Genomic DNA, 262306 nt, shown 5'->3' on the forward strand with positions numbered 1-262306 from the left:
TATATTACTATAATTTATAACTACCTAATCTATTAAGGTATAGTAAATATATATAAATAGCTATTTAATACTATAAACCCTACTTAATTATAAAGATATTTAAACCTTTAAATTTTAAATTTATATTATAAATTACTAAGCTTATTATGAAATAAAGTTAATATATAAGTTTTAATTATTTATCTAATTTAGAAAATATAATTAACTAGGGATTAATAAAAGTTTATTACCTAGTCTTTCTTATAGGCTTTATAAGATTAATAATACTTTTTTAAATTAGAAGGCTTTAAGGGTAAACTTTAGTAATCTTTAATATATACCTTTATTATATATAATAATAAGAAGAAGTAATTTAAGCTTTATATAAGTTTAAATATTGATTATATAAATAACTAAATATACTTAAGAAACTAGTTCTAAAGTAAAAGAAAATTAAACTTTATTATGATTTTATAACTAAATTACTTTATAACATAGAGTATATATAACGTTTTAAAAGGTAAAGCTTAGTCTCTAAAATAATACTTAGAAAGTAATAAGTTTAGTAATAATAAGCCTAAGAGATATATAAGCCTTAATATATAAAACCTTTTCTTTTCTTAAATCTTATAACTAGTTAAGTATATTTACTAGTATTAATTTATAAAAGAATATATAACTCCTATACTATATACTTTCTAAATAAAGATTAATTATAAAACTCTAAAACTAGTATTAGTTAGTTATTATAAATTATTTATCTAATATATTAGAATATTACTATTATATAAGTCTAAGTTTATTTTTTATTTTTTTCTACCTTAGTAATTTCTTTATAATACTTATTAAGATTGTTTATTATACTATATTATATTTTAATAATATTATTATTATTATTACTATTACTCTTACTACTAGAACGTAAGTAATTATTAAGATTAGTTAGTAAAGTAGTATAACTAAAGTATTTACTATTATTAAAATTAAATATAAGACTATTAATTAAGATTAAAAGTAAAAATAATTAAAGTATTAATAAGAAATATAAAGAAGTAATTAAGATCTAGATCTATTCTAATAATAATAAGTTTAAGTAAGATAGTTTAGTTTTATAATTAGTTACTAAGCTTAATAAATAAAGTTATATATAATACTTATTAAGAGGTTCCTATATTATAAAAACTAGTTAGATTTACTAAAATAAAAGATATTTTAATAAATATATATATAAACGTTTATAAAGATTTAAGAATTAATAACTTAATCTAAACTACTTTTAAAAAATTATTTACTATTAAGAGAGTAGTAAGTTTATTATTCTATTTATTAATATAAAGGCTTTAAAGATCATATCTTTATAAAGTATAATATCTTATATTATTTTAAGATCTATTTAAACTTATAAATATAATTTAGCTTATAAGAAGTAAGGTTTATTTATAAAAATAATTATTAAAATTTCTTATAAGATTCTTAATAATAAATCCCTAGTTGAAAATTATAAGAACTATTTATATTAAACTTAAGAACTTAGTATAACTAGTTTGATTATTTATACTACGAAGAGGTAGTAATAGTATATATAATCTAGTAGTTTGCTATTTAAAAAACTATATAACTAGTTATAAAGCTTATAAACTAGCTAATTAAAAGTAAAATATAAGTAAAATAAACTATTAAGTAATTATAATAAGATTTCTATTATAAGATAATAATATAGTATAATACTACTATACCTAGCTTTAACTTTAAAGGTATTATAGCTTTATATTTAAGTAAGAGGGGAAGCTATTATAATTATCTTATTTCTAGTTTATAAAGTATTATTACTCTAAATCTTCTTCTCTTATTGTTAATAATATTATTAGAATAATTTTAAATAAGGGCTAGTATACTATTATCTTACTTAATTTAGATTCTCTATACTTTATAGACTTAGCATTAACATAGTAATATACTTAACGAATATCTCCTATAATTACTAAGGAGCTATCTATATTTTTAGTAACTATTAATTAAGGCTTTTAAGTAATTAATAAAAAAGCTAGAAGTATAATTAAAATTAGAAAGTAATTAGCTTAATATAAAATAAAAGATAATATAATACTAACTCCTTAGAAGCTAGTATTAAAATAAAAATTAAAAACTAAAAAGAGCTTATAGACAAAGTAATATTTTATAATTAAGATAAGTAAATAGTTAGCCTTATATATACTTTTAAGGGAGTATATAAAAGGCTTTATAAACTTAATTTTTAGATTCTTAATACTTGAAAGTATATAAACTATCCTTATAAAGTAAAGAAGTTTATTATAAAGAAAAGCTTTAAGAAGATTATAAAAGAGACTAAAATAAACATATAAAGTTTTTTAACTAAATAAGAACCTGTCTAAAGATTTAGTTAATTAAAGGCTTAATATAATAAAGAAAATTATAAATACCTACTAGAAAAAAATTAATACGTTATTAACTTTAATAACTATTTAAATTTAATTAAAAAGAAATTTATAAGACTATTTAAAATAAGAAGATATATTTCTTTTCTATTAAGTTAATAAGGAAGCCTTAAACTAATACTTAAAATTCCTTAACTAAGCTTCTTAAAATATAAAAGGAAATAATAACCTTACTAGATTAGATTTAGTAAACTATAAACAAAGTAAATAATATAAGTCTTATAATAAAGTATAAGAAGAATAGTAGCTAGTTATAAAGATAACTTAATTTACTATTATATAATACTTAAGAAGAGATAATAAGAGGTTATAAATAATAAGGTAAATAGGTAGTTATATTAAAGTATAGTATAATTGCTTTATTTTTTCTAACTATAGAGAGGAAAAAGTAAGGTATTAATAGTAGATAAATTAGACTTTACTATTAAGTAAATCAGACTTTCCTTATTATTTAATTAAGGTTATAATATAAGGTTTAACTAGTTATACTCGTTAAGATTTAACTAAAGTTTAATAAATAAGGCTTTAACTAGTTATGCCTATTATACTTTATTAGTTATATAACGGTTAGATACGCTTAGATATTTCTTAGGTCCGTACGTATAAAATATATATTACTATAATCCTTATATTATAACGGATTTAATTATTATAACTATTTAATATTATAAATAGTAGATTAAACTATTAATTACTTTTTAAGTATTATTATATAAATGTTACGACCCGTTCGTTATGCTTAATAGAGGGTTAACAAACCTACCTAGGTTAGCAGCTAGAACAAGGCATTTATATATAAGACACGGGATAAGGTAATAAAGGAACCTTAGAAAGGAAGAACTATTATATAGGTTACGTAGAGATAAGATAATATAATAAACGCCTAGCTAAGGAAGTAAGCGCTTACCCTTAGTAATAAGTACTTATTATATACGATAAGCGCTTATCAAGATCTATTACGCGATTATTAAGGACTTATATATAGATTAAGACTTAAGCTTTGCTTAAGACCTTTTAGATAGTTCTTTAGCAATCAACTTATAATTTATCCTCGATAACTTTTAGCTTAGCTTATAGTTTATAATATTACTATACCTTATTACTTAGTATAAGACTAATTACCTTACCCTAACCCTCGATCTACTAGTACGATATACCTATATACGATATAAAACCTATTATTAATATCGTAGCCTTAACTTCTATTAGTAGAAACCTTACTATTACTAGCCAGCCGTAATACTTTAATTACTCCTATTTAGTAAGTTAACCTTGCGAAACTAATAAATAGTACCTTCGACAAGATGTCTTTATCTAGTACTACTAAAACTCTTACTACTTCTCCTAACTCCTTTAAGGGGAAGGTACCTATTAAGAACCTTACTTAGGAACTTAGAAAAGAAGAAATAAAAGATATAGAAGAAGAATCTAAAGAAGAAGAAGATAACGGTAATAAAGAACTTTAGCGTTAGGTTTGTAAGAATAATTATAACGTTAGGAGACTTTAAGAAATATTTAATTTAAACGCCGTAGTCCTTAAGCAATTCTAAGCTATTATCCGGAACCTTAAAAGATATAACTAGGAACTCCTAAACTAGAACTATACCTTATAAGGTATTATTAATATTATCTAAACCTTTATAGATGGATGAAAGAAGCTTTGTTTTAATACCTTAAGCGAGTATAATAATACTTTTAGCAAACTTAAAAGATTCCTAATTTAACTTAAAAATTACTATAACTTTTACTATTCTAACTTTAGAAATAAGTCTAAGAAAGTTTTATATACTTCGACCCTCCTAGACGGGAAAGCCTTTTAGTAGTTCGAACCGTTTTTAGAAAATTACTAGCAAAATAAAACGTTAGAAGACTATAATATAGAAACTTATAATATTTTCGATAGCTTCGAAAGATTTAAGTATATACTTAAATCCCTATTCTAAAACCTAGATAAATATAGTAAGGTAGAAAAAAAACTTAATAACCTTAGACAAACTAAGTTAGTAATTTATTATGCTACTAAGTTTCGACGCTTTTACGCTACCTTAAATATAACTAATAAGTCTAAGATATTTATCTTCTACTTAAGACTTAAAAACAAGGTTAAGGACGAGATCGTTAAGTTAGATAAATTAGAAGACTTTCTTAGCTATACCGAACTTACTATTAAGATAGATAACCGACTTTATAAGTAAAGAAGAGAAAAAAGCGAAAGACGATAACCTACTAATTTAGCTAAGAAATACTAATAACAACCTTAGAAGAAGTTTTATTAATATAATACAAACCGTTCTTAGTAAAATTAATAGCAGAATACTACTTATAAACATTATAATAGCCTTATAAACCTAAGCGTTACTAATAAAGATAACTAATAAAACTAAAAACCTTAATAAAAGAAGGAATTTAAATACTATAACTATAATAAACCTAGATATATAGCTAGAGACTATAGATAACCTAAATAGATCTAAAGACTACCGCGACAAGCTAGTATAATATAAAAATAACAAGATTATAATAATAAAAAATAGACTAACTATTTTAATAATCTTTATAACGACTATAAGGAAGCTAAAGAAAATAATAGATAATACTTTAAAACCCTTCTAGACGATCTAGATACGATACTATTAAGATAAATAATAAAATTCTTATAATAGTAAACCGATAAGATATTAGCTTCTTTATAATAATAACTAACCCCTAGACCGGTATAAATAAGAAGAAGTTACTAATAAACTTAATAAAGCCTTTATAAACGGAATAATCGTAAATTACCTTAGACTATTTTAAGATAGTCGATAACTTACTAACTATACCTAAGTTAACTAAGTTATAATTCCTAACTCTTTTACCTTAGAAGAAATTTAATAACTAGAAGACGAAAATAATTAAGCTATTCGACGACTTAATAAAGCTATAGGAGTAGGGACCTGAGTAACTATTCTAAATAATAAGGTTACCTTATACTTTATAAAAAAACGAAATAAACGTATCCTATTATAAAGTAATACGTATAGATAATATATACTTAAGTATAAAACTACCTAGTTTATACCTAGAGACGATAGAGATACGAAGAATACCTATACCTTAGTAGTCGTTAGTAAGATAGAATAAAAAATAATTAAGTAACTTAATAAGATGTTTTAAAACTAGTAACTAGACGTAAGCTTGATATATTAAGATATTAAGCGATAGATCGCTTAACTATAGTAAGGACGAAACGCTTATTAATAATAAGCTTAATAAGACTTAAGTAACCTTACTTAGTAATAATAGACTAGAACGCTAGACGCCTAGATTAAACGACGAATTAATACTCGAGATAACTTTAAACGAATCTATAAGATTAACTAAAAGCTTAAGGAAATAAATAAAATTAAAGAAGAAGAAATTAATAAATATAACCTTAAAAAGGGATAATAGCTTTAAAAAATTACTTAGTACTAATACTTCGGGATAAGCAAATCCCCCTACTAATCTAAAAAACCTAACTAGATCGAAGACGACTATATAGATACGACCTTATAAGATATAGTTAGTATTAATAATACTAGTTCTAAGGAGGACTAGGAACGATAAGATAAGATCCGATACTTAATAGAAATCTTTTAATACTAAGAAATTAATCCTTACGATAATAACTAATAACTATATTTCTTTAGAATACTAGCTAAGAAGAGGAAAATATACTTTAAATCTTCTATCTAAGCTAACAACTACCTAATCCTCGACCTAAAAGCTAAAAAATACTATAACTTATTTTAAAGATAATATATTATTAATAGCTATAAGCTATACGTTATTAATAAATACGAATATAAATTCTACCTATATAGATAAGGTACTAAGCCTATTACGTAAGTCTATACTAAAGTCGAACTACTTATATAAGATTTAGTAAGATACGAGAAGGAAGAAGGTATCGCTATCTTTATACCTAATTATAAATACTTAATAAGATACTAATACGATAGGATAATATCGTAAGAAGAATATACTTAGGATATTTATAAGGTATATTACGAAGATAAATCTAAAGCATAAAGACTATCATAATAACCTAGTAGACTATCTAAAGAAATACCTAACCTTACTATCTTGTAAAAAAATAAACGTAAGGGAAAGAAATCGTTAAAAAACAAGCAAAGCTACTCTTAGAAGGATAAGAGATAGGCTTTAGGGAAAAGTCTTTATATATAACTATAGCAAACGATATATATCTTAAAATCATAGTAAACCTAGGAAGTTATACTACGGAAGCCTTAATCGACTCGAAAGCCTAAGGAAACTTTATATCCCTACGAATAATATAAGAAAAAGAAATACTATAAGATAAGAAATAAAACCCCTACCTTTTAAATATAGTAGAAAGGAAAAGAGTTAAGTATAGCGGAGGTATTATTAATTTAGAGACTATGCTACTCCCTTTAATTTACTATAGCTATTAGGAATATATTACGCTTAATATTACTAAGATAAGACGATATAAGGTTATCTTTAAAATCCTATAGCTAAGAAAAAATAACCCCCGGATAGACTAAAGAAAAGGCTTAATTATATACGATAATCTAGCCCTTAAGTAGCGCTTGTAAAAGCCTTTACGCGGATTACTAGTAGTATAAGGAACTAGACTAAGCTTATTCCTTAGAATAAAAGATATATATATTAAGACGCTAGCTACGATAGCTATTAACAAAGTTATAAAAGACTTACTATCGAAGATACCTATTAAATATAGGATATATAGCAAGCTTTTTATATTAAAGCTTAAGACTAGACTACCGGAATATAGTAGATACGATTATAAAATCAAACTTAAAGAAGGTTATAAACCTACCTTTAGTAAAATCTACCCCCTTAACTAAGAAGAAATAAACGCCTTCGACAAATAGCTAGATAAAAACCTAGCTAAAGGATTTATCTAACCCTCGATATTACTAGCTAGATACCTAGTATTCTTTATACTAAAGAAAAATAGTAAGAAACGACTATATATAGATTATAAGAAATTAAACGATATTATTATTAAAAACTACTACCTATTACCCTTAATCTCGGAACTACAAGACCTACTTTATAACGCCTAATAGTTTACTACCTTAGACTTTAAAAAAGCTTATAATCTTATCCGAATAGCTAAAGGAGACGAATAAAAAGTAGCTTTTAAGACAAGGCAAGGATAATTTAAGACTCTCGTTATGCCGTTCGGACTTACTAACATACCTACTACTTTCTAAACTATAATTAACTATATACTTAGGGAATACCTAGATAAGATAGTTATCGTCTACCTTAACGATATACTTATATTCTTAAAGATACTTAAAGAATATAAATAATACGTCTATTAAATCTTTAAAGTATTAAAAGCAGCTAAACTACTTATAAAACTAAATAAAAGCCTTTTCTATAGATAAGAAGTCGAGTTCTTAGGATTTACTATTATACCTAGATAAATCAAGATGTTAGTAAACAAGGTTAAAGCTATTAGGGATTAGCTTATACTAGAAAACCCTAAAAATATCCTAGCGTTCTTAGGATTTATTAACTTCTACCGAAGATTCTTTAAAAACTATTCTAAGACGATATTGCCTTTTACTAAGCTTATATAGAAAGACGTTTTATAAGAATAGTTAGGAAAATAATAAGAAGTATTTTAAAAGGTAAAAGACTATATTAGCTTAGAACCTATTATTATAATCCTAAACCCTAAGAAACCTTTTAAGTTAGAAACCGATGCTTCGGATTCCGCTATAGGAGGATAACTCGGGTAACGAGATAAAGACGGTATTCTATACCTATATACCTTTTACTCTCGGAAACTTTCAAGACTAAAGCTTAATTACTAAATTTATAATAAAGAACTTATAGTAATTATTAAAGCATTTAAGGAATAAAGACCGTAACTTTTAAAAACTAAGTATTAAGTTAAGGTTTATACCGACTATAAAAACCTAGCATATTTTATAATATCTAAAAAACTTAATAAGCGATAAATACGATAGTTAGAATTCTTATTAGAATTTAACTTTAAAATTATCTATCGTAAAGGATTAGAAAACGGTAAAGCTAATACTTTTAACTAATAACTAGACTTTATAGTCCCGGTCTTAGAAGAAACTTAGGTTATCCTTAAAAAATACGACGGAAGACTTATACTAATATAGAAACTCTTAATAATTAGTAAAAAAGTTAAGACTAGTATAACTAGAAGAATAACTTACGACTAGATTATAGAAATCTATACTATACCTATATATAGCTACTAAGGTATTACTAAAACCTAAAAGAGAATTAGATAATATTATAATAAATAAGTTACTTATAAAGATATAGCCGAAGCAATTAAGGATTATAAAGTCTATACTAAAAGCAAGCCTAGTAGATATAAACTATATAGAGAATTATAGCTATTACTAATACCTCCTATACTATAATACTCGATTTTACTAGACTTTATAGTTAAGCTACTACTATTAAAAAAACTACTTACTAAGGTAAAATACGATAGTATACTAGTTATAATAGATCGACTTACTAAATACGCTTATTTCATACCCTACTTAGAATTAAGTATAGCCGAAGATTTAGTATATACCTTCCTTAAAATCATCGTTAGCTAATATAGACTATTATAGGAAATCATATCTAATAGAAGATCTATCTTTATATCTAAGTTTTAGAAATCCTTAATCTCGTAACTAGAAGCAAAGTATAAACTTAGTATTACTTTCTATTTATAAACCGATAGATAAATAGAAAGAATTAATTAGATTTTAGAAATATATCTTAGATACTATATTAACTATAAATAAGATAATTAGGTTAAGTTACTACTTATAATATAATTCGTATATAATAGCACGGTAGGAGAAAGTACTTAGGAATTACCTTTCTTTCTTAACTATAGATTTAACCTTACTATATATAGAAAACCTTAATAAGGTTTAGTAGTAATAAAAGCTATTATAGATATTAAGAAACTTAAGAAAATCTAAGAAAACTTACTAAAAGACTTAGAATTTATATAATAACGAATAAAAAAACATATAGACCGTTTAAAAATAAAGGGACTATCCTTTAAGGAGGGAGATAGCGCCTACCTCCTTAGACGCAATATTAAAACGAAACAACCTAGTAATAAACTCGACTTTAAGAAACTAAGACCTTTCGAAATTACTAAGAGAATTTCTAAAGTTAACTACGAGTTAAAACTATTAGAAACTATAAAATATTACCTAGTCTTTTATATCTTACTTTTTAAATTAATATTAAAAGGTTTATATATAAGCGACTATATCGAAGTAAATACTAACGATACTAAGTATAAAGTTAAGAAAATTCTAAACTATTATATAATAGAAGACTATTAACTAAAATACTTTATTAAATAGAAAGGCTATAGATATAAAGATAACTTATAAAAACTAGCAAAATACTTAAAAAAATACTTTAGAAAAACTATATAAATATTAAGAAGAGGAAAAATATATAGCCTAAGGAAGAATAAAAGTATTAAAAGGATACGAGGTACTAGGACGACGAAGGAGACGTTTAATAGTTAAGATAGTTAAAAGAATAAAAGGTTAAAAACTATAAAAACCTAACTACTAGCTATATTAAAACCTAAAGACGCTAAAACATCGGGAAGTCTAATACTAGACTAGTTAATAATATCGGATGCTTTTAAGGTATAAAGGTTGTTTATAGCGACTATCTCGGAGGAACCTGCCTTCTCGACTTCCGACTAATCCCGCCTTTTTAAAAATAATATTTACTTCTACTTTCGAATATACTTTACCTTTACGAAAGCTTTATTTACGTTAGCTTACGCCTTTTATAACGCCTTTATTCTTTTTATAAATAACGCTTTAGATATCTATTCTTCGCGATCTAAGCGACTTAATTTATCTAATAATCTTTTAACTAAAGAAAAATTTAATAATACTAACGAGAATAAGGAATAGTTACGAACTTATAATTATAAATCGTATCCTCCTTAACATTATAATTACGCTTCGTCTTACCTATACGAATATACTTACTATAAATAAACAAGCTTGCTAGTAAGCGATAACAAAGGCTATTTAACCGATAACGGGAATAAGGCATAGTAGCGTTATAACCTTTATAGATAATTCTAAATATATAACGAAGATAGTATAAATAAGCAGCGCTATATATAGGAGTTTCTTCTAATATCTTATTAGTAAAAGAAGGAGAGAAATATAGAAACTAATAGATCTAGTAAAACAACCTACTTATATTAGGTTTAGAGGCTAGACCTTCTAAGGGAGACTTAATATTACGACCTATTCGTTATGCCTAACAGAGGGTTAATAAACCTACCTAGGTTAGCAGCTAGAATAAGGTATTTATATATAAGATATAGGATAAGGTAATAAAGGAACCTCGGAAGGGAAGAACTATTATATAGGTTACGTAGAGATAAGATAATGCAATAAGCGCCTAGCTAAGGAAGTAAGCGCTTACCCTTAGCAATAAGTGCTTATCATATATCATAAGCGCTTATCAAGATCTATTACGCGATTATTAAGGATTTATATATAGATCAAGACTTAAGCTCTGCTTAAGACCTTTTAGATAGTTCTTTAGTAATCAACTTATAATTTATCCTCGATAACTTTTAGCTTAGCTTATAGTTTATAATATTACTATACCTCGTTACTTAGTATAAGACTAATCACCTTACCCTAACCCTCGATCTACTAGTACGATATACCTATATACGATGCAAGACCTATTATTAGTATCGCAGCCTTAACTTCTATTAGTAGAAACCTTACTATTACTAGCTAGCTATAATAATAAAGGCTATACTTAATCTTTAATAGTATAATAATAAATAAGAAGATATTTATAATTTAATTATTATTATAAGAACGAGGATATTTAGAAAACTAATATATTTATAAACCTTATAGAAATAATAATAGCTAGTTATAAGGATAACTAATTAACTATTATAAGATACTTAAGAAGAGAGAATAAGAGGTTATAAATAGTAGGGAAAATAGGTAGTTATATTAAAGTATTAAAGTATAGTATAATTATTTTCTTATTTTTTCTAACTATAGAGAGGAAAAAGTAGAGTATTAATAGTAAATAAATCAGACTTTCCCTATTAGTTAATTCAGGTTATAGTATAAGGTTTAAATAGTTATGCTTATTAAAGTTTAATAAATAGGGTTTTAATCTAGTTATGCCTATTATACTTTATTAGCTATATAACGGTTAGATACGCTTAGATATTTCTTAGGTCTGTGCGTATAAAATATATATTACTATAATCCTTATATTATAACGGATTTAAGTATAATAACTATTTAATATTATAAATAGTATATTAAATTATTAATTTCCCTTTAAGTATTCTTATAAAACTAAACCTAAGGTAAGCTATAAAGGTAAGCTTTTATATTATTATACTTATAGTAATATAAATTATTTATTAAGAACTTTCGTAAAATAAAAAGAAACATTATAATAAAGAAAATAAAGATATAGAAGTTATTATAGCTATATAAGCTTCTTTAGATATAAAAAAGCTAAAGCTAAGAACTAGACCTTATTACTTCTTTATAATTAATAATAAGAATAAATTATTAACTCTATACCTTTATATAAATAAAAGATACTTAAAGTATTATAAATATATTATTATTAACCTAGACTTTATTACTAGGTATAATATAATATTAGTTATACTTATAAAAGCTAATAACTTAAACTAAAGTAAGCTTTTTTATCTTTAGTTAAAGTATTAACATAGTTTAAGATCTTAAATTATAAGGTTAATAGTATTTCCTTTATTATTAAGTTATAAAAAATAAAAAGTCTTTTATTAAATTCTATATTATTATTAATTAAATCTTAAAGGTTTTTAAAAATCTAGTTTCTTTCTTTTATAATTTTTACTAGAATTTAAATATATTCTTAAAAAGCTAAGAATCTAAGTAATAATATTATATTTACTTTTAGAAAATATAAAAGATTTTAAAAGCTTTTTATTATATTAAAAAAGTAAGATAAGTAGCTTATATATATTACAAAACCTATTTTATTACTAAGTAAAGACAAGCCTAAGCTTAATAACTTACTTATAATATTTATTAAACTACTTTTAATTTTAGTATCTCTAATATAATAAAGACTAGAATTTCTTATAATTATAGATAAAAAGATTATTATACTATAGAAACTTAAGATCTAAACTATTATTAGGTTCAATTTACTCTCTTTTACTAACTCCTAGAAGCTATAGACTCTTTAAAAATATATAATTAAGAATCTAAAGCTTAAATAGATCTAATACTTAATAAGTCTAGTTAAGGTATATATAGTTTTTACTTAGAAAAGATAATATACTATATTTAAATAAAATTATAAATAACTTAATAAAGTAATATTAAAGTATTATTAGCTTTTACTACTATTCTATAACTATTAGGCTAGATTATAAAACTTAAAACTCTTTTAAAATTTATAAAAAGTATATATATTATTATATTAAGATTACTAAGAAAAATAAGTAGAAAACTATATTTATAAGTAAATATAAGCTATATAAGTTACTTATACTAGTTATAAGTCTTATAAATATACTTACTATATTTTAACGTTAAATTAATATTATACTTAAAGGTTTAGTTAATAAACATTATGTTATATATTTTAGTAATATTCTTATCTTCTCTAGGAATATAGAAATATATATGAAGTACTTTTTAAAAGTATTAAATATAGAAAGAAACCTTAACTATATACTAAGCTTTCTAGGTACTCTATATTAAAAGAAAGTAAAATTTCTAATATTTATTTTATTTATATATAACTAATTATTTATAATACTTAGCTAAGTTAAAGCTATAACTATATTACTTAAGCTATATATATTTAAAGGTATTTAAGTTTTCTTAAGATAATATAATTTTTACTATAGATTTATTAATAAATATCTTTATATTATTTAGCTTTAAATAAACTTAATTAAAGGAAGTAAGTATATTAAAATATATAACTATAGCTATTATTTACTAACTTTATCTTAATAGAAATAATACTTAGTATTCTTTTAATTAAAATAGTTAAGAAGAGTAGAACTATAATAAGAAACCTTAGATTAAAATTAATTATTATCATAATAATACTAGAGTAAATAGTAGTGCTTTATTAGCTAATTTTAATTTTAATATTAAAGATTTTATATAAGTCTCTATTAAAATAAGTAGTTATAAATATTTTACTTATAAAATTATAATATAGTCTATATAAAAGAATACCTATATTAGTATTCTTAAGGTTAAGAATTATAAAAATAGGAACTTATATTTAAAGTGTCTATTTTTATATAATATTATAGATTATAAGTACTTTATACTAAAAAAGGGTTAAGTAGCTTGAAGAACTTCTAAGCTTAATTTTAAATAAAAGACCTTAAAATCAGAAGTAAATTACCTAAAATAAGAATATAAAGATTATATATAATAAGGCAATAAAGCTTAAGGATAATACTATATAAGTATTCTAAGACTAATAAATATTATAATAAAATATTTATAGTTTTATATATTCTTTATATCTAGTATTACTACTACTTAAGACTTAAGACTTATTAATATTTTTAGATCTTAATAATAAATTAGTACTAAATTAAATAGTTTACTATTAATAAGTCTTTTATAATAATCTACGTTTTTAAAATAAACTATTACTAATATTAGATAATAAATAAGATATTTAAGAAATCTTTTTATTTAAAACTAAAGGTATTTATATTAAAAAGGCTTTACTATTAAATTCTAATTTTATTAAATAAAAAGAAAACTTTTAACTAAGCTTCTCTTAACTATTCTTTTTAGTTTTTATTTATACTTTTAATCTTTAGATTAAAAATACTAAAACTATACTAATTAGTTATATTTTTTTCTTACTATTACTTAAAGTTTTATAAATTTAGTATAATATAAGTATTAATAATAAGTACTTTAGCTTTTCTTAAACTAAAGTCTATTTTATTAAATTACTTTTTTGCTTCTTTAAATTATAATAACATAGTTACCTTTTATATTCTTAGAAGCTAATATATAAGAATTATTTTAAAGTATTACCTATATATAGTATTATATATCTACTTTAATAAAGCTATATTTTTTAGTTTATATAAGTAATAATAATTTATAAATAAAATTATTTATTTTTATACTCTTTAAAAGATTTCTCTAAGCTATTATTAAACTTTACTATTTATAATTTCTTTATATTAACTACTTTAAGCTTAGATCCTTCTTAAAAAGCCTAATATTATTTTACTTATAATTTAGTTAATAATTACTTCTTTAGTATTAAATCTCTAACTATATAATAACCTAAGAAAACATTATCTACTTATATTCTATTTATATATTTAATATTACTTAGGTTACTTACTATATATACTACTTATAATAAGTAATTATAATATCTTAAAAGATTTCTTATAATATTTTAATTTAGTTATAGAACTAAAACGTTTATAGACTTAGATACTTATATAGATAGATAATTAAGTAATCTAATTTATAGTTTCTTTATTCTAAAATATTTTTAGAGTTTGCTTTAGTAAATGTCTTTATATTTCTAAATAGATTATGTAATTTTAAATTTAAATTTAAAATTTTAAAAGCTTATAATTTATTATATTAATATTTTAATATTATATAAGAGATATAACTAAGTATTATAAGTAGTATAAAGTAGAAAGACCTTGCTTATAAATAAAACTCTAATATGTAACTTATATAAGTAAATAAGTTAAATATTATATTTATTATACTAATAGTGTTTAGTATTTTACCTTATAAGAGTAGAATATATAAGTTAAGTTTTTATCTTAAATATCTTACTACTACTTAATTAAAATATTACTTAGATCTAATTAAGTAATAATCATATATATAGCTAGAAGAAAATATAATCTAAAGCTATTTCTAAAGGCTTATATTATTACTATATAGTTATAAAGGTATTAAAGAAATATAATACTTTATAACTATATCTTATAACCCTCGTAAAGGCTTAAATCTTATTTCTTTTAATCGAAATACTTAAGGTTTTATATAAATTAGTTCTTACTAAGATAATTTTATTAATTATACTTAATTAAAACTAGTAAAGCTTTATAAGGTAGATATACTACTAGATATACTACTAGAAATAATAAATATACTTATCTATTCTATCTTAATTACCTATTATAATAAAAGTAATATAGTATAGTAAGAGTATATCTTGTTTTTTAGTAATAAAGTAGGTATATTATAAGAATACTTAAAGGGTAATTAATAATTTAATATACTATTTATAATATTAAATAGTTATTATACTTAAATCCGTTATAATATAAGGATTATAGTAATATATATTTTATACGCGCGGACCTAAGAAATATCTAAGCGTATCTAACTATTATATAGCTAATAAAGTATAACAGGCATAACTAGTTAAACCTTATACTATGACCTTAATTAACTAATAGGGAAAGTCCGGTTTACCTAATAGGGAAGTCTAATTCCTTTACTATTAATACCCTACTTTTTCCTCTTTAATAGTTAGAATAATTAAGCAATCACACTATACTTCAATATAACCACCTATTTACCCTACTATTTACAACCTCTTATTATCTCTTCTTAAGTATCTAATAATAGTTAATTAGTTATCCTTATAACTAACTACTATTATTCTTATATATATATCTTATTAATATAAAGAAAACTACCTTAGCAAGGTATTAAAAATAGAAAAAGAAGCTTAGTTTTAATAGCCTTATTTTTTAATAGAAAAGAGTTTATATATAGACTTTAATAGGTTTTTACTTAAGAATACTATTAAAGTATTAATAAAGTAAGGAAAAAAGCTTTTAAGAAAAACTAATAAATATATATATCTCATTAACTTCTTATTAAGGTTAATAATATAGTCATAACTAGACTAAACCTCTATAGCTTAAATCTATAAAATTTATAACCTAAAAGAAAATCAAAAGCTAAGCTATTTTTAAGTAAGTAATATAACTATTATAGTTATTATAACTATAACTAGAAGCTTTAGAATATATATTATAAACGCTAGGTAGTAAGAAAAGTAAATAAGAATTATATAAAGCTAAAGTATTTTTATAAGAATACTTAAAGGGTAATTAATAGTTTAATATACTATTTATAATATTAAATAGTTGTTATACTTAAATCCGTTATAATATAAGGATTATAGTAATATATATTTTATACGCACGGACCTAAGAAATATCTAAGCGTATCTAACCGTTATGCAACTAATAAAGTATAACAGGCATAACTAGTTAAAACCCTATTAATTAAACTTTAACGGGCATAACTAGTTAAAACCCTATTAATTAAACTTTAACGGGCATAACTAGTTAAACCTTATACTATAACCTTAATTAACTAATAGGGAAAGTCCGGTTTACCTAATAAGGAAGTCCGATTTCTTTACTATTAATACCCTACTTTTTCCTCTATAATAGTTAGAATAATTAAGCAATTACAATATACTTTAATACAACCACCTATTTACCCTACTATTTACAACCTCTTATTATCTCTTCTTAAGTACCCTATAATAGTTAATTAGTTATCCTTATAACTAGCTACTATTATTCTTATAATTTTATAATCAAGATTATTATTTTAAAACCTTATAATAAGTTTGAAATTAAATAATAATTAGATTTTTATTAAGAGTTATAATTAAACCTAATTCCTTATTTAGGTATTAGTAAAAATAATTTAAAGAGATCCTAGTTATATATAGTCTTAACTATTAAAAGTAATTATTCTATTCTAGAACTTATGCTTTTTATTTAAGTTTTATTTATAAATATCTTAATAAAACTATTATAAAAATAGATAGAAATAGTAAATAAATATTAATCTAAAACCTTTATATTATAACTAGATATATAAAAAATAGTTTTTTAAGATATTAAGCATTTAAAAGAGTAAAATAATCTTGTAAGTAATATATATAACTACTAATTTTTATTTCTAAATAATAATAGTAAAAGTATTATTACTATAGTATAAAGTATACTAAGAAGTAAGAAAGTTTCTAATATCTATATTAGAAACTACTAATTAAAGTTTATAAATTTTTAATATATATAAAGTATATTATAGCTTATATATAACGCGAAATATATTAGTTTAATCTTTTCTTATTATAATTAATATACTTTTTTAAACTATTAAAAAGACTAAGTAAGTTATAGATTATAAGTCTTTTCTTTTAAATAATTAAGTAGCTTTTAAGTAGTTAATATAGGTTACTTAAAGCTTTAATAAGAATAAATTTTATAAGCTTATTACTTATTATAAGTTAGAAGTTAAGAACTAATAAGAGTATATTATTTTTTAAGATAGGTTAAATTCTATACTTATAATTATCTAAAAGTTTATCTAACCTATAAGTATAATTTAATTAAGATAATAAAGCTAGTATTATAAATATACTACTCTTTTATAATTATAAGAGAAGTCTACCTTTATTTTATAATAATAAAGCTAGCCTTCTTAAGAGCTAATATTTTATAACTATAAAAAAAAAACCCTTACTTAACTTTGTTTTATAAATATTCCTCTTATTTAAGGTTTATAAAACTATCTAGATAACTATTTTAACTTATCTTAAATAATAGGTCTTTTAATCTTTTTAAAAATAAATTAATATTTTTAAGACTAAAATTAAAATAGTTTTTATAAACTTTTATAAATTTTTACTTTTATTTTCTTTTATATAATAAAGGATAAACTTCTTACTTTTAATATTTTAAGAACTCTTATTATTAATACTAATTAGTCTTTATTTACTTTAAAGATTATAAATATCTTCTTATAAGTTGTTTTTTTAAAATATAAATTATGTTTTTAAATAATATTAAGAGTAGTTACTTATTTATATATTTATTACTAGAAAAGAGTTAATACTTAGTTATTAGTTATTAATTATATAAATCTTACTAATAAATTTATAATAGATTATAAGTTAGGAATAGGATAATTATAATAGCCTTTTTTAAAAATAGGTACTAAATTTTACTCTTCTAAAACTAGGGGAATTAAAAGAAAAAGAATATTATAACTTCCCCTCCTACTAAAATATATAGCTATAAAACTTTTATAACTAAACCTAGATATAATAGTATTATACTATATTATTATCTTATAATAATTATACTTTAGTTAAGCTAAATACTCTATTTACTTATAAACTTTTATTATAAAGGCTTAGATTTTAGTTACTTAAGTAAGTATTATTTTTATTATAAGTCTTACTTAAACCTTCTTTTATAAGTCTTCTACTTTAAATATAGATTAGCCTATATACTTATTTACTCTCTTAGGGTTTTCTCTAATACCTAAGTAACTTTTCCTTTTTCTATTTTTTCCTCTTATAAATTAATATTACCTTACTACTTTCCTTATATATCTCTATTTCTTTTACTTATAACTATTATTAAATTACTAACTATTAATTACTAGTTAATTTATTATATTAAAGACTTTTATTACTTCTCCCTAAATGTATAATAAAATAGCTAGTAAATTACTATTATATATTAAAAAAAGAATAAAGTATGTATAAGAGTAATAACTTATTAGCTAAATATATAGTATTAATATTAACTTATAATACTAAGTTAACTATTAAAAGCTATATTAAAAATACTCTTACTTCTTAGTAGTTTCTAATTAATAATATAGAGTTATTATATAAAGTAAGTTTACTTTTTTAGTATCTAAATAATAACTAATTATAACTATATATTACTAAGTAATACTCTTAAAAAATTTATTTTAACTAATAGTACTTTTAATAATTAAGTTAATAACTCTTATTCTTTATTATTATATTAGTTTAAAATATTATTATATTAAACTATACTCTCTCTTAATCTAAATTATCTTTATACCTTCTTTAACTTAGCTTAGTAGTTATATTTCAAGAATTCTTTAGTTTTCTTAGTATATCTAGTAATATTCTTAGAGGTTTTATAATAGTTTAGTTATTTATAGTAATTTACTATAAAATAATAATTCTCTCTTATTATAATCTTTTAATTTATCTTTTATTTATACTTTTTAAATAAATCTTATTAAATTATTTAATTAATTATTATTCTAATAATATTATTAAAATACTTAATATCTTTTAACTTTATTAAAAAATTACTTATACCTTCCTCTATACTTTGAAATAAATATTAATACTTAGCCTTATATTATTAATACTTAAGCTAACTATAATTATAATACGCTTATACTTCCTTATTTATTTTTCTATTAGTACTCTAAGATACCTTTTAATAATTCCCCTATACTTTTTTCTTAATCTTTTACTATGTATTCTTTAAATATAATTAATAGTCTTAACATCTAGATTATTTCTACTTTTATCTAATAGTCTTTTTACTTTAGATAATCTTAATATTTATTTTAAAGAAAGCTTTTTTAAGAATAGTAATAAGAAGTATAAAAATAATAGTATAAAGGATCTTAATAATAATAATAAGAAGAACCTTAAGGGAAGAGAAAAGAATTAAAAGAAGAACTAAACCTAGTTAATAATAATATAGAGAATATAAACTTAGTACTTATTATATATAATTATAATAAGGGTCTTTTAAATAAATTATATATAACTAACTATTAATTCTTATTAAGACTTTTATTTATTATAATATTAGTAATATAATATTAGTTATAGCTTAGTATATATTATAATTATATTAGTAAGTAGAAGGAGTTTATTAATAAGTCTTAATATAATATACTATTTCTATTTTAAATAATTATTAAGATATTACTAATATATTAAAATTTTATCTTAGTTATTATAGTATAAGAAACTAGCTATTACTTAAAACTAATTAGCTAAGCTTTTATATTAAGCTTTTAAGTTTTTTTAACTAGATATTTAGTATTATAAGGAAAGTAAGATAATAATATTTAAAAATATTTTATTATAAATAACTAATTTATTATATAATTACTCTTCTATTAACTCCTTTATAATAGTTATAATAAACTCTTAGGTCTATTTATATAGAGATATTATAATTATTATTAAAATTATTTTAATTTATATTAAAGTTCGTACTTTTTACCTTAAAGATTTCTTTATAATTACCTATATATATTTTAAGTTTTACTATATAACTTATAACTTATCCTAAGTATATTCTTACTTTTTACTATATAATTAAGAATATATTTTTACTAAGTATTTAGAAATAAACTTTGTAAGAACTTTTATTATATTATATATAAGAAAGCTTTAATATATATATTATCTTATATATTATTATAGTTACTATTAGTATTTAGAATTTTATTAAAAACTTATTAAAAAGAGTTTATTTACTTTATAATAAGTAAGTATATTATCTAATATAATTCTTTTACTTTTTTTAGATTTTTATTAGTATTTTAGTACCTCTTTAGCTTATAATAAGCTAACCTATTTCTTATTAAATATTATCTATATCTAGGAAGTCTTAAACTCTTAATCTAAGCTAATAGTTATACTTTAGTTTGTTTTTATATCTTTTAATTATAAGTCTTACTTTTATTAGTATATTTTCTATAAAGCTTACTATTTTTTTCTTATAAGTATATATAGCTCTCTTAATATTAACTTTATTTTCTTTACTAACTTATAAGTTATAAGTTATATTATAATAACTACTAGGATATTAAATAAAATAAAGCTAAATATTTATTATACCTTAATTACTAACTATATAATTAAGCTTTTATTCTTTTTATTATCTTTTAAGTATAAGTAAGGGATAATTCTATATATTATTAACTTAGAGATTAAAGAGACTTATAGAAAATATATAATATATCTAACTAGACCTTTCTAATTAAGTAAGTTAATATATTTATTTATTAATATATTAAAGATTTTAAAAATACTAAATATATTGTAAGGATAATTTCCTATTTTTAGCTTTAAACTTTAAGTTTAGTATAAATATTAATATAGGCTGTCTTTTTATAAACTTTATAAGCTTAGAATAATTATTATAGCTTTTTACTTAAATATTAAATAAATTAATTTGTTTAAATATTTCTATTATAATACTAATTATAGTAAATATTTAAATATAAATATACTTATTCATAACTAGTAAGATTATACTAAATAATTAATAAGGATTCTAATATTATAGTAATAAAGTAATAAAGTCTCTTAGAGATCTTTAAAAAAGATTTTCTCTTACTTAATTTATTATATATATATATTATAATTTTTAATATAATTCCTAACCTCTTATTATAGTTTAAGCTATTAAAACTTTTATTTAATAAGCTTAATAGCTCTATTTCTATTAACTTATTATATTAAAGGATTATAATAAAAAACTAAAAATATTTCTACTTATAAAGTAATATTTTCTAATCTTAATAACTTATTCTTTAAGTATATAAAATTTTAAGACTCTAAGATATAATCTTTAAAAGCTTTTCATTTTATATTTATATATAAAAGAAGTTATAAACTTAATTAATACTTTATAAGTAAATAATAACTTCTTATAAAGTTTAAGCTAGCTTCTCTATATTAACTCTTCTCTTAATTTTCTTATAAGTTATTATTTAAATATAAATAATATATATTATCTTTACTTACTCTAACTAATCTCTTTATATAAAGTAAACTTTTTCTTTTATATTTATAAGAAGGATAATATATATACTCCTTTGTTTTAATAATTAGGGTATCTTTCTAGTAAAATAAAATATCAAGGGTTAATAACTATATAACTAATAGTTAAAATATTTACTAATAATTTATAAGTATATATTATTTCTATTAAGAATATATTAATACTTAATATTATAAAATATACTTACTTTAGGTAAGCGTTATAAGAAAAATTTATATAAAAAGGGTATTATTATTATATTTAATAATTAGGAAACTTTAATATTATAACTTCTTACTTATAGAAGATTTTTATATATATTCTTACTATTATAGTTCTTAAGTATATAATAATAATTATAAAGAGTTATACTAACTCTAGTAGAATATAGTAAAGCTTAAGATTATATATAACTAGTAATTAATTTTATTAAAATATTTATAACTAAATAAGCTTTTATAAAAATAAAAATATTAAGTCTAGTTATTACGTTATTAATATAAGCTAACTAATAACTAATACTTATATTTACTACTATATAATAAAATTATTTACTTATTTATATAAAAGAATTATACTACTTATCATAGGTTAATTAAGCTTTTAGTAGAGACGACTGTTAAAAATTAAATTTCTATTTAATATATATTAGGAATAGAATTAAAATTAAAGTTAACGTTAATTCCCTATAGATCTAAGTAGCTAGAATAATATATTTTATTTACTATTACTTTGTAACTAATATAAATCTATAAGCTAACTCTAAAGTAATACTTCCTTCTATACCTTAAATTATATTACTAAATTCTTTACTAATTTACTTATATTAATTATATTTCTACTAAAGATACCTTTAAAAAGTATCTAAAGTCTACTTTGAAAGTCTAATTAAGCTAAGATTAAAAAGACCTTTTAAAAAGAATTAAATTATATTCTATATACTAGTTTAGTTCTATATAAAGTAAGGTAAAGTATATATAAAGCCTTTAAACTATTTTATAAACTTATTAATATTTAGTTTACTTATAAGAATAGTATATAAAACCAGTAATATATATAATTCTCTATTATAATAAGAATACTTATACGTAAAATAAGTAAGATATATTATTTAAAATAGTATTATATATATATCTAGATATATTTCTTAGTATATCATAGTAGGAATAAATATACTTCAATTTTAATTTTAATACTAATAATAGAAATATATCTATTATACTTTAAGTATATTATATATAAAATAAAACTAGCTTTTGTTTCGAAAAATTAGAAATATTAAAAAAAAAATTTATTTAATATAATTACTTATACTTAGTAATAAAATAAGTAATACTAGTTAGATGTAGTAAAGTTTAAGAGATAAAGTAATAGTAACTAAAAGTAAGAAAAGCTATTTAAAATTATATATAAATATCTAAATAAAATACTAATTTAACAACTAATAAAGTATTATATTAATAAATTATTTAAACATTAGTTTCTTTATTAACTTGAATTCTATATAAGAGTATTTAATTTTAATAAATAGTCTACGAGATATAAGAGTTCTAATTCCTAGAAAAAGAAGATATTAAACGCTAGCTTAAATTATTTATAAAATAAGTCTATTCTTAGCTAGAAAGTATAAAATACTTAATAATATAGCTTTTAATTTATAGTTATAAGATTTTAAATAAATTAATAATAAATAGTTAATTAATATTAATATAGAGAGTAGTTATATACTTTAAGAAGATAAAAGCTTTTAACTAATTTATATAAGAATATTTAAAAAGTTATTAATAGGTTAATTATTATTTATAAACTGAATAATTATTATACTTAAATCTATAATAATATTAGAAATATAAGAAAACTTACTTTATACTTATAGACTTACGAAGTATCTAAATATTTATACCTATTATATAACTAATAAAGTATAATACGTATTACTAGTTAACTCTCTATTATAATCCTACCTATTTAATAGAGATATCTAGTTTATTTATTATTAAAATGTTTTTACTTTCTATCTCTAAGTAGAAAGAAAGTAATTATATTATATTAAATATAACTTTAAATATCTCTTCTTAGGTATCTTATAATAATAAAATAGTTAGTCTTATAACTAGTAGATTATTATTCTTATAAAGTACTTATAGTAATTCTTTTATTATTATAATTATTAATAGCTACTTTAAGTTTTATAAGTAATATATTAAATAGTAAAAACTATACTTAATACTTTAGATCTTTATAAAGAAACTCTTTTATATCTTAAAAATAGTAATATATCTAAACCTTATAGATAAACCTATATTAAGAGACTATTACTAGTAGAATCTTAAGTATAATAAGTATAAAAATATTCTAAGGATATTATATTAAGTCTATATACTTTATATAAAATTAAGTAATAAGAATATAAGACTATCTTATATAGTCTAAACTATAAATATCTTATAGATAAGTATAGGAGTATTTAATTCAACCCTACCTTACTCTATCTTATAATATATATTAACTTTATTATAAGAAGTTTTAAAAACTACTAAAATAACTTATACTAAGTTTATTAAAATTAGAAAAGCTAAAGCTTAGAGGTTTTAATAATAAGAACTAAACTAATAACGTAACGAGGAAATACTAAGGTTACTATACTTTAAGGTTAGGAAATATAATAAAAAGATTAATACTTAGTATATAAGATAATTAAAAATATAAATAGAACTACTTTTAAAGGGATAATAAAGAAGCTTTAGAGAAAAGTCCCTAAGTATTATATATAACAATATATATTAAGATTATAATAAACCTAAGGAGGTTATATTACAAAAACCTTAATAAACCTAGGAGCTTAGGGAAATTTTATATTTCTAAGAACAATTTTAAAAAAGAAATATTATAAAATAAGAGATAGTATCTATACTTATTAAATAATATAGAAGGGAAAAGATTTAAATATAATAAAGATATTATTAATTTAGAAATAGTATAACTTATTTTAATTTATTATAGTTATATAAAGCTTATTACTCTTAATATTATTAAGATAAGATAATATAAAGTTATATTATAAGATTAAACTAAAAAGAGGTTAAATACTTATTTCTAATAATTTTTATCCCCTTAATTAAAAAGTAATAAATACTTTTAAAAATAACTAAGTTAGAATTTAGCTAAATAATTTATTTAATACTTAATATTACTAGCTAAATACTTAGTATTGCTTAGATTAAAAAATAATAATAAATAATTATATATAGATTCTTAAGAACTTAGTATTGTTATTATTAGGAGCTACTACTTATTATTCTTAATTCTAGAGTCTTAAAACTTAATTTATAATACTTAATAGTTTATTATTTTAATATTTAAAAGGTTAATAACTTTATCTAGTTAATTAAAAGGAAGAAATAGAAAGTAGTTTTTAAAATAAAATAATAATAATTTAAAGTTATTATTATATACTATTTAGACTAATTAATATACTTATTCTCTCTTAAATAAGAATTAATTATATACTCTATATATATTTATATAGATTTATTACTATCTATTTAAATAATATCTTTATATTCTTATAAAACTATAAAGAAATATTAATAAAAATTTATTAAATTCTTTAAGGAATGAAAATAATTAAGTTATTTATTAAACTAAAAAGAATATTCTTATATAAATAAAAGGTTAATTCTTAAGGTTTATTACTATACTTAGGTAGATTTAGGTATTAATAATAATGTTAAAGTTATAAAAAACTAGTTAATACTAAAAAGCCTTAAGATATTTAACTTTTTAAGGATTTATTAACTTTTATTAATAATTCTAAACCATAAGAAGGTATTTAGATTAAAAACTAGTTCTATAGATCTTATTATAAGAAAATAACTTAGATAATAAATTAAAATTTATATCTTGTATATTTATATTCTTTATTCTTATAAGCTTTTAGAACTAGCATTTAATTACTTAATATATAATAAAGGACTTATAATTACTATTAAAGTATTTAAAACATAGATATTATAACTTTTAAAAATTAAGTACTAAGTTAAGATTTATATTAACTATAAGATTTTAATTAATTCTATAATATCTAAAGAACTTAATAAAAATAAATTAAAGTATTAGAATTTCTTTTTAAATTTAAATTTGAAATTATTTATTATAAGTAATTTAAGAATAATAAACCTAATACCTTTAGTTTTTAATAAGACGTTTTAAATTTTAGTCTTAAAAGAAACTTAAATTATATTTAAAAATCTAAAAGATAATTTATATTAATATAAAAACAACTATTAATAACTACTAAAAGATTAAGATTATTATAATTAGAGAAATAACTTATAATTAAAGTTTTAAAATATATAATATATTTATATATAACTACTTAAGAATTACTAAAACTTAGAAAGAATTTAAATAATATTATAATAAAAATTATTTATATAAAAACTATTAAAGTAATTAGGTATTATAAATTCTATATTAAGAATAAATTAATATATAAGTATATAGGGAATTATAACTATTATTAATATTTCTTATATTATATTACTTAAGTTAACTAGATTTTATAGTAAAACTATTTTAATCAAAAAAAACCTTTCATTATAATAAAGTATAGTAAGAATTAATTATAATAAACTAACTTACTAACTATATTTACTTTATACTATATTTAGTCTAAAGTTAAATATAATTATAAATTTATTATATACCTTTCTTAGGATTATTATTATTTAATTATAAGATATTTAAGAGAATTATACTTAATAAGGTATTACTTTTCATATTTAAGTTTTATAAACCTTTAATCTTATAATTAAGAATAGAATTTAATTTTAATATCGCCTTTTAGTTATAAATTAATAATTAAATAAAAATAATTAATTAAGTCGTAAAGATATACTTTAGATATTATGTTAATTATAAGTAAAATAATTAAGTTAAGTTATTACCTAAAATAAAGTTTATATATAATAGAATAATAAGAAAATAAACTTAGGAGCTATTTTCTTTATTTATAAATTTAACTTTATTATATATAAAAAACCTTAATAAGGTTTAGTAGTAATAAAAACTATTATAAATAATAAGCAACTTAAGAAAATCTAAAGAAAACTTACTAGCAGATTTAAAACTTATATAATAATAAATAAATAAAATACTATTTAAAAATCAAAAGACTATCTTTTAAAGAGGAAGATAATACTTACTCCTTGTAATATAATATTAAAATAAAGTATCTTAGTAATAAACTTAATTTTAAAAACCTAGGACTTTTTAAGATTACTAAGAAAATTTCTAAGATTAATTATAAATTAAAACTATAAAGAATTATAAAATACTACTTAGTATTATATATCTAATTACTAAAGCTAGTATTAAAGTATTTATATATAGAAAACTATAGTATAATAAATATTATAAAACTAAGTTATAAATAAAAACTATTTCGAACTATTTAGATAAGGAAAACAAGAATTATAAATAGTATATTAAATAGAAACAATATAAGTATAAAGATAACTTATAAAAACCTAAGGAATACTTTAGGAATATAAGAGAAGAACTTAAAAGAGTTTAAGAAGAAGTAATAAAGAAAAATCTAATTCTATAAATATAAGCTTAACTATTACTAACTATATTAGAAGCTAAAGATATTAAGAAAGGCTAAATTAGTTAATAATATCTAATACCTTTATAACATAAAGATTTTCTATAATAACTACTTTAGAAAAAACTATTTCCTTAACTTTTAATAAATCCTATTCTTTTAAAAATAATATTTACTTTAAATTTTAAATATACTTAACTTATATAAAAGCTTTATTTATATTAACTTATACTTTTTATAATACTTATATTCTTTATATAGATATACTTATTATAATAAAAAGCTTATTAATAAATAATAATAAAAATAATTTAACTTAGAATAAAAATAAATTATTATAATAATATAATCTCTATAAGAATCTTAAAATTATAATAAAGATAGTATAAATAAGTAGTATTATAAGAAGTATATCTTAATATCTTATTAGTAAGAGATAATAAGAAAATATAAAACAGAATTAGACTTTCTAAGTAAAACTTAATATTTTAACTTATTTATTATACTTAATAAAGGGTTAATAAACCTACCTAAGCTAGTAACTAAGATAAGATATTTATATATAAGATATAAAATAAAGTAATAAAGAAAATTTAGAAAGGAAGAACTATTATATAAGTTATATAGAGATAAGATGATTTTAAAATTACCTAGCTAAGATAATAAATACTTATCCTTAATAATACGTATTTAATAAGATCTATATTATAATTATTAAGACTTATATATATAAATTAAGACTTAAGTATTTACTTAAAGCTTCTTAAATAGTTTTTAATTAGTTAACTTATAATTTATAATATTACTATCTTATTATTTAATAGAAGCTTAATTATTATACCCTAACCCTTAATTTATTAATATAACTTATTAATAAAATAATCTATAACTTATTACTAGTCTTATACTTTTAACTTTTATTAATAAAAACCTTATTATTACTAGTTAGTTATAACACTTTGATTATCTTTATTTAATAAGTTAACTTTATATAAATTAGGAAGTAGTAACTTTAATATAATTTTTTTACTTCTTCTAAGGGAAAGACCTTTATTAAGACCCTAGACTAAGAACTTAGAAAAGAAGAGGTAAGGGATATAGAGAAAGAATATAAAAGAAGAATATAATAATAATAATAATAATAATAAAGAGCTTTAAGTTATACAAAGATAAGATAATATAAAGAGTATAAAAACTATTATAACTTTTATTATTCTAACTTTAAGAATAAGTCTAAGAAAGTTTTATATATTTTAAACCTTTTATATAGAGACTTACTCTACTAGTTTAAATCCTTCTTAGAAAATAATTAGTAAAATAATATATTAGTAGATTATTATTTAGAAACTTATAATATCTTTAATAGTTTTAAAGAATTAAATATATAGTTTTAAGTTATTATTCTAAGACCTTAGTAAGTATAGTAAATTAAAAAGATATTTAAATAACTTAAATAGACTAAGTTAGTTACTTATTATATCATTTAATTTAAGTTTTTATACGACTTTAAATAAAATTAATAAATCTAAGATCTTATATTCTATACTAAACTTAAAAATAAAAATAAAAGTAAATTATTAAAATAAAGAAATTTAGTAACTTCTTTAGTTATACTAAATTAGTTATTAAAATAGATAACTATTTTTATAAGTAAAGAAAAAAAAGAAGTAAGAAAAATAACTTACTAACTTAGTTAAGAAGTATTAATAATAAAACTAAGAGAACTTTTATTAATATAATAAGAATTACTTAAATAAGGATATAAAATAATAATAAGATAGGATTAAGGATTTAACTAAAATACTTAAGTATTAAAAAATTAAACCCTATTCTAATAATTAGTAAATATACTTCTTTAAAATACTTATATAAGATAGAGACCTATATTTTAAACTTTTACTTTAAAAGAATAACTACTTATTACTTAATCTTATATTTAAAAATTTAATAAACTATTTTAAAGATAATATAATATTAATAACTTTATATTATATATTATTACTAAGTATAACTATAAGCCTAATCTAAAGAAATAATATACTAAGCTTATTATATAAGTATATACTAAGAATAGACTACTTATATAAGATTTAGTTAGATATAAAAAAAGTAAAAATACTTTTATTTTAAGATTTAATTATAAATACTTTATAAGATATTAACTAGATAAATTAATACTATAAGAAGAATGTAATTTAGATATTTATAAAGTTTATTATAAAAGTAATCCTAAGTATAGAGTCTATTATAATAACTAAGTAAAATACCTAGAGAAATACCTAACTATTTTCTTTTAGATTAAGAGTAAATATAAGAAAAAAAGATCTTAAAAAATAAGTAAAGTTATTCTTAGAAGAATAAAAAATAAGCTTTAAGAAAAAGTCTTTATATATAACTTATAATTATAATATATATTTATATATTATTATAAGTCTAAGAGGTTATATTATAAAAGCCTTAATAAACTTAAAAGTATAAAGGAATTTTATATCTCTTAGAACTATATAAGAAAAAGAAATATTATAAAATATAAAATAAAACCCTTACTTACTTAATATAATAAAACGGAAAAGAGTTAAGTATAATAGAAGTATTATAAATTTAGAGACTATATTACTCCCCTTAAGTTACTATAACTTCTAAAAAATATTATACTTAGTATTATTAAAATAAGATATTATAAAGATATTATTAAAATTCTATTACTATAAAAAGATATCTATTAAATAAATTAAGGAGTAAGCTTAATTACTTATAATAATCTAGCTTACTAAGTAAGACTTAATAAAGCTTTTATATAGATTATTAATAATATAAATAATAAAAGTAACTATTGTTTTAAAATAAGAAATATTTATATTAAGATATTAATTATAATAATAGTAAGTAAAACTTTAAAAGACTTTTTATTAAAGGTATATATATAATATAAGATTTATAATAAACTATCTATATTAAGACTTAAAACTGAATTAATATAATATAATAAGTAGAATTATTTAATTAAACTAAATAAAAGATATAGATACTTTTAATAAATAGTTAGATAAGATCCTAGCTAAGAGATTTATTTAACTCTTAATATTACTAACTAGATATTTTATATTATTTATATTAAAGAAAAATAATAGATAATAACACTATATAAACTATAAAAATTCAAATAATATTACTATTAAAAATTACTACTTACTACTCTTAGTTTTAGAATAATAAAATTTACTTTATAATTAATAGTTTATTACCCTAGATAAGAAAGCTTATAATCTTATTTAAATAAATAAAAGAAATAAATAAAAAGTAATTTTAAAGTAATAATAAAGATAATTTAAAACCTTTATTATTCTATTAAGACTTATTAATATATTTACTACTTTTTAGATTATAATTAATTATATTCTTAAAGTATTTTTCAAATTACTTATAAAACTTAATAAAAGCTTTCTTATAAATAAAAAGTTGAATTTTTAGGATTTATTATTATACTTAGATAAACTAGGATATTAATAAATAAAGTTAAAGTTATAAAAGAATAACTAATATTAAAAAACCTTAGGAATATATTAGCTTTTTTAAGACTTATTAACTTTCATTAATACTTCTTTAAAAACTATTCTAAGATAGTATTACGACTTATAAAACTTATTTAAAAAGATGTTTTATAAGAATAGTTAACTAAATAATAAAAAGCTTTTAAAAAAATAAAGACCTATATAAGCTTAAAGCCTATTATTTATAATTCTAAACCTTATAAAGCTTTTTAAGTTAGAAGCTAAGTTTTTTTATTTTATAATAAAATAACTTATATAATAAAATGATAAGAATATATTTTATTTCTATATTTTTTTTATTTTTACAAGCTTTTTAAACTAGAATATAATTATTAGATTTATAATAAGAAACTTATAATAGTTATTTAAGCTTTTAAATAATAAAGACTATAGCTTTTAAGAACTAAACATAAAGTTAAAGTTTATATTAATTATAAGAACTTAACTTATTTTATAGTATCTAAGAAAATTATAAAAATTAAATAAAATAATTAAATTCTTTTCTAAATCTAACTTTAAAACTATTTATTATAAAGAATTAAAGAGTAATAAAGCTAATAATATTAGTTAATAACTAAAGCTTATAATTCTAATTTTAAAAAAACCTAGGTTAATTTTAAGAAATATAAAGGAGGATTTATATATATATATGTATATATATATATAGAAACTTTTGATAGCTAGTAATAGAATTAGGATTAATATATTTAAAAAAATAACTTATAATTAAATTAGAGAAATTCATAATATACTTATATATAGATCTAAAGGAGTTATTTAAACTTAAAAAAGTTAGTTATTTCATAATAAAAAAGTAATTAAGAAAGATATTATTAAAATGATTAAAGATTATAAAATCTATATAAAAAGTAAACTTAGTAAATATAAACTATATAAAAATTATAAATGTTATTAATATTATTAATAATATTTATATTATAATATTTAGTTTTCCTAGACTTTATAATAGAACTATTAAAATTTAGATAACTTTTTATTAAAATAAAATATAATAGTATATAAGTTATATTAAATAAACTTATTAAGAATATTTATATTATATTATTTCTAAATTTTAGTATAATTAAAAACTTAATATATACTTTTTTAGGATCTTATTAATTAACTATAAGATATTTTTTAAAAAAAACAAAATTTAATAAAGTATTATTCTTAATATCTAAATCCTAAAGATCTTTAATCTTATAACTAAAAGTCAATTATAAACTTAGTATTACTTTTTACTTATAAATTATTAAATAAATAAAAGAATTAATTAAACTTTAGAAATATACTTAAGATATTATATTAATTATAAATAGAATACTTAAGCTATACTATTAATAATAATATAATTTATATATAATAAATAATAGAAAGTATTAAAGAATTACTTTTCTTTCTTACTTATAAATTTAACTTTATTACTTATAAAGAACTTAAATAAAGTTTTAAAGTAATGAAAGCTATTTTAACTATTAAGAAGCTAAATAAAGCTTTAAGAAAATATAAGGGGTTAGTTAATAAGAGGCGATGCTTATAATATACCCTGCCTAGGCTATCCCTTAAATATAGTTATATAGGTTAATTCTAGTACGTAGTATTAGAATTTCTAGATTTATTAGTCTATTAGCTAAATAAGTAAGCTACTCTATTAATTATAGAAAACTTATTAAAAAACCTTAAAATTATATATAATAAATAGAAAAATATTTAAACTATTTAAAAATAAAGTAATTTTCTTTAAAAGGAGATAATATTTACTTACTTAGATATAATATTAAAATATAATAACTTAGTAATAAACTTAATTTTAAAAAAACTAGAATACTAGTTTATTTAGATAAGTAAAATAAATTATTTAGATACTTTTAATATTATTTATAATTTTAAAATATATATTAACTAAGTAGCTATAATATAGAATTTAAACTATAGTATTAAGTATTTTAAAGTATAAATATACATAATTATACTATTATAAGAAATTATAATAATAATATAATTATTAGTAAGTAAACTAGAGTTTTCTTATTATATTTAATAATAATATAGTATTATAAGTCTTATAATAAAGATTAATTAAGTAAAAAATTTAACTTAAAAAATAAAATATATAAGTATAATTCTAGTCTAAGAAGTAACTATATAAGGTAGTAATAAAGAATTTAATATAAGTCTCTATATATATCTTAGAAATATAATTTCTAAGTTTTATAAGTAAAGTATATATAAGTATATTACTATTATAAATACTAGCTTAAAATTAACTAAACTTATTAAATATTATTTAAAAACGTTATTTAACTATATAAAAAGTAAGTAAACTACTTTATACTTCTAGCTTCTAATATTATAGTAAATATAATTTAGATTATTAATTAAAATACTTATTTATAATCTAATCTTAATAAAATCTACTTAAAGACTTTAATTATAATAAAATATAATTAAACTATATCAAATTATACAGTTTTAATACTTTAATATAAATTTAGTAAATACTTTAACTCTAACTAATATTACTACTTAATTAATAATAATTTTATTTTATTTATAATTATTATTAGTCTTAGTATTATTTAGTAAAATACTAATTAAAAATTCTTTTATATATAAGAAGAATAGTTTTATAAATATTATATATTATTCTATTAAATAAAGTATACTTAATAAGCTATTACTAGATTATATATACTATAATTAAAATATAGTAAATAGTTTAACTATAAAACTAAATCCTATATTATTATTAAACTTTATCTTTTAAGTTAGTTAAGAATATAACTAATACTTAAGGATTCTTAAAAGGTAATTAATAAATAATAAAGCTTTTAAAGAATTATAAATAAAACTTTAAGAATATTTAATAGTTAATTATATTATATAACAATAAGTATTAAAGAAAGTTATAATTATTATATTATAAAGATAATAATAATATATATCCTTTATATATATAAGCTTAGAAAATATTTAAGTATATTTACTTACTATATAAGTAATAATATTAAATAAGTAATACTTATCAAAACTATTAAAAAAGTATTTATCTTAAATAAAATTTAATTATATAAAATCTTATCCTTAATAAGTATACTTAATTAGACTCTTATACTATAAGCCTAATTACCTAGTTAATAATTAATTCTATTTATTATTATTTCTATTATAAATTAAGTAGCTAAAGAGTAATCTTATATTTTAATATAATTATATAGTTTCTATACTATATATAACTTCTTATCTTCTTCTCTTAAATATTTTATTATAATAAGTTAGTTATTTATAACTAATAACTATTATTATTATATTATCTAAACTAAAAGCTTATTTATTTATATTATAAAAACTATAATATTATTTAACTAAAATACGATAATATTAATTTTATTAATTAGAAACTAGAATAGATACTTATATAACTAATATATATATTAATATAGTTACTTAAAGATATAATTAGTAAGAAAAGAATATTTAAAATCTAAGAAGTAAAGTTTTTTTCTTTAGTAATATAATAACTTACTATATTATTTTTTTTAACTTTATTAACTAATAAATTAACTTAAAAAGATAGTTAAAAGAGAGAAATAATTATTAAAAATTAAAATACATTAACTCCTAACTAAGAAGTAAATTACTTAGTTTAAAAACTTATTATTATATAAAAATAAGTTACTTATTTTATATATAAAACTATTTATTAAAGCTTTAGAAATAAATAACTAACTCTTTAAAGTATAATTAGCTTATAAAAATAGGAAAATTATTTCTTTCTTAACAAATCTCTAAATTATAAATAAAGATTATTTACCTTATAAGTATTTAGTATTTCTATTAAAAGAAAATATTTAAACTATTACTTAATAATAGATAACCTTAATTAGAGTTATATATTTATAAAGCTTTTATAAGATTAATTACTTAGTAATTATATTATTATAATATATTATCTTATTATTATATAATTATAATACTAGTAATAGCTGTTTAAAAGTAACTAAACTCTTATTAATAGACTTATTATATTTTATTAATTCTTAGCTAAAAGAAAAGATATTAATATTATAACTATTTTTAGTTACGTTACTCTTCTTAGTTACTTTCTAAGTAATATATTAAATTAAATTTAATATTTTCTCTGAACACTTATTAATAAAAAGAATTCTTATATACTTTGATTTTATTATAATACCTTCGTAGTAAAGTATATAGCCTCGCTAGTATATAACTTACTTATTACCTATAGAGATAATCCCGAAACAAGATAACTAGATTATCTTTAATCTATTTCGTTTATAAAAATATATTTAGAAATAATACTATTTTATAATATAATTAGGAGAAGACAAGCTACTTAATTTACTATTTTAAATATATATCTACGTTTAGTACTTTACTTTACTATAGATTTTAAATAAATCAAGAGTATTTTACTTTAATAAGATAATTAATATAGAATAATAGATTAATACTACTATACTAGGCTTTAATTACTAAAGTATTATAGATATATATTTTCGTAGTTAGAGGACCTGGTAGACGAAGCGTTTAAGGTTGCTTTGATTGATATGGGGGATCGAGGTTGGAGGTTTAGAGCCACACGTTGGCTTCTGCCGCAATCCGGACTGGTCAAGTTGTATCATCTCTTCTCTGGTGCTTTGGGCCCCTTATGTTATTTCATCGTTGACCAATTTACGTAAAAGCTGATGTGTTGGATCATTGAAGCATCTTCAGCTCTGCGAAACATGAAACTTTAAGAAATTTAGCTTCTGACTATTCTAAGTCCCTAGAGAGGCGTGTAGATGCTCTCCACCAGAGCCCAGTTGATTAGTAGGTTCGTAATAGTTGGAGAGATGTCAAATCTTGTAGAACGAGAAAAGCGGAAGGACTGAGTCAAAGAGGCAGGAGTCTAGAAGGCCATGAGGCTCAGCGGGAGCGTTGGCATACTCCCTAACGACGACATGTTATAAGTAAAAAGAGAGAACCTGGGATGGAAGGAAGCATCATTGTCACGGGAAGAGGGGACAGATTATATTGCCCAAGATGGGTAGGCAGGCTGCTGTTCGCAACCTGGAAGTCGACACGCCAGCCCAGCAGCCGAGGCAGATTCGACCGTGCGTTGCAAAGCTCCATTGGCAGCGACTCTAGGTGGGAGAGCTGAGTCGTGGTAAACGAAGGACCAGTATGTGAGTAAGGCAAGCGAGGAATAAGCAATAAGGGGCGGCGAGCAAGAGACGCCCAAAACCGATTTCTCGAGGCCACTAGAGCAATATTGGCAGCACGATACCAACCAGGCTGACGTGGTAGTCTTGTGCTTTTTCTCCTCCGTCATTATGCATTAAAATCGGCATCAAGGTCGCTCTCATTTTCGGAACGTAGGTTGCCGATTCCCCCAGTAAGGTTTCCAATAATATCTAACACATATTCGCTAACAACATCGAATACACCCCCTGCGCCGTATGTCTCTAAACTAACAACCGGTACGGCGTAGAGTGGCTCATGCTCCTCGAAGCCGCCCTATGCGGCATCTCGGCCGGCCTCTTCCGAATAATTGAGGCCGTAATCGCCATCGCCTCCCTCAAGCCGTGGAACAAGGGTAAGGCGCTGGGGTACTGGCTGATATACCGCCTCTGTGGCCTGATCCTCGGCGGTGTGATCAACCTTGGCCTCAAAACGGATAACAACCAGGCAGAAAGGGTGTCTTACGCCGTCTCTACCACCATCCAGGCCGCAGGTACATTTGTCCGGTTGTTCCTGAATAAGCTGGAGAGGGTGGAGAGACAAGACGAGACGAGGGCCAGATGCATTATTGGCTTGACGGATAAGCGACATCACCTTTTCTGTGGAAAAGGTACACCTGGAACCGCTCTACCGTACTGCTTTGACTTCTCAAGGATGGTCTCATGTCTTGCGTAGCTGATACTGGAAAGCCTGGCCCTGTCGAATGCTCCTCGTGGTTGATATCGGTCGTCCGGAAAAGTCGGCTCTGAGAAATGGTGGTTTGGCTGTTCAGACTTGATCTCTCAACTGAAAATTAACTTCACTAGGCATTGAAGAGCGCTGATAGGCACGCCGAATTCCGAGTGAGGTGTTCAAGATTTTGTTGGAGAATTGTTGAAGGAGTCGAAGAGGCTTCCAGAGGAAAACCACGAGAGGAAAAGACGTAGCGTTGCTTGGACCACAGAGACAAAAAGGGGCCCGGGTGTGTACGGACAAGTTGCGGCATGCGTGTGACGGAATTTACAACGCTAGTAGGGGATAGCGACTCAATTTTGCTGGTGTTATTAAGAAAAAGGGGAGTAAATCTTTCTTTCTCGACGGACAGCAACTGTCTAAAGCCCCGCTTGTGACGGGCTTCGTTGCTTCTCGCTGTCTCAAAGCATGAAGGAGCCACGCAGTGGTTGTCTGGCTCAGAGAACCAGTAACTACTTGAATTAGATCTGTCCCATTCAGTATCATCATCTCTGGCACCCTGGCTTAGCTTAAGATGTTCTCTGCCTTGCTCAGCCATTTCCTCACGGCCGCCCCTGAGCCTCACTGGCCGTCATGTCCCTGGCTCTAGTGCCAGACCATCAGGGCCATGATCGGACCATATGAGCGTCATGTCTTGGAAACATCGTCATGTTTGTTTAGAAGACGGTAGTAACCCAAGCTCATGGTGGATGCCCTCGCTGTTCCGACGCTTTAACTTACCAGTCGCAAGGATAGTGAAGCAGTTCAACATGTCCATTCTTGGGAGCAGAATACCATATCAAGCTCCGCCTTCACACAAATGACTAGATCGCCTAAGAAAACGCCATACTTACGCTAGGAGCCAGAGCTCCCCCAGCTCATGTAACCCTGATGCCTGGCGTACCCCCTCACTCACCCCCGTAACTTTATTCCAATCCGATCGCAACCTACACTTTCGGAACTAAGGCCGTAGTACGGCACAAGTATCTTTAGAAACTGTCAAGTTGACAGGCCGGGCATGTCCTCCTAGATACTTAGAGCCAGTTGACGAGTTCGTCAGGCATTAGTACTAGCGATACCAGGGATTAAGCTAGCAACGACAACATACCTGCTAGTAAAACGACTCGCAACCATGGTTTCTGGATCTGAACGCTTGTATTCAACTCTAATCACAGAGAACAAATATAGTAGTTATGAGAGACTGCTTCGAGATACTTCTTGCGTAAAATAGGTTTCTGTCATTGCAAGTGGAAGAGGAGCCTCTCTTTGTTTCGAGTTCCCTACATTTCATCTGTGGTCCTGAGTTTGACTCCGGGACGCAATTAAGAGCTCAGTCTCGTTCGCTATAAGTAGGAAGAAGTAAGAAGTAGGAGTAGTTGATCACTAACGATCGATGAGAAAAAATTAAAGCACCAGTTGTGTTGGACTGGGCTGCAGTAGCCTGGCTGCGCTGAGGAGATGTGAATGCCGTCCATGAAAGCCTCAAAAGCTTGGTCTGGTGGTAGCAGAAACTGTCAATGCGGGTGTACTTTCATGTCAATTAGAGACGAAACTGCCAGCATGACGGCAGAGATATGTCTTTGAGGCGAAAGAGAAGTTAGGTTAACAAAGGCTGTTCTCGATGAGAGGGAAGTTCGGCCCGTCGACATGTGCGCTACTAAGCAGGCATCCCGCAGTAGATGCTCAAATATATGACTGAAACAAGCTCTGTTGCGTGGAATACGACGTTTTCAATCCATAGCATCTATGAATGTCTGATACAAGCTTCAGTATTCCAGCAGGTCGTGTTAGATCGCTCGCCAGTACGTGGCTTCGGCCCAGCCCTTCAAAACTGGGAAATCGGTGGCAGCTTCGTCCACACCACACTCGTCTTCCACTGCGCCCAACGACGTACTGGCTAAGGGCATGGCACTGGTATTCTGGATGAAACTATCCACATGGATCTATTCATGGCCCTTGGGTGATAATGTCCAGAAAAATCCAATCCAAGAACGTTGAGGACTGTCATGTTATCACAGACGGCACCACTGAGCCGAGAACTACGTGCCTGTATGTAAAAATGCAGTATCCCACAACCCTCCATAACAATTAGTCTTCATCGAGAAAACAGAGGGAATGTTGCGAAGCTGGCATGGTAAAGCGATGTGGTCGATGGGCTTGCTGATCCTCCAACAATAGGCTTCCTTCAACTGCAACTAATACTCGTGGCTGGGACAGTTCACAACACAGGAGTCGATCTAGCTGGAAGGCGGATGCAGAAGATCTAAGGGCTTCAATAGTGTGGGACAGTAACTATTAGTCTCGCAGTATTAGCATGGCACTTGCGTGCAGTGGTTGTGACATGAGGGCTGTTTTCCAGAACTGGCAGAACAGAGAATACTTATTGGAGGAACAGCTCAACCATCAACGGCGTAAGTTCTTCTGGGCAAAGGGCCGAATCAAACAGAACAGGGCTGGTTCTTTGTTCCCGATCGCCCTCGGACGCTCGACTGACTGGAAACTCGCATGGTCGACAGAAGATCTTCCTAACGAGCCAGAGGCGGCGTGTACAGGGTTTCTAGTTCGGAATCAGGAATCATGCCTCGAGTGCTAGATTCATCGTTTGGGTGGAGGAATGCAGATAGGGATGTTAAAGAGGCAGGCGGGATACGCAATCGGCTTCAGCTGCGTACGAAGCCATCATTAGTGGTTTGAGGTCCGAAACCAAAGGCAAAGATGGGGGTAAAGTTGCATACTGACTGATCATATTCCGCGGGTAGCATTCCAACGCCAGCTATATTCTGTTGAGGTCTACTCTCAGATTCCTAAGTTTCCCAGGATCCGACCCGACTTTCGGAAATGTCTTGGTGAAGAGTCCGATGTTATCGCCCGATTAGTGATGCGAGGTTGTTCTTTCGTTGATGACCTTTGAAGTAAAGAGGATACACACCAAATCGACGAAAGACTTAAGGACGATCCTGCCAACAGTGTCGCGGGTGCCGAGGAAAAGTGTTTTCGAAGTTCGTAGCGTATTACAATCCGGATCATCACAGGTAGATCTCGTGAAGGTGTTCGAGGCCGTGATATCTGCATCTATTCCATGGCCGAGGTACCGTCCAAGATGACTGGGTGTTATGACGGAGGTATTTCGCAGTCGGTAGTGAATAAGTGAGTCGTGGAAAGAACTTGTGCGGTCTAGTCAATAGTATATATGTCAACTTGGACGCCGGCCTTCAGTGTTCTTGTTTCCCAAGCGACAGCGTTGGGCTTCGCGGTGGTTTTGGTGATCGTTGCGTTGAAACGTACCGACAGGTTCGCCGGATAGTAGCCAGCATTCAATTGAAGAATTGCAGATTGACACCGAAGATAATACCACAAAAATGTGTGTCAAGCCCGTAGAGGGCGGCTGGTTAAACAAGCCGTTTGTTGTCCGCTTATCCGTCAGCATACGGCCCTAGCACTTGAACGACTTAATGGACACTGTCGTCGTCAGCAGAACGATGCCAGCCCGCAGATACGGATGCAGAACCAACCAAAGTTAAACTAGCTAGCAAAGGTGGTCGCTCACACTTCCCCTCCACAAATCCATTGCCGGCGAAGGCCCCTATAGACATGTCTGACGCATGCCGCCGGCTGGATCGCCTCCGCGCGACAACGTGCTCGAGCTGCTACGGAAAGGAGAATATTGTTCGTGGCTTGTTCCGTCACGGCGGAAGTCTTTGTGCGGTCTGCTCAGTTGTTACACGCAGCATCGTTCGTCCGAGAGGTGACGGTCCGCGCGGCGCGGTGGACTGGTACAATGAGGCCGTTGCGGGACAGAAGATAACCCGGATGCCAATTCTTACTTGAGCAAGGCTCTTGGTGATGCCGTCCATTGTTATTATACCGTCCTTAGCGAGGCCAAGAATAACAGCGTTGGTAGCTCGCATATGCCTCGTGATAATCACGACCAGTATGACTGACAATGGTGTCACACGATACTTGGCTGGACGTACTTCTTATGCAGTGGAGTGTTGTCATCGCTTCATGAGCTTCGTGGAAGTGAAGCCTCGGTCAGATTTGACCAAACCTGAATCGAATATAGTTGTTCTTCGCCAGACCTATGGTAATGGCTCTAGATTGGAGACACCATGATCATCCATACCTCATAAACCGTCCCAACCGTTACTATGTTTCCTGCGACGATCACTTCCACTCATTTCCTCATTGTCGCGGTCTGAGCCGGAGAAGACGTTTCCTGATACCCGTCGTGGCTCTGTTGTACCACACTTGGCTGCTTCTGATTAATGAGCTCGATCAATGAACCCCAACTGTGACAGTTTGGAGCGATCCTGTGTTCTGTTAGAAGGTTTGTGGCACAGAGTGGAGAGATCAGAAAATGGAGATCTCTAGGGGTAACTGCATTCATGTCTGGCCTCCTTACACTTTGTTGGATTGAGCTCCCTTTATAGCTCTTTGGTTGACCCCTGGTGGGACAGTGGTTTCCTTCTCCTTTGTCTCCTCTCGATGTCCCCTCAGTCTCTCAATCTCCACCTCCTTCACAGCGCCGTCCGTGACACAACCCTTCCAATCCCTGAATTTCGTAAGTGACACGTTGACATCGAATTTGTGCTCTGCGGCTGCGGGCAAGGCCATATGTTGCTTCAAGTTTATCCCCATGGGAGGATTCGCGTGGCTGGTGGTTGAAGTCTAGGATTAGGACCACCTTCTGGTCAGGCACGTCGATGCACTGGCAACGGCTTATGTTTCTGTAGGATCGTGTTTGTCAGTTCTTGTGAAAGTCGCATGTCGATGGAGATATTATGACTCAACATGGAAATTCATGGGTGGCAATCGGCAACATTCGTCTTCCTATGGACGTCGTATTGGGTGACCTAGTCGTTCAACCTCGGCGCGCCTGGGCTATAGAGCTAGCCACTGGGTATCCGCCCGCCCGTCCCCCAGATACCGAGTGCGGTCGATGTGCATGGAAACATCGATGTAGACTCGAATCTGATGTCAAAGAGGCCATCCTCTGATGGTCACCGTGGAACATGAGGTGGAATACCGTATTGCAACTCAGAAGACACCCACGCCGTGTTCTTACTGCACGCATGCTCGGTCAGGAGATTCTGGAACGCATACTACAAGATGAGGTCGTTTGGTCCAGCCATCGTCCTGCTTTTTATCGATCACCATAGATGCTTGTTCGCATTGATTACCTGGGGTACCTTGGCGTCTGCTTTCGATGACTGGTTCTTATGATGAGGGATGCCTTGATTATTTGGAAAGAAGTCTGTGATAGCGAACTGAATGCCATGAAGCGGCATCTTCTTTTGGTTCAGACAGGATCGAATAGTGAGGGTGCGAGGAGAGAGATGTTCCATGTGCTGTTAGGAGTAGGAAGTAGCTTTCAGTTGCTTATTCCTCGGCTGTGGACTGTCGATGGCTGCCGTCGGTGGAAGGTACGGCCGGGGAAAAAACTCCTGTCTCGGTGAGGAAAGGACCTAGGGGAAGGATTCAGGCTTCTCGGAAGGCAGATCCAGTATTTTGAGGTAGAACAGCCTGGACGGGTATTAGGGGCCTGTCGAGTTCTGCTATTGACCTAACAGGCATGAGGATAAGGCTAATTGGTGTTGCGTTGCTCCTTAGTTGCTGGAGTGCGGCAGGCTAGTGCTGGTATCTCCCCGACATATATAAAGTCGTGCCGTCAGTAGCCTGCTCCGGAGTAGTGACCGCACATAATTACCTCGAGAAACTTCAACCTCTGTTTAGCACCGCAAGGTAGAGCGGGATAGGGGGTCGACTTGGGGAAGCTGTACCTATGTGATAAGCGCTAACATACGGGCCGTCCCGCTGAACTCAACCTTAATTGGACCTCCGCTGCAGTACCAGTTGATGCCGGCTTTGGCCCCAGGATGGTCTGACTGTAGGTTGCAGCCAGAGTCTGCCATTCAATCCGGTCCTTCACTGTGTTTTGGCTGTCGTTGCTTCAATGTAGCACATTTTCGCTTCGCATGCCTCTCGATCTTGAGATGCAATAACCGTGACTAACGACAGACAACTTGCCGGCTGCTACTATAGCGCAGCGTATCCCGTTAATTTGACCGGAAGAACAGTGAATATTACCTTCTGAGGATGTTGTAGGCATGGTAGACGATACTGGACCGACTTGCGAGCTCCAATCTAGTTGCGCTAAACAGGGTGGACAGTGTCGTCTTGCTGCGGATTGGCAATAGAGGCTGGCTAGTTGAAAACTGGTGATGGGAATTGTTTGCGATGGGGCAGCGCAGTATGGTGTGGCGCGGTTAGACATGGTGGGAAAGAGGTGATCACGATGGAGGGCGAATAGCGGAATTTAGTAGCGAAAGTTTTAAAGTGTGTTGAGGTGGTGGTCAAAGGTTTTTGCACTTCAAACAAAAGCTGCAAGAGGTGACCAGATTCTCCCCACAGAACTCTTCCCGTCCTGATCGACCTTGGGGTGTCTCGAATACCTCATCTTGCTATCTCGGTCTGAAGTAGTTGGGGGGCGTCGGACGCTCGTACGTAGACAGGAACCATGGCAGCTCTTTCTACAGGTCGCTGGGACTTCAAACGCTGTTGCCGCCATTGTCACTACAATCGCGCAAAGGATAGAAAGGGATAAAGTGCAAAGGGCAATACTTACACCCTTAGCGGTACATCGACTTCGCTGAGGAGGATGCCGGACCCGGAAGTGATCTTGCATGTAGTCATCTGACTGTGGGAGCGGTGATCAACTCGCTCCGCACTTTGGCCCGCTGTAATGTGCTCTCATTAGGGATCTGTTGAATGTGGCTTCCCCCTATAGAACACTGCCGGTATGCCCCTAAGGCAATTTGTCATAAGAGGTCAGAGGTCAGAGGTCAGAGGTCAGAAATTAGGCACCTAATTTTCTGACCATATGATTGGGATAGGGCACAAAGTGAAGTGCGACCCTGATCCCACCCTCATTCAAACGGGAAAAGAGCATCCACACGGGTAGGTACAATACAAAGCCAACCAAGCCTTCTGCCGAGGTGGTTGCAGTATGCTGGTTTGCAGCGTCGAGTCGCGATAGGTATACTTCAGTCCCAGTTGATAGTGACAAGGCCCTGGCCTAACAGGGAGGGACGCTAGCCACAAGACAACAGCTCATCATCGCCCGTAAAACTTATATTTTGTGCTCTCGCTATGTTCAATGGCACGACTGATGTCTGCAAGGCAAGACATGTTTCCGAAGGGTTGATGGTGCGGATCAGGAAGTCTGGTCAGACCGAGAACTTGATTTAGCGGGCCCTAGAGGGCGCCGTCTGTCCATTAAACACGTCTGCTTGAGGGGGACAGCTTGCGAAGGCACTTTACGGCTGCGTGGGAGCCCGCAACAGCCTTGATCTTACTCATTGCAACATATATAATACCAATTCAATGTCCAAGGCTGGTGTAGAGGATAGGCAATGGCTATGAGCGTCGGCTTGTGGAAGACGAGCTTTTACTAGAGAGTTACGTGCACCAAGCAATCGCTCATTATTTGCCGACCCAAGCATTTCCGAATATTAGCTGATAAGGGGTCCAATGTTACTGTCCAATGCAGTTTCATTCATCCTAGGTAACAGTGGGACCTATGCTGCGCTAACATTTGGGATGCTTGAGTCGAGACGTCCCTAACAGCAAGTACTGTGGTGACGGCATCTGTTTTCGCAGTGCTAACAGCCACGGTGTCTTCCATGCTCTGGCCTGCTGTAATGTGGTCCCGGAGTGCTGGGCATCTGCTGGTCTCGTCGAAGTGTCATTTGAAAGTGCCTAGCTCATGGGTAGAAAGCCAGTAGTGGTAGTTAGTGTCTTGATGACTGGCGAGAACATGCACCCGCATAGCAATTGCTGTGGGGCAAAATCGGATTGAAGGACACCACCAACGAGACGGACAGTAGGTATCCCCCTAATTAATGCATTACCAACTTAGCTGCTCACACAACTGACAAAGTACCTTATCTTATCTACCTTATCCAAGGTACATGCGACGCGACGCGTCTCACTACACGTGTCGCTACACGCGTAAAATGGACACACAATCCCTGCATAACTATCCTTGTCCCGCGTCTTTGCTCAACGTCACAGCTCACTACCCTGTCCGCATCCTGCATATCAGCGAACGGAACTCGCAGACGGCCACACTTGCAACCGCATTCTGAAGCAATAAAGCAACTAGTTCTGTAAGCGCAGCCATTGGCCATTTCCTATTGGCGTGGTCACCGCCAGTATCAGGCGACAACTGCTCGATAGCATTACTCATACAGTAGCGAACGCCATTTCCTCCGCTAAGCTCAAGCGTCTCTCTTGACCTAACTTTACAGACAGCACAAGTCCTGCTCCATCCTGTACCATCGTTGGGTCTAGTTATCGGGGCTTTGCAATCGCCATAAAACTCTAGGACACTCGCGTGCCTGTTTTCTTGCGTATTGTCTAGCTTCTAATACTGGTATTGACTGGTGCTTGGACACTCATCTGTCGTCTTTCCCCATAATCATGCGTCTCTGTTGCTGATGATCCCTTCTCTCAGATGAAATGAAGCGAAAAGGACCAAGAGACCTGCCCAAGACCACAAGCCCAAGACCACAAGCCCAAGACCACAAGCCCAAGACCACAAGCCCAAGACCACAAGCCCATTAGGCCATTCGTCCCGAAGAGCCAGTCCCCACCGAACAAGCAAACTTCGATTCCCATGCGTGAAAGAAGCCAGATTGCGTCTGAGCTTCATGATACAATACCCTTCGTTTCCCATCTCTTCTGGACAGTCTGCGAGCCGCGGACGGGCTTAGACGTCGCCGAGCTGGTCCGTCATACTGGGGGTAGCTTGAGACTCCCCAAGATCTGGTGACCTGCCAACCTGGAGCGCTAGTACTGGCTCATGGGCAAGCTGAATACCGCATGTTCTCCGGTGATGATCAAAATTGTGTGGTATCAGGATGCCATGGCCGACGTCTCTCGTCTGGCACATCTGCAGCCTCCCACGCGTACATATAGCTTTGATAACAATAGACTCGATAATAATAGGCGAATCTTACCATGCCTAAGTGAGGTATCTCGTCGGTATTTTCCACACGTGACAAAGGTGGTTCCAAGTGCTGGGCATCGTCTGCGTACACAGGGTATAAATCCAACAGAGGTCTACGCAGCCAGTCCTCCGTGTGCCTCGACACAGCGCAGTGTCCTCCCCAGTGCAGACACAGCAGCGCCATTGACCGTGGCAGGATTGATCCACTGTGGTGATTTTTATGCTTCTGCTGGTAGGTAGGCATCGCAAATGCGTTTTTGGTGTGATAACATCTATCTAAAGTCAGTGCGTCCCAAATGCCAAATGCCGACCCTCGTCTCACATCCACACCTTCCCTTCTTCAATATCAGCCTTCCGTCTGCAACACCGCCTTCCTTTCCAGTTGTGGCCCGTGTTCATCTGCAAGTAGATCTAAGGCGAGCCTCTGTGTCAGCCTGACAAACACGTCGATCTACCAACAAATACGTCAAGTTCCAACATCTCGAAGAGTCCCTCAGCCACTGACAGAATCAACCCTTAGCGAAAATGGTACAGTCCGTTGCACTGACAGCGTCCAAAAATCGAGTTTTTACCCCCCTAGGGTGGGGTTAATGCAAACCCATGCTAAACTCCGTTTTTTTCGCTGGGAAAATTACAACGGTCGCATTCAGCTGCATTTAGCCACCGTATCGTCAAATCTACTCATTTCAACGCGTCAGTATGGCGCCACGTCTCTCAAAACTCCAGCTGAGGAAAGTTAACCTACTTCTTCCCTCTGTTATTCAAACCGACGAAGAAATCGCAGAGGCGGTTGGCTGTAGCCAACGAACGATTCGACGATGGCGTCGTCGATTCGACATAACTGGCGAGGTAGAACAATACCCTCGAAGGCGTGAAAGCCAGCAGAAGATGGAAATACAGCATCGGAACGAACTTCTCGAATTATTAAAGTATCGTAACGACCTCCTATTCGAAGAGATGCAAGAATTCCTATACGAACAGTTCAACCTCGAAGTCAGCAAATCAACGTTGAGCCGCCACCTCCACGCAGCTGGCTGGACGAGAAAGAAAGCCCACATAATTGCTTCACAACGAAACCCAGAATTACGGTACGATTGGTTATCTCGTATACGTCGATACCACCCAGAACAATTAATATTCGTAGACGAATCAGGCGTTGATAAAAACACTGGAAGAAGAAGGACGGGTTGGGCGCCTAAGGGTCTGACGCCAACGCGGTCAGTTCCCCTCGAGCGAGGTCAACGGATACAACTGCTGCCAGCACTCGCAATTGACGGTATCGTAGACTTGCTGGTATATACTGGATCGACGAATGGCGAGGGCTTCTCTGCGTGGATACAGCAACTTCTACTGCCAAAGTGTGGAATATTCCCTGGGCCTAAGTCAGTGATTATAATGGATAATGCTTCTTTTCACCGGCAAGGGGATATACGGCAAGCGTGTGAGGCCGCTGGCGTACGCCTCGAATTCCTCCCGCCGTACTCACCTGACTTTAACCCCATCGAGGAGTATTTTGGCGACCTCAAAAAGCATGTAAAAAAGACATTCCGTACGTGGAATACTAACGAACTAGACGAGCGTGATTTTGCTGAGTTTCTCCGCGACTGCGCGCTTGAGGTTGGGCAACGTCTCCCACAGATAGCTGGGCACTTCCGTAACTCATATATCAACTTCGACGGCACACAGGATATCTTCTGTGACGCTATGACGAGTAGCGATATGTATATTGAGGCAGGAGGAGAGTTGAATCCACCTCTTGTAGTAAATAGTTGTTGAACTTGTAGTAGGAGAAGTAGGAGAAGAAAAACATGAATAATGCCTGTATTTACAACCTCAAGTCAGGCCTATAGTGAAATAAATCGTATCCGTGGCGTATCAAAGTGCTCTGCTACCTACCTAACGGTCTTTGGGTTGATCCTCCCGGGTGTTGCAGGGCAGCTCACATCCACAAGCAAAGCTTTCCGCTAGCAGTAGTCGCTGCTATTTATCCTAGTTTAACCTCCTCTTCCTCTTGGGTATAAGGCGACGATATATAGTCTGAGACTTCGATCGGATTTTGTTCGGTATTAGGAGGAAGGATTGGTGGCGGCGGCGAGGAGACGAAGAGGTCTAATTCTAGTTTCTGGTTAGTTGACGCCGTCACTTCCGTCAATATTACTCACCACCTCGACCAAACTCAATATCGCCAGTTGGCAGCGGTGAGGAGATCCTACCCGCTGGAACGCTTATTTCGCCTACTTTACTAGCGCTTCGTTCGATATTGCCTGTTTCTCCGAATCGCTCGTCAAAAAGTCGGTTATACACTTCGTCTTCAACCTCACGGTCAACTGCTGGCTTTTTCGTTGCCTGTACGAGTGATTGTACAGCGGCGAGAGGTTCGCTCTGTTGGAGGTAAAATTGCTGTGTTGTAGTGAAAAGTTTGATCGATTTTCTCACTGCTGCGGTAAGTTGTGGTGAAAACCCTACCTCCTTGAACCAGCTGTCTGGGTAATCACGAATAACGCGGAGACTGACTATTGAAGCCTTTAACGGAGTAAATTTCACTTCGTCAATACCCAACTTCTTGCCGTTCACAGCTAGAAACCACGAAACGAACTCATCAACTTGGCGTGTTGCTTTTGAGGGCGAATCAGGAACAACTGGCGACGAAGAACGAATCGGAGCCTCTACTTGCCGACGGGCAGAGTAATCACCTGACTGCGGTTGAAATTGAGGCTCAAGATCCCAATATTGGGGCGGCATCGTTGGCGGCGGCAACTTTGGCCAATATTGCGTTGGGCCGCCTGGCGGAGGTAGGCCATAGAAGTTGACTACTGCGCTATTATTATTGGCAGTATTTGCTGGGTCTTGTGTGTCTGAAAGCCCTCTATTAGCAGACTTTTCACCTAGGCTATTTTGGCCTCCTCGATTTGCTGATTTATCGGGCTTTTTCATATCGCGTTGTTCACGCTGAACAAGATCAACAATTAGGCGGGCAGGCGGGTTTGATATTGATACGCCTTCCTCGCCCTTCTGAATAGCTTCTTGCCACTTCTCGAAATCAAATACGGTCAGTTTATAGTGTTTTCTTGCGTTGACCCAGCACCAGTTAACTGTTGGATCAGCTGACGAGGTATTCTGACAGGTTGCTGAATCGTTACACTGATTATGGCGAAGAAGGTCTCGAAATAACTTCCTCTTTCGATCGCCTTCTGTTTCAATCGCTTGAAGCATCGTATTTGTTACAGTCTGACGTTGACTAAGTCGAGACGGTCGCCCTCGTGGTGATCCTACGCCTTCTAGCTCTCCTACTGCGGCTACAGTAGGAGTGACAGAGTAGGCCAGTTCAACATCGAGAAGAACCTCACCAAGGCGACTATTCTCGATAATTTGCTTCGAAATATCATACCATGGAACAACCGGCCAGTTGCCACTGTCAACAGCGAATTCTTCGCGGTATACAATAGTTACTGCTTTTAATCCTATTCTTCTCCAGGCGATTTTCGTGGTAATCCAGCTCTTCTCGATATTATATTGTGCCCTTAAACGGGCGTCGATTCGCTTCGCCAAATCCCTCTCGATTTTCGACCACTGGATAATCAACTTATGACCAACTTCGCTCTCCTCGTCAAATATCCACTTGTATATAGTCTCAGGAAGCTTTGGCGGCGAGCGACCGCCTGAGAAGAGAGGAGTATACGTAACAGTTAAATTGATTGACTGTGGTTGCGTTCGTCGAGGAGTTGGGGTATCAGGTAAAGGCCGTCGACCAGGCCTTGCCGGCGTAACAGCAAAAGGATCCTCATCGAGGTTGAGGTTATATTGAAGTCGCTGGCCCGGCGTTGACTGCCCAATAGCTTGGTGTTCATAGTGGCCTGCCGGTTGGGTTTCCTCGACTTCGTCAACTTCGAGGTTTTGTTGAGTTATTCCTGTCTCTGTTTCTGCTAACTGAGCAACCCTCTGGGCTGGGGAAGGGATCACCACTACCCGACGGCGTCGAGGTGGCTTAACTGGGGTCTTCGCTGGCTCTGACGCCTGCGCCCTCGCCCTCGCCCTCGTACGTACGATAACTACCCTCGACGGCGAGCCGGTTGTTGTATTCGTCTCTAGGGCTTTTGCTGTTTTCAATCGCTTTCGCTTCGCCGGCCCAGTGGTATTATCAATTGAGGGGGCCCGAGCCCGCCGAGGAGGCATCACGAAAAGCTTTTCACGAGATATTGTAATTTACAGAGATTTCACTACGTGGGCCCCACGAAAGTGGCCCAATTGGGCTACAGTGGCCAGTTTACACCAGTTGGGCCAGTTGGGCCAGTTTGACCCCTGTTGTGATAGTTTACTGATTTTCGGGGTTAATAGGCTAAAATCCGATTTTTGGACGCTGCCAGCGAAACGGACTGTACGCTCTACTTGCCTGATTCCTCCCCTAATGCAGCCCGATCATACGGGCAACTGTGTAGGTCCCCACGATTGATGACACGGACTCTGGTTTATGCTAATCGCCCAACCTATCGCCGGAGACAAATACCAACGCTTGCAGAAATACAGCCACATCGAGTGCTCTTATTCCCCTCAAGACTGAAACGAAGATTGAGCTGAAGGTTCCGATTGTTCCAAGGTTCCTGCTGCCCCGAAGTCGTCTGATGCGGCGATTGCTGACGACCTCTCGGGTTAGTCAAGTGCTTAGCCCCAAGAGAAGGTTCAAATCATTATTCTTTAGGCCTCTTTGGAAGGCTACTCAGATTACTCCTGGCAGTTGGAGCGCGAGCTTCGGAAACACGTTCCTGACTTGGTCTACGCCTACTAACACACTCAGAGCGGGCTTGCGCATGCGCTGTCGTAGTGTCGAGAGAAGATTGAGAAGCAGCCATTAGGTTTCGAACAGTTACTAGATCGGAGAGCAGCCTGCAAAAAGAGTAACAGAGAACATTGGGCAGCAGATACTTGGTTGCCGGGAGCTGAAGAGACGGTAGACGAGCAAGGCATACCTTATCGCCGCAGATACAATAAGTCACCTGGGTCATGTTTCATCCCATTTACTCCTCCAATATCGCTCCCGGCCTGATAGGTCATTACAAATATTCGACCAGGATGAGCCTGTGCGTTGCGTTCGCACCATCGTTGTGTTTTCCGAACTGCCCCCTTTGCTCGATCTTCCGAAAGTACACCGCAGCCAACATAATGCTGAAAAGTGGCACCGACACCGACACCAGCATGTGCTCTCGCTTGATGTCGTCTTGGTATGGTGTCTTCCTCGTTTCCCGCTATCACTTCGCATTATCATCGGCACATCATAGGTGACGCCACCGGCGGGCATTGAGGCGGACGACGATATGGTCATGTTCCTTGCCTTGGTTGCCGTGATGGGCAACCGGTATGCTCGTTATTCGCGTCCTCAACATCATCCTCAACACCCACCTGAGGGCAAAGCGAAGCCGAACTTTCGGAAGCCTGGAGCTGCCCCTCTTACCGGTCGGCCGCAACAAGCTAGCAGCTGTTGCTGATCCGGTTTTGCGTAGCCTGCCCAAGCTGCAATACGAGAAGCAGTGTCAAGGCTAATTGAACCATGAAGATGAACTCAATCAAGGCCATAATTTGTTTCAAACAGGTATATGTCCTCTCCGCAGGCTGGACCACTTGTTCCGGCTGTACTGTTCTCCTTTTTTCTCTCCCCTCAGCTAATCCCACTCTCGACCCGAGCATAGAACCACCATCTGCCCCAAAGCCACCTCCACATGCCCAGGAGAGTTTCTATGGTAGTCCAAATGCGGAATGGGTTTCTACCGCCCCGCTTCGTCCTGGAACCTATTGATCAAATGGCTTCGTCATTGGTAAAGCTATTCTTATCTCTGCCATGAGCCTCCTCCGTCTACCAAATTCTCAACATTGTGCAGAACCGGGAAAAGAACTTGGGACTTTGAGTGCCTCAAAAATGAGTCCAGAGGGCGGTAGAATGCTGCGGCTCTGGGCTTATGGGGCTTCACCGTAATGGTTGTCTAGAGCTTAAGATAGGTTTCCACGGGTTTGAGGGAGCTACGAAATACTTTGATCTTCCATTATGGGCCTGTGGGTAGTTGTGTGCGCACATATGACGAGCCTAGGCACAGGCGATGCCTGACCGGGAAGTCAGACGTTTGCAACGTGCTCGGCCGAGCATGGTAAATAGATAGGAGCAGGCGCTCTTATTAGAGCTCTTATCGAAGCTACCTTACCTTGGAGTTGCAGGTACTCTCGTCAACGCCCACGCAGTGCAACGAACCAACCCAACGCTGTCATTACTATCGAAATCAGCCTGAATCGCGAATGACGGCCTGGAGTCCTGTTGAAACCTCGAATTCTGACCACTCCATGACACCAAGTATGGAGACTACCCCACAAGTTCTCAACATGACGCTGCCGAGGGGCCGTCGATTTTCGCCTCGTGGGCGGCGCCATTCCGACTCTTTCGGGACCTGATATCCTTCACGTTAAGCCGACTTTGGCTTGGCACTGCATTTAAATCGCTTTCCCACGTGTGATACTGCCGACGAGTCCAAGGCTTTGCCGTTGGTGGCCGAATGCTGGCTGCACTCATCTCCGTTGCGACCCAATGAAAGGCACTACGGCGTTGGCTACCAAGGAGTCTTCCCGCAGGATAACCCCCGTGCGGTAACAGCACCAGCTTCTGGTTTCGACGAGATACTCGCCCACATTGTCTTCCCTCTTTTCTCTCAACAAATCTAGTCCACATGAACGGACGTCTTGTCTTCTAGGACTGTCCAAGTGACGAGGACGTCAGTGAAGGAATTCAAAGGTACCAAAACTAACGTGCCTAGACACATTTACCAGCACATGGGCTAGGCAACTTCGTCCACGCGTCCAGAAACATAGCCGTGAAGTGGCATACGGGAGATTGCTATCTACTTAGGAAGATGCTATGTCTTAGGTTGTGCACCAACATCTGCGGTCCGCCATGAACTTGGCTTCTCTTGTCTTGTCTGGTCTTCATCGATCTCAACACTCGCATCCGACCCTACTGTTCCTCTTGCGAACTTATACCGAATGGCCGCTGACTTCTCGAGCAAGTAATCTTCGACGGCCAAGACGGGAGCAATGGGAGTTATGGCAGTTGTCCTTGAGGCTTCGACTATGTATAAACGAAAGCTGGTGCGAAGCAGAGCCCTCTGTAAACTGGGGTTGGCCGTCGTAGGAGGTTGGCCGGTCCAGCCTTGGAGCCCTACAACCCCCACGTTCGGAACTTGCTTCGTGCCGGTTCGAATTGCAAACGGGCCTTGAGTCCGCCAGGTTCCGGGCTGATTGGCGGCTTGAGCTCCAAAACAAGGGAAGTCTGATTCTGCCTGCTAATGAAAAGATGCCATGGTAACTTCTCTCTTCCCTACAAATCCTAGGAGGTAGACTAACATATCGAGCGCAGCACTCTGATGGCTTCTTTCCCCGTGACTCGACTTTGCGCTTCTCGCGTCCCCGACTATCACCACGCAAGAAATCGACTAGCACATCCTTCAGCGAATGTCCTACCTCGAGCTCCCCGCACCGGAGGATGCAGGACGCCATCGCGATGTAGACGTTGAGTCGCCACCCAGGGCAAGACGAACCGTACGTCAAGGTAATGCTCTGGAGAATGAGAATCGAAGTCAGCAAGATGTTTTCAAAACGGAAGATTTTGATTTGAGTGCTCCCAATGTGATGCAGATCTCCCGAAATATGCAGAGGTGGACGCGGCTGAACTGGGATAGCTATCAACTGCCTCACAATGACGGGGATCTGAATGGTACTGCAGATGATGCTCATACCCCTCTGGTGATGAATGCGGGATAACGGAAGTCCGTATGGGCATTAAGAAATTGAAAGAGAGGAGGGTTGTTGGACATTCCTGAGGCAGTAAAGACAGCAGAGATAGAAGAACCACGAACGATTTATCTATTAACGTCCCACACCCACTTCTGGGCACCCCCCACATTTGGGCACCCCATTTACACCAAAAACGCCGTTTTTCGAAATTCTATATTAAACTAACTACTATACTTACTAAGAAAAGAAAATATATATAAACTATGTTAAGTATAATTATAGCCATCTAATTTTTTATAAAGGTTTAAATATAATAATAGTTATAATATAGAAGTTTAAAACTAAAAGCTTTAAAATGTTAGTAGATACTAGTAACTTACTAGTATTCCTTAACATTAGAAAAATATATTTTCGCTCATATATACTTATTTAAAAAATCTAGGAAATTAATATTTATACTTATTAAAAGTATATAATTATATCTAAAAGAGATTTAAAAGTATTACTTTAGTAAATATAGTATAATTAAGGGTTAAAATTCTATAATAGAAACTTTTCTTAAGGGAAATTTTAAAATATTATTCTAAGCTTAAAGAATTTTTTACTAAGTATAAGAATATATAAATCTACTATATCTTACTTAAAAATTCTAATCATATTAGTTAAATATCTCTACCTATTTTATATATTAAGATATAGGCTAGGTAAATTAGTATTATAAATGTTAAACCTTGAATTTATAATACTTATTATCAATAATACTAGTATATAGCTACTTAAGTATTATAATTAAGTCTTAATCTATTTAACATATATTTATTCTCTTTAATAAGTAAAGTATTTAGTTTAATATAGAATTTCGAAAAACGGCGTTTTTGGTGTAAATGGGGTGCCCAAATGTGGGGGGTGCCCAGAAGTGGGTGTGGGACGTTATGCAGACAACCGGAAGATTTGAGAGTCCCTATAAGAGGTTTGGCTCGTACCTCATCTACGCGGATTATGTGCTGATATGTTCTCTGCCACTCCATGTCCCCCCCGCGCACAACACATATGACTCGATCGTCCAAGTTCAAAATCTCGACTACCAACACAGAAAAGTTCCTCTAGTCATTAAAGAGCTAACGAGACAGTTAGCTAAGCCTTACATGCGGTAGCTCTATCGTCCCCGGCTCCTGTTGGTATTCTGTATCTTCATATCCAGAGCAAGGTTATTCCTCTAACCCCCTTTCCAACATCAAGTCACTCGATTGACCGCAGAGCTAACTCATCTTTCGTGCTGCCAGCGCCGTCGCCTTCCAAGAGACACATGGTCGAAAGACGTTCACGTTGGCTCTCATGCCTAGAACCCTCCGCAGTGCCGATTAGCTCACTATGGCTTGGCCGAGTGATCCACTTCTGAATTGCCCCCTAATGCCCCCATGTATCTGGCGTTTCAACGTTCTTCGCCGCATTAACACATACTGCGACCGATTTGAGTAGGGGCAAGAGGCTGCGAGGCTGCAAATTATCAGGCAAGTCAGCACAAACTACACCTTAATGTCGCCCTTTATCCGCTGCACTTCTAAAAGCTCCCGCACCACACCCTCGTCATATTCGGTCTTCCGTATGACGGCCTTCCGGATGCCATCATCATCTGCTTGACGCCACCAATCTTGACAACGCCCTCGACGTGACCTCGACGGCCTTCCTCTTGGCTTCTAAGCGTTGCATATCATTCAACACGAAAGCAGCTATTTTCCGCAACTATTAGCCTGGGTTCTCGCGCTCTGGTCGTCTTGAACGAGCTTTTATATCTACTTAACCTTAGGTCCCTTCAACACCTCGTACTCCTTAACCTGCAATCTTCAGCTGGTGCTCATCGGTGGGCTGAATAAGCGTCTCATGACGCTGAAAATGGTAATGTAAATAAGAGTGAATACAAGTAGGAAGGGAGGCTTGACCTGTCGGTTTCGAGGTAAGAAGAGGTACTAACTTCCACAAAGCTTTCAAGTCTGCAGCATGACCAGGTGTTGGTCCCAAATATGTCCCCCCCGTTGCCGCAAACCCGGTGATCATGTCTGCCCCCAATTGTAACCAGTCTGAGCTCATGGCTAACCGAATCGGATATGCTGCGTATGAGTTATCTCTTCAAATCCCTATGAGAATATCTTGGTCCAGAAGACGAGACACTGGGTACGACCTGGCCTGTCGCACATGTCGACATCTCTTGACCTAATAATGTGGCCTCTCTTAGTGTCGAGTATCTGTCTCGCTCGTCATGGTGTCAAGCTGTGCCCTCAAACACATTATCATACACGCTTCCGCAGTCTACCTCTCCAAATGGCCATCCAATCCAAAGCAAGTCCCCTTTCGACAGGAAGAAGAAGCAGAAGAGTGACGGTGTCGATGCCCAATATACCCAAGCACTTCCGCTACCCAAGCGCGACATTAACATCAATAAACACCCAAAATACCATAAAAGAGCGCGTCAGCCTCTCGTCAAATCATAAACCTATTCAAATTGACTTCTGTTACTACGTTAGCCCTTCACAGTTGCCATCTTGCGGACTCCCCGTAGCCGCAATGTCAACGTGTTGTTGGGAGGTGTTCAAAACCCCAAGCCGAACCGCATGTTGCAACTTACTGCAACGGTATCTGGTGCGTCGTCAGGCTATCGAATTGCTACACCCCATGCTCTTTATGTGTGCTCGATAGTTCTCCATGGTTAGTTAGAGGATCTAATTGCTATGCAGCCAAGTTCTCAGGACCGAGCCCTCTGACTACGTATTACTGTGATACTTGATGGTGAAGCATGCCCTCAGCAGACGCTTGCTCTTAGGATTGGCCAGTGATGATAGTGGGACGCCGTGACATGAGAAGATTAGGAGCACGAGTATCAAGTCGGAACGCGTGATTAAGATTTCAGTTGTTCAGCCCAGTGCACACCTCACACTTATTGCTTCTTCGTTCATTCTCATGAACATCCTCTCATGCCTGACTATTGCTACATGCCTGCCGCATGGGTCAGTTAGCGTTTCTGTCATATTCCGATAAGTCACATCTCGGAACGAATGAGCAACGCTGACTTTCTCAAATGCTCCTTGAGGTTTTAATCTGTACTAATATTTGTATTCTGTCACAATATAGAAAGACCTCTCTCAATTTCTCCTCTTGCTTCGGTCATCCTACCCCGATATCAGCTTAGAGAATTCGTCACGTAATGTCAACCGCCAATGCGGCCGAACCTTTGAAACCGTCAGACTAGTTATAAGGATGCAGATCCAAATCCTTTGAGAAGACGACTGGCAGCACTCCGAATGAGACGTTTAGCTCGCCGTGAAAGAATTATTAATTGCACAGACAGAGACATCCACGAGCTAATCAGCCTTAATCTTGTTACTTTCACACAGTTTTCTAGCGGAATCTCTTTTGATTGGTTGATACTATTTTCTCAACCGGTTCCTCAATCTTCCCATTGACTATCCTCCCCCAATTGTCTCATTGTTTCTGCCACCATATTTTGTACTACTTACTCAGTCATACAACTGTGTATTTGCGCAGGTAATGCTGAATGTCACTACCTCGGCATTCAGCTCGTGGGATCCGCGGTCATCTTCAATACGAGTTTACGTCACAGACTTGAAGACCAGCATGTGAAGAGGAAAAGACACTAGGGGGATGGGCAAATTCTCGCCCACCTACCTCATAGATCACCTCATTCTCGTCGAAAGCTTCTAATCCCTACATCCCTACCAACTCCCAATTGTCTTTCAACTAAAATATTACCGCACGCTGAGCTTCAGAGTCAGGCCTTGAACGTTCTCATTGAGAGATTCTGTCACCCTCATAACCAGAAATACAGATATCTCGGGGAAGTGCCACAACATTGCGTCTTTGAATTCCAGAGAGAACGTAAAGGACGGCTCCATTCATGGCAACATGCTACTTACCGTACCTGCGCCCTCTGCTTAATTCTCCGTACTATTGAAAAGTTTCATTCACTGATGATTACCTCGGCACTAGACTGTACAAACTACACTTTCTGTGCTAATGAAACCTTTAACTTGGTGAATAGTGGTGGTTTCTCCGTTTTTCTCAGTCCTTATCACCGAGCTACCATACTGTTCCCATGCACTTCGGCTTCGAAGTCCTCCTTTGTTGGAAGCCTGTGGTTCTTGGCCAGTAAATTTCTAGCACATGAGACTTGATATCAAAAGACCGATCTCATCTCTAGTAGGTCCCCTTATTATCAAACCCCAGCGGGAAACTAGAACTACACAAAATAACCCGCCGTACAGGAAGAATCTATTAAATATTAAGCTAATCCGTGCTCTTCTTATGATTTTTATCGTAGCGGCAGACCGTCATTGAGTTGCGCTTTTCATCCTTGTTCCTCATCTAGTCGTTCGGGATCTCCGTGCTATTGAGGTCTCTCTCTAGCATAAACAAAGCCGGACCAGTGCTTGTTCTCCGAAGTCCCTCTCAGTTGAGGATGACTAGATTTGCTACACTTGAGGAAGACCACGCCAAGGTGAATGACAGCCAGGTAACCGCGATGAGCCACTTATGCCTGGACTAAGGTCTAACACTAAGGTACGACGCAACTTCCTTGCATAAAAACAGAACACTAATAAGCTGTTGAGTAATGGGACCGATTCAACAGTGAGTCGTAAGGCCTCCTGGACGTCTCCAGCTACAACTTCACGCAGATGTCCAAGACATCAAAATATCCACCGTCCTCTCCATAAGTACCGAGGTGCAGAAATCAAGGTACGACGCGAAATCCATCTTCACGTCCTAGAAAACCGTGGGGGAACGTCGTAATTCTCCAGTTCCGAGATCAACTCGGAGAACTCCATCTCAGGCAAGCACATATTCTCAGCCATCTGACCAATCAGCCCCATATCTATGGTAGCCGCTGCATGTTCTCTCTCCCACGGCCCACGGCCTACCGCATCGTCTTCTGCTTGAGCACCACCGGAGCTAGCGATTCCGGTTAGGGTTATCCAGCAGATTCTGAATTCCAAGGGAAATTTGTTTCAATATAATGGCGGGCTTCCAGGTCTCCCCTTCGTTGAGAATCGACAGGCAAACGGTGCCAGAAGGATGTACGTTCGGGTAGAACAGGGGTAGTACGAGTTAACCTGCACAACTTTTATTAGTTTGGTGACTTGGACAGCTGAATCTTTGTCAACTCACACTTGGGAGGTCTTCGTAGGGTACTCTCCTTATCCAGCACGTATGCTATTAGTAAACGCTTGCCACGTGAGGTTATACCGGTGTCTTCACACAAGTCAACATACCTTCCGGGAATGTGATAGTAAGCTTGAACAGGCCGCCCTCCCAGATCGTTCTCTTCTTTCCTAGAATGCCACTCTCCTAAACTGTGATGCTATCAGTGAACGACCAGGCGTGAATGAATATGTTGGGGTTCGGATCCTCTCAGGAGATCACGTTATCGCTTGCGCAGTAGTCAGCCGATATCATCTTCAAGAAGACGTACGTGACCTCCAAGGGCGTAGGTAGAAGGCTCGTCTGGTACTCATTCGCTAAACGTGTACATGTGCTAGCACAACTACAGGAGATCTTGCAGCCTCGTCCTGCTCAGCGATACATGGTCTCTTTTCTTGGCGGCGATCTCGTTTATAACGACTGGCAACTTCGCAACCTTCCTTAGTTGTTTTTTCGTTATCCTTGTTGTTCATGGACTTCCACGTTTTGACCATAATAGTGCTGCTAGGTCTGGATGTCCCAATCCTTAACAGTCACGGTGGTCGTGAAGCTGTAGATGCTCACCAGCGCGCGCTCAGGCATGTCTGACATGAACTCTCCCCAGAACTTGTGGTCCCATCCATCAACACCGTCTTCTTAATGGCCGCGATATAGACCTCATCTGTGTTATCACGCCCGAGAAGCTCTTTGAGATGACACTGGACAACCAGCAATCGCAACACATTCTTGAAAACCTAAATCTTCCTGATCATCGTGTTGAATCGTCTTCACGTCGTCATAAGAGAACCGTTCTCCAGCATCACGAGAAGGCTTGTAGTCATGCAGCTAGTATCGCATATGGCGTCGTCTGCGTTAACGTGAGTCGAGAACCTAACAATACCTGTTTCGTCGGTGGCGTACATCATGAGCTCTGCCACGAACTATAGAGAGTGTTTCTCGTCGGTTGAAGCTTGCAGTCCATCGCGAATTTGTTGACCCTCTTGAAAGAGCGGCGATTGAGCAGGTGGGTGGTCTTATGGGCGAACGTGTAGACGTACGTGCTGTCTGCGAAGATCGAGTGTTTACGCAGCTTCTTCCCGATATTAGCCGAGAGACCCCTGAACATAGTATCAGACTCGTACAGCATCGACTTCACGCTCTTGAAGATCTCGAAGTTGTCACGTATCCTCGTGTACTTCCGCCCGCTGTAAGTCAAGTCATTGTCCGCGGCTGTCCACAAGGACAGCCCTTTTCGTATACACTGTGCTCGCAGAACATGACAAGATGGTGGCGATAGAGCTGGCTGACGTGGTGGACGACAAGCCATGGACAAGGACGAAATCGTTGTTATTAGGGGCGTTTCCAAAAAGCAATAAGACGTCGAATATCGTCTCGATGAGGTACATGATCTGACCTGTAATGACGTTTCAAGGCATCTTGTTGGTGGCACGGGTGTTGGAAGTCGAGTGATTGGTGCCCTGTCTGAAGGTCATCTCGACCGAGGGCAAGTTCTCGGACACCCTCTCAACTGCGGAATGTGTCAGTCATCGAGGGCGTTGCCGTGTAATAGCGCTTCTGCGAGATCTCCGCCATTTTGTGCATGTCGAACTTGATATACCAGCCGCTGTCCTCCGGCTCACGGTGAGATAAGAGTCATAATACTGGCTCTCAATACATGAATCAATGTAACATATCGTTTGCGGCAAGGCAGATTGGATGTGCAGGACGTGCGCCGATAATGAGGGCAGCGTGCTAACCCATCCTGTGGCCACAGGGATGCTTCTCCTGTCTAGATGTAGAATATTGTGACTGACATGGAGAAAAGGAGCCAAGGACTCTCCGAGGCAGACATGTATGCGCCGCATCTGGTGCTTCTTGTCTGCTTGGGGATGGCGTAATGCGTAAGATGACTCCTTAGCCGAAGTACGTGTAAGTGACGGTTCGTCATAACGCCGTCCACTCATGCTGTGTGTGAGTGGTATGTTTAGCGATCTCCCGTTAGTCTTAATCCAACTTCCCAGAGACGCTCTGTTCCACAAACACAGTATTTAGTTACGGCTGTCATCCGAAATTTCTCGTCATACTTGGGTGTAGCGTTTTGCCCTAGCCAGATTGAACAGCTTGCGCAGTGCCCTAACAGTGCAAATAGTCGATATGACTCATTTTAAGCAAATCAACGTGGTCGACGAAGAAGACATTGGGAATTTGGACCATATAAACGCTCCAAAGCGTAATATACAACGTTAGGTCGACGCACATCACTAGGATTAGCTAGCTCTCATCTCCTGGCTGAAATGAACCCGAGAATCTGACTCCTTCTGAGACGAAGCAGCTGAGCAGATTGTGTATTGTCCAAGGCCGTCCGGGGAGCGATATTGGGAATCAAATGGCTAGTGAGACTTTCGGAGAGTCGTTCGCCAGTGGCCTGCTCGCGTTTGTGACAACCATCGTCTTTCTGTGTCGTCAGCTTTGGACAGCGGTCTCGTTATCTGCATCATTGGCTTGGTAACCAAGGTGGGCTTTGACAGGTCCTCCTCAGTCGTTTTGATTGACTTGGAAACGCGCAGCTCAGCTGATACGCGGCGGACAAGGTGCTTGGATTTGAGTTGGGTCGCCTGCCTGCTGCAGGGAATTGTAATTGTGTTTGCGTTGAGGTGGATGTAGCGTCTGTGACTGGCATTTTGATGCCTCTAGCTGACGAAGTCTTAAAACGCGAGCTATTGGTTCATAGTAGGATTATTAGGGGGCTTGGTGGGCGGCTCGAGTAGGACATCATCTGGAGTCGTGCGGGTTGAACCAGTACTGTGAAGAGGTAGAGTTAGCCCTATGTACCAATCGTTACGGAAGGGGTGCTGTCTTTGCTGTTGCTTTGTCTTTGGGAAGGGAGATAATGGTATCTGGTAATGTTCTAGAAGACGGGCTATGATGGCGGGCCATCGGGCGCTCCCACGTGCCCTCACTCTGTCTTGAACTGCGTAGGAAACTCGTTATAACTGTTACTTGTGCCAGCTTGTGGGAAAGATTATCTGGGTCGGCTGGCTCGGGAAGAGAGGCAGCGAGATGTATCGTCACAGAGGGAGGTCCATTTGGTGTTGATGAATGAACGAAGTAGGGCCATAGGCCAGGGACAGCCAGCGGCTCGGATTGGCGGGGGCGTCGGGATAAAGTGAAAAAAAAGTGGGTTACAGCGCAAAGGATGGGGGGTGATACTATTCGCGAGGTAGGGAATTAGGTGCGGCGTAGGACGGGATTTTCCCCCCGTTGTATCTGTTCACTTTCTCTCGACTGGGGGGTGTAGTGGATTTGGGAGGTAAATTGTCACCGAGCAAATTGCGGCTCAAGGTTCATCGTCTGGTCGCAAGACAAATAATGTAAACGAGGGACGGAGGAGGGAATGTGAATCTGTAGTCTCCCTGGAAGTTGTGGATTGTCAGAGACTGCAATTAGTGCCTTTTATTTTCCCTTTCCTTCGTCTCTGTCGTAGTGGGCCGAATAGGAGGGGTCGTACTGAATAAGTTGCCTGTGCTTTAGCGAAATTGGATGGTCGGAGGTGTAGACATCAAGGGTCTTGAGGAGAATGTTGGTGAAGGTTGAGTAAAGGCTGCGGGGAGCTTCGCTTCTTGTGCTCCAGTGAATGCCTGAAGGGCGCTTGACGGCTTCTACTAAGTCGGCTGCAGCTGTGAATACAACTGGAATAATAAATGTGTTGGAGATTCTGACATTTTGCGTGTGCTCTCGTATGGACGGCGTGGGAGATTGATTGCGGTTAATGATGCTGTTGAACGGAGGTTTACTGGGTGGGAAGAGCAGCTACGCGTCTGGCAGCAGGTGACGAAGGCGTCTCTTTCTGTGCTATGGTGCGTAGGGCGCTTTGGCCCCAGCTGCTCAAGGTGAGTGAGGTGGTGCTGGGGTAAGATGGGAGGCCAACTGCTACATAAGGTCGGAATTACGCCATAACTGAGGCCAGTATTGATATGGACAGTTCTGACCTTTGGTACGCTGAAAGCCCAGGCACCAGAACGGAAAGCCCAACTGTAAAGGATGAGAACGTACCCCACCATAGCCCTAAAAAACAGGGGCCCCCCACGGCAGCCTACAAGCAGGACTGACCTTAATTATCCTACCCCATTGAGGCCCAGTTCGCAGGTACATCCTTGTGAGAGGAACCAACCACTAACTTGGGACCAACGATCACATCGAGTGCGGTAAACTAAATGAGACATTTTCTAGCCAACCAAATAACACAATACAGAAATACTTTTCCTTGTCTATAGATTCTTACCATGAGTAAAACACTGGATATTGTATTAGCTACTAAATGAGTACTCCTTGCCGTTAGGAAAGCATTTGGGTTGCTAACGTACTATCATGTATTTCAATCGTGAGTGGAAAAGAATGGGTGAAAGCTTGGGTGCGATGTGCCTGTTGCCTTGCCGTACTCGATGGATTATGATCCAATCCAAGGGTACTTATACTATTAATAAAATTTGACTATTATGAGAACTAAAAAAAGAGTCCTGCGAGAAAAATGTCCTGCAAGAAAAATGTCCTGCAAGAAAAATGTCCTGCAAGAAAAATGTCCTGCAAGAAAAATGTCCTGCAAGAAAAATGTCCTGCAAGAAAAATGTCCTGCAAGAAAAATGTCCTGCAAGAAAAATGTCCTGCAAGAAAAATGTCCTGCAAGAAAAATGTCCTGCAAGAAAAATGTCCTGCAAGAAAAATGTCCTGCAAGAAAAATGTCCTGCAAGAAAAATGTCCTGCAAGAAAAATGTCCTGCAAGAAAAATGTCCTGCAAGAAAAATGTCCTGCAAGAAAAATGTCCTGCAAGAAAAATGTCCTGCAAGAAAAATGTCCTGCAAGAAAAATGTCCTGCAAGAAAATGTCCTGTAGATTATGAGCGGAGTAAGTAGAGTAATCCCTAAATCCACTACTAGTAACCAGCCGACACCCCCTTCAGTATAAGCATCGACACCTCCAGTACAAGCATCGACACCTCCTCCAGTACAAGCATCGACACCTCCTCCAGTACAAGCATCGACACCCCCAGTATCACCTATCCACGTCGACGAATAATCCCATGAATAAGGACGATCTCGACCATTCCATGCTCCTTCAGTTTCTTTACTCCTTCAAAAAATCTTCTTAGTCAGCAAACCCGACTACCATTACAGCCAGTGCAGAGCCTCCAGCCACCTCAGACACCCAACCAATCCAAAGCCCGCCGACAGACCCAAATCCAAGCCATTCTGGTCCAACGAGGGGGTTTCGTCAGCTGGTGAGGTGCAGACATATGTATTCTTCCCCGTCTTCTTCCACGCCCTGTCCACATGTGCATTTCGTCCCAATGGTGGCAGTGCCTGCAGATGGCTCATTCGAAAAAAAGAGACTCGTCTTCAGTTCCTTGGAGCCCTCGTCAGCGAGACTCTGCTCGTGTCTAAGTAACGTTCTCTAGGCCTTTAAAAGTGCGAACCTTCACCAATCAGTCTTTCGAATCCGCCTTAGCATGCCCATAAACTCCATCTTCTGCACTGTCTAAAACGCGACAAGCTCCTCCCCACGATACAAGCATTGCCATCTCAAACTGTCCCTAGACAGAGATAAGTCTCGCGCCACACTCTTGCAGGTAGTGCAAGCCTCGCCATACATCCCCCAGAGCGACCATTGCTCACTGAGCTCCTAGACCTTTGTCTTTCACAAATGAACCAGGTAGCGAGAGGGAGGTAATATCATTCTCCCGCACCATGTTTGCTTGAAATCAGCCAAAACTACGAAGGGTCAGGCCAGAGAGCTATTCGTGAAGTATTTAAAGAAAAGCTGCATCGTGCTGGATGTTTTCATGCTAGCTTTGATTTTATACTTGCCCTGTGAAGAAGCCCCTCCGCTGATAAGCTGCACCAATCCATCTCCAGACGCAAAAGACCGCGAAGCACTGTTAAGCAGGAAAGCAACGTTATGTCTACCCAGCGGTAGAGTTCAACGTCAGACGCATAGATAATTGTTGACTTCCAACTTGACTAATTTAACAAACCTGGTGATGAAAAGCCTGTTTATTATACCTTACAATTGCATTGTCATCAGATTAAATATGTGACAACAGGAGTCAAATCAAGCCTCAGGGCAAGGTGTCAGAAGATGTTTCCTGTTCCAGCCAAATTCGGTCTCGCGTCACAACAAACGCTCCAGCAAAAGCTTCAAAAACTCTGAGCATTGATTATCCTTGTTGTGAGTAAGTGGCTTGATGCAAACAGCACCTCAATCGCTGCAAGAAAGTACGAGCAAGTGAACAGGAATCTACATGCGGATAGGTTACCACGGTAGCTATGGTAGTACGCGCTTGGTAAGGCATCTTGCCAAGAATGACAGCACCATTGATACTCGTCGTGCAGAATATGGTGCCAGTGTGTTATGCACGGCCCGACTTGGTCACCAAGATGCTGTCCAAACCAATTCAAGCTCCTGGTTCACATCTTGCATCCCGGATGGGCACTGCTATTCTTTTGTCGCTTAGGCTTAGCCCATGCAAATTTCAAAGCTTCTAAAGGTTAACACAAAGAAAACTTGCATAATATTCGTGAGCAGTATTCCTAACCTCAGCTGGCGCCACCTCTGGAGTTACCATCTCATCCCAGCCTTCAGACGGCGGAGTCGGCTTGTCTGGCGTTCGTGTCTGACTTCTCAGCTCCAGAAAACAGAGGACTCCTCAAAAATCTACGACTCCGGTACGAGAAGCAACCCATCTATTTCCCTCAACCATTACACAGCGGCTTGCTTTTCTATTGCAGGCTCTTGAACGACTGCTCGAGAGACCGTGATGCCTTATTCAAGACCTCGATAGAAGCCGTACCCCTCAGATGTCAACCCTTAATGAGGTTTTCTGAGCAATTTGAGACAGACAAGAGATGTGATTGGTTTCGTCCTCAGAAAAAGAGCTTGACAGTGCTATCCCCTGAGTCTATGGAGGACCTATAACAATGATGCCGCTCAACCTCAATGCTTGATTCCGCCAGAGCCATACTCGATGCAAGACTAGCCTCAAGGTAATGATGGTAGCCTGCCAGTCTGTTGTCTGCTGCAAACTCTTGGGTACGACAGGTATGGACGAAACTGGCACAGAACGCCCAGAACAAGGTAATCTAGTGATGTGTAGGTGAAGAACTCACTGCCTAACTACATAACGGGTTGTGGAGGCTGGAAAAGTCCCATGGCGAGTGGCTGCTCCCTTGGTGGCAGGCGGCCCGCCAAAGCCCCCTCAGGCTCCTCAGCCAGACAGAAAAAATAATAATAATAATAATAGGAAAAGCAGTGTAATTACAGGCAATACCAATTCCTCCAAGTCTGAATACCGGGTAAACCAGGCCTATAGCAGGCCGTCAATTCCTGCGTAAAAGTGTCCATTCTGGATCGTTCTGTCGCTCTCGCAAGCCTCCTCCCAAGCCCCTTCTCAAGACAGGGTTGATGTGCCCAGAAAGCCAAAGGTAGTGATAGTAGTCTTATGGTCCCAACTGCAGGCGGCAGTGCAGGTGTGGCGGGCAGCCTTCTTGAGCAACCGGCTGCGGCGACGGTGATTTATGGGGATGAGGTCGGGATGGGCAAGGTAGCATCTCGAGGTCTTGTGATAGCCGTCACAGTGGTCGCAGGAAGAGGAAGTCTTGATGGCAGCCAAGTTCATCTTCTGGTCCTCGTCCTGGGCAAGGGTGTAAATAGTGTCGGCAACCTCGCTCCATGTGGGCTTCTCGACGCCCTTCGAGGTGTAATGCTTGTATGTATCAGGAAGCCGGTCTTTGAAGAAGTTTAGCAGCAGAAGTGTGATATAGAAGTCGGGTAGTTGGCCACAGAGGGTCTGGATTAGATTCCGAAGGTAGTGCCAGCGGCTGAGGGCCTCGTGAAGGGTCTTGTAGTCGTTGGCAGTGGTCTTGCCGAACTCGTCAACGAGGGCAGCAGGGGCTTGAGAGACTCGAGGAATGTATTTCTCGAGCGCTTGCCATAGGATGAACGGGTTGCCATCATCTTCCCAGCCGGCACTGAAGAGCCTGTCAATCACCGCTTCGCAGGCAGTAACCAGAAGCTTGTACGTGATGTTACGGTTCCTACCCCATTCCCTTGCCTCAGCAGGGCTGGGAGGGCAGGGGACGTCAGCATCGATATGCATCTCAAGGTCTTGACTGCGGAGGTAGGCAGTAATAATAGTCTTCCACGAGATCCAGTTTGATTCGCCTTTGAGGCGTGGGAGGGCAGTTGAGATGGTTATGAAGTTTTCTCGCGCCATTATAAAGTGAAAGTAAGGGTGTTATCTGAGAGGAGGGATCCGTTCTCATCGAAGTGGCTACCGGCAATGATTGAGACGGTCAACAGCCGTGGCAAAAGGTCGTGGGGTAGGGATGTTGTGAGGGGCTTGGTCCTGTTGCTGTTTTTCTATCGAAATAGAAGAGCGTGGCGCTCAGCAGGCGTGGGCGTAGGTGTCAAAAGTGAAAAGTGGAAAAGTGAAGTGAAATACCGGTGGTTCGGACCTGGCTCCGGTCGCAGCGAATGGTCGCGGTGCAGGTGAAGAACTAACTGCCTAACTAACGGGCTGTGGGCGGTTGCCTCGCGGCCCGCCAACAACATGGCTGCAGCGCCTCTTTAACAGAACTTTTGAAACTGACCTGGATAACCGATGTCTGTAGTGACTGCCAGTTGTCTTCAATGGAGGGATGCCGAGATTGTACGTCTTTGTATCAACCAGTTGTTGTACTGGGAAGGCCAATGTTAGTAACATCCTGCAAAGCGGGGGACTTGGATGCGATCCTACAGTTCATGATTCTGTTCCAGGATTAAACGATCCCGGGTTCAGACACTAGCTAGTGCGAAAAGACAAGATGGGAAAAGTCTTCGCGTCGTAAACACGAATCGAATGGTACAAGTCCATGATCGCAAACTTTTGACGAACAGTGCCGAGGGTCGATGTCCAGTGACTGTTGTTCGCAAAACATGCCAATTTTCAGGCCCACAACCAGCGACATTTGACATTATGGGGCTCTGACCGAAATGTGGCCGGCAGATCATTCTCCTAATCATGTCACCTGTGACACCTTGTACCCTCGTAGGTGCTTTGGTCAGATTTTTGGTCGCAGGCTTGGCTTTCATCTCACGTTTGAGACCATATACGCGCCGGAGATAGGTTCGCGCTTCCCAAAGACACAGGAGGATAATTGAACAAGAAGTTAGCTGCCGCAATCGCTTCAGGAGTATCGTTGGCTGGATTTGTAAAGGTGGCTGTTCGTCGGGTTGGGGCGCTGTCGGCTGATCTAAATCCATACGCATGTTGTGACGAACTAGGCCCATAGTAATGAGGCTAGAAAAGGTGTAAAACAGTGACTTGATCTAGGAAGAGGGTATGTGCGTTAGAAAGTACATACTTATACGTCTCCGGTGTGCGTTTCATGTGGCTTACATAGACAAACATCGCTTGGTGTGTTCGGTGAGCGTTGACACTATCGTCACACATGTTGGAAATTTCAGACTCAATGACATGTGCCATGCTGAATCCGCCGACGAAGGCCTTGCAACTTTTCAGAGTAGCGTCTTGGGAAGCAAGGCCCTCTATGTGTGATGTGACCTCTTCTACAAACTTGTCACCTGTGACACCTGGTACCCTCGTAGGTGCTTTGGTCAGTTCTTTGGCCGCGGGTTTGGCTTTCATCTTTAAAGTTACGGGGCTTTGGCCGAAACATGGCCGGCAGATCTTTCTCTGAAGTTTCCGCAATCGCCGCGCCTCCCTGGTAGAACGTTCAAGCGCCACCAGAACGACATGGTTCGTCGAATACTGTCGTTCTGGTGGCGCTTGGGAAAAGATGTGGCAGCTGAAGGACTCACACTTTCCTCCCAAACCGGAAATAGACGCTTACGTACCGCTTTGCTTTCGTCACGGATTGTGACCTTGATGTTTGTTTTGTCGCCAGACTGTTCTCACCTTTGAAGGACAAGCCGGAATCTCGTCGGTCGTGATGGTGTTGATGCTTGAGACACAGCGTGGATCACTGCGAGGCCGCAGCCGTCTATGGCCACGGCTAAGTTGGTTTCCTCGAGATATAGGGTAATGGAGTTGTAAGTGTTCGTCGTACATGATGACCGAGCTACTTTCCTCTAGCTTGAGTGGCTAGCGTTCTTCGAGGGACCCAAGTCGTCGAGATCCAGGTGGGTAGATTCAAAAGGTCGTGAGGCTGATTTCCAGGCTGAACGGGTCCTTGTAAATTTGGAAAAGATGCCGATCTCTGTGCGAGGGAACGCGAGGTTAGTGTTGAGCTTCTAGACGAGAGGAAGGGCGAAGACATACCGTGGCACTTTTCTCCGAGTCTTTGGATGACTGGGAGCTAGAAGGGAGAACACTTGATAGGCTGCAGGGTGCTGAAGTAGCCTTAGAATCAAATTTTCCCCGTACAAGCTTTGCCAAAGTAAGAAAAGGACGTGATAGGGCTGGCGTCCTGTGCAAAGCCTTCTGGAAGATGTGGGTGGGTCGTCCTTAGCGTTCGCTTGCGGTATCACTGAAGGGCGTGATTCTTTGAAGCAATTGAAGAAAGTGAGGGCGAGCGGGTCGGCATAAGGCAGTCCCTGAACCATAGTAACTGAGGTGCAGCAACGGAAACACGTCGAGAACCCGGGTAGAAGCGATACTGAGTGGAGAGCAGGGGGCCATGGATGGCAGGTGCGGGGGGGTGCGGGCTGGTGCTGTCAGACTGTGAATGCCTGAGACTGCTAACTGTCTTGAGGCGAGAAAGAAGCCGTTCAGCGGGCAAGCACCCTACGAGGCTGTGCTGCAGGGCCAGGCCGGGCTTATTTGAGCAGTCCAGTGTGCTAGATTTCCAAGAAAGGCTGCTGAGCGCTGATGTACGTGTAGCGCAGTCAGTAGCGACTTGAAGATTCTGATGACAGAGTGACCTCAATAGATGTATTTACTACTTATCAAGTTATCCGTTCATCTCAAGACATATCTTTTTGGCTGCGGCCCATTCAATTGCCAAAGCGATATAACGAGGCACTAGGGGGGAAGATGCGAAGGATCATCTATATCCTAATTTCCCAATCGGATTGTATATCAGCGAACTTGAAGAGGGAGAAAGGAGGAAAAAAAGTGAGCGGAACGGGTTTGGCGTAAATCATTTAGCTTATTTTGTGTCTCTGATCTATCTTGTTAAGGAAAAGGAAGGGCTCACTACCAGCCCCGTTTACTGTCTATCGCTTATTAGCTTGATTGAACCTGAAGCCTTGTTGACTTTGTTACATCTTATTATTGTTACCCATCGCGACTTATGTCGAGATCTCGGGTCCGATAGAGAGAAGCCGCTTCTTCACTGACGACGATGGATATACACAGTGCCCTGTGACCGAGAGCTTCTGCAAGCAGTGCGAGCGCTGGCTATTTGGCAACTTTGACACGTACTGCTAGGTCATTCGGCCTGGACTTGGCGGTACTCTAACCTCATCTTCTGTATGACCCTCCTCCCGGCGTATCACTGAGCTCTCTGATGCTCCTTCGGTGAGGCTCCCAATCTCCAGCGTGGCGGCGACCTTGCAAGTTATAGTCACGAGAATAGTTGTGACTTTGAGCCAACCCACAGTTGAGCTTACATAATTTGGGGCCAATAGGAACAAGAAACGTGGTTGAGGTCTAGTTGAGGGCAACTAACAGCTGTAAACTAGGATCAGGACTAGGATCAGGCGTTCACTCGGGTGGAGTGCTTCGACAGGCATTCAAGAGACTAGAGATGCTCGAAGACGACTGGTACAGCGTGGACAGTATTTGGACGGGCGCCAGCGAAGGTTGTGAACTTAGACAGAACCATCGGGTTCTTTGTGGCGCAGTCACGGGGGACGGTTGTAGATCTCAAACGGGTGCATGGACTGGGAACATAAGCCAATTCGTCATTAATTAGTTGTTGGCTACAAGTAGCCCTGGATGTTCTCCCCTAAACTCTATACTGACCCTATTGATGCTGCATATTTGACTGGTGTGCGCTTAATGACGAGTCATCTTGCCGACAGTCAGATCTGCGAGTTTCCCACTGAGCGTTGACGTAGAGGTAGGCGTATATCTAGGCGTGCGCTGACCGCAGTCTCGCGGAATAAGGACATGGCGCCAGACAATCGTACGGAAATGATCGGAGCCGTTGCTGAGGCTGATAAAGGAGATGACATTAGGAAATCCCAAGCTCCCATATTGACCGGGTGGCATGTCGTTAGACATCCTTTGGGAGCCGCAGTGGACGTGGAGGAGCTAAACTACGGATGCCTTATGTCAGCATTGAGCTAATCGATAAGCGGCCGATTTAATGTGTGGGCCAGTCTATGTGCTAACCACTTAGCGTAAGTGCGTTAGCCACCCACACTTTCAACTTGCGAAAAAGGGATGTGGATCAGCGTGCTAACCAGCATCTGGCCCACAACACGGACTAGTCAGCAGTACCAGTCCAAATGGGGCTACTGCACATCAAGTTAGCTTAAGATGATTCATTATACACCCACACCCCCAATTTGTCCTTTTTCTTAAGCCCATCCTTCGCCTACTTACCTGACCTGACCTGACCTGATCTCATCCGACCTAGCTTGTTTGGACCCTCACTTTTCTTAACCTTGCGCATCCCGGGATATCTGCCTTTTCTGTCGCTTGACACGTTGGAGCTCCTGCCAGCTAACACCAACTCTTCATCTCTAGCCAGATACACCCCCCCCTTTCTCTCTCTCTCAACACCTGAATGTTGCAGTAACCATCCGCTTCGTTCTTCGTTGGGCACCAAAATTTCGTTATGCCTCGATTCACAAAAGCAGCGCCGACCAGGGCAGAAAACTTCTACCTCGCCTACGCTTCGAGACCGAGAGTTTACAGGTTGCTTAACTCGATCTGAATTGCGTAGCACACGAACACTGGCGCTCGGCGACGTCCTGGTCTCGACAAAAATTTTCAGCAGATTCTGCTCATCATTATTCTCGAGTCCTCCCAGAGGTCTCAACAATGGCTTGTCTAAATGACGTCTGAGTTTTCGACGTCGTACAGCTGGTGGTGCTGCAGAAGGTTCTTGCTTCCTCATGTCCACATCACCATCCTTTCTTTTCCCAAGTCATCTTCCTTCCCATTAATGCCCTCTACTGACTCATATTTGTTGGTTGTAGTGCGCTGTGCGGAAGACTTCTCGCGGCGTCCGATTTGTTTGCTGCGTGCTTTACAACCGAAACCCAAGACATTTGCCCAAAAGTAAACCCCTCCCGGCCTGTGACGGCATTTCTCAGACGATATAGCCTGCTCATATTATCATTGTTTGTTGTTGATGGATGCCATGGGTTTTCAGGACCGCAGTAGACGCTCTCGCGCCGGCTAGTCTCCTCGCCTCTTTACTGCGGAAGAGCAGTAGTTTCTTCCAGCTCTGCCTTCGTTTTCCTCGTATGAAATAGAGGACCATTATTGCTCGATCCCATATCCAAGCTTCCAAAAGCACCTTTAAGCATACCCTGCAAAAGTACGACCTTCCAAAGTAGCGATCATCCCGACGGCAGCCCTCGCGGGTCAACATGCCTGGCAGCGAATGGCCTTCTGCCGGCACTGATGCACACACAACTCTTATCGACCCCTCGAATGCGCCATGTGTTACATGATGTAACAAGTGCCAACAAAGCTGGGCACACAAGGCAGAGAATATGGAAGATGCCAACGCAAGGGGTTGGTGGGACTTCACTTGGGCCTTCTGCAGCTTCCGGCCTCCCCGCTGCTTTCTTCCCCAGACACAACACACCCACACGACTCATCTTCATGATTTGCTACTAGAGTAACAATCACTCTCTATTGGTTCCGAGGTTCCCCCCGTTCTCTAGAGGCTATATATATGTATACCTTGCCACAAGTCACATTGATAGCCAGCTTGTTACAGCGACCCGCGAAATTCCCCGTCCCATCCCTTCCACGCCTCTGCAACAACTTTCTCAAAATCCACCGCAAGCTGAACGACCTCCTCCTCCCATCGTGCCACATCTGCCTCTGTTGCCCATCTTCCTTTCGCTCTGCCCTCCGCCGCCAACAACTGTGCGGACCTGCCCAGCTCCACCATCTTTGGCACCGCTCCCCGCTGCAGCCTCCCCCGCAACGTACGCAGCTGCTCTGTCGATATCTCTGTGACCCGGCACGCGATACGCGCTGAGGCGCTGTGGGGTGTCACGCTCTCCAGCGCCTCGTGCAGCGTTACCTCCCGCTCGGTGTCATCCCCAATGTAGACCAGCTCCCCACGCAGTGCCTGTTCCTGCTTGCGCAATTTGCGGTCCCACTCGCAGGTGGCCGACATCGGTTTGAACGTCTGTTCGAGCACGTTCGCCGCGAGACTCGATTCGAGCGTCTCCAAGGACCGCAGCCCGCCCTCGAGAACGACTATGAGGCGCAAGACGCGCTCTCGAGCTGTAGCGGCGGGCGTGTTGGAAATGCTCCACCACCGTACCGAACCGGCGGGACGGGTGTGGATGTCTTGGAGAAGGTTCTTGGCGTTGCGCTGCACGCCGGCCAATGAGTTGAAGGCCTTACGGAGGGACGACTCGAAGGAGGCGATGGGGGCGGTCTCGGAGACTGTCAGCGGTGGGAAATCCGTGCCATAAGCTGCCCAGGCGGCCAGCTGGGGGAGAGACTCGCCGTAGCGTGGGAGGGATGGCGCGCGAGAGATCTCTGGCGAAACATTTATGTGGGTTCTCGGCGTGCGTTTGCAGAGGGTGTAGGAGGCGACGAAGAGGAGGAAGGATGTAATAGAGAACGAAGGGGAGTCACTGAGGAGGGAGGTACAGGCTGTTTCGCGCATGAAGACGACACCAAGGGGTACAAGGCAGAAAATAATGATAACGTACAAGACTGTACGTGAGCACAGGTACGGGAACAAGCCGTGGGTCATGAACATCAACGAGGAGGTCGTATTCCACAATGTTTGCAGCCAGGCTGTCTTGTCTTGTACCTGACCGGAATCCTGCTGGCTTCTGGTTTCTTCCGGTGTGGTCCCTGAGCTGGCCTGACTGACATCCCGTTGACGACTCGTCTCTACCGATAGACGACTTGTCTCTACCGATGGACCACTTGTGTTCACCGAAGGACGACTCGCCTCTACTAAGGTAACCTTGGAGCTGTTCAGTCTCTGCTGTTTCATGCGCTGCCGAATCTTGTCCTTTGTGGCGTTATACGAGTTGGAACTTGTCGCCATGCGGAACCGCCTCCTCAGAAACGCCACGTCTCACCGCAATGCGCCCTTAGAACGGCACTCCTGTCCCTAGCGCTACGAAGCGCGGGCTCAAAGACGTTATCGTATACGGTTCTTGTCTCCTCGTCGAGGAGCACGGCAGTGACCAACGCGTTGACGGCTGTGGCGCGGGAGAAGCGGCCAGGCTCCGGAGGAAAGTTCTGGATGAGTCTGTCCTCGATGGCGAGATATACGGCGTGGGCAGGGCAGCGTTTAGGCGGGGCGCAGTCGGCGACGGAGAGGTACTGGTAGAGAGAGGGAGGGTGCGGGGAGGCGGTGAACGAAAGGAGGGCGGCGTAGGCGGTGCAGATTGCGGCCAGGTTGTCGGAGACTGGATGAGTACTTTAGTATGAGAAGTTGTGAGAGCAAAAAAGGATATTGTCTGCTCGAAGAGATGGCTCACCTTTGTAGATTGTTTCTGATCTAATGGGCTTTTCGGTTTTGGTCTCGGCAAAGGACGGAGGAGCTGGCCGGACAGCGCGGCTTATGTTGAAGACGGCGAGGATGGTGATGACAATGGTGGTGGCTCTGGCCCAGATGGGAACCATGACGATGTTACTTTAATAGTGAGAGCGGTCGATGCGGAGGGCAAGGAGGACATATGTTGCGAGAACATATATAGATAAGTGCAACGGCGGGTCGGAGAGAGTCATGATCCATGGGTTTTGACGGGTCGAGCTGGCGATAACAAAGGGGAGGAGGAGCATCAGCTGGAAACAAGGTCCGCGGCCGGACGAAGTGTTTTATCACCACAATACCGTCCTTAAAAGAGCATCCTCAAAAGACTCCATCGACCAGAACCAGCTCGCCGCCTGTCTCGCACGGCGAAATCCGTCTTGCCATGAAAAATGACAGAACTATATCTAGGTTCAAACTCGCACCCACAACTCTCATTCTCTTCAACACCAAATGGCTCACATCCGCCGCTTACTGACCCCAAACACCCCTGTCCGCCTCGCCGACCAGACCGCACATTCAGACCCGGTCTGGCCCACGGCGTCCCCGCGGAGCGCCTTCTGCGTAAACGACATAGTCGCATCAGCAATGGAACCGAAGCCGAAACCTCGCCGCCCCAAGATGATAGATTACAACCACCGCGCACGCCAGCTCCTGCGTTATGCAAACGCGGACCCTCCCCTACCGAATCGTGGCACTATCACGGACGAGCACATACAGCGAGCAAAGTACCTCCAGCCGCAGTTCCAACCCGAGACTGATGTGGATTACGTTGATGAGGAACAGTGGCCTGCGGAGTGGGAAAAAAAGGGCGGCCATTCGCTGAGAGGGTTTGTAAACTGTCAACCATGGAAGAATGAAACAGCGGTCAGTTGTCTGTTCTATTGCCAATGAGCGGAACAAATACTAAGGAACCATCCCAGGATTATCTAGAGGGCGAGAGACATGACGAGAGTCAATTGGACGGGACGCAGGAGGCGGCTGTCGTCACGGGCGACGATCAGCGGAGCGAAGCGCGGGAGGTGACGGGTGTCTCTACCGACAACACTGAGCCTCTATCGCTTAGGGGCCTGGCCGACAAGCTCCCACAAACGACACCCGTAAGCACGAGCCCGGACGACCGTCGTCCTTGGAAAAGGCAAATACCTCCTTCACCCAGGAACTTGTCGGTAGTTTCTTACGCCGCGCCGTCGCCTTGCACCGCGCCTTTGACCAACATCGCATGGACGCCGAGCTCGTTTGGATTGACAATAGGCAATGATACGTGGCCCCAGTTCGGCCAGACGAAAGACACACCTACGCCCTTAGTGATTGACAGACCCAAGTTAGCAGATTTCAGCTTTCGGGATGATGCAGCAAACGGCCGCGGGGATCAAAGCCGCAGCGTTTCTCCCCACGACATAGGACGCAAGAAGTTTACGTCGCAGGATATGGACCGCTTTCGAAACTGGGTATGGCGAGAGGAAAGAAAGAAGGCCAAAAAAGGGGGCGGAAATACCTAGAAGCCGTCATGTGGTCCCATCGCAGTATCAGAAACAAGCTTGGTGCCTCTTTTCTTTTCCGCCTGTTACATCGTGCCGTGGTTCACACTTCCATGCTTTTCTCCCGTAGCGTGAAACGGCTATCATTTCCCAATCTCCCAGCAGCTCGGTTATTCACCCGTCATCTTACCCCCAGCTTGGGCCGCGATCTTGGTGTTACCTCCCGGCGTTACCGTGCCAATGTGTTCGTCCAACACAGAAAACGTTCGTATCACTTCCATACACTGGCTCTAAATGCCTATTGACGGACATGTCACAGCAAGTATGCGGCCGTGCCATTGAAAAGCTCAAAACAGACAACACGCGGCACGTTTGGGGCCCGCGATGTAGACGCGCCATGTTCCAGCATCTGATCCGACACGAAGCCTCCCTCAGTACTTGCACGACTCGGGCGAGGTCGGAGCTTGAGCGTAAAATGTACCTTGTTCGCCCGAACGGGAAGCGTTGGAGTGAAGAATTTGACCGTATCTTGTGGCCGCGGCTTGTTGCCGCGCTCAAGGCAAGGTATCGCAAGCTCGGAGAACACGAGGTCTGGTATGTTGACGAAGATCAGGTTGTCTATGCGGCGTGGAGCAAGGCGTTTTTGCTAGAAGAATGGGATGGCGTGAGCTTCAGCCGGGCCTACGCAGAGAGGTTGTTACGGGGTGCCGAAGCGGGCATTGATTCGCCGCCTGGGGACGACGGTGATGATATAGATAAAGACGGCGAGCACAACGACAGTGAAGAACGACGACCGCAAGACGATGACAATGAGACCGTGAGACCAGAAGACTCGGTGTCGAACATGATACCAGCGACACCGGCGCCGACACCCGGACGACGAGGGCTCGCGCAAAAGGCTCAGCCGACAGTGGTACTGGAGGAGGCTGATGATGATGATGACGCGTTGGAGATGAAGGGGCTCTCGTTCGACAGCATCCGCGGACTGATGTTGTGCGGGGCGGCAAACCTAGTCGACTTTCGTTGGCGAATCAGCTGCCAAGACCACGGCCTCGTGGAAGGTGACAGAGCAGCCAGGAGGGAGACGGAGACACTCCGAGAGCAGTGCCTTGAGGAGTTGCGGCTGCTGGACGCTGCGCTGGACCGCGCGGCGGCTCGAGAGATGGGGATCCGTGATAGAGAGGTAGCGTCGCCGGCTATGGGCCCGATCTGGGGCCAGATGCTGGGAGGCCTGTGGAGGGAATGAGTGAAGCTCCTGGAAGATGACGGGATGGCTGTGTATCGGGTAGGACGAAAGCCTTTGTTATGGGCCCGATGACAGTCAATTTGTCTCGGAGACTGGAATAAGGGGTGTGAGGGGCCCATGTACTTCCAGAAGGTTGTGTGTCTTTAATTGATAAAGGGCATGGCCTGTCTCTTGGATCTGCAAATAGACGTCTGGCTTTCTCCTCATCCTTCGTTGCTCCTACCCCATTCCGAGGTTATCAACCACTTGGGCAAAATCATCATGCCGCAATCACAGCATGACCAGGCGGACTCGTCGTTGGCGGCGGCGCGCTACGTAATTGAACGAGGAGACAAGGCGACGCGCAGCGAGCGATCCTTTCTCAATAGATGGGCCACGAAGCCAAGAAGCAACGAGGAGAAAAGTGCTGGTGCCGGTGGCAACAACGTCAACGCTAACGTCAACGGTGACGATAACAACAACAAGAAAAACATCAACGATGGGGGCGATGGGGACGACTCCTCAGTGCTTAGCTCCCGAATCATGCGTTCCGGCCTCACCCATGTCGGCCAAATCCTGCGTGCTGATCCGGGAAGCCTATCGGAAGATGATCGTCGTCTTTTGTACGCGACAATGAGCGACTCGCGATACCAGAAGGCATGGAAGTCGTCTCCTCGGCGACAAAAGCCACGATCCCAGCTTCTCAGACCACAGCGGCAGCCACAGTTACACCAAGATCAGGACCAGGACGAAGCCTATGACCAGCATCAACAGGGCGAGTTCGCTTCAGTGGAAGAGGTGACTGAAGAGTTGCTTAAAGTCGTCGAACAACAAAAGCAGCATTTGCTAGCGGCTGTTGAGTGCGAGGTTCGCATCAAGGAGCTGTGGTGGTATCGCCATGCGATGGAGGAGAAGGGAAAGGAGAAGGAGAAGGAGAAGGAAGGAGGTGATTGAATTATGCACTAAACATTTATGTATATAGATGGATGGACGGATGTTATGCATGTACAATGCCTAGTGAATTGTGCACCACTAAATGCCCTGCGTTTCTCAAGTATTGTGTACCTGACAACGTTTGTTTGCTTTAGTCACAGGATTTCTTTGTCTGTCCCGTTTGTACTCTATTAATTGTCAACCATAATCAATTCTCAATATGCCCAAATCAGATTGTGACGTTCTCCTAGTCACCTCCCTTGCCTTGACTATACCCACACTCCCTTGAGCTTATCATTGATTCCAAGCGGATTCCAATATCGTTATGCATCCTGCACTCGCCCACACAAAAGGTCATGATGCCTCTCATCGCCCGTAGCCAGACCATCCGCGCATCGTCTCAATCGTCTCAGTCGTCTCAGTCGTCTCAAAGCATTTCGAAACAGCCGCTTCAACGGAGAAACAGCATCAGCAGCAACATCAGCATCAGCACAAACAAAAGTAACAACACTGACGAGGAACCCTCCACTAGGCAGGCTATTCAGATTAACCTCCCGCTTGTGCTGCCTCCGCCCTTCGATCGTCAGCTGCTCTCTCTCTGCTTCCATTCGTCCTGGCGTACTCGCTGCCGCTTGCGCATTCATTTCAGTGACCGCAGCGAGGTTCTTCTCGACGATGGCTCTGAAGATGTCGACTCAGTCAGTGATTCTTCCAGCGATGCTTCCAGCATCGAGTCCGACCCTGAAAATTATCATGCTTCCCTCACAGTCGTTACATATGATCCCATCGCCATCCCCGTTGCCGTCCAATTGCGCACCGTCTCGAGCTGGTTTCTTCGCATCACTATCATTGTCTTCGTTGCTGCCGTTAGCTGCCTCGCCTTCTTCGTCACCTCCATCCGACCCTACTCATCGTACCCTCTATCGCCTTCTCTATCACGTCCCATCACCCTTCGCAACCTTACTGTCGTCATTCAGCCCTACGCACAACTTGTCCGCCTCCTCAGCCAGCCCATCAACCCCATTCCCGCCATCCAGCGCGAATTCTCTGAGCTCTGTATTACTGCCCATGCGCTAGCCGACCTTGAACCCGATCCATGCCATCGCATCGTCGACCTCTTTGATACAGCGAATTACCCCCTCACGAAACTGTTTGTCGGCCTTCGTACACACGGACCCGGGAATCCCGTCTCCGCGCTGCGAGACAACCTCATCCTCATGGCATGGAACATCGAACAGCAGAAGAAGCAGCAGCAACAGCAGCGGGAGCAACCCGAAAGCAACGTAGGTCACGGCGGCACATGGAACAAGACGGCCGAGGGCGTCTTCTCCGCCGTGACATCGCAGGTGCCCAACTGGTGGGAAGATCATAACGCCCTCGCCGTGCCTTTGCAAATAGCTCTGAAGTCTCTGATCGAGGCCCGTAATCTTGAAGGCAGCCTACTGGCAGCATTTGAAACGGCCATTAGCAATACGGACCGAAATGCCTTGTAAGTGTTCAAGAGTGTATTATATTCTCCCTATGTATTAGCCACAGTCCCTGACCCCTGTTTCTACTAGCCCGGCCGAAGACGTGCTCTATGCCCTTGATCGCCTCTTCGATTCTCTTCTCGCCCGCCGTGATACCTTGATCCACACGCTGACGTCTGCAACAGGACTGCTTGACGAAGCGGCAAGCCGGATGCATATTTTCAACACGACACTGTATGCGTGGCGCGGGGTGGCTTTGGCCGGGGGACAGCGATATGTATTCGAAGACTTTGACATGCTGCTGCGAAGTCTTGGGGACGCCGTCGGAGTTTTGGACCACAGCGTCAAAGTGGCCTCGGCGAGACAGAGGAGGCTTGGTATTACATTGGAAGAGGAGGCCGCGCGGGAGGAGATGACACGGAAGCAGGTGGAAGAGAAAAGGCCGCGGAATCGGAGGGCGAGGGAGTGGGAAAGTGAGCATGCGCGCGAGAAGACACAACGCTTCTGGTGGTGACGGAGGATGGGCGTCCCTGTACTCAGTGATGGAAAAGGGCTCGTGTGTGGTTTTGGAGAGATTCCAGATCTTCAAAATGTTCAACCAGCCAGGAAGATGAACACAATTACGTCTTGCTGCACAATATGTCTCGTCATAAATCCAAATCAGCCCCAGAACGCCATCTCCTCCAAAAACATCCGCCCTCTGCGGAATAAGAGTGGTGACGCGGCCTACAGACATTACCGATATCCAGCTTCTAGGTTTTCCCTCATTCTTTCTCTTCCACTCGCTACTCACAATAACTTTTGGTTTCTGCAGTATCCTGATAGTTCCCTTACCAACATGAATGCTCCCACCAAGTATCTAACCAGCGCCGAAGGGTCATAATCCCGATGAACGCCTGCGTCGAGGACAGGGTGCATGGCCAATGTCGCAGGCACACAGAGCTCGTGCGGATAAACACGCCCAGTCACTCGTATTGTGGACGTTATAAAGTCTGGAATGCATGACTACTCATCTATCGGTATTGGAAGGGGAAAGCAGGAGGTTCTCCTCGTCGATGAGTGGCAAAGATGTCTCCTGTGTGAATTAGCAGAAGGATGTAGAGATAGTTCTCAGCATCATGTCGACATATTGATTTCGTGGTAGTCGACAGTTGGTCGAACAACTTGCTTCTTTCTGCACGAGAAGCATTCCTTTTGCTAGTTGTCAGATAAGACGCAGGCTCGAGCAACCTCATGTCTCAGTAGTTGGCTGTTTGCTTGATCCCTTAGAGCTCGCCTCCACAGCACGAACGTGCGACATATCTATTTGCCTAGTCTTGTTCTGGGGAGTGAAGGTGGTAGTCTACTGTTTTCGTGACGTTTGGCGTCTTCTTCAGGGAAGACCATGGCTTTTGAATGAGGAGGATATGGGAATGTGCGCCTTTTGGCGTATTTCAGGACAATATCGTGTGTATCAGGCCACTCTTCCGAGTGTCAACATGTGCTATCGTAAGACCCCTATTCATTCTGGCTTAGAGTTGGAGTTTGATAAGTTCCTTGATAACTTTTTCTCCATCAATACGCAGGGACGAGGCTCTTTATCTGCCCCTCAAGACTGTTGAGCTATCCGAGTACGTCGTTTCCCAATCAATTTGGAGAAGCCACCTCTTCTTGTATGGAAGGGTATAATGTTCTCATTACTGACGAGAAATTACATCTTGGTTAACGGGTAATGGCTAGGCGTCTCAGTCAGACTGCGAGAAGCAGACCTGATCGAGAACTTGGGTCTTGATTTGTGATAGAACATGTTCAAAACAGTAGGCAGGATACCTCAAGAATTAGGGCAGAGCAGGCTTTCGGGCTGTTCGAGATGTAGAGGGTAAAGCCGAAAACCCAGTCCCTTCACAACTGACACTCATCCTTCGAGACTGTTGCTCTCTTCCCACTTGCCCTGCCGTATCTCTGCTTCTCGTTGCATCATACGCCAACTGTAAGTCTCCTGGAAGGGAACCATGGTCTGGATCTCATCCAGTCCCCAACTGCGCGGTAACATCGGTAGTTCAGTATCGATACTAGCCTATAATAGTATTCAGTATGACATAGAATTGAAGTGGGCTTGGCTGTCTTATGACCTCTGGGCGAGATAGCAAATCTAGCTCGCGTGATGCTTGATCAGTCTCGCCGTTTGCAGATTTTAATCTTGTCTGAGCTTTCGCACTGCTGGATAGAATAATGTCGACGCTGTCTAAACGCCTGATAGATGCCTGACTGCATCTCATCTCTTACTTGGGTACTTACTGAAACACTTGGCCAAAGCCTAGAAGCAATCTGCTAGATGGAGCTGGGCAACTCTGCAGCGAAGCAGATGATGCTAACGGTCGATGTCCACCGTCGTAAAACATGAGTTGGCGTGCTGGATATTTCTCATGATCCGAAACACCTTGAAAGCAAGCCACTTCGGAGAAAGGTGGTTTCATAAAATGACGGGCCGGTCAGACAAGAGACAAGGTAACGCAAGGTAACGCAATATCCATTCACCGAGCATCTATCCTAGACAGATAAGCACATTGCCAGCAAACTCATGATCATGGACGGACGATAGGCCGAAGCGATACTGGAACACTTTTGAAGACCATATGAAAGTAAGCAAGCTGTTGTTAGCCGCCTACAGATTCGTTGAAGCTTCTGAAATCCCTAGATACTGAGCAGTCTGTAATAGTCAAAAACATGTTATCGCACACAGACACCAAAAGCCCAGGAAGGGGGAGCCGGGGGAGAAGGGGAACTGTACTGTGCCCCCGGAGATCCATGGTCCTCAAAAGAATCAAATTCACGCCCACTTTTTGAATCTATCTCGATCCCGCCACTGCAGATTCTACACAGACCCGAACAGACCATGATACTTCATCTCCACCTCTGCCTCCACCATGAGCCTCTGTGCCGCGCGCTGACACTCCAGCGCATTCCTGAACGACTCAGTAGGGTGCTGCTCAGGTGTACCCAGCCTGAAAACAGTCTTACTAGCATTACCGACGCCGCTCGATGCCTGGCGTTGCTGCGGGCTACACACAACTGTCGCGGGGGCAGTGATGATAGTGCTGTTTCCAATGATGCTCCGCGCCGGGTGTCGCTCTGAGTTACATAAAATAGTCTCAGGGACGGTAATGATAGTGTCGTTTATCTCGAGGCTTGCCGAAGAGGACGCGTACCCCAGGGAGTCCGCAGACGGCGTAGGCAGGGGATCGACCGGTCCGTCGGCGGTCCACGGGTTGAAGGCCACGTCTTCGAGATTTGCCCACGCGTTGTTGGCCGCGACGCAGAGGGTCTCGACAGTGGGAGTGGGCGTGTCTGACGGAATTAACGCAAAGGGGCTGCCGAGGGTGTGAGCTTTGCGAGAGGTCAACATCATGTCGCGGGGCGGCGGCCAAGGAGAGGAAGACATACATGTTCTCAGGGTTTGACGTGCTCTTATGGTCTTGATGCTGACCCATCTCGAGAGACAGCGTGCTGAAATTGTCGACAAGGGTGCCAGGTTGTTCTGGTCAGACACAGGTGTCAGTTCACTTCCAAATGGTGCTCTTCTGTGGTCTTGCCCTTCTGCCACCAGTCTGTCTTCCCTAGACTCTGGCGCATCCACGCCTCAACAGCATCAATACCGCCGGCTGCCCACGGTTCTGTCTGGGTTTCATCCCACTGCCAGCCAGATCCGCTCCAGCGAACGAGCAGCCCATTGGCGGCACTTGTCACCCATTTGGTCGCGTAGTGCCGCACGAGGTTGTCGAAATGGGGAAGAACAAAGGCCCAGGCCGGGTCTTGATCCAAAATGTGGCACTCGGCGCGGAGGCATGGGATCAAGTCGGAGTAGAAGATGCGGTCAAGGTCGGACGGAAGAATGCGGCGGCAGTAGAGGTGGAAGAGAATAGTAGCACGCGTGCGGACACACCAGCGGAAGCCGCGTTGCTTGTTCGGCTTGGCTGCGTAGTACGAGAGGGCGTCACCGCAGAGTCGCTAGATTCAACAAGGTTAGTCAATGTGCGGAAGACGGGGATTGCAACATACAGCGGAGCTGTTGGTAAGACACATGGTAATTAAAAGGGTGCACGATGGGTTACTATGGTGGAAAGTTGAATTGATGGTGGTGCGCACGACGATGTAGTTAAATCGTACGTCAGGAGGATGTTCACAGACGTATCCAGCTTCTTATCGTCACCGCTAGTTCGAATGTCTCTGAGAAGGCTGAGCGGTGACGAGTGATGATTGTTATCAGTGGGAATGAGATGCTGCTGGCTTCCGTAGTAACAGCCCATCCTGCGGGGAAGCGGCGAACTGGTTTGCGGTGGGATTCCGCTGGCTGGGTAGGCAGCTCGTGAATGTTTGCGTCCGCGTCATCCATATCTGTAAGTATGCACGAGGCCGGTGGGATACGCATCGCATGAACACCTCAGTCTGCAGGAACCGCTCTGCAACTTGCATGTGGAATTCGGTGGGTTATGGATGACCTCCTTGGCTGTTGTTTGTGCTGTCAACCGCATCTGCAACCTGTAGGTAGGCGTGAAGGCAAAGAAGACAAGATGGTAGCCGTTGGGTGGGACATCTAGAGGCTTTCCCCCCAGACTAGGCCAGGCCACAAAAGCTCTTCATAAGATAGACTCATCCGCCTGTGTTCCTCTTCTGCTTCACTTGTGTCTTCATGCTGCAGGCATATTCTGTCCTGAGTCGACGTCTGCCTATGCGGAGCTGTCGGCTCTGGTTTTGTGTAGACTTGACAGCAGAGTTGGTGGCTTTTGCTGTTGGGTCTGTCTGTAAGGGAAACATTGGAGGAGCTGATGGCCTTTGCCGTTGGGTCTTTCTCCGAGGGAGAGAGTACTGAAAGAGTCGATGGCTTATGCTGTTGGGTCTGCGTTGGTGGCCTTTGCTGCTGAACCGGTCCCTGGGGGAGATTTGCTGGCCTTTGCCGGCGAGTCTCTGGTGCTGATGGGAGAGTCGGGGGCCTATGCCCTATGCTCGTGTTTCTGTCTCCGCAGAGGGCACTGATGGCAGGGAAAATGGCTGTTGCTGTCTGCTGCCGTCCAGGTCTCTGTGGAGACCAGTAAGTGCTGCAAATGGAAGCACTGTTAGTCTTTGGCCCTGGCTCTATCTGTTCTCCGATTTCACCCGTCTGTGGCCCTTGCCTACACGAGGGTGTTAACGAGAGCGGTGCTTAGGCAGTAGCTACCTAAGTTTGGTTGCCGGCACCTTGTTTGATCCCTTCTCTGGGGCATATAGGGGAAAGGAGGCTTGGGGCATGCTTACGTAATACAAGAGACGGCTCTGACAGCTGAGAGCGACACTTAACGAAATCGTAGAGCTCCTCCTGCTGGCCCGGCTGCTCAGTCGTCATCATCGTTGTCCAAGTTCAGCTTTGCATTTAAAGCGTCTTCAAAGCCTACTCCAACGGGGCCTAAGTCAGAGATCTCTCAGAAATTCAATGCTGCCCCGCAGCAACACGAAGTCCAGAGATTGTGATTGTGGTCGAGACCGGGAACAGGCCGCGACGGTAATAGGGAGAAGGACAAGGAGAAAAAGAAGACCATGGAAAGGGAAGTCCAACAGCACCAACAAGCAAAGAAAAGATCAATTGCCAAAAGTGGCGTGTTTCTGCGACGTTCTTGTGGGGGGAAAAGCGGCACGAAACGCTCAGAATATGGCAGTGAAGTGATGTGTCTGTGGAAGGAGCCAACTGCAGGACTGTGGAGGCTGGCTAAGACCAGTGGTGGCAGTCGGCAACCTACGTGACAGGCTGGCCAGGCCCTACTACTCAGTACTTGATGCGCTTGACCCTCAGGGTCCTCATAGCCCGCCAGATGTCACCACCTGTCCGTACTGACCGCCACAGGCATCCCCGTAACCCACACCAAAGACCCAGCGGCCACATAGCGTTTGGCACTACGCCTTAGCTCATGGGACGGACCGAGCCGGTCAGCCAACCTTCATGATTCATAAGCCAAATGCGAGAATAGCGTTCGTGAGAGCAGCGAGGATGGACGACTAGGGTCGGAATTTCAGGTCAGAATCTTAGGTCAGAATTTTAGGCCAGAATTTTGGATCAGGAGTTTGGGTCAGAGATTTGGGTCAGAATTTTTGGGTTGGAAATTCTGACCAGACTTGGACGTCGTGATAAACGACATGGTGCGTAGAAGCAAGGCACTCAATCTTGTCGCGTCGGGATATTGACGTTACCCCCATGACAGATAAGGCATGGATGAGTCCGGGTACCCTATAGTCAGGTCGTTGATCTGTTTCAAGGTCGTCCTTGGCTTTTTTCGCCGGCCTTCGCGCGAACCCAGCCATCAGCAAGCAGATCCACTATCCGAGGCATTCTTAGACCTAAGTCTATTATAATCTCTCGTGCAGACTTGGAAGATGTAGGCGAAGGGGTTATGATTGTCGGGCTACTAATGCTCAGGTGGAACGGTGGTGTTGTGTTTGTTACCTGCGCAGGGGAGGTCGGTGTGGTGTGTTGGTTTGAGGCATCGTATGGAGACGTGAGCCCAAGGTATTACTACTGCATACTGCACCAATGTTCGTCCGAGTTCTTATCCAAGTATACATCCTACCTCCCGTCGTCGTCTGGTCTTTGGTAAGCCAGCCTTGAATTATTATGAATGAAGTGTTCAAATGAGACTTGTCTTGACCAAAACGTGCTATTGGAAGTCGTCATGGTGCCGCATTTTGCTCATAGATTGAAACTTGCCTTGGCGCCCCTTTTGTCTCGATAGTGGGAAACCCTTTTCAACTCGAGCAAGATGAAGCGGGCGGCGATACTCGACACAACGGGGTAGCCTGTGGTGCAATTTGGTGCAATATGGTGCAATTTTCCCGCAGCTGTTCCGCATCTAGACTCCCTTCTAACTTTGAAGGAGAGGCCTCATCCTGATCAATACACTGACGGCAAGTCTTAGGCGGCTGAGCTATGGCAGTGACTATGGTTCTTGTTCCGAGATGCATATCTCATCAGACAAGGGCGCAACTCATAGCCAGCGTCTTTTACTCCTCATTGCAGTTCTAGTCACCTTTCAGCATAATAATCCTAGCACTGTTAAAATGAGGCACATTGACACCCCCTGCTGCATATGTATGATCTAGTGAGGCTTCTCTAAGCCCACTCTTAATGCGTTTCATTGTAGTCTGGCCAGGTCTGTTGCTGCAGGAGCGGTAAAAACTCGATAGGAGAGTCACAAGGGACAGAGTGTGTTAGAGGATTTGTGGGACGGAGTGAAGGGGTCAGGGGATAGGGGTTCTAGGGGTAACTGCGTTAGTCTCTGGCCTCTCAACCCTGATTGAGAGACTCCCTTCATAGCTCTGATTGACCTCTAGTGAGGCAGCGGTTCTCTCTTCCGTTGTCTCCTCCTAATATCCCCTTATTTTTCCAATCTCCACATACCGTAGACTTCTAAGACCACCACGCTTCTAGTCTCCCGTTTTCTCTTCGTAGAGCTGAAGTGAAAAATGTTACCGTTAATCGTGAACTCTCCGTTGTGGCTGTCAGAAGGGGTATCGGTTGGCTGAACACGCTGGCCTTCAGGGGGTTCTTCCGTGCGGGTGCCCGGAGGCAGGCACATGGCGTGCGGATTAGTGGGATTTCCGGTAGTAGTATGAAGGGAGCGATTAATTCCGGAGGAAGCTAGCAGGCGTCTGTCGGTGAGCACCTCGTCTGGAGTCTTATTGTTGTTGCAGCCGAGAAGGTTGCCGCCATCTTCTCGTGGGCGTGCGATGTTTGCGTGATGTGAAGAAGTTGGAAGACCATCGCTGAGCAAGTCTCTTCTTCTATGGTATTTTCAGTGCTTATTAGACGCTCTCCTGGCAGGTGGGCTGGATCCAGTATGGTTTCTCTTCTTGAGGTCGTCAGCGCTCAGGCTACTCGAACAATTCGTCCAGCTGGCAGATTGGGGAGGGATAGACATTACTTCTGCTGGAATCTATAGATCCCAGATGCCTGTCTTTCCACTCTCGTTAGCAGGACGTCCTTACATCAGCCTTGGTTCGGGATAGCCTAGCTTACTGGTGATATCGTCACTTCTGATTGACGTTGCTGATCTCCGGTTTGTTCGTTGCAGAGTGGTAACTATGAAGTTAAGGATCACTGGAGGTTTCACAGGCTTGAAAAGGGTACCTTACTGGTAAAGACCGTAAAACAGTAAATTCCTAATGAGTGTGATGTGCTGCATGAAGTAAAGTGGTTGTGGGCTAGCAGTGAAACTGGAAAGTATGGACTTCCAGACTGTCACGTGTGGGAAAGAAGCGGTGGCTCCTCTATATTCAACGTGCTGGGCGTCTGGCCGTGTGACCGCCCGGCCGGCCACTTGACCCAACAAGAAGAAGTGACAGTCCGCAAAGCAGCGAGGCAAACCGAAATCAACAGACAATGATTGGCAGTTTGGTAGCCTCACCTCAATGACCTGCACTGAGATTAGTTGGAATAATAGCATCAATAGTGCCCAAAAGTAGCTGACAATGTCAAAGTAGACAGACTGTCTCTAATAGAGGCTGCTGAGACCTAAGAAGTAAATGAGGAAGACCCCGAACGGTTTGAACGCGATTTGAATGACTCCCCGCTTGCATTAGTAAAATGCAATCCCTCAAAGCAGCTACCGAGAATACTAGCAACAACGGCACTTCCTTGATTATCATTGCTCATAAATTTGATGTAAGTAAGAAAACACTTTTGCGCTGGTATCTAATACTATTACTCAGGGAAGGTGAGCTCCAGGACGATGAAAAATTTCGAGTTTTGGTGCGGTGTGTCGATCAGATGGTGTTTGCCCTCGTGGAGGCAATCAAAGACTTGCTGCTTGGTAACTAATTATTGAACCATACTTGGACAGCATCCCGACCCTACCTAGGAGAGGCGTACGAGAGAAAAATTGATAGCAATAGACACTGTTAACAGTTGGCGGCTGAAAGTAATGGTGGAAAGTTAATTGTCCCACGAGACAGCTAAGAATTTTGATCTCAATTACGCCTCTGCAATACAGTATTAATAACTAAACCCACTGAGAGGGTTGTGAAGCGTCGAAATTCGGACGTACGGCGTCATGACTAATTCATACAAGGAAGGTTTGCAAGCTGTGTTATTGACGCATGTTCTTAGTTCAAAGTTTTTGTTGGGCACAATTAGTACAGCGCTTGACGATGCGTGTTCCAGTCTCTGTAAGCGGTTAGCAGGAATCGTGAGAGGGGGCAATTCCTCAGGGGAACTTACGACGGGTGATACAGCATATCTCCTCAGTGTCTCCTCGGTCAGCAATGGCGTAGTAGTAGCGAAGGCAGAACCCGAGAATCCTTGAGGAGAGGAATGGTTTTCTTCGAACCCATATTAACTGATACAAGTTATAATGGGGCATTATGAGGATGGTCCTCCTCGTAAGGCCTCATGAGACCTTATGAGAAAAACCTTACCGGGTTGAACAGGGTAAAGAAGGAAAAAGGAATTCTGGGCTGCTGAGAGAATAAAGGTGTTTATGTAGGGCCTAACGAGGGAACAAGCAGTCGCAACAGCGAAGTTTCAAAGTTAGGGACGTTTTCTTAATTAGGGAAGTACTTTACAACACAGCTGAGCTAAGCCTGGAATAGGACTACCTAATAAGAGCTTAGAGTGTCTCCTTCCCCCTCCTGGCAGCACCACCAGCCATGTACCGTGCCAAAAGTGAGCACATTAATCCCTCTTACCTATCTATGTGGCTCCCGTCGCACCGCCACGGGAGCACATTGTGGCTGTAGCACACAAGCGTTACGTAGCATCAAAGACTCGGCCTCAAGCCGGGAAGTACCTAGCTAGAACAACCAGAGGATTAAGTCAAGGCGAGCATAGCATTTCTGAGCTCTGTAGCATTCCAGAAACCCTCGGCCTAATCTGGCAAGACACCGATTTGGGAGCAACTCAATGCTTTGTGGTTGGACAAATCTCCATACCTTGCGGACGCTTTCATGTCAAGTTCCTAATTGAGTGCTCAAGCTTTTACGTATTAGGCCGAAGATGAATCTGATATATATGGTGACAATAATAATTAATGCGAGCATACCAGTGATCGACAAGAAGCTAAACAATCTCATTGGGTCATGGAGAACAGGAGAAGATAGCCATCCTGGGGTCAGCTCCGTAGCTATTTTCACTGGCATACACAATACGCTAGAACAAGTAAGACTGCAATCATGAAGTCTGAGTCTGTGCCAAAGTTAGAAGGCACATAGCATTCGGCTGTAGAGATATTCAGGGATTTGGGACAGGATAATATATTAATAAGGCCTCAAAATGCAGGTTGACATTGGGGGCTGATATTGGTAAGCCTAGGGAAACGCCTAGCAAGAGGGACTTGCCCTGCTCTCCTATTGAAAGGTATCATAGTGACGAATAATGTGTTCATAGAGGGGCTACCAGGCCGAATATGATCGTAGTGCTATGTGCTTGTTATCCTAGGACGCAATGCTTGTGCCCGTTCAGAAGGACAGATTCTTTGTTCAGCTTGCATAAATTGTCTATTTGTATTGTGGTTTGTTTATGCGAGGATGGGCTGTTTTTCTCATGAGTGGTTTCAAGACTAATGTGATACTGTTCTTAGTAGGCGGCAAAAGTCCAAGAACTAATATATCTCGGCGCTCCGTACGTTTCTCTGAATATACCGAGTGAATATTTTTATTTGGGGGTGTGAATTCTCTAGTTAAGTGAGAGCGCGATCATTTGCCAATGTAGCACAACACAAAAGCCATGCCGACACTGCCTGATGCGGATTTTAGACTACACACCTGACTGTTTCTTTCCGTTTGTCAGCGGACTGAGAGGGTTCTTCAAAAAGAGATGAACATTCATGCGGATCCAATCTTTCATCTGGTAATAACATCCGTCAGCAGCACCTTGGAATCTTTTCGTAATTGCATTATATATATGCAACACCTTCAACTCTCGCAGAAGCCTTCTTGCGTAACAGGGTCGTTATTGGCCGAGCATGACACAGCGAGATCTCAAATGATGTTTTGCCACTCTCACCTCATGAGAGGTCAACGTACACCAGTACCCAGCCAACAGTCGTGAAACAAGCTCTGGAATCTCTCTGGATCGCTCAAAGTCCCGTAAAAGTACTGTCAATTGGGCGTCTCATCTACTGGTCAAGTTCCACCGAGTTAATTTGCATTATTCGCTGCACTAAAAACGGACTACGAAATAGAAGGGCTGTTCGCATAGCAAAATACAGCTGTTTTAAACGGTTGTATCCAGTCTTACGAGCTGTTTCTTACAGAGACCGGGTTGAGGAATGATCATGTTGAATCCACGGAGAGATGTGAGTTGAATTGTTGAGACTATGGCTCTTTTTTCCGCGACATTGAGAACGATGAAGTGAGAGCATTGTCTCTGTATAAAATTAGTCCTCAAATGTACAAAACCGGTGCCGACGGGCTGGCAAGGAAGTTTGGCCAGGGGACTAGGGGCAATACCGCGAAGGAAGGGGAGCGGAAGCGACTTATCATGTAAAAGCTAGAGAGTTTGTGCTTCTCGGACTTGAAAGTAATAGGAGAAGAAGAGACAGTTAAAGCACTATTTCAGTGGACCATTTATTGTTTACCGTCTGACGTCTGATGAAGTCTCAGCGTCCTCGCAAGGTGATCTACCTTAAATTCTACCCGTTCGTTATTCATGCCTCGTCCAGTTCTCCTCCCTGTCTCTCTTATTCTTTCCACGACATAATCTCTCTTCCAGGCCCAGTCTCACAACGGCTTTCCACGACGGCATTTCAGCTTCCCTAGGACAGTAGTCCACAAGTGAGAAATTTGATAAAACAGGACATAGCTAAAGGTCACACAGAACTCCAGATGTTCCCGGAAACACCTTGATTGAATAGTACTAACTCAGCCCCTGTGATCAGTTCCTTTTTGTTCCTACGGGAGAAGAACTGAACGCGTGCACAGTCTGTCGGCTAGTTACTGTTAATGCTGTCATGATGCATGGGGATGAAATGGTTCAACTCAAATACTTATACGTCCAAGTCTGTCGATAGTAATAGACAAAGCAACAGCTGCATAAATACTTAACATGCCTGCAAATGAATAATATTATTACCGTGCTCTCGATGTGAAGCATTGCATGTCCTCCACCTCCATCGTGCTCCGCAACGTCAAATCATTCATTTGTCGGTCAAACTGGTTCGCGACGTATTTGTCGTTCAAAGAGCCCAGAAGCACGCGAGTTCAGAGTGGCTTGGAGAGCTGATTCTGCCATGGTGGAGAAAGCGTTCGAGATCACCGCGATACCGTCGTCGCAGGGATTGACCAGTTGTTAACCGCAGATTGTACCTCCTGGGAATCTTCACGGGGTTCGTAGATTGAGGCCGCTTGATGATGGACATGCACCTGAACAAGGATCCAATGCGAGTTTTTGCATCGAACTGAACAGGGTTGTTCCATAGTTCTGTGTTCTGTGTTTATTGTGGGCGGGGAGTTCCAAGTCGAATCATTTTGCGCGGTCCCAATAATGAAGGGACCAGTAGCAATAAAATACGTCTGGTTGTTGCATTGAGATGATTGATCGCGGAGAATCGTGAATAATCTTGCTCCCGCCCCATCTCAGATCCAATAGGCCTTCAAGCAATGCAAGCTCACTAGCACCAGAAGTAGGAGAGGCATCAGTACCTGTGACCGGGCGAGACGCAGCGCACGTCGGAAGAGTACTAGATGTATGGGCAGCATCGGAAGGAGTAGCGTCGACAGGAATAACAGCGATGGATGGGACAGCAGTGATGGGCGCAGGAAGGGATACCTCTGAACCCTGTGGATCTTGGCTTTCGGATGGTACGGCCTTTGGCTGTTTGGAAGATCTAGTGGGTGATTCTACAGCATATCGCTTTTCTGTGTTTTTCGAGGGAGTGTCCATGTTCGTGTCCTAAGACAAAGACTTAGGTGTCCCTTCCGTCGAGGGGCTTAACATGTAGCCAGAGTCTTCGTTTCCGTCCGTGATAGGTTGGTTGTTGTGGCCTTGGTCGGAGTAAATGTTGTCAAGATGTGAGTCTTCAGGGTCGGAATCGTCAAATTGAACACCCTCGGTGGCAGGTGTAGCTTGTGTAGAGATCGAGTTTGTCGCGGGAGTAGGATTGTTTGACTATTCCGAAAACTGTAATCTGTGTGTATTAAGACGACAGAAAATGGAAAAGGCGAGAAGAAGGCTGGTTAACTTACCACGCTTGGATGACGCGTAGCCGTCCTCACGATTGCAGTGGCAGTCCTTTTTGGCCGCCGCTTCCTCGGGTTTCCCTCCCGAGATTATACAAGACTTGATCGCAGTCTCCAAGTCGCATGGCAGCCACTTAATATCGTCGGAGATGCCTCGGGTGCGGGTCTGGGCTCGGGGTGCTCTGGCATGGTTCAAAGAGCTCACCGCTGGGTCGCAGGGGGCGATCTTAGACAGTCGGTCGAGTAGGGTGATGAAAGGCTGAGAGACGTTCTCGAAGAAACCGATAATGTGGCCCGGTTGAATGCCCAACGGGCAGTAGCTTTTTTGACTTTGGCGAGTGCGCGCTTCGTCAGAGACTTCCCCGGAAGCAAGCGAGAGATCTCTCCAGCGGGGGAAACAATTGCTGTGACTTCGACAGGAAGACGTTGGAGAACAGCTTCTCGACCGTGGACGCTAGAGACGGTGTTGAAGGATGACAGGAGGTTCTCGAGCGAGTTTGCCCCGTTGGTAGCGAGCTGCGACAACCGACAAATGACGTCTTCAAGGTTAATTGCTGATGCGGAAGTGTGGAGGAGAGTTTGTGCTGCTGACGAAGGCATAGAAAGGACATAAAATTCGTAAGTTGACTGATATGTGAGGCGCGGCCGGAGGTTGTCCACAAGGGCGAGGTTCAACGCATTTACTAGTATGTTGATGAAGTCGGTTGGTTGAGGTGACGAGTAACAGCAGGGTGGAGAATGGTAAGGAAGGCAGAAGGAGGTGGAGGGATCGTTAGGCGGATAGCAGGTGAAAACGAAGACAGCTCCCTCTAGATCATGTCGCGAGATAGAAAACTGCTGGCAAAGGGGTCAACTGTTGTCCAAGCCTGGACATTTACACGCGAGAGTTCGCCAAACATGTGAATGCAGGTGGATGGATGTGGCGGGTGGATATGTGGCGGGTGGGTATGGCGGCACCCGGGTATCAAACAAATTAGCACAGTTTTGGTGCTGGCCATAGGGAAGACGGTCGTTTTTCCTGTCACCCGGGTGGGCGGATGGATGAGTATGTCGGATAGATTAGTGTGTCGGATGGATGTGGTGGGTAGGGTTGTGGCGGATGGATGAGTATAGCGGATGAATGAGTATGTCGGACGGATGAGCATGTCGGACGGATGAGCATGTCGGACGGATGAACATGTCGGACGGATGAGAATGTCGGATGGATTAGTATGTCGGACGGATAAGCATGGCGGATAGATAAGTGTGTCGGATGGATGTAGTGGGTAGGGTTGTGGCGGATGGATGGGTGTATCGGATGGATAAGCATGCATATATATAAATATGGTAATCACTTTAGTAGAGAGTGGCCTACAAGATAAGATGAGAGTGGACGTTCTTCAAAGATGTAAATTGAGCCACGAGATGGAAATTAAGACACCTGGCTTGGTAATGGCAGACTCTGAACACTGCGCGCGGATGGCGTCCTCTACGGTTTCCGATACTTTTAGGCTGTTGATTGAAGACTTGGGAGACTCCTGCACACGAAGTGTCAGGCTCCGCACAAAGACTTATTGGCTTCAGCATACCTTCCCCAACCCATCCTTTCAACAATCGCCATCTCATTATCAGATTGAGACAAAAAAGTCCCTATAGATCGCTTAATGGTTCTAAATGGGGCTCATATGCTCAGAACCCTCTCTTGCACTATTGTGGTGATCTTGCAATGAAAGCCCATTTACGCTTGGCACACGAACCTTTTCTGTCCACAGTTTGTCGGCGACAATAGCTAATTAAAAGCTGCCGACGGCGAGACAAGGCAGTAGGCTCGCTCAAACCTGGGTGGTAGGGACTGAGATTGTCTACGTTAGAAGATGAAGGCAAAGAACTTGGGGACACAAGACAGGTTGCAGAAATGGACATCAGCTAGTGGAGAATTATAGCGGCTGTCTACAAGTTTCTTGGCTGTAACAGATAGGAACATGTTGTCATTGTGCGTCGAAGCTTTTAGCAGGAGCTGATGACCCGCAGTGCTGTAGTGAAGTTTAATTGAATAAGGTAACAGTGGGAATCATCACAGCATGCATGAAGGCAAATCCAACACCATTAGTCCCCGTTTTATTATTGCACTGGTCCGATGATGTACAAGTCGTAGCACCCAAATAGCACGGACGGTCCAGAAGCCCCAGGACGGAACATATGCCTTTGAGAAACCATTGCAGCCATAGACCAGGTTCGTGACCGGATCAATCTTAGCCATGGACGGAGCGGCGGGCTTCTCCTGTTGACATTTCAGAGGGCGCATCTACATAACGGGCCGCATGAGATGTATCGTCTTCTTAGCCGCAAGGTTCTTGGTCTCTTTCTTCTGAATGGAAGCCTCCTTGGGGGCAGCAAGCTTCTTTTCGTCTTTCAATCTCTCGACGTCCTTCTTCTCGATCTTCTTCTCCTGTTTCTTGGGGCTCTTCTTGGCAAGCCGGGTTCCATCGGAAGAGAAATATCCCATCGACCAGCCCAAGCCGGGTTGGGAACGTAATAAAGAGCAAGACGTGATGTAAGTTGGACGGCTAATAACCTCTTGAAGGATTTTGTTATCCATGGCCGTGCCTGAGGCCTGGGTGGCAACATTGAAATGGAGGATTGGGCCTAGAATGGGAATCAGACATGTTCGCATGCCTGACAGATGAAGAGTGGACGCATTGCCATTTGGTAGGTGCTCGAAGATGCCCTTCTCCACACTAGCACTTGGGGAGGAGAGGGGCTTATTGAAGAGAGAGTCAAACTTTGCGTCGCTGACGATGTTGAAGCCGCCTCAAATGGTGGGCGTCTTGCCAGTGCTGGTGACGTCGTGGGGAAAAATGGTGACATCGAGGCTCTGGAGGAGCGCCTTCAATGGGGGTGTGACTGTGAAGGGATAAATTAGTGACGGAAACGCGTGGTGTCGATATTAGGGTGGCTCGCCTACCCCCAGAGGTGAAAAGTTCCTGCATCCCGAAACCGACCTGGAGAGCCTCGTTGACGTGGACACGAAACGTGGTCTCGCTAAAGACGTTACATCTGGTCATTAAGATGAAAAGTTGTAGCGACTTGACAGCTACAATGAGTGCATCGATATGTGTGAGGTGCAAAGGCGAACATATCGAAGAGAACGGTGATGAACCGCTCAAGGCGGTTCAATACCAGAGACAATGTACAAAGTTGAAGTCAAACAATCAAATAATTAGCAAATAAGGAAGATATCGACTGGCTGCAGAGCGGTGGAGATAAGCATCGGACCAGAGGCTCCATATGGCGCTCCGGTCCGTGCCCAAGCGCACCTCATAATTCAAATGAGCGATATGGGTGCTGAAGGTAAGGGTCAAAAATGTGCATCATCTAAGGTCAGAAAGTTGGGCCGGGTTTGACCTTTGGTGTGAGGAGGCAGGAAGAGTCGAGTAGTCAGTAAGCAGGGCCAACTCATGTTGCGACGCAGCAAAGTACGACAGTAGCGCAAGATGGTTCTCAAGCACAGAGGTCACTCCGTGGCACAGCACCCTTTTTGATCCAATCAGAAAAGCTTGGTGACATAATCCCTGCCGAGAATTAGCCAAATTCAGCCCAATTGGCTGCACCTGAACTCAAGTGGGCACCTAGCTTTACTGTCAGGCAGGTGTGCCAACGATTCTTTCTGTATCAGCAGCATCATTCTACGGCGCAACACAATGGGAAAGACCACATGGAGTGTCTTCGTCTAAGAATTTCCAGTAAATCTGGACTTATCCCAGTCGCCTTGCCGACCACTAAGCAAGGGTACATATGTACTTTGTCCTATCCACTTTCGTTTAGGGGAAGGATCAGAGTTACACCTTCTGGTCAGAAAATTAGTCGTCTAAACTCTGACCTCTGACCTCTGACCCGTCCCAACCAATAGTCTTTCCACATTGGGAAGGGAACTTGAGTCTGCAGTTGCACACGAGACAGACTACCTGGTGCGATCGACGTTACCTTTCTTTCCGACGCAAACCCATCTCGCCCCAACCACAGCCATCCGGAGTCGCATTTCACATCACCAGCGGCAGCACAAACAGAAGCATCAGCAACAACACCAACGCCAGCCAAGTTGTCGGCGATCCTAAACCTTTACGAATATTATCGCCCTTGATTCTTCCGAGCTCTCCTCCCCTTTGACATGTTGCAGGCGGAAGTTATTTCTTGACACGGTGCAAGGCTTCCAACCCTGCTGACCGCTTCTTCCACTGGTGATGCTGGGCTCTACTTATTAAGTTGTCTAACTGCGTACTCCCGACCGAAAACCTTACTGGAAGCTGATTCTTGTGTGCCCCAGCATACCTTTCTGTCGCAATTTCATCCATCACGCTACTTCTCCGAACGCTCCGAGTTGTGCAGCGACCTACACAGCAGCATCGGCCGTCGCAAGCACATTCAGATCCCAACTTTTGCATTTTCCCATCAAGCTTTGCGCTGGCATCGTCGTTAAAACCACGGAAAACACCATGGACATCGCTAAATGTCGGATTGAAGTTGGTATCAAAGGCCATCTACACCCTACGCACATCGTCGAAACCGATAAGTAGATGATACCAGAAACAAAGAGAACAGCTATTCTGGCCACCGCATCGCAACGCCAAATCCACCAGTCTCTTCAGACTTGGCAGCACAGAGCACTTACGGTTATCACGACTTCGTCGAGGCCCCCATTCTATCGACGTCTCCACGCCTGCATCTTTCCCAACTCGCTCTACGCAGCAACGCCGAAATTTGCCAGAACAATAGTTTGAAGTTCCAAAGTATCACGATTTAATTGGTCCATGGATACAGTCGAAAGGCATTTATTGAGTTACCTAGGCTGTGAGAATGGCGAGAACTTGGGGCTGGGTCACAATGACTCAGCTATGCAACGGGCAATGGATATCATGCATCATGCTCCTCACCAGAAACCCAGACAGGTCCAGCCGTCTAACTTGGCAGCCATTCAGTGTGCTGGCCGCACATCCGCTCATTTTTGTACCACTCGAGTTAAAAATGCATCTGCACAGCACCTGGCTCACCACCAATGACTCTGGCCGCTGCTGCACAGGGACATCAGCTGCTACCACCGGGTCCTGAGGGCACTGCCGTCCCGGCAAAAGATTTGTACAGCACTTCCATATGACTTGCATCATTCTCAACTGGTTTCATTACCTGGATGCTTCTCGTGTCTGCTACCCCTAGAACACTGCCCCACGCGGGCATCAACAGCATCCACGTCGAAGCATCCCATCAACCGTCAATCATCAGGCTAACTGACACCATCATCACAGCCGGTATTTCTCTATACCAATCTTCGCAACCTTTTTCAAAAAAAGAAAAACCCTAGGCGAACTTCCTTTCCCTCAAAGAGCTCCCCGAACGAACACTCCCTATCGAAAAATACATTGACTGCATGCAACCAACACCATCAATCCTCGATCGTTTCCCGACCTGCCTCGCTCGAAACCGAGATATGTTCCTTTTGCTAAGGTTTAACTATCTGTTTGGAGGACTTCCGCCTGGCTGCAGCGAGCGCCTTGCGTTAGCTACGGTGTCACCCTACGGAAACAACCTACCATTACCGATCCGTTGCGGCACGAGCAGTATATACGGCTGCTACAATGCGTCCCACCACTCGTCTAGAACCTCTATGCACTTTTATCGCGAACGTAACCGCTGTCGCCTTGACTACAATGCGGATCAACTCCCAGCTCTGGCTCCATATGTACATGCCCAAGTGACCTCTCCCGCTTTCACCGGCTACAGTTATGGCCTCATCGATTGGGTCCCCCCCTTATGATGTCTCTGAACACGCGTAGAGCAGGATAATCCGAAGATTTCCCTCGCTGCCAAAGGTCTGAGACGCGGCCTCTGTTTGTGCAGAAGTTATTCGGTTGTTTCCTCGATCGTGACGTAGCCGCGCCAAGCAATAGGGATTCCTCAGTTCTTCTGCGGAGAGCAGATTGTTTATCACATCCACTGGGCCATATCACAACCTGTGACTCTCACAGTTTTCTGCAGGGGTGGTGACATATCTTCTAAGAATGAAGTACGAAGGAGCCTATGAATCCTCCCTCTGAAGCTGGAAACCTCGACGTGGGTTTGAAATGGTCATGGAAGTCCTAGAGCTGTTTTCACAACATTCGCTGCCCTCTCCGACGTCGGAAGAACACAAACACCCGTGGCGAAATACTCCGACCTACAAACATCAAAGTAGGCGTTATCCTCAATTCTGTCCTCTCCTCTTACCATACGTCGCAGTGTCACCAATTCCCTTGTACGTGAGCTTCCTGTTCAAATGCAAAGTCTAGTATTCACTCGTTGACATAATATGCCCAGCACTTCAACTTTTCAACGCCTCGAATCAACATATTACACCAAGAATACTATGATTTACCACATTATTATCAGTTCAGTCTTACTATCAGTATCAGGTTCGCTGCCTTTGAGGATTAGAGTTACTCTTGGCTAAAATGGATATTATTATCAGTAAGAACCCGATCATTTCATTCCATATTGTCTCTACCAGCTCCTTTCCCGAGCTTATCATCAGCTAACCACAAGGATCTTCTGCATGCGTCACAATAAAAACTGTTGAAGCAGATGGTGGCAATGTTTAGAGAGATCCGCTCCATCTCATACATCAGAAGAGCCACCTTCGGCCTCGACCATCGCCGTGAAGACCTCAGATACACTTAAACGTCTTTGACAATTTCTTTGACTATGCGTCCTAGTCTTTCCTTTGAGTTCAGGGCGCTACAGCTTGACCTTTGGTCTGACATAGCGTGTCCAACCTCGCCTCTCTATGATTCCAAGAACCCAAACCATTAACAAAAATGTCTGTTTTTGCAATTGCACAATTGAAAACCTTTGGTGGAGCACAGTGGGGTCAAAATGCTCTGTGGCCTAACGACACGCCACCCAACCTCCTCTCGATCGTCTCTGTCTCGTTGCTCAGAGACTAGGGAACCACAGCGATATAGTAAGTCCTCGTTGGCGCCGCATATGGTGTAACACATGACATCTACGCCTTTATGTGCAGTATATCTACTGGTTTCACGAGTTCCAAAGTTCTAAATCCGTTGGGACGGGGTTTCCATGCCAGCCCCAGAGAACGTGCCGTGAATCAGCACGTCCATAATAGACAAGCAATCCTTCCAGAAACTGACTGCTTATATTATAGCAATGTCCATGAGGAAGGTCATTTAGGTTGGTCTCAAACCGGTGATCCGCATCCATCTGTGTTCGTAATCAAAAGCCTTTGTTTCGCTAGTTCACAAATCCATTATGACAGAAGCTTGGATTAGCACGGGATGTATTTTAGTACATACAAATTGAACACATCAAGAGCCTCGAGCTGATCTATCAAGCGTCTGAAGACATCGCCATCGAGAGTAACATCTGATGCAGTAAATGTTTAATGTCAAGTAGGACAATCCAATAACATCCGCAGTTCCCCAGATGAATTCATTAATCCCCCGCAAAGACCGTTCAAAGGTCGCCGGAGGCCCAGAGTCTCTTTCGTGCCCACAGACAGTTCTTTATCATTGGTCAGTCTTCTACTCTTTTCACCTCCCGTAGAAACGACCCAGGCATTCATCTATTCGTTAACAATAAGCAAATATCCATCCCACCTCTTTTGCCATCTGAAGAGACACGCGCTAATTACTTAAATAACAATCAATAGATTTCAGGCGAGTCTCTCTTCAAAATTGCCCCAATACAAAACATTGACTAATCGCATTCTCGCAGGTTTCACATCCCGTGTGAATCGTCCTCTCAGCAGGCCCTCGCGTCAGATAACCCGTGGCCTCTCAATGTTTCAGTGACCAGTCCTGACGCCTCAAACATGCGCGGTTGGTAGATGCGTTCCATAGATACTTGTTGTATTCATTCAGGCATGAATTTGTTCAACATGACATACTGAGCTGCGCAATGCAATCTGCCTCATCCGTCGCTCTTCTACTCTAAGCTTGTTCTGTTGTCATAAAAATGCCCTGAGTCTACTGTCCTGTGTTTGAAACTTGATTCTTGCCGCTTTCCCTGACTTTGCCGTCATTCTGATGACACCCATCAGTCCCGCCGTTGTGATTGATGGAACTATGATTGGCGGAACTACGGAGTTTCACTACTTCTGGTGGTTGCAGCTAAGAACGCTTCGCTCCATGACATTGCCCGGCATGGGAGGCCTACTGCTTCGCCTAGATTGCGTCAGTTAACCATCGTCTCCTTATATCATTGTTATCTGGAAGTGAGGTTTTCATTTCTGTTTTCTTGGGTAAACTACTGGACAGTTTGTCTGGTAGCAGCAGTTGAATAAGACAACAGACTTGTTCATCGCACACGCAAAAGTAGACGCTAGAGCACACCGCTTTGAAGAATTACCTGAAGACTCAAGCAGGTATCAGAATACAGAATTGCCGGAATAAAACAGCCAGTACCATTCATCCAGATGTCTGTCTTTGCGAACAGTCACACATGCACCATGATGCGATATTGAGAATTGCTAAAATATTGGACGACTTGGTTCTAAGATTATTGTTCATATTATATGGGGCAATTCCCCAAGACAAATTAATGCCTACATGCAAACTACTACCATGGTTACTGAAGAACTACTAGGTGACCTACGCGGACATGTAGGCAGCTCATACTGGACTTAAGAAACTAGAAAGAGACTTTCCCAAGACAAAGAAATATTGAATGTACTCTACATATCTTTCTTTAAGAGAGAGTAATATCATATGGAATCCTTGAGGTCGCTTAATTATCAAAGAGGCCATTAGAATTGCCCGGACTTGAGGTTCATGGTGCTTTCGAAATATTGCTCAGGATATTACCAACTTGGGTCGGATAACAGCGAGCACAACGGCATAGGGCACCCTCCGTTCCGTTTCCTTTCTGTGCATGGGCATATGCTACCTCACTAGTCAGCATATAACGTCGCACACCCACTTCTCGCACACCCCCACATTTCGCACACCCATAAATCGCTCATGTAGAATTTTACCCTCTTCAACATTCTTTAATATCTTCACCACTTTTACAGCGATTATTATAATTCTTTGAATAGTTACTCTTATACGCTTAATGGGCCAGTATACGGAAACAGAAGTCAATCAAGCTCTCAATGCAGTTGCAAGTGGGCAGAGTGTCCGAAAGGCAGCTCATGATGCTGGAATTCCACCATCAACCCTCCAGTCTCGATTAAAGGGTTCACAGGCAAGAAATGTAGCTTTCTCTAGCTTCCAGAAGCTATCTCCAGCACAGGAAAGTCACTTAGCTGAATGGGTGCGTATCCAGGCGGCGTTAGGGCTGCCGCCAACACATCAACAACTCAAGGAATTTGCCCAGCGAATCCTAGACATCAGAGGCACTACCCAGCCACTTGGGAGAAACTGGATTCAGTTCTTTATTAAGAGAAATCCATCAATCAAGGTTCATAGAGCTAGAGCCATCGATTCTAAGCGTGTCAATGGGGCCTCAACTAATGTAATCAGGCAATGGTTTCAACAACTCGCCCTTCCAGAGATCAAGGCGATCAAACCACATCATCGCTATAACATGGATGAAACTGGTATCCTAGAAGGCAGAGGATCAAATGGCTTAGTACTGGGATCATCAGAAAGCTCATCAATGCGAAAAAAACAGCCTGGGTCTCGGGCTTGGACAACTATGCTTGAGTGTGTCTCTGCAACTGGTCAGGCGCTTCCTCCACTTGTTATTTATCGAGGGAAATCGGTTCAACAACAATGGTTTCCTCTTGATATCCATAAACGTGATATTTACAGTGGTTGGAAGTTCACAGCAACTGAGAATGGCTGGACTTCAGACTCTACAGCTGTGGAATGGCTTGAGAACATCTTTATCCCTCTGACTAAGCCTGATCATCCCTCTGAGCAGAGACTATTGATCCTAGACGGTCATGGCAGTCATGAAACAACAGAATTTATGTATCTCTGTTATAAACACAAGATATATCTCCTTTTCCTACCGCCACATACATCCCACGTTCTCCAACCTCTAGACCAAGCAGTCTTTGGGCCTCTCAAGGCGACCTATCGAAAAGAGCTTGGATACCTCATTCAACACAACGATTCTACAGTTGTAGGCAAACGGAACTTTCTTACCTGCTATGGAAAAGCACGCCAGATGGCATTTTCAAGCAAGAATATCAGAAGCGGCTGGAAAGCAACAGGACTATGGCCCATTTCGATAGCTCGACCGCTCATGAGCCCTCTACTGCTTGAGAATGCTTCCAAGCCCTCAAAGCCAGGCTATTCTACGCCTATGAGGGCCTCTGATGGTGGAAAAGACGAAAACTGGGCATCTGCTACATCCATAGTAGCCTGGTCAACGCCCAAGAAGACAGTTGATCTATATGATCAACTTAGCTTATTCAGCAAGTTGGATAAAGATCAGCAAACGCAGCGACTGTTGTTTCGGAAGGTTCAAAAGGGATTTGATGAAAAGGACTATCAATTGGCTACAGCAGAGAAGAAGATTGCAATGTTGGAAGCAGAAGTTGAGGCTGGAATGGTACGGAAGCGGCGTAAGGTCCAAATGAGCCCAAATTCGAAGTTTGCCAACATTGAGGCAATTCACAAAGCCCAAATTGAGGCTGGCGAAATTGAGGATAGCTCAGATGAATCTAGCGAGCCTGAATTACCTATTAAAACTGGCGATAGTATCACAGTTGCAGGAGACGAATCAGACTTATAGTTATGAAGTTGATGAATACCTCATGATGACCCAATTTATGGGTGTGCGAAATGTGGGGGTGTGCGAGAAGTGGGTGTGCGACGTTATGTCTGTCTCACCACCTCACGAAGCATTGTAAGACTGTCGGCTTTTTTCCTCGTCAACACATTTCAATGCCAGTCTATGCATCGCAGCGCAAACATACACAAAGCCTTCTACTCAGAAAATTTCTTAAGCAAACACAATGGTCGTCTCAACCGCAGCTGGATCCAGTGAGACATCCGGAACTCCATCAGTGTCCATTCTTTTCCTTTCTATCTATAACGTATATACTAACATAGACAGGGTTCTTCCGTTTTGAGCTGTCGTGATGCAATTAAGCAATAGTAGAGGCCTGAATCTAACTGAATGTCTACTTGAACTCTCCGATAAGGACGCGAGAAGTCGATCAACGTTGCTGACAACCACCAGCCGTCATGCTTCCATGGAACATAAATGCCATACATAGTCCTTCAGCACAAGACATCAAAAACTGCCTAGTAGCGAAATATGGATGAATAACAATAATGATGGGGAAAAGTCTGCTAGACGCGAAGGATGGCAGCGCGAACATGATCAGAAACGAAGGGTTCTATCGATGCGAGAGGCTCTATCACATCTTGAACCATGTCATGACCCCAGATGTTCGAACTATGTTAAGGTTCTCTACTACTAGCAAGAGGTAGTCATGAATGCAAACTGTATAGTAGAGTCGAAGCCCTAATTTTAGGCAAACACCCTGCGTCCTTGAAGTTGGAATATTAAAGACATTCAACTTAGCCGTAATCTTAGACAATGTGAGGATGCGTGATAGATTTATTCGACCCTTCTATGTATCGAGATGTCCTGGGAAATCGTTAGCCTTGAAGTCTAGTGGTATTAAGCTTTTGTCTCGGTACCTTACTACCCAAACTCCTGAGCATAGTCTCGACATATTCTTTGAAGCTGCTCCACCGCCCTAACCTCGAGTCTCAGGATGGAACCCAAAGGGTCAGATTGCAATACTATTCTTTGTAGACAACTTAATATATCGCAAGATTTGCTCCTTTCAATGCATTCTATTCGATCTGAAATGACTAATTAAAGCTCTATCCAAGTGGACGTTTTGCATGCGATCGTCGACATGGTGAGTGAATTGCAGCCTGTTAACTACCTTCACCTCATCAAGACTCTAGCGCTGGTATAAGTCAAAAGCTATTAGATAATTCTTTTAGCTCTATATGTGGTATCCGCTAGAGGAGTAATTCGCGTTGTCTAAGCTACGTTTATAAATTGGAATCACATATTGAGCACTGCGTTGGGCATCTTTCTGCACTTTTAGCGCCTTAACAGCTGCTACTTTAGCTTTAAGTCTGGCACTCACGTTACTATAGATAATAATACTGTAATATATGGACAGCTGTCCTTATTGTTTTGCAGAATTGCTCTATGTTTACATGGTTGCGCCACGGAATGAGTCAAACACGCAGGTCAGAAAGGTTGGCCATGAGTGACACTGGGAGCTGTTGGTTTTATCAGATAAAGTATCAAAATCTCGACTTCAACTGGCAGAAGGCTCAGTTAATGTCAACAAATGGAAAACGGGCAAGGAACCGGACCGTTAAGTACTTCTTTCACGGCTGGCTATTAGGTCATAGTGTCACGCGATGAAGGTAGGCAAAGGTGATCTCTTCCTGAATAGCTTTTGGCACGCACGCTGGCATACTGTCATGTGAAGTAGCCGTCCCTATGTGAGCCGGTGATGCTTTGAGATTTATAATAGCCGAAAACCTTTATATACTGGAAAGGAGATCTTCACAAAGGTAACAGGGCACTTGAGCAACCTTACAGCATAATAGTTGATCTATGAAGGTTTAGTAGAGTGGATTAAAGTAACGAAGAGAATGCACCATAACCTGAGAGGCTTGCTCGGCTTTGACGGGAGAGTGAAATTTAGAAATGTAAAAGAGGCTAATGTCTTCTAGCTCAAGTATTCAGAGAGGTCTTGGGCAGACCGTAAGAAATGTGTAGTTTGGGGGTGACCTGATTTGTAAGATCTAGAATAGCGTTGTACGTAGTATGCTCTTCAAGAGGAGCTTCGACTGAACGTCTCGGATTTTGCACTGTGATAAGACTTAGGCATCACAGGGTGGCGCATCGACCATACCTAGGTACTATTAGATGCTTGAGTGCTGGACAGGCTGTACGGTTCGTCGAGGCACATGGCTGGCGCTGCGAAACTTATAGATACATCAAAGCTCGCCATAATAATGACGCTCTGGATCGAGGAGGGCTTCGTTGATGTAGGAAGATAAGGGGCCTTAAAATTATCAGAGGGGGTTAAATTGTTCGGTTTCAAGGTGTATGAAGTTTTTTTTTTCTTCCATACCTGAGCTGGAATATAGAAGCCCAACCAGAATTCTCGCTTGTTCCTACTCGCGGGTAGCTTCTTGATGTTATTTTTTGTGATAGACGGCGGAGCAGAGAGAAATGTAGAGCCTCAACTTCTTGAAAGCAGCTACATAGTGGAAAAGCAGTGCTATTCAGTCTTTTCATTCGAGTCATGCAAGATATATGGCAATTCTTTCGACATCAGTGTTTGCAACCCTCAGAGAAGCACCAAAGTTGCGAATGGTCTACAGACTGCTTGGGAACACATATTTATATTAAGTAGAAAAGTGTTGTTGACAGGTGTTGGTGGGGCACCACTTGGGCCTTCTGCCGCTTCCAGCCTGCCCACTGCTTTCTTTGCTAGATATACCATTATACAGCCGTAGCCTGGATTGCATACACAAGAGGAGACAGTAGTACCATAGGAGTTACAGGAGTTTGTAGACGGCCGGGAAAACGGATGCAAGATATTTCTCACATAAAAATAGAGGCCGACATAGCCTTGACTATGACTAGAGTCAAGGCGGCGGTTGGGATTGGCGATACTGCCATGCGAACTGAAATGTTGCAGTGAGTTGCAGACCATGTTACGCTTTGGGGCCGGTGAATAGACCACCCACATGGTGTAGGTGTTTAAGTGTGAGAAGGAGGCGGTCAGGTTTATGGCCAACTCAATTCACATATGTGCTCTGACTTTGAAAGATAGAAGAGGGGAGAAAACAGTTGTAGTGGCGCAGTAACATATTCAATGCGCTACGTACTGCATCGATTCACAGTTAACGAGAAGGAGGAGAAATGCAGGTAGAATTTGCAGCGTGGCAGTAATAAATGCTCGACAGCTACTCTAAGACATTCCCTACGCTGCAAAGTAGTCATCTACGCTTCTACTGCCAGTCTTATTTAGGCTCCTATGAGACAATTACAATGCAAACCGTCTTGTTTTGCTGAGCTGAGGTGGAATCGTACACGAAAGCCAGGGTGACAATGTTTGCTTTGGAGTTGTTTATAGCTCTTGGACGGATTTCGTAGATGCGAGTAACATGGACGCATTCCAAGGTACTGAAATAAGGTCCATGGCTTAATTCTCCACTGGCTTTCACCAGAATCTCTCGGGATTACACTACTTAGAAAGCCTGCCTGGATGGACAAGATAATGAAACTCACGGCTCGGATCATGACACACTTAGTATCATGCATGCTTTAGATCTGCGCTGCCTGTATAGATACCCAGATTCACATTAAGGGTCATATCATACTGGAAATCTGGCTTAGAATGGGCTAAAATAGAATCTACTTCTGTTAATGATCTTCTAGCTTAGACCGCTTTTTTCCGATTCATCTCTCATAGACAACGAGTTCGCGACAGATATAAGCAAACTACCAAACATCAGGCAAGCATCCCTCATACCTGCCTATCCCAAGATCTCGAGATCTCGAGAGAGTTTCTGTGGTGATTTGACGATCTATGGCGAGTTCAGTTTGTGAAGTTTCCACACACTTTGGGAACATTTCTTCCCAGAACTGTTCCCAGGTAATACGGTTTGCAGCTTGCTTGGCAGAACATTCTCGCCTTGCTTGTCCACTTGGCTGATGAGAAGAGACTTGTTACTATTCAAAATTGAGAGTTTCACTGGCAATGCTTTGAGAATAAATCACCAATACCTAAGAAACTATTAAACTACAACCGAGCATTCCCATCAATTTCCAAAAACCTACAGAATTGACTAGGAACTTGAATTTGCCTCCCATGAAAGAATGCGTTGGCATGATCGTGCAAACCCGTCTCGTCAAGCTTCTCATCATCGCCAGTGATTAAGCATAATTGCGGCTAGCGGTACTCGATCGTCATTTCCTCCGCAGATCTGACAACTCTAGTACAGAGCATAAGTCAGCAACATTTTGGCTCTCAAAAATTAAGATATGTTTTGACTGCGAAGTCACAAAGTCCCATTTAGCCACATAATACTCAGCGTGAAGAGCTTGAAGCATTTAAAAACTTTCCGTTATAAGAAACTCCTCCAGTCTCGTGACTAGATCTCATCATCTAATACCTACTACTTCTATGTTGTTGGTGCTTTTCAGGCCCAATGCCGCCAACAATAGTTAAGTAAACCCAACCAAAAACAGAGATATGACGCATCTGAACGCGGCGGCCGTTAGAATTGAACGGAAAAGCTTAAGAACGACCAGACAGAACATATGGGCAGGATGAGGACTCAAAGAGTATGCTTTATATACGAGAGGTGACGGTAGGTGTGGTAGAGGAGAACAGTTGAGCAGATTTGGCGTGCTTCTAACGGAAGCAATCATTACTGCCCGCTCTCACACGATTGAAACGTTTGTTCTACATTCTTTAACACCTGAAGAGGTAGCTTAACCCAGGCGTTATGGATAAAAGAGTGGCTTTCCCAGTTGTTGGATGGATCTATCCAGAGCTCAGCATCAGGGAGCAACCCTTCAAATTCTAAATCAACAAGAAAACGCTTTTGATCATCTTTCATATGCCAGACAGCTTGCCAGTTCTAGTCATTCTGCTTGCTTGGAGTAGTAGTTTGCAATCTTGCGGCTTGCTGTGTCCTTTAGTGGATTTTCAATACAAGCTTATGTTAACTACGAATCTTTTCGAATCCTGACTCTCCTATTGTCTAATCAAACAAGACTCTTCCGCCTATTGATAAGTGAAGCCAATAGCTCTCATTTGTCACTACGATAGAGCTATTGAACAGTCTCTCTATGTTTAAGCTGAGCTAGCCCGCAATCAAGAATCGCCGTTCGGGAGAGGTTGAAAGCCCATGCCAAACACGCAGTCACCATCTGCATGCTAAACATCTCAAGAGAAGGCCCACGAGTTTCATAGCGCAGTCAAAAACTCTGGGTTCAGGTCCCAACGATGAACTTGTCAATTAACTTTACATTATTGCGCTGTGCCAGGTTCAATCACACCCTCGTCCTGTGAGCGAGCCCTCAGTGTGCGTGGCCTCTGAGGATTAGGACTTAAAGCCGGAGGCTCCTACAGAAGAATTTCACATTTCGATTCTGCTATTACTGATCTCAATGCCTATACTTGGATTCATGCTTCCGTCAAACCTATAGTTGAGTTTGTAGTATTGAATGTATTATTGTCCTTAACCAGTGTCTTGAACGATCGTATCATCAGGAGTCTTGCGAGTCCGCATGACACGAACGTATTACTCATTTAAGACCCGGCATTGTAGGGAGATTTGACCTTCAGATATTATCAATGGAATTTACTGTAGCCAACGCAGGGATACTGCGGCTCATAGGTATCGCATGACCAGCCTTCATTACTTCAACAAACATGAGGTAAAAGCCTCTATGTAAGAGTCCTGGCTATTTTCGTAAATGTGGTTTTGTTTTAGCAGTCCGACTTGATGAGATGTTCTGCTTTAATGACATTTGATGTGCTCTGTTTGGATTGAAAACACACATGTGGACTGATAACGCGGAAGCTCATGATCCCATGTATTTGCATACGGTCTGCATTGATGTGATTGCGTATCTTGGCGTAATTCTCCTATCGTGCGTTGTAGAGAAACATACTGAATGTTTTCTGTATTGGGGTCAAGGCCTCACTCAGCGTGCCCTCAACAATAAGATTTCTGCGATCTAGCACCCAAAAGAACAGCAAACCATAGGGGTGTTTATTGAAATGATAATTGACACACGCGTCTGACAGCGGTGGGCAATGAACGACTAGAAAAGCGTTAACATCTTAGCAAGACAGCTTCAAGTCCTGGGTTTCCGCCAGCCTGTATCCTAAGTTATAGCATATCAGGCTTTAGAGATACGTGCACTGCATAGATTGGAAACGTGATCCGGTAGTTCCTCTAGGTGATAACTCCAATCTTTCTCATTGAATGACTGATATTCAGTTCCATGGTGCACTTATAAAACAAGAATTGGGAATTCTGGAAACGCTGCGGAGCTCGGATGAGCTAATGAGACTCTTTCAAGCGAAGTTGTCAACGTCAACCTTGACTAGGTAGCTCAGCCTCACCACTGCGGTCAGCCCCTGAGATGAACCACCATCATCGGCCAGCTAACGTGATCATGAGACTTAAGCTTGCGCAAGATGGTAACGGACTCCGTGCTAGCAACGTTCAAGCCCATGAGTATCCCCTGACGAGCGTTAGATACAGCCTTGGCAATGCATGATTGATTGGTGATGGACCCCACAATCCAAGTTATTTCAATATTGTGTTTCCAGGCAAGCATCGGGTTTTGTCGGTCTGCACCTCGATGCTCCTAAACAAAAGTAGTTACATGCAACCAGCTGACAAGAGGCAGTAGCTACTCTGCGTTTCTAAGAAGGTTAAGAAGGTCATGTACTATGATTAATATAGTACAAATACTAGCCTTCATGGCCAGCGAAATTAGTTACAACTTTCTCAAAATCTGTTGGGAGTTTGTCGAGGTAAAAGAGCAGTGATGAGATGACATTCCGCTACTCGTGAGATTAGATTCCAGTGGCATAAAGGGGGATGCGGAGGAGGGTGAGGTCGACGGCGTGAAGACGAAGACGGTTGGGAGGACGAGAAGGGAAGCCGGTAGGGTTGGCTGCAGCAGCTGGGTCAAAGGAGACATTCTTGTTGGGACTTAGGATGGATGTTGCCAGCTTAATACGCAGTGGCGACAGCATGTAGTCTTTTTGAAGCCCATACACTAACAGGAAGCAACGAGAGCTGTAGTATAGATCGTTGTCGTAATGTTCGGCGGAAGTCGAGTCCTAGACAGGGGTCATAATTAAGATGTAGCCTTGAGCTAATAATTAGCGGCGGACGACTGCAGTAAAGCAAACAGCAGCTTGGAAGACAAATATTTACTACATATCTCGTTCATCCCCCATTTTGTCCTCACCGTCATATCGGGAATTGATTTGGACAAGTGTGTACAGCTAGGCAGGCATCTTGTTTTAGGCGAAGGAAAGAATAGGTTCGCCTTATCAGGTATGGTGATAAGTAGAAGTGAGAGGAGATGTAGTTGTGAACGCAACGAACTCGCCGAATTGCGTATTGATTTTGTATACAATCTCTGTGTTAAGCCTGGTCGTCGACAACTGGCTATAGGAGACGTTGTCGATTCTAGAGCATCACCTTGCCGCCTTTCGAAACCTGAGAACTAGGTGCTGGCAACTGTCGACACTAAGGGCCAATGTGGCTTTAGCGAATCGGCTTTTGGGTCATCTTTGGAACATGTAGATTTCGTGGGGCAGACGCTTTGCATGAGGGTGCAACCAGGGTGGCGCAGCGGGTTTGTTTTCGCTTGATCGACCACGTCTACTGGCTCATTCTATGTGATGTTCGGGGAATATGGACGCCATTTGTCTAAGCCACTGCAGCGTCAAAAGGTCATCTTCAGATTGCGTTGAATTACATGGGTGCTGTACTAACTTACTGTGAAGTGTGGACCAAAGTAGCCCGGGAAAAAGAAAACAAAAAGCGTTTGGCCATAAAACCAGGCTTTAATATTCAGCAGGTGGTTGATTTGGCTGCCATTGCAGCCAATGCAGCAGAATTGGGTACCAACGTTGTGGCTATGCCGGATCAAATGCAGAACCCGTATGCCAGTCAGCCTCGAAGCCGAACCACGAAGAATCAACCTGCTAAGGTCCTGTTATGGTTAGTTCAACTTGGAGACAAAGAATTTACCTGCTGAGACATTCTAAATGTAACGACCATCTGTCTCAGAAACCAACTCTTCTAATGCCTGTCGTGGGCCCCAGCCGTGCTATGTTCGGAACTGATGATGGGTGAGTAGTATTCGTGGAACAAAGGTGATGTTGGCGAGCCTGTAATATTCAGGCTTCAAGTGTGGAGGTCACAGGATCGAGTGGGACTGATTCAATGATGAGTGTTGCCCGCAGAACAGCATCTTCAAGATTTTTTAGGAAGCGATGGTTTGTTACGGCGAAACTGGGTAAGTTCGATACTCACGACGAAAATCTGCAGTTAAACGGATATGTGGCCGGGCCGATTTGATAGAACGTCGCTGGATTTAATAACTTGAAATAAGGTTCGACGACGCTAGTCCAAATCGTTCGGAGAAGATGAACGCGAGGTCTGCGGCAAACCTGACGCTTGCAATCGGGAAAGTGATTGGAAAAGAAGATGAGAGGAATGCAGAGCTGAATAAATTGATAAAGTAATAAACAAAGTAGCAGGGGCGGCACTCTCCCTGAAATTTTGTGGTTGTGCTACAATTGTGATGGTCATAAAATGCATAAATCAGGCCAACTTTTACGGTAGGTGCGTCGCGCCAGATGTTCCATGGCAGGCAGGGAGCTGGAAGCAGAGGCTCTTGCTAAACGAGGTGGCTGCTTGAACAAAGGCATCTTTACCCTCAAGAGCTGCAACGATGATTTGACGCTGCTGAGGCCTAATTGAGTTTTTTTTTTTTTTTTTTCTTTTTGGTCTTTTGGTGTGGTGCAATCCCGAAGCGATCAGTGTGTGCGGATGTGATTGTAGATGTGGGCGCAGGCATCAATATCTTCTTCACCTGAATATCGACTTGTTGAACTGACGTCTGAGTATGAAATCTATATTAACGCAAAGTTTCTAGCGTACTATAGGCGGCATGATAATATGTGTCTAGGGCTGATGAATATGGATGTTGTGATTAAAAAGTAGTCCGCTCCCCATCAGACGGCTTCGATGGGTGGTGGCAAGGCTCAGTAGCATAATGGGTGGGATTGCTTAGATAAACGTAGGTCACCAGGCAGGTGGGCAGGTGGCAGTACTTGACGGAGCTAAGAGCACCTGGATGGCCCAGCAAGTGTACTTAGCACTAACTATTTGGCACAGAAGAACTAAGCCTTCGTAACACTACCAACTTCTGTAGATGATACATGCAGTGGACGCTTTTGAGTAGCTCCACAGGAGGGAGCCAGGAAAGGACGGGCCGCCCCACTCACTTCAGTCTCCACTCATTCTGGGATGAGATCAGAAACAGTCCTCCAAAATTCTGACCTGCTCCATATAGACTACAGACATCTTAAGCTTAACAAAGAAAACAAAGGATTTAATTATTTCTAAGAAGCTTTATATACTATTCAAACTAAAGGTAAGCTATAATTCTTACTAAATCGTATTTCCTGGCTGCTTTATATATAGATAGCTTGATATACTCTATGCCTTTACCTGCTAGCGGTTCCTCACAGGGCCTTGCTAGACTCGTTTATTGATTTATATTCAACAATTACTTGTTGAACCACCACATACGACCATACCCACTGGAGAACTCGGGATCCCGTCCGCTCTCCCATAGATAAGCCAGTGAGGGCCGGATTAGTAGTTGGGTCGGTGACGACCAGCGAATACCTGGTGTTGTATGTTTTTTGCCATTACAGACATCGCATGATAGTCACATGAATGATGGATAGGTATCCCGAAGGCGAAGTCATATTTTTCGACGGCCTCACACCCACCCCCGGACCTGAACTGCACACGTTAGGTAATAGTCACCGTGCAATCATGACCGGACTCGGCGAGGCTGACATACGGACGAGAACCAGACGGATTCGCTGTCCATAGATGATAGGACATGGCACTGTATCTTACATATCAATTGGCGATATTCTCCACTACAGCGAACGCACAAGTTAAAAGCCAAACAGCCGTCTCATGTGTAGGACGATCATTGAGTACGATATAGCAGATGCCCGACATTGGCTCACGAACTACCATAATGCGTTAGATCCAGTGCCTGGGAGGCAACAACATCGGCTCACAGCCGAAGGTCACTCGATAGGTTATGATCTTGACAGTCGTTAGGTTAACGCAACTCAAAGTTCAGGTATAAAAGGAGTGTTTGAGTTAAGGAATAGCCGGTTTGTCAAAACCTCCAAAAGTATTTCATTTCATAAAACGCGAGGCATTGGAGTTTACATTTCCCATGGCCATGTCGTTAACTCTTTTGGCAAGTTGCGTGCCCAGTTCGACAGGCCCTGTTATTAGATGGAGGCTCTCTGCCGCTGACTGAGACAGGAGCAACAAGATCATTGAACATTGTAATTCAAGCAGTTCTTAAGTATAGTTATAGGTCGGCGGATGATGTTAAGTATTGGCAAGTATCTCCATCTATTACATCTTGCAGTCAGGACTGTTTCTTCTTCTTCCTTTGAATGCACTGCGTTACTAGTCCGCTAGTGCTCGGCTTAATCGCGAGTTTTTTGTGTGCGTTGACGAGTTGTTTGTGGGATTACCAAGGATGCTGCTGCCGTATACCCCCTCCAACTTCCCCCAATGCGAGTGTTTGCATAAGAGAAAATCATTAAATAGGTGAGTCAGGCAATCACCGCGGGCCTCTGACGACGAAATTCAGTGCCAAAAGACACCTCCAATATGATTCGCAACACAATGACCCTCAGTGCGACTTACACCGCAGCCGTCTGCGCCAGCGAAAGTAGACCACACGGAGCAAACTTTAAAGTTAAACGAACTAAACGCAGTCAAAACTATCTTTAGTCAAATATTCGTAATCAACAGAATCGTTTCCACCGTGGTCGTTAGCAACAGCACAACCTATCTGACTATCCATGTGGGCATCTGGATTGTTAAACCCATCGGCTTTGTCGCTGTAGACATCTTCAAAAACTGTCTCATTCCTAGTAATCCGGATCTGAATTCATCCTTTCGCGGTGGCTAGATTTGACTTCATACCTCGGAGTGTTTCGCCGTGAAGCTCAAGGAAGCCACGGCCGCTTGCCAGTGTAATCTCCGTGATGATACTTCGGAACAATGCGAGATCTAGCCATCGACGACCTCTTGATAACGTTTCGGCGAAATAGTCTTGCACTCTTTTATGTTTTTTGTCCTTTTACCTCTTGTGATGAAAGTTGGCAACAAGCTCGCGAAGCCTTAACGCATTCTGAAAGCAGCCTCGCAAAGCCGGACGAAGACGTCAGTCGAGCAGACTTCCAGTTGAAACTTAAATCTATGGAACCGGCGTTGCGAAATGCCAACGTATGCTCAATTGACAAAGAGTGACGACAGTCCGTAATGTTCTCGTCCTCCGACTTCAGTTGTGTAACCGTTGAATCAGGTCGGCACATTGCCGGTAAGTGGAACAGGAACAGAACGATGTTTAGATTGCTCGAGGTTCTCATAACTCTCTGAAATAGGGAAACTTCAGTTGACGGCGGCCCTTCCAGCACGGTCCGGTTAGGATCCCTGGATACTGTGGTGAAAGTCTCGACGTTGGACATTCGTGCGAGTACTACCCACAGGCGGGCTGTGTACTCCCGTATAATAGAGCAAATTGACACGGAATCTAGCCTTTTCGGCAGCCCCCATAATGCTTGGAATCTATTACTACTTCCTCTGACCCTCTCCTTCAGTGCAGGATCAAGTTCGTGCTTGAGACCAACGTGATCGTCAGGGAAGCCATACTCCGAAGACTATCATCTGAGCGGCAGGAGACTGGAGGTCTTGTTGTAGACGACCTCTTTTACATTGCATGCGACATCTGGAGTTCTCGAGATCAGTTTGAAAGATGTCCAGTCGTGGGGAGGTCGTGAAGCATGTGGCGGAACCATTCTGATTCAACCCGCAGTAGAATATGTGGATCGAAGATGCGATATGAGAAAATTCTCCAGATGTCTTCCCAAGATAAGGCGTCGTCGTTGTTGCCGGTTGGGTGAATTAGCGAGCTAGGGCGAGGAAACAATTTGTCATGGTAAGAAGGATCTTTAAGGTAAAGATACTTAAACGTAATTTGATAAGTATATTAAAGTAGCCGCAAGGTAGAATACTTATACTAAGTAGTTGCGGCTTCTATTCTAAACTATCTTGGTTATTAAAGCTCTTATATTCCTTTTTATATCCTATCTTATATCCTATCTTACGTTCCGTTTTATATCCTATTTTCTTCTTTAGTAGTATAAGAACTTAGAATTATATTTATATAAAATAAAGTAAATAGTCTTATAATACTTAGATAGTAACTTATAAAGTAACGTAATAAGTATACTAGATAATAAAACTTTTTTTTCTAGTATATTCTTAGAACAGCTTTATTTATAACCTTTACTATAGTATCTATCTTATTTATAAAAAGGAGTAACCCTATATATACTTTTAATAGCCTTTCTTTTATAATAAAAGTAACCTAAATCTAGCCCTTCTAATAATATAAATTATATTCCTATAAGTAATAATAAATAATATATTAAGTAATATTATAATAAGACTTTTATTTAATACTAAACTTAATATATATAATATCTTACTTAATAAAGATAAGATTAAAGGTATTAGTAAGCGTTAGTTCTCTTTAGGGTTAATAAGGCTATAGCTAAACTATAGTATAAGGGTAACGTACATGATAAGCGAGTGAGACAGACAAGCGAGTGAGACAGTAAACCAGACCTTCGCGACAATAATATCGAAATCTATAACAAGAAATCTTAGATTGATTAATACTACTCGGATTCCTGTTCTTCGGATGTTTCCTCAATAAATTGACATGTTCTCGCGTTGTGGCCTGTATTCCCGCATACGCTACACCGACGATGAGTCGTCTCAGACCTCACTTTGCGACCACTACTCCGTCGCGTTTCCTCTTGTAGTTGCGTGTCTGCCTCTCTTTGCGACTGTATATCCTCTCCAGTAGATATAGTAAGACTTCCTCCTTTCTGTAGACGTGTTTTCTTAGCCCTTCGACGCCGACTTAATATTGCATTCTCCTCTCGAAGGATTTGAACCTCTGACTCTAGTAATGCTACCCGATGCCCTAGTCCTTCTGTCCCTCTGGCTAGCTTACTCACAGCACTATAAATTGATGCTGGAGAGCTGCTTCGGTGGCGTGAGATTCGACTCTTAATAAAAGTAGACTGTGATCTTGCTTCGCTTGGGTTGCTCGGCGTCCTAGAGATCCAAGGGTCTGGTGTCTGAGGGACCCCCTCCTCAGGCGTTGGCGTTCGGAACTTTACATCCAGCTTTGAGAGAACACTTTCTGCATTCAAAGGGACAAGTCCAGCTCCTCGGAAACCTCCCTGGATATTTTTCCTCGTAAAAGACTGCTTAAAAGCTTCGTGAAATGCTGCAAAGAAATCTTCCTTCGAGATATGGGTTGTGCCTCGCCGCATCTTATTCTCAATTTGCCGACCGTAGGCATTCTTTAACGGCTGAAAACAACCAACATCTAAGGGTTGAAGTAGATAAGACGAGTGAGCCGGCATGCACAGTGTAATAATGTTGTTTTCTTGACAAAAGAGCTCGAAGGCTGCGGAGTGGTGACTTTCATAACCATCAACAACGAGGAGGCGATATTTCCCAGACGTACGTGGTTTTGTATAAATGTCGAAGTGTCTGATCCAGTCAATACCTCTCTCGTTTGTTGTCCATCCATTTTCAGACGTTGCAATAGCCCAATCGCCCGGAAGAGAGGTTTCTATATACCAGCTTGAGAGGTGATACTGGCCTGCAACGATGATGTATGGCGGGATGCTCTCCCCTTGGGAATTAATAGCCTGGATAACTGTAACCCATTCCCTATTGCCAGGCTGTGTCATCTTCGTATTTGAACGCCTTTCAGCACTTATAACAACCATTCCAGAAGCAATAACGCCCATCATAAAGCCGGTCTCATCAAAGTTGTAGATATCAGCATCAGCAATACCATACTTCGCAATTGTATTCTTCACAAGCGAAAACCAGCCACGAATCACCTCTGGATCTTCGCATTGAGCTCTCTTATAGTCATACTTGCGAAAGAAACGCGTCCTAAGCTGTGGTTGTCGCTTGACGAAATTAGAAGCCCAGCGCTTCCCAACTGGAGGCGCGTCGCGCTCTGCGAGAAGTCGATTGGCCATTTCTTCCACACCACTCAGCCGGGGAGGAAATGATCGCGCATCTAGGTCGAGAATATACTCAACTATTGTCTTCGCTTCTAAATCTAATAAATTCCGTGAATTAGGCATGCTGTCGCGTCGTAAGACTATTCCCTTTAGTCGCCGGCTTAATGTTGCGTGACTAACTGTATAGAGTGCACCTGCGGCCCGAGCACTAAGTTTTGGGTCATTTCTCATTGCTTGAAGGGCAATTTGTAACCTTCTTTCAATACTAGCTGATTCCATGATTTATTGTAGAGGAAAAGGTGCCGGTCGCGTCAAGGTGCGACGGTCGCGGTTTACTGTCTCACTCGCTTGTCTGTCTCACTCGCTTATCATGTACGTTATCTATACTACTTATATATTTAGATATTAACTCGTCTAAAGAATAAGATCCGTCTTAGATAAATAAGAGGCTTAAGTAAGTTTAACTTAGATATTTCGACCGTGAAGTTTGTATTCGGATCTCAGTAGCCAACCTGTCTTGAAAAGCACTGGCCTAACCTCACGGTAAAGTGCTACCATTAGCTACTAAATGTTTAGTAATTTAGTCTTGAATTAGTATGCCGCGGAAGCGTAGTATTGTTAACTATGGGGAGCTATTACCTTAGAAATAAGATATCGTATGGTATAGGCGGCAGTATGTATTTAGCAGTCTATGAGTTCTACTAGCCAAGTTCGCGCAGTGAAGAGCGTGCGTTAAAGCTTTTGAACATAAAAACAGGCCAGAGCACTCTGCAGGATGCGTCACACAATTTATCTGTTCAATATTTCGGACTGCTTTATATTTGTAACTGGAATTCCGTTTTTCATGTATTTCGGCTCGTCACTAAGCCCCAACAATAGTTATTGAGTTTGGTTTTGGGGCGTCCTTAGAGATACACCACTAGTTACCTACATCGGCTCAGTCTAGCCGAGTTAAGATGTGTTGTCTAACAGACTTTCGAAGGTTTCCACGCCATTCACTAACACTACCAGGATCAGTCGTTAGGTTTCCTTTGCAGTGACTTTCACACATCATGATGGCCAGGAATAACGTCCTACATTACCGATCTCTGCTACCGTTGGAACTCACATTACTAAATTGTATGATTTCGGAAGTTACAGTAGCAATTAGCTGCATCTAGTGAGCTGGAGAGCTGGATTCACAGCTATATAGCTTTTGTTTGTAGTAGCATAGAAAGGAATATACAAGATCTAGCGACTAGAACTTAAATCTCTCGATCTATATGTACCGCATCATGGTCCTCGGAATACATTATAATTTAAACCAACTCGATTCACAACTACAACCATCAAACTACCCAAATAGTTATCATGAAAAAGGTAAAGCAGGCAGTCTCGAGCTTCATTTATAGTGCTGAACACCTCTTCGAGTCCCCAAACACTTTGGAGTCACTGTGAGATGTTGAGTTTCACCAGGTCCGTATCTTCTTAACCTAATGCAGAGATGTCAATAGTGCAAAGCGCCAATCTTCAGTCAAGCTGTTAGCACCGATTAATCTTATGTAACAAAATGTGGAAGTCGCTGAGAAATGATGATGAGTATGGAAGCAGATAAACCTGAATACCCTACCATTCGGACCAGCAACACGCATTCAGATAAAGCGGACGCCGACTGGCGGCAGCTCGAGTGATATGAGCAACTCGCTTTGCACTATCTCTAACCTTCTACAGTTTCAGGACGTTTCCATTGCTATGACGAGAATCGAATATGAGGGGGGCTGAAGCAAAGGGCATTTGTTGGCGACCCAAAACACACCTGGAAATAACATTCGTAAAAAGGCTTCGGAGGTAAAAAAGGCAAATCAGATGTCTTGCTGGGAGGTATGCCACAGAAAATAGCCTTAATTAATAATTCCTCACCTGAATAGAATGCATAAGCGTCCCAAGTCGTGGACACAAAGGGTATCCAGGCTAGCTACGACTACATGCACCATAGTGTCTAGAGCCTGGACGGCTAGTTTCGGTCTGTTACGATCCTATCACAAGAGAAGGATTATGGTTTGAAGTCTGCTTTATTCTCATAGAGGATCTAGTTGGTAAGCTTTGAATGTGAGCGGATACAAAAACAAGGTCTGGCAAGGCCTGGCCAAGATTTTGGTGGAACTGGAAAAGTACAAATTTCATCAAGCGGACTCCCTATGTGTCGAGTTGCCTCAAGATCAACCGAAAGTTGCGCTACAGCTAGTGAAAGATTCGTCTATCTTGACCCGTGAGGCACATCTGACGGTACAGCGCACTATTATAAGGCGAGAGCTGTACAGTACTTGATGCTAATTGCTGATAGACAACTGTATGCCCAGTTTTCCGTGGAGGCCGATGGAGAATGACCTGGTTTACAAGTTTCTGAAGAACAAAGCGACGGAACTTTCCGATCATGCAGACTAAATTTTGGCGAAATAGGTCAACAACAATGGTTTTCATCTCATAGTTGGCAAAGAAAACGGTTTGACTGGTATTATTGACTGGCAAATGGTACGCGTTGTTCCACGACTGGAGGCATTTAGATTGTCACTTGTCTCAGCAAGTATCAGAGCTCTTTGCAATGGCATTGTTCGACTTAGTGCGTAGTACGTCGTGTTCATCAAGGCTTTGTGCGAAGAGAAAATACGGTTGGCTAGCTTTACTGGAAATGTGAAGTTGAGGAGGTTCCTCTGAGCGTTAGGATTTGAGACTGACTGGACTTAAGTATTCCCATTAGAAAATGCAATTATGTTGACTTTTGGCGAGAAACAGACGTGGGAAGAGTGGAAGGAGGAGTAAATGAATCATTATAATAAGATGACCGTGATAATAAAAGACAAAAATACACAAGACCAGAGGCAGATTTCCAAGCTACTGCAGGTGTTTTGATACGCATAGTTGGCACATGCAAAGTCCTCAATTCAGAGAACATCTACCTCCGAGTTGAAGTAATACAAGTGCTTTACCACAACCAATCATTCTATTCTATTCCTAACCCAATATTGTTAGCAGGATGTCAACACACTCTTAATCAAGCGGCTTACGCACGTTTTGTCCCTCTCGTATCTAGAGAATACTTCGTGGCTGGCTGGGACCGCGTGCTACGACACCATGTCCATGAAAACATTGTATGGACTTTGTTCTCTCTCTGGTTTCATAGCTGCTAGGCCTCCCGTACCGGCAAGACGGCGACTTGCTGGGAAACGAAAGCCAACAGCCAATGCGCATTGCGGCGCCATATTTTTCAATTGCGCACAAATATGCTGCAATTTCTCAACGTCATTCTTTAGCTAGGTTGGCGAACATGCTCACTGGCCGGCCTTTGCATACCGATCCATAAATATAGCACAACTAGATCCTTTGAACTTGTATCGGCAGTCTCTGAATGCGAACCATGTTGCAGCGAATGCAGATATAAACCCTCACCTAATGCGACGTCCGCCCTTCACTAGTGAAGTCATGCCGATCGCTTACTCTTCTGCTGCTAGGCATTTCCCAGGGTTGATTGACGTACAGCCTGCGCCGATTGGCTTTATGTTTCCTTTGTAACCATGAATTTAGGTCCACGTTCCCATTTTCAATCTCGGAACAGAGGGATCAAGCGGAACCACGGAGTTTTTAAATGCGTAGGAAGTCATATGACGTCCATTCTGCCAAGCATAGTGTCGAAGGAGACCAAATCGACTTTTGGAGGAACTTCGAAAACCTTTCATTGAGGCACTGTTCTCCCTTCCTCGCATTGTCTCGAAATATTCGCTGTTTCAGACGGCTTCAATGGGTGGTGGCACAAGGCTCAGTAGCATATTGGGTGGGATTGCTTAGATAAACGTAGTTCACAAGGCAAATGTGCGGGCAAGTGGCACCACCTGAATGAGGCAGGAGGACCTGGATGGCCCAGCAAGTATCTTGGCAACAATAGTTTGCCATAGAAGAACGCAGCAGAAACATACTACTTTTCCTACGAAGTCGGGCCTGCCTTTGTGGGCGAAACCAGCACAGAACGCTCAGAATGGGAAAAGTGGTGTTGTTGGTTGGAAGAACTAACTAACTGGCTAGAGGGCTGTGGAGGCTGGCTAAGACCAGTGGTGGCGGCCGTCAGCCCACGTGACGGGCCGGCGAGGCCTGCCACCCACAGCCTTCGTAAGACCACCAACTTCTCTAGATGCAGTTGAGGAACGCTTTTGAGTAGCTCCACAGTGGCCAGGGAAGGGCCCCGCCCAACCCACTTATTCTGGGATGAGGTCAGAAACAGCCCTCCAAAATTCTGACCTGCTCCACGTAGACTATTGACATTTTGAGCTTAACAAAGAAAACACAGGATTTAATTATTTCTAAGAAGCTCAGTACAGTATCCAAACTGAAGGTGAGCTTCAATTTCTTACCAAGTCTCATTAATTAGTTGTCCCATATACAGAATGCGACACCGGAGCGCATCTCAACAGGAGATATCCATAGAGGCGCCCATGGTGCAGCGGGGCCTACAGCGCTGGTCCGCCCTCCAGGCGCTTTAGAATCCCCACTAGGGAGTCCAGGTGTGGCGCGCGAACAGAATTCTTGCATGCCATCGGACAGCCAGGTATCAACAACTTCAGGCCTGAGCGCTTCCCCAGGTTGGAACTTGAGTACCCCGCTCAAGACATGCTCCTCATCCTCAGGTTTCATCCAGCCACATAGACAACCGGCCTCCTGCGTATCAACACGCGAAGGGTATGGAGATACAGGTATCCAAGAAGCATCATTTGACCATGGACAAGAGAGATGTAGAAGACTTCTTTCCCCTTGTCAGGTCGTCCGGTACGGACGCTTTTCCCACCTACAACACCGTGCGTTTTCATTTACACCCGCAATTGTAACGTCATAAAATCATAAACAACTTCTCCTGGACTGGAAAAGCCAGTCGACTTAATGTGCTGTAGCACTCTGAAAGCCTTGTTGGATGGCATTAACATTCGACGGCCAAGTCACAATTGGGTGGTATTCGTTTATGTCAACGGCATATGCGTAGCCCCTCACTTTTTCCTGATGGCACGGCCCACATGAATCACACCAAATCGACATTTTGAGCAATACAACGCCAAATCTCCAAGTTTTGGACAACTCCGGCGTCGCCTCTGAGGCTGTGGCCTTCGGAACGACGTACTATCTCGCAACACCGTAGCCATTGAGCCGGAGGACCTCGAAATGCCTGTTGAATGGAGTCTGACCATACTCTGCTGTGATGCACACTTTGTAATAGATACCTCACTGATACTCTGGCGAGGGTTTGGGAGAAAACTGCCTATTTTTTGCTGTGCTAGAGTCACTGCTTTTCCTGTCGCTATACTCTAACTTACTATCGTTGTTCTCATCGTCGTCATCGTTATTATTGCCATCGTTATTATTGCCATCGTTGTCTTTGTTATTGCCGCCGTCGTCGTTGATAGTTATCGTCGTCATTACTATTATCGTCACTGCTATTATTACGTCTTAGGTACATGCGTGCTCTAATCCCTTTGCCTCAGGCAAACGGGAAGCCACCGGCATGAAATATTACACACACACACACTCTCTCTCTCTCTCTCTTTCTCTCTCTCTCTCTTTCTCTCTCTCTCTCTTTCTCTCTCTCTCTCTTTCTCTCTCTCTCTCTTTCTCTCTCTCTCTCTTTCTCTCTCTCTCTCTCTCTCTCTCTATATATATATATATATATCAGCTGGAATGTTCAGCTCAGGAATCACGCATAACGCCTCTCCTTTTTCTGCAAACTCAGCGGCATGGCCTTTCCAACTCTCCCGAATCCAACATAGCCAGTTTCTTCCGTAGGCCTGATGTCACCGATGCAAATACGCAAGCTTTTCGTCCTCTTGAGTTGACTTATCCCGTCTTCCATTGAATTATGTTGGCCCAGGTCGACATGTGGATTGTCCCTTAAGAAGAATGTAGCTCGATCTAGTACGTCGGGACCCCGTCTCAGGCAGCCAAAGATGCTAGCCGCAATACCCGAAGCAAGCATAACTGTTGAGGCGATGAACAGGATCGACATCCAAAGCCCGCTGACCCGCATTACCAACTGATTTGGCGTTCTTGTACCTGTGGTATTTTGGACAATTACTTTCGCGTAACTTGAAGACGACTGAAAATTGAAATCTCCGGTGATATTCCGAGATGCTACCGAGGAAAGCCAGAATGTGTTGAGAAGCTGGGAAAGCCTTTGCGAGAATACGGCGTTCCCGACTTGATAAATATCCGTTCCATCCCAAGAACCAATACTTGGAGCAGAAAAGGGAGCGCTAGGGTAGGTGAAGTACGTCTCCAATGCTGAGGGGAATGGTTTGTACATTGCTATACCCTGGGCCTCCCACGGCGTCTGGGTGATATTAATGAATGTTCCGATGAATGCGTCAAGCACCCCTGCTATCCCTTGATGTCGGTACCCTTCCGGTGCAATGCCATCCAATACCGTTCTGACTGTCATATTCTCTGGCTTCTCAATTCGTCTAATGCGACGAGCACCACAGACAGACTCCTGACAAGCTACATCAACTTCGGCATACGCCGTTGTAAGTACACACGTAGCATTAGCGACTGTTTGATTCAGATTGTAGTAAGACTCGAGTATCAGTGCCATGGACGTGTTGCTGAATATGTTGCGAACTCCAGGGGGGCTGATGAGTAAATTTCTACCATTGTGGAATCGCTTAGTTCTTTTGTAGTCGTACCAGTCTACGAGGCTCATTGATTGTTCGCGTCGGACTGAGCAGTCTGCAGCCATGTAAGAAGTGTTTAAGGTAAAAGAGTAGTTGTACCCTTGAGAAAATCCACCTTTTGTAGCAACAGGAATCCCCATGATCGCTGACCAAATCGTACCAGAGCCATTCGTGCTGACGTGGTACCAGCCTTCGAGATCCATTGTTGTTGTCTGTGGATAGTGTTCAAGCATTGGAATCTTGACGTTCCCGAACGCATCTCGAGGCCCCGCTTTGACGTCTTCAGGACTGGATAACGCTGAGATAAAGGTCCCTTGGATCGAGGGCATCACGCTATTTCCAGCCGAGCTAGTAGGACTCGAATGTGTAAAGATGGACATGAACTCAAGGTACTCAAATGGATATAGCTCTGATGCTTGTGAAGGGATCATATCCATGATACGTAGAGCGGCCTGGCCTCCTAGGGGAGACATAGCCCATAGAGCGACGAGGAACGGTGCCAGAAGATTGGTACGCCGTAAAGATAAAGGGGTAGTTACCGCACTGAAAACGGTGCGGCAGCTGAGGAGGTATTCTAGACTCAGAACCGTAACGCCTCGCTCCATCTTCCAGCCGGCTGCAGCTTTTAGCAGATTCGCAGCAACAGCGGCAAATGCGATAGGAAAGATGGTAGGGCTATATGTCGCGGCCATGCGTAAGGCTGGAACCGGGTCCTCGTGGATCGGCCGGCCGTTATTCTTGAGAGCCATCATTCCGTAGGTGATGAAACATATTGAAGGAACTATGAGGAAAATGTCGACAAGGTATTGTTGGATCGCACTGACAGAGTCTCTTCTCCTTACACCAATGGTACTGTCAACAGCTGCGGTTTGTTCCTTCTTATCAGAGCTGCTTTCGCTCATCAGGCTATCGGCTGGCTCGCTCTCATGGTCATCCGACGTGGAATGGGCGGCGGCGATCCTTCCCCGATCGAGGTTTGAATCTTCAGGGACATCGGAGTTCTCTAAGACGTAAGGCATAATTTGAGGTTTTATATAACGAGACGTTGACTTGAGTATAGAGTTTGACTAGCGCGAGAATCGGCAGATGATAATGTGGTCAGTAAAAACAGGCGGAAAGGTCAGCTAAAAGGATAGTATTTTTGCCCTGAGCACCAGACCTGGAAAAGAGGGGTAATCTGGATTAAAAATGGCTTTTGTGTAATGATCGCAGATAGGCTGTGCCACATTGATCGTCTGCCAGGAACGTGAAAAGTGCATTTCTGCCTTACGCGGCGCAGCATGCGCCTCGAATGCTAAGAGCGTATTTATAAATACATTGTGTAACCTATGAGATAGCTGCACTTCTCATACACCCCCACATTTTACAATCCCACATTTTACTATGGTACACACACATTAATCGCACGTGTAGAAATTTACCCTCTCCAACACTCTTTGATATCTTCACCACTTTTAAAGCCAATATTACAATTCTTTGAACAGTTACTCTTAAACGCTTAATGGACCAGTATACGGAAGTAGGAGTCAATCAAGCCCTCGATGCAGTTGCAAGCGGGCAGAGTCTCCGTAAAGGCGCTCATGAAGCTGGAATTCCACCTTGAACCCTCTAGTCTCGACTGAAGGGTTCACAGGCAAGAAACTTAGCTTTCGCTAGCTTCCAGAAGCTATTTTCAGTGTGTATCTAGGCTGCATCAGGGCTACCGTCAACACATCAACAACTCAAGGAATTAGCCCAGCGAATCCTAGACATCAGAGGCACTGCCAAGCTGCTTGGAAGAAACTAGATTCAGTTTTTACAAAAAGGAATCCATCAATAAATGTTCACAGAGCTAGAGCCACCGATTCTAATAATATTAAAGATGCCTCCACTAATATAATCAGGCAATGGTTTTAACAACTCGTGGAACGGAACAGGAGAAAGGTCTGTAAGGTATGTATGAAATCAAACCACACCACACAAAAACCACGATCTCACGCTGTAACGTGTACTCCACGTCCCGGGTCTGCTGGAGTAACTCACTATCTACAACCAATATTTGAACAGCCTCAAATGCGGATTGGAGCTTCTAGTAGGCCTGATCTGGCCTACCAAGGACAAGCCGCCACATATGAATCCTTAGATTGGGTTCGATATGCCTTGCTTACTCAGTGGTAAAACAACCTCCCCTAGGGAACTCACTTGGACCTGACTCTTGACTTTACTGCTGGACAGCCTCTTAGGAAAAGCTGAATCTCGAATTATATGGCTGTGACTGTCTGACTGTTTGTGTCTGTGTGTCTTCGTCCATCCGACTATGTCTGATCAAGCCTACTTAAGAACTGTCTGTATCCTTATGTATGTTCCTGGTCTCTCCGCAAGTCTGTGATTGAACAAGGAAAAATGTAAAGAATTGCCGGTTCAACCCCTGCCCGGTTCCACTAATAGCCGGATTAATACTAGGAGCCTTAAGAGGCATTAGAGGACTAAGGTTAGAAAATTTTTCGCTAAACCCGAAATACTTAGAGGGATGGATTAAAAACTCCTATCCCTTCAAGGCCCGGTTGGCTACAAATACATGGTCTCCAATTCTTATCCACTTTTTCCCCTAATATTAAGGTTACTCGACTATACGCCTTCCTCTCCTACAATACTTATGTATTTCTGACATCACAGGTATCTATCTCAAAGTGGAAATATGAACACTGAATAAGTATCTTATTTCTTCAAAGTCATTTAGTTGGTTAGAAGGAGTCTTGGTCATGTTCTAAAATGTCCTTCCAGAGGCCCTTTTTTAATACTACAAGCAAGATCCAAAGTTCTTAAGATCAGTTCAATAAGTGTCCAGTCTTGGAAAAGTCTTGAGACATGTGTGCGGCGGAACCATCCTGGTTCAACCAAGATGTTCAACCAAGATGTCGATAGAGGATGCGAAAATGAGAAAAAGCTCTAGACATATTCCCAAGATAAGCCGTCGTCGTTGTTATCAGTCCGGTGACTAGGCAAGCTTGAGCGAGGAAAGATTTGTCGTGGTGAGAAAGGGCTTTGAGGCGCACAACCTTGAATGTAATTAATTGAGTAGTATAATGAAGCAGCCGCAGTGTAAAAATATTTTTAATGAGTAGTTGCAGCTTCCATTCTATACTCTCTTTGTTATTAAAGCTCTCATATCCCATTTCATATTTCGTCTTATATCCTGTTTCACGTCCCGTCTTACATCCCATCTGCTTCTCTAGGCGCATGAGGACTTGGAATCATACTATATAGAACGAGGAAAAACTCCTTGCAATACCTGGACAGCAACCCGATAAACGTACTAGACTAAAAAAATATCTTTTTTCCCTGCATTCTCATAATGATTTCCCTCACGACCTCACTACAGTATTTATCTCGTCCATAAAGAGGAACAGCCTTTTCCTCACATTCAGTAGCACTTCTTCCACGGCTCAAGCTACTAAATTCCAGCTCCCCCCCAAAATTCAAGTTACGTTCCTATAAGTAACGACTGATAATTTCCCAAGGGATACCGCGATAAGATTATTATTTAGCACTAAACCTAACGCATAAGATGTCTTCTTACTTTACAAGATAAGAGCAGGGGCATCAGCAGGCATCAGCTTTCTTTCGGAGTCAACAGGACTACACCTAGAACCTTTCTTAAAACTATAGAACAGGGGTATCTACACTACCGCACGTACATTCGGACACCAACTCGTCTGAAGAATCAGATCCATCTCGGACAATGAAGAGGTTCGAGTAAATTCAAATAGGGCAATTCGACTTTGAAATGCGGGCTCGGGTCGCATTAGCCAGCCTGGCTTTGGAAAGCACTGGTCCAACTTGACGGCAAAGTGTTACCCCCAGCTATCGAATGTTCAGCAATTGGACCTGAAGTTAGTTCGCAGCGAAAGCGTAGTATCACTAATTTTGAAGAGACATCACTTTGGAAACAAGATGTCGCCAGTTATGAGCGCCAGTGTGTATTGCGAGCAGTCCATGTGTCCATTGGCCAAGTTCGCGCAATGATGAACGCACATCAAGCTTTTGGACACCAAAAGAGGCCAAAAGACTCTACAGGATGCGACACCTAAGTTATCTCTTCAACATTTCGGACTGTTAATCACGTTTTTCGTATGTCTGTGCTCGTCAATGAGCCCGAAACAATGGCCATCTGGTTTGCTTCTGGGCCCAGCCTAGAGTCACAGCATTCGTTATATCGACTCAGTCTATCCGAGTTAAGATATGTTTTCCGACAGATTTTCGAAAGTCCCATACTATTCATTCAAATGCCATCGTTCTCCGAAACTTCAGGCCAGCAAGTATCATGGTTTCGTCACGAGACCCCATCCACGCCAAATTAGAGAACTTCCGATCTGCAAAGTCGGAGAATTACACACCACTTTATGCAACATCCGAGTTGCTGCAAAGAGACGTTGTCTAGCAAAGCGTCAGAGTCGATATCTGGGCTGTTGGTATCATGCTATCGGATATATCCCATGGACTGCCCTCTGATACAATGGAGGTGTCCAATCTGGCCTGCTTGGAATCATTATGAGATTTTCTTTCGAGTCTTCCTTTGAACTACCGTGCCTAAGTCTCTCTAGGTTTCTGGGTCCATCCTGATCCACAACACGGCGGAGCGCAGTAGTTCATCATTATAGTTCTTATAATTTCATCCTTTCTTTTCCTTACATTTTCGGAGAGGACGAGTTGTGCCCCTCGGGGATTATGATAAATGTGACTGGGATTAGGAAGGCCTGCAGAACACTGCAAACCCAGTCGGATCTGAGAGCAACCTATTTGGGACATGATACAGAGCGCTTGAACAATACTGCTCAGATGATGCCGTTCTATCATTGGTGAAGAGGCTGATGCTTGAGAGAGGGTGTAATTAACGCCGGAAAGTAACGATCCGGTAGAGATGGTGAAGTCAAAATCTCTAATGCGGCAGGTTATTCGAAAGACAGAACTGTTGAACAGTATATGAACCAGCATTGAAGTCACAAAGAGACTTTTCCACGCGGCCAACTTGAACCTGGATAGATAAGGGGCGTTTTGCCTTGGAGGAATGCTAATATCAAGCCGTCTACACCGCGCATGTGCCGCATCAATTTCTCGTCTAGAGGATGCAAGTACAACAAAAGATGGTGTTTTGATGAGCACGTGAAATAGGATGTCGATCTTGCTTGTGGTACCGTTTGCGCAGAGGGACAAGTGTAAACTATTCATGACTATTGGAAGCCACCGTTCGTTTTCGAGACTAAAACTGCTAAAATGCCGATGAAAAACAGCAGCGCTGTGGACACCAGGGCCATTTTCATGATGGTTGTCTTCCGCCATCCGCTCTGGAGCCAGCTGTGGCTCTTGTTGTGGTCTCGAAGGGTCGATTCTTGCTTGAGAATGTCATTATCCAAACGATGGATTGGTGTTTATTGAAAGAAAGGAAGAAGTGGCGTGAAACGTTGGATTGTTTTTTTGGAAGCAGAGGTATTGTAAGGCATCTTTGTCGTGTTCCTGCAGCATTAGATGGAAGCAAGTCTGCACGATTTTATCACCCTGAGAAAGTAGCGGTGGCAGCCTATTGTGTATTTTATTTGTTTCGCGACTGTGCTTTTCTCAAGGCTAGCAGTGTCTCATCAACGCGTGATATCTTGGTGAGACGGAGAAACACCCAATCCGACCATTGTTCAACTGGAATTATTTAGATATTTTAGACAAGGAGCTAATTGCTTCGGGTGGCGAGGTCCAGAAACCAACATCGAAATCAACAACAGTAATTATTTTTTGAAAATTTCCCTAAAATCAGCCTATGATCTACTTAATGTTATTATTTTTTCCTTCCATGGTTGCTGTAGTTCTTAGAGTGAGTCTTACTTTCTTGTAGCTTTTCAGCCGACGGCGCGAAGTCATTATGCGCCACACTGGCCGCCTCAATTTTCCTGCTGCGTTTACCGTTCACCGTTCACCGTCGTGGCCCAGAGATATGTGGCTGGGCAGTTGGGGACTGCCATACGGCTAAGGCAGGGTCGTTTTCAGTCGCGCCACATATTTCTTCTGAATGTTTGATTATTATTACCTTTAGTCTATCTATAAGCAATAATGCTAATTATAGAGAGTTTGATAATTAAACAAAGGAATAACTCTAAATAGAAGATATATAGATTTTAGGTATAGCTATACTTCTATAAGCTTTCCTTAATAAAGGTAATATTATATTATAGAATAGTATCTTAGTATATATAGTTACTAGTTAATATTATTAATTTATTCCTTACCTTAAGTCTTTATAAAAATATTAAGATTCTTTATAAGGCTTTATATTGTATAATCTATATTAAAAAAGACTAAATAATATATATTTTAAAGCATAGATTTATAATAGATTATAATAAATATAAAGGAGGGAGTACTTTATACTATATTTTAAGTATACTCCTAGTATTTCTATCTAAGTAGGTTTTAGCTAAGAAGGTAGTAGGGCACCTTTATCTAGTAATGAACTGAAAGAAGTAAAGAGTCTGACCCATAAGCCGACCAGTGCCTTCCTCAACCGGGACACGGTCAGAGTCGGCCGCCTAAGAATTCTAACCTACTCACTGCGCATTTCTACTACAAAAGGTATAGCTATAAGATAACTACTACTTCCTCTACTATTTATATAAAGTAATAAGGATTGCATTATACTTATATATGTTACCTTCGATGACTGGGCCAGGTCAGAATCGGCTCACTAGAAGTTCTGACCTGTATCCCCGCTACGCTTAGCTGTTTCCTCTAGAAGAGCTGGCACTATGGCGCTGACTTTTATTAAGAAGGACGCCCTCCTCCAACCTTATGCTTCACTTGTAGGCAATGACTGCCAGCGCCACAAGGCAAGCCACCTCGAACTTCAGTGCCCTCAGCTAACATTTCCTTTCTTTTTAATTCCATAGTCTTCCATCTGTACTTGCGGCTTAATAAACAACACCTTCTGAACTTTTTCTATCCGGCCTACATCATCGAAACACAGTGGGACTTTCCTGCCACCTCCACGACAAGATACGAGCTATAAACACGTCCCACCACCTTCTCGTCTTTGACGCAACTGCTCTAGAATTCTCTTCCATCTTTATTACAAATTGTTCAGATTGTTACTTGTTACTTTTACTTTCTGTTCTTCGCCCAACGATTTTGTCTTTCTGTTGTTCCTGACGGCCCCACCACTGCTTCTGTCCTCGTCTTCCTCATTTCCAAACGATGAGATATATTGGTCCGCAATAATCGACGGGTATTCGACGCCTCTTGAAGATCTGAATCCGTCAAAGTCCCAAATTGATTTTTGCCCTTGCTCGAACCATGAAGCCGCATTTCATCGGATCACTGATCCGCCACAACGATTCGGCCCAAGAACTATGGATGACTTCCAAGTCGGCCCTATCCCAACGCCACCCCAACTGCCCATCTCTGGGACTGCTCAACTTGCACGCACCAAAAGCTTGAACAAACTTTACCTGTTCTCTTCGATGTCGACTTCATTAGGCAGATCAGTGGTAGCAGAGTGGCTACCACTGAGGCAACAAGTTTCTAGGAAACCGGCATTTGCAGCTCCTTTCGCGACTTACGGATCCCAATGGTAGGCAAGGTACTTGGAACATCAACGATTCTTCACTTCATGAAGGTTACCTGGCCACTTCGTAAGTGTTACGTGCTCAAGATGCTTTCTCACCGTTCAATATTCCCAAATACTAACCAAAACGTCTAACAGAACGCTGATCCCGTCATGCCCCAGACTGTCACACTTTACTACCTGATGGGAACATGTAGATTCAACCAAACGACTTTATGCAGCAATATTATCTGCAGACCACCTCCACATCGCCTCCTGAAAGACTCTTTTAATCACTTTTCGATCGCAGTTACGACCGCGCGCCTCAACTTTGACCATCTCCCCCATCAGAAACAGCATTACTGTTACAAAAGAAAGTGGACAGTCGCTCAAGATCACGAATCATTTGAGGAGTAGGGGCTCATGGAGAAGGGACGCTCGTTAAGAACAGTAAGGCTAGCCAGCGGCTCAACACCAAGAGGAATAGCAACGGGCTCTTTGAGAAAGCCGTGAAAGAGAATGGGAACGAGGAGAAGGAGAGAATAGAGAGCGTAGAGAGTGAGGGATGGATGGTTAGATGGCGAGACGCTCATTGAAACCGTGCCAAGGCTAAAGACGCCTATCAGAATGTTGGTATCGCTCTAAATTCCATCCGTCGCCGGTAAATCTATGCGAAGAGCCGTGATATACGGCTCGATAGTTACTCATGACACTTTCACTGACATAAAACTGAAGACTGCATTGTCGCTGTTACGCCTCCTTTTTCTTTGGATGCAGTTCATCTCCATCAGTTGCGATGTGGTGTGATTACTGCCAGCCACTTGAAGCTTGAAATAGAAGAATTAATATCTGAACCCACCGAACAGAGTTGTAGATTTGAGTGCGGGCTCCTGGTGTAAGAAGGGAGACTGCGCCTTGAGTGTTGGTGAGTGGTTGTGAAAGAGAAACAAGGAAGAGGCCGTGGTAAGTAAGCATTCACCAATAGACGACAGAAGGTACAGAACGGGTAGAGTGACGCTTTAAGTAAATCCAAGTGAACTAGTGTGGTTACCCGCGGCGTCTTTTCATAACGAACAGTTGGCAACCAAAGGATGACTGCTCAAATGCCGCAACTTGCCGACCACAGTCATCAAGAGGTCTGCTTTTTGCTGGTGAACTTCGATGGCATAACAGCCTCAACTTGTCTATTTTTCTTAGTTCATTTATTTGTTTGCTTTGATTTAACTGCTGCACTGAATTGGTGTATGGGTACTGAGATCGCCATGATCATAAAATGTTACCTTGACACAAACGGAAAGGAGAGACTTGGTATTAAGTATTAGATATCCTGCAGCAGTGCAGAGCATGCACATAAACCGTCCAATACTCTGATTAACTCGCTGCAAGATCAGAATAAGCTCTTGAAGTTGTGCGTTGTGATCACCCAAGTTCAAAGGCCGAGAAAACCGCCCGTGGGGTTTGAGCCATCGCATCACCGGCCCCTCCAGCGACACTCAGCGCCAAACGACTAAGTTAATGACAGGGTACTACTTTTCTTGTCCGTTACTACTATACCCTACTGGTATATGCCCTAGATCAGACATTGCGGGCTCAACCTGTCGGGTACGCTCCGCCGCCTGCCATGGGATACAGTTGGCTTCATTCCTTCTCGACTGCGTAGGGTACCTCCAGCATATTACCGCCCAACTAAGTCCGTGAAGCATTATATCGGCAGATTGTTGCTTTGCCCCAGCCTGATATCAAGTAGGCTTTGACGTGGACATGACTCCGGACTCAAGCTTTAAAACTTGGTCCGGGTATGTCTGGCATCGTAGGTTCATCCCAAGAGACGAAACAACAGCATCTAAATATGTTATCCAAGCATTTTCAGCCGAAAGGTCCCGTCAGTTATCTTATAAAAGGGCTATAATACCCGAAAGTGTCTCATGTGAGCGAGTCAGCTTCCAAAACTGCCCATACTAAGTTTTGCCAGGGCTGCTAATGTACATCAGCGTACCTATCATCAACGATCTGGGGCTAAAGTTGGCAGTCCAGGTGTTAGTCGCAGGAGAGGCCATGCTTATAGACGTGCGGCTTCAGCATTTTCTGTTATTGACATTAAAAAGGTGGTGCGTGAACGGCTGGGGGTCTTTCAAATATCAGACGGCGAAAAGTCATCATGTGGTCTTACACATTTTCTGGGAGTATACTCTGGCTTATATGTTCGAAAATGATTCGAGCACTATGCATTGGGTTAAAGTATCCGCCGAATTCGAAGACATGTTATGTAGTTTGCACAATCGACTGAGAATTAAATGCAAAACATAGAAACTTTCAACATGTAGTTTCCGTAAGGCGGTTGAACCATGTAGTCAAGCCACGGCGCTTGATAGTTACGTTTAGCTAGAGGCAACATTCGAGGCACAAAGCTAATGGATATAGCCCGATACTTCATAATTAGTCCTTCCCCCTCTTTGAATGTCGGTGATCCTTGTTGCGTGTATGTAGACACAGGATAAATGACAGCGATAAAGCTCCACGGATTCTTTCCTTCGGCCCGGACCCGCCCTTTTGCCCCCGCCCATTGACTCTTGTTGGACCCCTGTCAACCGCCAAAACCTCGTTTACATCCCGGTCAGTTGCTGCGACATGCTTCGGCGCAACCCGCCCTGGGTGCATTCAAGTTTGAAATCTTTTCTGCAAACGGCATCAAATAGCGTCTGGTCGAAAGAGTCTTAAGTTCGTGGAAGGCACAGCAACAACAGTCCAGGCAACGAGGGAACAAGGTCCAGCCGATAGACATGCTCATACAGCCGACCAACGGTCACTTTGCGGTTTTCCTGACTAAAGAGGCAGTTTGATTGGACTGGCAGGCCGGAAAAAAGGGCCTTCGGTGTTGGTTCTGCTTTGGTACCTGTGCCGCACGACTGCGCTCTCGCATGAGTCACTGTTTCTCCTTCCTAAAGGAGATCTTGCCGGATAGCTAGCAATTAGCAAACAACAAGGCGACCCCGTAAAATTGCCGCAATTCCGATGCTAAGAAGAACCAATAGCAGTCTGGGCCCTGGAAACCCTTTTCACGAAACCAAAATAAGAGGCACAGCAATATACTATTACGGCCAAAATGGCAGCAGCCCCTGAGGGGAACGACTTATATTTAAGGGGTTAGCTTTAGTAATTCTATGCTACAAAATTTTCGGTTTCGTTGCTAAAAGCTTATCTCTGTGCTTATTCTTCCGCCCAACCCTGAATATAGCTGAGCTGTGAACAATTATTCGAGCTCCAAAACCAACCAAACATCCACTCCACATGCTGAGATCTTTCGAGGTTAAACTAGGTCCAACAAGGATACATCTACACTATAATCACCAGAAGAACGCAAGGGGAACTTTTACAAACTCCTTATTGGCGGCTGTCTCTGGATTAGGCCATGTTGGAGGGGGGGGGGGGGGGGGGCTCTTTCAATTGAGGCACAGTCAGATGTCTTCTCGGATGACGGGAACTTGAGTTTATCCCAGGTGCTCTGAAGTTGTGGGAGACACTGCCACACCTCGACTTTTTAACATCTCATTTTCTATAGCAGCTAATAACGATCGAAAAACATTGTTTCTCGTTTGTAACTCACCTTAGTATGGACGAACTTGATGAAATCAATTACTCTGCTTCTAAGGAGAGACTACTTTCATCTTCGTTGTCTGGGTATGAGGATGAAAATGTAGAACAGGTTCAGAAGCCATGTTCACACAAGTATTTCTGGGCTCTCGTGCTGGGGCTTGGCTTGTCGCTCATGCTGAATGTCGGACTACTCGGCCATTTATTCTTCAAAGCTGAGCTACCGAGGACAGCAACCTCGCATCAGTCGAGCTCCGTTAAGAGTGCCATAGCCCTCTATTGTAAGTCTATTCGCGCTATTAGACTTTTCTGAGTGTATCTAATGTCTTGTAGCTCCGGCTAATGATGCTGTGGAGACCAGCTCACCAAATTTGCGAGCTCAGTTGAAGGGGGCGAGACCGGCTTCCAGGGAAGACCTTCGATGAAAACCAATCAAGCCTGGCAGGGTTCGTATAAAAGTGAGAAAAAAACACTTGATTTTCTTAAGACCGAGTTGACAAGTCTTTCTGCGCAGATATGTTCACACACATAATCCATATCTCCTATACGAATCGCCCAAAGCCGCGTTTGAAGATCGCGGGGGCGATCACCTGAGTATTATATACCTAGACCATTGCATAGACTCACTCAGGCAGTCAATTCAGTACACCGGAGATGTTGTCCCGAACGTTTTCCAGTATAGTCCAAAATATGGCGATGTGCGGGCTCGCTCTACTGTTGTGCACGAGTGTCGTTCAGCCGACTATAGGAATGAAGCAATGACTTACACGCAGTTTTATCGACAGATCCAGGAGTAGGCTGCTCAGCACTACGTCCCGGGCCCGTCCAAAGACTTTGGCAAAGGTCCCGAGCTCGGAAAGTGTGGAATTGACGGCCCGTGGACTTGTTTGTATAAATAGGTTTAATATAGTTATCCTACCTAGGTAAGAAAGCTCATTGTCCCAGCTTTTTGAAATTATTCCCGTGACACCTATTAATAAATGAAGAAGTTGCAATAAAGGTCGCAATACTAAACCAATTAAATGTGAAATCTACCAAAGCGGGCATCAAATCCCTGCACCCCTTGCACAACGTAGACCCTGTCCAGACTAGCCCAGCTAGGAAGCTGGGATTGAGGCTCCCGTCTCGGCTCAGGCGTGCCCTGCATTTCGTGTTGGTACTTCAGCAAGGGCTACTATCTGTGTGTTCACGCCACGGCGGAACACTTGTTTGGTCTTTTCTCTTTTACTTTTTCCTCCCTCTGCGTATTCTTGACTGTTGTGCTGTGTTGCCGACATCAACAACCGCGCTGCGATGAACGCATCGGCGCATTTCGATGCCTTCGGGCCGCAGGTGACAGGACGATTCGACTTCACGCTTTATTTTGAACAAGCAATTCTGTCCATCATCCCGTCCGCGCTCTTCTTGGCGATCCTTCCCTGCCGGGTCACATGGCTGTTGCGGAGACCTTCGATCCCGCGCAGCGGATGGCTTCTCTTAGCAAAGCTTGTACGTCACATGGCCACGATAAAGTTGAAGAAGCACATCTAAGATCTCCCTATAGGCTACTAAGGCGGCTAGATACTTGAAGGCCGGGCAAGACGAGGCTTTCGGCAGGGTGCCACAGCTGGTCAGACCGGACAAAACGGCGACGACGAACCACATAGAGCAGGCGGAGGAGCTGCTCAACACCTTCTTCCCTGCTCTGCCGGAAGACATTGAGAATGAGGGCGATAGGCCGCAGAGAGCCGCCATAGAGATGCCGCCTGTCAGTATGGAGGAAGTTGAGCGTCAGTTATTCCGCGCAAAGTCCTGGAAGGCACCTGGAGAAGACGGGCTTCCGGTGATGGTCTGGAAACAAATATGGCCGGCGGTGCGACACTGGGTGTTGGCAATTTTCCAAATGTCTCTCGAAGAAGGGGCGCTGCCCCGTCAGTGGAGACATGCAAAGATCATACCACTCAAGAAGCCGGGCAAAGACGACTACACTCTGGCAAAAGCGTGGCGGCCGATCTCACTACTGGCTACCTTGGGTAAAGTGCTGGAATCGGTGATTGCGGAGAGGATATCACATGCGGTTGAGTCCTACGGTCTCTTACCGACGAATCACTTCGGAGCAAGAAAACAACGGTCGGCTGAGCAAGCGCTCTTGCTCCTCCAAGAGCAGGTGTACACGGCGTGGCGAGGTCGCCGCGTGCTCAGCCTGGTCAGCTTCGATGTGAAAGGGGCATATAATGGGGTGTGCAAGGAAAGACTGGTCGAGAGGATGAGGGCGCGAGGTATTCCGGAAGATCTCCTCCGGTGGGTATCGGCCTTCTGCTCCGACCGCACAGCATCGATCCAAGTCAACGGACAGTCGTCGGAGGAGCGGAGCTTGCCCCAGGCAGGCTTGCCACAGGGATCGCCGTTATCTCCCATTTTGTTCCTCTTCTTTAATGCGGACCTGGTACAGCGACGAATCGACAGCAACGGTGGAGCGATGGCCTTTGTCGACGACTTTACTGCATGGGTCACGGGACGCACAGCCCGAGACAACCGCGAGGGCATCGAGGCCATCATCGGTGATGCCCTCGACTGGGAGAGAAGGAGCGGAGCCACGTTCGAGGCGGACAAGACAGCCATCATTCACTTCACCCGGAAAGACTACAAGTCGGACCCGGACGCCTTTACAATCAAAGGTCAAATCGTTCAACCGAAGAAACACACCAAGATCCTCGGCGTCATCATGGATGCTGGGCTCAAGTACAAAGAACATATCGCGAGGGCGTCGTCGAAGGGTCTACAAGCGGCACTCGAGCTACAGCGACTCAGGGGCCTGTCACCAGCGACGGCGCGACAGCTGTTCACAGCGACGGTGGCGCCGGTGGTGGACTACGCCTCTAACGTATGGATGCACGCGTACAAGGACAAGCTCATAGGGCCCATCAACAGAGTACAGAGAGTATCAGCGAAGGCGATAGTCGGCACCTTTCTCACAGTCGCGACAAGCGTGGCAGAAGCGGAGGCCCACATACTCACGGCAAAAGAACGTTTCTGGAGGAAAGCGATCAAGATGTGGACGGACATCCATACGTTACCGGAAACGAATCCCGTTCGCAGGATCACGGCGCGCATACGACGATTCAAGAAGCACTGCTCGCCACTGCTCCAGATAGCAGAGGCGGCAAGGGAGGTGCCGATGGGACAGCTCGAGACCATCAACCCGCTCACACTGTTGCCGTGGGAAGAAAGAGTCAAGGTCGTAGTTGACGAGGTGGAAAGGAGAGAGACCGACGTGGCCGGCACAGTCCGCATTGCAGTCAGTAGCTCAGCGAGAAACGGCGTAGTGGGAGTAGGTGGTGTTGTCCAGAAACTCTCTACGACTGGAGACGAGCCGCAGCGTGAGCCCTTCTTCTTCACGCTTGGCCCAAGGTCGGAACAGAACCCATACAGTGGACAACTGGCAGCAATGGCATACGCGTTGCGCAGACCGTTGTCAGGCGTTACAGACGAAAGAGTTACGCTAGTGACAAGTAACAAAGCGGCGGTCCTTACGCTTAAGCGGCCACACCAACAGTCCGGACAGGAGTTTATACGATGCATCTACGACTCGGTAGAGGAGCTTCGACGAGACCACAACACTCTGACAGTCCAATGGACGCCCACAGGCGGGGAAGACGAATTGCTCAAGGAAGCAAAGGCACAAGCGCGCGAAGCGACCAAAGAGGGGGCCATCCCGCAGGCCCAGTTTCCAATAATGAAGTCAACAACGCTCAACGTAGCACGATCGAAATGTCTACCGGAACGAGAACTGCCTGAAAAGGTTGGGAGATTCTCCAAGAGGGTTGACAAGGCACTACCAGGAAAGCATACCCGTCAACTTTACGACAAGCTCACGTGGAAAGAGGCGACCACACTAGCGCAGCTGAGAACAGGGATGGCACGACTGAATGGTTATCTGCATCGGATCGACGCAGCGCCTTCACAGAGCTGTGATTGCGGGCAGGCGGCGGAGACGGTTGAACATTTCCTTTTCCGCTGCACAAAATGGACGATACATCGTGCAGAGATGCTACAGTGCACAGAAACACAGAGAAGCAACATATCCTTCTACCTTGGCGGCAAGAGCCCGTCGGACGACGATAAATGGACGCCAAACAAGCAAGCGGTTCGAGCGACGATACGATTTGCGCTGGCAACAGGCCGGCTGGACGCAAGATAATGAGAGACGGAAGTGGAGATCAACCCCCAACACATCAAAATCGACATAAACCCAAGTACATAACAACCCGTGCCATGGACAGCAGGCACCGCTTCAGCCGCCGTAGATAGGACGTTGAACACTTGGAGAAGTAACTTCAAGATGGCATGCTAATAATACAACCAAAACCACGGGAATCCGCAGTGAGAAGGCAGATATGGAGGTGCAAACAGGAAACGAAGACATCACTTATGGGCTTTAAGGAGACAAAGGCATAAGCTCAGCAATGTGTGTGTAGTCAGCTTTAGTGGCCCTTTCGGCTCCGCCGCCGGGCGTAATAAATTGTGTGTGTATAGGCTACTAGCACAATACACCTCTCCCTCCAAGCGACTCTCTTGGCACTATGGGCACTTCCGACCACGATCAGGACTCCAGCCTCGTTAGCAGCGGCCATTTTGGCCCTGGTCAGCTCGATTCTGCTTATCAGTTTGATCTATGTGGAACATGGCCAGTCAAATAGGCCATCTAAGCTCCTCAGCATCTATTTATTCATCTCAGCTTTGGTGGACATGGCTCAAGCGAGATCGCTCTTTCTGCAACAGCCCACCACGAGTGGAAGAATTGGCGCTGTGTTTGCAGTGTCTCTAGCCATGAAGCTTCTTCTTGTCTTGCTGGAAGAAATACCAAAGTCAGGTTTTCCGGGGCCTTCATCAAAGGAAGAGATCAGCGGGCCGGTCAACAGATCTGTATTCGGCTGGTTGAACCCTTTATTCCTCCTAGGTTCCAGGGACACATTACATGTTGAAGATCTCGGAAACATCGATCGCAAGTTTGACTCCGCTCGGCTGCTGTCTAAGCTGAGCTCCTCGTGGGATAGCAGCAATAGATCTGCCAAACATGCCTTGCTCAAATCCACGCTCTCCGCTTTCAGAACGGGTTACCTGGCCCCGATTCTTCCGCGATTGTGTCTGGCAGCTTTCAACTTTTCCCAACCCTTTCTGATTAAGAGCATCATTGAGTTCGTGGGGGAGTCTAGAGACATGCAGTCTCGCGAAGTTGCAGGAGGACTTATTGGAGCTGCTTTGTTGGTTTATTTGGGGCTAGCAGTCAGTATCCCCACCCTTCTTCCCACTGTAACGAGTGGTGTACTGATTTATTAGATCTCCAAAGGCGTTTACAACCATGCCGTGTACCAACTCACGACCACGCTTCGAGGCGGACTGGTTTCTATCATCTTTAGGAAGTCACTTATGCTGGACGCCGCTACAGCTAGCCAAGGAAAGGCTGTTACCCTCATGAGCACCGACATTGACGCAATCGCCAGTGGAGTCAAAGATTTGCATGAGATATGGGCTAGCGTGCTCGAGCTAGGCATAGCTGTCTATCTACTGAATTTGCAAATCGGCGCCGCGTGCTTTGTCGTTATGATTCCAGCCGTTGGTAAGTGGTCTTTGTATCTCCCCCTTGCCATTGCGACTCTGTGACTGACAGATGTACAGTTTGCAGCTTTATCACAGAGAGGGCCACTGATGGCATTGGTCCTGCCAGGATGATGTGGAACGAGGGTGTCCAGGAACGCGTTTCCACAACTTCTTCAATGCTTTCTCAGATCAAGGGTATCAAGATGATGGGTCTCACTGACTACTTCGCTACTATGGTACAGCAACTCAGGGTTGCGGAACTTGACATGTCTAAGAAGTTCAGGATGTTTATCGTGCGGATCATTCTCATTTGTGGGTCCCGGTTTCGCAAACTCCACCATTCACTCACATCTAACACTTCCAACAGCGAATCTCTCAGATCAGATGACCCCGGCCGTGGTCGTGACGGCTGCAGTCTTCTGGACCCGGGCGGATGGCTTCACCATATCCCAGGCCTTTACATCTCTCGCCATTGTGGCCTTGGTGTCTACACCCCTGGCTAACCTCATTGGCTCTTACCCAACTTTTGTGTCCTCTCTCGCCTGTTTCGATCGCATCCAAGAGTTCCTCTCACAAGACGAGCGCATACCAGAAAAAGTGCAAGACACTGACGCCGCTGAGAGAAAGACTTCCGTGAGCACAGGTTCTATCCCTGATACCATGTCGCACACGACCTCAAAACACCGCGCCATAGAGATGAAGGAGATGCATGCTCAACAACCTTCAGAGAAGTCCGGCGTTGCTATTAGTCTCGAGAACGTAGCTGTCGGCGTTGAGGGAAAAGACGAGCCGATCCTTCGAGACATCACGCTGTCCATTCCCAGAGCCAAATACACAGAAGTCACTGGCGTCGTGGGATGTGGAAAGTCCACCTTACTGAAGACCATTCTTGGAGAACTTCCTTTGAATGGTGGTAGTATTCGATTTTTAAAGCCCAACATGTCGATTTCTTTCTGTGAACAGTCAGCTTGGCTGCAGAATATTTCTATCAAGGACAACATTGTTGGCCAAGAGCGATTTGATGACGAGTGGTACGGACGTGTTCTTTTCGCCTGCGACCTAAAGCAAGATATTTCTAGACTGCCAAAAGGAGACGACACACTTGTTGGTAGCGGAGGAATTACACTCAGTGGTGGACAGAAGCAAAGAGTTGTAAGTACCGTCAAGTCCCAAGTGGAGAACCCTGTTCACTGAGAACGTCTTATCCAGGCGCTTGCGAGAGCTGTCTTTGCGAGACGGTCTATCGTTCTTCTAGATGACCCTTTTAGTGCTCTCGATGCTGAGACCCGAACGAAAGTTTTCAGCCGCCTACTTGGTGAGGAGGGTCTTCTGCGGAAAGGCGATACCACTGTCATCCACGCCATCCCCGCCGGTAAGTCTGCTTGCCTGCTTACCCTCGGCAACCACCACCATAGTTCCACGAACACACTGACATTACTCCGCTAGGTCCACGAAAGTCAATCGCCGATAACTGTGTACTTCTTAGTAAGACGGGGTCTGTTGAACAAGCAGGACCTTCAATCAATCTTGCCACGGCATTCAAGGACGTCAACTTTGAACCTCACCCTGAAGATAGCATCCAACAGGATGAAGATGGGAATGCGGCGACCGAGACATCGAAGTCGAAGACATCTGAAACCGAGGATGACAATGCTACTCAGAGGCATTCGGGCGACTTCTCGCTCTACAAATTCTACCTTCGATCCATAGGCCCAGCCCTAACCATCACATTCATCCTTGCTGCGGCCTCATACATCTTTCTGGGCTTCATGCCAAATATCTGGCTCAGAATTTGGACCGAGCGCGGAACCAACGATGGAAACCGCGGCGATTACTTCGGCGCCTATCTCGCATTTTGTATCGGAACCGTTCTGTTCTCGGGACTGGCCATTGGGCTGTTCTTCGTCGTCGTCATCCCCCACTCAGCCACAAGGCTTCACTGGCAACTTCTCGACTCTGTTCTCAAGGCTCCTCTGTGGTTCTTCACAACAGTGGACAGCGGCGTCACTCTCAACCGTTTCAGTCAGGACATGACGCTTGTCGACCAGACTCTACCTACGGCCTTTTTCGAGGTTGTGCTCGACACTCTAGTTGCTATTGCTTCTGCAGCACTTATCGCCTCAGGTGCCCAGTACTTCGCAGCCATCATCCCGTTTTGTGTGTTGCCATTGTACTTCCTGCAGAAATTCTATCTCAAGACGTCGCGTCAGATGCGTCATCTCGATCTCGAGTCTAAGTCCCCTCTTTACACTCACTTTACTGAGACTCTCAATGGTGTTGTGACTATCCGTGCCTTTGGATGGCAGCGGGAATTCGTCAAAGAACAACTCCGTCTACTTGACATTTCCCAGAGACCTTACTACCTCCTGTTTTGTATTCAAAGGTGGTTAGCGATTATGTTGGACCTATTCGTGGCGGTGATCGCCACCGTTTTGGTGAGAACACCGCTTCTATTCTGCAGTGTCTGAGCGTACTGAGTATTCCCAGGTTGCCTTCGCTGTCAAACTCACCAACACTACAAGCGGTGGTGCCATTGGTCTATCCATGGTCAGTCTCATGGGCCTGAACTCCAGCTTGTCGCGGCTGATCAGTTCTTGGACAAACTTGGAGACTTCCCTCGGCGCAATCGCCCGGTTGCGTGACTTTGTCCGCGATACTCCTCAAGAAGACGGCGTCGATACCCAGAGACTGCCTCCAGTCCCCCAAGGGTGGCCATCTTCTGGTGCAATCGACTTCAAGAGCATAGACGCTAGATACAAGTATTTTCCTCATTCCATGTCATACATTTCGTGAAAGAGTTTTGTACTAATTATTGCCAAGGACTGATGATGAAAATGTGCTCCGCGAACTTTCCCTGAGCATCAAGCCAGGCCAGAAGGTCGGCATATGTGGACGCACAGGAAGGTGAGTCAGCTCTCTATGTACACCGATTGCGGCAACACCCACTCACGCTGGCCAACATAGCGGCAAAACATCTCTGCTTCTCACTCTGCTTCGTCTTCTCGAGACGCCTTCGGGATCCATCCAGGTCGACGGTATTGATCTCTGTTCTCTCTCGCGCAAGGCAATCCGACCACATTTTATCACTCTGCCTCAAGATCCAGTGACCATTCCTGGGAGCGTCCGAACCAACCTTGACCCGAACGCATCCTTCAATGGAGTATCAGGAGACGAAGCACTTGAGGAGGCACTGGCGAAGACCTTTCTTTGGGACGATATCATCAAGTCTCGTGGTGGGTTAGACGCCGACTTCGTTGAGTTGGGTCTATCCCACGGCCAACAGCAGCTGTTTGCTCTAGCTCGTGCCATATTGCACAAGGACCAGAGTAAGATTGTTCTGTTGGATGAAGCAACCAGCAGTGCCGATCACGCAACCGATAAAAAGCTTCAGGAGGTACTCAGGGAGGAGCTTGCTAGCCACACCATTCTAGCCGTGGCGCACAGGCTCGACACCATTGAGGACTATGATGTTGTAGTGGTGATGGACAACGGTAGGATCGTGGAGGTAGGTAATCCGAGACAGCTTCAGGAGCAAACCGGATCAGCCTTCCAACGTCTCTATGCGTATTAAATATATCAAAAGGTGAACTGGCTAGAGTTCGTATTGATAGCAGTCTTCAGAGATGACTCAGTCGTCTGTATGACAACTATGAGAAGTCTGGCCAACATGGACATTATCCTGGTTCCATTCTTCTGATTCATAACATGAAGACGCTGAATATAACAAGATAGCACTTTAATAGAGAATATTCAAAATACTGATGTGCAGGTTATTTGTCTTAGTGACGCATGGGGGAACCGTGGCAGCTATTATTTTTAAACGTATCCGCCATCTTGTGGATGAGGTTTTTGTTAGTTGCTAGCATCGAACTCGAGAAAGGTCAACTATAATTATGGAGAAATTTCATAGATGAAATACTGAAGGCAATGACACATTGAGAAATGGGTTAGCTTTGGATTGGGAAGCCTCGGTGGTGTCGAGCTGTTGAGTCATAGCTGCAAATTTTCCTCTTCTAGACTCTTGGTGATCGTTTCCAGGTTAATCTTAGCCAGGGGGTACCGAACTCCGGAGCCATTCAGACGCAGTGCAATGGCAAGCACCATAAGCACCCAGACCCGTTCCGAAACGACCTCCTTAGGTAGGACAGTAACACAGCAGCTTTTACCTCTGCATCTACCCACTGGCAGATTACCAGTCAAATCCTACACAAGCTATGATCGGGAAGAAAAGCTTCCCGATCAACGAAACGCCATGGAGTGAGTCGGTCGCACTGAGTCACCAAAGTTATTCTTGGGTTTAAGGAGGAAGTCTTTGGAGAGTTGCCGCAATATCCTGTTCCATTATCGACATGTCCGCCCAAACGACTAGACGCTATATACTGCCGTCGTTATACTTAATACTTTTTTTGTATCTTAGCCCTAGGTTTCAAATTCTTTTACCTCCTACGATCTAACGAATCGCGTAGATTAAAACACGGAAACAATGACGAGGATCAATGGAATGGATTCTCGTAGCCTAACGCATGCCCCTGACGAGTCGGCGCCACGCGAAACCTATAACTAACCAGTCGAGAGCTTCCTGAGGAATGTTTCAAGATTCAAGTTGATTGAGATAACACTTCGCGAGGGAGAGTAACTCACTAATACTTTCTTTGATACAGGTTTGTCTTGCCTGCATCTGATCTTGCTCCCACATTCTGGCAAATCCCACACAAATGCAAACTCCGTTCATGGATAGCAGCTAACCAGTGTACCTTAGAAACCAAAACCAATATGCAAGAGCCCCCGATCGAGACTATTTAACCGAGCGAATGATTAAGAGTATTAGCGAACATGAGGATAGAGCTAAGAAGCTTGATAAGTTTAGAGTAGACTATATTGAGCTCATAACTCCGGTCGTATCTCCATAGTTACGCAAGAACTGCGAGCTTATATGCGGACTGGGTCTCAAGATACGACCCTCTATACGCCTTCTCCAAACTTCTCTTTTATCAAACGAGCGAGATCTTCAGGCCAAGATTCTAGCGCACGTGTGATGCCATATGGATGATGTACGAGCGGCCGTAGAATGCGGTGTTGTCGGAGTATAAGGCGACCTCACAGTCAATTCCCTATCACTGGCAGCAGATACTGATTGTTTGATGCAGCAACATCATGATGGGAAAGTCGGCTCTCCTTCGCCAACATTCTCATGGCAAGAATGCTGCCCAAATCATCAAGGCAGCGATCAAAGTCATCGAATACGTCAAGTCCCAGGACCTCGAGGTCAGGTTTTCCACCGAAGACTCTTTCCGATCCAATCTCGTCGAAATTCTTTCTGTCTACAAGACGGTGGACAAGACTAGGGTCAATAGTATAGGAGTTACGGACACCATTAGTTACGCGAACCCGCGCTAGATCTACGATCTAATACAAACCCTTCGAGGGGTTGTCTATAAGTCATCGCCCCGAAACCCCAGCTTCCTCAAAACAGCAACAGCAAAAGTAAAAGAGCGTCACAAATAAGACTACCTTGTCTGACTTTTCAACACGCAATCAGCATGCGACATCGAAACCCATTTCCACGATGACACTGGCTGCGCTACCGCGAACGTATACACTGCCCTCGAGGCAGGCGCCATCCACATTAATGTCACAGTGCTCAGCATCGGCGAGCGCAACAGTATTACGCCTCTCGGTGGCTTCATCGCGTCTATGATTGTCCAAAACCGCAAATACGTCACTATCAAGTAAAGGAGCTGGAAAATATGGTTGCGAAAGCTGTGCAGACCAACACTCCCTTCAAAAATACCATCACTAGATTCTGTGCCTTTACGTACAAGTCTGGCTATCACACCAAAGGGGTCTTGAGCCACCCGAGCAACTACGAGATCATCAACCCCGAAGACTTTGTGATGACGCAATACGTCCACTTCGAGTCAAAGCTGACGGGTTGGCATGCAGTCAAGACCCGCGTGAGCCAGCTTGGCCTGGACATGCCGGACGATCAAGTCAGAATTGTGTAAGTAATGGTTCAATAGAAAATCGGCTGGTTGAGTCTCTCGGCAGGCTTGCTGACATTATATTCTAGACCGAGAAGATCAAGACGCTCGCTGACATTTGCCTATTGTCTATCGAGGATGTGGACTCGAACATTCCAAGTCTCCATGCAGGTGAATCGCAAGACTAATAGTTATCGCAGTGTGCTCAAGAATGACGCGGTCCCTGATTCTCTGTCTCTCCTTTGTCGAGTGTCGGGGTCACTATCATCTCTTTTCTGAAACAAACGTGCAAGGGGAACAGCAACATTCTTGCAGACATTCTGGAAGAACGCATTGTGTCACCACCTGACGTAAGGGGGCCACCAGATAGCAGCATCATGGAGCATCTTTCTCGCAGAGAACAAAGGGGCTAGTCACGAGGAGGCTGTTCAGTCGACACGACGCAACGTAAGTGACCAGGAAATCAACGTGCCGATTGTCTGGCACGGATCCTCGGCCGGATCTGAGAAAAGAAAGAGACCAAAGCAAGTAGTTTGACCTAGGACAGTACATGAATGAATACCTTTTGATTGAAACCTGGGAAGAAATCGGGGTCCTTCAATCCTTGAGACTTGTGTTGGTTGGTGAAAGTCGGGCCGACCAACCGGTTGCTTGGGGCGAGTTGGTTTTCCGCTATGGAAACCGTCTTACTCACCTAATGACTTTAACACATGCACTGTCAATGGTACCAGTATAATCACTTAATAGTAATATTAGGAGATATTCTTGCCACGGCCCCGAATAAACATACATCCCATGCTATGTCTTCATGCTCTTTTCCTCTTGCTTTTCTGCGATTTCGTTGGTGGCTTGTATCTGCAGACCCAGTTAGGGCTCACATCCTTCTCAGCCACCCAGGTGTCCTCCTCGTGAGGCCTACCATCCCAGCGAATCTTATGTTCCGTCTTTCCCTTACGAAGTCTAGTTTTCAGTACTTGCACACCATTCTCGAAGCCCTCGGATAAGGCTAAGCTAACCGACGGCGTACTACCCATAAGTCAGGAGACCCTGTCTAGTGACGCCACATCTTCGGTAGCAGAGGAGGAGAATACTCAGTCGAGAGGCTGCGGGGAAGGTAGAAAATGAGGGCAAGATCCCATGAATCCATTCTCCAAAACTATGTTCTCCATCAATAACAGCTCGCCATGCACAAGCGTCTTCGGAGGGCACCATGAAATTTCATCTTCCGTACAAAAGATAACTCCTACTTCTATTAACTTGACATGAGTCGCCTCGACTTCAGGGATTAGTTGGCTGCCCACAGGCGTCTTGCACGCCAAGGCCGAAACTTCCGGAGTGGTTTTCGTCCTTTAAGCTCGCCTAGCCTGTGTTGCAGCCTTGAGAATATAGACGTCTGACAAATATCTTTTTAAGGCTTCCTCATGTTCAAGTGTTTCCGAGCATAGTGAATAGAAGGCTGGATAGCTGTCGCGTAGTTCCACTTGTTTGATGTGTCGCACCACGTCTGCATCTCGTTTCCAGGAATGTAAACGTTCGGCTGGGCTTTTGCCTTCAGCAGCTAGACACCAGGGGCAGTAAGCCGGTCGAATCCCGGTGCGCCGTGACTCCATAGAGCCACGGATCTTCGAAGGTGGCTTTAGATGGGAGTGACAGTGGTTGTCCCAGGGCTCTCCTTTGACGAATCATTCAGCGCAGTCGTGGCAAAATCGCATATCCTTGGGTAGAACGCGTTGTTCTGCAGCGACATGCCTCCTGTTGCATGCATGCGTATGAGAGCTTCGAGATCTCAGTTGACTGGTAAATTTAGTACTGCACAGTAGAAGATAGCGGGATCTCACATCTTGGACAAGTCCGTGCCGCAGAAACGACAACCGCCACCAATGGGCTCCTCTCGAGGATAGTACAAGACAGTGCAGTTCTTGGAAGCCAGACTATATAGATCTTGAACACCTTGGCGCATGGATAGTTTGCCAAGCTTGCTCATCGAGACCATCAGCTTTTCGACGCGTTATAGCTCAGGGATGAAGGGTGTGAGTTGGTTACTCCGAACGGGCCCTAAAGCTGGTTGGACTTTGCCACTCGTGAGAACCTTCCAATCTCGCCTTTTGCGCACCCAATCTCGACGATATCCTGTGAGAGCATTCGCTTTCAATCTGCGGCGCAGATTTTGAAGCGCTTTGCTGACTCGGGGCTCTTTACTCGAACCCTTCAACAAGGTGAGCTCTTTTTCAAGGGCAAGCACCTCCTCATGCTGCCACAAGGCTCTCTCAAAAGCCGCAGACAACGTAGTCGGAGCTCCTTGCTCGCGGCAGATACTCGATTCCTTAAAAGAACTCTACAGCGGTATAATCTAGGTTCTCACCGAGGAATGCGCTTAGCCCGTCGACCGAGGAGCAATTAGCTACGTAGCTCGCCCCAAAGACCATCACATCCGACTGCGTAATATTTTGCGATCGATAAACTTCAGTATACCGCTCTATGCCACAAAGAGTAGTCAGTTGAGGCGGCTCGCTCTGGAAATTACATACCATCGATTTTCTTTCCTAGATGACGCCTGATCTGATGCACATATGCGGCAACTTCAATACAGCCGGCAAGACTCAGTATATTGCGAAATGCTCGTTGAAACACATCCAGGCTCATTTGTTCTCTCGAAACGATGCCATATCCCTCGATCTTACGTAGGAGAGGGAGATCGAGCACCTCTTCGTTCCAGCGAAGGATGTTCTCGCTATCGCCAGGTACAATATCCAAGTCCCAAAGGTCTTCTAAAGTCTCTAAGGCAAACAGAGCATAATCAGCAAAGATCAGAGCCTCCAGCAAAGCCTCAATATCGTGAAGAATTACAGGGTGTTCATGCATGGTTATGCCAAACCTACGAGGGGAATAAGTAAGGTATCAAAATGGGAGGTCCTCTCTTACACACGTCTGGTTTTCGACATAACGGTTATTCTTCACAAATCTGAAAAAGAAAAAGGAGCCGTCGCCCTCCGGTTTCCGCTTCTGGACGAGTTCGATATCATTTCTAATCAGCTTCTATGCAGTATGTGTTATTTCTGGACCTCTCACCCTGTGTGTGACTCTGCCCGCGAAGAGAGCACTGGCTCCTGCTCCTGTAGTTGCGGAGCTATAAGAATAAATTGCAGCTGTATCCTCATTCTTTCAAAATCGACGTTGAGTCTGCTCTAGATAACGTGGAGAATTCGATCAAGAGCCACAACATCAAGATTGTTTAGACTTCTTTTATCCTCAATAATATGGTGCGCAGTTTGATCACAAAGAAGCCACTGGATTGTATCAGCATTGTGATTTTTCATTTCGCTCATAGGGTAGGGCGTACGTGGTAGACCTCGGTTCGTTGTGCCTCGCTGGTCTCTGTCTGAGTCTCGCAAGTGAACGCTCGATAGAAGATCTCTGCAATACCAACCATAGATTCTGCTGTTGGCTTCCCGTTCTTTGTAACTCGGCCTTTGCTGCTTTCGATGTAGAAACGGAAAAAGTCCTTTGCTTCGGTCAGACTTGGAGCCGGCGCCCCTCCGCAATAGCCAATGCCGAGCGCTTTGGAAGTCGGGCGGCGTAGCTCCAGAAAGCTCGGCTTCATCACCAAGTCGACTCTAATACTAGCTAGATAAGTTAATAAAGCATAGGGGATGCCTAAACACGAGACTGCTCACATTGAGAACTGTCAAAGTACTGTTTCATGCATTGCCGTTGTGTTTGATCGGTATCTCTCGAGATTCCTCTGATCGTCTTGATCTTTGTAAGCATCTTTTCTGCATCCTTTGGCCTTCGCTAAAGCGATGACGGATTCTGGCGAGGGAGGCATCATGCTGGCGATATAAGTAAAAATCGCCCGATGAGTTAGTCTATATTTAGGGGAAATTTCGGGGACATTTTGGGGAGAAGGAGGAACTATAGCGCCTTTGATTAAATAGCGTTCTCTGACTGTGAAACCTGTTGGTGCAAAATATGTGTTCTACAGTCTGAAAACTGTCTACGGGATTGAGAAGTTGGTTCTGAGTTATCGGGTGCCTGAAAGCGCTAATATGACTAATAACCCCCTGTCTATCTGCTCACCTTCGTCACCTTGCTCATCTCAGGCATCACTCCTCAACGTCAAAAGCGGCCTCTTTCGGGTGAGCCACAAAGTGAGTGAAAAGCACTTGGACAGTGTATTCACTTGCCAATAGAAGTTAATACTTTTCAAAGTGCTATGGACTCAGAGTTTAAGGTTTGGTTGTGTTCTAGGTGGCGGACACTAATTTGTACCGCAGAATCTAATCTTATTCATGAGCCTTAGCATGAAATCCTTCATGGGCGAACCTCAGAGTCCTGAAGCCGCTGTTAACGCTTTAATACTGATGAATCGAACGGAATTAATTTACTGAAGTTGATCGGAGTTGAAAAGTGGCAAATCCAATTGATGGGTAACCTGTGGGAAAAGTCCGGAAACACTGGAAAAAAAGTGAGGGTAAGTGGCACAATCAGAAGAAAGAAAGACAGGCAGTATTGAGGACATTTCATAATATGAGGATGCCTGCTGAATGGTAGTGGCGGATCAAAAGAGGTTTATTGCTCGGGTTTTGTGTCCTGCAATGCCGCAAAGTAGACGAACTGACGAAGTATAGAAGCATTGAGATACGGAGCTGAACTGGACTCGGATAGATATTGCGCTACTTAAAATGAAAAATGCTCGACTGTACACAATAAAAGACAAAGTGTTCTCAGCACTTTGCCTTAGAAAAGGCCCGGAGGAATAAAGAGAAACCAGAGCTGATTGCAAATGCCGAAGCAAAGCACAGCAGGCGCCGTCGGGTGCCCCACTGGTGGGTCCCATCGGTGGGCGCACTAATCCCCCGAACCCCGTCTCCGTTCCGGAGCTGCCTGCGTCTCTGACGTAGGAGCAGGTATCAAACCCTCGAAGGCCGCGATCTGACTTCCAATTCAATTTAGGTTGAATTTTCCGTCTCCAAGCTCCTTTCTGGTGGTAGAATAGCCCAACACCATCACCAACTAGACCACCGCGGACAGCTTTTTGAAGGGGGCAGAGGGCTTTTCCACCTCTCACGGAGCAGTGAAACCTTTCGGAACTTCTTTCCCCCAGGCGTTTCTCTGTGGATTTTGAAGGTGTAAGACACTCCAAATCAACTCGTACACAACTTCTAACAGAAATGCGACCGGGTTTATTACGCCGTAGGTAAGTAACCAGATATCCATCCGTCTCTCTAAAGCTCTAGGTCGTAGGAGTATCAATTGCAATTCTAAAACGCCTTATCAGTTCATATGCCGTCATCGTATGATCTACAGGCTTTGTTAATCCTGTTTATTATCGAGGCCATAATGTCATTACTTGTCAAACTTTGGAACGGTCTGGCTACAATATCTCTACCGCACGCTCTGAAAAAACATAAGGCTCCAAGCCGCTGAGACCCATTATTTACCTCATCTAGATAGGTTGACGAGAAATGTCGTAACGCCTCCAGTATTCTGACCCGTCAGCGATTCAAAATTGACCTGTCCCGTTTATGCATTTTCTCGGAGCGTACGGTATCCATCTTGCAGTTCGGCGCCACAGCAGGCGCCACATTTGATTTTAACAGTTTGGTAGGGCGCATTCACTGTGCCGCTTACATAAACCACCTACGCCTCATTTAACCTGGCAAAGCCTGTCCGCAATCGATTGACACTCTTATCGGCGATTGCCCGTTGCGCAGCTGAGTCATCATGGCCCAGGCCCAGGTTTTTGCCCATTCCCTCAGCCAAGCTGAGTCATCAAAGCCATGACCTACGTACTGTCATACAAAGTCTCCGTTTGCACGTGGGGAACCATAGAAAAAACATTTATGCAAATGGAGTACAGGTCAGAAAGTTATGCCAGATTCATAATTATGGAGGTCAGAAAATCCAGCGTGCGAATCTGATCCCAGCAATTTGAACGTGAAGGCCGCCTGCACCCCGGCCCCGACCCCGTACCCTCCGATCCCAGGCACCCCGACTACCTTGACCCACGCATACACGGTAGACTATTTGAAGGCATCGGGTCTGTGGGGTCGCCGGATGTTCACTGGAATTGCCGGCGGGCGCTTTGGGACATTTCAATTACAATCTCAATTACCGAATGAATTGATACCGGCAAAATCAGAAACGCACAGTGTCTTTTATCATTTTGATGCGAATTGTTCAGTGGGAGGGTGTGAGGAGAAGTGCTAGAATTCCTTGGCGGCTGCTGATGCGTCACTTGCTTTTCTCTCCCTTTCTTTCTTTCTTTCTTTCTTAAGAGGCGCCAGTTACTGTTTGCCGTAGTGGTGGCCTGCTGACATAATTCGGAGCACAAACTGGTGTCCAACACAGATGTATCTTGGACATCACATAATCTACCCACAACATCAAGATCAACGCTCGTTTTCTTTGGTTGCCTAGACATCAGCGGCTGGATTTCTGGCATAGTATCTAAATACACTATGGCCCATACTTTCTAAAAAGTCACAACTTTTTGCGCAACTAAACAGCGCATCGTTGTCCCTTCATCCTTATGCTGTACCCACTAAAGGTAGCAAAGGGGTGGCCTATCCGGGTTCGCGGCTCTTTGTCGCACCTGCCTGTGTTGGTGTTTCCGTTTCCTCCTCGTATGGGGAAGGTCCAGCATGAGTAAGGTCCACAGTCCGCGCCTTGCCTCGTGTTCCTTCCCAACAACACTGTCAGAAAATTATTAGCCCAACTTCCGACCTCCCACTCTGACCTCAAACATCTCACTTCTGAGAGATCATCATCTTGCAGCCTTTTCTTCCCAAGACATTCCAAGGCCATGGTATCACAGCTTCGGAAGCGAAACCTCCAACGCCAGACCTCTATCTCCTATCGTCCAGTCAGGAGCGCCAAAACTGATTCACTCGCTTCTGATAACTCCAGCGACGACGACGACAACAGCTCTGAGCCAGATCTCTTTTCGAGACTCAACAAATTCGCTTCAGAGGTCCAAACACAGTGTGACCAGTTCTATGATCGGTTAAAGGCGCTCGAAAAAGACGTCGCCAAGTCATCGGAATCTTCTATTTGTGCTGACCCAAGCGACGTCCGCCGTTTGCTGCCTGTCAGTCTGGTCCGCATTTTCATTCCCACGTTGCCGACTCCAGCCTTCACAATCAAGAGTAACATCAAAAGCATAAGGGGTAAGCTTGACAAGACCGCACAGGCATGGGATGTCGATCCAATCCACGTGTTGTTCGGTATCGTGTTCGATGAAGCAAAACAGGGCCAAAAGTTCTTTGTAGCTCTCCACGACTTCGCCAAAATCATTCAAGATTACCAGAAAGCAATCGACCTATTGTGTGAGCAGGCTCGCATTCGACGCAACGGGGCCTCAAAGGCAAGAAACGTTTTCGGCATCCAGCTGGGAGACGTTGTAGCCGCCATCGCTGCCGTCAAGCCCGAAGACACTGCTCGCAAGCCAACAAGAAAGGACACGGCCGCAGCCACCACGTCAGAAGAAGCCGAGGCGACCGATATCATCCATCCTGTGGAGCAAGAGCAGCCTCTTACTGCGCCAACAACGCCTGGTAGCTCGCAAGCAGATCAATCCTTTGAGTCCCCCGAACTCCCACGGGAGTCGTCTCGCAATCCATCCCGCAGTCCATCCGTCGACATTTCGGAAGATCTCGAGCTCGAAGACTTAATCCACAACAGCCTAGAGTCTTCGAACGTTTCGCCACCTCCTCCCTGCCAGTCGATTCAAGACGAAGATCAAGGGGTCACCGACTGCAATCATAGAGATATCCCAGCAGACCAAGAGACATTTCCAGCCGACCAAGAGCCTGAAGGCTCTTTCTGGGGCAATTTCGACGACGGAGATTCCGAGCAAGGCTCCCCCTCGTGCAGCCAGAACACAGTCTTGGCAGAAGAGGACGTTGACCATCAGCACAGCGAGGATCTGCCGAACCCCCACACTGACAACACCCGTAACGATCCTTCCTTGTCTCCGCCCGACGATTCTTTCGTGTACGTGAAGCTTTCGACTCTGAAACACGGAAGCGCTAAACACTGTACGATGACGGAGTGCGACGAAAGACCAAGGGGGCAGAAGAGAACGCGAGAGGCCTGCGAACTGGAACGAATCGCATCTCTGACAGGAAAGAACACTATCGTGAGAAGCGATTTGTTGAACCAAGCTTTGGAAGACGTGTTCAAGTTGCTGGCCCCTCACGTGTTCTTTGTGGGCCACGAAGTTGTCAAGTCGATGGTCGCAGGGCCTAGCCGACGCGAGACTCTACGACTCATTTCTCACGATGTTTGGAAGAGCGATTACACGTTTCTGTTGTTTGAATTCGAGGAGAGTCAATTCGGCTTGGTTGTAGTCACATGTGCAAGTCAGAAGGCTCAGAGAATCCAGCTTTTCGACCCAAACTCCTCACCGAGCCACATCGAAACCGTAACTTGCACCATTAACGCGTTCTTAAAGCACATCCTACCGACCACCCTCCCCAAAAAGCGTGACATTCGCAAATGCGGGATGCCTATCACCGACAGAGCTGAGGACAATGGCATCATCATTTTCGCCGCGGCCATGTGCCTTATCCCCAGCAACCACCTCCCACCAAAGCTCCATGTGGGATTATGGCGACGAGTTCTCACTTCAGTTCTCGGCGTGGATGTAAAGGACTAGTTGTCCTTGTGTTCACAGGAGGTTTTCAAACCTGCCATCATACCCTACCGTCCGCCCGCCCTTGGGGGTGAAAATATCGCACCCAGGACCGGGGTTGACCAGCTTGGAGCTGCCCGCGACGATATGGACACCTGGTTCGAGAACCAGAAACATCGCATCCAAAATTCGATAAGAGAACAGTCGGAATGCGCCGAGGCCATCCTTGGCACCGTAACACTTATCGACGAGTCACTTGATTATTTAATCAGAAATGCCCATTCTATCATCGGCTGCCTTGAAGTACAATTGGAAACGACAGCCGCTCTGAACAACCTTGAACACGAAGACTCCGAGGGCGATGTCCCCGTGGACATCTTCATGAATAAGCTAACCGCCGACATGGAGCAGATGAAGGAGACGCTTGAGCGCGTACAGAGCACCGAACAAGGTATCCAGAAACTCTATGAACGGGTGAAGAGATTTCAGGAAGGTGTAGAAAAAGAAAAAGAGGCTTTCAAACGAAGGTTCGGCTCAGATACATAGCTATGGCTTTGGTGGAGATATTTCGGCGTTAGGGACGAGAAAGGCTTGTCATGGGGTTGGAGGAATAAAGCTATCTTGCTTGATGAGTTATGTTTTATTGAGTCTGTTATCGGTCGGAAGTTGTTTTGTCGGATTAGCTTTGGGTTGACAGACTTACTTGTGGTAATCCAAGTTTACATTCAGCCTCAATCATGTTGTTGGTACATTGCGCGCGTCAAAACAGAACTTCGATTAGGCCTGTTGCTACATGCGTTCATGCTTGCCTGTATGCTAGCATGGATACCTTTGGCTCACAATTCCATCCCACGCCAGATACGCATTGCGCGAGTGTGTCACCGTAACAGAGATGTCTTGGAATTAATGAAGGTATTCGGAGTAGTCTGGTAACCGCTGGCATACATACATCAGAGGATTCTGAGGCACACTCGCGTAAGGGGGTAGTGATTAGGTCAGGCTTGGCTACCGCTCAGTCGCCAAACGGAGCAGAACAAAAAATGCCGATGAGAATATAAGAAAACGCCATTTAATTCATGCGACTACAGTAGCTAGTCCATCTACATGACGCACTTTCGTCTCTACTCTATCAGAGAGGTATGAGCAGCCCCAGGCGATGGGCCGGGAGCTTCGGGGGCGTCTCCGGCATCTACTGGTGGGGCACCGCCGGGGTACTGCCGGGAACCACGATAATGAGGTAAGCGATAAAAGGAGAGCGACCACACATGTAGAAAACCAGAGGGGACAAATTCGAATGGCAGTACCGTCCAACCCCCTACCTGTGCATTGTTAGCTCTATTGTTCCACACGACAACCCAGTCCAACAGTCATCAACAGAAGCTATTGGATCTATTGCTTTGAGCAGGAGGTAACTAAGGCGAGGCTAGGGTGAGGGATAGGGGAAGAACAGAATAGTCTCAATATTCCCAACTACCTAGTCCAGTCGTTGGTCGGATGTGGCGTCATTCCAGGCCTACTATGCAAGGATGTACTTTTGCCTCGTTCAGTGTTCGTACCATCTACTTCCCAGGACATGCCCAGCATTTGACCGCCAAGGAGCCAATCTTGGTACCCACCCCGGATCCGTATGGCTCTTCACCGATACTTGTTTCGTGTTGGGTCAGCCTCCTCTGCAGCTTTTTGTCCTTGGTATGCGTTTTGACCGTGTTCTTGATGAGGCTTTTATCCTGTTAGTAGTAACGTCCTTGGTGATGCTGCGGAAGATGATAGGTACATCGATGATAGTAAGGTAATGGGCCTAATAGTAGGCTATCTACTCCGTAAGGTCTTAAATGCTATCCCTAATTCGCACAGACGCTAGCAACTCTTAGTTTGACTAATAGAGATTATATGCTCTCGAACAGGGGTCTGTAAATCCAGGGCATTTATCAACATGGGTCTGAGATAATGATTATAAATATACGTAACTATTCGGCGAAAGTCTGCCTAAACGAGACATATAAACTTAAGGTGGTGAAAGTAGACCTACAGTCGCTAGTCGGTTACTGTGGGTCACGGGCGCTAAGATGTCGGCGTAAACTTAATTTAGCCGTAAACCCTAGTGCAACAATCAGGTTAGTTAGTGTAAGACAAAAGGTTGGATGCTTAAAAAGCCGTCGTCATGATCCCTATCAGTATCCAAGCATCTGTGAATATGGAGTTGACTCGCTTTTCTGTACCCAAGAGTTCTTCAGAACATCGGAGTCGCTAAAAAGATGCGGATTGAACAAAAGCACAGGATTAGGAAGAGCGAGATTCACATTTGCTTGATATATAATATCTGTATAGTATTTCAAGTGATATGTTTCTCGATTGGTAAGTAGATTATGACAAGTTCCTATGATGGGTATCTTAATGCCATACAATCGTATTTGATAATCACATCCTCAAAACATATCGTCCTCCAAGTACTTTGCAATAGAAAGGGGCAAATCCCTGTATGCCTCAATTTTCTCCTCAACAATGAGATGATGTAAAGTCGCTTTCTGATAACCTGGGACGTCCCAGACATCTGAGGATAGCATTTTCATCAGTTCTCCCGTTCCCCAAATTTTGCGGTAAAACCAGGCAGGGGCCACCAATTCTCCAGCCCGAATGCCATCCTCAAAAGCCTTCTGCACCTTCTCTCGACTGTGGGTAAACACTTCCGGTTCGGCGCCATTCTTTTGTGTCATAGCGGCGGCAATTTCATCCCCTGTAGGAGCGAGCTCAGATAAGGTGATAGTGCGGTTCTGGATTTGGGATATGTCGTTTGACGTAAAGATTGATGCATATCCAGCCCCTACATAATCTCTCGTACTATAAATAGTTAACAAACGTTCAGTCCGAGTAAATTGAAGAAATACGTTGCTGGTAAGGGATTTAAGTACTTACGTCATGTTTGCCTTTTCCTGGGCTGAGTTAATTGTGTGCACAATTCTATTTCGACCAAGGTCAACCCCCATTGCACTAGTAGGTTAAGAAGAATTAGCTGTCAGACGAGTTTAAAAGGGTGATGGGTATTACCAGCAACCGAGAGTGAACTCCGCAAAATTTCCAATCAAGATTCTGGTCATGGGAATGCCAGCATCTCGAACTGCTCGCTGCAGATCGTCCTTTTGCTTAATGATAGGAATAAGGTTTCCTTCTTCGCCATATTGAAGACCTAGATCAGAGGGCACGAAGAGCTTTACATTGGTCCTTGGTATGGCTTTGACGAAGCCGTGCTCCTTATCTACATCCCTGTCTCCCACCAGTGACCTATTAGAAGTATATTATTAGCTCAAGCCGTCAAGCCGGCCATTCGTCTTTAAAATCGTTGGAAACTTACAATACTATGTCAATAGACTGGAGTGCTTTCACTAAAGCATCTTCGTCAAAGACATCAACCTCAATCTTAGGAACACCTGCAGGAATATTGGAAGTATCTGACTCTGCACGATGCAGAACGGTGATGGCGGCCCCGGAGTCAATTAGGGCGGCAACAATTCGGGCTGTTGCCCAGCCACGATGGCCATAGACAGCAATTCGGTTCAGGGACATCTTTTTTATGAAAAATAGTAAGAAAAACAAGAAAACTTTCTTATAACATTCGAAAGATTGTTATGCTTCTTCACAGTATGCACAAAGGACAAGGTGCGATGAGGTGCCATATCTTTTATACTTGCTCTCATTCATTTGTAGCAGTTACAATCATCGATGTTCAAAATTCTTTCATGCTGGTACGTACTGCCACCCCCACACCAACCTTTCCATCAGTCTAATATTAACCCGTTAGTGTGTCAGGCACATGAGTCACGCGGCGGCCTAACTCTCTTACAGCAACTCATGCTTGACTAGCGTAGCTTTACTTTTCTCTCGCCTGATCGTCTTGCCTGCAGACATGCCCTGTGTACTACATGTTCATGTCTGTCTTTATAATGGCCTCCATACCAATCACCCAGCGCCACGGATGATCGAGATAACGCAATTGGCAGCTAGTTGGCTATCCCATCGACCGCGGCATGACCCCATTTTCGCTAAGGGAGGGGTAAAGCTAATCAAGGCATAAATGGCTGCTAGATTTGTTAACTTATGTACTTAATATTTCAGTATAGAATGTTTCTAGTAAAAATCTAGTGTACTAGAAGTACTCGCCACTTCTTATGGAACCTGACATTTAGAGGCAAATGTTATGTTTTCTATGTATCTAGTGTAATGCGGAGTAAAAATGGCTTTAAAAGTGGAAACTTGAGGACTTGGCGAAAATGGAGTCAAGCCGCGGTCGATGGGATATCAAGCAGTCCGACAATATGACGAAAGATTTTCAAGTTCTGGGATTGCTTCGGTATGTAAAAGGCAGCACACAGCCTGTGTGCACCCAGCTGGCCTCTCAATTGACAATGCCAGCATAACCTATAGTACAAAAAGGCGATATACATATTAACCAAACCGATGCTGGCCCACAATCGTTCCGGTTTCCTCCGTCTTATGCTCTCCAGTAGATGAATTCACGGTGTTGTTAAGATACAGTACGTCCTTACCACCAGATGAATCACAACTCGGTTCTACTATTGTTCCCCACCGTGAATACGTGTATCTAGATGTAACAGGGATTACAAGCTCCTTGGTCCATCTAAGCTAAACTTCGGCCGCAAGGTTTATGGGATCTCACTTTCAGGCCAGGCTGTGATTCATTTGTTGCTACGTAATACTATCATATTCAGCCACTTTAAAAATCTACATCGATTATGAGTCATAGCTAGTAAACTTACCTACCAACGGCAAAGGGTGGACTGTAGACAGAGACGTTTGTGAACTTATTAATTGAATATAAATACAGCCCTTTTGTCTTCGTATGGATGTATTAAACCATATTTTCAGGGCGCTTAGACTCAGATGGCAACTTAGGGGTTATTTTGTTTCTGCCATGGATTCCATCAACAAAAGAGTGAAGAACTATCTAGACCGACATGGATTGCCCCTTCAACGAGTTGCTCTTGATGCCGTAAGTCGAGATGGTAAGCCTAGTCTCTCAACTATCATAAGCTGTCGCTAAGAGTATCTAGGAGCCCTGTAGTATGCGAATTCATTTGGCGGCCACGTGAGTGAGAACGAAAATGACGTCTATTGGATCGCTTCTGCCACGAAGTTTATCGTTAATATCGCAGTTATGCAATATGTGGAGAAAGGTTTGTTGAACCTTGACGGCGACATCTCTACTATTCTGCCCGAGTGGAAAAATCCTGTAATTTGACAGGTTTCACCAACAATAACGAGCCTCAATTTCAAGCGTCGGAGCGACCTATTATTCTTCGGTACGTTCCTCTAAAACAATACTGCCTAAACTGCTAGGTGTACTGATAGCTTCCGAAAGACACCTCTTAACACACTCAAGCGGAATGGCCTATGCCTTTGTGCATGACCTAGCGGCCAAGTACCATACACTAAAGGGAGTCCCGCTTGTGTATCAGAAGACCATTGTAGGTCTTTGATCTATCGAGAATACTCACCGAGGTCTAATCGGATTCCTTAGCGAGATTCATTCCCAATTTTTCTAGTATCCCAACCTGGAGAGCAGTTCATTTACAGCCCAGGTATTGATTGGGCTGGCTTGATGGTGAGTTTGATTTGCATGCATTTGGTTTTGTAGCTGACTTACAGTGAGAAGGTCGAGCCTGTCACTGGTATGAAGCTCAGTAAATTCATGAGGAAGAACATATTCGAGCCTGTGTCAGCCCACGACGTGACATTCCATCTCGAGCAACGAGAAGACCTTCGGGCACGCCGAGTAACGCTATGGGAGAGAGATATGACCGACTTGAAAGAGGTGACTGATTTCTGGTGGCCCGACCCTGCTATTGATGACATTGGAGGTGGGGGTATCTACACCACTGTTCATGATCTTTTAAAGATATATCTTGGAGTCTTACAGGGCAAGCTACTTCACTCTACAACTCTCAAAGTTATGTTCAGTCCACAGTTGGAGAGTCGTAAGGGACTGGATGTACCGGAGATTTACAATGTCAACAGTCGCAACGCGATTTACAATTCCATTCCCAACGACATTCCAAGCGACTTTGGAATTGGAGGATTGGTTAATACTGAGAAGGTATCCGGTAGGCGCAGCGAATATTCGCTGACTTGGTCCGGAATGCGGAATTGTTACTGAGTGAGTTCTTGTTACAGACTTGCATGCCAGTTTTTCTGTCACAAACTTCTTACGGTGCGGATCGTTGCTGAAACAGTCGTAGTGGCTTGACATTAACAAGGGAATTGCGGGTGTGTATCTTTCCCAGCTTCTTCCTACTGGTGACGAGAAGGCTATCGAACTTTTGACTGAATTTGAGAAGGCGGTCTACTTAATTTTAGAGGAATAAACTATACAGAAATATTTTAATATTTATGTTTAGAAAATAAATATCTTTCATATCCTAATTTACATGTCTGTGACCTACGCCCAACCCGTAATTGCTTCCTAACTATAATGTATGTAAATCTTATATAACGTCGCACACCCACTTCTCGCACACCCCCACATTTCGCACACCCATAAATTGGGTCATCATGAGGTATTCATCAACTTCATAACTATAAGTCTGATTCGTCTCCTGCAACTGTGATACTATCGCCAGTTTTAATAGGTAATTCAGGCTCGCTAGATTCATCTGAGCTATCCTCAATTTCGCCAGCCTCAATTTGGGCTTTGTGAATTGCCTCAATGTTGGCAAACTTCGAATTTGGGCTCATTTGGACCTTACGCCGCTTCCGTACCATTCCAGCCTCAACTTCTGCTTCCAACATTGCAATCTTCTTCTCTGCTGTAGCCAATTGATAGTCCTTTTCATCAAATCCCTTTTGAACCTTCCGAAACAACAGTCGCTGCGTTTGCTGATCTTTATCCAACTTGCTGAATAAGCTAAGTTGATCATATAGATCAACTGTCTTCTTGGGCGTTGACCAGGCTACTATGGATGTAGCAGATGCCCAGTTTTCGTCTTTTCCACCATCAGAGGCCCTCATAGGCGTAGAATAGCCTGGCTTTGAGGGCTTGGAAGCATTCTCAAGCAGTAGAGGGCTCATGAGCGGTCGAGCTATCGAAATGGGCCATAGTCCTGTTGCTTTCCAGCCGCTTCTGATATTCTTGCTTGAAAATGCCATCTGGCGTGCTTTTCCATAGCAGGTAAGAAAGTTCCGTTTGCCTACAACTGTAGAATCGTTGTGTTGAATGAGGTATCCAAGCTCTTTTCGATAGGTCGCCTTGAGAGGCCCAAAGACTGCTTGGTCTAGAGGTTGGAGAACGTGGGATGTATGTGGCGGTAGGAAAAGGAGATATATCTTGTGTTTATAACAGAGATACATAAATTCTGTTGTTTCATGACTGCCATGACCGTCTAGGATCAATAGTCTCTGCTCAGAGGGATGATCAGGCTTAGTCAGAGGGATAAAGATGTTCTCAAGCCATTCCACAGCTGTAGAGTCTGAAGTCCAGCCATTCTCAGTTGCTGTGAACTTCCAACCACTGTAAATATCACGTTTATGGATATCAAGAGGAAACCATTGTTGTTGAACCGATTTCCCTCGATAAATAACAAGTGGAGGAAGCGCCTGACCAGTTGCAGAGACACACTCAAGCATAGTTGTCCAAGCCCGAGACCCAGGCTGTTTTTTTCGCATTGATGAGCTTTCTGATGATCCCAGTACTAAGCCATTTGATCATCTGCCTTCTAGGATACCAGTTTCATCCATGTTATAGCGATGATGTGGTTTGATCGCCTTGATCTCTGGAAGGGCGAGTTGTTGAAACCATTGCCTGATTACATTAGTTGAGGCCCCATTGACACGCTTAGAATCGATGGCTCTAGCTCTATGAACCTTGATTGATGGATTTCTCTTAATAAAGAACTGAATCCAGTTTCTCCCAAGTGGCTGGGTAGTGCCTCTGATGTCTAGGATTCGCTGGGCAAATTCCTTGAGTTGTTGATGTGTTGGCGGCAGCCCTAACGCCGCCTGGATACGCACCCATTCAGCTAAGTGACTTTCCTGTGCTGGAGATAGCTTCTGGAAGCTAGAGAAAGCTACATTTCTTGCCTGTGAACCCTTTAATCGAGACTGGAGGGTTGATGGTGGAATTCCAGCATCATGAGCTGCCTTTCGGACACTCTGCCCACTTGCAACTGCATTGAGAGCTTGATTGACTTCTGTTTCCGTATACTGGCCCATTAAGCGTATAAGAGTAACTATTCAAAGAATTATAATAATCGCTGTAAAAGTGGTGAAGATATTAAAGAATGTTGAAGAGGGTAAAATTCTACATGAGCGATTTATGGGTGTGCGAAATGTGGGGGTGTGCGAGAAGTGGGTGTGCGACGTTAAGTAACTAAAAGAATAGTAAGAAAACAACTTTTTATAAAATAAAAGAATATGAATAAATCACACATAGTTTAAAAAAAACGTAATGATTTTAAATAAGCGCTTTATTAAAACCAGCTAATCATAGTAAGATGTGTTAGTAGAAGTTGAGGCTGCGAGTACTATCCATAGTACCATAGTCGAGGTAGTAACCCTAATAGCTAAAAGAATTTGCCCTCGTCCGCCAATATTAACGTTGCCGTCATGCATAATACCTGGACGTCGAATTCCTGCGTTACTACGCCCAGCTTGCGGAGTTTGGGTCGGAACGACCGTGTACCTTCGAGTACGATGTAGCACTCGTCCATCATCACGCGGTCCAGTGCTTGTCGTGTCTCGAGCCTGCGACGAATCCCGGAACCCCTTGGTGACGGCGAACTCGGGCGTGACGAAGAAAATAGAGGCTGCTTGGTTGTTCTTGTAGCTGATCCAGACGTGCGATTTGATGGCGGATACCTTGCAAAGCGCCTCCAAGTCCTTCCGTGGTGCCGTCAGTGGTGTGATGATGAAAATGCTGTCTGCCCAGCAGATCGCCGGCAGCATGAATGACAAGCTCTTGCCGCCATCCATGCCCAAGACCTACACAACTGGGCTGTGCCCGTTGACGATGGCCCTGATCACGTCCCACTGGTTTACGCTGAATGTAGCTACTTCGTTGCCCGTCATCTGCTGCAGCCGATCTACTATGTCTACCTGCCGGAGCCTGGCGAAGCGGCCCAGTCGGACCTCGAGTCGGACGAAGTCGTAGAGCTAGACTTTCTGCTTCGAGCTGCTGCTGCAGCCGATCTCCGCCTCTCGTCCCGGCTGGCCCCCAAGCATATGCAGGCCGCTCGTAGAACTGCTCGAATGTCCGCCTATACGTGCGCACGTGGCCGGTCGTCGGTACGTCTACGACCCAACCCAGCCGCCTCTCCCGGCACGCCGCGATGTGCCTAAATACCTAACCGTCTCCTTCCCTTAGCTATACGTTACGGTCGTCGCATAAAAACGTAAAGTCGTCGCGCGTCTCGCTATAGCCGTCTTTAATCGATGCCTATTAGATACGGGATAGCAATACGTAAAGAAGCTCCCCTAACTAGCTATAGTATCCTTCTAGGATGTTATACTTGCCTCCGCCTATCATACAGTCTGTAACTATCGTTCGCTGCGATAGTAGCAGCCTAGCCTTATTGACGCCGCCGCAGAGCATGTTCGATAGCTTGTCCATAGTGAACCTTACGCGCCGATACGATACGCGTTCACCTACCTAGTCGATTGCGCTAGTAGCCGGTGTGTTGTACTGAATGTGCATCCCGTACGTCCGTGTGTCGAGAATCCAGTCCATCGGCGTCGGCTCGGCCTCAGGGGCCCCGGACGTACGGGTCATAAACCTCCATACCATCCTTGGTATATAAGCATAGGGACCCTGTACGCTTTCGTCGGCCGTCTCCTCGCTCATATGGTGGCTAGACGTGTAACGTCGTCTAGCCTCTCCGTCCATGTCCTAAAAACAACCAACATGCGTGCGACATTGATAATGACTGAGTACTTAGTCGTGTAGTCCGTGATGTCGCCCCAGCCGCCATCGGCCCGGATGCCAGTGACTGCTAACCGCTCACAAAAGCGTTGTCTTGATGCCCTTTCCTGAGCTGGTGGTTGAACATACTGGCGAGCATGTTCAGCGCTGCCTGCCGGAGTGCGTCTGACGGCGCCTCACCATCCCTGCACACGGCGTCCTCGACCAACTGCTCGAACTCGTCCCATGTATAGCACTGCCTCTCCTTAAGCCGGTACAACGACCTCTTGTCATCCGGGAACTTCTGTGTCCGGGACCACACGTACAATAAGACCCTTCAGACGTCTTTGTACCACGCCCAGTGTCCTCCTCCATACGATTAGTAAACGGTCTGATCGGCTTGACGTGGGCTTCCTTCCGGTGGACCTCAAACAAAATCGCGTGGCCGACCTTGTTGGGTTTCAGCATGGCCCTTACCTGCTCAAAGACCTCATTGAACTAAGTCTACATCACCTGCAACACATCCTCCTCGGCCGCCCGAATCGGGGCCATGGTTTCGCAGGGCTGGCTGATGAGTAATCCGCCTAGATGCTCTGCCCACCCTACCCGCTGGAGCCATATGTTCGGCTCCAGCTTGTCGTTGGCTGCGCGAATGAGATCATTATGGCTTGCCCTAACCTGCTCTTTGTGGTCCTGCTACAGTCGACAAAGAGTCTGACCTTGTACCTAACTAGGCAAATAGCAATCAGACTAGAAAATGTATAAAAGAGTGGCTCGACGTAGCAAGAGGGTGTGTTCGGTAAGCGTTGACACTGTCTACCATCGCAGACCTTGTTTTGGTTCTTTGCTTTTCTGCTATATCGATATCAACTAGTTCTTGAATTGACGTATAGTGATTCATCATCGTCGATAGTAACTGGTTACTAGTCGCATCCCGCCAAGAACTTCGCGGAACTCGTCATCATTTCTCTCTGGTCTCATCACAAATGCCGTCTCCTCCATGAGGAAGCCAGCTCCGACAAATGTTAGCGGAAGCTTGTTGTATGCTATCACAGGGCCCTTGAGCCTTCCATGGACTCGCGTAGCCTTAATCTCATCAAAAAGGGGCTCATTCTCCTTGCCCTCCTTAGGCTGGACCGTCTATCGGTCAGAGTTTACGGCTATTCATACGCCAGTGACCACCGAGACGTGAAGGACGCTCAAGATAACCATGGCGTTGAGATAGAACGTTGGCGTGTTGTCTTCGTACGTGACTCCCATGTTGAACAGAAAGTATTGCGTGTCTTTCTTGAAAGGCATCACCTGCTTTGGCGTGCTGCTTGCTGGCTGAATCGCGTTTCGCCTTTTCCTATTCTTGAGCTCCAAGTCGGAAACATCATCAGGGTTAAAAACGTCACTGTAGTCTGTCGTCTACCTGCTGAGACCGGCTCTTGGTGTGGGTTGGGGACTGTGCATCAGCGTTACTACCCGCAGCCGAGGCGGTACTGACTGACGCTGTGGTTCTCGGGGCATCAGTGTTAGTCGGTGATGGAGTAGCCAGAACTGGAGATGAAGTAAACCAGGATGTCTTTGTCATTGTCAACTTTCTCAAGCCATCTAGGGTCAGAATCGGAGCCCCAAGTCTCCATCTCCTTCACATTGTGACTTGGAGTTGTCCCGCAGCTTGTTTCTGCTGGCCTTGCCCGATCGTCTCCCATACGTTGGCACGGAACTTGCTGCATTTATATACTCGTCTAACGGTGGCTTGGGCACGTCCGGGTCGTCGGCATTCGCTGGCAGCTGCTTTGTCGAGTCATCGTCTAGCTTAGGCCCAAATACTTTCCATTGTTGGCGTTAGCCTCATCAGTTTTTGGCTTGCTGTCCGTACTGGCATCTGCGTCCTTCGGTCTGATCACATTGGCCGCTATCTTGGGCGTGACGACAGCATAATTAAGCGTGACGCGGGTTTTGTTGTTCTCATCCACACCTATGATAAAGCTTTACACCCCCGCCTCGATGACTGCGTCCTTGTTCGCCATATCCCTCTCGTCCATGAACCTGTGGCAGTTGATCTTCTTAATCTTGAGCTGCGTGAGCGCCGTATTGGCAAGCGCCAGATCTGCTACCTTGAGACACAGCATCTTAGTCACCTCGCTAGCGTACGGCTTCGGTAGAATGTCGACGACGTAGGCAAAAAACATCTCATGAATCGGTATCTTGAGCTTGTCCATGGGCTGTAAGTCTAACTTTGGGAGCTTGGGCAGTACTGCTTCAGCACGTATTTTGTGTGTGGACTTTTGACTCTGAAATTAGACTTCACATGGCAATGAAGGCCATCTTGGTGCCGTTCATAATAAAGGAGCCCATAACGCATAGTATTTGCGCTTTCGTTGCGGCGTCTCTCACTCTCCGCACCGAAACTTTAACATCGCCGATCTTGACGTGATGCAGGAACGCCGGCGGCGATACTGGGAGGAAGTGAAAGGTAAGCGGAGATACTAGCAGTAGGATGTACGGAGGTGACATGGCGTTCTCGGGCGACGTCTGTAGGTTATGGACGCTTTAGGGAGAGTGTCGCGAGAGCCGAATTGCCAACGTGACCAGCGGCTGCCATCACCCAATGGTTGGTTATGCCGTGGGATTTGAGTATGTCTGAATGACCAAGCGAACGCTTGGCTTCAGTCAGAACAAGAAGCTCGAGAAAGAATCCAACACACGTCGATAAAGGCTCAAGCACCGGCTGTAATGGTTAATGTGATGTTGGATAAGAACCTCAACCGGGCACGCCTTGCTCTTCTGCTTTTTCTGCTTTTAAAAGGCCTATGTAGTCGTTCACCATGCTCTATGTGGCGATGATGTATGACTTTTTGTGTGTTCTTGGCTGGCTCAAGTTCTTCGGGTGTTGTGTAAAATAGGATTCATACATGTGTTTGGAATGAAAGTCAGAATGATGTATCTGGTTTGCATAATCAAGAATTCGTCTGTCTCTCCAACCATGAGTAGCAAGGTCTTGCTGAACATTCAAATATTCACTCGATACTAGATCCCAAAATCCGTCTATCCGTGTTGCATATAGCCTCTTCTAATTGAAGACTTTTACCTGGCCCATTAGCATAAATCTTTAATAGTGGTCTGCGAGAAAGGAGACTGATAAAGTATAAGAAAAGAAAGACAAGGTAGCAATAACACAAAGATGGCGTTCATACGCCGTCGACTAGACGCTGTACGCATGCATAGCGTAGTAGGCCACATCTATCGTAGGTTTGCTTTAAGTAGAAGGGAAACGACACGACAGAGTGGCACAGCGAGGCCAAACAGGAACAGAAAAGGGACAGGAGATACACGTGGGCTACAATTCTACGGCGGATGTTCACAGAGAGTCCACGGGTCCATTGTCAAGTCACAAATCGCGGTCGGCGGTTCGGTTTGTCCGAACTCGCTTGGGATCAGCATTATCACCCTAGACACGGACGAAGTAGGCACGGATGAAGCATTGGGTAAGATTAGCAAGGCTAGCATCTTCCTCTTCGTCAAGTACCTTTCTGTTTATTCATTACAGTGCGTAGCAACAAGGGCTCTCCGGTCTAGTCTCATATGCTTGAAATATCCAAGACTTCGTACGTAAGGGTGCGGGGTACATGGGAGGTTCAGATATAGCTAAACGAGGTAGAATAGAGGTGGAAATGAGGACTGCGAGTTGCGAGCGAGGGTAACGGCTTCTTTGAAAATTCTCCTCGCACAGATATAGGAGATGGTGTGTCGCAGCGGTTGGTTAGTGTCGATGATGCAACTTGACGCCGGAGGGGAGAGAGAGAGACCGCGTTCTTAACAGCTGAATCTGGTCAACGTCCCGCGATCCGCTGTGTCCGGCCGGTTGTGACCTACATCAGCACGCGTTCATGCAGCTCCACATTGTATCGCCAGTGCGATCTCGCGGCCTTGTCGATAAGACGCCGGGAGGCTGGGAGCTGTAGATAGATAAAGGCGATGCCGGTCTGTTATGTCGTAGATGCGGGTTCACGATCTCTATCACAGGAGAGACGACAAGGGCGGCCCCTCGGCAGCAAGGACAGTCATCTCACGAACGGATGCAAACACTTCAGGCGGATTTGGTTTGAGAGAGTGTAACAGAGACAAGCCAAAGTACCAAGCTTTACACTCAATAGCTTCTCATACTAAATATTGATGCGCTGAACCTGTTCCGGCTTCATATCTTGTCCTACAAATTGTGATGCCTCATTTGTACTCCTCCGAGACCACATGACTGACCCATCTCATCATCTCGTCGTAAGGTCTACAGAAAGAAGCTGTTGCCAATGGTACGCCAGAACCCTGCAGGCTCACCACGTCAAGCAGTTGGTGCAGACAGAAAAACACTCCTCCCCCGGTTCTATGTGATCTATCCTGGGGCTTGAGCAGAATATACATGGCGCTAAGATCCAATTACCTTGAAGCGTATGGTGCAAGGTTCACTTAGCTACCAACATCGCCTCTCAGCCAACATCCCTAAGAACTGCTGTCACAAGACGGCTACGCCTGACAAAAGGTAATGACATATTCACATCTCGCGGCCCGGCATAAAACCCTGGAGCTTGTTCCAAGTACCGCCTCCGTTGCCTCCTTCATGACTGGAGAAAAGTGGGCGTCGGAAGGGTGCCTGGAGGTTCTCAGATATCCCCCAAGACTGCGTCCACGGCAACAACCATATAGATACTCTGTTGGATGGGTTCGATGAAGACGGGGGAAAACGGCTAGGACCACGAGGTCCGCAGCGATTGATTTAGCGGCTGCCTTCGACGATCGGTAAGAGCCGTTCCGATCCCCAATCGAGGAGCAAAAGACCTACCCACGTGGGAAGCGAGGCCTCCCGGCGCCTACGGTTCGTGTTGGTGCTTTCCACTTCAAAGACCAGCACTAAGCAACGCAGTCAGAGCTCAAAATCCTCTTGGGAGGCCCCGTTTTCAGGAGAGTTGATTCGGCGCACTACGGCACGGCACGACGCGACATAATTTGGTCCATAACACCATACTCATGGTAAGTTCTTTCCGGCCTTCTGTTTGACGTCTCTTTTCTGTGGTTTCGACCGTACCTTCAACGTCGTTTGATGCCGACGTATACAGAAGATCATCGCCTAGCCACAGCACGACAACAAGGCTCATCAGCCCGGAACGTGGCTGTCATTCTGGCCAAGGACATTGCGCTGGAACCAAGGCCAATACTGGTCCTCGACCCAGCGTCCTAGTAGTTGCAGGACAGCCACGATCTTGTAGACCCCCTCGGTGGACTGCGTGGAGCCGATGAGCACCTTCTCCCATCGCCGAGTATATCCGTCTGCTGCCGCTCTGGTAATGGCGATGAAGTACCACTCGTGTCCTTGCACAATGACGCCGGGGAGGAAGGCCAGTCCCGTGGCCGCTGCTGGCGAGGGTCTAGCGGCGCCAGGGGAGGGGGAAGGCGGAGCATTGAAGGCAGCTACGTCGCCGTCCAGGGCTTGCGCGCGGGCGACCATGTCGTCAAGAGCATCCCACTGGGCAATCAGCCAGGCGGACATTTGGTTCACGGCTTCAGTCCACTTGTCCCCTGGCGTCTTAGTCTCGATGGAGATGGCGATGGGACGACGGAGGAGCGGCGGATAATCGGTATGGTTAACGGACTGAAAAGGTGATAGCAACGCGGCCGCGGTAAGACGGGGCGACTCCCGGTTCACAAAGACGCAAAAGTCCACCTTCTTATTGTGGTGCGATACTTTGCTGCCTCGGGCGTAGTTGGGATGGATCTGGACGCCGGTGCTGCATTTTGTCAGAACAAACGCTATCGAGGAGGAGGTAGAGGGAAGGAGGGCATGTAGGGACTTTCGTGGACTTACACGCTGCAGAAGCCTAGGCTGCTGGAATGTCCGAAGGCGGCGAAGAGGATCTGATGGTGGACGGCGCAATTCCATTGGCTTTCGAAATGCTGGAATTCGTAGCAGTCATCAGCGTTTGACCATATCCTCTTCACCTCGGACACGGAAGGCGTCGGGCCTAGGCTGTGGCGATCAGAGGTGGAAGACGACAAGGAGTCGGTAAAAGATCGGTCCTCGACCCATCTGAACACTCGACGATTTGCTCTGGCCTCTTCTTGAACAGATTCCTGGGCGCGAAACAGTCAGCAACGGATGTCACTGGGGGCTTAGAACGTGAAAGGCACGGATTGCTTGCAAGTCTAACCTTGGCAGTATGTGAAATAATGGCCGCGCCGCTCGCGAGTTTGTCAATGCCGGTTACGATTGCGTCGAGAGCCTCGGGCGGGTCGACGGGACCTCCGAAGCTCGTAGGACGAATGGCATCCTCCATGACCATGAGCATGCTTTGTTTTCGAGGGCTTGACCGCCGAGAGCGCTTCTTGCTCTTACTGGGCGAGGATCGGAAAGAGAGGGCAGTATCGCTTTGGGCGCTGCTAGCCAAGGACGCTGACGTTAAACTGTCGGCGTCGTAAGACGACAACTGGGTATTGTCTCGTGAGTCTTGTACGTGAGAGGTGGCAACCGTACGGAGGACCCTTGGGGTCGGATCAGCGTCCATGTCTTCGAGGTGGTGGTCGACACGGGCTCGTTTGGGGTTGGGGGAAGTTCCATCGACGGGGCTACCCGGTATATGTGCGATGTCGCCGTCTTCAGTATTTGCGGTGGCCATGTAGTGCTTTCTCTGGCAGGACTCGACGCTGTTCGGAGGCGAAAGGAGACGGCGGCCGACCGTGTCTTGTTTGGCAAGGGATGAACGTCGTCCTTTGCGCGGGTTCACGACGTTGTTGCAGGGCACCGAGGTGGGGATAGTCGACGCTTGCAATCCAGAGATCCAGGTCAGGATGCGGTCGTGAGGTTCCATTCGATGGACAAGACTCGGGCAATTGTGGCAGATAAAGACAGATGAAATGGATGTAAATCGATCTTGGGTGTTGTAATGTGGGGAGTTTTGGCCAACGAGTAATTGCTTCGATGACGTTGATCGTCGCGACTTTCTTCAAAATCAATCAACGCGATACGGAAGGCGTTGCTAGGGAAACGGGCAGGAGCTCTCAATTAGGCGAATCAGCCACACACGGCTTGACGAATGTGTGGCGCTGTGGCGTTGTGGCTAGTCCGCCGGCGGGACTTCCAGCGGCTTGTGGCCTGTCCCACTTCTTTTTGTTTCTCACCAAAGTGGGAGGTTGTTGCACTTGGGTGCGGTTAAAATAGGGCGTAAGCTCGATGCCTCTCTTTCTAATTAATCCATCTTATCCTCCTCTTCATAGAGAAATTCTAAGAAAGTATACTACCTATCTTCTGATTAATCAAAGGAATAAGTCGGATAATATTGGGTGAGTTCCTCCTGAAGTGTGTTAACCCATCCGTAGGATGCTATTAGTGTTTACCCGGTGTTCCGCCGGTTTGCTTATGTAAGTCAGAGTCTGAAACCAAGAGATGATTGATTACATGATTAGCCGATGATGTCCGGGGTAGCAGAATCTCTGCTTGCTGGTCCGATTTTGTAAGTCCATGCGCAATCGCTAGGATACTGAAGCATTCTGACGGCTGCCATTTTGTTCCGTAACAAAGGTGATTCCTAGGGTTAGCTAGGCGCATATACTCCGCCCTGGGCACTTAGTTGTAAAGGGTTGCTTTTTGAAGAGTGTCGCATTCCTAGGGCAACACTCCAAACCATGGCACAGGAACGGAGCGGGTCGGCGTTAAACATGCTCAAACCTGCTCTGCGACCCCGGCACATACTTGAATTGCAGATTCTCCAATGGCGCGAGTAATACGTCCGTGGCCGCGTCTGCCTGAGCACTAACGATGTGTGCCAGATAACCAACGTGCTTCTACTCATTGTCAGCCGAGAAGCAATACCTTACTTGGTCTGTACAGAAACGTAGCCCAGTCTAGCCAACCGCACTTGTATCGGCCGTCATGACCAACCACTTCCGGCTGCCCGGCCGGCACACCAGGCAGGAGCAGCCGCTTCATTCTCTTCGGTGGACTCAGGAATCTGCCGGGTTCAAGGAGCCCGTCCGGACATTTTTTCTGGTCCAGCTACTCTCGACGTGGTGCATCCGCATCTCCGACTTCAGCTTGGTCCTCTTCCTCGCAGAGGCGATTCCAGGCACGCTGCTCTACATTTCCTTCTATGGCCTGGCCAGGTCGCTGGCCGCCTTACTTCTCTCCTCAGAGGTTGCTAGGACCACAAGAAACCTGAGCCGCCTAAGAGCGCTTCAGCTGGCCATTGCTTGTCAACGGATCTCCGTCGCGACGTCGTGTCTGCTCTTCATTTTGCTTCCCGCCTTCTCTGCCAAGGCATTGCTTGTGCGCAACATGATCTTCGGTGTCTTGGTATTTCTATCTTGCGCTGAGAAACTCGGCTCGATCTCTACTACGGTGACGATAGAACGTGACTGGGTTATCGTCGTCGCAAGAATAACAGGGCTATCCAGACATTCACTCAATGCTTCTTTACGCAGAATTGAACTTTTCAGCAAGCTTGCATCACCCTTGGTTATCTCTTTCTTGAGTTTGCGGTCTATGCAGGCTGCCATTTGGGTAGTTCTCGTATCGAATCTTGGCTCTATGCTTCTTGAGTTTCGCGCAACAAGTCGCATGTGGGTTTCGGTACCAGAACTAGCTCTCTATGCCTTCAATTCGATACCGCTGGATGAGACTCACGAGACTTTAGAGGATGAACGAGAGGAGATGGAATTTCACACCGAAACAATCTCAAGCGATCGCATTGACGAGCAGCCTTTGGGCAGCAGCAAGTGGTGGTTACTAAGCGCAATTTATCCTTGGAGGGCATATTTCAGATCTCCAGTCTTCCTGGCGTCCTTCTCCAACGCCATCCTGTACTGCACTGTACTCTTCTTCGGCGGGCAGACTGTAACCTATCTTGTGAGCACCGGTTTCTCATGGTTTGAGATCGCTGCCTTACGGATCGCTTCTACTGTTGCAGAACTGATCGGGACAGTCATATCGCCAGCGATTATGGTCAAACTCGGACCGGTCAGGGCTGGCATGTGGTTCATGATATGGCAGGTCGTCTGCATCGCTGCGTTCGCCGGTAAAGTCCTCACTGCCGACATGAGGACCAAGACTGCCGGTATTCTCTTGGCGATTGGAATTACCCTCAAGAGAATCGGTATTTGTGGTTCGGAACTCGCAATACAATTCATTGTGCAAGAGGTAGTAGATTTCTAAACCTATGGACTGAGCGCACTGCCGTATGAAATGAACTAGTACTCACACCATTGATAGTCAGTACCCGCAACGCAGAGAGCGCAGTTTTCTTCCAGCGAAATGGCTTCTCAGAGTTTCTTCGAGGTCTTGTCGTTTGGAACCACAGCAGTCTTTTCTACCGCGCAAGACTTTAATTACCCTGTTCTGATAAGCTACGCAGGCATCATTGCATCCATGGTGTGTTACACCGCGTTCGCGAGAAATACTCGACATTCCATTCTATAATAACCGGGGATAGTTATGGGAAGGGTATACGCTTCGCATGCGAAGCAAGCTACGGCTGTCTTTTATAAAGTTCTAGGCCTAGTCAAGGTAGTATTAGACTAGAGAGTATATAATAACAAACGCAATACTATAAAGACTACTAAACTATTAGCTTATACTGATTAATTAAGAATTTAAAATATACTATCTTTTTAAATTTATAAACTAAAATAGTTAGAGTAGCTTATAAGTATATAAAAGAAGTTTTTTTAACAAAATGTAATTCTAGTTTCTAAAGTAATATACTATTTATTATTTAGTCAAGTTTTAAAATAAAATAAAAAATAGTAAAACTCTTTACTAATATTTCTAGTTACTTTTAAAAGACTATAAAAAAAAGATTTAGATCTATATTATATTACCTTATTAAAGAATTATTATTAGTAACTCTAATAAATTTTAGTATAAAAAGTCTCTAAGCTTAGGGTTACCTCTAAATCTATTTAAATATTAATATTCTTTACCTAGTATTTTACTATTCTACTTATATAAAAATATAATATTAATGTTGGAATAACGATAATCACATGACCGTACGACAAGGCTGTCACAGGCAAAGGGGTGTATAGGTGGCATGACTAGCACCTGTAACACCTAAATGTCTGAGGAAGGGATCATGGTTTATTACCTGTCATGCACGACTCGTGTCTAGGTATGGACAGAGATATATCTGTTCGTACGGAAGGCAACATCTAGTTAGGAAAGGTAATCACGGAAAATAGAATCTTTGGTTCACCCTACATTTATGACAGTACGATCGTACAGAGAGCCCATTCAACAATTAATAACTAAGCTACAAGTCTAGATTATCTAAATATTAAGAGAATAAATAATAGAAATTTAAAAATTATACTTTAAGTAATAAATACGTTTAAAATACTTTTTAAACATTATAAGATTTATATTTAAATACTATTTATAGTTTATAGGTTAGACATAATTAGTACTATACTATAATTTAATAGTTCAAAGTCTATTAATATATTATAACTTTCATAGTATATTAATAGAATTATTAAACTACTTAAACTTTATTATAACTATTTATAATTATTATAACTAAATTAAGTATTCTTATTTAGAACAAGTACCTTACATCTAGTATTCTTCTTATAAAAATAATAGATTTACTACTTCTAACTAGTTAGTAAATATACTATAATATAATAATAATATATATATAGTAACTATATAATTAATATACTAGTAATATACTATTATTTTTATCTTTTAATTTAAATTAGAGAGTATCTATTTATTATAGTAATATAAGTTACTACTCTATGCGCGGACTATATATATAGGCTATGAAGGGTAGTATAATAAATTATTCTAGGCTAACTGTTACGACCCGTTGGACATGGTCGCCAACACGACCCCGCCTGGATCCCGGCGGCTAACGCAGGGCATATGTAACCCAGCCGACAGGTGTAACCAGGGATCCTCGGAACGGAAGAACTATGGACAAGTCACGTGGCCTCGGGGATAACGCGGGGTAGGGACAACCCGGGCTGGATATGTTGGATATGGAAAAAAAAAACATCAACAACAGCGAGAACGAAATTTTTGAAAATCGGAGCAAAAACGGCCCCAAATACGCGTGCTCGCGGCCACAGAGCCCCCTTCGATGCAATGCCATCCTCGGCCTTGATTCTACGTCCCAAAGGGGCCCAAGATGGCCGCAGAGCACGCCCCGACTACAATGAAAAACTTGAGAGCAAGCCGCAAAATACGACATATCAATAGACAACACTGTTACCACCACCACAGGCGAGCCACAAGCCGCTACACGAAGCACTAAGACTGCGCCCAAACAATCAACTTCAACACAACAGCCGCCGACAGGTTTTGGGTCACCTGTCACCCCCGACAAAGTTTGCAACGTCCCACAACGACGAAGATGAGTCCGACAGAACAGTATCACCTTCCGCACGGAGAAAGCACCAGGCATTAGGCATGCTACGATCGATGCCACACAATACTACAGACCACAGACAGACTGGTCCCCTGTCGCCCCTTTTGCGAAGAAGGATTGGTGTCCCTTCAACGCGCGACAATGTCTGCGGAATCTGTGCGGGAGCTCTCATACCCAGTAATCGAACATGTCGGAGTCAGTGGAGCATTGTGCTTCGTGGAAGACCCTTGGGCCAATGTGGTGGAGGGCAATAGTGGTCAACAGGCAAGAAACAAGAGGCCACATAGGAACCCGGCAGGAGGCAACAAAGAATTTACAGATGCAACTGAGAAAACGGCACATACAAGTCCGGGAGGATACGGACAAAACAAAGAGACAAAGCTGAGCGCTGGGGGGAGACTGTAGGTACAAAGAACCAGATACGGTGCTACCAGCACCAACTGAACCGAAGCAGGAGGACGCAAAACAAGCATTCTAGAGAGCAACACAAAAGCGAGAAAGCAGACAGGAGAGCAACACACTTCTTCAACAGAGGGCACAAACACACAGAATAGAGAACATAGTGGGGAGCTTGGGGATAGCTGGCCCTGATGCAACATCAGGGCGAAGTGGGGCGTCGCTGTTCATTGTCGACGCTTCGGCTACCTGCCAAACCCCGCTTTCCGGGCATAGCTGCTGGCATAAGAGCGGCTTCATAACCGAGTAGGAATAAATCAATCAATCAATCATATGTTGGATATGTCAGATATCCAACCGATCCCCGGATATGTTGGATATGTCAAATATCCAACCGATTCCCGGATATGTTGGATATGTCAAATATCCAACATAGCCAAGATAAGGAGGACCGTTCAGGACTTGTATATAGGATGGACTCGAGCCGGGCTCGAGGACAGACTTCCATAGCTCTTCAGCAATCAACTTTGTAATTACCCTAACCGGTACTTTCAGCTATACCTAAGTGACGACTACTCTACGACTCTTGTTGAGGCCTTGACTGATCACCAAGACCTTTGAAGATCTACGATCTATTCGACCAGGACCACGGAACGACTGTTACTACTCTCAATCCCTGGCTTACTGTTAACACAAACCCACTGTCAGTTAGCTGGCCGTAACACTTTGATTGCTCCTGTTCAGTAAGTCACCTTTTGAGAACTACTAAACAGTATAGACAAGATGTCTTCTCGCGCTTCTGCCAAATCACCCACTCCAGGATCCTCATCCTCTTCGCGCAACCAGCCTCAGAGCCTCGCGCAGGAGCCCGCCAACACTGAGGACTTCGACATGCCGGACCTCAAGTACGACTCCGATGGAGATGGCTCTTTCACCAAGGAAAGCTACGATAAGCTCCGACGCATAATCCAGAAACAAGAAGCCGAGACAAAAGACATGCAGAAAATCGTCAACGAAAACCGACAAGCAATAGAAAACCTCAACGAGCAACTCCAGCACGCTGGACAGGCCTACAAGAAGCTGGAAGAAGACATCAAGGGGGACGCCAACCTCCGGAAGATCCAGGAACTCCAGGGGGAAATCACCACCCTCCGGGCCGCCGCTAACATCGTCACCACGCCTGTCCACGGAGGACGACAAAAGCTCAAGCTCAGTGCGCCTGTCACCTACGACGGAACCCCCGGGACCCTCAAAGGATTCCTGATTCAGGTCAAAAACTACTAGAACTTTTACTATGGAGATTTTACTAACGAAACCGAAAAAGTAGTACACGCAGCCACCTACCTCCGAGGAAAGGCCCTCAAGTGGTTTGAACCAATCCAGGAAGAATACCTCAAATGCGAGACCCTCGACGAGTGCACTACCGAGACCCGCGACATCTACGCTAATTTTAAAGGATTCGAGGATGCGCTCAGGTCACTCTTCCAAGACCCCGACGAAAAGCGACAAGCCGAACGAGATCTGGCATAACTTAAGCAGACTAAGTCCGCCAAAGACTACTCCGCCAATTTCCGACAACTTAGCGTTCAACTCGACCTCACCGAGGAAACCAAGATCTTCATGTTCTATCAAGGACTAAAGGACGAAGTCAAGGACGAGATCATCAAGATTGATCGACCTGACGACTTTCTCCAGTACGCCGAACTCGCCATCAAAATCGACAACCGGCTTTTCGAACGACGAAAGGAAAGAGGCGAAAAACGACAAAACCCTAACTCAGGACGCAAGTACCAGTGGCAGCCTCAGCACCAGTTCAACAACCAGCGAAACGACAATAGACCCCGCAACAACTGGAACAACCCCCGACAAAGTACTGCCTATGGTCACCACAGTGGACCAATGGACCTTAGTGCTACACAGAGAAACGACAAAAAGAACGACAGTTGGAAGAAAGACAGACAGTGCTATAACTGCCAGAAGATTGGATACCTAGCATACGAATGCAGGTCACCCAAGAAGGAACGCTTCCAACCGGTACCAGAGAAACGACAAGCGAGTATCGCTACGAAGACGATCCCTCATGAACAACTTAATTAGACCACCTGCTTCGATGACAACTGCCATATCCACTCTAGCAGTAAGGAACACGCAGGATGGTACCCCCAGAAACCTTAAGAACGATCTGGTTACGACACTACTAACGTACCTAAACGGACCCTCGCTGCGGGATATAGAAGCAACAGCAAAATCGAGCGCAAGACAATCGAACGGCTCGACAGTATGAACGACAACGAGGAATTAGAATAAGACAATCAGCGAAGGCTGAGCCTCCTCTACGCAGGACGACAAGCCCACCTGCAGCGGATTCAACAGGACTCACAAAACCCTATGTGGCAACGACAACTCGGTGCGCTGGACGCACACATCGAACGACGACAACATGCACAAGGAGATCCCGTACGGATCCGCCAAATCAACTAAGAACTGGAAGAACAGGTCGAATTAGAAACGACCAAGAACACCCCCAACGACTCGGAAACACCTCGCGATGTTGCCCGCCAACATGCCCAACTGGAAGTCGCCTTTGAAGTCGCTTCAGTCGACGACACCAGCTCTGGAGAGGACTCTGACGAAGAAATACAGTGGTATCACTGCTACCAAGACCAGCGCCGAGTCCACTATATCAAGAAAGACGAAGCATGGAAGAAACAGCAAGAAAACGACGAACAAGGAACGGACGAGCAGTCAAAAAACTAGACTCGCCTACCGAAGACAAGGGACAACGACAGGCAGTCTAGACAAGGTCCCTATGTAGCGTAACGACGCCTACGACATAACGACACGAGCATGTACAAGTCCAAATACAGCTCAACAGAAGAACAGCTACCGCCATGATCGACAGCGGAGCCCAAGGAAACTTCATATCACCAAGAACGGTGAATGAAAGAAAGATAACCTGGAAAAGAAAAGCAGCCGAAGACTGCTACGAACTCAGCACCGTTGAAGGAGAACAAGTCCAGTACGGCGGAGGACGCATTGCTATGGAGACAGCGCAACTCCCTTTGCAGATCCATGGCCGGAATAAGCGACTGAACTTCGATATTACGGAGATAGGAGACAAGTACGATGTCATCCTTGGAAGACCATGGTTATACGACAGTAACCCACGGATAGATTGGAGAACAGGCCAACTCCATTGGGACCAGGATTCAGTCACTGAGAAGCAACCACGGAACGGTGCCTCAAACGAACCTCTCAAGACTCCTGAAGCGAAGAGATTTCTAGCATACCTACGGATCAAGGATGCAAACGCCAGGATGTTATCAGCAACAGACATCGGCAAGGAAGACCGACTTCTGTCTATCCCAGAAGAATACCGGCAATACCAGAAGCTATTCGCCGAAGAACTCGAGACCGGACTCCCGGAACACAGCAACTACGACCACGAGATACCCCTTAAGGAAGGGAAGGAGCCAAAGCTAGAAGCAATCTACGGACTCAACCAGAAAGAAATGGAAGCACTCGACGCTTACCTCGAAGAAAATCTACAGAAGGGATACATCAGACCCTCCACATCACCAGCAGGATACCCAATCCTGTTCGTACCAAAAAAGAACGGCAAACTACGACTCTGCGTCGACTACCGGAAACTCAACGACATTACGATCAAGAACTGCTACCTACTACCGCTCATCTCCGAACTACGAGATCTACTGCACGGAGCCCAGTGGTTTACAGCACTCGACCTAAAAGGAGCCTATAACCTGATCCGGATGAAATCAGGTGAAGAATGGAAGACAGCGTTTCGAACACGCCGAGGACATTACGAGTACCTTGTGATGCCCTTCGGACTTACCAACGCACCCGCGACATTCCAGACGATGATCAACCACGTCTTACGAGAATACCTCGATATGTTCGTCGTAGTTTATCTCGACGACATCCTAATCTTCTCCAAGACTCTGGAAGACCACAAAAAGCACGTACATCAAGTGCTACGGAAACTACAAGACGCCAAACTCCTAGTGGAACCAGAAAAAAGCAAATTCCACACCCAAGAAGTCGAATTCCTAGGCTTTACGATAGCCCCTGGAATCCTCAAGATGTCTAAAGACAAAGTCGCAGCAGTACGAGACTGGCCAACACCACAAAACGTCAAGGATGTGCAATCCTTCATCGGATACGTGAACTATTACCGACGATTCCTAGAAGGATACTCAGACAAAAACGACCCCCTCACGAGACTTTCGAAGAAAGATATCCCATGGCAATGGGAAAAGGAACAAGACCAAGCTTTTAACGAGATCAAACGACAAGTCACATCGGAACCAATACTTGTTATACCAAACCCCGAGAAACCATTCGAAGTCGAGACCGACTCCTCAGACTACGCTATAGGAGGACAACTAGGCCAACGAGACGACGAAGGACGACTACACCCTTGCGCCTTCTTCTCACGCAAGTTACACGGCCCAGAACTCAACTACCAGATACACGACAAGGAACTTATGGCAATTATCGAGGCATTCAAAGAATGGAGACCGCAACTCTCAGGGACCAAGTACGAGGTCAAAGTATACACCGACCACAAGAACCTCGCACACTTCACCACATCGAAAGATCTCAACAAACGACAAATTCGATGGTCCGAATTCTTGTCAGAATTTAATTTCAGAATCATCTACCGGAAGGGCAAGGAGAACGGCAGGGCCGACGCCCTCAGCCGACGACCGGACCACGAGGTCCAGGTACCTGAGGAAACCCGAGTTATCCTCAAAACAGACAAAAACGGAGACCTTGTGCCAGCAGCCAGGCTCTTAATGATGGCCAGAAGAGACAGTACCAGCACGCCTGGAAGGATGTCTCCTGAAGCCATTAGGGAGATACACTCCGCACCCGCACACGGTCACCAAGGCGTAACTAAGACATGGAAACGCATCCGCCAACACTACGACAAAACGGCTACACGACAAGAAGTATCTTTAGCGATTAAGGACTGTGAGGTTTGTGCGAAAAGCAAACCCAGCCGACATCAGCCTTATGGAAAGATACAGCCACTCCCAGTACCGCAAACCGCATGGGAATCTATCTCGCTGGACTTCGTCACCAAACTACCTAAGTCCCGAGAACCAATGACTAACGTCTACTACGACAGTGTCCTCGTCATCGTCGACAGACTCACGAAGTATTCGTACTTCATCCCGTACATGGAGTCTAGCACTGCAGAAGACCTCGCCTACAAGTTTCTGCAGGTGATCGTAAGCCAACACGGAATGCCGAAGGAAATCGTATCCGACAGAGACAAGCTGTTCACTTCCAAGTTTTGGAGATCCCTGATCTCGCAGCTAGGATCCGACCACAAGATGTCCACCGCTTTCCATCCGCAAACCGATGGCCAGACAGAACGAATCAATCAGATCATGGAAACCTACCTACGCTGCTACGTCAACTATCAGCAAGACAACTGGGTTCAACTGCTACCTATGGCCCAGTTCGCCTACAACAGCGCAGTAGGAGAAAGTATAAAAGAATCACTATTCTATCTGAACTATAGATTCAACCCAACAGCCTACGGACAACCTCGACAAGGCCCAGCAGCTCTGAAAGCTGTGGCAGACATCAACAGACTTAAGGAGATCCAGCAGGAACTCCCCAGAGACCTCGAATTTGTGCGCGAACGCATGCGCAAATACGCCAACAAATCAAGAGTTGAGGGACCAACTCTAAAGGAGGGGGATAGTGTATACCTTCTCCGCCGCAACATCAAAACAAAACGACCAAGCGATAAGTTGGACTTCAAGAAACTTGGACCCTTTGAAATTACGAAGAAGGTATCCAACGTCAACTTTAAACTCGCACTACCCGACAGCATGAAGTGTCATCCAGTCTTTCACATTTCACTTCTCGAATCAGCACCAAAGGGATCGTATACTACGGACTATATCAAAGTAGATCCAGAACAAGAATACGAAGTCGAACGGATAATCGATCACATCGAAGAACAAAAAAGTATCCGCTACCTTGTCAAGTAGAAAGGATACGGACACGAAGACAACACATGGGAACCACCTCAGAGCCTCGAAAACGCACAGGAAGAACTCGGACGTTACTGGAGACAGCAAGAACAAGAACAACAAAGACAAGCACCAGTACGAATCGAGAAACAAACGCCAAAAAGTCAATTTCGACTACGACAACCACAACCCATCATCCGTCCACCACGATCAAACAAGCCACGGGATAAACACCCTCTCATTCGTTTAGGAACCCCAGAGCCGCCTAAAGGAACCCACTAAGGGCCTCCAACACCCCCAGGAGACGCTTCAGGAGTACTCCGCCTCTCAACAACCGACCCTGAATCCAACAAACCAAACTCAGCCAACAAGGATGGCGACAAAGCGACATCCGGGTACAGGGTATCCCAATCCGCTGTGAACTCCACCGGCAGACGAGGCGAATCAGCCGAAGGACGAACCGGTTCTACCCGACGCTGCTCTGCCTCTGCCTCCTCTCTCTCAACACGCTCTAACTCCTCCACACTGTCGATACCACGGCGCACCGCGCGCATCATCTTTTCAAACCACATCTTTTTCTGCTTTCGAAGACGCTCTACTTTGGCGTCCAGAGCACGACGCTCCTCTTCTGCCTTCTCCAAAGCATCCTCAAGCTTCTGATGCTGATCACCAATCCGACGAAGTTGCTGGGCACTGAGACCCTGAAGGTCGCAGTAAGACTTGCCGCCACGAACGCATTCGGCGCATCGAGAGGAATCAGAAAGAGAAGCTTCGCACGACGAAAAACCCTTTACCTCACAGGAGGAACAAACAGGCATGACGGTACGATTGCCCAAGATAAGACTCAAGAGGGAATCGCGCTGCTTTGTCTTTTCCGCACGAGAATCGAACGATCGAACGACCTTTCGTTTTTTGACGCGACCTGACATGATGTGAGCATCATTAAAGGAAGCAAGTTGGGCGCCCTCCCACCTGAGGGCAGACGACCTACTTAAGCTGGTCTTGAGGACAAGACCCTTGGAGAGGAGACCTGATGTTACGACCCGTTGGACATGGTCGCCAACACGACCCCGCCTGGATCCCGGCGGCTAACGCAGGGCATATGTAACCCAGCCGACAGGTGTAACCAGGGATCCTCGGAACGGAAGAACTATGGACAAGTCACGTGGCCTCGGGGATAACGCGGGGTAGGGACAACCCGGGCTGGATATGTTGGATATGTCAGATATCCAACCGATCCCCGGATATGTTGGATATGTCAGATATCCAACCGATCCCCGGATATGTTGGATATGTCAGATATCCAACCGATCCCCGGATATGTTGGATATGTCAAATATCCAACCGATTCCCGGATATGTTGGATATGTCAAATATCCAACATAGCCAAGATAAGGAGGACCGTTCAGGACTTGTATATAGGATGGACTCGAGCCGGGCTCGAGGACAGACTTCCATAGCTCTTCAGCAATCAACTTTGTGATTACCCTAACCGGTACTTTCAGCTATACCTAAGTGACGACTACTCTACGACTCTTGTTGAGGCCTTGACTGATCACCAAGACCTTTGAAGATCTACGATCTATTCGACCAGGACCACGGAACGACTGTTACTACTCTCAATCCCTGGCTTACTGTTAACACAAACCCACTGTCAGTTAGCTGGCCGTAACACTAACGCTCTACTTACAGCCTAAGGCTAAAATAAACTAGTAGATTTAAAGCCTGCGCGTAATAAGACTATTATTATAAAATAAATTCTTAGAGATATTATAAAATATATACACTTTATACTATACTATTAAATCTAATAGGACTTTACTACGAATTCGTAGTAAAGTTATCGCAAACTTACCAACTACCTAATTAGAATAGAGGATTTACTACTGTTTCGCTACGATAACCCCGCCTACAAGGGGTTGTCTCTACAGCCGCGGAGATAGGGGATACACACATATCCCATCAGGGTCCAGTTGGCTACAGCTACATATTCCCCAATTTATACCCACTCTTTTCCTTCATATCAGAGGTACATAGCTGTAGGCTAATAGGTATCATGTTTCCCAGGCTGCAATCATGTAACTCTGATAGCGCAAATACCTTTGTCAAAGCCAGATTCTGTACATTGTGTTCAAATTAATTATTTGGGTGGTTAAACAAGTCTTGGCTACCCTCCGAGTGGCTAGATCTCCTTACGAAGATGTACCTGTAGGTACCTGGACCTCGACGGGATACACACACATTAATTTACTTAATTGAACCCCATACTTCGCGACAACTGATGACACACACTATTATCTCTGCTATTCAAAAATTTCAGCACAGCTCTGCTACGCGCGAGTGTCTTAAGACTGCCGATTTCTTGCAAGCGGAGCGTTGGCCCGGAATAATCCGGTGCGCCACTCTCCACGATCAACTTCATGCGGTCCGCGCGTACAACCATAACTAGTATCGCCGCGGTCCATATTACCCTTTAACTTAACAGAGCAATTCAGCTATCGTAGAAGTACGTATAAGACTGCTAATTGTTAAATATGTAAATGATGTGGAGCTCCTAGACTTGTTGCGACATTTGTCCCTTCCGCGCCTAAATACTAATCCGACATAATCCATTATCCGCAATGTCACATTACTAACGTCTAGGCAGGTATAAAGGAGATCCTACGAAGATTCCCTTGGCGTAAGCGCTATAGAAGCCTAAAATGGTAGGTAACTTGTGTAATCCGAGCTCGCGAATCGGAGGATAGATGCCAAGAAGCGGTTAGGTGGGAAGCAAGTCCCCCGAGTGGCTGCTACCCCTCACAGAGATCGGGAAGGCCCGAGGCGTTAGCCACAATACAACCCTATGCCAAGGGCTGCGCCCGCGATAGCCTCATGTTGTCTTCTTCCGCCAAGAGACGATGAATGCAATAGGCCTTTGAAATCCTAGCAAAGGAACGCATTGCAACATCATGATTATAGTATTGCAACATCGTATATCATTTACCCATTCAAAGGAGGCTAGTACACATATCCACTCTCGCTTTCAACCCCTGAAGCTTTGGAAACAATAGAGTACACGAGAAGCCAGCAGAGGGAGTCCGAGGAGAGTAGCAGCAGACGAGACTAAGCGAGATGACTAGATGCAACGACGAGATGTCCAAGATTCGGTGATTGAAGTGTTCCAGAAATGTATAAAAGGCTCGCTCCTGCCTCTGTCTGTGGAAGCTTTTGAACTTGTCTCTATCCACCTCAACACCTTCGGCCTCACAGCAAAGAAACCAATCCAGCATCAAGCATCCCTCACAGCTTCACTCTAAAGATCAATTTCTCCATCTTTATCAAGCAAAATGAAGTTCATCGCCGCTGCCAGCCTTGTCTCAGGCCTGTTCGCAACCGCCGCCTCGGCCATCGACCTGCACCTCGAGTTTGCAGGCGGCTGCAGCACCAGCGGCGGTGGTGCTGTCTGCTGGAACTGGAACCCCAACACTTGCTGCAGCGTCAACGCGGGTACCTACTTCGCCAGCGGCTCGTTCAGAGCCATCCCTCGCAACTGGAACATCCAGGCCCGTGGCCACGCCGGGCCTAACTGCGGCGCCGTCCGCGACCAGCAGGACAGCGCCGCCCGCGACTACGTCTGCCTAGGCAACGGACCCTTTGGTGGGCTGGGCTACGGTTTCAACAACAGAAAGATGATCCGCGGTGAGACGCTGGACGCTCGCAATGGCGAGGAGACCGATGGGTGCGCCCAGCCTGACGTCCTGTACCTCGCCGACGGCACCCAGTACAACTACACCGCCATTGTCGAGACTGGCCAGCCCACCGAGGAGCTTTTCTCGCTTATCAAGGCAGGCGCATCGGCCGAGGACGTCACCGGCTTTGACGCATTCAAGCTCGAGGAAAAGCTCGCTCTGTAAACATCAGACGTGACTTCAGGACGCATCCCACTATCACGCCCTCCCCAAGCCTTGCCTAGATGTTTATTGCGAGTGCTTCAGTTATTTATGCAGGATATGATGCGGCCTAGTGCTTGGTATTAAACCGGTTTAGGCTCTTCCTTTTTTGTTAGGGGGCGGGGGTGGCTTTTTCTCCTTCTTCATGTGCTTAGCTTGTCTGAGTATACTTAAAAACTACTTTTAAAAATTGCGGTAGATAAAGCTTTGGTACCTGGATAATAAAAGACGAGACCTTTATTGCTGTAAGCTTCCTAGTAACCGACCGCTGCGCCCTATGGCTACTTTCTTGTGTCTCATTATTGAGCTGAGTGTGACTGCTGTAGCTATAAGATGTGCTATTTACCTATACCGCTATAGAGAAAGCTGTGGCTTCCTGCGACTGGGGGTTGAAGAGTAGTGTATAGTCACTATTGAATATGTTCTATGATCTAAGCTGCATGTGATAAGCACTGAATGGGGTGAAAGTGAGCTGTTGTGGGGTAGTCTTCGATTTTGGCTGCAAGGTTGTCCTTGTACCTAGCTACACCTCTCCTGGACCGTTGCTAGCGGCGGATGTGACTTTTTGCGGCGCCTCGGCTTTCAAGTCATTGTCGACTGGGGGCATGGCAGGCTTTCTGGTCGTTTCCCATATTAGAGCCCGAAGTCGAAAGACCGTCTTGTAGTTATGGAAATTGCTTACATTCTGAGCAACATCAACCAGCACCGGCTTTTTTGCGCCTGTCGCGTCTCCGGAGCCGAGTCACCATCCCTGTTGGGGGTTAGAAGTGGTTTCTCAGTCGACTCAGCCAGCGCCTTCGGTTTCGACTCATCATTGCTGTCGGGGGTTAAAGTAGCTCTCTTGATTAGTTAGCCCGCTTTTCCGGCCCAGAATTGTCGTTGTTATAAATTAGCTTTTTGCTCTGCTCAGGTTCAGCAGGGGCCGAAACTCCGAGAAGATCACATTCAGTAGCAGATAAGTCCTTGGTATCAGTGTACGATGAACCACCTTTCATGCCCTCTCTGAGGTCCACTATGGTGGATCCATCGTTGGTGAGAACATTGAGTCGCCTGCCAGGATCAATAATAACAGCGTCGTCGATGCAGATCTTCTGGGTGTAAGAATTGAAGCCCTGGCCTATTGATGAATTAGCCTTGTCAAGCCCGCATAGATTTGACCCTTCCCGCCTGTCTTGATGCACAAACTCAACAGGGAAATTGAAACTGACCTAGCCGCATGGCGCTGTTGTAAGGCGCGATAAGCAGACCCATGATGCCAGGTCCGTATACCAGATAGCAAATAGAGGTTCAGTCAGATGCTCCGAAGTAGATGGTACAATTCAAGTGACTGATATTCAATGTTCTTTTAGTGGTGGTTTATGTATAAAGGAAGGGCTCAAGGCATTGACTTGCAGTACTCATGTTAGCTGCTGCGTCTAGAACCATGGTGCTATCTGGATTCCAAGTAACTCGTCGATCACGACTAATAGACTCCCTGCGCTGATCTGGTCGCGCGTGAGTTATCTCTTTTGCAGCTGAGATCTGCTCGATGGCGCCCCGCCTTAATATTCAGCTTCAGATTTTACTTTTGAACAACATTGGTTGTTCAGCCGCCAATACCAATTGGTAGTGTAGCTGAAGACATGAATACCGGTAAGTCAGCCCAAGTCAGAAGAAGTAGCAGTCAACTCGATAGAGTAGACCATGCAGGTCGCTCATCTTGCAAGTGCCGACGAAAGGTGATTAAGTTGATCTTAAAGTGATCTGGAAAAAGACTGAGCACAAAAGTTGAGGTTGCAGCTGAGAGTCTCGGAGCCATTGAGCATGTAGAAGTTCATGACAGCACGACCATTACACGCGATGATGACACACCAGCTGCAGCACACAACATCTTCTCAAGCGGCCATTGCGGATGTAACAGCCAACCGCCCAGTCCCTCAGCAAAGCATTGCCCTCCTTGCAGCCAACAAGCAGCTCGTTATCCTACTATGGTCTCTAAGAAATAAGCCTCGCACGCCTAGCACATTAATTCACTCTCAAATGTGCGAAAGGCTAAACCCCTGAGGCGAGACATCACTCTGGGACCCAAACTGAATTCAGTCTGCAAAGAGACTTTACTCTCTCGATGATAGTGAGCTCACTAGATTCCAAAGTACTTGGTTTAGTAACATCACTACTTCATAGGAGCACGTGGGCGTGTCCTTTGGTATTACAATATGGCGCTCTTTCTGAAAAGCAGTATGACAGGGGTTTATGATCGTGATATGATGGGGAAAAATAAGGCTAAAAAGACCCAAAATACTTCATTTCTAAGATGCCAAGCTCATCTGCGTTTGATTCTCATTGCTATGGGAACGCAAGATGTCCATTACATCCTCATACCGAGCCGACAGTATCACCCTGAAGAGTCGCCCGGCCTTGTCAAACTGCAACTCCGGACTATCCGCAGTAAGCTTACGATAGACATTTCAAAGTTGGATGTGGCAGAGACTGTGACGAATGCGTTCGAAACCCCCTAGTCAGACCTCGCAGACGATCATCTTAACTTGTAGTTAAACATGTGCCACGTGGGTGGCTGAGATATACTTAGAATAAAAGGTCATTATATTCTAGACTACGAAGACCATCGCCCACTATGGGTTGATGTATGTACTACACAACTACAGGAACTTGAAAACTCTTGTTGGATGTATAAAATCATACTGCCACTCCTGCAGTTAATACGCGCGCCGTGGTTCTGATATATCGAACGAACAAGCATTTCTAATCACATTTGAGTTCTGTGCCGGGATTCATACGAGCAAAGCTGAAAGAAGTGTTGGAAATGTGACTGGAAATGCCGGCAGTATTCAGCACCGGCGGAACAAGATACTGCAACTAGAGTTGATTGCTAACAACCGCGGTTCGTTCAATTTGCATTATCGAACTGTGATTGCTGCTGATGGCTTCTTCGTGCATCCACCAAGGGAAGAGACGACTTGCTCATCTCTGGATCATCTCTGGAAAGCGCAGATCAGCTCATTACGGTGCTGATCTCTTAATATCAGAGGCTAATATTAAAAGATCAACTTGAATACGTTGAAAAACTCATAGATATCAAATTCTTACTCTTTTTTAGAAGTACGCTATGGCTAGACAATGATAGGGATTAATAAAAAATTTATTGGGATTAGTAATTTCGAAGCTGAGGGTAAGGATCCCGTCTAAAAGCAGAAAGAGTGTGCCTATACTTTACTCGAGCTGGAAAGTCTCCATTACACGTGAACGGCGTGTATTGCCGAGGGTTGTTTAACTAACTAAATTTGACCCATTAACAGACACGACAATACTAGTATTAAAATAAGACAACTATTAACGAGAGTATAATGGAGGACACAGAAAAGCATAAAGAAATTACATCGGAAGCAAAGACATGGCGCGATAAGCTCGAGCGTGACATGCTCGAGTTGCAGGAACAAGAAAAAAGCATCATGACTACTGCGGCTTCAGCATCTACCTCGGCAACGATTCGTTCTAAATATACAACAGAAATTTTAATTTAGCAGCTTGATGCCCTAAAATAGAGGGCTAAAGAGAAAGGCCATAAGGACATATGTATTTAGGTTGAGAAACTAAAGATAAGACAGAGGAGTATAGTTGTAAGGTATGTCAACGAGATTTGAGGCCGGGATTTTAACCAGATGCTTAAAGACCTAAAGAAGATGAAGGTGTATGGTGAGAATCTAAATGATTTGCTCAAAAGAAAAAAGGAAAAATGCTAATTCCATGCCAATCTGCTATACCTATTGAGGTGTCTAGGATAGGAAGTCTAATCTACCTGTTTCCGATTCTTTCTTTACCTTAATTCTGCCATCTTAATTACTAAATCATATCTAATAATAGTAATATCGTACATACGTTGATAAAGTCGAAGACTCTTTCAGTCTTAAAGCTCTATTTAAGCAGAGAGAGGTAGAGTATGATTAGGGATGAGAGTAGTTTGCATACTGAAGCCTGCTATCACCTAATATTCTAACCACATTTGGCTGCAAAGACGCCGGTGAATTTGCCATCTCTCTGTACGTCCTACCAGCTTCATGAAATAGATTACTGACATGCTTCGCGCCGTAAGTTGCCCCACGCTTCTGAAAAGACACTTAATGTTATCCAATATCGGCCCGTTGCGCCCTGTGATGGGATACCAAGGCTTGTTGACAATGCTGAAGCAGTCGAGGAAGAACTGTAGGTAGAACTCGCCTGTAGGCTTTGCCTGGGCGCCGCCTGCTGACCAGGACCCAAAGTCGATCCTATGCTTCTCCTGGGTTATCTTGAGGGTGTCGACTGGCTCTAAGTTGCTATTAAAAACTTTTTCGATGAGATAGCGCGATTTTCATCGTTTGTCTTCATCTGACCCAGAGGCACGTACACACCTTCAAATTTGCAGTGGCCAGGTAATTTAGTCTTTTACGATTTTCTTATTCAGACAGGCTTCGTTGTCATCCGCCAAGAGTTTGTTAATGTCTACTTCAGTCTCAACATCACACAGCCTGTCTTTGTTTACAAACGTAATAGTCTCGAGGGTTCGAGTTATATTAGAAAGTCAACTGACGCCTGTCTGAGGATTGAGGTTCCGTCAATAACCTATCTTATTTGCACAGGAGGCCATCATTATACCCTGCTAGTAAAACATCGACTGATGTATACGAGGCTTGAGGACTTTGTATGTTGACTCCTTGGCAGTCCACGAGTACTATGGAGTCGTTGTTTACATTACAATATGGCGACGTAGCAACCCTATTCCCCAGAATTTAACCCACAGAGTAGCCTCACCTACTCCTACGTTTGACTGGCGTTACTAAAGACGATACCCGCCACACCTGCGAACGTCTCATCTGCTTCCCAGACGGGACACTAAACCATTCATGATTTCGCGGACAATATCAGGAATGCGTTGTTGCACCTTAGTGCTGTATCCATCTGGACGTGGTGGATCGTGATACCCCGGAAGTGGCCAAGCCTGTCGAGGGCGTCTCATAGATATTCTCGTTTTAGTGGCTTATTCTATATCTTAAACTTTCCTTATTGTAGTCAAGGTAATGTCGGGGTAGATCCAGGCCGACGGCGGGCGGCATATCGGTCTTTCTGGCCCAGTGGATGCGTAGGAGATCGCGGAACGGTCTTGCACACTTGACGGACCGATTCACACTCTAGGAAGGTAGCACCGTCTTCTGCTTCGCATTGCTTGCGTTTCGACCTTCTCTTTGCCTTTTCCTTTTTTCTTTTTTCTATGCATTTGTTGACACTTAGCTTGCGCCTTTTTGTGGGTGTAAATAGTCGTTTTCGGCATTGCGGTTGGTTGTCCCTGGTGAGTGTGTGGCTTACCTGGCCTGGCCTTACGATTGGCCACGTTGAGGGTGGATCCCTGTCTGACGGGCCGGGCCGCCCACGGATTCACATTGGGCTTCTGTCCGGTGACCCATTTCGGACTGTCGCGATCCTTTGCATAGGAACCCTCGATGCTAACAAGCTCAGCACGTGCTCGGGTCTATAAACTCAGACCTTGACGCTATGCGACTTAATATTTTCAACTTTGCCGCGTGAGTTATTGTTAGTATTTCACAGGTAGTCAGAGAAAAATCCCCTTTATTCCAACGCAATAATTTGCGATTGAGCCGTGGGAAGGTGGTCATGGGATTGATTATTTAGAGGGGTGGAAGACCTATCCATCATTCGGCTATTAAAATAAACTACTGCTAATAGAGGTTAGGGTTTAAGCCACGCTGTTCTGTGGCTGGGTATGGCATTGTGTGCAGAGAAGCTGTTGTGGTAGTTAGCCGGCGTATTCGCTGGATTTAACGGGTTTAAAATCTTTCCTTCTTACTGTCATTGATGTTTTCTGAAGCCGGATGGCTCCTCTTATGCTGTTTAATCATTTGATGGTGCGGAGCCACGTATCTGGGAATCCCCTCCCAGACGCGGCGTATCCCCCCGCTTTTTAATTCTTGTCTAACCCCTTCTTCACCTTCTCGTTTATCTATTTCCTCAAATAGTATCCTATCCTTCCTTTTTTCTCCTAATCTCTTTCTTATCACCTTTAGGACTCTCCACTCATTACCCGTTTGGCGTATACTCCCTAGGTTTTCTACTTAGTTGCTTCCCTTGCGTCTATATAACTCTTCCCGAGTCTCTATATAGAGTAGGAAAGCAGAATGCAGAGAGAATGCAGGCGAGGAGAAAAGGCTAAAATCTTATTAATTCTCTACGATACTCACCACTACCTACGATCTGTTTATAGTTAATGACGGGGCCCAGTTAAAGATAAAGAGCTGTGAATCGTTTGATCAAAATCAGTAGCTTGATAGTTAACTAAGAATCTTCACTCCGGTATAGAGGTCACTATTTCTACAAAGCTTACAAGATAATATCAGGATAAAGCAAATCGATATAAAAGATATGCGCGATACTGTATAAGCAACTAGGTGAGAAGTGTTTCCTACTATCTAGTAGGGGCCAAGGCTATATATCGTACCTTACCGTTATAGGTAGTAGCCTGGGACAACTATACTCTTGCTATAGATGCGGCGATCATCTTCGCACGTCACCTCTATAGCACCAGGCCATAGAAGTGCGTTGAAAGCCTTTTGTCTTCTAACTTTATCTAGGTCAAAACGTCAAAGGCCGCCTTCTTCAGATCATACTTAGTGTGACCGTTTATTAGTTGATAGAGGAGCACCTCGTCCGATACATTTTAAAAGCCCGTTGAAACATCAACTCGAAAAAGACTACGTTACCAGCTCTATAAGCTATAGGTCATGTAAAAACCAACTTAGATGATCTAATAGCCACTGTAATGCATATCTGAACCCTTACAAACATTAAAGAAGTATTTAGACGTGGTAGACGTTGAGTGTATATGATGGCGGTGCCCGGACGTCTATTGTGTCGTGAGAAGAGAGGGAGAGGGAGCAGGAAGAGAGGGGCACGTGGCTTCTTGTAGCTGGAGGTACTGGGCGCGCAGTTCGGCAGTCCGTGCAGGAGAAGATGATCTCGATCGGTGTCCATGAAGAAGAGATGTTTCTGCTTTGCGGAATTTTGTTATTGACCTGGTAAGGAGCGGAGGACTGGCATCGCCGTTGGAAGCGGGCACTGACAATGGGAAAGGCTTTGCGTGGCCCGGGTCGCTCCGAGCAGAGATATCACAAATGTCGAGCTGCAGGATTTTATCGTTGAGCTGCAAAGCCGTGACGGCTGATGTAGGCTCTTCATCGGTGAAATAGTCAGGCTTCTCCGTCAACTGATCGTATAGTCCCCAATTCCCCGCCAGCAACCCCGCGCCGTGACAAACACCAAGGCCAACATCAACACGGCAACCATGGCGCTGGTTATGAAGATATGCTGGCCTGGCTACTTGCCCAGACGAGTCCGGCCCCGACGAACCTACTCTCAACGGCACCGGCAACACCACAAGCGACACCGCAAGCAAACCGCAACGTCCGCGCCCAAGACCACTTATACTTCCGTGACGAAAGTCTTTCCCCACGTTCCGAGACGCGCCTAACACGAGCCATGGAGGCTCTTCTCAAGGCTGAGCGCTCCCGGCGTCACAAACGCACCAGACACACCATCGCCTACTTCGAGGCCATCGACAGCCTCAGGAACCAGACCGATCGCGAGTCACGATGCCGCATCCTCGCATCGCTCGCCCTCTCGACCGTCCAGCCTCTTCTGCACCCAACTGCGTACACCTTGGTCGGCACGACAGCCCTTAACCGCGCCCACGTCGCGCATCACAACGCGCGAGCCAAGCAGGAGGCTACAGTCGGCAGGTTCCGCGATATTCTCTCGGGACGTGGCTTCCGCGGTGTTTGGCCTGATGAGACGTGATACTAGCATACCCTGAGGCAACGGCTCGGCCAAGGGGACGAATAGAGAGTAAGAGGATTGGTTGGCTATTATAGCGTATCTATCTAGAGTATGGGGATTTGTTATTAGTACATTGGGGCTACGAGATGTACATAATGTATATAGGACGAGTTACGTACATTTACGCCTAACAACAAATTAACGGACTATAATATATTAGATCATACGCTCGGTCTCGAGTGCTTATAAACTGAACTATTATGACGAAAGAGAAAACATACTGGCTCCGACCTTTACCCTTCGACATCTCGTGCATTATCATCCTCTAGGTCATCCTACATAGCCTCACGAAATCCCTGAAACATATCGAATAAGCCTCGTGGTTGGGTAAGCATGCCACCTCTCCTCAGCCTATCTAGAAATTCCGCCTCCCGATCGTTCCAAGGTCTCAGGGGATCGGCCTTGCGCGGAGCTCTCGTGGAACCCTCGGGGTTCGGGGGTTTCATTTGCATTGCCACGCGAGGAGCAGGCCACGCCTTTATAAGCCCTCGTATCAGCTCGGATGGTCTGGACAAGGACTCGGCTTCGAGCTTCGGATCGATCGTGTGGACGACGTGCTTCAGCTCGACCATCGTCGCTGCTTCAAAATCTATCACTGGAGACGCGGGTGCTCGTACAGACGCTTCTGTGGTTTCCCAACCGGCTGGGCCTGCGCGGTCCAGATTATCGAGATCCCTCAGGACATCCGCCGATAGCACGCACACACTACCGAAACCGGCGGCAGCCTGACCGATGAGACGGATGACGGGTATCACGGTGCCGTTGCGGATTGCTGACAGAGCATTCACATTGTCTGAAATGGCTGATGTCGTCTTTGCTTGTTCTGGTGGTTTGTAACCGAGCCACGAAGAAAACCATGGCCGTTGCACAGGTCGAGGATTCTCGGACGACGGCGGTTCTCCGGATTGGCCTGGTTTGTAGGGGTCTGAAGACGTCGTATCCGCGACTGGCGTAATGATACCCCTTTCCACAAGGAGGCTAGCGAGGGTAGCGATGGAGACGGCGACCTCTGCAAGGTGACGCGTCAAGGCAAAGACGGCAGCCTCAGCAGGCAGTTTGGCGGAGACGACCTCTTCAGCCTCTGAAAAGGGGTGCTGATTGTCGGGGAACAGCGGGTTATCATCGACGTCGAGAGGCGCGTCGTGGAGCGTCTCGAAACGCTGGGCGGACCGCGTAGTAGCCCACTCTAGGAGAAATGCTGCTGTGGTGTTGTTGCCGGCGACAGTGTGAATAAAGTCGGGCAAGCAAGCAAAGTGCCAGCTCCGAACAGGGGGCGAGACGGGCATGGCGGGATCATAGGTAAAGCGCACGGGGGCGGCAGCCGGGTCGCAGAGGCGACAGGCGGCGACGAACGGGTCGCGGTCAGCGTCGAAGAGAGCAGCCCGAATAACGTCCCTGAAATTGTCGACAGATGTCATGTTGAGCAGACGTGCGGCATAGGCTAGGTTGCCGGGGATAGTATCGACTTCGGGCGAGGTGCGCATTTCGATCCATACTGCAACGACATTGCGGAACCGACGGAGGAGGTGTTCGCAAAGCAGTTCAATGTCACCCATTCCCTCGCCTGTGTCACTGAAATCACCTTCCATAGGCGAGGCTAGGTGGATAGTGATGTTGAGGCACAGATGTTGGTGTGAGATGTTGCAAACGGTAAGAGTGGGTTTGATGATGATTGAGACATGCTGGCTACTCGGGATGCAGCTCAGGCATATATATAGAGCACATCAGCAACATGAAAGAACTGGTCGTCGTCTCGTATGGTCTTCCGCCGCACGTGTTTCGGCCATCGTCTGGCCACCGTCTCAAAGATCTTTCATGTCGATCACTTAGCGTAGTTTCAGCCCACGGTTTCCACCTTCTTTGCTTCTGGGCTACAGCTCATCACCAGTGCTTCATAGCACTCTTATCAACGTGTCGATCGCCTGAGTCACTCCGGTCGCTCTGTAGTTTCTACACTTCTCCGCCAACATATCCAACTTCCTACCTGCGGAAGTGTCAAAGAAAGGCGCAAACACTCCACGAAGAATTCATCAACGTCAACGAATCATGCCCACTTTCCGGCTCGGACAAATCCTCCTCCTGCTATGTACCGCACTCATCCTTTTTCACTGGCTGCCCAGCTTCTTCAACCACGGCACAGAGTACAGCACATCACACGCCGTACAACCGACAGGTCCTCATCTGCCGGAGATGTCCGAGCAGGAGCTGGGTGCGACCGCGAAGATCTGCGACGCCCTCCGCGAACTCCGCGCCCTCGCCCCCGGAAATGGTGCCAGGCAGTCGGCACAGACTCCGTTCGAGTTTCTCGGGCTTGACCCGGGCGTTGCGCCGTTCATGCTGACGCTGAGCTCTCGTAGTCTGGGTCCCCAGGTGCAGTCCGAAGTCGAGAAGATTGTCACCGACGCGGCGGTGGTAGTAAGGGAGAATCTCTGGCCGCGGCTGTTGATCCACGACGACGTGGAGAGCACCAGCCACAGCGCCGCCAGCATCAGGCAGCATGTTCTGGCCACCTACGTCGTTACCGCGAGGCTCATGTATCTAAGCAAGGTGCACCCCAAGCTGAGGAAGTAGGATGAGGCGGTGAGGGTTGTCGACAGTCTCTGCGGGAACCTGCGCGAAACTGCTTGGAAGTTCTGACTTGGGGTAGTAGTCCGAGACAGTCTGCCGTTCTTTGACATGACGTGGGAGAAATCTAACGGGCGCCATGGAGACTAGGGGATGGAACCTTCTGTACAAGACATATGATAGATCAAAAATGGGATAAAGAAACAATATAGACAGGCCAGGCTGCCCACCGTTTTGAGGCGAAACGTGTTCATGACGGCCCAAAACCACTTCAACAAGGAAGCCAAACGGGCTTTTTTTCGCAATGGAATCTACCAGACTCCGCTCGCTATTCACGACAAGGGAACCGTAGAGAGAGTTGTTACAAAAGGAGGCCATGTTTTTGGATATACATATTCCGCTGCCCAGCTCGTCAACATTTACGGCTAAACACACGTTCCGCCATTAGACGACGAAGTTGACCAACCTCCAGAACCCCAACGCTACGCGATGGTCGCCGAGCTGTGGACCCGCGTCGTCAAGAATCAGATCAGTATGGTATTCCCTCACCTCTCTACATCACTTCGTAAGCACCGTATAACGCTGGTGCTGTCACAGGCAACCTCTCCACCTTTGCAGCGCAGCACAAACGCGAAGAAATGGCCAAAGCTCCGTCGAAGAAGCCCGACGCGGGCAAGAAGACCAGCAAAGTCGACAGGAGCATCCGCGCGCGTATGCTATACCGCTTCCTCTAGAATCAAACAAAGGAAGACCCCGTGCACGCCGCGGTGGAGGAGATCGACCCGGGCCACGAGTACCTGGAGTACCTCGGCTGGGCCGATGTAATCGAAGACGACGAGGAGGGATGGTTGGACAGCTGGAATTCAAAGGGACACCTGCAGACGTGGCTCAAGACCTCACTCAAGAATTGGCGCAAGACTTGGCTTGATGGAGGCAAATCCCCAAAAGAGGCCCTCGAGGAGCCGGTTACCGAGCATGCGACGGCCGCAGAGACTACAGAGGAGCAGCAAGATGTCAGCCCCTCTGCAAATGAAGACGCGTCTACGCCTCTCCCGATAGCTGCTGGCGTCCCCGTCGCGGGAAGTAGTCGGACACAGCGGCCTGTCCCTGACATCGCGACATATCACCCGATAAAGCCGCCCCAAATGCCGACCGAACCGCCCTTGGTCACGTCTGGGAACACCACCGTAGCCCATCCTGCTTCCAAGTCTATCTCTGAGACCATGCGGCAGCCCGACGCATTGGTATATGCTCCGGCCGAGACGCACCAGGCCCTAGGCGCACCGCTTTCAATCATGGCAGAGGGCTTCTATGCAAACCAGCCTGCTTTTGTTCCCACCTCGGAGACCGTGCCGTCGAGATCACATCCGGACTCAATCTTTACGGTTGCACAAACACAGCCTGCATCGGCAACGTTCACTCCAGCGTGCACGTCACCCCAGCCATCACCCGGATCACCTCTGGTTCCGGCAGGGAACACCGCCGTCGTCGCCCGTCCTGACCCTATTGTAACCGCAAAACTTACACGATTGCCTGATGTGGTGACACTGACTCCAGCCCTGGTGTCCCAAACGGCTACCAGGCAGCTGCCAGTCACGGAAGGGAATATCACCGTGCCGAAGACTGGCCTCGACTCAGTCTTGGAGACATTGCCGTTGCCAATAGTCGTCAAATCAGTCAGTTCCGAGGTTGCGAAAGCACAGCCCGCACGCTTGCAGCACATGCAGATTCAATCACAGATGTTGGTCTCAGTGGGGCAGAGCGGTCGAAAGCCCATCGACACCACCGGAACGCGGGACGGACAGTCGGCACCGCAGTCAGAAGTTGCATCGGACCCCGGTCATCGATTGCGGGAGGGACTCGCCTACTCTGCGGTAAAGATGTGCTACGGGATAGCCGACTCGGATTTGGATCACGGTGTCGGACAGGCTCAGGATTCTCGGGCCTTGGCGGACAGTGGCCGGGAGGAGCGAGTTCCGTCCCTGAGTGGTGCGCGGAGGCAGATGTTTTTCAAGTGGTACAAGGACGTTTATAGGACGAGTAAGAAATAATAGTGAGGTCGTCTGGCTTTTGATATTGGCCGGTCAGGTGCCTTATACGTGGAATTGTTTCGATTTTGAGGTAGAACGGTTGATTGGTTTGGGCGGTATGGAAGATGTAAGACGTTGAGCTATAAAAAGGAGGCTTTATGAATATTCTTTTCAAGTTACTACCTTCAAGGGAGCTTGTTGAGACCCGTAGACGCTATTTCTAAGCACTTGATTTCCAGCTAGCTAGCAGTCAACTTATGCGGGTGTCAACCTTGAACCACAAATTTTTGTACCGCATTTTTCTTTCACCATCAACACTACCCATCATCAACTTGGTCAACCAAAGACCCAGGCAAGTTAAGACGCCGTCATAAGCATACTTACCCATTCACGTGAACAAACCCTCATCACTGATGAAGTGGTTTCCAGTCATGCTCTCACGACCTATGAGCAAGCTTTCCATCATGCCGTCTCCAGCCTCCACCCCCAAACGTACGCCCAACATAATCATGGCGCCAAACCAAGTCAGTTGCGGGGCTAACGCTTTCCAAGGCTTTCTTGCCTTCGCGCGCTGTCTTACACTCAGTCAAGTCACCACAGCAGCTGAAGAGGATCCTCCTAACCGTCAAGATGCCCGGAACCCATGTCCATACCGAGTTCGCTTCTGGGATCTCCTACAAGGTTGCCATTACCACCGCTCCTCCTAACAGAGGCTTCAAAACCTAAGGCACTTAAGTTTTAAGAATATCTAAAAAGCATCCAGGCGCCTCCTGGGGAACGCTCTCCGTCGAGACGAGCTCTGAAAAAGCCGCAGAGATCATATTTACTAACCCAAGAATGATACTTATTTCAGAAACAGGAGAGGAGCCAAGTACATGGTCTAAATGTCATCGTTCATGGATCTCAGCACCGGATTTGCTCAGATTTAACAATAATACGCCTCACTAAAATTTTCCCATAAGGAATCTCAGATACCGGCAGGGCTATCGAGATGATTAGCGAGTCAAGTAAATATGGTGGCGATGATCCGTCTCCTTTTACTCCCATTGAGACCATTCAGATCACTGGGGACATACCGTTTGACCTGCAGCATGCCCGCGGAGGCGCTTCCTGTTCACGGCCAGGGTAATAACAAGACTCTTGAGTGAGGCCATTCCATTGGCGAGGGCGGCATGAGTCGCTTCTTATGCAACGCTTGGCTCATGCGAGCAGACGCGTCCCGACGTCACCCTTTTCAACCATGATTTCAAGATATTTGTCTTAAACCAGCCCCGCCCAACTCACTAATGTACCTTGAAGTTTCCTTTATAAGTTTTCCCTTTCGAATGATCCCATGATAGAAACAACTAAATCGAACACCCCAAATGTGATTAAGTCACCCTCCGAATTCTGGTCATCCTGTATACCCCTTTTCGCCCAGCTTCCCACCGAACAGACTTCCCAGGGAGAAGCAAATCCTTTACCTAGAGAGCTACCTTTTACCTCGAATCTGTTTAGACGCTCAATAAGTCCACTACGACCAACAAGCTATATTAAAAAGTATATAGATATAGGTAAGCGACCAGGATCGCCAACTTAGAGATATTTGATATTGACGAAATGCTACGTAGCTATTATTAAGAATGAAGAGGTGGCGAGAACAGCGACAGCTGTAAAAGCTGTGATAATAACAGCTCAGCCTAAAATGACAGCAGTAGTTCTGATTACGACACCGATATCCAGGAGTGTTTCTAAGAGGCTCTAGCCTCCGGGCCCGAATTCATAGGTCTAGCTTTGAGGATTCGCCGTAATACAACTCGTTTCGAAAAGCAAATTCCCAGCCCCCAACTCCATTGGAAGCATATCCTGAACAAAAAGTCCTTGTCTTTTTTTCACGATCGACATCCCTGCTATTTCTGCAGATAGAGTAGATAGAGTAGAAGAACCCTAAGAAGACGTTTTTACGCTTTATACGCCATCGTTAGATCACCACTCCAACTTGTAGTAAGTTATCTTCACCAGCCAGAGAGAACAGCGTCGTGGTCCTAATAAAGACTGCTACGAGAGCTATATACTTCGCTTGCATAAATGAAAGAGATCACCAGTTGTCAACAATAGGGCAACATCACAGGCTCTGCCAGCTAGGAAATTGCGCGCAGGACCGTCTCGAGTCTTGGTAGAGAAGCAAGCCAAGGAAAGCCTCACAACCCAGGCTAATAGACAGATCCAGCATCCCTTCAGATCACGGTCATTGCCACCCGCAATCAGCTGTATCAGTTGTGACTAATTAATCACACCTTTACGGACTATTTGCCCTGAATCGGACAATGCTTTCTTTGAGAAGATGAAAGTACACAGAAAGACAATAGAGGTGATTATAAAGGATACCCGAAGATATAATACCTCGTCTTGAAGACTCTTTTAGAGAACCTCATCTCTAAACATTCGAACGCGTTTCCCTCCCTTCTGCCGCCGCCACCTTGGATTCACCCTTAGCTACGTGCCACGTCTGTGGCTTCTCTGCCGAACATTGACTACGGATGAGTAACACTGTCCACCCCTTCATTGGGAGTGGTAATAGGCTGTTCTGTAGTGAAGAAAGGATTTGATATGCATTACTTCTTCCTTGGGTTTACTAGGTAGAGACGATGCCACGAAGAGGCTTCTATATAGCGTCATAAGTAGCGATACCCGTATAATGCACCCTAGAAATGAATCGGACGTAGGCTTAGAAACGTCACACTCCGAATCTATATCATGAGACGAATACTTAGGTAACAATTCAGGAGCAAATAACAGCAACGACATCGAACGTGAAAGTGTGAATTCCGATCACGGTACCGGTCCAGGACATGACAAAGACAAGGGCAAAAACCCACCGCGTCGCCATTGCCTACCCTTGGAAGAAAGACGACTTCGCGCATGGGTTCAAGAGGGACAGAAGTAGTCATGAATCTCCAGTAAATTACGGCACCGAAGCGAGCATACCATCATTTTACACTAGAAGATCACGTGTAAACCGGGGAAGAAGAAGACAAAGTGTCAGGCTGGATGTCGTACAGAGTGGAAGAGTTAATAATAACACAATGTTGGGGTAGATTATAGTATTCTTTGAAAATGCCTCCTCTAAACCTCACCGGGCGCGCGTCCTTTCATCCATCTGGCGGACTATGGTAATTCCTGCCGGTGATCCTCCGGCCCTGAGTCCAGGTTTCCCTCCCCGTAGAGCCCACGTCTCTGACACAGAGAAGGGGCAAAAAAACAGATAATCTGCATCCTCACCGAGTCATGCCTTCATTCTTTGATGTTACTTTCCTCGCTTCTTAATATTAGCTTCAGGTATTCATCAAGCATCACAACTAGCGACCGGAGCTTATTGGTCACCGGTTGTTAGTTCACATGTGTACGCATTATTCGAGAATGCGGAGCATGGCCAGACACTGATCCAGAAACTCAAGGCGGTGATAATCTCTTTCAAGCATCCGAATTTCTATAAAGATGTATCAAAGGCTGTGTCTGATGATATTTCCTTGATGTGGCTCAAGAATGACGGCAGTAGGCATAGCGGGAAAAAGGAGTCCTGAAGCACGTCATGGACATATTCAAATACAAGAACGCCAGCTCGTCCATTACTAGATATACTTGCAAGAAAGTATAGCGATCGTAATTAGGGGATACGAAAACAATAGTTACGATGGTATTGTGTTCAACTATGGTTGCACGTCCTGCAATGAGCTTGGTCTGGCTTCGGAAATAGGCAGGGGTAAAGACGGAGCAGCCGCTCTGCAAAAAAGCAAAATTTACGATCCAATACACAGGTCAAGACTATTCGCAGTTTGCGGTTCGTCCCAGGTAATCTCTGTGAGGGTTGTGCTGCAAACCTTGCTCGGTGTTTAGTGACCATTGAAACTTTGTCGTCATTGATATGTATTCCACCCAATTTCAATTCGAATTACCTGTAAAGCTCAACACTAAGAGCTTTTATCTGTCCGTGATAGCGTTATTTAGTTTCCAATAAGAACTTCAAGCCCCTATCGAAGAATGATATTGGATGAGCAATACTAATCAACTATATCCACATAAATGACGCAGACAAACTTGAACCCCTCGATGCCTGTCTGAGGATTGTTTGCCACCGGTTCCCGGGAATTAACCGTAACCACATTTAAGACGAAATAAAATCCAAGGGAGCAAACTATGTATTGATTGCTGAGGAGATTTGGTGTTTGTTTTAGATTTCAAAACACCATCTCCATACAACTCCGATCAGAATTTAAACAAGTGGGATGAGCGTGCTTTGAGATGACACAGAAGGTCCATGAGACAACATCAGGAGAACATACAGACACTACCACAACTTAAAATCGCGGAAGTATTAATTACAACTATAGGGCCTACCTTGGGCTCTTAAGAAAGACGCAGGTACCGAGCGTTTTGCTTTGGGGATATTACTAAAAGTAGCCATAAGACTTTGCTAGAGTAGGACATTTCGCGACTTAACAACCTAATTACAGATTCCACATAACTGTAGGGGAAAGCAGCTAAGTCTGAAAATAACTAAACGAAGAGAGGTCTCAGGCTGCATAAGGAGTTCAGAAACCCAAGACAGCGAGGTTCACAACAGAGCAAGACTACCAGATTGAATTTTGTGTGAGATAAATTTTCCTACTGCTATTAAGATGTATCTAACTAATAGATCGTTTTTACGCGTAAGAGTAACTATTCTACGGCGTATCTATTCTGCTCCTCTTTTATAGATAAAGTTAGATATCCTAGAAAAGATGTTTTGGTACAGATCTGGGTTTAAGCCCCTATCGTAAGGTGCCTTTTGTATTTAGCCTTGACCTCATAAACTTGTAGATGAGATGACTAGGAGCTTTAATCACACTCTTTTATTAAAGCCTTTGACGTTTCACATGCTTTCATTGCAACAAAACATCCTGGACCACCTGAACAGACTTGAAGACATTGGGACCCCTACTTTCTGACCTCTTCACTTTCTGACCTCTTCACTTTCTGACCTTTTAACTTTCTGACGTCTTCAATATCTGACCTATTTACTCTGTGCCACCAAAATCTCATCCCTAGCCCTCAGTTTTTCCCATAAATAGGTTGCAATCGCCCTCTTCCAACGCCCTCTTCAACCCTCCCCATGTCACAGCAGCGTAGATTCCACCGCTCTCCAACATCACCAACTTCTTCTGCATTTCCTCTCTCGGCGTATTTGGTCGCTGATTGGCACAATTATTCCAGATGCCCTCAGCCACTCCTTTAACTATCAATACCCTTCAACGACTTCAATCCCCTATCCAACTAGTCACCGAGGTAAAAACAAGCCTTGTAGCTACTATTCCTATTAATACAACTATTTCTGATCTCCATAAGATTTTGTGGGAGAATCGGCGCTTTGTGTTGGAGGAGCAGGTGTCACGCAAGGGCAGCAGAGGCAAAAAGACTTGGATTAGAGATCATGGTATACTCCTCACCAAGCTAGACTCCCAGGGGCAAGCATCTTCTTCATGCTGGTGCTGCTGTCGCTGTGATGTTAAAGGCAGGCCTAAATTCTTCTCCGCTGCTGCCTCAAGCTCCCCTGCCGATCATCTCCGAAGGTATGTGACATTTACAGCAAGGCTAAGGTTGGACTATTCAAGACCTGTGCCTTAGCATCATCATCGCCAACGACCTCCCATTCAACCACTTCGAAGGAGACTTTATATAGTATCTCCTGCAGTACCATGATACCTCTGTTGCCCAACAAGTGCCATGGGGGAAGTCTTCTATGCTCAAGCACCTTGGAATTCTATTCTCAAGAGGCAAGGATGCTGTCGGGCATGATTTTTTGACTGCCATCTCCAAGACACCTTGAATTTGATCTCTGGACCTCGCCAAACAATATCGCCTACCTCACAGTCGCTGCCCATTTTATTAACAATGCTGGGCAGCATCAGAATCGCCTTATCGACTTCAGCCGCATGCAAAGTGATCACTCTGGTGTTAATATCGCCAACCACATCTTCCAGAACTTAGATAATTGGGGAATCCAGCCCCTGGTTGGAATGGTAGTCTCTGATAATGCTACCAACAACGACACTTGCACAGACTATCTGTTTAAGAAGCTGAGCCCTTCTATGTCAAAACAAGATCGGCCGGCAAGGAGGATGAGATGCTATGGGCACATCCTCAACCTTGTGGCCAGGGTCCTGCTCTTTGGCAACGATCGTGAGATCTTTGAGGCAGAGTCTGACTTCTACTAGTCTATTCATAATGAGGCTGAAGATCTTAAACTCTGGCGTAAGGCTGATCCTATTAGCAAGCTTCGAAATATCGTCATATTCATTAGGTCATCACCCCAGAGGTCGGAAAGGTTTCGGAAGACCTCAAGAGAGGTTGATGATGGCTCTGACTTCGAGCTCTTCTCTCAACGTCACAGAGAGACCCAGCTTCTCCTCAACAAAGATAATCGATAGAACTCTACGTACCTTATAATCCAGAGAGCTCTAGAAAAGAAGGCGGAGTTAGAGACCTACGTCAACTTCGTTTAGAGTGACGAGAGTGTTATAAAGAGGATCCCTTGTGATGATCTTTTGGCACCAGAGGTTGGAACGTCCTAGCCGAGATTAAGACTATCCTGAAGCTTTTCTACCTTCAGACTAAGAGGACTGAGGGCTGGGGTAAGGGGGATGGGTATGGTCGTCTCTGGAAGGTTATGACAGGCATGGAATACATCCTTGAGCACCTGGAGGAGTGGAAGAAGTTCTAGAACTCTGTATCCATCCAGTAACCCCAGAGATTGACTTACCTACTGTTAATGGCTCCCAGCAGTCCCAGACACGATCAGGTCGATCCAGCAGATCATCTGAAGCCATTCAGGTATGCCCTGCACTATCTTGGCATACCACAGAAGACTGGGCTCTTCATGCCTCACGGTTTGGAAATTTCTTTTCGAGATACCAGGAGCATCTTCATACTTCTGTTGAGCTGGCCTGGCAGAAGATGGCCTCGTACTATGAGAGGGTGGGTGATTCCCCTCTCTTTGCTGCTTCCATCATTCTACATCCAGGTCTTGGTATCTCATACCTTGAGGCAATTTGGGATGAAGGTGAGCAGCTTAGCTGGCTTCGTGATGCAAAGAAGGGAATCCATGACCATTTTGATCGCTAGTATAGACCAGCAGATAATTCGCGTGACGGGTTTGAAGTGAGTGAGATCAGCCTTCTTCCTCATGAAGACAGCCACTTCAGGCAATGGTTTAATAGCAGAAGAGGGAGGGAGAGGGCTAGAAGTAGTCCTCAGACTGATAATGAGCTGGCAATGTATCACAGGCAGCCTCCTCAGCGTGCTACCAACCCTGTGAAGTGGCTGAGGGATCACCAAACTAATTATCCACAGCTCAGCAAGCTAGCTTTGGATATTCTTGCCATCTATCCGATGGCTGCTGACTGTGAGCGAGCGTTCAGCTCTGCAAAGTTAACGATCACTTCGCAGAGGTAGGCTTTGCAACCACAAGTGGTGGAGAAGCTACAGCTATTGAAGAACTGGGCGAACAGAGGTGCAGTGCCATTTGGTGCTGGCGCAGCATTGTTGAGGCCTGGGATGACGACGTACTGAGGCATGGTGATAGCTTCATTAATCTCCTATTCGGGTAATCGTGGGGTTTTTTTGACATTACGTACTACACGCATTTGATTGACTGATTGGGTAAACATGTCAATCAATCAATCTGGGCCGGCAGAAAAGTCAATCAAGCAAGTATAGCGCGGATTGGAATTATTTGAATTGACGGCAGCGCTGGTAATGATCATTCTCTTTACCCAGCGTCCTTGACAACAGAGTCGACCTCGATTTCTCCTCATCCTTCTGCTGCTTCGTATCATACCACCGAGCGAAGTAGTCCTTTATGCCAAGCTTCACATCGCGGGCCCAGGCCAACTGCTCCTCAGTAAGCCAAGTAGCCTCCAGCCAACCAATGCCGAATCTCGGATGAAAGATGACTGCTGCCGCGAGTAAAGGAGACTCTCCAAGCTTGCTATAATACACACCAAGCTTCTTCCAGCCATGTTTGATGGATATTCGGATATATACTCGGTGGTCTGCAGGTATTGAGCTCTTCTGGGAGAACTCATACGCTGCTGGCTTATTTAGCGCCGTATTTTCAGTCTCAGAATGATCAGGCCAGGCATCCATCGTGAATCTGGGCGTTTGACTTCGCTGTCGACATAGAAATGTCGTCTTCGTCGTCGACGTCGAAGCGAGCACGGCGGCGACGGGTACGGCTCGATCGGACATCGGGCTCTTTCTGAGGCATAGTAGACGCTCTTCAAATCAGCTTGAGGTCATATGGGTTCGTCTCCCTTATTGTGTCGGATGTAACTTCGATAGAAGCCTTTCCAGTCTTCAAAATGCTCAAGCAAGTATTTTGTTCCCACCAGAACTTCCCACAGGTTTCCGTGGCTGCCGTCTTGGCCCCGGCCTTGTGTTCGCATCGTCCGAGTATACAGAGGCGTGAGGATCTCATTGACTTCTCCGAGAACACGCCAGTCTTCGTTGGATAAGACGTTTTCTGCAAGGATAAGTTTTCCTTCCTTTCGCTCACCGTCGAGGGCAAAGATGAAGGCTTTAATGTCGGTCGCTTGCGCAGCGCCCTAAATCATCATGTAAGGGGAATTCCACCGCGTATTGTTGTTCAAGACGACCTCAAGCTCGGCGGTCAATTCCTCACAGAGACGGTAGCCTCCATGTTCTTGCTTGCAAGCAATGCGCTTGAAACATTCTCTGCGCTGATGTGAGGACCTGATGAACTTGACAATGTTGTGGAGCTTCCCGATAGGGCCTTTTGAACGCCAATGACGAAGGTCTTGCTCCAGAAGACCGCTCATACCGTTGATATTTGACTCTAGCTCAAAGGAGTCGGCATCTTTGCTGAAAGTAAACGCGCGGGCAACGAGTTTGAGAATGTGGCCATAGTAGCGCATCCGACGGGCCTTGATATCATCTGGCCTGATCGAAGGGTCAAGCTGCCTGTAGAAACAATGCAGACAAGCATCGTTTGTAGTCAGGTTGTCGGAAATGACAGTCCCAACCTGTCCTCGGATCTCCCACAGTTGAACGATATCAAGCAACATGTCAGCAAGATTCTCGCCATTATGAGTGCCTAGGTAGCGAAGCAAAGCGAGCAACCTGGACTGGCGGTATCCGGATTTGTCGATGAAGTGTGCAAAAACAGCCATTATCGGAAGGCGGTTCGGTGATGTCCAGAGATCAAAGTTGAGGTTTATTTTCGTGAGAGTACTGCTTAGCTCCGCTTTGATGATATCGGTCTTGGATTCATAGATCTGGAGCTCTCTGACAATAGAACTGCTACTCCAGGGAATCTGGAGCGCTAATTCATGGTCAAATCGGTAGAAAAGCTCTTTAAGAAACCTTTGCTCGAATGTAGTGAATGGCACGTCACTGTCGATGACATACCCGACACTAAGTTCTTGTACAGCTTTGATCTTTGCCTGTGGTACCGTACTTTGGTCAAGCTGGGGTCTTTTGGGCGTTGCATATGAGTCGAGGTCGCAATCGTCGATAGGGCGCGACTGGCGACCTGGGTTGATCCGGTGAGCTCTACCTGGCTCAACAGATGTATCCACTAGTGCAAGGGACGAATGCATACTTTCAAAGATGATCTGCTGCAGATGATGTAGCTTGTACTGATAAGAACTCTAGTCGACCCTTTGTGTCACATCGGCTGCAGCACCAAACGGCGCCGATTGCCTGATCCTGGTGATTCAATTCAACAAAGAACAGACCATGTCACTTTTCCCAATACTCAGCCTTTTTCTCCTTTTCGAGATAGTGAAACTTTTTGAATAAAGCGGCGGTTCCCCCAGACGACCTTTGGTAGTTCGGAAATGGTCGGGCTAGCAGGCAACTTTCCGATGGCAGCCTCTTCGAGCTGTTCGGCCATAGATAGTCCTTGGTTGTGATAGTAGCGAGAACGCAGAAAATTTGTTGTATGAAATGGTTTTGAATTATCTGGCCAGCGAAGGGGGTGCTGGCAAATCGGACATCTTGTCGTTTGTACTTTGGTTTGACGGTGAAGTTGACGCGTCGCGATTGGATGGATGCACTGGACCGCGTCAACTGTCCGGGATATTGGGGAACTTCGCAGCGCTTAGCCAGTGATTGTTTTGCCCGCTTGTTGAACCTCGGCTTAACAAATCACCGACAACTGATTTCACCCCGGCTTCCCAACACGGTGTTTTGATGAGCCTTCGCTCAGGAACCTACCGAATAACAGAATGTGATTGATCTCTATTGGGAAGAATACTGGATTTGCTCCGGTTCAACCAGTCTCTTTTTGAATTGCTTGACAAACGAAGATACGAGAACAGTCGCGACATGAAGCCAAAACAGGGGCTTTGAAAGTGTGTTCTGTTGATCTGGTCTCAAGAACAAATTAATGGATAATGACGGATACCCTCTTCGAGGAATCTTCAGTAACGCGCACACACGCTGTGCACCCTGTCTGCCCTTGACCTCTAACACTAAGGTGTGTCCACAGATATATTTTGTAGGGGACTTTCTGCTGTACTTTCGAGATCTGTTATTTGTCCACGTTGAGTTCTTAACTCGCTGCCCCTGAGAAATCTGGGATTGAATTCTCTGCTACCGTCACGAAATTTATGACTCGATTTGTGCGAGCGATCGACGACACGAATGAGGAGGAGATTGATAGCGGGAAGACATGCGCATATGAGACCCGTACTTACTTCTGCTGTTCTATGAGAAGTTTGAGTCTAAGATGCCCAAGATCTTAGGGTTGGATGAAACATACCCGAGAAGGTTACCTCGAATGAAATCCACTGACTCATCTTGTGAATTCTGCATCTTAATCACAAGAACTAGTCGTATAAGACTGACTGCCGTAGCAATACCGCCAGAGCTAAGCATGGCGATTACCCTAAGACGCTTATTCCATGACATCCGGAGAGTTACCGCAACAGGAACCGGCAAAATAAGCACAGCCATATCAGTAACTGCGCTGATACTGGTATCAGCTATGAAGATAGCCTGCTGGTTGTAGCAGGTAGTTATAATCGTTTGATCCCAAAAACCGGCAAGTGGTCGACATATAAACCCTTTCAGGAAAAGGATAGGTATAGAATATCCTGTTAGGAAGATAACTACTGTATATGTCCCGATTACAGTTTTTTTATGTACTCCAAAGACTCTGATAATGATGAACAAGAGCGCGAGCTTTGTAAAGTAAGAGGCGGAACTATACGTAAGGGTGATAATATAAACACCCAAAGGGGAAGTTAGTCAAAAAATGTTATCTCCAAAGGGAAATTAAGAGGATACTTTTTTGAAGCCTTTAAGTTGCTCTTTTGAGAGTTCGTAAATGTGGAAGCCTCCACCGAAATAACCCGCTTGAGGAGAATTAGCATACCCAATCCTTTGTTTTCATTAGACCAACCTACTCAAGAGCCCTGCAGCAAAGTAGCCAAGAGATAATACCTGCTGATACATCAATACTCTTGCTACATCGCGGTTTCACGTGGTTGCATGTACCCATGCTATCAGAGCCATCCCTATCGAAATTAAGCTACCTATCAAAGAAATATTCAGGGACAGAACAGGCTTACAGTCCTCTGCGCACCAGGGGGGAGCGACGAAGGTCTTCGTATATAAGCGCAAGACCGCAAACAGACTAACAAATACCAAGGCTAAAATTTGGGACACAGAATTGATGGTGTTAAGAACGTCTTCGGGCGCCGTAAATAGGGAGCTGTTTTGGTTGATTACGTCGCTGTTCCATCCCAGTTGGGCTTCCTGCATTCTGTTACGCCTTTTGGCGAAAGAAGAAGTCAGAATCACTCAAGTCCGGGTGTTATAGAAGCGTTATGATTCCAGATAACGTCGTTTGTTTTCGTGACAAGACAGGTGAGGAAAATTAACAGAATTACTGACATGAGATCTTGAAAGTCTTAGGGTCTTGTTTTATCATGGTTGATAGAGTGACGGGATGTTTGGAATAGTGGTAGATGGTGGTCTTAAGTGATAAATATGTTGCGTCGACTATACTTGCCCGCTATTCTTATAGTTTCGGTTCACATGCAATTGCCAGGCCAAGAAAGTCTGTTTCTGGTGCGAAAGGCTAATTCAAGGATACTTCCAACTCACAGATACTAAGAAAAAGCACGTTGAACTCGAAAGCCTATTTTTAATGCGGCCGAGTCAGTTGCCCTCAAACTGATTGATCAAATGTAGAGTTTTGTTTCGTCTCGCGAGGTCCCGAAATGCTAGTTTTTATAGTGCAGGGATAATTCGTTTAGATATTTCCTCGACACTTTGCCCAGTCTTCAATAAGTCACATGGCATCTTGGATGAGGGGAACAGTAGACTTTGCAACGCAGCAGCGAACTCTCAAACGGCAGCATGGCCTATCAACTATTGGGCAGATGATTTGAAGTGTTCGTAGAAGATTGCCTAAATGAATTGAACGGTTATTACTCAACTGTCTTATCGGTGATTTTATTTACTAATGATAGAAAGTCTATCTTAATTTGATGTAATACACCGAGGGTCTATTGGAAAAAGAGTGATTCGTTTTGCTAGATAACCGCTTCTACCTATGCCGCACAGCAGCCAGATAGCTAGGAATAGCTCGAGTAGGTAGTTATAGCACTCAGCCTCGATCTGTGTATCATCTCATTAATGTCTTATGTCCTCTTTTGTGAGAAATAGCCAAGAATAGATAGAATCTACCCAAACGTATAAGCAAACAATTAACATCTGACTGGCCAGTGGTGATTATCAATCAGAGAGACATAAGTTTGCGACATGTAATATCTCTATGTTGGCGCCAGCAGGTAAGCTGGCGGATCAGACGGCTCGGGTCTAAAATTGTGTAGCCAAAACGTTTTTTAGGATCCTCTTCTTGATTTCAATTCCACTAGGGGATTAAACCTAACCCAGTGCTACTGGCATACGACACAACTTTCACAGACCAACCATTTAAGTTGGAAAAAATCTTATCAGATTGACGGCTTCAAACGACGTGCGAGCGCGCTTACATCACATCAATCGCATCACTAGCAAGGGAGCTAAGGCAAGCCGAACAATATAAATTCAATATATAGAGACTGAGTCGATACTTGCGTTGGTATACTCAGAATACATACTAAATACTTCAAGCTGAAAGAGCTAGTTGTCTAAACTGGTTGTGATCTAAAATTTAATGGCTGCCGGTCTTAATGATAATGATCTATTTCTTGTTTGAAACGTCTAAGATAGATAGTCAGCACTCTCTAAGAAACATCAATCAAAGTCTTGGGGTCGAGTTTAACATACTAAATTGGAAGTGGATGATATCTCCGTCCTGGACAACCTATTAAAATGGTAAGTAAGCGCTGCAGCATTGAAAGGAGTCTGGGTACTTACATAAGACTTTCCTTCCTGTCTATACTTTCCAGCCGCCTTGATTGGGCCTATAGACTTGCCGCCTTCACAGAGATCGTGGAAGTCTTGGTAGGCGACCACTTCAGCTTTGATGAATCCCCTTTCGAAATCGCTGTGGATAGCTCTAGCAGCTTGTGGTGCGAGGCAACCCTGCGGAATAGTCTAGCATCTGATCTCCTTCTCACCAGCTACGTACAAGTCAGCACGGGAATTCGCCCAGGGTGGTAGCAGGCTGTGAGCTGACCGGTGAAGTAGTATTGCAGGCCGAGCTTCGTGAATCCTTCGGTAATAATCTTGTCCAGCTTTGACTTGACCTTGCTCTCCTTGAGAAACTCGGCCCGTGCAGCTGGATCATCCTTCAGACTGTTGAGTTTTTCTTCAAATTCGATAGAGAAGGGAATGATGTCTCTGGGAACGCCTCCGTGCTCAGTGACCCACTTGGCAATGGCCGGCAGGTACTTGCTCTTCTGTCTGAGGTAGTCCTTCATTGTCAAGTTAACGAGGTAGATCGTTGGCTTTGTGGTGATTAGCTGGATCTTCTCGTTAATGAGCGCAATCTCGGCCGGCGTCCAGCTTCCGTCTCTAACCGGCTGATCCTTCTCCAGCATCTAGGTCATTATTGTGAGTATGTTTAGAACGGCTAAATTAGTGAGAATAGATTCGAAAGTCCGGGCTTACCGCTTGGATCTTTGTCGTTGTCTCTGTGAAGAGAGGCAGCATTTTGTATTTGCCACCTGCCTTTCTGACGATTGCCTCTTCGGCGACGATTGTCTTCTGCAGAATGTCTAACAACATGAGGGTAAGCTTGTGTCAAGTCATTTAGAGGGGTAGTACAAACCGAGATCTTTCTTGCAAAGCTCGCTTTGAATAGTGTCTAGAAGATGGACCTATTAGTTTCGTCAGGTTTTGGGAGAATCGGCTAAACTAACTTAAGTCCCGGACGGGATCAACTGAGTCATCGACGTGCAGAACTTCATCGTTATCGAATGCTCTGTCATAAGAATCTAAGTCAGTGTGAGGGTGCAGCAGTTTAGCGATTGATGTTGTACCTGACAATGTGGAACATGCCGTCAACGGCCTGGATGTGAGACAGAAAGGCATTTCCAAGTCCCGCTCCTTGAGAAGCACCCTTGATCAGGCCGGCAATGTCGGTGACCTGGAGAAACGCGGGGTACATGGACGGCGGTTTCCAGAGGTCACAGAGAAAGTCCTAACACGTATTGCCTAACTCAGCCATCTATTAGGAGCCTTTTCTGCAGGCAGTCTCGACTTACATATCGAGCGTCGGGAACAGCACATCTCGCCTCATTAGGCTCAATTGTACAAAAGGGGTAGTTCTCTGCAGCAGCACTCTGCTCGGTCAAGAGATTGAATAAACTCGACTTTCCCACATTGGGCAAGCCAACGCATCCCATCTTCAGGTTCTTGCGAACCCTGCCGAAAGCAACAACATTATCCTTAACAACTTCAACCTTCTTGGGAGGCATGGTGACTGTAATTTTTTAATCACAAACGAATTTTGATTAAAAATCTCTATCTCGGAGGGTTGAAAGAAGAACGAATCCTCTGGCAAACTTTTCAGAAAATGGCCTGATAATTCACTTGTAGGCCCACTTAAGTGCATGGGTTGTTACGGCCAGCTAGTGACAGTAGGGTTTCTGCTAACAGAAGTTGAGGCTGCGATACTAACAATAGGTCTTGCGTCGTATACAGGTATGTCGTACTGGTAGATCGAGGGTTAGGATAAGGTGATCAGTCTTACACTAGGTAACGAGGTATAGTAATATCACAAACTGTGAGCTAAGCTGAAAGTCATCGAGGATGAATCACAAGTTGATTGCTGAAGAACTATCTAGAGGGCTTGAGCAGGTGCTCAAGTCCTGGTCTATATACAAGTCCCGTTTCCCAAGGCCGACGTCCGCGTCGTCGCTTGCCGATATCTCAATTGTCGGCAGCCGACATGCCAAGAGTCGTATCTCTTATTCCTTTCTTATCATCACGTGACTTGAACATAGTTCTTCCTTTTCCGGCGGGGCGACCCTTGTCCCTTCCGTCGCCTGCATATATCTTGTCTCTAGCCGCTGTCCTCGAGTGGGGCTAGTTTCTCTGTTAGGCATACTTAACGGGTCGTAACATCAGGTCTCCCTCTCAAAGGTCTTGTCCTCAAGGCCTATAAGTAGGTTGGCTGGTCCCAGGTTGGGGTCCTTTAAACATGCTTCCTTCAATGATGCTGACACCATGTCAGGTCGCGTTCTAAAATCAAAATCCAAACAGCCTTGCTCGAAAACGCTTCGTCAAGCGGTTAACGAGTCCTTCGCATATTTCGGCGTTATTGCGGACATGCCTTGTACCCGTTGTTTCCGTGCGAAACGCGCTTGTCAATTTGCTGAGGGCGCAAATCGTTGTCAGTTGTGTGCTCAGCACAAGAAGCCTTGTGATGGTTTGGTGGTGGCTTCGACACGTAAGTTCTTTTCTCTTCGGGCGGCGATGTTTTCTTGCTGATTTGGTAGTGTCAAAATTGAATTCCCAGCGTAAGGAGTGGGATGAGAAAGAAGAGGAGGCTGGTGAAGAGGTGCTGCGGATCCATGAGGAGTTGGCACGTCTTCAGTCCGACATGGCTCTAGCAGTGAGCCGTTTATCTCGTATTCGTCAAATTCGAAAGAAGGTGGTGGAGCGTCAGAAGGAGACGTTTGCGCGAGGCATGCAAGAATTGGACGCGGAGGATGGCTTGCTGTCAGTCCTGGATGCGCACGAGGCTGGTGTGGTTGGTGACCTTCGGTTTCTTGGGGTTCCTAATGACCCTTCCTGGTCTTCCTTCGGTGTTGGGGAGGAGTTCGCTGATCTTGGTCCCTTAGTGGGTGATCCCGCTGGGTCCAGTACTGTTGGAGTTCCTCCTGAGCGTGTTCCAAGTTCTTAGCTGGTTCCCATGAGTCATCTTCATGTCCATAGTTTTTCCATTTGATGAAGTATTCTGTTGTTTCGCCATTCTTTCGGTGGTCTAGAATGCGTTCTACTTCATATTCGGTATCGTCTGTTTCCACAATGATGCAGTCTTCGGTGTGTGTACCGTCCGGTGCTGGTTCTAATAATGAGACGTGAAAGACTGGGTGACATTTCATTGTTTCCGGTAGTTTCAACTCGTAGTTGACTTCGGAAATTTTCTTCGTGATTTCGAAAGGTCCTAGTTTTTTGAAGTCGAGTTTGTCGCTAGGTCGTTTCGTTTTGATGTTTCGCCGTATGAGATAGGCGCTACCTCCCTCTTTTAGGGGTGGGCCTCTCACCCTATGTCGGTCGGCGTGTTTCTTCATTCTCCGTCGTACGAATTCGAGTTTTTGGGGTAGTTCTTGTTGGATTTCCTTAAGTTTCTTGATGTCTGCAATGGCTTTTATCGCTGCCGAACCTTGTCGAGGTTCTCCGTATGCAGTGGGGTTGAATCCATAGTTAAGAAAGAAAGGTGATTCCTGAGTACTTTCTCCTACCGCGCTGTTGTATGCGAATTGTGCCATGGGTAGTAACTTAACCTAATTGTCTTGTTTATAGTTGACATAGCATCTGAGATATGTTTCTAGAATCTGATTGATTCTTTCTGTTTGTCCATCGGTCTGCGGATGGAAAGCGGTGCTGAGTTTATGCTTCGCTCCTAGTTGCGAGATCAGGGATCTCCAAAACTTGGATGTGAAGACAGATCCTCTGTCGGACACGATTTCCTGTGGCAGTCCGTGTTGGCTAACGATGATTCTGAGGAAGGTGTATGCTAAATCTTCGGCTGTGCTTGATTCCAAGTAGGGTACGAAATAGGCGTATTTAGTGAGTCGATCCACTATGACTAGTACGCTGTCGTATTTTACCTTGGTGAGCGGTTCTTTTGACAGTGGTAGCTTGACTATAAAGTCTAGTGAAATCGAGTGCCATGGTGCAGGAGGTGTCGGTAGTGGCTGCAATTCTCCATATGGTTTGTGTCTGCTGGGCTTGCTTTTGGCGCAGACTTCACAATCCTTGATTGCTTCGGCTACATCCTTGCGGGTGACTCGTTTGTCGTGATGTTGTCTGATTCTCTTCCAGGTTTTGGTAACACCTTGGTGGCCATGTGCGGGTGCAGTGTGGATTTCCATGATCTGGTCGTGAGCCATTCTTCCAGTCGTGCTGGTCCTGACTCTTTCGCCAATCATCAAGAGTTTCTGTGCTGGCACAAGTCCTCCGTCGTGTTCTTTAAGGATAACCTGAGTTTCTTCTGGGACCGGGACCATGAGGTCCGGTCGTCGGCTGAGAGCATCGGCTCTGCCGTTTTCTGATCCTTTGCGATAGATGATTTTGAAGTTAAATTCTGATAGGAATTCTGACCATCGTATTTGTCGCTTGTTGAGTTCTTTGGATGTTGTGAAATGTGCTAGGTTCTTGTGGTCGGTATAGACCTTGACTTGATACTTGGTTCCTGAAAGTTGCGGTCTCTATTCCTTGAATGCTTCGATAATTGCCATGAGTTCTTTGTCATGAATTTGGTAATTGAGCTCTGGTCCTGAAAGTTTCCGAGAGTAAAAGGCACATGGGTGCAGAACATCGTCTTCATCTCGTTGCCCGAGTTGTCCTCCCATAGCGGAATCCGAAGCATCGGTTTCCAACTCGAAAGGTTTCTCAGGGTTTGGGATCATGATGACGGGTTCTGAGCTGACATGGTCTTTTACCTTCTGGAATGCTTCTTGTTGTTTTCCTGACCTTTCCTATGGAACGTCTTTCCGTGTAAGCTCGGTAAGGGGCAATATCGTCTTGGAATAGTTTTTAAGGAATCTTCGGTAGAAGTTGACAAATCCTAAGAACGCTAGGATGTCTTTGGGGTTTTCTGGCGTAGGCCAATCCCTGATGGCTTTGACCTTGTTTGCTGACATCTTGATTTGTCCAGGTGTGATGGTGAATCCTAAGAACTCGACTTCTTGTCTGTGGAAAAGGCTTTTATCTGGTTCTACAAGCAGTTTGGCTGCTTCTAGTGCTTTGAGGATCTGATGGACGTGTTGTTTATGTTCTTCGAGTGTCTTTGAGAATATAAGTATGTCGTCAAGGTAGACGACAACTGTCTTGTCCAGGTATTCCCTGAGTACGTGGTTAATCATGGTTTGGAAAGTGGCGGGTGCGTTGGTGAGTCCGAACGGCATGACGAGAGTCTCAAATTGTCCTCGCCTTGTTCTAAAAGCTGCTTTCCATTCGTCTCCTTCAGCTATTCGGATGAGATTATAAGCTCCTTTGAGGTCCAAGGCAGTAAACCATTGGGCGTCATAGAGTAGGTCTCGTAGTTCCGAGATCAAGGGCAATGGGTAGCAGTTTTTAATAGTGATGTCGTTCAATTTCCTGTAATCCACGCATAGTCGTTTCTTGCCATTTTTCTTTGGTACAAAGAGTACTGGGTATCCGGCCGGTGATGTCGAGGGTCGGATAAATCCTTTAGCTAGGTTCTCATCTAGCCATTCGTCGAGGGCGTCCATTTCTTCTTGGTTAAGGGGGTAGATTTTACTGAAGGTAGGTTCACAACCTTCCTTGAGTTCGATTTTGTGGTCGTATCCACTGTGTTCCGGTAGTCCGGTCTCGAGCTCTGATGCAAAGAGCTTGCTGTATATCCTGTATTCAACAGGTATCTTCGATAGCGGGTCTTCTGTAACTTTGTTGGTGGCTGTCGCAGCTAGCGTCCTAGTGCGCATGTCTTTCGTTCTGAGGAACAAGCTTGGTCTGGTTCCTTGTGCCGCTAGTAATCCGCGTGAGGGCTTCTGCGAGCGCTGCTCAGGGGCTGGATTGTCGTATGTGATTAGGCCTTTTCCCCAGTCTATCCGGGGGTTATTCTTTCTTAGCCATGGGATTCCAAGGATGACCTCGTGTCGTCCTATCTCAGTGATGTCAAGCGTGATGTGTTCCTGATGGCCATGGTGAATCAAAGGGAGTGGCGCGGTCTCCGAATCAATGATGCCTCCGCCATACTTGACTCTTTTCCCTTCTACCGTATTCAAAGGGTAGGGGTTCTGTTTCTTGGCCCATGGTATTTCTCTTTCTTGTATTATTCGTGGGGATATGAAGTTTCCCTGGGCTCCCGAGTCGATCAGGGCCTCCGTAGTGTAACCTCCCAGGTTCACTGTGATCTTGAGATGTGCGTCGTTTGCTGTGGTTGCACATAGGGACTTTTCCCTGGAGCCTATCTCTTGTCCCTCTAAGAGTGGCTCTGCTCGTTTTTTGACGATTTCTTTCCCTTACGTTTGTTTTTTCGCAGGATGGCAAGGTCGGGTATTTCTTTGGATGGTCCACTGGGTTGTTGTGATAGTCTCCATGCTCTGGATTTGTCCTCGCAATGTACCTTGCAAATGTCCCGAGTGCATTCTTCCCACGACATTGTCCTATCGTGTTGGCATCTCATTGGGTACTCACAATTGGGTGCGAAGATAGCGATACCTTCCTCCTTTTCGTATCTCACCAAATCCCACATGGGTAGTTCGACTTCAGTGTAGACTTGCGTGATGGGCTCAGTGCCCCACCTGCGTGGGTAGAATTTGTATTCGTGTTTGTTGACGACGTGCAGCTCGCAGCTGTCAATAATGCATTGTCCCCAAAATAAGTCATAGTGTTTCTTAGCTCTTGGGTCGAGGATTGGGTGGTCGTTGGCTTGGATGGAAGATTCAAAGTATGTTTTCCTCTTCTTGGCTGGTATCCCGAAGAAATATAGTTGTTGGTTATCATCGTAAGGATCAATTTCTTGGTACTGAAGGATTTCTGTTAGGTGTCGGATCCTGTCTTGTCGTTCCTGGTCCTCCTCGGAACTAGTGTCATCGATGCTGACTACGTCTTGTGGGGTCGCATCTACATAGTCGTCTTCGATCTGGTCAGGTTCTTCAGATTGGTAGGGGGATTCGCTTATCCCGAAGTGCCAGTGCTGAGTAATTTTTTGAAGCCGTTGTTCCCTTTCAGGGTTATATTCATTGATTTCTTCTTTCTTGATTTTGTTTATTTCCTCGAGCTCCTGGTTGATCCTATGGATTCGTTCGGGGTCATCTCGAGCACTAATTCGTCGTTCAATCTGGGCGTCCAGCGCTCCAGTCTGTTGTTGCCAAGTAGGGTTACTTGGGTCTTGTTGGGCTCGTTGTTGGCAAGCGTCTCGTCCTTGCTGCAGTCGGGCGATCCGTCGCTCATTGTCTTGATATGTCGAGCTCGCGTTTAGTCGCTGGTTTTGAAGCATCTCATCGAGTTGCTCGATTGTTTTTCGTTCTATCTTGCTAGCGACTGCTAGGGTGCGGGTGTTCTTTGCATCTCCATCGTCTCTGGGTACGAACCGGGTGGTTCTGTGCTGGAGTGCATATTGTCCGCGCGTGTTACCTTGTAGTAGGACGCGTTCGTTTCGTTTTTTTGTAAGGTATAGGGTGACCCTGTTGTCTGGAATGGTTGCTCGGGTCCCCGCTCCTATAGCTTCGTCAAGTCGTCGAATGGCTTGATCATTTTCGTCTTCTAGTTGTTGAATTTCTTCCGGGGTGAAGGAGTCAGGAGTTGTGACTTGGTCAACTTGGGTATAGTTGGTAAGTCGTCGGCTGTCCCAGAGCAGCCCGGGGTGATTTACGATTGTTCCGTCTGCAAAGGCTTTGTTGAGTTTGTTGGCAACTTCTTCTTGTTCATACCGGTCCAGGGGTCGGTTATTATTGTTGAAGAAGCTGATGTCTTGTCGGTCTGCTACCGCGAGAATTTTGTCGTTCATCCCGGTGGTGTCGCATCCAGATCGTCCAGAAGGGTCCTTAGGGTACCATCTACTGTTTTCTTTAGCTTCCCTGTGGTCGTTATAGAGATCGTTGAAGCAGTTGGTCCATTTTTCACTGCTGTGATCTCGTTGTTTTTGTGCTACGCTGGCTTGTCGCGGTGGTCCTTGGATCCGTTTGGGTTGTCTGCAGTCTCTGGCCATATGTCCGGGTTTGTCGCAGTTGTAGCACTTGAATTCCTTCTTTTGTTGAGGTTTCTGGTTCCATCGGTTGTCCTTATTGGCGACGCTTAGGTCTATGGGGCCGCTGTGATGTCCGTAAGCGGTGCTCCGCTGTTGATTCTGCTGAGAGCGGTTTTTGTCGTGTTGATGAAACTTCTTCTGAGGTTGCCATTGGTATTTCTTGGCCGAATTGGCGGGTTGTCGTCTTTCGCCCTTTTCTCTTCTTCGCTCATAAAGTCGGTTGTCTATCTTGATGGCGAGTTCGGTGTAGCTGAGAAAGTCTTCTGGTTTGTCTAACTTAACGATCTCGTCCTTGACCTCGTCTTTGAGTCCTGAGTAGAAGATAAATATCTTGGACTCATCAGTCATGTCCAGGGTAGCGCAGAGGCGTCGAAACTCGGCGGCGTAGTGAATTGCCGACTTGGTTTGTCTGAGGTTGTTAAGTTCCCTTTCTGCCCTGCTGCGTTCATCTGGGTCTTGGAATAGGGATTTGAGTGCATGCTCGAATCCTTCGAAGCTGTCGAAAATATCACGGGTCTCCGTGTTACAGTCTTCTAACGTTTCGTTCTGCCAGTAATTTTCCAAAAACGGTTCGAACCACTGAAGGGCTTTCCCGTCTAGGAGGGCCGAAGCGTGTAAAACTTTCTCAGACTTATTTCTGAAGTTGGAGCGGTGAAAGTTGTGGTAATTCTTGAGTTGAATCAGGAATCCCTTGAGTTTGCCAGGAGTACCATCATACTTGCTTAGGGTGCTGAAACGGAGCTTCTCTCGTCCGTCTACAGGGGTTTGGATGATATTAGCAGCACCTTGTAGGGTACGGTTCTGGTTCAGGAGTTCCTGGTTGCGTCCTTCGAGGTTCCGGATAGTAGCTTGGAGTTGCTCGAGGACTACGGCGTTCGAATTGAACATTTCCTGAAGTCTTCCAACGTCACGGTTGTTCTTGCGAACCTGACGCTGAAGTTCTTCATTGCCGTCATCTTCTTCTTCTTCAGATTCTTCTTCCACGTCCTTCATTTCTTCTTCTCCAAGTTCCTGAGCAAGGTTCTTGACGGGTGCCTTCCCCTTGGAGGAGTTGGGGAAAGTAGTAGGAGTTTTGGCGGTGCTGGATGAAGACATCTTGTCGAAGGTACTGTTTGTTAGTTTCGCAGGGTCAACTTACCAAACAGGAGCAATCAAAGTGTTACGGCCAGCTAGTGACAGTAGGGTTTCTGCTAACAGAAGTTGAGGCTGCGATACTAACAATAGGTCTTGCGTCGTATACAGGTATGTCGTACTGGTAGATCGAGGGTTAGGGTAAGGTGATCAGTCTTACACTAGGTAACGAGGTATAGTAATATCACAAACTATGAGCTAAGCTGAAAGTCATCGAGGATGAATCACAAGTTGATTGCTGAAGAACTATCTAGAGGGCTTGAGCAGGTGCTCAAGTCCTGGTCTATATACAAGTCCCGTTTCCCAAGGCCGACGTCCGCGTCGTCGCTTGCCGATATCTCAATTGTCGGCAGCCGACATGCCAAGAGTCGTATCTCTTATTCCTTTCTTATCATCACGTGACTTGAACATAGTTCTTCCTTTTCCGGCGGGGCGACCCTTGTCCCTTCCGTCGCCTGCATATATCTTGTCTCTAGCCGCTGTCCTCGAGTGGGGCTAGTTTCTCTGTTAGGCATACTTAACGGGTCGTAACATGGGTATGTTCTCATTCGTAGGGATACTCCTCTCAGGCTCGTTTAGAATTAGCGTCTAAAAACAGCTGCCCCATACACTGCTTGAAGCTATCTAAATTAATAGTAAGCCTCCTTAAGCACTTTAAATTTAAAATCCTAGAATATTACTTCTAGCTTATTAGCGATTTTATAATATTAGCTTATATAATTACCATAACTTACTTTAACTTGAGGGGAAATACTACGTTATTAGATATTAGTTATGAAAAATAGGGTTAAAGTTAAGAAAAAAGACTTTTAATTAGTTAGTATTTTACTATTTGTTTTTAATAAAATATAATAAATATTTAAAGTAATAAATAGCCTTAAAATACTATTATATAAATTTACATTTATATCTTTTTAATATCTTTTTATTAATTAAGGCTGTTATGGTTAGGTTTTTAAGAGTATTATTCCTTTAAATGCCTTCCGTTAGGAAGGTTATGTCAGATTGAGCGCGCTACGCGAGGCTTCGGCAACGCTCGGCAGAACACTATTTCCGAGCGCCGAGCCCCGGGTCAGGGGGTGGCATACCCCCTTCCCTACGCGCCCCTGAAGGGCCCTTAGACAGTTACACACATAACGGAATATACATCGTTCTGAACCCTCAATTCGACAATTAACAGTCTGATACGTGCTGCGTTTACGTTAAACGCCGCCAGCCATCTATTCTACGCATACGAAAGCCCTTTCTACGCGCCCAATTGAACCCCTATCGTCGAAATGTCCTCCTCAAGCGCGAAAATCACCCTGAATACCCCTGCCGACTGGATCCTATGGATCGACCAGCTGCAGTCGAAGGCCAAGTCCTACGACCTCTGGCGATATATCGATCCCCAGCGCCCAGGCGCCTTAAACACGGGACAAACGCGTCTCGAGCGGCGGATGGAGCGGCCGAAGCGCCCCGAAATATACGATCACCCCAAGACCGGCAAAGCCGAAGTGCTAAACGAAGACGCCGACTACGAAACGCGCGCACAAGCGCTGGAGGAGCTCTCGGCAGCCAATCTCGCCCTGTATAAGGAACGTCGGTCTGAATATATGGAGCGCTCCAAGACCCATGAAGCGTTCCTGAAAGGGATTCGCGTGCTCGAAGACTGGGTCCGAGATACAGTCAGCACCTCTCTCCTCAAGAGCTGCTGTACCGCGGACCGCGCACTGGACCGCTGGGTCTACGCGTTGAAGGAACGCGTAGGGATAACCACTCGTGAGAGACGCACCGCCGCGAGCGAAGCATATAAGAGAGCGCTCCAGATACCGGAGCGGAAGCGACTCGCAACGAAGAAAGAGCTGGAAGAGTGGCTTACGAAGTGGGAAGAATCAATCCACGAAGCAGCAGCGGCGGGCGTCCCGGGTACCGAGCTCCCCAGTATATGGTTCCCGGAATTCACCTACGCCGTGAGCCACAGCTACGCCGATACATGGATCTTCTTATACCAGACCGTCAAGGACGAACGCGTCGAAAGCGAGAAACTGAGCGTTGGAGAAGTCCTGTCAGACGCGCGGCGGTTCCTACAAACAACCTCTCAACACAACCCGAAGAAGCAGGCCGGACGCGGAGCGTTTGGTCCTACCACAGAAGCCACTTCAAGAAACGAAGAGGAAGGGGAACGAACTTCCCCCGCGCGCCTAACGGTACCAATGAGAAGCAGCCGGGGATCTCGAGGAAACACGCGCTCCAGAGGAGGAGCTCGCAGAGACCGGTCGCGGAAGAGAAGCGATGGGGAGAGCGAGGGCAACCGGCTGTGCCCTGCGTGCCTGAAACCTCACCCGCTCTCGAAGTGCTGGCTCGTCAACGAACGGGAGCGCCCTGAGTGGTACGAGCCGAGTAGAGAGCTTCTCGCGAACCTCGACGAGCGGATGAGAAAAGACGAAACGCTCGCAAACCGTGTCAGGAAGGTGAGAGAACCAGCGAAAGAAGAACACTGACTATATGGCCGAAGCAAGGGGACCGTCCCGAGTGCCTTCCACACCGCTCCGGAGACATACGAGCTCTTCAGATCGGCGATCCTGGACTCTGGATCAACGATCCATGTATTCAACGACCCCTCGTGGTTCACCACACTGTCAGGAGCGCCAGCAGGCGACTACTTATGGGCAGGCGCTCAGCAAGTGGCTATCGAAGCATACGGAACCGTCGACATCAGAGTCAGAGAGCAGGGGAGCACTGTTACGAAGCTCCGCCTCTACGACGTCGCACTCTGTACCGGCTTCGCGAGCAACCTGGTTTCCCTCACGCGCCTACGCAGGAGAGGCTTCTGGTGGGATATGAGTCCCCGGAATAACTGCTTACGACGCGCGGACGGAACGTTTCTCTGCGCTCTCACAGAAGTTGCTGGCCAGCAAGTCCTGGACTACCGAAAGATCGACGCGGCATTCGCAACGGCGCCAGTCACGCGAAGCGCGGCACCAGACGACCCCAAGCCGCGCAGAAGGCACAACTACACAACGGCGACGCGCAGGAAAGCAATCAGCGCAAGCGCTGAACTCTGGCACCGCAGACTAGGCCACGCGGGACCGGAAGCTATCCGCCACCTGGCCAATTCGGCGCGAGGAGTCCGGCTCGCCTCAGGGGGTGGTCCAATAACAACAGTTGACTGCGACGCTTGTGGCGAAAGCAAAGCACGCCGGATGGTTCGCCGAGCGCCCCGAGAATCCCTGAAGCGCGCAAAGCCTGGTGAGAGGCTCGCACTGGACTTCCACGACTACGAAGAAGGTTACGAAGGGTACACGTCAACCATGATCATCGTGGACCGCGCAAGCGGTCTAGCGTGGGACTTTTACCTTACGGGACGCACTACTGACGTTCTGCTAACGACCCTGACGGACTTCCTGGAGCTCCTGAAGACCCATTACGACATATCAGTGAAGTTCCTGGAGACCGATGGGGAGCTCGAAAAGCACTTACGCGTGACCCAAATGCTAGCAGCACGCGGGATAACAATAGAGCCATCGGCTCCTAATACACAGTCACAGAATGGAGGCGCTGAACGCGGGGCGGCAGCTATCAAAGAGCGCGCGAGGGCAATGGCTAGAAGCGCAGCGCTACCGGACGTGCTTTGGCCGGAAGTCACGAAAGCAGCCACCTACGTCTACAACCGAACGCCGTCAGCAGTCAGGGGGTGGAAGTCGCCGTACGAGCGCTTCCACAGACAGTTCTGGCACGAGGAAAGCGGCTTCTACGCGCGCCCAGACCTCTCTCATCTGCGCTCATATGGGTGCAAAGCGTACGCAATGACTACTGATGCGCAGCTGAAGCGCAACAGGCGCCAGAAACTCGCTCCGCGTGCCTGGATAGGCTACCTAGTCGGCTACACATCAAGCAACTCGTTCCGGATATGGAATCCCCTGCGTAGTGAAGTATTTACCACGCGCGATGTGGTGTTTAACGAGAAATGCCACTTCGACGGCAACGTCAGGTCCCTAGTGGAAGAAATCAACCACCTCGACCTGCAGGCGATTCAGCAGCGCATAGAGGAGCTGATCAGACAGACCACGGGCTCAGAAAACTATATACAAAGCGCTGACGAAGAAGCAGAAGAAGTCTCAGAGCACGCCGATCCCGGTGAGCCTGCCCTGGAAGCAGCAGAAGCGCTCGGGCACCATAACGCTGAAGCGGACGCGCCTAAGCAAGTGGAAGGGCAATACACGGGAGCGCGGTTTGAGCCCTTTCCGACGCCGGAGGCGTCGCCTCCCACATCCTTTCTCGCGGTGCTCACCGAGCTCGACGTGAGGGGGTGGGGAGAAGAGCATACGCGGGATATCCCCGCTACGAAGCCCATCTATAAGAAGGTCACACCACGGACGTCGTACAAAGCCGCTTTTCTAGCTGGAACGACGCTTCACAAACAAAACCCTAGACGTCAAGACGGCCCACGAAGGGATCGCGTTGTGCCTGGCCAGCCGCGCGCCCCTGAGAGGGTTTCCGAGGCAACCTTCACCGTGAAATCCGGGAATGACGGCGCGGATGAAGGCCCTTTGGAAGACCAAGTTACAGGTCAGCAGGAGGCAAGTGAATCCCAGGAAGGTTGCTCCGTGGTAGAAGCGTTTGAGACAAGTGAGCCCAGCTCCCACAGAGACCGGAGCCAGACGCTCGCAGAAGAGACGAAGGATCTCAGAGCGCGCGGTAACCGGGATGTGGTGACTGCGTTGGCGCCGACCGAGCTCCGCTCCCGCGTGGAAGCGCAAGGCCGAAAGAAAGGCGCCTACTGGAGGGATCTGGCCCCTTTGCCAACGTCTCACGATCAGTTGCAACGTCACCCTTTCCGGGAGGAGTTCCTGCGCGCTGAAAGAAGCCACCTAGACGGGCACAAGGAGTCCCGCTCGTGGGAAGAGGTCGCAAGAAGCGCCTCGCGCGGCTACCAGGTCCTCGGATGCCACTGGGTATACACTTACAAGCTTGATAAGCACGGGCGATTAGCCAAATTCAAGGCACGCCTGGTTATTCGAGGAGACCAGCAAGCAAGAGACGCGCGGGAGACGTACGCCGCGACGCTCGCAGGTATGTCGTTCCGAGTTCTGATGGCCGTTGCCGCGCGCTTTGACCTAGAATTACTACAATACGATGCGGTAAACGCCTTCGTCCACGCGGATCTAGACGAGACCGTCTATATGGAGCTTCCGCCGGGCTACCGCGTTCCAGGAAGAATCCTGCGATTGAGAAAGGCGCTATACGGCCTACGACGTTCCCCTCTCCTGTGGCAACGCCACTTAGAAAAGGGACTCGTAGAACGTGGATTCGAACGCGTGGCAGGCGAGAATTGCTGCTGGCAAAAAGGCGAAGTCATGTTCTTCTTCTACGTGGACGACTGCGTACTGGCGTTTCCCCGCGCGCGCAAGGAGGCAGCGCTGCGGGAGGTCTCTGAGCTACAGAAGCGCTACCACTTCGAAGGAGGCGGAGACCTCCAGTGGTTTTTAGGAATCGAGGTCATACGAGACCGAGCCACACGCCGATTATGGCTCTCGCAGGCAGTTTACGCCGAGAAGGTGAGGCGGCTGCTTCCACCCACAGCTAACGCGTTAGAAGACGGTTCTGAAGCGCGCTCGTACACTCCTATGGTCCTGGAGGAGCTTCTACCCTACGAAGGAGAGGCCAGCGCGTGGGAAGTCAACCAGTACCAGAAGAAGGTCGGGACTCTCCTATACGCCGCAATAATGACGAGACCCGACGTCGCGTTCGCGGCAAGCCGTCTCGCGCGCTTCAACCAGAATCCCGGGCCGAAACACCAACGCGCAGCGGACAGAGCGCTCGCCTACCTCTATTCCACCCGCTACCTCTGCCTCGAATACGGCTGCGAACCCGGCAGCGAGGAAGACACGCTTATCGTGGCGTCAGATGCCAGCTTCGCAGACAACTCCCTGGATCGGAAGAGCTCTCAGGCGCTCGCTATGAAGCTATTCGGCGGGCTCGTTGCGTGGCGCGCTAACAAACAGGCCACGGTCACCACATCTACGACGGAAGCTGAGCTGCTATCCCTCTCGCAAGCAGCAAAGGAAGCGCTATTTGCAAGCCGCCTGATCTCCGCGCTAAACGTACACCTTCCAACAGAAGAAGCGCCGGAAGCGACGTTTCCCGCAGAAAAGCGCAGCGTACCCACGATTCAGATCCAATGCGACAACTTACAGACCGTTCGACTGGTGACAACGGATCTAGTGACCCTTCAGACGCGCTTACGGCACGTGGATATTCACAACCACTGGCTACGACAAGAGGTCGCAGCGAAGCGCGTATCCGTGGCATACACACCGTCGTCAGAGCTTATGGCAGACGGTCTGACGAAGAGTCTCGCGCTCCCACAGTTCCGCGAGTTCCGGAAGCAGGTCCGTATGAGCGAACAGGCAGAGCTCCTGAAGCGGAATCGGAGACGCGAATTAGAAGAAGACGAAGAAGCGTGGGCCAAGAGAGCCGCGCAGGAAGACGTCTGGGCGGTCGAAGACCACGAGAAGCGCGCTCCGAGTGCCACGGGAAGCTCGTGACTTGCTGTGGTACGCGAGTTGTACGTATAAAACGTCCTCTTAGCAGAAGGAGAGGAGACAGCGCAGTAGAAAGCCTACCAGCCGAGGGATGAGCGAAAGAAGAGCTCTGAACGCAGTGTAATCTAAATACGAGGGGGAGAGGGCGACTCGAGGGCAGGGAAGCCCCGATTCGGCGCTCCCCTGAGGGGGTGTGTCAGATTGAGCGCGCTACGCGAGGCTTCGGCAACGCTCGGCAGAACACTATTTCCGAGCGCCGAGCCCCGGGTCAGGGGGTGGCATACCCCCTTCCCTACGCGCCCCTGAAGGGCCCTTAGACAGTTACACACATAACGGAATATACATCGTTCTGAACCCTCAATTCGACATCAATACTTTCTCTGGTTCAGAGGCCGCCAGTGACACTTAATGACTAATCGTGAACTCGGGGAAAGGATGCCTAAAACCTTATATGCTAATCATGCATTCTGCCTTGCCATGCTTTAGTTTGTGGCGTAGCCATATTTTAGATAACCTTTGTTTCCGGCCTGATAGTAACTATAATATAGCTTTTTAAATTAAAATAAATAATCGTATTATTAATAGCTATCTTAATATATTAAAAGAGGGTATTTTACTTACTAAATTATTAATAAACTCTACTCTAATATTTTTAATAAGCTCTACCCCTATTAGAGTAGAGTTCGTTATCTATAGTATATTAGGATAAACTAATAAGGAAACTAGTTATCTATTAATCTATATATCTATCTTTAGAAGAAGTTTTAGTAGAAGTACTAAGGGAAGTAGCTATCGGCTTTATAGCCGTTTGCCGGTCTGCCTGTTACGTGGGCAGCCTGGGTGCCGGCAGGACTGCTGGCGACGGTTAGACTTCAACCCGGAGTTCCGGAGTTCTGGTGATTCAACATAAACCTTGATCGGAACCCCGCAAAATAAAATCTGGAACGGCTCCCAAAGCTTGTTCCTCTCCCTGTTGTTCTACATTACATCACGATGTCTAATCGTGTTCACCTTTGCGGATACCACCCCCGCTAAGGCTTGAAAAATGTGGCCGCCACGACCAAGCTCAGCCATAGCGATCGAGACACACGAAGGATATCTCGTGGAAGTATGGGTAAGGACTTTGAGGATGACGACAGTCGGGAATTGAGGGGATGTGATTAATAGACACTAATGGGTTTACAGACTTGGTATGCAATTGGCATGGTAATCATTGGTCTTCGCCATGTTGTGCGCCTTCGAACGGTGGGCTTCAGAGGATACCATGGCGATGACTACCTCTCTTTCCTTGTAAGCACATTCACTGGATGTTTTCGATTAAATATGCGACCCATCAAACCTAGCCAGGACTAACCATATCAACCTGACTGACATAGTGCATCCTCTTATACACTGTCGATAGTACAATGGGCTATTTCGCTTACTACGCAGGGGGAAACATCAACGTCAAGCCGCAGCAGGTTGATTCACTCAGTGACGAAGACGTCAGGATCCTCGAGATGGGCAGCAAAATGGAGTTCGTCACATGGTACACCTATCCCGGCTTCGTCTGGGTATTGAAGTTCAGCATCCTCTTTTTCTACCGACGCGTCATGCAGGGCCTAATAAAAGACCGGACAATCAACTTCCTCTTCCTCTTTTGCGGGCTGACCTGGGTAGCGCTCATCGCGACCGTGAGCTCTACATGCAGGCCCTTCCACGACAACTGGACGGTGCGCCCCCTGCCCGGCGAGCACTGCATCTTTCGGGCACAGAACTTTTACGCCCTGGCCGTGCTCAATGTCATCACCGACGCCTTCATTCTAATCATCCCGGCCCCGATGCTCTGGCACCTCCGGGTACCGGTGTGGAAGCGCGTCGGCGTCACCTGCCTTTTATGCGGCGGCCTCTTTGTTATCGCGGCGGCCATCATCCGCGCCGCGTTGACGCTCACGGCAGCGCCGAGCGTCCTCACCATCAACATATGGGGTTACAGGGAGACCGTCATAGCGCTGCTGGCCGTCACGACCCCGGTGTTATGTCCACTGTTCAGGCCGGGGTTCTGGAAGCGAGGGGCGCTCATTTTCAGGCCGGTCGATGCACTGCACCGCGAGGCCGAGGAGGAGCTCGGGGTAATAGAGAGGAGAAGGCGGAGGCTCTTCTCTTCGAAAAGAAAATGGGACTTTGGAAGCAGTCTGAAGACGTCTTACCTGTCGGTCAAGTCGAGCAAGAGGTCCGCCATCATGACCACCACCACAGTGCGCCACGTGGAATCAGATGTTGAGGCCGCTGCTCTACAGACTCGCGCGGAAGGTAATCAGGGCCTAGGTAGTGGTGACGCGAGTAGGGTTCTAGAGAGTGATGCGCGCACTGGGATGGACTTCATTACCGGCTCCTCTCTTCTAACTGGAAGCAAAGAGAATATAAACTTGTCGCGGCCTCAAAATAGTAAAAACTAGAAAATCAAGCACGAATTATCTTATTATTAGTCTAGTATAGCGTAATAAATAAATTAATAGTATACTTTCCTATCTAGGTTTGTCTTAATAATAGATCTCTTAAATTTATAAGATAGTAGGTATACTTAGTTGTCTAGCTAGCCGGAAACTATCGAAGAACCTTTAAGTAGGTACTTTAGTCCTAATCTATATATAAGTCTTTATAATCTTAAGGTAGATTCTAATAAGCGCTCGCAATATATAATAAGTGCTTATTACTAAGGATAAGTACTCGTTATCTTAGCTAGGTGCTTATTATTATATTTTATCTTAACGTAAATTATATAATAGTTCTTCTTTTCCGAGGCTCCCCTATTATCTTAGCCCGTGTCCTATATATGAATGCCCTGCCTTAGCTACTAGCTAGAGTAGGTGTGTTAACCCTCTGTTAGGCATAACGAACGGGTCGCAATATATGGCGATGGGTTATGTTCGAATATTCGTAGGCGCACATTCAGGGGTCAATCGTGATGTGTATTGTGCTTCTTCTTTTTCTAAGACCTGTCCGTATCCCTTACGCGCCTTCTTCCGGCGTGTTCCCTGTGACTAAGCGCACCTAGCGCGGTCCTCGGCCAAACATTCCTCCTAGCGCCTTCCTGGCATCCTAGGCGCTCTGCGTGTGCATCGCTTCCAGCGCCCCTGGCCTACCACCCTTTTTGACACACCCCTTTAGCCTTCGCGGCTCGAGACCTCGGTCCTAGGGCGCTCCTGCGCGCTTCATACGCAGCAGCGGAGGCTACCCTTAGGGGTGGCAGGCCAACCGACTTCTTCCTTATTCCTCTCCTCCTTCAAAGATCCCTCCGCTCCATGCGGTCTCTGCGAGAGGGTCCCTCTCTTCGCGTAGTGGTTCCGTCTCCTTCTTCACCAAGTTGAGCTGTTTTATGAAGTCTTCAAACGGTTGCCTTGCGAGGCTCTTCGTGAGTCCGTCCGCAACAAGGTCTTTCGTTGGTGTGTGGACGACGTTGATGGTGCCGTTCTCAACCTCCTGTCTCAACCAGTGGTTGTGTATATCAACGTGACGAAGCCTCGTCTTTAGAGTCACGAGTTCCTCAGTTACTATTCGAATCGTCTGGAGGTTGTCGCACTGGATCGTTATTCCGCCGCTTGGAATCGTCGTATTAAGAGCACTCAACAGACGGCTAACGAATATAGCTTCGCGTGCTGCTTGTGAGAGGGCGAGAAGCTCTGCTTCTGTCGTTGATGTTGTGACTGTGTCTTGTTTGTTCGCTCTCCATCCGATCAATCCTCCAGCAAGCCGTAGTGCGTACGCCTGAGAGCTCTTTCGATCTAGCGAGTTATCTGCGAAGCTGGCGTCTGATGCGACTTCGAAACTCTTGTTGTTGCCATCGTACTCGAGACTAAGGAAGCAGGTGTCCAAGATGTACTGCAATACTCGATCTGCAGCGCGATGATGCTTCTGAGAGGGATTCTGGTTAAACCTCGCCAGACGGCTTGCAGCAAAGGCGATATCGGGGCGCGTCATCACCGCCAAGTATAGGATCGATCCAATCTTTCGTTGGTATGCCGTTATTTCGCTCTTTGAGGCGTGCTCCTCGGCGGGCAGTAGCTCCTCGTTCGTCATAGGTGTCGTAAATCGAGTGTTCTTCCTCTGTGATCCTTTATGTGTGCCTTGACCAATCAACCGTGCGATCTTCTGTGCGTATGCTGCCTGAGATAGCCAGATTTTCTTCTTGGCTCGGTCGCGCGTGACCTCGATTCCTAGAAACCAGTGAAGAGGGTCTCCGCCTTCCAGGTGGTACTTCTCTTTGAGCCCGTTAATGAGGCGCTCAGCAGCGTTTCTACACTCAGGGGGAAACGCGAGAACACAGTCGTCGACATAGAAGAAGAAGAGCACGCGTCCCTTCCGCCAGCAGCAATTCTCGCCTGCGACGCGTTCCATCCCCATTGCTTTCAGACCGTTCTCTAGATGCCGTTGCCACAGTAGAGGGGACCTGCGAAGGCCGTATAGAGCCTTCTTCAGCCGCAGGACCTTCCCCTGCTGCTCATGGCCCGGTGGAAACTCCATATATACTGTCTCGTCGATCGGAGCGTGGACAAAGGCATTAACTGCGTCGTACTGCAGTAAGGTAAGATCTTGCTGGGCCGCGGTGGCAATAAGGGTTCGGAACGATTGTCCAGCGAGGGTCGCAGCGTATGTATCCTTGAAAGCGTTTTTAGCCTGTTGATCTCCTCGAACAACGATCCTTGCCTTGAGTTTCTGGAGTGCTCCCTTCTCGTCCGTTTTATAGACGTATACCCACCGGCAACCCAGGATCTGGTGCCCGGCGGCTTCTCTACGGTCTACGACGACGTATGTATCCATCTCATCGTGGCTCGCGAGGTGCTTCTCTTCCGCTTCTCGGAATCCCCTCTCGTAGGGGTGGCCGTATAGATCGGCATGTTTCTGAGGCACTGGGGGTAGTACGCCTGCTTGGCTTTTTCGCTGGGGCAGAGGACGGTCCTCTCCCGGAACGCTAGAGGCCACGGTCTCAACCGCGGGCCCCCCGTCACCTGACACGGGCCTACCGTTGTGGGAGCTTAGCCCAGAGGGAAGGTCTTCCTTTACCCTCGAATCAACGTGGTTTCTTCCCTGACGGAGGTCGAAGGCACGCTCACACCCAGGGTTTCTAAGACTCCTCCTGGGCCCAGGGGCAGGGTTCATACCATTACCACGTCCGGCTACGGTGAGACCTTCGAGTCTGTTGTTCCAACATACTACCGCTTCCAGGCTGGTATCGGCGTTCTTCGCCTTTTGCTTCATCTTCACTCGTTTTCTACCCGTTCTGGTGCCGCCGAGGAAAGCGGCTTGCCAGGAGGTACGCGGAGTGGTAATTGGAAACTCTTCGTGGATCGATTCGCGTGCATGAACCGCCTCAGGAGCGATCGAAGCACGTCTCTTCCTCCACCCCTTCACTCCGAGTGCCTCCTCAAGGCCTGCGAAGAACGAGGTGGGTGGCGTCCGCGGTGGTGTATTGAGTTCGAATCGTGACTCCACGTACTTAGGCGACGGCGGTGCGGTGTATTCTTGTGCCTCTTCGTCTTCAATGTACTGGACTTCATCGACTTCTTCGTCTGCGGTGTGTGCGTACTCTGGAGATGTTATCCCTGTGGGCGAGACCTCTAGTCGCGCGAGAAGAGCGTTGAGCTCGTTCACGTCGAGGTCTTTGAGGTCATCCCGCAGCTCGTTGATATCTCTATTAAAGAACTCGGTTTCCCTGAACACAACGTCTCGCGTTGTGATAACGCGGGCAGTAAGCGGATTCCACACGCGGTAGGAGTTGCTAGTACTGTACCCAATGAGGTAGCCTATCCATCCTCTCGGTTGAAGCTTTCTCGACTTATTCCTGCCCAGCTGTGCGTCTGTTGTGAGCGCATACACTTTGCAGCCGTACGCTCGAAGGTGGGCTTGATGAGGCTTCCCGAGATCTGGGCCGCGAAACTGATTATGGAACCGTTCGAAGGGCGTTTTCCAGCCGCGCGCCGCTGACGGCGTCCTGTTGTATAAATACGTCGCGGCGGCAACGATTTCGGGCCACAGCATCTCAGGGAACTTGCCTGCCTCGCGAAGGGTCCTAGCCTTCTCCTTGATAACTGCTGCGATTCGCTCGGCGCCTCCGTTCTGGGCCTGCGTATTGGGCGCAGAGGGTTCGAGGACCACCCCTTGAGATTGAAGGTGAGTGGCGACTTGCTGATGAATCGTTGCAACCTCGCGGTCACATTCGAAGACTTTGACCTGTATATTATATTGCGTCTTCATCATGGCCATGAAGAGATCGAATACCTCGAGGAGCGTCTCTGTTGTACGGTCCTTAAGGTAGTAGTCCCACGAGTATCCTGTTAGTCGGTCAGAGAGTATTACCGTAGACATATAGCCTCCGTATCCTTGAGGGCTAATCGAGTGAAAGTCGAACGCCACTCTTGATCCTGGTTTTGCCCACGCTATAGACTCGCGTGGGGCACGTCGAACAATTCGTCTTGTCTTCCCTTTTCCACACGCTGAGCAGTCAGGCAGCTTGTTGCGTAGGTCACCCATGATCTTCACGCCTCGAGAGGCGTTGACGAGGTGCTCCAGCACCCCCTCGCCCGGGTGACCCAGTCTCTGGTGCCATCTGAACGGTCTTCCTGCGAGTCTTTTGCGCGGTGTAAACGATGTGTGGCGCTGCTTCGCCTGCGTGACGAATCCTGCTTTGGTATTGTCCTCGATAACCTGTTGTCCATGGAGATCGTGAAGGTAGCAGACGAGTGTCCCATCCGCTCTTCGTACGCAATTCTGGCCTGGGCGGTTATCCCACCACATCCCTCGTTGCCGTAGAAGGCGGTAGGAGACTAGATTCGTTGCGAATTCTTCGCAGTAAGCGACGTTGTATAAGCGGAGTCTTACCTTCTTCCCCCGCTCAGCGTCAGCCGTTATATCCACGTTTCCATACCCTAGGATTGGGACTTGTGAGGCTCCTGCCCATAGGTAATCCCCTGGTTCAGCTGCTCTGAAACCTGAGAATCGAGCCCGGTTGTTGAACACGTGTAGCGATGATCCTGAGTCGTATATCGCAGAGTTGTGTAAGGGGTACTCAGTCCGGATCATGAACGCAGAACGGTCACTCGTATACTGCTTCCTCCACGATGCGTTGGCTGACCCCATACACCGACCATACAGTCAGGTCTGCTTCGCTTCCTTCTCGCGTTGTTCACGGATCTTCTTCACGCGGTCCGCGAGGTCGTCATCGGCCTTGAGACGCTCGGTGACCTTCTTCATGATGTCGTTGCTGGGCCTCCATCCTTCATACGCTTCCCCTGGGAAGCAGTAGAAGCAGTTGGCAAGTAGGTGTCGTGGCAGATCACATCCGTGACACGTTGGCATCTCGTTTTGGGTCCGCGAATCGGCGGCCCTATGTCGCTTCTTGGTTGTACTCCGAGGCATGGTCTCCTTGGGTCCTTCTCTTGTTGTGGCAAAGGCACCTCTTGAGGCTCTTGGTCCTGTCGATAGGGTATCTGCGTGGATTCGTATATATCGTCGTACTTCCGCAGAGATCTCGCTGATCGAGGGGTTGTCCGACTCGTGGAACTTCGCCTCGAACGTGGCGTGGAACGCAGAAATAGCGGTCTTCGCAATGACCTTTAGGAAGTCCTCGCTCCACTCGCTGAAGTCCCTTGTCTGGGCAAGGTTGACCTCTTGTCCCTTCAACATTGCGGCCTCCCATTGCTCGAGCCAGTTCTCGATCTCGGCCTTCGTGGTTATCCGCTTTGTAGCCGCTTGCTTGACGGTCTTCTCGTACTCCTCACGCGCGGCGCTCTTTTGTTCATTGTTCGAGATCGAGGCCACGCCCTTCAGCTTGACCATCCAGGCGTGGAGGGTCTCCGTAGGTTTACAGCACGCATTGACGTACTTCTCGGCTGCTGTCGATAGGACCCAGTTGCGGAGCTCTCGTAGAGCAGCCGCTTCACGCTCGTAGATACGGATATCATGGTTGTAGTCGCTCCGGAGCTGTACATACTCCTCACGGTCCTCCTTGACAAGGTCTTGGAGGCGTCTAGCCGTCTCGTTCGATCGAACTTCTTCGATATCTGGTGTCTGTGACACCTCGATGATTGATCCGCGGGTATGTCGCGGTATACCTTTCTTCTTGTAGTCGGAGAAGGCCGGAGGCTCCGGCTTCGGCATCCGCTTCTCGGGGTTTTCGGCGCCGGGATCCACTTGCTCCCAGACGTCCAAGTCGGTGGCTTTACCCTAATAGCTAGGAGTCTAGCTTTAAAGCCAGAAACTGGCTTTTCTAAGTGGCTTGATTGGCTAGATTTTGCTAGGCACGGGACTCTTTCTTTGAGACAAAAGATACATCCTGAAAACTGGCTTTTTCCTATACAAAGCCACTTTTCGTTCACACAATAGATACATGAGAATATGTCTCAAAGTTGTCAATGTAACTGAATATGTACACAAGCCAGTTTTCCAGTGGGAAAAACTGGCTATAGTACATCTAGCTCATTATAGATGTGTTGTACCGAAAAGCTTAATCGGTGTCCAGTCATTATCTTTTCAATGTTATCTATTGGTTAGTCAAATAAGCCAGAGTATTTTATACCTTAAGCACGATATTAAGACTCTAATAAGTCTTGCTATACCACGATGCAAACTTCAAAACTTTAGAGACAAGCTATTGGAATATATCTTATTTACAGTACAAAATATTATCTTATTTTAAGTCTCTTTGAAGTTTTTACCTTGATGTAAAGTGTTTTTCTTTTTGTCGAAGGTACAGGTAGTAGCCTAGCAGATCAAGTCAATTCCCTTACTACAGAGAGACCAACCCACTTTTAGGTCTACGGAATGGACTTAAAAAGTGGGTTCCCTTATGGCCATGAAACTAAACCCACTTTTTACCGTCCTAAAGAAGGTCTAGCACCTGAACGTTAAATATCTAAGACAATTAAATCATAGAGAAGGTCTCCCTATTGTCTTAAAAGCCGTCTGCTTATTAGCTAGCCTGAAAGGGGTTTTGGCTTTGGAATTTATAAAGTGGCTTCTTGACTTTTTTTGTGGGTTTTAGGAATGGAAAGGTTTCTTAGTGTTAACGAATCATAATTCGTGAAAGCCACTTTTTGTCTTAAAAGTCACTAGGAGTGGATAATCCCTGAGAATTACTCCAGTTTTCGCCTTGAATTAACCAATCAAAGCTTGATAAATGGAACCACGAAGTAGCTCAATTCCATGTAGTATTACGTTGTTACTATCAAATCCCTTAGCACTAAACATCGTGGAAACAATTATGCTTGATCCTCAACACACCTAGGAGTACACGTCATTTCGTGAAGAGACTAATCCAGCAGACCAGATCTTTCCACATATAAAAGTCGTCAAAATCCTCACTAGATGAGAACACTTTTCAAACCATCCTTCAAACTATATAACAAAGTATTCTATATCATCCTTACTATATCTATCTAAGGCGCCTAACAAAACTTACTATGGTAAGTATTTTTTTACTCTATAATATTACTTTTTTAAGAAATAAAAAGCTAACATGTAAGCAATACCAGGTGCCTTATTATGAGCGCTTATCCCGTTAAAGAATTTCATCAACAAAGGTCGCTACCACCTAGAAATTGGAAATCCCTCCAGCTCCAGCACTCAGTAAACCCTCATCTTCGACGTCAGAGATACCTTGTCCGGTCAGGGAATAGATCTGAAGCGGGAACATCTATCCAAAATCCAACTTTAGGGTTAAATCAAGATTCCTCGCTTATATACAACACAGTCGTAACAACTCGCGATCTCACTACCAACAAAATATGGAGAACAGATTGGCAAATGCAAAAGGTTGCAGAATCTGAGGCGAGATATCAAGGTATAAAGCACAAGGCAGCAAACGAAGCCCAGAAGCGTAGGGATTTACAGATATTAGCAAATCGCAAAATCCATCAAAAAGAAATCCAAGCCATGAGACGCTTTACACATCAGCCTACAATACCAAAGTCAAAATCTTTCAATCAAGGCAAAGTCATAAAGGATCTCGAGCCAATCGACTTAACCTTTGATAACGATAACGATAATTATGCGAGTAATATCAAATCTCCTAGAAACCAAAACTCGTTATCAAGGGAGTTTTCGCCATCAATTACTAATCCAGTTCAAATCACGAAAAGTATACATAAAGAAGTCAATCCAAACGATTTAATTAAGCCTCCCCTACCAAAGCAGCTAGCTACAAGACTAGGTAAAGTTAATACAACGAAATCAAGCAAGATACAACATCCCAGCCATACAAACGCCACAGTACAGCAAAAGAGAAAGAAGCTCTCACCAAACAGAATTCCAACAAACAAAGCAAAACCCCCCGAAGCCAAAAGCAAATCAAGTTCAAGTTCTTCTGATGGTCCAATCGCTTTTCAGAGACGATACTCCAAGAGACGACGCCTTATGAAACCCCAAAGTATTTCAAGCCAGGAAGAAACACCTTGCCAGCAAACCAGATTATTACCCCAAAGACGACTTCTAGGAAAGTCTTCTACTTTAAAAGACCTAGAAGATATATCCCAGAGCACTTTCTACAAACAGAAATCTCTTATTATCCCATCAGATTTCATACCTTGTTCTCCTATTCCATTAGGATCAGGTAAGAGTCGTTATTCTCCTTTATAAAAAGACGTATAGTATATTTAGTTATAATCTAAAATAGTATATAGAATGCTCAGAGTTATCTCAGCCTAGCCAGCATAGTATATTACAACCTTACAATATTTCTCCTAAACTCCAGATATTTCAGCACCTACCCCAGGAGAAAAATTTCCGAAAAGAAACTTCGGCAGAGGTCCCCCGATACACAATACCTCAGGCCCTCAGAGTCTTATCAAGTTCAGATCCTGTTTTAGGAGAACACATTCAGTCACATTCAAAGCAAGCATCCAATGATGTCGGACATAGCCAAAATCCCTCTTCTCCCCCTCAAACCCCTCCATCTCCTATTGAATCCCCTTCTAGTAATCTCTTCCGTCGCACACTCTTTAGGGTACAATCATCACCTAGTTCTCCTTGTCAATTCCCAACAGAATTATCATCACAAGGATCCGCCTTAGAAAGGCTAGATTCCATATCACAATCCGGTTCCCAAAAGGGGAGGCAGAGTAATAAGAATAGTGGGAATATCTCAAGTAGTTTAGATCAAGATGGATTCTTTCACGAGGAGGCAAAGCCTACACCTTATAAACCATTCTTAAAGGATACCTTATTTGATACAGAAAAGCAGAGCTTAGTTTCTGATCAAGTGGTATCCAGAGATAAGAGCAAAAAGTCCCCTCTACTAAGAAGAACCGCGAGTAGAAATGATAAAACCGGAAATAACGAAGATAGTATATCACAAAGTAGTACAGATTATTTTACATCCTCTGGGGAATATCTTAGAGAATTTATAAATTAAAGAGGCAATCCATCAGGAAGCATGACGAATTAAAAAGGATATGTTATTCCCAGGGAAATATTAGTTTTAAAGGTTTAATTTAATTAAACTATATTATTAATATATCCTAATTCTATTAGAATAATAATAGTTACATAACCGTACGACAAGGCTGCCGACAGATAGATTTATGAACGACATGACTAGTACCTGTAACACTCACATGTCTGAGGAAGGGATCATGGTTCATTACCTACCTCGCAAGATTCATGTAAAGACATGGACAGAGATATATCTGTTCATACGGGAGACAACATCTAGTTAGAAAGGTGATCACAGAAAATACAATCTTTAGTTCGCCCTACATTTTTAACAGTACGATCGTATAGAGAGCCTAATCAACACTAATCAGTGATTGCTTAGCAGTTACGAGTAATTGCATTGTGCGATCACAGATTAGTAAGAGTGAAGAGACAAGATCAAGGTTTTACGGCCGGGCTACCGGGTAATCCCGTACGGAACTGAGGGGCGAGAAATTCGAAAGAACACCTACGCGGTCACGTTAGGAAATCTCTTATGCTAAGGACCTTAAACTGGTTATTATCGCTGCGGTAAGTCGTAACTGGATAACTAGCTTAAGAAGACTGTTTAACAGAATATCGTACGAGACAGATTCTTATTATCGCTACGGTATATCGTAACCAGATAAGAATCCTATCATGCAATAACTTAGCAAACTAGTATAAGCTACGGCATATTTTAATAACTATTCAACTAGATATCGTACGATACGAAACGGTTGCTAATATGACGATATCAGGTTCTCCTGATATCGTGCAAAAAGACCTCCTACAACATGAGGAGGATGACTATAAGGTTACGTACGAAGACATGAGTGCAAAAAGCACTATCCATATTAGCGTTTGGAAGAAGTCAACAGATCCTAAATACTGGGGAGAGCCGATAGACATTCAAGCGGGACCTTCTGAGAAACAATTAACAACGTACGTCGGGTATGTAATGATGGAGATCTTACACAGAGATCCTCCAAAAGAAGTACTTACTACAATACTGTACGAAGACTTCCACCAATGGTCACTATACCAATAGGACCTGGTCAACCGCACGTACAAAACCGAGTTCGCACGACTACTTAATCTAAAAGGTTTCCGATTATCCCAATCAAGGACGGTTTCAGAACAATTAGTCGATATAGTTTCAGACGTCAAAAAAGGACTCGATTCTACGGACGATTGGGAAAATCCCCAGACAAGAGGATCAAGCCGTACGAACGTAACTACATATAGACCGGTCCGAACCCCAGAGACAACCACACTTCAGACTTTAGCTAAACTAGCGATAGAGTCAATCGAACCTTCGTACGTTACCGAACGAGCAAGCAGGAAGTCAAATACTCGAGATCAATCAAGCACGCAGAATCTACCCCCAAGGGCAAGATTTACCCAGCAGATCGAGAGTTTTCCACAGATACAGGATCGTACAACAAATATCCATACAGCAGACAGTACTTATAACCTCCCACCAAGACGAATAGTCCAGAATAAACTGTGCGAACCAAGCACGATTATAGTATTCCAGAAGGGATAGAAGAAAGAGAGGAACTATACTAGCAAATCGTACGATATCCTATATGAGAAGGCCAAGATTTTCAATAGCTTCTGCAGGCGATTATGAATAACAGAAGATCAACACCATACTATGGTCCTAGATATCCTAGCCGATCGTACGGAGGAATTCTAGCTACACCATATCGGGCCAACAAAGAGATAGCACGAGATTTACAGGATGTTAGATACACAATTTAATACAGACATCAAACATAATCTCTACTACATAGATTAGACAACATTATCCTTTATACGAGTCAAATGTGAGGAGCTAGACAAGAAACCAATTAAAGTCCTAGAGGCATTGTTTGACAAGGTATCCCTCGTCAAACGGGCACTAGGTTCAGGATTCCAAGGAGAAATTATGCTTCGTACGCAAGTTATTCAGGCATGTCGAGGCGTATTAGAGCCAGAGAACGCCCTAAGCAATCACAAATCTGACCAGACATGTGAGGAGCTATTCTCAAACCTGTGAGCCTCACTACAAGTTGCAATCGATAGGAAGATAATATCGTACGATATCAACTTCATCAATAGGCGGTATAATTTCAACCAGAGGGGTGGATATAAATAACAACATTACCGAAAAACTCAAGGATAAACATATGAAAGACAAGAACAAGGGAATACCTATCAAGGAAATCCCATCGTACGAACATAGGCAAAAGATGCTTTATCTGCAAGAAAGTAGGCTGTTGGTTAACAAACCACTTAGATGAGGAACGCAAACGTGCGAGAGACCACACCTATAGGCATGTTATATGCTTCACCAGGAGCCGTACGACGATTTTACAACACACCTATAAGAGGTAGAGGGAGAGAACCATGTTAAGAACCTATCTAATAACGACAGTAACGATACTGCGGATGAGGAAATTTCGACTTTCCTTACTTCAGAAGTATTTATCTACCGTACGACAGGAGAAGATATATTTTCAGCTCCGAAAACAGTACAAGCAACTCAGTTCGTAATACAAAGACCCATATACATCAGTCTACCAAGGGGAACTATGGGATACAGGTGCAGCGAAAGTTTCCACAGTAGGCAAGTCACAGGCCTTAGCATACCTAAGGGCAAACACATAGGCCAAGGTGTCCTGGAAACAAGGGTCGGTTTCCACACGATTGGGAGACGGACGCTCAAATCCATCGATCGGAACTATTATTATGGATAACCCTGTCGAATGAGTAAAGTATCATAGGTTCGACTCAGCTATACCATTCTTATTCTCATTAAAAGATGTAGACAAGCTGAAGGCATATTTTAATAACGTTGCGAACGTTATCGTACGACAAGACGGGAAATCTACTCCCGTCGTACGCAAATGGGGCCATGGTTTCATTGATATTAACATGGGGGAGTTAAACATTTTCTTCATAGAGGCATAACTACGGCGACTAGACCGACGGTTTAGATACCCTCGTACGGAATATCTATATTAACTTCTGAAAAGTGCTAGACATAACGATGCTAGCCATACCAAGAAAGGCATCTTTAATATGCGTCTCTGGTCAATCATGAGTTATAAATTAATAATTCATACGTTACACATTTTAGAAGGGCGAGTTAAGTCACAAAACGACAGAAGGCTGGAGATTCCAGGCTTTGTCTTATGTGAGCTCACCCAAAGGAATCCTGGTTAGACATGTCTAGAACAAGTGGCATATCTATTGGTTTTTTTGGTGCTCCTGCATGCAAATGGATCAGGCAGCGTCGCTCTCAGGGGCATGCCTGCACAGTCTCCTAGCCAACATCATTGGCCTCCCTTTCAAGTAACATTCCAAAGGGTGCGCATCATAGTTAATATTAGGAATATTTCAAAAACCTTTAACGTATCCATCATAGAGCAAGAGAGAGCAAATAACAGATCTATATTTTAGCACACACAGTTTAGAAAGCATTCACAACATACGTAATACATAATGAACAATTAAATTTTATATAGAGGCTTATATTCTGCATCGAAATAGCTATCAAAAACAGTAAAATATAGCCAAAGAATTAGTCTAAGATAACAGCCATTTATAACCTTATTCCTCATAGCATACATCATCCTTACCTTAGGGATAAGAAACCTCAACCCATGCAACGATCGCATTCCATACTTCAGAAGGGAGTAGCCAAGCCTCAGTACACAGATACATCTAGAAGGGACTCCTAGGATCAGAAATGGTGCAAGGCAAGGGATACCTCAGAAGAACCGCGAAGAGGGATCAGAAATTCACAAAAATCATGACGCTAAAGCTTAGGTGCATAGGAACTACGTATCATACGATATTCTGAATCATCTCCCACGAGCCTACTCCGGGTGTACACAGATACACTCACCATAAATGAATTACATATGCTTATTTCATATCGCATAAAAAGGGTGGAATAATTAGTCAAGATGTAAAAGTCGTTTCATCCTAGTATCCCTATATAGTATCTCTACCTTTATAGTAGGTATTCTCTCTCAGACACTAGAGAATTCCATATAAAAGAAATATTTAGAAGTACTCTTATAGTTACTTAAAATTCCTAATATACTAAAGGATTAGTTTAGTAAGTTTCAAAACGTGTAATATCATCTTCTGCAAACACAGATAATAAAATACAGAGTTATCAAGTAGCAAAGAATTTATTCGTCACCACAAAGAAAGCAAGCAAAGTAAGATTACTACACACCCGTTTCAGTCCCATCCCTTGCGATACTAAGCGTATCATTAACCATCCAGTATGAAACAAAATCCCCAAAAGTACGTAGTCACGCCTTTTAATCTATTTATGTCCTTATTTCAAAGTCATGATTTCTTGCAGAGAAATCATGCACACAATCAGTAAGGTACGTCACACCGTCCCTTAATAATATAAGAGATCTCCTATTTTTAAATAATTATTAGTTCTTTCCTTTTATTCTATTGAGCCAAAAGAAGTTCGTCAACCTCCATTAGGACATTACCATAGTCAATTTTATTTACATCCCTATAGCTTCCTTCCCACGGAAGTAAAAAATACCTTTCATACTCTTATTTTATTTCTTCAAAGCACAAGTACCATGAAGACACATTTCAGTCTAGCCCAAAGGGCAATCCTTAAAGCACACATTGGATTTTGGCCCGGATTAATGCCTGGTCAGTTCTATTGCCGTACTTGCAGGAAGGTGCTTCTTGCTTTACAGTTCCAAGGCGACCCATTTGAAGAGTTTAGATCTTTCCAAGAGGTTTGTTTGTGTTTCCCCTATATAATTATTTACTATAATATTTAAGCTTATATATGTTAAATTAACAACTTATATTAAACAGGTTCTTGATCATTTAGTTGCCAATCATGATCTCCATGTAGAACAAGAAGAACTGTCAGATATTGAAGCGTACCTTACGCAACAAGCTGGGGTATGCCTCCGGAACCGTGGCCTCCGCGATTTACCTCCATTTTCAATCTCGACTGGTCCTCCCTGTATGGAAATGCTCCCGGAAAAGCCAGATGGACAGGCTGTATCAGTAGTATACAAATGGTTTTGCCTTCAATGTAATTCCAATATTACATCTTTAAAGATCAAGGACGGCTTAGAAAAGCCGAAAGACCTTACCCGCCATGACAATTTCCACCGGTAAGAAAGTCTCATAGTTCTTTTATCACTAATATAGTCTATACTTTAACACGGACGGTATAATATTGAATTACTAAAATTTACCCTGTTATTAGAGAAAGGTATAAAGCAGCACCCTCGCATCCAGTCACCAACTCAGAATCAACAATCGAAGTTCAGTCACAATCCACAAGGTATATCAAGATTTACTTTCAGAGGGTCCTAGCAACAACCAATGTAAAGTCCCATGAATTCAGCAGGTGTTTCGTTCGAGTAGATCCACCAAATCACCTCGATAGTGAAACCACAAAATGTCTCCCTACAAGCCCAGGCGAGGGAAACGTAAATAACGAGACAAGCACAGAGAGTCCCACGATAGAAGGTCCAAACCCGCCGAACACTAACAACGCCTGGGAAACCTTATCCAGTCAGTTTAGGGTGAAGGAAATGCCTCAAACCTTTCAGCAGAGTGCCCCAAATGTCGATATCTCGTCGCAATTCGAGAAGCGAGCTAGTCTTAGCGACTTCGTTAATGGTGTTGATCTCACAGAGTTTTGTCGATTGCTTTCTTTAGAGCCGAATACAGATGACCACCCGGCGGTCCTAAACTTCTTAAACCACCGATATATCCTGTCAAGCAGGCTATTTACATGTGTTTCACTTATGCATCCCGTAAGTTATTTATTTGCCATATACATTATTTCACATTAGGCTTTTCCCCCTTCTACTGAGTTTACATTACATTCCATCCTCTAGTTAGGAACCTAAAGAAACCCTTTAGTATTATTACATAATCTAGTTCTAAGCTAACAATTCATCTTCAGGACCATAAGATGGATGCAGAAAACGTCGTCAAGCAATCAACTACATCGAGTTCATCTTATGGCAAACAGGCCTTCCCTTCTAAGGACGAAACTCTTACTTCGTACCTGAATATATGGAACAAAATCCTAGTATATCTATTGCGACGCTTTTTAATCGATATCGGCCTAGTAGAGCCCCCAAAGTTCCACCTACCACCAATCAAGTGGCCCCAGAGTATATCTCGAGGCTACTATAGCCAGTTTGACGGTGCTCCTCCGCCAGCCTTCAAACGTGGGTCAATTGAGCAGTCTATCGCATTGCTGGTATACCACGCCTACCAGGACCTGCCTAATATACCTGGAAACCTGGTAGGTCTCATCAGCGCTGGGGTAGGGTCCTACAATGACCCAATGCCTCTCAACGAAGGCGGGACACCTGATAATGAATGGTTTGTCAAGCTCCTCCGCGTCAGCCTTGCGCTCGCCGAAGACAGCGTCCGTGGGGACAAGTTCCAGTGTCCGCTGATTAACGCTGCCGCCGCATTATGCATTGAGCCTAGTGGAATCAAACATCCTACAGTTGCTGGCAAGGGGCTATCAGGCATTATTGCCTGTATGAAAGCCGTATTTGTCACATGGGGCGCATGGGAAACAGCGAATCAGAACATCACCAACGACCGTTATAATCTCTCCTACCATCAATATGTCCGGCCGAATCTAATGTTCTACTCATCACGGACCGGTTTCCATAATACCACCGAGTACATACCAGATAACGCTTTCGTCTGGGTTTATCGTATCCGAAACATCGCGCTAGAGGAATCAATGATTACTCCTGGCATGACCACGACTACCCTTCGCGATAATGGCTGTATTGCTGTTTTTGGTGCGAATAGTGAGGTACGTTATAACATAGATCAAATAGTTTCCAAGTACATAAAACAGGAGACCTTTCTTTTACTAATACCTCAATTCATCATGCAGCTAAATATATATGATCTCCGGGCTGCTAATAGAGTGGAACTTATCGCCCTTCACTACGAATTAATCGAACTTTTACTCCTTGCAGCACCCCCAAACACTGAGTCTTCAATACCGGAACTCCACAACTATATCGATTTAAGTTATCCACATCCGAAGGTCATCGATGACCACAATATCTCCACGCCGGGCGTCTCGGCCTTCTCACAAACATTTGGAACCGAGGCTACTCCACGCCCTTTCATAATGCTCCAAGGCAATCCACGGCTAGCTAGTTGGATACTTACAGATTCGGATTCCGGTCGCCTAACGATATCACACGCTGTGGTTACTGAGTACTTCCATAAGGTGCACGATTTCTTAGAGCGCCTATTAGTCCAAATGTTTCTTCTCGGAGGCACCCCTTGCCGGGGGACAGAGTTCCTAAACATACGAATGATTAATTGCCTCACAAATGGCCGCCGTAATATATTTTGGTTTCCTAAACTGCTCGCCTGGGCTACGGAGATCAGGTACCACAAGGGAGATAATGGATCCCGGATATCCCCTTCAGCCTGGCACTTTTATCCGCCATATCTTTCATATATCATTACGTATTATCTTCTTGATATTCTCCCTTTCGTTCAATGTCTTCAGCAACAGACGAATTCCAGCATCATTCACAGTCCGTATTTGTCAATGCATGGTCCGGAGCCAACTCCTTCACAGGCCATTAGCAACGATATTCGCATGATGATGGGCTCTGTACCCCCTCGAGATCTCATGCATATCCTAGCGGGCTGCACACCCGCTGCAGACAATGCAATAAGCAATCAGCCTCCTAGCGACGAGATTGATATCTGGGAAGATATTACCGATGACAATGAGCCAGAGGATATAACCACTACCAGGAAGGAATCACATACCGTCACTATGGATAATGAACCGGCTGAATACGTTGATAGTAGGGATGTAACAAGTATATACTCAGAGCTTTCCGGTATCCGCCAAGCCCTCATGCAAAGGGCCTCGTCTGGTTCTTTACCTCTTAGTAAGGGTTTTCTATCTGTACAGCCCGGGAAAGATCATCTTGCAAAGATACCCTCGCGTCCTTCAAGGCACGGCCCAGGAAGCCTTCCCCCCCGGAAGTTTTATGTTTCTGTTTCAAGGTTTTTTGAGAAGAAGCTTCATACCAAGTTAGGAATAGGGTCTTTTCGTCACATCATGGAGATATGGGCCCGTTTTCTCAGCCCTGAAACCCAAGCTACGCCGAACGAATTACGAGACAGCCTGGAGAAGCCAAACTCCACATTATCAGAAATGCACCAGCAAGCCGGGCACTCTAGCAAGATCGCCTTTATCAAATACGCTATCACCCCATTTGGGGGTATGTTCGGTCGCGACGCCGACAAGATTGCTCGACATACTACCGCCTCCATGATATGGCATTCTTGGGTCTTGAGTGAGGACCTTATTCATCTTCCTCTACCACCTAGCCTTATTAGAAAGTAGGTCTCATAAACTTTACTAATGCTTATCCCCTCCTATATATAAATTAATTCTTAAAGTAAATATTATTCAAGTATAAGGCTAACTTTGTCTACCCTATGTTTCTCTTGCGACTATAGCCTAGGCCTAATACCAAGCAATCATTATGCCGAGAGCAACGTCGTTAAGATCAGAACCTCCTTGTCAATGGATGCCCAGGTCCGCCAGCTCTATCGAATACAGACGAAGGACGAGAAGATTCGAGACCATCCGGAAACCTTCCTACAAGCTCTCTGTTCCCATGCCCCTGCAAAATTTAAGCCGGGTCAGAAGGAGGCTCTTCTGTTCGCTAATCAAAACCGACCATTATCTTTCATCGTATTACCTACCGGTGCGGGAAAGACAGTAATTGCTTTAGCCCCAGCCGTCGTTGGGGACTCTGGGGTCACACTAATTATAGTCCCCCTCACGACCCTCTTGGAGAGCACCTTCCAGAGCGCTCAGGCAGCCGGCATAGTAGCAGTAACCTCCACGCAACTCTCTGAAGGGACAGTGAAGTTTTCACACCTCAGCACACGCGTCATAATATCCACGCCCGAGGCCATCCATAACGCAGCTGGCAAGCCATGCCAAATCAACAGTCTAATCACAAGCCTCATAACCGACAGACTATTAGATACTGTCATATTCGATGAGTGCCACAATCTCTTCGGATCAGTGTATAAACCCAAACCTTTCCGGACTGCTTTCCACCACGTACTATATCGGCTCGGTAGCATCCCCCGCTGGGTCCTTCTCACTGCAACATTCGCCCCCGTGAGAGAGTATCAACTAGTCGGTCTGCTCAGAGCTCTACGCGGGCGTGCCTACCGGTCGGTAGAAGAAGCCCGGGAAAACGCAACACTATACCTAGACGCCCTGGCCGTGAAAGAGGGGCTGCAGAAGGACGGTCCAGAGCCCTTCCCAGACGTTGTTTTTCGGGCGTCAACCGATCGATTACAAATCAGGTATACCGTCGATACATATACCGATGACATCGAGAGAGATACAATCCTGGAGAAGCTGATATACCAAGACAACAAAGTCACCAGGCACCTGCCAAGGCCAGAGAAAGTCCTAGTAATCCTTCTCGGCAAGCTACACAAGTCTATAGAGATCGCAGAGAGATTCGGTTATACCCTATACTGCGCAGACAACGCAGATAGACCCAAGGCCAAACACCAGGTCGCAAAAGCAGCTTTATATAAGTGGGCTAGGGCCCCCTGCGCCTGGACGCCTATAGAGAGTTATGCATCCCCTCAAGACGTCTCCACAACCCATGAGGTAACAAGCCAACCCCGCAATATCCAATTCGGAACCACCATCCTCGGCGAAGGAGTCAACTACGATGCAGATACCATAGTCATCGTCATTCAAGATTACCCTCCCGACGCAGAGACCTTAGCCCAAATCTTAGGCAGAGTTGCTCGGTTTGGGAACCCTGGGACAGCCTCCGTCCTCGCACCAGCAAAGGATCCCTCCTCAAAGGATATAGCGCCTTGTATTATTCCGGATCATTTCGGAGAGTCCGATTCCAAGCGGTTGTACCAAATCAACGATCTAAGCCGCCGGGTAGTGCTCGAATTCATTCATACCAAGCAATGCAGACGTGTCCCACTCTGCAGATACTTCGATCGCAACAGCCGCCGGATCAAATGTGACGAAGCCCTTGGAGAACAGATTTGCGACCTCTGCGAGGCTCGAACGATCGGACACAGCTTAATCAGTTCCAAAGAGGCGGTAACAATACGATCTAATCCAGAGGTCACGATATATCCAACAAACATTTCTAGTCTCAGTAAACCACAAGTCGCCATAGTAAACCATAAGCGTAAAGACTTATCTGAAATCATCGCCAGGAGCAATAACCAAGCCGGTGTCTCATCCATATATACAACAAGGAGCATCAAGGGACGGAACAGTCGCGAGGTCTTCTCATTAGGTCCCAACCAACCTAGTAGTACAAGACTGGCGGGAGGACCATTACTGCCTCATGCCATTCTTCCCGGAAGACATCAGTTACCAACACCCAATAGAGACCCTAGGTCGTTCCTAGGTCAGGTTCAAGAATCATTTACCCCGACAACAGACGGACCTGACCGGCCGCGCTATTTCCGAGAGCCAGTCAAAAGTTCAAAGCGAGACAACACCGAGATAGTGCTTATTCAGGACCAAGAACCAGCATCAAAGAGGGCAAAACATGTCAATAGGCCCTCTAAAGAAGAGCTCCCTATCGCCCATCTTGTCAGTACTATAAATGATGATTACATTGACATCACAGGTGAAGATGTTATCGATGTAGAACACTTCGAGCCGGCCGATAGTGGATTAAACGAAACAGGAAAGAAGCTCCCCCAGGATAATTACAATACCATAAGAGAAATCGATAAGACCCAGAGAGCAACGTTTGTTCACCAGGAGAGTCCCAGTGTAAGCTAACATTTTAAGTTATTCCCCCTCTCGTCTATCCTTTTGTTTTAGTCTCCGCAACCTTAGGAAGTCCCTTATACTACGTTACGACAAGATAATTTCCCGTCTACTAATAAGATACCTCGATATATACATTGAAGCAGCAGGCTAATTTTAATACCACAGTATCAGTCTTCAAACCCCAGAAACATTCAATCCTTAATCCGGTCTCCTAATATGTCTATACACAACCCAAACATACACCAAGAAGATCGCCAGGCTAATGCCACTTGCCTTCGTAATCCAATTCAGCAAAAGGCACCACAGACAGCGACTGCAATACGCCATCCAGGTTTTGAATTCTCCTCACCGCCCCAGAACATCGGCCTGATTACACCGCCGAGGGTTATAAGGTCTGGTATGTATTATTACCTCTTAACAAAAAAGGTTTAGTCTTACTTTACTAATATTGGTCTTTTCTTCTTTTTTTTCTACACTTCAGATAAGCAAGTAACACCTGGAGTAATCCAAAGCAAGCCACCGTTCGATCGTTTCCTTACCGCCTTCGAAGATCTTCATCTTATCAGCTATTTGTTTAAGAACGAAAGTTTCTGCATATTCTGCTGGCTATTCGATTCACAGGAAGTAAAAGACCATATACCAATCGAATGCCCACACGCCAATCTGAGGGTTAGCAAAACTCCCGGGGAAACCATACAAACAGCCTTAACCAGTCTTTTAAAAGCCTCAAGATCGCCGTATATTGTCTTGCCGAAAGGTAACTGCTTCAAATGCTATCGTCCCTCCCCAAAGGGTTACTATAACGATAGGCACCTAATGCCGAATCACCTCTGTCAAGGCATAATCCTTAATCCCAAGACTAGCGACAAAAGATTCATTTGCGACACTGACGGGCAATCACTGGAAATGGGTTCATCCATAAGGTTTACTAAAGGTCCTTACCCAATCATTATCGCCGCCTTTATCCAACGAATTATTACGCGCCCGATTCAGGAGACCTATGCTATCCTCGAAAGGTTAGGGGCGCCTAGGGAAGTTCTAGATCAGTTTGCGATAAATTCCACCGATAAAAGTGGGACGCCTTCTATCGAACTCTGGCCACGGGGAGAAAGATTCCATCAATTCCTATTTAAAGGGGTTGTGTCTCCCAGTCTTACTTCCCAGAACCCAGGCAACTCGGAATGGTTTGATCTAGTAAGCCGTTTTGAAATTCGTCTACCGCGAAATTCAGATAAACTAGAGATCCCGGTTATTACGTTATTTGTTAGCCATAGCATAGGCGAAGAAAGACGTGCATATAGGCGATAAATAGTCATAGTAAATTTAATATCTGATGAAAACATACGTATATGAGAATCTATCACCAACATAATAATATTTTCTAGCTATATACTAGTAATACATGTTAGAAATATAATAGAATAGAAAGATAAGACGTGGTTTTAAGATATATAGAGAATAGTAATACTTCTTTTATATTTCCTAAGTGGATATATACCAGCGCTATAGAGTTAAATTATATTTTCAATAAAAGAACGTAAAGATTTCTTATTCGTTATTTATCCCGCCTGCTTTGGTTTAGTAAGATCTTGTGATAGTGGAAGCAAGTTTATTTCCAACTAAATATATATAATATAAACTATATTAATCATGTGTCCTACTATGTAGTATTGAAGCACATGTCGACATCCATTTCTGACCGTTTTGTGTCCCAAAAAGCTCACAGAAAAATGCCTCCGGAGAGTTAACATTGCCAACTAAAATATTCCGCAGTGCAAGGAGCTCATCCTTCGGTTTAAACCGTATCTTGCTTGCAAACTCAATACAGCCAGACCTATCCCCTTCAACATTACACCATCGAAGCCTTATCAGAGTATGGTGACTTAGACCAGGGAAACCTAGGTTATTTACCTTAAATTAGCATATATAACTTCCTAATGCAATATAGGGAAAGATATTATATAATCTTTAGCCTTCCTAATATTAGGTAGTAATAAAATTAGGAAACGCTAAGAGGATAAATAACGCTAGGAAAACCAACGAAGGGGTTTTAAGAGAAATGAAACAGGGGAGGGATTTAGGGAAAAAAGAAAAAGGAGAGAGAGGGAAGAAAGAAAGGGAAAACCGGAGTTTATAACCACATACCCACTCTTCTATTAAGATCCCTTCTCGTGGCAATCGTAAACTTCTCCTCAGCCTCGGCAAATGAAAGCGGTTGGTAAAACCAGAGGGCCCTAATGACAAGGCATGCGGCACGTTCGGCACCTAATGTAGGCGCTATTTGCGTTGGCTGAAAGTCCTCCATATCCGCCTTTGTAAAGGGTGTACAGCTAGCATTGCCAAATACTATAGCAGCTATCATTATCAGTTCGCAAATGCCATCTCTTTGTTCTACTAGCTGATGAAGGATATCTCTTGCTAGTGTATAGTGAGCCTTAAGCTTCATATCACGTGGGAGTGATTTCCCCATGATGAGATTGTCAAATCCTTGGGATATAAGTCTCGGAATCAACCCAGGCGTGAGTGCCTCACCAACATCAACAGCCTGGGTGATGGTACGAGCTGGTGCTAATACCGTTCTCATCCACCCTGATCGGTGATCGTTAACTATAGGACTACTATTTTCGGTCCCGTTATAGTTAGCTCGATCAGAAGGGATGTTTATGATGGTTCCTGGACGTGAGACCGAATCCAGCCACTTCCGGACGATGGTGAGGGTATCTCGCCATACCGTCCACCTTTGGCCACTATGTATTGTCTCTGGAACTTGAAAGCGGCGGAGGTATTTATCGCCCTCTATATCCGTTGCAGGGCTATTTAAAAAGCTCATCAGGTGGGTATTAGAGGGAGATCTCCAAGTCGGTAGCAACGGATGTATCGCCCTCCAAATATCGTTTTGTATTTCGATAGAGATCACCTCTGCTAAACAAGTTTGGAGTGACTTTTGGGATGTTGTCGATTCGTCCAATATCGAGTGGTAATAGCGTAGCGGCTGTGCTGGTGTACCACTACTGATGGCGTAATCCGGTTCCAGACCCATCGGTAAGCGGCACATACTCCGTAAATCCACACCTAGTAAGCTGCATAATTGAGATATCCTCACCGGGGGCTCAAAGGCTGGATCGTTACAGCGGGTAAGAACCGTGTGGATAGACTCCAGAAAGGCCTTTCGGTATGATGCTCCCATGTGATTCTGATAAGACCCGTCGTGGAAAGTCGGAAGAACCCACGCACTAACATGGTACATAAGTCGGGAAAAGATCTTAATATCCTCCTTATTTATACCCAAGTGTCTTTTGATATCGAAAAGTTGGTATATAGAGATAGTCGAATCAGAAACAAAGTCCGGTCGTGAGACATGTTCGCCACGTGTACTATAATGCAAGCTTTGGTGCCTCGTACGACTAGCTTGCGCGATGTTGTCCAGGTTACAAGAGGAGGTTTCCTTCAAGCAGTTGAATAAACCACGGGTTGACACACCCTTACCAATCAACCCACGCAAGGTTTCCCAGTCCTTTAGCGATAGGTTTAGCGGAAGTTGAAAGGTCTCTTTTAAATGCTCTATAGAGCAAAGTACATCATGGATCCATTGGAGCCAGATCTTTTTTTTAGAAAATACCAATAAAAGTCGTTAGCGTTTATCCTCTATACATGGATAGTCACAGTATCCAAAACAGATTACTCTGAATCAACACCTATAAGACATGAAATAGATCAAAACAAGCATTTACCTTAACAAACGAAAGAAAACCAGGAAACAAAGAGAGAAGGATTGAGGGAAGAGAGTAGGCGGGGAAGATTACTATAGTAGGGGGATTAATAGATACTTACATCTTCAACTCCGGTACGCATCATCCATTCAAATCTCGAGATATTAAATGTATCCCGGCCAATTTCTGTCGAACACCATGCTGAAATAAGAGGGCGCCATGTTGTGTTATTCCAAAGGGTAACCAAGCGACGTGTAGGTATTCCTTTATTACGTCCGTCGCTAGGTATCTGGAGTCGATAGCAGATATACGATTCTAGACCGGTAAAGTCGTCTGTGGCAGTTCCCTCCCCAGTATTCCCCCCATGTGTCGCCGTAAGCAGTGGATCTCCTGCAGAGAGCATGCATTCTACAGCTCCCCATAGCACACCATGGGGCGCTCGCATGAAGTCGCGTCGCTCGACGTTACTATGAACGCCTAACGCGGAGCGAATATAGTCAGGTAACCGTTCCTTGCTATATAGGTCGCATATCCACCAGCGTTCATCAGAAGTCGGGTCAGTGTCGCCATACTCAGTTAGAAGGCTTTCTAACGCACTAGCTCGGTGTTGCCCAGCAATTATTTCGATCTTGTTTTTGTTTACCTTGGCCCAATCTAAGAAAGATAAATAGGAAGTTGTAGGCGCTGCTGGTAGGGTATTGTCTCCAAGGTACGTCTTCATCTGGCGGAAGTCGCTTTCAAATACTGCCGCTTGCATAAAATGCACCTGTAGGTGCCTCTGCAGGCCATGGTCTGCAAACCTTTTCTTCAGGCTGTCGGCATTACCGATATTTAATCTCCGATTCGCATAGGTGCCACTCCACGAAAATATCATGTCTGATAACCGAACCACGGCGGTTCCCAGGAGGAATCTCTGGGCGTCTGGATAAAGAACCGAGTACGTAGAGGACGGATACCCACTCAAATCGGTAGAGCGATCGTCCGTCCATGGGTACTGCTTGGTCCTACCTGATGGTAGGTATAGCAAAGCCTCCCCTCGCCTAGGGAGTAAGTTACTATTGCTTGTTGGAGGAGCGACATCTTGGGGGCCTGTCCGCCGAACGTTCTGATCATCAGCAGAAGTGTCGTCTCGCCTTTTCTGTCTCCTTGGCTGAGGCCCAAGCATAGAGAGACGTCTCCTGCGCGATGCCCTTTTTACTTTCCCAAAAGGCATGTCTGTTTCTACATCGCCAGAAGCTAAGAGAGAGTCCTTAGAGAAAGCCGTTAAGAGGCTAGGTAGCCTTTAAATCTTTTTCCTCTAGAGGTACCACGGGCGAAGTGAGGCTGCTGTGTAGCTATATATGTATATCTCGAAAGAGTGGCCACTAGTAAGTGGGCTAGTAACAGGCTGCTAGAAGCACCCTAGGAGTTAAATAAAGACAGCTCCAGCATAGTAGAACATCGCCTAGTATAGGCAGAATAGGTAAGTAGTAAGGCTTTAAGAATATGTATGATAGTCAACCTAGGAGAAGAGCTGTTGAAAATCGTTTGTTGTTTGCAAAGAATGTCTCGCTCGGCAAAAGTAATAAGTTTAGTCCGCTAGAACCCCCTTGTACTACTCCCTCCCTACCCTTCCTAGTTAGTCAAGCGAAGAATGCAGTCATAGTCATAATGTCTCTCATAAACATCCCTTGCGTTTAAAACACAATTGAAGTTTTTAGTTTCCTACACACGTCTTCTATTAGGTCCTATTCCCTTACCTACCAGATAGGATCAAAGCCATTTTTGAAAATACCCGCAAGATCCTCAGCCTTGCCATCACAAGCAAGTTTCGCCAGGTAAACAAAAGCCGAACTGAAAGCGCATTCCAAAGGTTTTTTCAAATTCGCCGACGGTTTTATAGCCGGTCATATCCGATCTAACAAGCGGATTACTATCCTTGCTGCTCTTGTCACCCTGTAGGCCTCTTGGATATATGCCTTGAGGTTTCCAGGAATCTCCTTACCGTCTTGTTGAAGTCCTGAGCTCGGAGAACCATGTTGCTTCTCACCAAGATATTCATTTCGGATTACGGATTGAGGGTTAAATGCTGCCATTCCAGCAGTAAATAACCTCCCATCAGCCCGTGATATGCCAGATAAGACCCGAGACTTTTGGATACGACCTATTAGTTGGTGAGTCTTGGCATCCTTTGTAATGTCTAACCATTTCAATTGGTTTTTCATCTGGTCCCAGGTTTCAGGACACTTACCATCCAGGAATAGAAGGTGCTTTGCCTTATCATCTTGGATGAGGGTCTCGATGTCGGTGTTTTCGGCCCTCGGGGATGGTTACCACATCAGGTTCTCCCCAAGTTCGGGAGAACTTCAGGTACGCCCATACTGCCATACGGAGAAACCCATTGCATATACAGAACCGGTCGTAAACGTGCTTCATATGGGTTAGTCGGCCGGAAACTGCTAGGATAGTCTGCACGGTTTGGTCGCCCGAGCATAGCTGTTCAGCAAATGTTTCAGGTAGCCTGTTGCAGTAGACCCTTCGAGCCGAGCTGGTGAGATAAGGTTCCCAAGCTGTGTTTCTGAGGAAAGAATGCCAGGCCTTCAGGCTCTTTGTGGTCTGGTCTAAAAGTGGACGGAGTGTTAAGTCCGGGTCCTGATCCGGCTTCCGGATTAGGAACCAACATCCCCGCAAAGCCGCCTGAAGAAGACGGCTTTGGAGCCTGTTATCCCCTTCTAGAGCTGCCGTAAAGATTACCGGCTTGAGGGAGAGTATGAGACTCTCAGCAGCAAGCTTATAGTCCCAAGTTAGAATCTCCGATTCGACAGGCAGCTGGGTTCCGCTCATCTGTTGACATCCATCAGAGTCACACAAAAGGGCTCTATCCCTATGTTCAGCCCAAGTAGCGACTTCTTTTTCGTATTTCGCTAGAGTAGCCGGTCGGAGTCCGAGGTTAACCAATTCGAGGAGATTATTGAGGCCTCGTTCCTCAAAAAAAGCATATCCTGTATCCGTAAGCCCGGATTCACAAACGGTCGGGATATCGCTATAGGCAAGATCAATCTGCCTCGTAGTCGAAACGGCAATATCCTCATAGTACCTACCAGTTTCCACTAGAGCTAGGCCTTCCGATGTATTCCAGTCAGCATCCCAAGGCAGAGTCTTATAGAAGTTAATAACTTCATTTAGGTCTCCTTCAAGTAGGCCTAACATAATGCTGCTCGAAGGTGCGAAGTAGGATTCGCTTACCTTGATGTCGTTCAAAGAATCGCGGGAGTGTGGTATAGATCTATCCTCTTCAGCTTGAGAGTCGATCAAAGTTTCTTCTTCCAGCGGAGCATTGCCATGAGCTATAGCCTCTCCTACTATAGTCTCCTCAGCTATAGTAGGTCTTATCGATTTCTTGGGTTCTTTTGACTGAAGTTGCTTCTCCCATACTTCAAGGACGTAATCATGGACAGTCTTAACCCAGTGTTTACGCTTATCGTTACTCTCGTCGGAAAACAACTTGTGTGATTGGACAATCTCGCATACTTTCATACGCGTATCACGTCCCTCTTTTAGTCTTCGGATCCAAGTCCTAAGACGTTGCGGGTCTGCTTTTTTTCCCCTCTCGATGAGTTTCGTCCGTAGCTGGATACCTGTCAATCGAGCGGTTTTGACTTTCGGGAGTACATCGCCAATCAGTGCGGTATCACTATCCTTGTATTCGAAATATAGCTGGCGGATTGTAATTCGGTCTTTTTGTAGATTGCCTGGAGACTGTGAATCTCTTTGCATGATGGGGCTTCGTGCGTAGAAGTGCGCGTCAGGATATCCTCGTCTTGGTCTAAGGAAGCTTGTCCACGCCTATGAATTCTTTTCATAGCAGCATCCTACCAGAAGCCCCTCTTATACTTCTTCAGTCAGAACCTAGAGACCTTATGGTTAGTCAAGCTATCTTTGGACAGCAATAATGGCAACATCCAGTATGTAGTGAGTATATACAGTGATAACATTCATATAGCCGCTGAATTCACAGCGAAAGACAGTGATATACATATAATCCGATTTTAATAACAGTAGCCTTGTACTGGCTTAGTGTTCTAGATCAGCCTCATGATGAGAGACTAAGGATTACCACCAGATAACCATAAATAGATCTACGCAATCGAAGACACAACCTAAGTAGCTAGCGAGCCTGTTTATTATCGGATACAATGTCTGTTCTATGTTAAACGTTCCTATTGTTCCTTTAAACAAAAGAAGTTCCCGTGGATCGCAAGTCATCCAACAATACATACTGTCTTTGTTCTAACATGCATAGCAGGTTATTACCCCATCAAAGGCAGGCTTTATTGCACGGTAGTAGTCTTATTGTTCACCATGTAACAGAGATGCTTATTGTCTTGTCGCAGCATGGTCAGATGCAAGTAAAAATAATTCTTCTATAGCCGAGGCTTAAGCCAATACATACCGTTCGTGTAAAAACCTTACGACCTATGCGAGCAGGCGATTAAGAGGATTCTGCAGGCCTTAGAAAGGCTAATACGCCTAAACCGTCTTATTAGAGGAGGCCAGAGATAAGGTTACTACCTAATAAAAGACGAAGAGATATAATATCTTAGTAATTTATGGGTGGATAGTTTATTGAGATGTTGCTCTAACTTTTCCTATTTAGTAAATCGATGAGATCTAGCATTATGGTTTGTGACCTAGAGAGCTGTGACGATAGTGTCAACGCTTACCGAGCACACCGAGCGAGGTGTGTTTACGCAAGCTACGTGAAACGCACACCGTAGGCGTATATATACAAGCTTCCTCATGCATATACACTCTTTCTAAATCAAGTAAGTCTTTTATACCTCTTCTAACCGGATTTCTCTATGCCTAGTTTATCACATGAAAGTTATCTAGGGGACGAATATTAAATACTCACGTAACGAGGAGCTACAGGGATAAATTCAAATTCATATCCTTCGTCGTAACCCGGAGGTCGAAGTAGTTCTAATACCATGATTCGTGATATAAAAGATGAATTCAATGTTTCTAGTTTTTTGACCTAGAGGACGAACTAGACTTAAATTACTATCTTGCAAACCTGAGGAACGGTTGGATTTGTAATATGTTTCTAAACAGGGAGGATGAACGGTATCTAATGGTCAGTCTCAATCTAGAGGATAATTTGGGTATGCGTCTTGCTTCGTAACCTGGGGGACGAATTAGACCCAAAGTACTATCTCGCAATCAAGAGGTTAGGTGGGACTCGTAAGCCGGGGGACGAGCGGTACCTGATACTGAATCTTATATTTCGGAGAATGAACTGAGTTTATGTATATCTTGTGACCTAGGGGACGAATTAGGTATGAGATCGCACTCTAGGCATTATAAAATAAATTGAAATGTACGTTATGCTTCGTAACCCGAGGGACGAGCTGTATCTCAAGCTGAACCTCGTATTCCGGAAGATGAATTGAATTATTTTCTACTTCGTAACCCAGGGGACGAACGCCGAATTAGGCACCTAGGTTGCGCTTCGTAACCCAGGGGACGAATGCGGTATAATATCGCATTTCGTACCATGCGGAAGAAGTTGAAATTTGCGTTTTGCTTCGCAACCCGGGGGACGAACGGTATCTCAAGCTAAATCTCGTATTCCGGAAGATAGATTAATTTAATTCCTACTTCGTAACCCAGGGGACGAATGAGGTATAATATCGCATTTCGTAGCTTATAGAACAAGTTGAAATCTACGTTATGCTTCGTAACCCGGGGGACGAACGGTATCTCAAGCTGAACCTCGTACTCCGGAAGATGAATTAACTTATTTTCTACTTCGTAACCCAGGGGACGAATTAGGTATAATGTCACATTTCGTAGCTTGTAGAACAAGTTCAAATCTACGTCTTACTTCGTAACCCGGGGGACGAACGGTATCCAAAACTAAATCACAATCTTAATAATACGTATAATTTATAAGTTTCTTCATAACCCAGGGGACGATTCAGTCACAATACCGCATTATAAGGATATTATAACAAACTAAAACCTACGTTGTATTTCATAACTCAGGGGACGAATATTGTCCAACACTGAATCGCAATCCAGATGATACGTAGGATTTATGTTTTTCTTCGTAACCCAGGGGACGAATATTGTCCAACACTGAATCGCAATCCAGATGATACGTAGGATTTATGTTTTTCTTCGTAACCCAGGGGACGAATATTGTCCAACACTGAATCGCAATCCAGATGATACGTATGATTTATGTTTTTCTTCGTAACCCAGGGGACGAATTAGGTATAATATCGCATTTCGTATCTTGCGGAACATGTTGAATTCTGCGTTTTGCTTCGTAACCTAGGGGACGAACGGTGTCTAACTCTGAATCGCAATCTAGACGATACGTGTGGCTTATGAGTTTCTTCGTAACCTAGGGGACAATTTAGTCATAATGTCGCATTATGAGGACTCTATAATTAAGCTGAAACCTACGTTATGCTTCGCAGCTCGGGTGACAAATGGTGTCCAAAACTGAATCGCAATCCAGATGATACGTGTGATTTATGTATTTCGTCGTAACCCGGGGGACGAATTAGGGACCTGGGTTGCGCTTCGTAACCTAGAAGACGAATAGTAACTAATGCTGAATTATAATCTTGAGGATAGATTGGATTTACGTTATATTTCGTAACCTAGGGGACGAGTAGTTTCTAATACTGATTCTCGTATTCCGGAGAATGAATTGACTCAATCTACGTTTCGTAACCTAGGCGATGAATTCGGTAGGATTACTTATTTACGGATAGACGGCTATAAGATTAATAGGTATTTCCTCAAGCACTTCAGGTAGACGGTATCTCATCCTATCCCGTTGGGACGCAGGCTCTTAGCGCGTAACAGATTACGAATCTGCTCCTGGTGATCGGAGCCGGCTAGAAGTGTCAGCAGGATGGATAGGTGGCTCCGGGTAGTAAGGCCGACAGGGGAGTTAGGTGGTTTG

General features: G+C 44.0%; 45 protein-coding genes across 45 annotated transcripts, besides 1 other annotated feature; 22 read left to right on the plus strand and 23 right to left on the minus strand.

Moving 5' to 3' along the window:
• Window positions 1–36843: 36843 nt before the first annotated feature.
• Window positions 36844–37260, plus strand: CTRU02_215147 (major facilitator superfamily transporter; the record flags this gene model as incomplete). Its single annotated transcript, XM_036732438.2, has 1 exon — window positions 36844–37260. One exon carries the CDS (start codon window positions 36844–36846, stop codon window positions 37258–37260), a length of 417 nt encoding a protein of 138 aa, XP_036575795.2.
• A 10003-nt stretch (window positions 37261–47263) lies between these two features.
• On the plus strand, window positions 47264–48082 carry CTRU02_215148 (TPR domain-containing protein; the record flags this gene model as incomplete). The annotated part of the gene is made up of 1 exon (XM_036732440.1): window positions 47264–48082. One exon carries the CDS (start codon window positions 47264–47266, stop codon window positions 48080–48082), a length of 819 nt encoding a protein of 272 aa, XP_036575796.1.
• Window positions 48083–48290: 208 nt separating this feature from the next.
• CTRU02_215149 (uncharacterized protein) lies at window positions 48291–50479 on the minus strand (the record flags this gene model as incomplete). Its single annotated transcript, XM_036732439.1, has 2 exons — window positions 48291–48421; window positions 48469–50479. 2 exons carry the CDS (start codon window positions 50477–50479, stop codon window positions 48291–48293), a joined length of 2142 nt encoding a protein of 713 aa, XP_036575797.1.
• A 3312-nt stretch (window positions 50480–53791) lies between these two features.
• On the plus strand, window positions 53792–54100 carry CTRU02_215150 (uncharacterized protein; the record flags this gene model as incomplete). The annotated part of the gene is made up of 1 exon (XM_070206381.1): window positions 53792–54100. The coding sequence occupies one exon, from the start codon at window positions 53792–53794 to the stop codon at window positions 54098–54100; it is 309 nt and encodes a 102-aa protein (XP_070059940.1).
• A 12604-nt stretch (window positions 54101–66704) lies between these two features.
• CTRU02_215151 (KilA-N domain-containing protein) lies at window positions 66705–67529 on the minus strand (the record flags this gene model as incomplete). The annotated part of the gene is made up of 1 exon (XM_036732442.1): window positions 66705–67529. One exon carries the CDS (start codon window positions 67527–67529, stop codon window positions 66705–66707), a length of 825 nt encoding a protein of 274 aa, XP_036575799.1.
• A 5623-nt stretch (window positions 67530–73152) lies between these two features.
• Window positions 73153–75044, minus strand: CTRU02_215152 (uncharacterized protein; the record flags this gene model as incomplete). Its single annotated transcript, XM_070206382.1, has 4 exons — window positions 73153–73887; window positions 74114–74376; window positions 74495–74827; window positions 74900–75044. 4 exons carry the CDS (start codon window positions 75042–75044, stop codon window positions 73153–73155), a joined length of 1476 nt encoding a protein of 491 aa, XP_070059941.1.
• Window positions 75045–75405: 361 nt separating this feature from the next.
• On the plus strand, window positions 75406–77679 carry CTRU02_215153 (uncharacterized protein; the record flags this gene model as incomplete). Its single annotated transcript, XM_070206383.1, has 3 exons — window positions 75406–75819; window positions 75876–76403; window positions 76753–77679. 3 exons carry the CDS (start codon window positions 75406–75408, stop codon window positions 77677–77679), a joined length of 1869 nt encoding a protein of 622 aa, XP_070059942.1.
• A 261-nt stretch (window positions 77680–77940) lies between these two features.
• Window positions 77941–78612, plus strand: CTRU02_215154 (uncharacterized protein; the record flags this gene model as incomplete). The annotated part of the gene is made up of 1 exon (XM_036732445.2): window positions 77941–78612. One exon carries the CDS (start codon window positions 77941–77943, stop codon window positions 78610–78612), a length of 672 nt encoding a protein of 223 aa, XP_036575802.2.
• Window positions 78613–78950: 338 nt separating this feature from the next.
• Window positions 78951–80084, plus strand: CTRU02_215155 (uncharacterized protein; the record flags this gene model as incomplete). Its single annotated transcript, XM_036732446.1, has 1 exon — window positions 78951–80084. The coding sequence occupies one exon, from the start codon at window positions 78951–78953 to the stop codon at window positions 80082–80084; it is 1134 nt and encodes a 377-aa protein (XP_036575803.1).
• A 2830-nt stretch (window positions 80085–82914) lies between these two features.
• On the minus strand, window positions 82915–83481 carry CTRU02_215156 (uncharacterized protein; the record flags this gene model as incomplete). Its single annotated transcript, XM_070206384.1, has 1 exon — window positions 82915–83481. One exon carries the CDS (start codon window positions 83479–83481, stop codon window positions 82915–82917), a length of 567 nt encoding a protein of 188 aa, XP_070059943.1.
• Window positions 83482–83594: 113 nt separating this feature from the next.
• CTRU02_215157 (uncharacterized protein) lies at window positions 83595–84122 on the minus strand (the record flags this gene model as incomplete). Its single annotated transcript, XM_036732447.2, has 2 exons — window positions 83595–84047; window positions 84099–84122. The coding sequence occupies 2 exons, from the start codon at window positions 84120–84122 to the stop codon at window positions 83595–83597; spliced, it is 477 nt and encodes a 158-aa protein (XP_036575804.2).
• Window positions 84123–95520: 11398 nt separating this feature from the next.
• On the minus strand, window positions 95521–95814 carry CTRU02_215158 (uncharacterized protein; the record flags this gene model as incomplete). The annotated part of the gene is made up of 1 exon (XM_036732448.2): window positions 95521–95814. The coding sequence occupies one exon, from the start codon at window positions 95812–95814 to the stop codon at window positions 95521–95523; it is 294 nt and encodes a 97-aa protein (XP_036575805.2).
• Window positions 95815–102788: 6974 nt separating this feature from the next.
• Window positions 102789–103946, plus strand: CTRU02_215159 (transposase; the record flags this gene model as incomplete). The annotated part of the gene is made up of 1 exon (XM_036732450.2): window positions 102789–103946. The coding sequence occupies one exon, from the start codon at window positions 102789–102791 to the stop codon at window positions 103944–103946; it is 1158 nt and encodes a 385-aa protein (XP_036575807.2).
• A 9559-nt stretch (window positions 103947–113505) lies between these two features.
• Window positions 113506–113616: a sequence feature (Protein overlapping with rRNA (CTRU02_215160, KAL0929951.1) was converted to a misc_feature.).
• A 3156-nt stretch (window positions 113617–116772) lies between these two features.
• Window positions 116773–118428, minus strand: CTRU02_215161 (transposase; the record flags this gene model as incomplete). Its single annotated transcript, XM_070206385.1, has 1 exon — window positions 116773–118428. The coding sequence occupies one exon, from the start codon at window positions 118426–118428 to the stop codon at window positions 116773–116775; it is 1656 nt and encodes a 551-aa protein (XP_070059944.1).
• A 5431-nt stretch (window positions 118429–123859) lies between these two features.
• CTRU02_215162 (uncharacterized protein) lies at window positions 123860–125851 on the minus strand (the record flags this gene model as incomplete). Its single annotated transcript, XM_036732451.1, has 1 exon — window positions 123860–125851. One exon carries the CDS (start codon window positions 125849–125851, stop codon window positions 123860–123862), a length of 1992 nt encoding a protein of 663 aa, XP_036575808.1.
• An 11429-nt stretch (window positions 125852–137280) lies between these two features.
• On the plus strand, window positions 137281–145138 carry CTRU02_215163 (ABC multidrug transporter; the record flags this gene model as incomplete). The annotated part of the gene is made up of 10 exons (XM_070206386.1): window positions 137281–137475; window positions 137531–140113; window positions 141307–141586; window positions 141646–141879; window positions 141935–142719; window positions 142777–142939; window positions 143014–144002; window positions 144055–144326; window positions 144388–144471; window positions 144532–145138. The coding sequence occupies 10 exons, from the start codon at window positions 137281–137283 to the stop codon at window positions 145136–145138; spliced, it is 6192 nt and encodes a 2063-aa protein (XP_070059945.1).
• Window positions 145139–146724: 1586 nt separating this feature from the next.
• On the plus strand, window positions 146725–147736 carry CTRU02_215164 (ABC multidrug transporter; the record flags this gene model as incomplete). Its single annotated transcript, XM_070206387.1, has 4 exons — window positions 146725–146920; window positions 147107–147296; window positions 147368–147557; window positions 147638–147736. The coding sequence occupies 4 exons, from the start codon at window positions 146725–146727 to the stop codon at window positions 147734–147736; spliced, it is 675 nt and encodes a 224-aa protein (XP_070059946.1).
• Window positions 147737–149872: 2136 nt separating this feature from the next.
• On the minus strand, window positions 149873–151316 carry CTRU02_215165 (uncharacterized protein; the record flags this gene model as incomplete). The annotated part of the gene is made up of 5 exons (XM_036732454.1): window positions 149873–150024; window positions 150077–150423; window positions 150475–150584; window positions 150889–151172; window positions 151223–151316. The coding sequence occupies 5 exons, from the start codon at window positions 151314–151316 to the stop codon at window positions 149873–149875; spliced, it is 987 nt and encodes a 328-aa protein (XP_036575811.1).
• Window positions 151317–154353: 3037 nt separating this feature from the next.
• On the plus strand, window positions 154354–156729 carry CTRU02_215166 (uncharacterized protein; the record flags this gene model as incomplete). Its single annotated transcript, XM_036732455.1, has 2 exons — window positions 154354–156150; window positions 156226–156729. 2 exons carry the CDS (start codon window positions 154354–154356, stop codon window positions 156727–156729), a joined length of 2301 nt encoding a protein of 766 aa, XP_036575812.1.
• Window positions 156730–158609: 1880 nt separating this feature from the next.
• Window positions 158610–159744, minus strand: CTRU02_215167 (uncharacterized protein; the record flags this gene model as incomplete). Its single annotated transcript, XM_070206388.1, has 4 exons — window positions 158610–159033; window positions 159097–159171; window positions 159229–159462; window positions 159533–159744. 4 exons carry the CDS (start codon window positions 159742–159744, stop codon window positions 158610–158612), a joined length of 945 nt encoding a protein of 314 aa, XP_070059947.1.
• A 1838-nt stretch (window positions 159745–161582) lies between these two features.
• CTRU02_215168 (transesterase) lies at window positions 161583–162560 on the plus strand (the record flags this gene model as incomplete). The annotated part of the gene is made up of 4 exons (XM_036732457.2): window positions 161583–161663; window positions 161717–161800; window positions 161852–162292; window positions 162435–162560. 4 exons carry the CDS (start codon window positions 161583–161585, stop codon window positions 162558–162560), a joined length of 732 nt encoding a protein of 243 aa, XP_036575814.2.
• Window positions 162561–162771: 211 nt separating this feature from the next.
• Window positions 162772–163857, minus strand: CTRU02_215169 (transposase; the record flags this gene model as incomplete). The annotated part of the gene is made up of 1 exon (XM_036732458.2): window positions 162772–163857. One exon carries the CDS (start codon window positions 163855–163857, stop codon window positions 162772–162774), a length of 1086 nt encoding a protein of 361 aa, XP_036575815.2.
• Window positions 163858–163896: 39 nt separating this feature from the next.
• Window positions 163897–164403, minus strand: CTRU02_215170 (transposase; the record flags this gene model as incomplete). The annotated part of the gene is made up of 1 exon (XM_070206389.1): window positions 163897–164403. One exon carries the CDS (start codon window positions 164401–164403, stop codon window positions 163897–163899), a length of 507 nt encoding a protein of 168 aa, XP_070059948.1.
• Window positions 164404–165838: 1435 nt separating this feature from the next.
• CTRU02_215171 (uncharacterized protein) lies at window positions 165839–167347 on the minus strand (the record flags this gene model as incomplete). The annotated part of the gene is made up of 5 exons (XM_070206390.1): window positions 165839–166037; window positions 166091–166178; window positions 166238–166391; window positions 166694–166780; window positions 167258–167347. The coding sequence occupies 5 exons, from the start codon at window positions 167345–167347 to the stop codon at window positions 165839–165841; spliced, it is 618 nt and encodes a 205-aa protein (XP_070059949.1).
• Window positions 167348–168066: 719 nt separating this feature from the next.
• On the minus strand, window positions 168067–168297 carry CTRU02_215172 (uncharacterized protein; the record flags this gene model as incomplete). The annotated part of the gene is made up of 1 exon (XM_070206391.1): window positions 168067–168297. The coding sequence occupies one exon, from the start codon at window positions 168295–168297 to the stop codon at window positions 168067–168069; it is 231 nt and encodes a 76-aa protein (XP_070059950.1).
• A 2927-nt stretch (window positions 168298–171224) lies between these two features.
• Window positions 171225–172932, minus strand: CTRU02_215173 (uncharacterized protein; the record flags this gene model as incomplete). The annotated part of the gene is made up of 3 exons (XM_036732462.1): window positions 171225–171855; window positions 171933–172198; window positions 172276–172932. The coding sequence occupies 3 exons, from the start codon at window positions 172930–172932 to the stop codon at window positions 171225–171227; spliced, it is 1554 nt and encodes a 517-aa protein (XP_036575819.1).
• Window positions 172933–173993: 1061 nt separating this feature from the next.
• Window positions 173994–175535, plus strand: CTRU02_215174 (Solute carrier family 40 member 1; the record flags this gene model as incomplete). Its single annotated transcript, XM_036732463.1, has 2 exons — window positions 173994–175256; window positions 175329–175535. 2 exons carry the CDS (start codon window positions 173994–173996, stop codon window positions 175533–175535), a joined length of 1470 nt encoding a protein of 489 aa, XP_036575820.1.
• A 3133-nt stretch (window positions 175536–178668) lies between these two features.
• Window positions 178669–179169, plus strand: CTRU02_215175 (reverse transcriptase domain protein; the record flags this gene model as incomplete). Its single annotated transcript, XM_070206392.1, has 2 exons — window positions 178669–178807; window positions 178862–179169. The coding sequence occupies 2 exons, from the start codon at window positions 178669–178671 to the stop codon at window positions 179167–179169; spliced, it is 447 nt and encodes a 148-aa protein (XP_070059951.1).
• A 5008-nt stretch (window positions 179170–184177) lies between these two features.
• On the minus strand, window positions 184178–184987 carry CTRU02_215176 (uncharacterized protein; the record flags this gene model as incomplete). Its single annotated transcript, XM_036732465.2, has 2 exons — window positions 184178–184821; window positions 184891–184987. Coding segments are annotated over 2 exons (741 nt in total), but the record flags the coding sequence as incomplete, so codon positions are not given.
• A 2241-nt stretch (window positions 184988–187228) lies between these two features.
• CTRU02_215177 (uncharacterized protein) lies at window positions 187229–187795 on the plus strand (the record flags this gene model as incomplete). Its single annotated transcript, XM_036732466.1, has 1 exon — window positions 187229–187795. The coding sequence occupies one exon, from the start codon at window positions 187229–187231 to the stop codon at window positions 187793–187795; it is 567 nt and encodes a 188-aa protein (XP_036575823.1).
• A 7560-nt stretch (window positions 187796–195355) lies between these two features.
• Window positions 195356–195673, plus strand: CTRU02_215178 (uncharacterized protein; the record flags this gene model as incomplete). Its single annotated transcript, XM_036732468.2, has 1 exon — window positions 195356–195673. One exon carries the CDS (start codon window positions 195356–195358, stop codon window positions 195671–195673), a length of 318 nt encoding a protein of 105 aa, XP_036575825.2.
• A 314-nt stretch (window positions 195674–195987) lies between these two features.
• CTRU02_215179 (uncharacterized protein) lies at window positions 195988–197301 on the minus strand (the record flags this gene model as incomplete). The annotated part of the gene is made up of 1 exon (XM_036732469.1): window positions 195988–197301. The coding sequence occupies one exon, from the start codon at window positions 197299–197301 to the stop codon at window positions 195988–195990; it is 1314 nt and encodes a 437-aa protein (XP_036575826.1).
• A 601-nt stretch (window positions 197302–197902) lies between these two features.
• On the plus strand, window positions 197903–198283 carry CTRU02_215180 (uncharacterized protein; the record flags this gene model as incomplete). The annotated part of the gene is made up of 1 exon (XM_036732470.1): window positions 197903–198283. The coding sequence occupies one exon, from the start codon at window positions 197903–197905 to the stop codon at window positions 198281–198283; it is 381 nt and encodes a 126-aa protein (XP_036575827.1).
• A 483-nt stretch (window positions 198284–198766) lies between these two features.
• On the plus strand, window positions 198767–201033 carry CTRU02_215181 (uncharacterized protein; the record flags this gene model as incomplete). The annotated part of the gene is made up of 4 exons (XM_070206393.1): window positions 198767–198809; window positions 198875–198966; window positions 199012–200317; window positions 200894–201033. The coding sequence occupies 4 exons, from the start codon at window positions 198767–198769 to the stop codon at window positions 201031–201033; spliced, it is 1581 nt and encodes a 526-aa protein (XP_070059952.1).
• A 4506-nt stretch (window positions 201034–205539) lies between these two features.
• Window positions 205540–205950, plus strand: CTRU02_215182 (transposase-like protein; the record flags this gene model as incomplete). The annotated part of the gene is made up of 1 exon (XM_036732472.1): window positions 205540–205950. The coding sequence occupies one exon, from the start codon at window positions 205540–205542 to the stop codon at window positions 205948–205950; it is 411 nt and encodes a 136-aa protein (XP_036575829.1).
• Window positions 205951–207279: 1329 nt separating this feature from the next.
• On the plus strand, window positions 207280–207447 carry CTRU02_215183 (transposase-like protein; the record flags this gene model as incomplete). The annotated part of the gene is made up of 1 exon (XM_070206394.1): window positions 207280–207447. The coding sequence occupies one exon, from the start codon at window positions 207280–207282 to the stop codon at window positions 207445–207447; it is 168 nt and encodes a 55-aa protein (XP_070059953.1).
• Window positions 207448–208053: 606 nt separating this feature from the next.
• On the minus strand, window positions 208054–208470 carry CTRU02_215184 (transposase-like protein; the record flags this gene model as incomplete). The annotated part of the gene is made up of 1 exon (XM_070206395.1): window positions 208054–208470. The coding sequence occupies one exon, from the start codon at window positions 208468–208470 to the stop codon at window positions 208054–208056; it is 417 nt and encodes a 138-aa protein (XP_070059954.1).
• A 458-nt stretch (window positions 208471–208928) lies between these two features.
• Window positions 208929–209942, minus strand: CTRU02_215185 (transposase-like protein; the record flags this gene model as incomplete). The annotated part of the gene is made up of 1 exon (XM_070206396.1): window positions 208929–209942. One exon carries the CDS (start codon window positions 209940–209942, stop codon window positions 208929–208931), a length of 1014 nt encoding a protein of 337 aa, XP_070059955.1.
• An 876-nt stretch (window positions 209943–210818) lies between these two features.
• On the minus strand, window positions 210819–212112 carry CTRU02_215186 (uncharacterized protein; the record flags this gene model as incomplete). The annotated part of the gene is made up of 6 exons (XM_036732473.1): window positions 210819–211053; window positions 211109–211581; window positions 211636–211703; window positions 211755–211791; window positions 211846–211865; window positions 211920–212112. The coding sequence occupies 6 exons, from the start codon at window positions 212110–212112 to the stop codon at window positions 210819–210821; spliced, it is 1026 nt and encodes a 341-aa protein (XP_036575830.1).
• A 1429-nt stretch (window positions 212113–213541) lies between these two features.
• CTRU02_215187 (GTP-binding protein) lies at window positions 213542–215222 on the minus strand (the record flags this gene model as incomplete). The annotated part of the gene is made up of 9 exons (XM_070206397.1): window positions 213542–213561; window positions 213628–213664; window positions 213718–213885; window positions 213942–214343; window positions 214414–214520; window positions 214574–214609; window positions 214665–214726; window positions 214785–214945; window positions 215010–215222. 9 exons carry the CDS (start codon window positions 215220–215222, stop codon window positions 213542–213544), a joined length of 1206 nt encoding a protein of 401 aa, XP_070059956.1.
• Window positions 215223–215973: 751 nt separating this feature from the next.
• CTRU02_215188 (uncharacterized protein) lies at window positions 215974–216652 on the plus strand (the record flags this gene model as incomplete). Its single annotated transcript, XM_036732475.2, has 2 exons — window positions 215974–216196; window positions 216246–216652. The coding sequence occupies 2 exons, from the start codon at window positions 215974–215976 to the stop codon at window positions 216650–216652; spliced, it is 630 nt and encodes a 209-aa protein (XP_036575832.2).
• A 3270-nt stretch (window positions 216653–219922) lies between these two features.
• Window positions 219923–222685, minus strand: CTRU02_215189 (reverse transcriptase domain protein; the record flags this gene model as incomplete). Its single annotated transcript, XM_070206398.1, has 1 exon — window positions 219923–222685. One exon carries the CDS (start codon window positions 222683–222685, stop codon window positions 219923–219925), a length of 2763 nt encoding a protein of 920 aa, XP_070059957.1.
• A 1733-nt stretch (window positions 222686–224418) lies between these two features.
• Window positions 224419–225306, plus strand: CTRU02_215190 (gag protein; the record flags this gene model as incomplete). Its single annotated transcript, XM_036732477.1, has 1 exon — window positions 224419–225306. The coding sequence occupies one exon, from the start codon at window positions 224419–224421 to the stop codon at window positions 225304–225306; it is 888 nt and encodes a 295-aa protein (XP_036575834.1).
• Window positions 225307–230395: 5089 nt separating this feature from the next.
• Window positions 230396–231788, plus strand: CTRU02_215191 (uncharacterized protein; the record flags this gene model as incomplete). The annotated part of the gene is made up of 3 exons (XM_036732478.1): window positions 230396–230464; window positions 230536–230640; window positions 230727–231788. The coding sequence occupies 3 exons, from the start codon at window positions 230396–230398 to the stop codon at window positions 231786–231788; spliced, it is 1236 nt and encodes a 411-aa protein (XP_036575835.1).
• Window positions 231789–236481: 4693 nt separating this feature from the next.
• CTRU02_215192 (gag protein) lies at window positions 236482–237486 on the minus strand (the record flags this gene model as incomplete). Its single annotated transcript, XM_036732480.1, has 1 exon — window positions 236482–237486. One exon carries the CDS (start codon window positions 237484–237486, stop codon window positions 236482–236484), a length of 1005 nt encoding a protein of 334 aa, XP_036575837.1.
• Between the last annotated feature and the right edge of the window lie 24820 nt (window positions 237487–262306).

The sequence above is a fragment of the Colletotrichum truncatum genome (assembly GCF_014235925.2).
Source record: "Colletotrichum truncatum strain CMES1059 chromosome Unknown Contig_0013, whole genome shotgun sequence".
Lineage (NCBI taxonomy): Eukaryota > Fungi > Ascomycota > Sordariomycetes > Glomerellales > Glomerellaceae > Colletotrichum > Colletotrichum truncatum.